General features: G+C 44.2%; 2 protein-coding genes across 4 annotated transcripts; both read right to left on the bottom strand.

Moving 5' to 3' along the window:
- Nucleotides 1-9,922: 9,922 nt before the first annotated feature.
- GABRP (gamma-aminobutyric acid type A receptor subunit pi) lies at nt 9,923-21,870 on the bottom strand. 3 transcript variants are annotated; one of them, XM_034067029.1, is made up of 9 exons: nt 21,815-21,870; nt 20,351-20,448; nt 18,464-18,531; nt 16,300-16,517; nt 15,362-15,444; nt 12,940-13,077; nt 11,585-11,737; nt 10,881-11,074; nt 9,923-10,296 (listed from the first exon to the last, which is right to left on the bottom strand). In XM_034067029.1, the coding sequence occupies exons 1-9, from the start codon at nt 21,868-21,870 to the stop codon at nt 9,994-9,996; spliced, it is 1,311 nt and encodes a 436-aa protein (XP_033922920.1). In that variant the 3' UTR covers nt 9,923-9,993. The 3 variants fall into 3 exon arrangements, with proteins under 3 accessions (XP_033922920.1, XP_033922921.1, XP_033922922.1); XM_034067030.1 differs by having other exon boundaries at nt 20,351-20,445; XM_034067031.1 differs by lacking the exon at nt 21,815-21,870 and having other exon boundaries at nt 10,899-11,074; nt 20,351-20,408.
- A 22,598-nt stretch (nt 21,871-44,468) lies between these two features.
- Nucleotides 44,469-282,760, bottom strand: KCNIP1 (potassium voltage-gated channel interacting protein 1). The gene is made up of 8 exons (XM_034066802.1): nt 282,658-282,760; nt 60,113-60,237; nt 53,856-53,925; nt 50,762-50,832; nt 48,638-48,745; nt 48,040-48,144; nt 47,091-47,153; nt 44,469-44,748 (listed from the first exon to the last, which is right to left on the bottom strand). The coding sequence occupies exons 1-8, from the start codon at nt 282,716-282,718 to the stop codon at nt 44,701-44,703; spliced, it is 651 nt and encodes a 216-aa protein (XP_033922693.1). The 5' UTR covers nt 282,719-282,760; the 3' UTR covers nt 44,469-44,700.
- Between the last annotated feature and the right edge of the window lie 4,581 nt (nt 282,761-287,341).

The following is a 287,341-nucleotide window of genomic DNA, read 5'->3' as shown; positions in this document are numbered from 1 at the left end:
GTTGAGATTACCTCTTGCTTGGAATGAAGTAGCAGGTTTCTTCCAAATCAGTTCTTTCTCCCAGACTGTGTATGATGCAATTTCCCCCCAGCCTGCATTGGTGGAACACTTCTGAAGGCCAGCTTGAAGAGACCTACAGGGCACTGCTTATCACTGTGTGATGGCTGGGCTAATTCATATGTCGTAGTGCATGTTCTTGCTTTGAACACAGACTGTAAAGGAATAAATTATGTGTGTAATTGATGCTTTTAACATTGAGAGTCAGGAAAAAAAGTAACCACAGAATTTAATGGGAAATTGATTTTTTTTGTCCCACTTTCTTATTCTGTTTAATGTGTTACATTTCATACTTCCTCACCAAATTCTAATTGGATGTTTAGTTTTGCATTATAGGGCTTACTCATCACCGTCTATTTTATTATTCTTACAGCTGTAGGGGATGAGTCTCTGTAGGAAAAGGATTTGCTAAGGCTCATATAAAGTAAAAACCATAGTGGTGAAACCATGTGTGCAAAGTGGAGCCAAAGCAAGGGGGAGGCTGCAGGACACCACTGGCCTTATCAGGCTGAGTTTTGCCTGTTGTTTCCTAGGAAATGTGATCTGAGGGTTCTAAACAAGAAGTATACAAGAAAATACCTTCTGTGTCCTGCAGAAACCCATCATAAATATCCTAGAAAGCATTTCTGACACTTACCTGACTAATGTAATCTGAGTTCCTGGTGGGTTCAGCCTCTAAATTATGCCTGTGGTCTCATCTGAACAGCTGCCCCTTAGCAGGCAGTCTGCAGCTAGAGGATATTTGGCTACTGATTCCTGAGCCCACCTGGAACAAATTGGGGTGGGGAGAGGTTAATGTCCTGTGGTTTGGCATGGAGAAATGGCTGATAGCTGTCTAAAATTAGCAAGCTATTCTGTGACAATCTGAGAAGAGCATTGCTGTACTTCTCCACACTGGATGGATGTGTGGCAGGGTCAGAGCAAAGGGATAAAGAGAGAGAATGAAAGAAAGTGATATGTGCTCCTGGGGTTAAAGCAAGAGATCTAAGGGCATAGTCCTGTCTGGTTCAGTACTTATTATTTCAGTATGTTGTCTGAAGTTTGTTTTGGTGAGTTTGGCAGAAATCACAAATCTTGAATTGTCTTCACCCTAAATATCTCCCAGAACCATACACAAGCAGCAGTGAATTAGTGTCACTGGTTGAGCTACAAGACAGGCACCAAAGCACTGTCTCCTTTTCAGACACCATGCCCCAGAAGCTGCCTGGAGAGCTGAGGAGCAGTGCAGATGAAACCTCCATCACCCCTCACCAAGGGGGGAGCTTTCTACCATCACCTGAACAGCATCAGTATACCTTCCCTCTTAGCAGGCATGGTAGTGTTGGTCATGCAGCAATTTCCTTGTCTTTTTGTGAGTATTTCCATATTGCATGATCAGTACAAGGAGTTCTGTCACCATCCTGTGAAGGAACTGGTACCTATGTTGGATGATGGGTAGTGATGGGGACATGGCAATATGGTCCAGCGCTTCTGTACCCTCAGACTGCATCTTTCACCAGGACATAGGCAGCATCTTGCAGAGTAATTCCTGTAAGTGAATTGTTAAGGAAATTGTATTCCTGTTCATTTCCTGCCTCCTTCTTGGGGCCCGGTGTTAGGCTAAGCTGCTGACTTGTATCACATTGCTTTACTTTGCATGGTAATAAGTAAGGTACCTGGCTGATGCAATTTGAAATCTTATTGCTAGTGACTCCTGATGTACTGCTCTTCCAGACAAAATGTGGTTCAGCTCTTCATTCTGTTCTTATTTGTGTCAATATGAGTTTTAACTGAAGGTTTCTGAATCTGACTCCTGCCAGACTTGCAGATCTGGTTCTTACACAGACACACACAGGAGCCCTGTGAGGAATAATGGCAGACCACAAAAAACTTACAAGATGTTCCTTCTACCTTATGTGTCCTGCAATGGTTCCTCTCCTTGAACAGACAAAGGTTGGAAACTACAGTGCTCTGTGTCTTGAGTACCTATTCTGGAGGTCCCTTTAGAGAGAGCAAATCTTGTTTGACTCAGCATGTTTCCATCCAAGAAACTTCATACTTTTATTAGGTGCACAAAGAAGCATTAAAGAAAGTTAGTGTTTGGTCTGTTGTACTGGGCAGTCGCAGACTACAGGTGGCTGTGCCTGCTGGGTATGTGCATTACCTGATACTGAACCAATCTCCTAGCATAACATTGTCCACAGAGTATCCAGAATTGAGCTTCATTTGAAGTTCTCAGCTAACCTGAAAGCAGTATTTGGTTCTGGAGAAGTAAGTGGCAAATGATGGAGGTTAATGACAGATGAAGCAAAAATGGTTGGATGCCACTTGCAGGATCTTAACAGAACTGCTGACCAGCAGTGATGCAGGCACATGCAGTCCTGGCATATCCAAACACTGCCTTTGCTGGTGCTCATCCTATTTGCAGACACATTGCTTTCATGACCCTCGTCATTAGTGCTGCAAGCACATGAAGTATAAGTTAATTCTACTGTAACATGATTATTAAATCCATTAATCAAAGGCAGGAGATCCGTAATTAACTTATTCTCCAGCATCAAGTAAATGATTCTGCTGTGAGCTTTAAGAAAGCAATTGATCACTGATATGTAAAATACAGTGGGGCTGTTAGACTAGAAGGCTCTGTAATTGTATAATTAAATTATAAATTTTGCATATTTTAATAATATATTTTAATTATTTTCTTTGTAAAGTGAAAATGTAGGATCATTAACCCTTTTTTAATGGTTTTACATGTAATTTACAAAAGGGGTGGGGGGGAGAAAGGAAATTTAATGTCTGTCTCCTGCAAGTTGACTGTTCCCATATAAGGCTTTGGTGAAACTTCTGGTGACTCAGCCTGGACATGTCAGCAGCAGTGACTGACTATAGATTTCTCCTGTGTCACAGTTCAGCATCGCTGTTGTTGGTGACTCTAGGCATTCCGAATTTAACTTGCAAGGCTAGCACAGTTCTAGTACTAAATGCTTGAGTTTTGTTTAATATAGGCTTGCTGATTCCTTTTTACACAAATAAGTCTGGAAATCACTTTTCACAAGCTAATATTTTCTTCCAAGGGCTCAGATACTTGAAGGGTTCTCTTCAAACCTGCATCACATCTCTGCTATCCTTTAAGTAGACCCCATTTCTGAACGTTTTGTAGTTTTATCCAGAAACACTCAAGCCTCCTGTTCCATAATAGGAGGATAATACTAGAACATCTAGGGAATGAGCAGTAGGTAATCAAACATTTATCTGGAGCCATTCTTCTGAGAGGTGAGACTTACTGTGAGGAGTCTTGCACAGAAGGTGTCACAAGGACATTTTCCCCATGTGTCCTGACCACATTTCCAGCCTGTGAAACCTTAGCTGCTCATTTGAACCTTTCTGTATGCACTTCAATCACAAGTGCAATATAGGAGCAGTAGCCAGCATTATTCCCCGTCCTCTTGAGGGTGGAGCGGCATGAAGGTTTGTCCCCTTTCTGCCTTAAGAGAGCACTAATGGAAAAGCATCCCCATGTTCTGCACAGACCACAAGTCTCATTTTCAGGTGTCACGTTCTAGTGCAGCAGCCTCTTCAGTTTAACAGAGCAGAAAGGGCTAGAACGTAAAGGTAAGGCCCTGGGGTCCCCAGCCTGCTCTAGGGTTGTGGGTGACACCCACTTACCCATGCCACCAAGGGGTGGATGGCATGACTGTGAGAGAGTCCATGTGTGCCCCTTGCTATGCTCAAGCCTTCTTGAGTGCAACTTTCAGCAGTATGTTTGAAGGCTGGCCTGGTCCTTATTACAGACCTGCAGCAAACCTGCTCTAAGCATTTGGAGAGGGGCTGGAAGAAACAACCCAACCAACCAACCCCAAACCAGCACAGTTCTAGCGCTGCCAATGTTTTGAGGTGCTTCCACCTAGCAAAGACTGAAAAGTAATGTTAGCTCTGGCCAGTGGCTAAAGAGTCAGGTGTGTCTGTGTGTGTCTGTCCGTCCATTATGCAGCAGAGGGGTGGTAACAAGAGATGACTTAAGCCTGAAGATGACACTGATGCTGTTATGAGTTGCACGTATTAGCCAAGTTCTTAAACAGAGCAGGCTGCAGTGTCTCCTGGAAAAGCCTAGGAGAGAGAGGGAGATCTGGGAAACTTGCAGACAATGAATACAGAGTAATTTTTCTTGGCAACTTTAATGTTGACGGATAGGACAGTTTGCCTTGTCCAGTTTATATAAGAGCAGCTGATACAAAATGACTTCATAGCTGGATATTTATGAGAAGTTTCATTTCAAATAATATAGGTTTTGCCTCTGGCGGTGCTGTGGTTTAGCCCTGTTATTACTGGGAACTAAATCTTTAGGATATTCTAACTGTAACTGCAGGAGCTTTTTGATCTACCCAGCAAAGTTAATATTTTCCAAAGCAATGGAAACTTTATAATGGAAAGTCTCATTAGCAAAAACTACCTGTCCCTAAAACCAGCCAGGAAATTGGGCACACAGAGGAAACTGAGGGGATTTACCTTCAGCTTCACCTGCCTTCTGTCACAGTAATGCTGAAGAAAGTAGTGTTTTCTATTACAGTGACTGTACATGGTCCTTCTCTAGAAAAACAACTAGAAACTGATTTCTGATAGAAAGTAAAATTCTCTGATGCATATAGACCTTGTATAAAACACACTTAATCCTTGAGGGCAACAGGATTCAGTGCCGGACCCTTCCCCTGGGCCAGCACTGCTCTGAGATGGATGCAAGAGACGGGCTCAGGAGGGGAGGTACTGGTACCCCCACTGAACTTCCCAGGCTGTTGTTTAAGTGTCTTTCCTGCTTTGTGTATAAATGGAATATTTTCAGGTGATTCACTTACCCTTTTAGGAGCATCCAGAGTTAAGGGCTGCAGGCCCACATGGTGTTGGTAGGGCCCCTGGAGTCCCACAACAGTCTGCAACTGCAAAGTGCAACTTTAATTCCGTGTTCTCTGGAGTTTAAGGCTTTGTTTTTGGGGGGTCTCAATCCAATAAAATATATTAGAGTACCAGACTGATAAAAATCTACATGCTTGATAATTCGATGGAACTGAAAACCCACTGAAACTGAAACACCCCAATTCTGTCCAAATTCCTCTGCTGGTATTGGTTTGGGTAAATGGAGGAACTCTGCAGCTTGGCTGAAAGCAAAACCCCTATGACACACTGGGGAAAACCAAAACCAGATGATTTCTTCCTTTTCTTAGTTCACAGTTCTTAACTCTTCTGTTCATTTCACTTACTAGCAGGGATGACCACCCAGATTGTTAGCTCCCAAATACAGCTTTCTTGTTTGCAGTCATAGATACGTGCACTAATCTGATGAGGAAAGTAAGACATAGCACAGATTTTTTGTGCCCAACCAAAGCAGCTTGCAGTTCAATATTGAGTTCTCCTGGTGAATTGCTAAGTGAGCAAAACACAAGAAGAGTTTCAAACCACAGGAATTTTGAGGAGAACTGCAGTCTGTTTGAGACAGATCTCAAAAGAGGAGGGAGAAAGAAAGAAAATGCATCAAATGATTCATTACAGACTTAACACTCACCTCAGGTCAGCAAGAGGCCCATTGTCTGATCCCAAGTGTAATGACAGGCTGTAATTTAAAACAGCTTTTATTCATCAATGAAGAGAAAAGTTATTTCAGTGAGAATCTGGAGAAACCCTGTGCCAATTGTAAGCACTAAACAGTCTTTCCTTGTGAAGACATGGCTTGCTGTCTGGCTGTGTGTTGTGACACTAAATACAGTAAGCAAATGAGAGGGGGGTCTGCTACCAATTCAAGCAGTAGGTTTGCAATGGAATTAACCTTTTAAAAATGCAAAGTATTCCTTACAGCAGATGGTAGTGTTTGCATGTACAAATACCTCTTGGAAATCATAATGTAAACCACATGTTCTGAAACCCCTGAGATGAACCCTTCATCCTGATAATGAAAACTCATCCTCTCCCAGCTCACGCTGGTGGCTGCTGCAGCAGGACCAGCTCCTGCTTTGTGCTGGCCTGAAGTGGGCATAAGAAGAGTTAGAGCAAAAACAAGGAGTGGGGAGGGGAGCATTGAAAGAAGCAGGGGGATGTTGGGATGCACTAAAAGGTGGTATTTCTCTGTCACTCACTGCTACGGGCTTAGGCATATATGTATTAGCTCTAGAGGAGGGCTGCAAATAGGCTATGTTAGTCTATTTTAACTCTTCTCTGTAGTGCAGTGCCTTTAAACTGGATTAAATGAATCCCCCAAATGTTTCATGCTGTTGTGCTAGACTGCTTTTGATCCCAGTGCTAGCTAGGGTGACTCTCTGCAGCATGTGACTTTGTATTCCTCTGCGTTGCACCAGATACAAGGATTTGCATATCTTGAGAGCTCCTTAAGTTACTCCTGTTGCCTGGCTCACTATCCACTCTGCTTTCCTGTGCTAGCACATATTCACAAGCATTTGTCCCCAAAGGCTTAAAGTGCAAAGGTTCTTAATGAGAGACAAAGACTCCAGAAGCTGCACCTTTAGGAAGTACACATAAGGCAAAGTTACAGCAAACCAGATCATCACTAAAGCAGAATTTGCTCAAAAAGCAAGTCAGTCTTTTCCTCTCTACATTCCCATTTTGCCAGGAGCAGAAACAAACTGGGGCCATGGTGGAGGAGTAAGCACTGGGGTAATTCTGTCCTGCGGCTCACCCAGATTTGTGGTGCCAAGTTCCTCAGAGCTATAGGGCAGATGTCAGGCGCAGGCAAAAGAGCTCCCACCTCAGGAGCCATCAGCCTAGTGGCTCTTTCAGAGGTTAGGCTGCTACTCAGAACCCTTCCTGTTCCCTGTAGAGCCTGTGCAAGGCTTAGCCCTTAAGCAACGGAGCTGTGTGCAGTGCTTACCTGTGACTTTGCTCTCACTTGCGTTTGTGTTACATACTTGTCCTTTGTGGGAAAGGCTTATTTTCAGTTGGTGTCTGCCAACATATTAGGGCTTGTTTTTGCACATCAGTGATGTGGAAACTGCTCTGCACTCTACACCTGTGGGGATATGAAAGTCTAATCTTGAATTCAGTGCTGTTTCTAGCTTGTGTTAAACAACACCTGAGATGGGAAAGACTTGAGATTGTGCAGTACATCATCCTCCTTGCTCTGGATAACACATCTGGGCTCACAGTGCTCATCTGTCACTGCCCTCCTCCTGCATCCCACATGGGATGACAGCAACACCAGTAACAACCCTGGGTTGCTCCAGGACATCAGTGCAGCTGACATGCTTCATTCTAGAATATATTAGCAAACGTTAATTTTGCCTCCCCTGCCATTCCTGATGCACCTGCAGTAGGATAGAAGCTAGGTGCCTTCCTTTGTCTCTTACTTTCTATATCTGGTCTTTACTGAGCATCAGTTTGACCACTGAAATGGCCTCAGGATTAGTCTGTGTGTACCCCAGCTGATGTTGGAGTTAGTATCTTGTGTTGCAGCAGGACTATATAGGGAGATGGTCATGTGTGAAGTGTACTGAAATCCATCAGTGAGAGAAAATTGCATGTAGGAGCAAATCATGGAATCATATGATAGTTAGGGTTGGAAAGGACCTTAAGGTCACCCAGTTCCAACCCCCCTGCCATGGGCAGGGACACCTCACACTAAACCATATCACCCAAGGCTCTGTCCAACCTGGCCTTGAACACCACCAGGGATGGAGCATTCACAGCCTTCCTGGGCAACCCATTCCAGTGTCTCACCACCCTTACAGTAAAGAACTTCCTCCTTATATCCAATGTAAACTTCCCCTCTTTAACCCATTCTGAAGTCCATATTTTTTAGCTTTGAGAGTTTCTCAAGTAAGATATTTCCCTTGGTCAAACCAACAGCTCTTTCAGAATATTCTCATAAGGCATTTGAAAAAAAACCCTCCTCCTCCTCCTACCTTCTGTCCCTCCCCTCTTTCCTTCTAGAAGTTACCAAAATCAGCAAGAAATGAGAACAGACAGAGCTGACACTTTTCAAGACAACATCCTGTTTGCTAGACTGGGTCAATAAAAATCATTTTGCTACACAGAGGTATAACTTAAAATAAGTCCTGAGCAACTTCAGAGCAGAGAGTTGTAAGGGAAGCAGCATCTAATGAAAGCAAGCCTTGAGAGTGGCAGTCTACTATAACATAGAAATTCCTTTTGTTAACAGTATTTGGCAGCTGGTGTAGAACACATTAGGACATTTTAGTTGGGTTTTAAAGAAAGGAATTGATACAGAAAGAGGTAATGATTTTTTGGGTTTGTTTTTAATAGAGGGTCTGTCTGGGGGTTTGTGTTCATATCACAAACATTCACTTGATTACATTTTATGGGATGGACTTTAAATGCCAGTACATACAAGACAAGGTTTCATTATTGGAGTTTGTGTTTATTCACTTGCCATTGTCAGTCTGCTCCCCTTTGACTTCTTGTGCTGCTCTTTGTAAAAGCTGTGATTTATGAATATGTGGTTTAGATCCTTCACAACAGAGTGTGGAGAAGTGGTTCGATAAAAAGTTATTAAAGCAAAAAATCCATAGTTTCATGTGCTTTGCCCACCTTCTATAGCAACCTCTAGTAATAGACTGTTACCCTAAGCAAACAACTGTGTGCATGATACTGTAATATAAGCTACCTGCTCAGTCAGAGCTCCTGCTGAATGGTGGCTACTGCAGGCGATGACAGGTTTGCCTAATAGAACTACAGGAATTCACCCTCAAAGTTATGAAGGTTGCACAGACCAAAAGGAGGGGAAGAGGGGGAAATCTGCCATAGAATATCCATTTTAAAGTTGGGAAATAAAGACTTCCAGTAGCCTTAAATGGCTTTTGGTTTTCAAATATGTGTGCATGCTCTCAGTCTTGTTAATCACAGGATAACCAAACCTGACCTGCAGTTTCCAGAGCCCAACTGGATTTCTGAAGAAGTCTGACACTGTTTCAGCCTGAAATAGTGAGTGAAAAGCTGATTTAGATCATCATAGGTCAGCCCCACAATGGGATTTTCACCCAGCAGCACTGCTGACTTGCCACAGCTGCACAGCCACGTAAAGGAGGGGATGACATATTGGCCAGTCTTGCATATGGCTAGCAAGGAATAAGAGCTGCTCCTGACATTGGAGGCTGAAGGAGGCACTCTGCAGCATGACAAAGAGTTTGTGAGGAAGACACTAGGATTTGTGGTATAATCTGTTTAACGGCACCACAACAGTACAAGAGATGTATTAAAAACCAGTTTTGCTGTTTCTATTTTGTGTTCCTGAATCCCTGAAAAAATGCAGCTCTACAAACGAAACCACCCTCTGTGTCTCAGGAATGGATAACTTCAGCAAGTGAGGGTCCCCTCAATGAGTCAAACAGGCGTTGAAAACAATGAGGCACACCAATGTGCCGATGCCAGGCACACCAAACCCCCTGATCTGGCACTATATTGCCCCAGGACAAGGAAGCACAGCCCACAGAGCCTGCGCAGGGCACATTGCTGCTGCCTTGGGTCCTCTTGAACAGAGGAGCTATTGAGACTGCAATCACAGTCGCTCTGTTATCTCTGGCAAACAAAGAATAACAGCTATAATCCTACATCCTCTTGGAGAGCTAAACTACAAGGTTCCATCCTGCCTCAGAGTGCATGAAGATAGTTTTGCCACCTATAGTGCTCTGTGGCCTGCCTCATGCAGTCCTACACACCTGTCTTCAGCCAGGTGAACCATTCATTCAGATGAAATGAAGAGCAGGTATGAGCAGAAGAGCCCAATACAGCCACTCAGCTGAACAAGCAGTCCAGTGTCAACATTGCTAATGCTGAAGCACCAAGGCTTTGACCTTGCATACCGCATACTCTTCTGTACCTCAGGAAGCACAACACAGCAGTTTGTGCACATTGGATTCACTGAGGGTAGATACCAGCTTAGATACCTGGCAAGACTCCTCTCCTACTGAAGCAGGAGAATGAAGCAACTAATTTCTACTAAAAATATAGGTAGTAAGCCCAGTAAAACATATTGGCCAGCATGAAGAACAAAGGGAAAAGCAATTTGGAGTAGTGGTCTACATTGCTGGGGTTCTGAATTGTGAAATAACCAGTAATCCTGTGCATTTTGTTTCTCAAGACACGTTTGATTTTCTCATGAGTTTTCATGGTCAAGTCATTGCAGTTAACATTATCACTGGAAATCTCAATGCTTGTGAAGCTGATTTTCTGTCTGTAGCTGGTGAGGATGTTAGCAATGTTGACTTCTTCCATGTCTTTAGTGAGTTCTTTTGAAGACCCCTAGGAAGCAAGAGTATGCAGTTAATTTTAGCACTTGTCTTGTCCTGCAGAGAAGTGTTTTAATCAAAAAGGAGACCATAAGGGTAAAGATAAAACCACAACTTCATAAGTTCATCCCAACATTCAGACATGCCTTTCAGCTGCTGCCTATTTTTAGGAGTGTCTGAAGTCCCAGAGATGCCCGTGTCTCCACTACAGTATTTCTAGAGGTATTTCTGAGATCTCTGAACAAGTCTCAGTCTATGTCACCAAGCAACCCAACATCCATCTCCTATAAGACATCCATCTCTTCATGTCTGTGCAGTAACTTAATGGCTGGGGAACTCAGCATCAAGGTGGGAAACCTCTTTTTTCCTCTGACAGGATTTGAACCCTTGATCACTGGTCTATAGCCATACTACTTAATTTCTCACGATCAAGCAGAGCAGTTTGAACAACTCATTCTCATACCCCCTCCCTCCCTGAACACTGGGGGACTGATGTTTGGTACTGTCTTCTGGGAACGGAGGAAGAAGGGTTAATGGAGGACTAATCTTAGAAAGATCCAAGATAACTGGACTTATTTAATGTAGAGCAAGCTTTACCTCTTGAGGTGTTTTAGCTGCACACTTTTGTGATGAGCTGTAGTGAGCCACTGCGTATTCCACAAGGGCACCAAAGATGAAGCTGAAGCAGATGCCGAGGTAAACATCAATGGCCTTAATGAAACAGTTGGTTTTTGAAAGTGAACTTCGTGACCCAATCATCAGAGTTGTCATGGAAAGCACTGTTGTTACTCCTTGGAAAGCAGAAAAGGAGAGATCTTTTGGGCTCACTTTGGAAAAGGCTTGGCCTATCCTTCTTCAAATGTTGTCACTCTCTATTGCTTGCCAGATAGAGCACATCACTTCTTACCAAATCCAAATCATCCATCAGCTTTAAAGCTTTTGTAGTGCTAGCTACTAGCTCCACTCAGCCTCTTCTGCCTTTGACACCTTGGCTCCAATGTGCACTTGGCTCTTATTTTTCTTGCTTTCAGTAAAAAATCCTCCCCTCCCTGCCCAAAGCACATCCCAAATAATGCATATTCTGCTTTCTGCTGTGTATCTGCTGGGAGCCTCAACCATATCCAGCTCTGCAGGTGGGCAGATGTGCTGGCCACAGCACATCCTCCATACTGCTAACCCAGCTCTACTGCAAATAAAAGCAGAGAGTGAGCAGACCATTTATCACTGAGAAGAGAGCTCAAGAAAACAACCATCTACCCAGCCTCAGAGGCTCCCCTGCCCTTCCTTGGGCAGTAACTCACCAATGCAAGTCCTTGCAGGCACTGAATCTAATGTGATCCAAAAAGAAACCCAGGACAACATGACGAGCAGAGTGGAGGGCACGTAGGTCTCCAAAATGAAGTAAAGAACATTTCTTCTCAGCTCAAACTGGAAGATCAGTCGTGGGTAACTGCCTGTTCATGAAAGGAAGAAACTCTGAACATGAGGTCCCAAGGACACTTGAACTGATGCTGGGACAGCCCAGCTCCAGCCTTCAGCTGATGTACATCAGCATAGCTGCACTGAAATCAGGGGAGATGCATTTCTTACATAGCTTGACTTCTTGCCTCAGAGGTCTTACTTATCTAACATAGCCTAGAGAAGCGGGCACATGCACACAGCATTGTTTGGCAAGAGACGTCTAAAGTAATGCATGGCTTGCAAAGGGGCTCCTGAACTTAATCCACAGTGGAAACATTTTGTACCAGTGACTTAACTCAGAGGAGAGAATGGATGATGTTTTCATCTGCTCTTATATTCAGCCCAACACATTTTCTCCACTGTGTAGGGACATTGCAAAGTTCAGTCTTATCTAGTGGCTGAGAAATAACACAAGATTTTTATCTCCGTTCCAGCTTACATCCAATGGCATCCGATACCTTATCATCAGAGGGAATTAGACCCCTACATGCGTTATTTGTTATCTTTGATACCCATGTCTTTTTGTGCTCAAAAAAAAATCAATCACTTCTTTAAAATCCATTTTTCAGTTGGATTACTGGTATTTTCAGGAGATATTTCTGCTATTGAAACAATAGTTCCCTTTGAAATGTAGAAACAAACCCTGTGTTGTCTGTGGGCTGTGTACACTACAGTAAACAACAAAACACTTATGTTTAGAACCTGGTCATTCTGAGGAAGTCTTGCCCCTATTCATAGTGGCTGTGATTGGAGAGTATTTACACTGATAATGAAAAAGACATTGAATTCTGATGTACAAAGGGATCTTATACCATTAGGACAGAATTGTAATTTACAAGCAAAAGTATATTTTAAAAGTTAGTTTTACTCCCAGTGACTGTGAACATGGATCTCTGCACACCTGGTAGGAGAGGACAGGTTTTTTGGGTGGATAAGGAAAGAAGTGGAGATAAAAGAAGACAATTCCAAATCTTTCAAGTGAATATTGTGTATCAAAATCCCCATCTTTCCGTGGACTTCCATCTTACACAACATCCTGATTGCAACTAATTGGATTTCAGCATGTTTCTGCCTATCTCTTTTTGTGAGATTAAGATTTGCTGAAGACTTCACACTTTCAGGCCCAGAGAAGAGAAGGGAGCTGTGAGGAGAAATACCTGAGAGCTTTTCTTGCTTTTCTCTTTCACTGATATACCTGTTTCCTGCTGGGTCTTTGAGACAAGGGTGTAGTAACGTTCCACTGTGTACTGAGAGAGACGCAACTTTTCTATGCCATGGACGGAATCGTTTCCTCTCAGCCACGTGAAGATTATGTCGTTTTCATCATATCCCCCTAAAGAGAACATAAAGACCCATATTACTGTGATTTAGCCAGGAAAAGCCCAGCTACTGCCCTGCCCTGTCCCTTGAATGAGAACAGAAACACAATCCACGCTGGACAAAGACCCTGTTGACTGTGTCACACTATGGGTGGAGGTTGGCTGTTCTTTCATTGCTGTACTTTCAATCTGCTGGTTCAGATTTCAATGGGAGCACACACCACTGGGAATGATGCATAATATGCAAGGCAACAGAGAACCTATTTCAATTGTTTACATGGGGTATTTTAAAGTATTTTAACATTTTAGAAGATAACACATTCCTGTCATCCACAGTTCGATTGCATGCAGTAGGGTAGATAATACATGCAGTGATAACCTCTTGAATATAGTCTTCTCAGTCAGGAGAGGAGGAGAAACCCAGTGGTAAGAAAAGAGAGGATACGGATGCCACTGAGCCCCTTACCAACTGGCAGGGGCACATTTCACTGAATTATCTATTCAAATGCTTAAAAATACCAGAAGAAGCAAGGCAGGTCGTCAAGAGCTTGGAGCTGAGGCTGCTGTGTAGTTCTGAACCAGGCTCAATGCCTGGGTATGCACTGTCCACGAAACTGCTTCATAAAAGCAGATTTCCTACAAATCATTCCTCCTATCCCCCAAAGCTGTAAGTTACCGAAGGCAAACAAATGCATCTGACATTTAGGTAACGCTGAATTCCTGCTTCAAAATAGAGGGACACACGAGATCAACAATTCAAGCAGTTACCAGTAAGCTCCATATATACCAGCTAAATAATTGTCTCCAGGAATGTAAGTGATGACATTACGTGACCCCAGGTTGGACTGAGGAGTAAAACTTCTATGGAGCCTGCCATTTGCTTCAAAAATATCACTTCATTTAGGATCTCTCCAATTGGATTCTTTTATTAAGTGATCTGCTTTGAGAAGATGAGCAGGGACACTTGGATTCTGGTAATAACCTCTTTGGCCTGGTAGAAGATATAAGATGCTGTTGCAGCTCTGGTTTTATCTAATTGTGTTTTCTTATTAGATAAAATTACCAGAGCTTGAGTGTGATGAACTAAATTAGGTGTCCAGGGTGTGAATCCCTGTGTAGAATCCTCAGCATGTGACTTGGGAAAGTTTCTAAGCAGTTTTATACATTGTGTTTACTCAGGCAAATTTTATAATAAATGATAGATTGTTGTTAATTCATCTGGTGTGTATTTAAATAGCATTATTTCTGGGCACTTATCCTAATGAAATCTCCAGTGGGCAATGTGCATGTAATTTCATTGGAATTATACAGCAACTGAGCATGATGTAGGACCCAATCACTTTTCAAACAGGCCCAAACATGGCATGCTTTAGCAGAAGAGGCCAATCATTATTATTTCAGGAGCTATTCTTTGTAATAAAGTTAACTATGGTGAACTAATAGGATTTTAATGTGAAAGTAATATGTGCTTCCCTAGGTGCTTCGTGCTGCAATCATGGAAGTTAAAATCTGGCCTTTTCACTATTGAGATTTTTGGTGTTTCTTTTTGTGACATCAAGTGGGAGATGGTTGCTTGCTTGGTCTGGAGCTGTGTAGATATGGAACAGCAGCACTACTGTTGCTGAGCTCCTGGTTACAAGCCCTGGAGTGTCCCAGGTTGTCCTGGAGTCCTTCCCAGCAAGCTCTCCTGAGAATGAACTTTTAATTTAATGGAGAACAGAACTCATTCATTATTCCTTTTGTTTTTGAGGCTTCCAAGGCTGAGACTCCTTGTGTTGACCAGGGTCCCATCACCTGTGTCGCTGCAGCAGGCAGTCTTCAGGGAGAGGCACATACCATGATGTTGGGTTTGCCTTAGTTTCTGCTCATGAGCTGGAGAGTTTGTTCAACCCATGTTCTGGTAAGAGCCACCCTTCACACTGTGTTGTTGCAGTGGAGGTCTGGGTGGTGCAAAGATGGTCCCTGTGCACTTACCTCACCAGTTAGTTTTGAAGAAGCTGTTTGGGCAAAAGGGACCAAATTTGGAAGATGATCTGTTGTTACTTCATCCTTTCTGTTGAACAAAACTGAATTATCTACACTTCAATATCTTTTTATATAAATTGCAGTGACAGGAATCATCTAAACTCTGGATTACACCACAGATGAAGAACGATGAAGCAAAGTTGTTTTCTTTCAGACATGAGTATTTGCAGGAATAAGAGTCTACTCTAGAAAGCCACTGGGATCAATCCATATACTCAAGTTGCATAGTTACATATGAATAAATGAATGATTTTCCTAGAATGTTATACTTACAGCTTTCTAGCTGCAGTCTGCAGGTCTGTGTGTCCATAGGATATTTTGACAGGTCCATGTTACAAGCAACAGTTGTAGTGATCCTGTAGGAAAAGAAGGTACTCTGAAAGTTGCAATAAAACCATGTAATGAAATAGCTCTGTTTTTTATAGCAATCTAGACCACAAAGACTCTACTCTGGTTTTAAATGCCCTGTCATTTAGATGATTTTAACCTATGTAACGAGTGGATTGATATAGTCCAGGAGAACCCTCCATAGGATGATGTGTTCTCTTCAGCCCACTAGTGAAAATGTAACCAAAGGAGGACTTCTGCTTTGCTGTGGTGGGATATTTAGTGTAGATTTACATGTTTTCTAGTGCTACAGTTTGCATATTGTAATAAGTCACCACTTGTCACCTGAGGCACAGTAAATGACTGCACACATACTCTGGCTTTCTCAAATGTGGATTGTAAATACATGAGTTTTACTTTGCAGTTAAGGTAAGCTGGACACAGTTAGCTAGCACTAAGAAAAGAGAACACTGCATGATTTCCTAACACAATTACAGAACACAGCTCTGCAGTATATTTACAAGTACACTTTATCCTAAAAAGAAGAAATCATGGCTACATGCACTGGGTAAACAGTTTCCCACTGCCTGTTAAACTTCTGGTATATGCCCTCACTCCATTGCTGTCTTGCCTCCATTTGACTTGACTGGCTTCTCTTGGGTAACACCTCAACATGTGAGCTTTGTGAGCAGGCACTGTGCTCAGGACACAGCACATACCATGGCATTTCCAGGTGGCTGAAGAGGGGTAACAGATCAGAAGAGTATTGTCACAGTTGGCTTGTTGATCCCAAGCTCATTACCAGAGATAGCTGGTATCTGCTCCTGTCCAGTGTAATTCTAGACATCTATCCTAACGGAGCAGCAAAGCAAAGGTGGCTTTACCTTAAGGCATACAAGATAGTGCCATTAGAGAACAATCTTATGAGGCGGTTCCCCACGGTGACATCATGCAGGTAGGACTTTTTGGACCCCACAATGTAGGTGTCTGGTACCCAGAGCAATTCCACTAGCCGAGCATCCAATGTGAAGCTCTTGTTGCCATGAAAGACCAAGCGGGGGTCTGTCCAGCGCTGCCGCAGATAGATGGTAGCTGTGTAATCCTGGGATTACAGAGAGGAAAACCTGTGAGGATGCATGTCCAGCACACCTGCATGCACCTCTGTGTGTGACAAGTGGCAGAGCACAAATTTAACCTATGCAAGCACAGCTTCAAATGCATGCAGTAAATCTGATTGATGGGTTTTCATCATAGTTTTATTTCCTGTATCACATTTCTCACATACTTACACTCTAAGGTGTAGCATTTGAGGACTAAAGATTATACTCATATACTTTTTCTAGTGAGCTGTTATTGTAACTGATATTTTGGTGTCCATTTTTCAGGTAAGAAAATAGATGGGAAGTGCACACATTCAGCAAGTCACTGACGTTAATAACCGCTTGTTGTCTAGAGCTGGAAGATTACACACATACTATAAACGTGATCATGAAAGACATCAGTGCTTTGGAGAACAAAAGGTAAGCAAGTCCAATGTGTTATTTCACTGAGGTCTTAACAAACCTAAACATATAAACCCCCCAGATTTGTAGCATCTTTTTTAATTGGAGTTTTTTATCTAAGGGCATTAGGATTAACCTGAGGTCAGCCTGCCAAAACCTACCAGCAGTGACTGAAGCATTTTTACAGTGCCCCGTCTTAAAAGAATGACCAGTACTTGTCTCTAAAGAGAATTCTTTACTGAGCTGCTGGACAGACCCATGGCATTGGTGCCCTATTTTACTTTCTTCCTTGTAGACAAAGTAAATGCAGTCAGTAATGCCTTTTATTTTCCAAACATCTTGTCACAGGCAGACTGATACCAGCGATGGTGTTAACAGTGTGAAATCACTATGTTTCACCACAGATAATGCTGCCAGTCTGTGGAGGATGAAGTCCTGTTTAATTTGATCTATAATTTGTAAAATGGTGTAAGAGGAAAGGTCTAAGTAAATACCTGGTATCAGCTTTAGCTCTTGCAACTATTAAAACTTTACTGCCTGTGACAGAGGAAAAACCATGTCAAATAAAGCACTGTTATGGCTGTCAGTACAGTGAGTTCTAACAGTGACTCAAGTGAAGACTCTTGGTTGATTTTCCAGCTTTTATTGAGGCACAGAGTAAGCCTCTGTAGTGTTTTCCGTGTGGCCAGAGCAATTTAGATGGACCATCAAGAAAAACTCCAGAGCAGGAGCTATTTTACAAGGCCCTTTACTTAGGTTAGAGGTATGTGATTTTGCTGGTTCCCCCCATCCCCAAAATGAACAATAGTTTATTTAGTGAACTTGTTTAATTCATTGGGGCAGAGGATAAGAAACAAGCCAGTAGTGTTCATGAAAGCGCTGGCATTAAGTGTTGACATCGTTCCTGATTGAACCTTTATGTGAAACGATTGACTGCATTTACCCAAGCTGCCATAGCTTTGGTGAACCCAAAATAGTTTTCAGCAGCGTTTGAAATCCAGCTGTTACCACAAGTGGAGGGAGCCACACTCAGCAGTGCTGAGGAAACCTTTTCTGTATATTGGAAACTGTGTTTTTTCCCCTTGGGATCACAAGACCTTTGAGCTCAGCCTGTGTCACAGCTCAAAACCTCATTTCTCCTCCCTGAGAAGAAACCCTGTCTATGCCTTCAGTCAGCAGCAGCACATCCAACAGGGCCTACCCTGCACAGAGGGCTCCTACACAGGGGAAAGGTAAAGGACAAGAAATGTCACATACAAGTGACTTTTGCAGTTTCCAAGGGGCCCAGTTTCCAGGAGGTGCTGAGGTTTTGACCAGTAGGACCTTTGGAGCCATCTGTATCTACTTAGAAGCCCACATTACTTTGTTATCTTCACAGTGTGCAGCCAAAAATGAGCCATCACACTTCTGGAAGTGGTCAACAGGCACAGAAAAGGAAAGCAGCTTGAATATGACAGTTTCTGGGCTGAACACACAGGAATATATGACAAGTTTCTCGGGCAGATACTGCTCTTATGTCTTATAGAATAAGATTTCTTTCACTTACCATGTCACTCTCAGATATACTGGAAATACTTGCAATGTCCAGACTCATTGCAATTTGAACAGGTTCTCCTGTGGAGGGAAAGAAAAGCTTAAGCAGAGAGAAGAATGCAAGGCACAATGAAACCACCCAGGGTTGTGTGCAGCATGGCACCCCTCCAGCATCACATGCTATCCCTAACACTGCAGAAGCCCTTAGAAGCACAGCTCCAAAGCATTAGACTCACAAATGACATTGTGATCCAAAATGAAGTTGTCACTGTTGGGGAGCTGGAGTCCTGTGGTTGGTGGTGGTAGCAGAGACCAAATACCCACCAGCACCAGCTGTGAAGAGCAGCAGTTTCAGAGCACTGAAAGGCCACTTTAGATAAGCATTAGCCACAGGGCAGTCAGCCAGGGCCAGCCTGTCCCTTGTCACCCAGCCACAAAACCCACACAGCGGCAAGAACAGTCAGCTGTGCTGTTTGTCACACAGGGCTCTGGAAGACCCCATAACCACGCAGTGATCACACCGCTGTTTCTCAGAGAGGGAACACAGACAGTCAGTGATTCCCGAGCTATGCATTGGGTTAAAACCCAGAAACGCAGCAGCCTCTGTCTCTTTTCAGTTACTGTATTAACGGGTCTATTTAAAAGCAGATTTTCAGCGCTCATCCCGAACCCCGTTAGTTCCCTGTTCCATCGCCAACCGGCAAAACCACCACAGGAGGGCAGCTCCTGCCCAGGAATTGCCGGCGCTGGGGAAAGCTCTCCAGATCCTACCGTAGAGCAACCGGACTGTGCCCAGGGTGGTTGTCACAGCAGCAGGACAAACCCTTTCCCTTGGGCTGTGCCTGTTTGTCTCATCCCGGAGGAGGTCAAACCAGAGTCCTGACCACTATAGTTTAGCATCTATAGCACTGGTAGGTGTAGGCTGGTGTAGATGCGGTTAACCTCTGTTATGCAATTCAGAAGCATCTGTATACTGATGTGACAGGATCTGGAGGAGCTTTTCCACCCTGTGTGTCATCAGACTTCCTAGGCAAAACAAGATGGTAAATTCTGTATTGTCCTCAGTTAGAAAAAGGAAGAAGCTCAAAGCTGCCAGCAGCAGAAGTCTACAGTGTGCCAGTCTGCAGGAAGTACAATGGGAAACATCCAAGTCCTGGTGACAGCACATGGGGAATTTTTTTATTGAGTAGAATTTCATTAATGAATTCTGGCAAAAAAAAAGTAAAATTAAGTAAAAAAAATCATAACTGTTTTTTAAACTTTAATCAATACTTGTCAGGTGCCAAACATCATTCTGACAAAACTCCATTTGCTTGGAAAGTGGGAGACCTGATACCCAAAGTGAAATAGCCTCAGGTAAGCTCCTATATAGCTGACCATCCTTCAGGTGCTCCCTACAGTTTTATGAGGGTTTAAAGCAGGTTTACTTTGTGTCTCAGTGTGAAGTAAAATCATGTGTCGAGAGTCAGTGTTTCTGGCAAGGAGAATTACTTTCCTCCTGTATTGACACAGTTCACTAAATGCATACATTCACTAAGTATATCCACATGAACCAAAATAAAGCAGAAAATCACAAGGATCAGACTCTAAATAAAAGCATATACAGTTAGAGCTGAATTTAGCTCCTTGTCAGGTCCTTCACAGAAGTACTGAAGTTTATAAATTCCCTGTTCTTAACGTCATAGATGGGCACATTTTCATGTCCCACACATGCATGCACAATCTCTTCAGCACATCAGTGGATGCACAGAGAGGAAGGCATCCCTGGCTACTGGCTGGCTTAAAAGAAGCATGATCTTTCAAACTGGGGCATCCTAAAGGAAGCTAAAAGCACACTCTCCCCTCCACACAAGCCTTACAGACTGTTCTTCAAATGGTCAAATGCACAGCACCAACATACCACCAAAGTAGGGCCGGAGGTACTTGTTGTATCCCGTGGTGAGGTTCTCAAATCCAGGGAGGGATGCTGTGTCCGACCCGTGGCCCAGGGAGCACCTCCTGGGGACACAAATACATAGTTACTTGTGGCTGGGCATCCCAGGCACATCTGGTGTGCAGCTGCAGCTGTGTTACCAGCTTGTGCTCCAGCAACCAACCAAAGTGCATGCAATGTTTATTAAAAGGAAGTCAGTCACTGAAATCACTTGTGCTCATTGCTTGTCTTGTCTGAAAAGCTGCAATTCTGGAGAGGGGAAAATGGCAAATTTCCTCAGCTGATAGCTGCAGGTTTGCACACATTGTAGCTTAAGGATGTTCTTAGGATGTCCCAGACAAATCAAGCAAGGTCTATATATAACAGGTCTTAATAATAACCCACAATCTCTCCCTCCCCTCATGCAGTCTGTGTAGGGAAAATGCATTTCTTTTTCCTGTGTGCTTATGACAACCTGAAACAAAAGTTACTGACCAACAGCTCCTCCTCCCTTATCACTAGTTCCCTAAAGAAGCTTTCATCCTCATGTTAGTGTCTGGCAGAGTCCCTGCAGCTACTCTCAGGAGTAAAAACACTGGGTACACCAGAAGGGGAAAGGTAGAGCACAGAAAACTTCAGACACCAGCAAAGTTTTGTGGGCTGAAGGGGTGAACCACCACAGTTACTGTGCAGAGGGTTCAGCTCTCACTGACACTGTCAAAATCCACCCTGTGTGGATGGGCAATGGTGCTGTTACCTGCCATTAGCAGGTTGATGGGTCTGTACAGGCAGCTCAAGGTTTGGGGCTGGGGGGGACTGATAAAGGTAAGTTCTTTGCTGCAGTGTCCCTGTGTGAGCATGTGCTTGCTTGGTGAAAATGAGTGGATGGTTAAGAGTTTGCTGCTGCTCTGTGAAGGGCTGAAGGAGGTGGAAGGCTGTGTCTGTGCCTCTCCTCAGCACCTCAGCACCATGGGGCTGTGAGTAGGAGCATAGCTGTGCAGTTATTCAAAGCTTTGATGATTTGTGTCCTCTGTTCCGTTTCGAGTTGGATTATTAGTCCTGGGAGCTTTGCTGTGAGTTTTAGACCAAAAAGGCCCTTACAGCAGAACTGAACCCATTTGTGCACAGTATAAACATAAAGCACTGCAGAAATATAGGGCTTGTTTTTCCAGGGATGGCAGTAACACAGCTGGGAACCCTGTGGGAGACACTTCCAGCCCAAACTGCAAGCTGCTGTGGTCCTGAACAGGAAACGGGGGTTGCAGTGTTAATGTACCTTTTGTGTTTCGGGGGCCTATGCAGGTTGCTCTCTTCTACACCACATCCATTGCAGCACTCACCTTTCTTTGGATGGGTTGGATAATTGGAACCATAGTTTGCTTTTCACCCACATTATTTATATGAGATATAATTGAGCTGTTCCCTGTAAAACAAAACAAACACTCCACTTACCTTTGGGTTGGAAGGAAAAGACACAGACTGAAGAAGCAGAAATATCTGCAGAACATCTCCAGAGACTATTTCTGTATTTGCTGGGCTTCTCTGTGGAGCTGAAAGGAAACGCAAAGTTTAATGATTTAAGGAAAACTATTTCAAGGGAAGGGGCCAGGGAAAAGAAGCCCTGCAGAGCAGCACCATGTGCTGTGTGATGTTTGACGTTCCTGACACGGTGGCTCCAGCCCTTTCTTCTAGCCTGTGTCACTGCTCCCTTAATACCTTCCACATGAAAGACACTAGTGACAAATCCAGGCCTGGAGCCACTGACAAGGTCATCACAATTTAGCTGCCATTTTGTGGTAGCTTTTCTTCTTTCTGCATGGGATGGTGGTTAGCTGATGTTGGGAATGGGAAGGGACTTGTTAAAGAGAAAAGGGTTCAGATAGTTCCCAGAGGCCATTAGACTCTAAAGCCAAGTGGGATCCTGCCCACATATGACAGATCCAGCATCTTTTAGTTCAGGGCTCCACTAATCTGCACAGAAATGCTGCAGCCCTGCACCCCATTAGCTTGTACCTGGGATAGACCATGCTAGGAGCAGTGATGTTGGCAAGGCACTCAGTATGTAGAACAGGATGAAATCATTCCACCTAAGTTGGGTTTTGTTGACTTTTCTGGGAGTGGAACCAAATCTTGGCTTCTGCTCCAGGGGCTTATGCTGGCCCTGGAGCAGGCACCACGGCAGCAGCTCTTCTCTATGCACTACTCTGCAGTGCAGCTCCCTGCCTGGAATGCTGTATCAGATGCACCCCTCTTCCTGAGCATCCAGAAAGGCTCCTGCCACACTGCCAGTGTGTGTTGCCACAGGATGGGATGGTGAGTATGACACTGCCATAGCTGCCAAGGGGAGATGGTTACTCAGCCATCATTAGTTTGAGCTGCAAACACAGTACTGCCTGCCCTGCCCCACTATGCTGTTGGAAGTGTACCTTGTGTGTCCTGCAAATACAGGCAAGGCAACATCATCCTTGGATGGATATGAGTCTTCTTCTTTTTTATGCTGTTTCAAATTGGGGATGACTATGCAAATCTTTAGTCCCTGTCCCTTGGCATCACTGAGAGTAAGATCTCAGCCTCAGATTTAGAGCCTTCTCCATCACACACAGTGGTTAGGACCTCAACTTCAAACCTGGTTGTTCCACAGCAACCCAAAAAGCAGGAATGTTCTGCTCAGCTTACTTTCCTCCTGGCAGCTCACTGCAGTCCAGAGGACATTCTGCCTTCTCCACTACTTGTATGTCTCTGGTGCTGTGCCATGGGGCAGCAGAGCTTCAGGCCAGGAGAACATCTTTGACCATGGAGAGCCACTAAAAGCATCTGAACATTCAAGCATCACAAATTCAGGGAATCCCATTGGAGAAAGGCTGTTGTTCAAAACCAAATACACTATAATATGTGTCCAACATCTGAATTCCTAACAAGGCTTTGCACTTCTGGTCCTTCCTCTGAATATGATGTTCAGATGTTTCCAGTGCCAAGTGCTCCTCACTATAATGTGACCATGCAGGATAGAGCAGGGATCATCTGCTTGCCCACAGCAATGTCAGACCTCAGTTCTGATGGGAAAGAAGAAGGATTAGTCCAGGTAGTCTAAAGAAGAACTTAGAGGAAGAAAATAAGAGTTTACAAATTGGCATTTAGTGAAAGGATGAGGATTCATGAACAGCTGAGGAGCCCCTGTTTCACATGGTGCTGGGGTCACTAGAATCATGGTGCATGAGTTTTATTGTACCTCATCCTAGTTACTAAGCCCTTCTTTTGAAAAAAGAAAAGCAAAACAAATTCTGTTTATTCTGACTAGTGGATGGAGAGGTTGAGTAGTAAAAAACCCTCCTGGGACCCTGTTGCTTTGTCAGGTAACTGAAGAGAAAAGCACATTGCAGCATGTGCTACCATAATCTAGTGAAGACACCTGAAACAAACCAACTCAGGTAAATGCAGAGCTGCTGCCACAGACAGTGAGCTGCACAGCCTCCATTTCTCTGCAACTCTGCTAATTCTTAGCAAAAGAAGGAAAATCTTGTTTTCCTCCTTCAGAGGATGGCTGTGAAGATAATAAATACATCAAAGACTGTGAAACAGTGACGGGGATCTGTAACTACCCAAGAGAGCTAGAAACAAGGCATACCAAAGCACACATGGGCAAGAAAAGGGGATATCAGTGTGCAGAGCTGAGTGTGTCCAGAGCATCCCTTTGCTAGGCAGTGTGTCAGTTAATACAGTTCTGCTTTTAGAGTGCAGGAGTTTCGACCAGTTCTGTTATACAGCGCCCTGGGAAGAAATGGTTACAAGTTTATGTGTTTATGTTCCTCCATCCAGATTTTAGTTTACTTTCATAGAGACAAAATAAGAACCTTAAGCACTGTTTAACCTGCCCATTTTCTGTGGTCACGGAAGCATAGTGCAGACAATGCCAGCTCAGCGGTGCTCATGAAGGCAGCACCAGTACAGCTAAGGGAGAGACTGCATCCAGTGCCAAAGTTACATAAAGATCATCCATTCTGTAGGCTCAGAATGAAAACCAGGAGGATACAATGGTCCCCAGCTCAGCCCTCCCTGCTGGCAGTGAAAATTACACAAAGATACAAGTGTTATGATAAAACAGCTCCAACTAGAGTTCTCTGTGGAAGCCTGTGGCCACTTCCAGAGGATTTAATGAAATCATGTTTCTTTACGGCAGCCAACAGCAGTGTGTCTCCTGCTACAGCTCACTCTGCTTCCTTACTTCTGCTTTATTCCTCTGTCTTTGAAGAGGTGGTAAGAGTGAAAACACAAAAGGTGGAAAAATCCCTGACGGCTTCAGTTCTGTTTATAGGTTACAGGGCATAGGGTAGGAGAGATGTATTGTTGATGGGGCTGGAGTGGTGCCCGTGTAACCCAGAGTGACAGTCTCCTTCACCTGAGCAGTAACTACTGGGAGGGAAGCAGCAGAACCACTGCAGTCCTGCCTTACCTCCCACTTCCCATCTGGCAGCATCATCTGTGTCTCATGGCACAGAACAGGGAATTAGCATATGCTCCAGTTTTCTACGTGCTGATGACATCCCAACGACAGGCAATGGGAGTATTTCTGAAGTTCTAAAAAGCCACCCACAAAACCCAACGAACCAACCTGTTTACTAAGCCTACGATAGTAATTCACCATGTCAAATCTAACAGGAGTCAAATTGCTATGACTGCAGAACATGCAACACAGGCACACCTGCATCTCAGAATAAAACCTGGCCAGGGAAGACACAAAATACATGCCAAAACAAAACCAGATTGCATTTCATTTGCAGGTGCTGCCTCTACTTACTACACAAAGTGAAGATTTCCATGATGAACTCAGGCATCATTTGTCACTTCCCCTGAAAGCTCCGAAGGAAGTCCCCCAAGGCTGCCTGTGCTGTGGGCAGGGGTGGCTCAGTCCTTGTCCCACATGCCTGGTCCTCACACAGGTCCTGGCATGGAAACACAACCTGCCTGGACTATGCACAGGTAAGACTGCATCTCAGAATTCCAGCAGCCACTTCACTAGGGAGTTTTCACAAGGGCTCTGATTCCCAGGACGAGGTCTGATGGACATCACAAACAATGAGGATGCCTATTTTCATCTCAGACACAGTGAGATGGGGACTGTTTGGCTTTGCTCTGGCTTGGCTCTGCAGCTGGAGCAGCACAGCCCTGGAAGCAGTTTCCCAACCTTTCTTCCACCCAGGCCCACCTGTGCAGTGTCAACACAGCTAGCATATAGGAATGGTGCTGCAGAGAGAGCAGAGGCAGAGACCTCCCCTTTTGCTTCCTGTATTCACTCCTGTGGAATAACTTTCCAGGAGGAAGCACCACTACACCAGCACTACACCCACCTTGAGGCTGTGCTGTTCTGTGCTGAGCTTTCTTTGGCCACTGAGATGAAAGCAATAGTTGCCAAATACAATTACAAAACAATGAGAGGCAAAAGCCATCACATCCAGGAGCAGACCTGCTGGCTTTGCCAAAATGTCACTTCAAGGTCAACATATTTGTTTATCTGGAGGAGGTCTGCAGTGATTTAAGACAGATAAAATCTTTCCTTTTTTAATGCTTCTTTTTCCCCCACCCAGCCTGAACTGTGAGCAATGAACGATGACTGCTGTGGGGATGTATGGACAGGGGATGTTGTAAGGACAGGGTCAGGGAATGACAGCTCTGTGAGAGTCAGGTATTTATTATGAGAGCTGTTCCAATTTGAACTTACTGAGCAAACAAACCATTAACGCCTTCCATGTTCAGTTGATCTAAAATGATTTGCCTCTCAATTCCCTCAACTTTAAATAATGTATATATATATATATATATATAAATTTTAAGGCTTGTTCTTGCCTGAAGAAAACACCAAGACATGTAATTGCTATCATTGTAATCGCTGAATGTTCAGGCCAGGAGAAAATCTGAAGTAATTAAAAGGAAGAAAATGGAGTTAACAACAGGGAAACATTTTTAGGCAAGCCACTCTTAGTTATTTAGCACTAAATTTATACAGAATGGACCTGGTTATTAGAGAACCAAAGAGCCCATGTGATCCTGTCACATGTCAGCAGGCACAGGAGCTCACTCCTGGGCTGGCCAGGACAAAAAGAGATGTTAGAGGGTGATGGAGGAGAAAGGAGTGGGAAAACCTGGCACCAGGGGGTTGGTAACATTGCAATTAATAGTTTCTCATGGTTTAGCCTCAAAAATATCATTTCTTGCTTATAGTACTTTCTGACTAAAACAAGAGATTGAGAAAAGGTCTCAAATGTGTTCAATAAGAGAAGACAACGTAATTTTGGGTTAAAAGGAATGTCTCATGTTCGTTCAAGTCTTTCATGGTTTTGTATTCTGCCGAAACCTCAGAACGTTTCTGGTTTGGTTGGAACAGAAACTTTTTATGTGCTGCTGGTTTCCCTGTTTGATAAAATCTCAATTCAACCACGTTGTTTAATAATGTGACCAAGCTTGGAAGGTCATTCCTGGCCTGGTTTTCCCTGGAAGAGCAAGAGGTGCATTGCAGAGGCTGCGTGCTGGCCATGGTGCGGTGTGATGCTCACCCACAGACCCAATGGCTTTCTGTGCTCCTTGGCTTCTTCAGTTTCCCTAGGTGGGTATCAGGAATCACTGACACTTGAACAGTTGACTTCATGGTAACATACAGAAATCCTCCAACTGCATCCGTCTGTCAACTGCTCCTACTCCTCAGCTCACATATGCTGGTACCATGAGTGACACAAACATCTGTATACAAAGGCTTTATACAGCACAATTCTCTTAGTATGAGAGGGAGGGGAAACAGGCCTGTTACTGATATGACACGTCATAAACTGCAGGCCATTTCCCATCTTACTGATTCCAGTCCAAGTCAGAAGTAACTCTAAGATACAAGAAGGTTCAGATAAATGTAGTCAGTGCTTATGTAAGAATGTTAAATCCATGCCTCAGTAATGCATTTATGTTTCCCACAATGTAAACTCTCATTCTTCAAGCTGCTTCTGGAAAAGCACCTTATGCTCACTTCTGCCCACATAACATAGCCCACAGGTCTGCCTGCAGCTCACAGGCCCCAGTTCTTCAACAACACAAAGAAAGTCTTAAATAACACCAAAATGAAGAATTATGAGATTTACTTATGTGAAATAAATTCTTTCCCTGAAACGTTAAGTTTGGCTTCTGTTCAGTCAACTCATTTACTGTGAGCAAAGACAATGTACATAAAATCCATAAACAATTACAACTTCATACAGAAATGTGCTCCAGGAGTTCTTTTCCTCCTGCACCATGTACCTGGAGTCCAGCTCCAACCTGAACTTGCCTGCAGTCGTCAGTCTCCTGTGGCTGAGTTCACAGCTCCCTGCTTGCTCACGCTGTTACTCCAGGTTTCATTCACTCAGCACACCTGCCCCTCACTGCAGGCAGGGATCCAGGTTTGGGTGCAACAGGCTCACCTTCCGGCCCCTCACAGGCAGACAGGCACAAGCCCAGCAGTGCTGCTTCCTATGATTTCACCCTATATATATGTTCCCTCCCACCTTGGCAGCTCCGCTTGCTGAGGCTCCTCCATTGTGTATGTGCAGGTATTTGATGTGAGACATAATTATTCTTGTTCCTATCAGCTGAGACAAGCATGAGCAAGATTAACTCCCTCGCAGGACACAAAACAATAGAATCACAGAATGGAAAAGGCTGGAAAAGCTCTTTAAGATCATTGAGTCCAACTGTTAACCCAGCGCTGCCCAATCTGCCACTAAACCATGTTCCTCAGTGCCACTTCTACACATCTTACAGATACCTCCAGGGATGGTGACTGCACCACTGCCCTGAGCAGCCTGTTCAGTGCTTGAGAGTCCTTACAGGGAAGACAATTGTCCTAGCACGGTGTACCCCGAGAACCTTCTGAACTGTACCCACAAAGAGGAGGCTAAAGACTGTAAGTACCTGCTACATTAATGGTAAATAAAGCAAAAGTGGTTTTAGTGGGTGAGGAGCTTCCTGAGTGCTCTGCCCAGTTCTGGCTGTGCAAAAGGAGGAAAGAGGAAATGAAAGGTAATTATTATGGAAAGGTTCTTACGTGAGCAGATTTTGGAAAGAATGAGTGAGTCATTTTGATTTAGAGGAGCACAAAGATAGTGGAATACACAGAGGAAATACACTGGACATCTGATTATCACCAGACCAAGGGCAGGGTCCATACACCAAAAGGCTACCTCAGACACATGGCCACAAAGTCCACAGGTGCCAGGTACATGTGAAAGCAGCAGCCTGCATATGCTCTGGGTGATTCTGGATTGCTTTCCTCTGTCATGGCCATGACAATGGGAACCAGTTTCCCCTTCGCACAGTGCTGGCCAGTCTCCACTGTTGTTTTGGTACTGTCTCCCATAGCACATGTTGCTGGTGGACTCAGGCTGGTAAGAAATCAGTGCAATGGTTTTGTCTCCATTCTCGCTAAGCATCTGTCTCTCCCAGCAGCTGGGTGCTGTGGTGTGCCAGCCCCGGCACTCGGTGCACCGAGAGAGGATGGATGGAGCTGCCAGGAGCACTAGCTGAGGGTTGACAGCCTGCTGACAAATGAGCCTGTGAGGAAAAGGATCAGATGGGGCCCCAAGGAGCACGGCTCAGACGTAATCATTCATCTCACACACAGATTAGTCTGAATGTCTGTTGGGCAGTGAAACACTCCCCACCGCAGTCTGTTTTAGGGGAAAACCAGCCATGTAATGACCAGAATGCCTCCACGGCCCACTTCTCCCCAGCACATTCATTTTGCTCTTGCAGCAACGCAGTCAGAGTCATGGCAGCTGTGGGTCCCTCCTCACCAGTGTTCATTTTTCCTTAATAAATACTCAATATCCACAATAAAGCCACAGACACAAAGTACCAGCACTTGAGCTCTGGCAGAATTTAGTTTTTAGTAGATAAATGCTTTTATCTGTTGCATCAAAAGGAATAATTTATACAGGGAATAAATAAAACCTCATCCCCAAAGCGAGTGAAATCACCCACAGCAGATTAGTATGAACACTTCAGCTGTCTTTGTATCACTTCCAAAGTGGTGGCAGCACTTTGGCACACAGGGTTAACTGCTGCAGTGCCTGCTGGGCTGGCCCTGTGTGACCATTTACTGTGGCCCTGTACACACAGAGTCACCGCTGGACAGTGGTTAGATGCAGATGCAGCACTGAAGAAGTGATTGAGCCACCCACAGCAACTGCCACAAGGAAAACAGGATATAACCCAAGTACCCCATGTGCTGATATCCCAGGAGCAGAGCTGTGACCCACACAGAGCCACCCTCAGCTGCTCCAGATTTGATTCAAGCTCTTGCATCTAATGCTTCCCACCACATAGGTGCCTCTGTGGGTTGTAATAGAACCTCAAAGCTCTTGCACCCCAAACACCATGCCAGGGGTGACAGACCAGGAAGAGCCCTGGTGTCCATTCAGGTTTGTCAGCCTTTGCCAGTGGCTTGGCAGCAACTTTGCACCATGTGCTCACACTGTCCCTCCCCAGGCCACTGCACTACCATGGGTCAGTACACCCAAGCCTGGGCTCTGGGGGTCTGCCCATGTCCCAGCAAACTGCCCTGGCCTCGGTGGTCCCATCATTCCCTCCCTGGGACAGGCTTTACATAGAAGCACTTCATCTGGATTCATTTTAATAGAATCATAGAATAGTTAGGATTGGAAAGGACATTGAGATCATCCAGTTCCAACCCCCCTGCCATGGGCAGGGACACCTCACACTAAACCATGTCACTAAAGGCTTCATCCAACCTGGCCTTGAACACCACCAGGGATGGAGCATTCACAACTTCCCTGGGCAACCCATTCCAGTGCCTCAGCACCCTAACAGCAAAGAATTTCTTCCTTATATCCAATCTAAACTTCCCCTGTTTAGGTTTTAACCCGTTACCCCTTGTCCTATCACTACAGTCCCTAATGAAAAGTCCCTCACCATCATCCTTATAGGCCCCCTTTTATGTTCCCTTCTTTCTAAAGACTCTTCAGCCCCATGTTTCTTAGTGCAATGTGCAATTTATTTTAGCATTACAAGAAGCAAGAATCGGGTTTTTATGTGGATCTTTCCTCATCTTTTCAAATCACTCTGGAAATAGCACAGATATTCCCTGTTCCAAACCCAGAGAAATTAGGGTACTCGGAGGTCACATTATTTGTACCTCATCTGTTACCAGCTCAGGTGGTGATGCAGCCGCTGGCAGGCGCTGCTCTGCACGGCACCAGCTTTATTTAGGGTAATCCTTCATTGAAGGGTCATCCATAACTGCTAACGCACTCCCTAAAAGACACAGATCAATTGACAGAGTATTATAACGCCTTAAAATATTAATGCCCTATCAAGGAGACAATTTCTCTGGGCCTAGGGACTCTTCCGTTATTAGAAATTATGCCCCAGCTCTAAATAAATTAACTCAATAAATGTCTTACCATGAATACAAATTCCTGCTTAGGGCTTGCAAATAAAATGATTTAGAGCTCTTCTCTGAGGAAAGATGAGGTGTTTAAACTTGCAAAAGAGGCAGGGCTACCATATTCATTAGTCTTGCGTTTTAAATGGACTTGTGGTTCTAAACTGAAGGCATCCCTTTAGGAAGGGAGGGGGAAATCCTTGGGAGATGAAGCAGTTGTGTTGTCTGACACTGCCTGCACAGCCCCATCTGCCAATGCACAGATCCCTGCTCAACTCCAGGGGCTGAGACCCCATCTGTGGGGCTGGGGCTGCCCAGCAGCAGCCTGGGCAGCCACAGCTTCCTCAGGGGGAGGTAACAGGAGCAATGTGAGGAGTGCAGCCTCTCTGTAATGTGCCTTTAACATAGCAGATGCCAGGCCAGACCCTGCGCTGCTGTTCTCTGCCTGCCCCCAGGTCACCCAAGCTTCAGCCACGACCATACCACACGCACACTGTGACATAGCCCTGGTTCATCCAGTGGAGTCTTTCAGCTTACAACCCCACTGTGATTGGCTTACAAAGCATGAAATACCCCACACTTCACAGGAAAGCCTTGCTAAAGCTTCACACTTTGCAGGTGTACTTCCCACAGACATGAAGCTCACACGTGCCCATTCATCATCCCAAAACCCAAAGTGTTTGCCCTCTTCATAGCAAAGAATTGGCTGTAGCAACGTGAAAGCCACCCCAACACATTTCATTGCAGCTGCATTGGACACCCAAGGCCCCCGATGTTTCCAGAAGAGCATTACAGCTCTGCATCCCTTATGAATCTCTGAGCTGGCAGGATGAACCCAGGGCAAAAGCAGAGCAATATCATGGCTGCTGCTGTCTCCCACCATTTGCATTATTGTCTACAGTGTTTCAGAGAACACACACACACAGACACGGCCTTTCCTGTGCACCACGGTGCTGTTACCAACACATCACGTGTGACTGAACCAGAAAGGTTTGTGAAGGAGACCATGGACTCAGCTCCTTCTGCCTCAGAGAGAAATTCCATCAATAGCCACCCACAGAGACACTTCAATGCAGTGAATGGTACAAGCAGCTCACAGGGATGGCCTTGGCAGCAGCCTTCTCCTCATCATTGCACTGCCTTTGCACATGTACCTGCTGCATTCCCATCAAGGAGCTGTTGGGGCAGGAATGCCTGTTTGTGTGCTGTACTTGTAACTGCAGCATCTGCCTTTGAGGGCTGGGGTAAAGGTAACCCCAGCCTGCCCAGGGGAGGCACCAGCAGAAGGGAGGGTGAGCCCTGTATCCCCAGGACTAAGCATTCATTGCTGTGCCTGCGCTACCATAGGGCCTTTGGGTACCACTGGTGCCTTTGGCACCACTTCCCAGCCGGTGCTGCACAGTCAGGAGCATCCCCCTGCCACGGCTTCACCACAGCCCCACACTTCCCAGTTGCTTGCAGCCAGTGCAGCAGATCTGGCCTTGGGGCTCCCCTCTGTGTCCCCATTGCCACCTCTCTCCCATTCCTGGTACCTGTTTGTGGCTCCCTCCTCCGTCTGCAGCTGGTGCCCAGGCCCTGCACTGACGTGATGCTCCCTGTGATGGGTAATTCCTTGGGAAGGGATTCCTTAACAGGTTGATCTCTGCGCTAGGAAAGGACCAAGGAAGGGGAGAACACGTTATCAGCTCTGCTCTGGCGTTGCAGCACACTTCCTGCTTTGGTTCTGCCTCCCAAAAGCAGAATTGCAGGGCTAGAAAGTACAAATAAATCAGCTCACAGCATATTTATTTCTGTGGCTCTGCACTGGGCTCCAATGGAACAGTAGTGACACCCACTCGTGCTATGGAGAGAGGTAAAGACTGGGATCTTGCCAAAGACTACCTGCAGAGAGGAGGGGTAGCCCAGCACACAGGCAGGGCAATGCGGACTCCAGCTACAGCAGTGATGTGGAGCCGAACATCATCACAGCAGCAGTATTTCTGCCCCATTTCAACATTATAGGCTGCTGTCAAGCCAGAGCCATTGCATGAGTTATCCTTCTAGATTGTCTAAATTAAACACCTGAAAGACAGGATGGAAAGAGGAGGCAGAAACCTGCTATTGTGAGGACAGAAATGCCATTTACCCTGTAGACTCACTTGCAGCAAGCTCTGTGACTTGACAACTGTGTCTACAGCAACAAAGAACACAAAACAGCAGTTACCAGTGGTGCATTCGGGTGAAGCAATGAAGCCAACACCAGCCTCCAGCCAGGAAACACTCTGTGGTTGTGCTTTCCCACCCAGGACCTGGTCCCTGCCTCTGTCCTCAGCCCCGGCTGCAGTGTGGGTGCAGCCTGCTCCTGCCCTGCATCACCTCTGCTCTGCTGCACTGCTAAAGGCACGTTGATGTGGAGGGTCCCTCCGCAGGTCAGACAAGCTGCAGATGCAAACACCTCACTTGAAGCTCCTGCCCCCTGTTACACACTGAGCACCAGCATCTTCTGCTTCTGGCTGAAACAAAATCAGGTGGAAAAACCACCTTGAGGTTCAGAAGGGTTTATCTTTATATTTAGCTTATAAACTACCATCAGTGGTAACCTTGCCACCAGACAGACAGCTCTCATTACCCAGACTAGGCTGTTGCTTACTCATCTAAAAATGCCTCGTGCAGAGGCAGAGAGGTACAGAAACAGTTTGGGTTAAAAATAGCCCCACCTGTTGCCAGAGGGGATGAGGCAATGGTTTTATCACTTACCAGCAAACCAGAGCAGTGTGGGCAAAGTCAAAGGGCAACCGCTGCTACGCTGTGAATGAGGAAATGCTGTTTCGTCTGATTCACTGCAGCCCCAGGTGAAACATTAACATAGCCTTGAATTATGATGGGATGTAAAACAGCCTGAACAAAAACATTGCTGGGCTGTCTTTTCAGGGCATGAACCTAGAGGTCTTCAGAGCTGAAGTCTGAATGGCATCACAGCACTCAGCTTTCATGTTATTGAAGTAGTCACTGAGACACTTACCTTTGGAGCAGATTATTATGAGCACTGTGGAAATAAGGAAGAGGAAATTTTGTACGATGGAGGTTTCCCAAAGAAATACGGAAATACCTGAAAGGGATAAAAAGAAGGAATTGCAGATTCACCTTCAGTTTTGCTTTTAACAAAATAAAGGTTTTACCAGCTTTTACATAGTTCAGTGTGTGCTACCTGCAGAGCTCCCTGCCCCTTCTGTGTGTGACTGAGCTGGCATCGGCTTCCCACAGGCTCTGGGTTGGAGCCAGGTCCATCCTCCTTATGTATTTGGGATAAGCAGGTTTCAGGCTACCCATCTCTGGGTCATTCTTGATCGTTCAGGTATGTCAGAGACATCTACCTGTCTGAATGCACACACCAAACCTGAAGGGAAATCACAGAAAGGAGGAAGCAATCTGGCATTTCCACTCCTGGTTATTCACAGTTGATGCTTGTTACATGAAATACCTCCAGCACCAGCACAAATGAAATGAGTTTCTGTTGCCAAGAACTGGTGAAACACTTGTGAGCTGATGGAGGACATGACCTTCCGTATGACACTGATCACTGTCTGACAGAGACAAAATACCTGGTGTCCTTAAAGGCCCTATTGCCTATTTAGTGCTAAATCTATGGAATGTCAGATCACCACACACCCCTGAAGGAGCTGTGAGGCATCTGGAAAAGTACTCGTCAGTGTCCCCAGTTGGTACCAGGTGACCGGGCAGAACCCCAGCACAATCACCAAAGGGAATGTGCTCATGTTAGGGCTGTGTATCTGCTGCCAGTGAATGCATGTGCTGTATCAGAACAGAGATAGCCAAGAGGAGGAACAGAACTGACACTGTCACTCACACACACTGTTACTTGCAGTTTACTTCTGTTGCCACATGAAAGTCTTTACCACTCATACTGAAGATGGCTTCAAGAGAAGCTACACCACCACTCTAAATACCCTGTGCAGCTCTATTGCAGCCTGGCAAGCTGGTGAATTGTAGCCATCATTCAGAGCTGCTGGGCTGTACCATGTGGCATGAAGGATTAAAATGAATAGCTCCTTTGGGAATGCTGCACACTCTTGATGTCCCACAAAGCACACTCTTGAGGCAGACACCTGATGATGCATCACACTTACAAGGGAAAACCTCACTCTAATGAAGAGGAATACTTGGGGACTCACCAGCACCTGTTTTCTAACTGCTTTGCATTAACATTCTCTGCTACCTTGACCAAACACCATGGCCTTTGGTTTCTGCTTTGCCAGGCAGGGACTGCAGGAGGCAATGCCAGCACTGCTCTAAAAGAGCAAATCATTTTCACTATAGATTCCTAAATGCTTTGATCCTCATGTGCCTAAAGGGAAAAGGTGCTTTGCAAAAGCTTGGGCAACGCAGAGTGAATGATGTGTGGGTCAAACAAGGAAAACCATTGTTTCTCCTCTGCAAACACCTCCTGTGCTGGAGCCACCACACAGCAGCTCCCACATGGGCCTCGACACAAGGACTGGCCTTGTGCTCCACAAGCATGGTGCCAGCTCAGCTCACCATAGCTTCACTGAGGACCCTTTGGAATGTGTTTCAGGATGTGAGACTTCCTCTGGCAGAGCATGTAGTGCATTTATGACACATAGAAAGGAAACTGAAAGACTCATGGTCTGATTCTCAGGTCAGACCAGTCCCCTGCAACTTTCCAGTAAACGCTTCATGGTTTCTTCTTATACCAGTTTGCTTTCTCTCCTCAGATCCACCCTCATCCATTGTTCTGAAAGCTAAAATCCATTTTCATAGCTCCCTAAGAGGCTGTCTCCCTGTCAAGGGCATCACTGCATCAAGATGTCTCTCTTCCTTCACCCCTGACTATTGAACACCAACAATATCCCAAAATATCCCCGAATGCTGGGTGACTCATCTGCTCCTGTAAACTCAACGTGAGCCATGCAAGTAAAGAGGCCTTTGGAGGCTGCTATATTTTAATGAATGACATTTTACTATTAAAACAACCCTGTACTGGGAAACTCAGACTCTACTGATGTGTGGTGATGTTTTCTGGACACCACAATACTGACAATACTGGGTATTTAGCTCAGCTCCACGCAGGGAGTGGGGATAACCCAGCAGTGCCTTGAGCCATGGGATGGGTACAGCCCATATATTCCCCATGGAAGTCTCATGCCTTTGATTTTTTGGTGCCCATACCCAACCATGTGAGTACCAGCTGGCTTCTTCCATGTGCTGCGGGTGGAAGCTACGGGTTTGGGAGAGCTGGAGTATTGCCTCTCATTCCAAACAAGGAACAGACCTGCGCACTCAGGTGCCCATCTATCAGTGCACTAAAAATACCCCAGAACAAAACCATAGGAGACTGACCAAACAACATCCATTGCTCCTCTCTTTGCCAAGTGCTGAGAGAAGCCAAAGGAATCCCAGCCGAGGAAACAGGTTTGACCTGCTCTGTCACATGTTTGTGTTGGCCCTGCTGTGGAGCACAGACCCAGGCAGGGTTTTGTCTGTCTCTTCACGCCTCTATGCAGCCATGAGGCACCTCCAGCCCCTTCCTCAGTGCCATTAACTTTCTCCAGCACTCCACAAGGTAATGCCATACTCCATGGGCTTGTCCTTGGAGAGAAGGAACAGTTAATGCCCAAGGGCTCATCTGCTGTATGAAAGGCTGCCTTCATTCCAGCTCTGCCAAAGTTACCCCTCAATCATATGGCTTCTCTGAGCTCCTGCACAAACGGGGGCACAAGGCAGCACCTCCAGCCTCACTGGGGGCTCTGGAGATACTCACAGGAGGTGCAAAGTGTTCAGATACTCTCAATACAGATGTCAGCAAGTATTACACATATGGTACCAAAGCCCTAGTAAAGCTACAGTAAAGGATCAGTGCATCTCCCCTTCTTTATAGAAGCCTTGAACACGGCTTTTACCGTGTCTAAAATTATCTGCAGGTCTGTGCAGTGTCACACCAATGTCTTCAGTGATCTCTGGCCCTGCTGAGCGGGGCTTTTTGAGCCCTGGAACATCCTCTTCCCAGGCTGTAATGGGATTTGTTCCAAATGGGGATTCAGGGCACTCTCGGAAAAGTGAGTTTTCAAGTTGGGAGATTCTGCTTTTGCACTTTGCAGCTGCCATTGTCTTTGCCTGGGTTTTATTTAGGGCAGGTATTAAATATTCATTGCTTCAATAAGACATTAAATAGTCTTAAATATTCTGCCAATTTTATTTTATTGATAGAAATTACTGCAAGGTCTTGCTCTGGTTGAAACCTCTCACCTTTGCAGTGCAAAGTCCTCCTGTGTGCCTGTATCCAACTACTTCATTTGAATAAGGAAGGAAAACTATCTAGGAAAGTGTTCAAGAACTAACTCGGTTGTAGCAGATGCCCTTAAAGATTTCACTGGTACAAAATCACAGCTTAGTTGAAAATACAACAAACACAAGACAAATAAACTTCTCTCTGATAAATCTTAAAATCCCTGGTATAAAATGGTGAAATTAGAAGTGTTTTTGCAGCTCACTTTGTCCATTCTGAAGACATTTACTAACAACTGAGCACAGCACAGGCAGGTCACCCACTAAAACGAGTATCATTTGTCTCACACACAGTGGTTGGCAGAATAAAGGGAAATGATTTCCCACTACAGCTCGTGCTGTGTGAAGGCTCTTGTGCTGCTTCATGTTCGGAGTTCTGTAAGCTCTAGGATATCTGTTCAGAATGAAAACAGTGCTGGCTTTTATCTGCTCCTGTACTTGCACTGTTGTGTATTTTCAGTTTATATTGATGAGTGAATCAATAAGATAACTAGAGCACAAAGGCTGAATAAGTTTCTATGAAAATGACAATAAAGTCAATCTAAGCCTAAGACTCTACAAAATCAATCTTTGATTTGATGCTTTTTTTAAATCAACACTTTCCAATAACTTTCTATGCTGGAAGATTCTGGATCAGCACTAAGTTTTCACAGACATTTTAACAAAAGAGATGACTGGACATTACTAAAAGTGGCCCTTCCACTTCCATCCTTTACAACATCAGCATACCTGCTCCTCAGATCTCCCTGCAAACCATAGACTCATAGAATGGTTAGGGTTGGAAAGGACCTTAAGATCACCCAGTTCCAACCCCCCTGCCATGGGCAGGGACACCTCACACTAAACCATGTCACCCAAGGCTCTGTCCAACCTGGCCTTGAACACTGCCTAAACAACTCCCCTAAACACAAGGAGAGTAGCAGTGTGGCTCTACCGCTCTTACACACACCCTACACCACTTCAGTCATAGGCAGAGGCAACAGAGCTGTGGCCTGAGCAGTAGGGACAATGGGAACACAGTCACAGGAAAAGCTGTGATGTAGGGGAGGACCCAAAAGGACATGGGACTCAGTGAGGGGTGTTCAGGCTGACCAGAACGGCCTCACTCTTGCATGTTTTAGTCTGGACTCCTGGTTCTGGGTGAGGGCAGTAACCACCCAGGCTGACCTGCAGCTAGGCTTAGACCAGAACTGACTCCTGGCTCTTGTAGAGCCCTGGTCCTGAGCTAGGAGTGCAGGTTACCTTGGTACCCCTCAGCGATTACACAGGCCTCTGTGTGCAGCATGGGGAGCTGTCTGCACTGGTCACACACAACCCCAGGGAGATGGCAGGAGGTAAATACCCAGAGAAACCTCATAATCAATATGGAAACTTACCCTGTGCTGCCAGGAGGTTTCCAGCCAGAGCCCCGCAGTGATTCCAAGTCTCCGCAATGACAGACACAGACATAGTTTTCTATTGCAAGACAAAAAGAGGAGTTTAAATAAAACAGTCTGTAAATACCCACATCCACTGAGCATCTGGAGCTCCTCGGTTCATTCTCTGCCTCCTGGAGGGTGAGTGGGACAGGCATCTTCTCTGCAAAGAACCAACCTCTGGCCATGCTGCAGGAGGAGGTCCATGGCCAGCTCTTCAGTCAGCCAGGGCATGCAGGGTTGCTACTTATACAGCTCCCATGCCCGTCCTCCATAAAGCACAGACCTGATGGGATGAAACAACAGAAAATTGTGCCTCAGTTCTCTTTCTGTGTGTTAGAGATAACTCCCTAGATTAAAATATGGGGCTTCAACTGACACCTGATGCCACTGTCCTTACTACATGGGCAGCTGATAAAGGGATGTCTGTCCTTGACTTGTGTGTTGTAGTTGGTAATCTCCCATGCTAACTTGATGATTTAAATACAGTAAGGAGTTAGTATCACTAATACCTTCCCAATTTGTTATTACTTCAATTGTCACACAATTAGCAGCTGTGTCTTTAAGTCTGTTAATTTCTGTTTATTTTAAATAACATTTATTTTAAAAGGCTTTCTTACACATTCATTTGGCCTCAGTGATGTCCTCTGTACTTGTCTGCTGTCACTCTACTGCCTGTCACCAATGGCAATGGCAAAGGAGTTTAAATAACCCTGTCACTGAACTGAGGAGCAGGTGCTGTGTTTTCAGACTGCAGCTGAGGAGGTAATTCAGGATGGAAAGCAGAAAGTTAACAAGATGCCCTCTTTCTAGCAGGGGGCTTAGCTCCACCATGGCTTGGAACTGTCAAAACTGACCCCAGGTATTTGGCTCTAGAGATGATGATGATGATGATGATGATCTGAGACTTCTTCCCTTACAGCAATTCATTAAATTGAATCTAGGTTGCAGACAGATACCTGTTATCCTGCAGTGCTCCCAGTCACATCCTGCTCTAGCAGGATACAAGCCTCACTTTCCCCAGCATGCTGCACGGTTTCTCCATGTTTCTCTGTCTCAGATGCATCTTCTAGCCATGAATGTAAGAGAACAGGGTAGCTTATACCTTCAGTTTGTGCGGAGAAGTAAATGGTCATGTTCCAATATGTCCTGGCCTCTTCCCTTTCCACATTTGCTGGACCTTTTTGGATAAGCAGAGGTTACAGAATGAATCTCACAGTCAAAAAAGGTATTATTGCATTCAAAAGTAACCTGTTCCACAGGCTGAGCTGCAGTGCATGCCTCAGTTTCACACTGCTGTGCTCTGGAGGACTTTCCTAGAGACACTGTGGGGACAGCATTCATTGCTAGATCATACCTGTGCTCTTTCCGACTGTCCCTTCAGACCATGGGATGCAATGCCCTGGACAGGCAGGCAGCAGGACGAGATGCTCCATCTGTCAGCAGTGGTGACAGGCTGACAAGGAGAATATGTCACAGCAGTAACTAAAACTTCAAACAACCACTGAAGCAGACCAGAAGCTGAAGAAAGGATTAAACACATACGCACGTGCTGGTAAGCCAGAGCACACTGTACCCAGCAGCACTGGGTGCACTTCAGGTCTTGTGAGAGGTGCTGAAGAGGCAGCTTCAATGCTTTTTCCTTGTAGGGACAGCAGCAAGTCAGGGTTGGTGTTTTCCATAGGGAAGTGCTGTCTCTTCTGGGCAGGCTGGTGCCTTGGTGGCCAAGGGGCCAGCCCAGAGAGCTGCCCTGCTGGGCAATGCTACCTATTGAGGCACCAGAGTGAGAACAATGCCATGTTTCACACAGACATCTTTATTTTCACATTTCTGCATGTATGCAAGGGAATGTCCTTTTTCCTGGGATGGGATCCTACAGAACGGAGCTCAGCAAATGTTATATATATATATATATATGTTCAGACATATATATAGTGTTCTTCTGCATATCTCCATGTGTCAGAATGGAGGTTTACAACAAAGCAGTTCTAAAGGGACACTGTGAGGTTTTATTTTTTTCTCTCTAGTATAAAATAGAGTTTGCATTATTCTTCAATTCAATCTCCTGCTCTCCTGGTTATACGTAAGCATGAATGCTGAAAAGACACACTTGTAAGCTTTCAATATTTACTACTCCAAGATACCATCAGTGGTGCAGGTAGAACGCTTCTGAACTCTCATTTCCACAAGGGCCAGACTATCAGGTGTATATCAGTGCCCCAGACAGAAGATCACCCCTGAATCAGTGTCACAAATAAATCATTGGTGTGTAAATATTATACTCACAGCACGGTTCAGCAGTTTAAGAGCCTCTGTGAAGACAGATATGGGTTTATAAGAGACCGGCTTTAGGTTTCACTGTAGATTTTAAACCTGACAGTGTCCCTTCAGAAAGTAGTACATATCTGGGCTTAAGAAAGGACACCCTCCTACAGGCATTTTCTTTTTATTATTAAAAACCAACAGTTTAAAAACCAATCAACAAAATTGAATACAAATTGCCACTGGAGAATAGCATTTGTAAGAGTGAAGCTATACATCGCTGCTCCGTTAACATGGCTTTAGTTATCACAATAATGTATTTGCACGTTGTCTTAGGTCTTTCATGGCAGCTCCATGAGGAAGAAGAGGTTCTTACACTGCTGCTACCATCTTATCAGAGCTCACACATGGACACAAAGGTGTTTGTTCTCAACATGTGTTGCAGTCAGGCAATGCCAAAGTTCTGCCCACAATGCTTGAACCTTAGGATTTCAGAACCCCAGGTTTATAGTTTGACTCGTGATTACTCACAATATTGCAATGTATTCAAAGTAACAGGAAAACAAACATCAACAGTAACAGGCATGATATGTTTCTTTCTGCATTATTAACCACATTCCTAGTTTTCAACAGATTGTTGCCTAAAACACATTAGAAAGGCTTTTTTTTTGTAACTAATGAAACTGTCAGACTAATGACTCAGACATTATTTAAACAGTCACAGCTTTAAGGACATTTGCACAGCTGAGAGCACTGACACAGAGTCTAACTGTAACTTAGAAGCCAGCATGGTAACTACCTTCCACACACTGGCAGTAGGTTGGATGATGGTGTGAGATCAGACTAGTGTACTATGCTTTATTCAGAAAGCCATAGTAGTATTTGCCATAAATATCACAAACCCCATTTAGGAGCAATGGGAGGCTTTGTAAGTTTACAAAGTAACATTACAGAAAACATGAAAAACAACCCCAAAAATGTTTCCGTGCAGAGAACAGCTTTCTCACAGTCACTGGATCTCTGTCATCTGCTGGCTGGAGCACAGATGCTATAGACACACATGCAGTGCCTGGAAAATCTGGAGGGCTGCTCTGCATTAGTGCATACCAGCCTCTGGCCAGTATCAGTGGGATCAGAGGCAAACACAGGGTAATAAAAGGTGTCACAAAGGCAATGACTCTGCCTCAGACAGAATTCACAGTCAGAGCTCTGTGAAAATGAAACTACTGTGTCTCTTTGCAAACCCTCCTATCTCAGCTACAACGGACTTGGGAGGTAGCAACAACAGGCTGAACATCAGGAACGTGCAGGTGGGGTCTGGACTCCTGTGAGACCAAAACCAAAGCTAGTTATGCCTCAAGGACACAATCAGTACCAGTGTGACCTTCAGCATCAACCTCTGTCTAATGCACCCCTGTTGTTACTGGGAGTAACACAGCAGAGCTGAAAGGGAGATGCCAAAACTGCAGGGTCACTGCTGGCAGCCTTATGTCAATGACACACTTGAGCACGCACTGAGGGTAACATGCACATGTTTGAAGTGTGTTTATAAACTGGAAGCACACTCAATAAAACACAATACAGCCCCTATGACACAGGCACCCCTGCACCACCCAAACAGCACTTCTGCTAGCGGAGACACAGGAAAACAGAGCTGAGGACAAATTCATTACAGCAAGCCCAGAAAGCAAGTTAGCTCAGGGGACATTGGTAACATGCAACTAGTAACGTTTGCTTTTGAAAAGGCACATTCACAACTTTCCAGGCTGCATGTGCCGTCTCCTGAACAATCTGGAACAACTGTGTCCCTCAGCTGAAGCCAACTGCTTAGGCTGATAACACACAGATGCTCTTTAGGTGTGGGGATAAAAGTTATCCATTGTTTCAGATTCTGTCATTTGCTAAAGCGATTTCAAGAAGAACCAAGAAGGAACATTGTGCATTACTTCAGCTACAACTGATGTCTTTAGCAAGTGCCTAATGAATAAAAACTAAACAGACATTACTGGACAACTGAAGAGCAAAGCTGTTCTCTCAGCATTGCACGGATTCTGTATGATACTGCAATTGCTCTGCTCTGTATCATTGCTAGGGAAGAATTAGTTAAAGTTATTTGTATGAAAGGCAAATACGAGGGTAGGCCAGGGTGTCATTCCTGTGTCCATGTAACTTCACACACCTGAATAGCACTTCTGACAACAAGTGGGCATCTTAAAGAGTTAAGACTATATAGAAGTGTATGGAGGAGCACAGTAAGAAGGGAAAATATCCTATCCTGGGGATCAGCCTAACATTACACTAGTGCTGATCGGACCTACTTCTATGATCAGGAATATTTTAACAGATTACATTTTTATAAAATACAGGACTACATGAGGCATTCTCTATATTTTGTATTATAAAAAGCTTCAATTTCCATCAGTTTTAAAATATATCTTCACTGCTAATTGTATATTTGCAATATAGTATCTGATATAATAAAAATATATGCTTACTGGATGGGAGCGATGGAGCACTACTGCAGGGACCCTCCTTTGTGCTTTTGAGCAGCTGGAAAAGTTGGCTCTGCCCCTCCTTCCCTCGGTTTCTGAGCCATGAATCTGGATACAGCAACAGCACTCTGGTGTGTCAGCTTTTAGAGCCTTCTGCAAAGCAGGCTCTGCCATGTTCTCAGCTGTCAAATAATCTACTGGGCAAAATCCAACCACATGATTCTTTCTGTTTACTACTTAGAAAACCCAGTTCCCCAATCCAACACTTATTTGGCCTTAAAAAGTGAAAGGGACCTTTGCAAGTCATGCAATTGCCTTGTAGGATTCTACAGAAGATGTTAAACTACCCAACAGGACATATGGGCCTGGCAGCGGAGTCTGAGACTAACAGCAATTAAGCTGATCCCAATTCAACTTACAGGGCACTTGATGTGGAAACAGCTGAGTTATCTGGGCCCCTTCTTGCACTAAGAAGACTGGAAAGCTTAAATAAATCCATAAAGTAGGCAATGCTATACTGTAACATCCAATGGACAAATACATTCAAATTATGAACCTAGGAAGTGTGCGCCAAACTACACCAAAAGGACCATAGCACATGACCAGGATGCTGCTGAGATGCACTCTAGAGAATCACTTGGTGTTCCACTACATGCTGGGCTGCAGAAGATGGCTGGTACCAGTGTAGGTGTTCATCTCCCTGTACCAGCCCTGATAAACTTGCCTGGTCCTGCAAGAACTTACCATAATTGAAAGGAATTTGTTCTGTAGTTTGATATTTATATGTGCAACACATGCTTGTTTTTTCTGGCTCACCCTGATGAAGATGATGATTCTCTGGTTAAATGTGGTCAGAAAAATCTCCATGGAACAGCACGTGGCACCAGTGCATGTGAGAGGAGAAGCAGGATCTCTGCAGAAATGGGGATATTGGCTACATGGGCTCTCTGCTTAATGTCCTAGGTACATACATTGTTCTTTTCTGACAGACTGCCTTGGTAGGTTTTACTTTTGTCAAAGCAGATTAATGGCAAGGCATCCATAAAACAATATGCCCTAAGGTAGTATAGACTGAGATTTTCGCTTGCAATAGATTGCTGAGTAAGCTATTGGCATGTGCTATCATAGGTAATCAAACTTGCTAGATTAAAAGCAGGACTTGTGCCTAGCAAACAACACTGTAGGTTACTCATTGAACTTCGAGCAGCAGTTCTCTCTTGTCAGGGTTCATTAAGATATTCACATGCTTCCAAAACGAAACAAAGGTCCACCGGTGTCTCCTGCGGGGAAGAGGTGGGATCGGTTGCATTCAGTTCCCATTTGGTTGGACAGGTCATACAAAATCCTCACACACCGAACGTGGCTGAAGTGTAAAAAGCTTTCACCCAGAAGGGAGATCTCTGTTCCACAGAAGTCTCTGGCTCCTCCAGCGCTCCCCAGGCACTGTTACATCACGTTCTCAAAGAGCTGTAAGGATCGCATGATATTGTCATCCTGAAAACAATGAGAACACACTTTTACAAAGGCAGCATGGACAAAGGTGACTTGTAACTGCAGGACATAGGGGAGCTCTGCAGCTGCACCTGCAGGCAACAGCCTTGCTTTCATAATGCTTTCCATCCTCAATGGGCTGGAATTGATTCAGTGATCGGGTCCTGATTCAGCAAAGCTGCTTCTGACACCTTGGTCAGTTTGAAGCACGCAAACAGGATCTTCTCAGAACTATGGGCTGTGCTTCACTGAAGAAAACCAGAACCAGCACTGAGCTTGTGACTTGCACTGAGCACTCCAGTGCCCATCTGCATTCCATGGACCCTGAACTTACAAATATGCACATAGCCAATATGCTTCAGCAACCCAAACTGGTTTGAACTGATCAGCAAAGCTGCCTTGCCGGACTACTTCAATCCAGAAATACAACCGGCTCAAACCCCAAGTACAGGGAATCTCAGCTTCTCTGAGGTTCCTAGATCCCAATGAGAAAGTTGGGAGACACACCAGGGAAATGTCAGACTGATTCTTATTAAGCCTCGAAATTGTACTTTGAGAGAATAACCAGACTAATACTCAGAACCATAATGATGATTCCCCATGCTCCCAAGAATTAAGTTATTCCAAAAGTTAAAGTAACTGCTTACCTGTGACGTGAAAATAATTTTCCACATTGAGCAACTTAAGAGCTCTATTGCATCTCCTTCCTCTATCTTATTGTGAGGCTGCGTCCATTTATCTCAGTTCTAACACAGTTTGGGGGCACTAGTACAGGACATCACCTTGCATGGGGAATCACTCAGCCTTTCTAAAGTAATGCAGTTCACTGCTCATGAGACATATCCTATGAGATGGCAAAGGTAAGCATTATAGTGTGCTTGGTTTTGGGCTTCATAAAGCAAAACCAGCAGGGCTTGCTCCCATCTACCACGAACCCACAGGTGACAGTGCATCATTCTACACAGCCCATAGTGCAGGTGTGTCAACAGGAGGAACCAACTCTAGGGCAGAACATTAATCAAACTCTATCACAGCAAGATGTAAAGCTGCTTCAGTACTGAGACCCCTAATCACACATGTACACCCAGGTAAATTATGAATGTGAGTAACACACAAGTGATCAAATTAAATACAAAGAAAATAGAAGCTAAACAATCAGGAGGGACCAAGAATGAAGTACATGAAAATAATTATCCTTCTATTATGCATCTGCTAACAAGGATTTTGCCACCTGAAGTCCCTGACTAAGAAGCAATTTGGATGCTGCCAGAGCCAGGCTAAAGACAGAAGCAGCAGGAAGCCAGTTTAGCCCTCCAGAGTGATTGTTTGCCTGTTGCTCAGGTACCGGAGAGCTGTCTGACTGCACAGCAGGAAAGGTCTTTCCAGTGAAACTAACATACACAGGAGGCTGGTTTGTATTTCCTTGCACCAATGTAAACTTTCCAAAATACAGAGGCCATCATTGTACTGATGAAATGTTAGAGTCATCTCTAAGCAAGCATTCACACAGTTAATTACAGTCTAAGACAACAGACACTTGGCCTATTGCATGTTAATGCAGATGCTTGTCTTTGAGACACTGCTAAAACACACACCTTACATAAAGAAATAAAGCACTGTGCTGAGGTGCCCAGAGCAGCTGTGGCTGCCCCATCCCTGGCAGTGCTCAAGGCCAGGTTGGACACAGGGGCTTGGAGCAGCTGCTCCAGTGGAAGGTGTCCCTGCCTGTGGGAGGGGTTGGAGTTGGATGAGCTTTAAGGTCCCTTCCAACCCAAACCACTCTGGGATTCTATGATACCAGCAAATATTTATCACAGCCAACCCAATGTATGGAATTTACAAAAGAGTTTCTTGCCAAAACAGAAGAATAAATTAAAATCATTGCTGTGATTACAGCATTTACCCTGAATGATTGGCCATGAAAACATCAAGTGGCTTTAGAAGCCAGCACTGCAATTAGAAGCTTTTGAGAGACCTTCAGCTCTGGGCAGTTCCAGCAACACGGTGTCTGCTAATGCCACCCAGGGGCAGCACACAGAGACAGTATCAGCCTCTTGCATAAACCAACCATCCCACCAATGGAAGGGAAAAGGAAAAGGACAAGGAAAAGACCTAAGGAAGTTTCAGGGTGTTAGGAGCTTTTTCTACAGTTACCTGGTTTTCTACATGATCAGGTGCCGCAATTCATTCAGGAAAATAAAAGAAGGTTTTACAGAGCATCACCAGAAACTCCATTTTGAAGCTGTGTTTTCAGCAAGCAAAGGGAACCTGGGATCCCGAGCAGGATCTTGTCAATGCTGGGGCATTGGCTTGACCTGTCATTGCAGTTATGATTTTGTCCTTACCTCCTGACACGATTCAATAAACTCATCTAACGTTACAACACCATCTTTGTTTTTATCCATTTTCTGCAAAATAAAAGAAAATAATGATTGTTTCTGTAGCTAGCACTGCAGTTATAGCATAGTATCTTACTTGATGCAGCCTGGTTACACCTGAGGCACTTTACAAGCAGAGATTACAGACTCTGGCATTGATTAAATTTGCCAAATGCTAAGGACTTGTTCACTCTGGCAGTTGGAGCACTTCTGAGGTCTCCAATTATTCCTTCCTTGACGTACACAGCAACCTCTGCCATTTGAAGGGGGCCTACAGGGATGCTGATGAGGGACTATTCATTAGGGACTGTAGTTATAGGACAAGGGGTAATGGGTTGAAACTTAAACAGCAGAGGTTTAGATTGGATATAAGGAAGAAATTCTTTACTGTGAGGGTGGTGAGGTACTGGAATGGGTTGTCCAGGGAGGTTGTGACTGCTCCATCCCTGGCAGTGTTCAAGACCAGGTTGGATGAAGCCTTGGGTGATATGGTTTAGTGTGAGGTGTCCCTGCCCATGGCAGCGGGGTTGGAACTAGATGATCTTGAGGTCCTTTCCAACCCTAACTATTCTATGATTATTATACCATTTATTTAATCACTGCCTCAACAAACAGCAGCTGTAGTCCTGTCTCACTTTATGGGCAGTTGAGAGAAGTACAGAAGTGCTGCAACACATGCACAGGCTTCAGGCATGCTGGATATGACACATCCCAAAGCAAATTGTTGGACTAAGAGACAAGTGAGATACCTACAGAGCCAGGAAATCAGCAGACACTGTAGTGTTAGGCTGAATGGATGCTGGTGTTTATTTTTGGATATATAGTGGGGCATAGGATTGAACTTGGGGTTAACTTGATTGTAGAGTATATGAGTGCATGATTCAAACGTTAAGAGAAACACATCAAAATCAAGTACCTGGAAGAATACTTCTACATGCTGCCTTGGTGCATCTTCCTTGAGCACTGGGTAGGTGTACTTTCCCATCATATCATAAATTGCCTTTACAATATCTGTCATTTCCTGCAGTAGTGTCATGCCAGCAACAACACAAAAGGAAAGTTAATAGAAATGATAGTACATTTTGTTACTCTATTCTCCACCTTCCTGCTCCTATTACAAACCAGCACAGAATGCCTGTATCTGTACATCAAGCAGAAGTATCATCATATACACATTCAGCTATAAACAAGTGCTTCTTTCTGACAGTGCCATGACTTGGCCATAGCCTTGTTGGAGGCTCCTGCAGTCACCAATAGCTACTGTCACCGGGTAGCCATAAGTTGTATTTTGCTCCTGTTTAAAGCAGTCCATTAAAGCCACTATAATATAGGAAAATATGTATACAAAATCATGCATTATAAGATCACTGTGCACTTAACTTAGACATAGATAAATACTCAAATCCAGTCTGGTTTGCATTTCAACTAGCTGCATGTAAAACGAATTGATCTCTGCAACAGAAACCAGTTGTCCCTCTTCAGCAGTCACCCTTGCTTGTCAGGAACAGCCTTACCTCCTTGTTTATGTAGCCATCCTTATTTATGTCGTACAGGTTAAATGTCCATCTTAGCTTCTCATGAGCAGTTCCCCGTAACAGAATGGACAATGCCATCACAAAATCCTGTTCGAGGCAGAGAGAGGTGTGAATTTCAACAATATCTTTTTCTAGGTCACCTTCTTTATATAGTGCCAGTCAAAAGACATATTTTAGGATATAGGATATGGCTTTCCATCTCTTCTAACTCCTTTTCCCAAAAATGTGCCATCTCTGACTGAGCTCAATGGACATATTGCCCACTAAGATACCCCAAGTACTGTCACACTAATAAATGTGTATGTGGTAACCATTCAAACCAGAAAAGCAAAGTACTCAACTGCAGCCAATGTAAAAGCCAAGCTTATGGTATGGGTTAGGCAGCTTAGCAAGGCTGGAAGGGCAGGAAGACAGAACGGGTGCTGCAGCCTTAAGCTCTCCTAGTCCTGAAGAGAGGGTAGTGTAAACAGCAGGCAGTTAAGAACAGTTCCAGTCCAAGGCAGGTGGACTTAGACTCTAATGTTGAAGATGGGCTGCTCTGGCTCCTCAGGCTTGCCAAGAGCAGCACAGTGTGCTCCAGACCAGAACGTGGGACACCTTTCTTGCTACCCATCCACACAGGTCTCTAAATGCTCTGAACACTGCATGGATGTAAGCATGGCAAAATACGTCTGGGGCTTTTTTAAGGGTAGTACCCTCTGCTCCAGTGGCCATTTCCCTGCTGCAAGGAGTCATCTCTCCAATTGCACTACCTGGTTAAACACAGCTGAACCCTGACTGAGGAAGTAGAAGCCGATGCTTTCTTTCCTCCACATCTAGGCTGCTGGTGAAGGAAGGAAGAAAACCCATCATTTAACATGCCCATCTTGAGAGAGATGGAGAGAACCCAAACTCCTCTAACACAGGGAGCCACAGGTTTTGTTCTCTGGCAAAATCTCTCAGACATGACCAGATACGATTCCTGCCACTTGACTCAGGCTGGGATGCAGCATTTGAATTGTATTTTCTTGTTTACACCAGTTATTACTTCCAGTAACTTTGATTTACTGTTCATACTGCATGGTAGCTCGGGCACTGCAAGCAGCATTGCTACTGGGATTTGTTAGTACAGGCAGAGCTTCAAGCTAACAGAGCTTTAAGCTAACAGAGCCTTACAGTTCCTGATACCTCATTTAATGCACTGGATCTTCCTATGTTATCTCCATTAGCTCTGCATGGGGCAGTGCATCACTCAGAGACCTTTGCTCCTTTTAACCAAGGCTCAGATTTGCTGAACAGTACAAAAAGTACGAACATGCTGATGTCTGACAGCCACTAAAGAGACAGGTTTGCCAGGAAGGGAAGCTCAGCAAGCTTTTAAATACTTATCTAAGCATTTCCCTGTGTCTCAGTCAGGTCAGGTTTCTGGAAGATTCTAACTACTGAGTAGCTGCTATATGCAAAGCTCCCACTGCAGCCATCTCTACAGAGACCCACATATACATATGATAACATTCCCATTTTACATTGGATAAATGAACATAGTTGTCAGTGTTACCTGGAAATGACCAGAGTTCTTGGCCATTTGGCAGCAAAGGCAAGACTGCCTGTGATTCCTAGCTTATAATCACAGTAAATCCTCTTCAGATCTATGAAGTTCATCCTTTACGGGTCTGTGGCTTAACATACCCCTTTGCTGCACTCCTACAACTATGTGTGTGAGCTTGAAGTACAGCTATTTGTAGTCACAGCAACAGGCCTTTTAGTTAAAGGTTTATAGTTTCCATTTGGTACCAAGTATCTGAAAGGCTTGTTCAATACATCAAATAACCTTAAAACAACCCGTATTCCAGGAACAGACAAATATGGCAACTCAGACATGCAATGTGTGATGACTGCACAAGATACAAGATATACTGACTTTTCTCTGGTACCCAAATTCTCTGTTCAACTCCATCTGCATAAAATAAAGTGAACCAGAATTTAAAATATCAACTGATTTTAGACTCAAACCTCTCCTGCATAATCCAATGACTCCTACTAGCTGACAATGAAGAATGGATGGAAAAGCTTAAAAATACAAAATGGAGAAAGAGGCGTAAAAGGAGTATGCAAAACAATTACCTCAAACTTCACTGAGCCATTTTGTGCAGTGTCAAAAGCATTAAAGAGATAATGTGCATACATGCTAGCATCTGAAAAACAAAGGGCACTCATTGGTACAACAGTTCACTCTAACACAATATAAGGGGTCTAAGTAACATTCCTTTTGCATAAAAACCAAACTTGTAGCAATGCCAGGTACTCTAGGAACCAGTAAAAGTTAGCATGGACTTGCATAATCCCCATGCCCTTCCTTAAGACAGCCTTGAAATGTAAAAGCATTTATTACAGTAGAAACAATCTGGATTATGGGGCTGGCCCTGAAGTAATGAGTTAAAGAACCAAACCAAACCATCCAAGAGTATCTCTGTGGCAGCTCTGGTCAGAAGTACAGCAGAAGTATCAAAGAGTGATTCCAGCATGTGTGCTGCCTTCCTCTGCCTTCCTGCTTTGGGTAGAGAAGATCCCCAAGGACTATCCAGCTTCGGAAGAGTCTAGATCCACTAACTTGAGTTTGGACCATGAGTAATAAAAAGCAATCTCATCTGAGGTATAGTTTTGTCCTTTTGAATCTTAAACTGCTGATTCTAGAAAGTCCTTTCTGTTATGAAGAACAGTTTCCATGTCCATGTGAAGGATGGCTGTTAAAGGGGAAAAATCAGTAATGGGAGGCAGAGAAAAATCAAAGAGGTGTATGACTGTAAGACCTTCCCTGGACTGTTCTCTGCTCTGAGGGCAATTCACACTGCTCTCCTTAGTCTTAGAGCCCAACTATTCAAGATGGAAGCAACTGACATTAAATGCCCTTAATTATTTCAATGCAGTTCTAGGGGCCACACATTTTTTTCCCTCTAGCACACAGCATTATTCAAGCCTGAGTCTCCCTGCTCAGTGTATGGGCATTGAGGTGAAGCCTGGTGACCTGTGCTAGGTAGGCAGGCAGGCAATATGACCCAGCATCTCTTTACCCTGATCTCTGTGAAATGATCAAGCAGTTTTACATTATTCAAATCCTGGAAAGTGTAACAGGAGGCAGAAAAGTCAAATACTTCAGTTACTGTCATCCCTAAGGACAGAATACACTGGGCTGCAAAGAAAAATACTCTCCTACATTTATGAGAAGGATTCAGAAATAACAGCTTCGGAATTAAAACACTTATGGGACAGTCCTAGAAGCTCCCATTAAGCTAAACAATGACCTAAAAATATTAAACTAGATGCTTATTTTCAACAGGGTATAATAAAATACTCAATTCCTAGTATTACTCAATGCCTGATTAGCAAAAATGAAAACCTGTCAAGGATAGGAGCCCTATGTAACAAAACCATTACAAGTCTGGGAAGAGGCTGCACCTTTTTATAACCCAGAGATGCTTTACTCCCTCTGGGATGTACAAGTTTATCAGTACAGAGGGCTCTACAGAGAGGCAAAGTGCAAAGATCTCTGAGGCATCTGAACTCTTATGGTTTATGATACTAAAGTCATACAAACAGTTTGGAAGCCAAGTGAAAGAAAACAGTACAAAATACAAAATCACACCTGCTGCTAAACTGACATTGTTAAGCATGACTGAACTACCATCAGCATTAAGGGAGGGTCAGAGCTAGAGGGAATGGAACAGCAGAAAAAGGGCAAGCCTCTGTTAGGCTCAGGAGAGGCGAGAGAAGTTGTCTGTCCATGAAAAGTGTCTGTGCCTGCCTGTTCTTCACGCATGGGAAGGCAGAAGTCAGCCAAGGTGTGTCACAAAGGAGGTAGTACAGTTACTTGGGGCAAACTGGAAACATAAAACATATCTATAAATACACTCAGACCGTACTGAAATATAATGTAAACTTTTCATAGGTGTGCATCTTTGAGGCCACATACATTGTGAAACATAAATATGACATGGTTTGTCTTGAAATGTAGTTGAAAAAACACTTGTTAATGGCTTTCTGAAGGTCATGCACATGCACACATAGGCTTTTGTAAAAACTTCAGCCATTATTCCACAATGAGTGCATTCTGCAGCTACTATAGAGTGGAATACAGAATAGTAGAATCATTTAGACTGGTAAAGCCCTTTAAAACCATCAAGTGCAAACATTAACCCAGCACTGCCAAGTCCACCCTTAATCCATCTCCCTCAGTGCTACACCTACATGTGTGTTAAACACCTCCAGGGATGGTGACTGCACCACTGCCCTGGGCAGCCTGTTCAGTGCCTAACAACCCTTTTGGTAAAGACATTTCTCCCAATATCCAGTCTAAACCTCCCCTGGTGCAGCTTGAGGCCATTTCCTCTTGTCCTATCTCTTGTTCCTTGGGAGAAGAGACCGACCCCACCTTACTACAACCTCCTGTCAGGCAGCTGTAGAGAGTGGTAAGATCCCCCCTGAACTGCTTTTTCTCCAGGTAAAAGATGTATTTGGAAAAGCCTCAAATACTGAATCTTTTACTAAAAAGCCATTTAGACCCATGCCTCATTTCTTTCAGTTTGAGAACAGTATCCCCACAGAACATATTCAGTTATTACAACATAGAGATTATTGATGTCTGTCAAAGGAAAGAATATGTTGAGAGGTTTAATACAATACTTTGATATTCCAGTACATGACATCACCCTGTTCTTAGTGACACAAACATTAAAATGATCATTTCAGGTAGTTAGAAGTTCATACATCAACTAGGAACAGCCTTAAGAATTTTAGGAAGGTTTTGATTAATTTGCAGGCCAAAATGAGGGCTGGGATTCTTCTGTGCTAGATACTAAATGCACAGCAGTCCACAGCAGGGGAGCAAAGACACAGAGAGGGGAAGCAATTTAGCTTTCTGCCATCTAGAAAGTCAGTACAAAACACCCCATCAATCCCCAGTTTCCATTTGGGACTTGGAGAACAAAGAGCTGACAACTAGGGGCAATGTTTAATGTGGATTTGTCTATTCCTGTGAAATAAGTGTTCAACTGCACTAAGTAGTTTCATGACCTTGATTGTGCTTCTGTTTAAGATCCTGCAAAGGTTAAGCTCAATTCACATTTCTTAGACAGATTACCTGAAGCTTTGCAGCCAGCTGTCAGTAATGAATGTTAAGGCATGCTTCAAGAACCTGCCAGATGCAAAGGACTCTGCTTACCTCCATGAGGAAAAAACTGTGCATAGATCTGTTTAAATGCCTCTTCATTAACAACCCCACTAGGACATTCCTGTTGGAAAAACCAAAAGAAGAACAAATATCAAGCAAAATAAACCCCAACACTGTAAAGGTTCATTTGCAAAACACTACAAGCCCGAAGAGAGCAATTAAACAAATGACACTGCTGTTCTCGCAGTGCTCTGGGCGTGCAGGCTGTGCAGCTGGAGGCATTAAAATCATCCCGAGTGCAGCTTCATCTCATGCTCTTGTTTCACCATTATTCACATTTCTTAGCGTATTTTCAGCAGTGTTCAAACGCTGCTCTATAGGACAACCAGGAAAGGCAGCTCATGCCTTCTGTCAGGTGAAACTTCCATTGTGTAACTACAGATAATTGTAGTGCCAGCTAACCTCCACCCATATGAATTCATTAACCTTAGAATCATAGAATGGTTTGGGTTGGAAAGGACCTCAAGATCATCCAGTTCCCACCATGTTGACCAAGGCTCTGTCCAACCTCAACGGTTGTCAATCGTCAGTGGAAGACTGTATCCAGAAACGTGACACCAGCTCCATAGAGGCTAATGGTATGGACTATACTGGTAAGTCCCTATGAAGAAGTATCAGTATTAGGCTGATAAAGATTAGACCATTCTTAACCTGTCATCCACTCAGTCTTCCATAAACTTCTGAGAAGCCAGGCTGTGCCCATGCACATTTTGTAACCTGTGGGGTTGAGTTTTAAGCTCTGGCACTGGAATGTAGAGCACTGCATTTCAGTTCTGGCTGCTTCAAATGAGGTCAACTCTTAGGAAAATGGTTGCAATTTCTTGTCCTGAGCTTCCTGACCCCATGGGGAAGGGAAGAGGGGATTGATGTCTGGAGGGCTCTCACTTGCTCTGCCTACAGCCAAGCAAAATCCAGGCTGTTACCTCGCTACGTCTGTTCAGACTGAGATGTTGGGGTAGGACAAACAAGCTGGGGGATGAATACAAATGAGTTTGAAAGAGCACAGTGCTGCTCAGCACCTACATTACATCTATAATGCTGATGGTAGCATTACAGGTTGTTGAATTCGAGATGAGTAAACTTAGGAAGTCTAAGAAAATCCCTTTGAATTTTGACATAAAAAGCTGGAGGAAGATTCAAGTCTATGACTTATTTATTGATGAGTTCTTTAGATACCTTTTAAGAACAAAAAGGACTTTGATAAGAAATTCTTCCACCATGAAAAGCCTGTAAAGGAAAAGCAGCATTTTTCCAGCCTCTGATCTGCCAGTATCACTTGCTGCTGTGCACTCCCTAACCATGGAAAAGGACAGAACAAACAAGTGAAATCTCTTTATACCGTGCAAGTCAAGGAAGGAGAGCAAAGAGGGGTACTGCAGGTGACAATGAGGCAGTTCCTTAATCACATACCCATTTGCTATTGCATTAGGGTGATTAGATTGGAGTTCCTTCCTCCAGTGCAGAAATCCTGCTGTATCCTACCCACTATGTAGGTAAAATCCATCAGTGATTTGAGAAGATTTGAAATAAATGAAGGATAATTTGTTGCTTGAAAATACCCAAAATTATCTTTTTCTCTGCATCTGCATGTCCTGGCAAGTGCCCTCCCACTGGTTATGTTGAAGTGTCCCACAGCTGCCACTGCAGCCTTGACCTGGTTGGGGCCATCCCTTCTCCAGTGGCAGTGCTCAAAGCCTGTTTCACAGCAAGGGGATAAAAGGACCAACTGGATTAGCTAAAGAGAGGGGCTGCAAGGGCTGGGCCTTGCGTTTGCATTTACAAACAAAACTAATAAAGCTTTCTAAATCTGTACAGCAAAATTCCTGTTTAGATGAATACCCTCAAAATATGCTAAAGCTCTTACTAAACCAGCCTCTTGGTTGTGAGAAAAGTGGTTACTTCTTTGTCTGCCTGTGCCACATCTAATGAGCTATGAATCATTAAAAGAAGAATAATTAATGGAATATAACAGCTAAAATAGAAATGTTCTTCTGAAGTTCACATTTCTTAAAGCTTGTAATTTAATGTAAACTAAATAATCAGCTATTTATTTATGGTAGCTTGTAATCATTGGTCAGACCACCTACCTGGTAACTGGAGTGCTGCTGTTCCACGACTCACACTGACCTTGTGCACAACTGCAGAGTATTTGACCAGGTTGTCATTCTGTTTAAAAATGAAGGCTAGCACAGCATTTAACCTCCCTTTCCATCATAGTGCTACTGGCCCAAGTAGTGCTGCCCCAAGTGAAGATGCGGTTCTTTCTCTATTCTTGATAAATACAACTATTATATTCACTAAGAAGCATCATTTTGCATGCTTAAGGGTAGTTTACACATGTTTGGGCTCACTATTTTCTGTATGCTTTCCACAGTTGTAGAGTCTGTTTGGTCTCTTCCACACTATATTAGAGCCTGCATTTGCCAAGAGCCCCAGTCCAGCACTATCCACCCCTAGAATGAAGCTGAAGCCTGTGAAGGGCAGGTTGCTGCTGCACACACTGCCCTTGCAGAGGCAGGGTTTTCTGTAGCAGTTTTGGCCATTATGCATAATGAAATTGTCTCAATTTCCACATGATCCTTTTGCTTCTGATGCTCCATCTGGAAAAGTTTGCAGCAGGCCTGCAGGAGTGCTGGGGAGAGGCAGCACGGACATTGATCAGCCTGCTTAGCTCGGTGTAACTGGATTGCTTTCAGACACATATGCTTGTTCCAATTCATTTGCACTTAATTGATCACAATTTTGCTTTACTAAGAGCCAAATAATGCTCAAGAGGCCTCATTAGTGCTCCAGTACTACTGAATTCAGCTGACTGGGAAGAAATCTCTGTTATGAAAGGAGCAGGTAAGCTGAGTGTCAGTTTGAATTCCACTGATGCTGACAAAGCTTTACTCATTCACGAGATCATTCTTGGCAGTATGGAAAAGCACAGTGCCTCACCGTAACAGTTTGCCTCCAGTGGCAGGGAATTAGATTCAGGCAAACACCTTGCATTGCTTTAACGTACTAACTACCTACCTCAAAACAAGAACAGTGTCTCACAGTTTTTGGATTGCTAAGCACGGAACCAGCATCTCATCTTCAACAAACACTGGCACTGACAGCATGAGTCATGCCTTTGAACCCACCCTCTTGGAACTCAACTCTTTTCAAACAGGAAACCACAAAGGAGCTGAATCCCCCTTAAAAACAGAACCCCACAAAGCAACCCGGAAAGGAAATCAATCAGAAGGTCACTTGCTGTTCTTCCTCTTGCTGGAATCAGAAATGAGCTTCATCAATTGCTTCCAAAGATGAGCAACGTGGACAAGCAGGGATCAGCAGCAGAACTGAAGTGGGGCTAAACATAACCTGGGCATCTGGCTGTTCTCACCTTGCTTGGCCAGAACAAAGAGGAGCACCCAGGGGACTGATCTCCTCTCCCCTGTTCCCTAACTGCTCCCTAAACCTTACTCCTCTGGGGAGCAGCAACTTCCTTCTACTTCCAGCCTATGCCTGTTCACATCCATTTTGCTCCTGTGCCAATATTGCCTTTTAGCTCAAACAGTGCTTTCTCCTGATGTATTTAGTGACAGCAGGTAACACAGTTTATTTTGTTGAGCTAAACCAAGGCAGGATCCACCAAAGGCTGTGCTGGGTTTTACTGTTTCTGTTGCCTTGCTTGTGCAGAACCACAAGCAAAGAAATGAGTCCAAACACCTTAACCTGGCTCCAGTATGACAGCAGCTATCTGCGAGATGCAAAATAGACTATTGCACACTAAATGCAGCCTGGGGGCAGAGATAACTGCAAAGATAAACATGAACTTTTGGTCCTGGCATCGAGAGAGGTTGGAGGACACCTCACAACGTTCCCTTTCACAACTGGAAAAGAAAGCTGAAAGCAAAGAGAGAGAGGACATTTGTCCAGGCAGCAAGCACACCAGCTTGAAGTGGGAAGTGGAAGTCACCATCTGGTGTAGAAACACCAGACCTGACCAGTGACACACTGGGAAGAGACTGGAAAGGTTTTGAGGGTGTAGGGAGACAGATTTGAGAGATGAAGTTAGAACAGGAATTAAAGCACTGAGAATCAGTGCCTAGAGGGTGCCCCAGGCTGTGCTGAACTGCCTTTGGTCAAACACCATGAAATCTATGTTCATGAGCATCAAACCTTCAACTCCTGTGACTGCAGCAGGGCTGTAAATGGCTCTGTGATTATCCAGGTGTTGCCTCATGATTAAACAGGACCTGTGCAGTCACCATGAGCAAGCAGTAAGCACAAGCCAGAGAGAAGAAAATGACTGTATTCCCGTAGGGATCTTGAATCTCCAGATGGCACTGTAACATCATCCCAAAAAGCAGATGGTTTGGTACAACAGCAAATATGGTAACAGCTGAGTCAGTTTGCCTGCTGTATATAATTGCTTTTCCCATTGAAACCATTACTTACACGCTACAAATGCTAAAGCCACCCTTTCATGTCAATTTAAACCTTAGATATTAAAGCTTCATGCATATCATGTAATAGCAGCTGGAGAAAACCAGACTGCTTTGTCTTAGCAACCTGATATAAAACATTTATCTTGTCAGCACTACCTATTAATACCAGGACCTTCAGTGAGGTTTAGGAAAGGGGTTTAGGTCATAAGTTAAATACACTTGTCTATCACTCTTGCCCTGGGAGGTAATGCCTCTATACTGCAAAGTGATAGCAGAACTGAGAGGAGCAAGGGGTAAATATCATGGGTACCGAAAGCTGCACAGCCAACTCCTCCTGTCAGCATGGAGCAGAGCAATCCAACACGGGTCTGCCACCAAACAGCAGTACAGGAGGCATATTGGAGAACTTAGCAAAACACAGCAGTTCGGGGCTCTCACTGTAGGCAGTTGTGTCACATCAAAGGTATGTTAGCCTGTCAAGCTGTCTCAAAACCAAATGATTTCTCGCTGACTGCCCAAAGCATGAAGACGTTTCAGGTATCAGTCTGCAGTGGCTACAGAACTTCACACATGGAATGACCTCCTACGTGCAGCAAAGGCTGTACAAATACAACACATGCACCAAAAAGAGAAGTTCAGCTGTGCCTCACTGCTAAAGTGAGTGGTGAAATAAAGGCTGAAACCACCAGACTCCTTGGGGAAATCAAATGTATTTTGGCATTGTGATTCAATGTAACTTCAAGAACCTGTCAGAGAGTGAGGCCCCTCTCAATATCCGCAGGTTTCTCTCCACACTTGCAGCTCAGCTTTCTTTGGGAAGTATTTACCCAATGGATTTGTTTTCCTCTTTCCGAGAGAAGCGGCAGGATTGCACTGGGGCAGTAGCTGCAATGCCGGAGCTGTCCTGCAAGATGACTTAAACCCATCCCGTGTTTATTGAGCTGGCTTAATACTGATCTATTAATCATCATAAAAACATCAGCTGGCATGAACCACCTGGGTGACTAAACCCAGACCCTCAGGCAACCATGTAATGAGTATTCATTCTTCAAGGTGCATAAAGCATCTGCTCCATGTAGCCTCAAAATTCCCTGTTTCTATTTATTATGACAAGTCCCTAAGAGGCAGCAGCAGGTGAGCTGGAAGCTGAGGCTCAGAGAGCTGTAGCCTCCCCACTACCAGGGAGGATATGGCCGGTGGCTGACAGAGGCAAGTGCAGTGCTGCTCTGGGCACACAGACATGCCAACTGGCATGGCTCCTGCTCTCACCTCAGTCTGTAGCCTCTTTCTTGTCTCCTCGGTCTTGATACCTTTTTACTTTAGGTTTCTTTCTGGCTCCTGCCACTTCAGCTTACTCTGTTTACACAGGACCCTATAGTCCTAGTGTGCTCTATTACATCATGCTAAAACAGCAAGATTTCTGTAGCTAGAGAAAGGACACAAGCTAATCACAAGCAAGCAGTACTGCTCATATGTGAACATGAGGAACTGACAGCAAGAATGAAATAAGTACCTATAAAACATTTTCAGGTTACCTTGAAGTACTGGCACAGTTGGGGAAATTGCAGTGTTCTTACTGACATTTGGGCAACAAATTGAAGGAGAATATTATATGCTGAGTATTCATCCAAACCCAGTTTTAGGCAGATTATGGTGTCATAAATATTAGATGAAGTGGCAAATTGTGCTCATTTTGCTGTGCTAGGGGACATCCAGCACAAAACTGCAAATGTTTCACAGGGGAATGGCACATAACGCAGCTGAGCAGGGGAGGCTGGGGGGGAACACATACAAACTGGACTCAGTTCACTGCAGCATCATTCTTACATTTTTAAATCCTCTGTAAAGCACTTGAAGTTCTCTCTTAGTGAAATTGGTTTGTGCTTCAAGCTGTTCCAGTCCTTCAGGTCTATGGCACACTGTAGTCATTTCTAATTCATCTTCAATTTTATCTGAAAGAGAAGACAGCAAAATATTTATTTTGGTTGTTACCTTTGCTCTATTAACATGATGGATAGGGCAGCCTGGAGTTCAAGAGCAATAGAGACAAAAAGAAACCATCAACAGAGCAGATCTCTATAACCGTTTTCAATCTCTTGAAAGCAAAATAAAAGTCGTATGAGTAAAGCAATAGCTCACATTTCGCAGGGCTGCCAGTTAGCTCCCCATCCACCAAGCTGAAACTGGTGGTGAGAACAGAAGGGCAGGCAGCAGATACGTTGCTCCAAAAGGCAACACCAGGTATTTCTTATCTAAATATTGAAACAGTGTGGGAGAATAGGCCTTTCAAAGTACTAGCCTTGAAAAAAGCTGTGCAAATACAAGTGAGAGAGCAGACATGCTTAAGCATATTAGGCAATGGCATTATACTGAGGGTAAACAGTGAAGGAAGCCCTTCTGTTAACCAAAAAGCTTGCTATAGAGACCCTAAAGGTCACCTTAATCCTAGGAGAAATTCAGATGTCCACAGCTGCTGAATCTGGGATGGAACCAGCCTGCATTTGCATGGACTTTCAGGGAAGCAGATAAGAAATTGAAGATTCTGGTATGCATTTTATTCAAGCAAATATTCTCTCACAAGGAAGAAAAATGCCAACCTCCTGTATTGCTGTAATCTCACCTCTATTCTGATGCATGCTTTTACTTGTCAAGTGTAGACACTGCCCAAACATACACAGATGCTTAATATATGTCATTTTGAGATTCTCTAAGCTTCAAGGATCAGATGCAGTTTTCAGGTGACATGAAAATCCCATCTACATCCAAAAGTGGCTTGGCATAAACCCTGACACCTCCCCCTTGTTACCAAACCAGCACCATTTATGCCCTGAAAACATGTTTTAGGTTATTGGGCTCGAGATACTATAGCAATTCCTGCTGAAAGGCATGGATTTCACAAGAAACATGGAAGGAAATGGAGTCATGCTGAACGGAGGAAAGGCATGAATTCAGAGCAGACTGGCTCAGGGAAAGAACAGGCCAGACTAAAGCTACATTTTCATAAGTAAATTCTGTATATATATATATATACATATATATATATATGAATGTTATTAACGAAGGACACACGTCACTGAGTGATAAAGGTTAATTCACATTGGTTCACTCTTCCAGTATTAAGAGATCAGTTTGAAATAATGGTGCATTCAGCCATCCTCCTAATCTACTGTATCTGGAGCTTCACAGTCTGTGTTTGTGGGGCTTGAGCAGTGAAAATACATGCCTAAATACAGTGCTCAATGTCCCTTGCAAGGCAAGGAAATCGAGGAAAGAGGCATTAATAGCATGGGATAGAAGGGGAGTATCACAAGCAGTTATGATGCAGAAAGCTTCTTGAGGTGGTAGGTGGCCAGAAGAGGCCTGAAGGAGCCACCTTCTCCACACAAAGGGAAACTGAAAGTCTAGAGATTATAGCTCCTGTTAGAGAAAGAGAGATGGAAAAGGATGTCTGCTACAGTAAGAACAGATGTGGAATGGGAAATAAGGGGGCAAAGCCATTTTCTCTGAAAGACAACACATGCCACAAAATTAAGGAATGCAGAAGAAGCTGTAGAGAGGGAAAAAAATGGGGAAGAAATTCCTTGAAATGAGGGAAGTGGAATGAGTGGATGAAAAAAAGCAAGAAAATACATTTAGAAGGGAGCCAGCTTATGGAGACTAATCCATACATTATATAGCAAATACTTTTTTTGTACCTTTGGTTAACTGCAATTTACCTAAAAGCCTTTACAAATGCAAGTAACTCCTGACTCCTCTCTTTCACGTTCCTGCTGTTCCCAATGCAATAAGTGGATTACACATGGCCTTGGCAGTCACCCTGCCAGTGAGCCATGCATTTTGTACTGTGCAGTATGTAAGCAAGTTACCTCCAAGCCTCTTTCTGCTTTTAACCAGTTAAACATGCCCAGCTTTTCACTGACATTTCCTACCGAGTCACTCAAGTTCTTTACAACTTCAGTCAACATAAAGATCTAAGATTAAAACCCTGGCCATCTACTGTTTATATCCTATAATTCAACAGAGAGGGGAAACCCAACAACCTATGCACCCTCAGGTAAGTGGTGAGGCTAATGGGGGAAGCCAGCCTGTTGGAATACTCTTAGGCTTGGTTTTATTTATACCCTTACAGCATGGAGCTTCACATGGTTTCTAGAGAGGTAGGAAAGATCCAGATGAGAAAAGCCACACTCCTTGCAAAAGCATTTTGATGTAAGTGGTGGTTTTTGGTGGGTCTTTAATTTCCCATATACTTTCCTCACCTCCTTAAACAATCAGTGTTAGTACCCTTACATCCAACCTGAACTTCCCTTGTTTAAGGTTGAACCCATTACCCCTTGTCCTATTGCTTGTCCTCCAAGGATAGGTTTCTGCAACACTCAGTTCATGAGCTTTGGTCCCACAGGGCAGATATTCCTATGTTAAAAATAAGCCAGATTACTGTTGTAGATTTGATTCTATTTCCCATGCTGAGAAATGTGTCTCTTTTCTTTATGAGAAACTGTAGAAAGGAAATGATGAAAAATTCATCCCTTTTCAAAGGAACACTCCAGTTTTCCCTTTCATTCCCCATTCCAGAACCAGCATTAATCTCTGCCTCTGAAGAGAATCCGATGGTTCCCCATGGGTTAATCCTTTCATCTGCTTCCTCCTCCTTTCCCAAGGGAAGTATTTAGAAATTTAGCAATAAAAGATGTGTGAAGCTTTAGCTCTGGCCAAGGGGGCACTCAAAATGACACCACAGCAACAGGCTTCCAGTGAGCACATCCTAAAAATGGTAGTTTTTCCTTCGATGGAACATGCCCCGATACAACTGAGCAGACCTGGGCATTCCCTGAAGAGCCACAGCACAAAACAAATACAAGAAAGGCTTATTAGGCTATTTTGTCTATCACTTGCCAACAAAGAGCTATTTTCCACAGTGTTCCATGATAACATTGGTCTTAAAAGACACTTTTTAGGAGTAACTGCTTCGCATTAATGGGCCTCACAGATCAAACAATCCCTCCCCTGTGTTCACAAGATATTAACATTTAAACTTCTCTCAGCTCTCAGCCCACATTCAGAGATCCCCCTCCAGCAACACTCTGCTCATCCCTCCTCCCTTCCTGCCCTGGGCACAGCACAGACCTGTAAGGGCACAAACTGCTCTTCCAAGCAGATCGATCATTTCCAGCTCAATAGTCCCCACCTCCCACAGATTTCTTTGTCAATATCTGTTTCCTTTCAGTGTTTTCTCTTAACTCAGGTGTTTAAAACCTTTTTCTTCCACTCTCATATACCCTATAGATTAACCACAGTGACAAACCTCCAGATCCTGTCACTTCCTCATCTGCTCTTGCCTTTTCTCATGTATATTGTATTCCCTCTTACTTACATTGGCTTTGTTGCACTGGCTGGGTCCTCCCCAGCTCTCCAGGGATGTCACTGTGTGAAAGACAAACCCTTGCATTTATAAACACTGCAACTGCATTGAACTGAAGCTCACTGCATGGTGCTGAGTGCAAGCAAGTGTATGCACGTAGATCTACACATTTTTAATTAAGGAAGCATTGTGTTAAGATATTTTATCTGATATCATGTTCTTCCTCAGTTTTGCCTTCTCTACATCTCGCTGAGCACCCTGAGAGGTCTGAGGATGGGAAATGGGCATGCCACTGGTTTCAAGTTCATTTTCTTCTCCTTCAGTTTGCAAGCTCATGGAAAACCCGAGGGACTGCCACTGGCAGGGATGCCCATGGTGCCCTCCTCAGCTCAGGTGCCATGTGTCAGCAGCTGCTGCTTACAGCATCCCTTCGGAGCTGGAACTCACACCAGTTGAGTGGACTGAGTGACTAAAGCAGGAGATTTCTCCTGCTTGCAGGTACTGATAAATTATAACTTTCTCCTTGGTTTTTTGTTAGTTTGTTTTTTAGCTTCAGCATTTGTTGCAATGATCCCTTAATCAATCCCTTCCGCACCAGACAGTTGCAGTGAGTTGTGTCTTAGAATCATAGAGTCATTGAATGGTTTGTGTTGGAAGGGACCTTAAAGCTCATCCAATTCCAAGCCCCTGCCACAGGCAGGGACACCTTCCACTGGAGCAGCTGCTCCAAGCCCCTGTGTCCAACCTGGCCTTGAGCACTGCCAGGGATGGGGCAGCCACAGCTTCTCTGGGCACCCTGTGCCAGCGCCTCAGCACCCTCACAGGGAACAGCTTCTGCCTAAGAGCTCAGCTCAGTCTCCCCTGTTCTGGCAGGTTAAAGCCATTCCCCTTGGCCTGTCCCTACAGGCCCTTGTCCCAAGCCCCTCTCCAGGTTTCCTGCAGCCCCTTTAGGCACTGGAGCTGCTCTAAGGTCTCCCCTTAAGAAGCCTTCAGCCTCCAGGCTGAACAAGGACAGGTGTAAGATCATCTGCACTGTTTAGCTGGTGCAGAACACAGAACAAGTGCCTGTGCACTTGCTCAGCCGTTTTTCTTGCAATGTGTTTAAAACTGTAAGAATAGAAAGCAGCACTTTCTGATTTAGGATTTGTCTCTGGCCACAGGTGTATGGCTGCCTTAGTAGCAGGTTATGAAGTGTGGGTCTGGGAGAAGCAGCTGTGTTAATCTTACTCCAAAATAGGTCCAGGTTGTAGTAATGACTTAATTTTGCATGTTTACTGAGGGCAGAACACCATCCCTATCTGCTTAGCCCATAGGATAGGCACACTTTATGTGTCAGACAAAAGAAATAGTGGCTTCATTTTGCAAAGAAAATACTGCTGACATACTTGCATGTATGTGCATATTTTATAGACTGTTGGTAATGAAAGACACTGTTTCATTTCTCTGCTGCTTGCTCAAGAGCAGAGAATGAATTTTCATTAGAGTAGATCAATACTTTAACTGAACACACTTTGGAAACCAATGAGGCTGGGTTACACACTCTTTCATTTTCATTCTATTTTTACCTTTTGTTACCTTTACAATTGGAAGCTTTCTATACTTAGACTGCCTGCAAATGGCCTGGTGCTTCACTGCTGTAAACTTTGCTGAACAGGATTTGCACTTCCCCAACTGATAAACTGGAGTAGTTTCAGCCTGTTAATGTAAAAGCTGGTTTGTGCATCGACACGCTTACAGACAAAACTGGTTCATCATTGAGGAAAACTGACTGTTATCTATTAGCTTTGAAGGAAAACAACCTGCTCCAATACTTCATTTTCCCAGATCTTTCTGTTCTGTTGGACACAAGCTCATTTATCTGCCATGTGATGGAAAACATTGTTTCATTGTCAATTTATCTTTAAAGTGCACAGGTAACATAACACACGTCCAGGACAGCTGCATGAACCGAGGCACTGCCCAAACCCAGGTCCTAAAGGTGGAGAGTCCAGGCACTAACTCTGCAGCACCAGCACCAGAAAGCACGTGCCATCAGCACAGAAGTCAAGTCCTAAAACCCTCTGGTGACAGCAAATCTCTTGGTACTCGCTTTAGCAACCTGTTTCTGTACAAAAATGCCTTATTCAGATCCAACCATCCTTTCCTGGTAAGTGGAACAGATTAAACTGGTCCCAGACAATGCCAAAGTTGCATTTGTGCACTATAGAACAGGAAACAGTTGTGTGTTATTTACCAGCTGCTTTCTCAGCTCTGGCTTTGAACTGCCATTGGACCCAAGTTCATCACCCTGCCTGTCCTTCCCACTGGAGCTGCCTCTACACAAGCAACATGTTGCACAGAAGCGCAGGGCTGGTTTCACTTGGCCAAACTCCCTTGTGAAACACAAGAAGCAGCAAATACCACTCCCCACAGTGGCCACATCAGCACTGGAGTATTTCCAGCCCTTTAACCCATGTGCTTGACAAAGAGCAATAGCAGTGGCTCAATACATTGCTAGGGCTGGCCAAGGACAAGCCAAGACCTAAACCACACTTCAAATGGAGGGTGTCAATGATCCTGTCCCCTGCTTCCTAAGGCTGCACGGTGAAGCTGCAACACCAGGTTCTGTGGCTAATGGGAGGGTTTTGAAAAGATGCTGCTTATAAATAAATTCAGTTTTTGTTAAAGAAGAATAATCAAGATGTAAAACACAGCTCATGGGCCCGGTGTTAATTGCAACATTGACAAGCATTAGATAAAATGGGTAGTTTTATAGATACAGTAGAAGGGGATTAAGATATGTGCAAGAATTATTAGACCGCATCTTATTTGTATTAAAAACCCATTAGTTATGTTTTAGGAGTGAGGACCTGAAGGAAAACATTAACTCCAGTTTATGCTTTACATCTTTGGAATTAATCTGCAGACAGGCCACGTGCTTGGGTAGATCTTGTAGGAAATACATCCTGCCTGTGGGAAACCAACTGCAAATAGCTGAATATTTCATGAAGAGACATAATCGAAGGCCTGAATCCATCAATTCTCATTAGGGCCAAAAATTAAGGGATGGGAGTCGGGTGAGAGCTGTTATCGATGCAGACCCTGCTTCAGTGTTCCCTCCTAGTGGTGTAAGCAGAAGGGGTAGGAAACACTGGCAGCTGCCAAGTACAGTTCCACTCTCTGAACAGTCAAGGTATTTGTGTGCAGTTCCATGTGCTTCCACCAACAGAATCCAAGTGTCAGCCTTTAAGCGACCCCAGCTGGCAAATACTTGCAAACCAACCAGGTTAACATGGGAGAATGATGGCTCAGCTGGAGCTTAAACACATGTACAGCACATCTATCACTTCTTAAGAAGGGTTAAGGAAAATCTGCTCATGGCAAATATCAGTAAAAACATGACACTAAGATACCAACTGATATATTAAACATCAAACAATTAAAATGGAACACTCCTTATTAATAAATTATTATTGTTATTAATATTATTGCCTGTCTGAAGAGATCAGTTTCCAAACCAAAGGGACTCTCTCCAGAGAGTCAATAAACCAAAACAGGAGATGATATCTCCTTACCCACTCCCTTTTCCCTCAAGGATTTTCTCTTTCAGGTCTCTTTCCACCACTAATTCAGCAATGTCAAATTCCTTGCACTAAGAGCCAAGCTCAGCAAGGCTGTTCTGCCTGTGTGAACCTCCACCACCACTAGCTGCAGGGAAAAGCTGCATGAAACCCAACAGTATATAAAATTCTGAGATTTAATTACAAAAATAAGAGAATTTCAAGATTTCTTGGCTAATTCTTGCTATGATATATGCAAAAAGTCATGTATATACTTTCCTCTTCCTCTATACTCCTTTAATCAGCTCTGCAGTTGAACATAGGGAAGCTCAAACAAGGTTGTGCACTAAAAGAGGAGGTACAGCAGTCAGAGGCTACGCGTGCCTCCAAAATGTCTTTGTGGCACACAACTAAGATCCACTAAAATGATTTGAACATGAACAACACAAAGTCCAATTTGACGTTAAATGCTTCTGCAAACACTGTATTGTGTTCAGCATCAGAACTAGCTTCGCTGTGCCATTCCCAGAGCAGCAGACAAGCAGGTTGTTCTTCCAGTGCACCAGAGCTTACTTGTGACAGCATTTGCTTTTCCTTGCACATTCCCACTTATCTGTAGTAATGTTTATAAGGGAAGCAACTCCAAAACAGGTGGAAAACCTCTGAGAGCTTGCTGGGTGTTTTGCTGCTTTTTCATAGGAACACTGCAGAAAATGTGTTTTTGGGACAAGGTCTTTCTTCCAAGCAGCTGGTCAAAGATGAGTTTGCAAAACAAGCTCACTAGAAAGGGTAGAAAACCACTTCCCTTTGGTTATTGTTTGAAACTTCCCAGTAATACCACCTGAAAACCTTACCTGGAGGGTATCTGGACTGTGAAGTACTTGACTGAGCATTGCACAAGAGCACATGGAGGCTGAGGGAGAGATGGGACTGCTTCCCTTGCTGCAGCCTTACCAGGGAGCTGGGCAATGCTCAAGCACCTTTCATTCTGTTTGCTACCAGCATGGAAAGTGAGACTGAACTCAGCCAGGGGGAACCTGTTTCTTAGCTTAAGAAAACTTTTGCTATAAGAATTAGATGCCCAATAGAGTCAAACCAGTTCAAGTTTTACCTCTCTGATACACGTAAAACCAGCGGGCAGGGTCTAGGAGAAAGTAAGAAAAAGATTTAACAGAAAGAAAGTGACAACCACACACAGCTTTGTCTGGTGTTAATTTGAAGGTGACATTGGATGTGTTCTGCATGGGCCACAGGGTCCTCTTTCCCAGTGACTGTAAGGTTGTTTCCAGGTGTATTTAACAGTTGGTCCCATCCCCACCTCCTCCCTCCCAGAACTAGCTCTCTCCCTTACCCTTGGGTTAGGAAGGGAAGTCAGAGCTCACTGTCCCCTGCGTGACCATGGAACTCAGAGCAGCAGTGAAGAGAATCATGCACGCAGTCATGCACCCATGCAAGCATCGATGCATACAGAAGTACAGCAATGCAACAGTCGGCATAGTAACTGAGAAGGGAGAAGGAGAACTTTGCATGCACTTCTTGAAGCTTGCTGAGGGGCAGCAAGAGGGGCCCAGGGCCTCCTGCTTCCACAGCTTAGCTCTTTGCTGTAGAAATAAAGTGATTGGAAGAGTGAGGAAGTCTCAGGGGGTCTAGAAGTCTCTAACTTGTGCTCTTTGCAGTCACTTCACTTGCAACAGGGTCATTTTGTACTGTCCTCACATCCTCTGGGCAGTAAATTACCTGGCCACAGATAACTGGTAGAAGTAAATACTAGACCACAGCTTCCCAAGAGCATCACCTGCATACTGAGCATTGCTGAGGCATAGTGCTTGGCCTCACTAACTCTGGCTCAGCTCTTCTCAGTCTAAGAAATGAACAAGTAAAGAAAAAGCCCAGGTGAGCACAAGAAAACCACAGTGGATGCTCCAGTTGGCTGCTGCAGTGCAAAACCAATGGTGATACTGAGGACAATCACATGAGAGATCAGTAACAGAACCAAATCCTCAAGGACTGGGTACTCACACAGGGATATAACTCATATTAGTGAGTATAGATACCTCCATACTTTCCCCTTTTGAGCTGGACTTGAAGAAAACTCCAATAGAAGCTAGTCTCCAGTGCAAAGAGCCTACAAACAATTGTGATTTAAATTGTATTCATAGACCACAACACATACCAGAGACATACCCAGACCTTTACAGAAAGCATATAAAACAATTAGTAAAATATAACAAACTCCACTGTACCCTATGCAGTATAATCACAAGACTTTTTAACCTCCTTGAACCACCAAGACAGGATTGCAATAAATAAAGGTTGTTTAAAGAGGCCCTGAATCTCTGCTGAAGCAGGTGTTGAACCATTAACCATTAAATCACCTGCTGCCAGGGAAATCCCACTTTGCTGGGTAACCTAAGGCCAGAGGGGAAAAAAGCCCACACCACTTCAAGTCTGATGGGGACAGTTCTAAATTCACATATTAATACTAGCTACAAACTAATTTCCATTGATGAGAACAAAGAAATGTAAATGCAGTCATTAGAGAGACCATGATGAGAGTGCCCTGATTTAGTAAGGGTGAAATCAGGGAATAAGAAGAGCCAAAGTACATCGAGAGGTTCCACTGTCAATACTGGGCTTGAAAAGATGAAGCTGCATTAGAGGTGATTACAGATAGCAGGCAGACAGGAGGTGTGCTGCAATAAAGAGAAAGGTGATCTATTTATCTATACTGAGTAACCTTGTGGGTTATTAAAACTTTAGACTCTAAAGAATGCCTTCTGGATATAAACAGTGTTCTCTTCTTCAGAGAGGTAGAAAAAAAGCCCTTAGAAAAGTGAAATAGAAAATGCTCCTTGTAACAATACACTTCATTATACGAAAAACTTCACAGTCAGCTTTCAGGGGTTCAGTGGAGAATTAATTCCCTTCCAGATTATTCAAGTCACAACTACAAGGTTTTGGTTCATAGTCTCTATTTTTTATTTAACACTGAATTGGTCTTCTTTGAAAAACTGCTTTTCAATAAGCTTAACAGGAAACTTCTTAATCATCAGCTCAAATTCATATGCTTATGTCTACTTAGCATATTGAATAGTACAAATAGGAGAAACTACAGCGTTGTTACTACCACTTACAAAACCTCTTCCTAAAGCATGCAGAAGCAGTTACTAAAGACTTGGTTATTTGCCATCTCTTCCAAGAGGAGTTTTAGGATTGTTTTTTCCTCCGAGAACTCCCAGGTTATGGATTACTCTGTGAGCAACTACAGATCAATGAAAAAGAAAATAACCTGGCAGAAACTCAGTTCATCATTGCTGAGGGTTCTTTCTGACCAGGTAAGCTGTTTAGAAGCAGCAGGTAATGCCACAGCCAACCCACTAGTGCTGTGCATATGGAATGGGACTGTCCCTGTACCTGACCAGGGGGAGCTGCATCAGAACTGAAGTACCAAAGCCAATATAAGACTCCACTTAAATCATAACAATCTAATTATTTTTTTCAGTGTAATTTGACTTTTCTTTGTACCCTAAAAAAAAGGAAAACCAAACACAAACCTGTCAGGTACCAGAACATGTGGGAAGCAGGGATATCAAGGTGGAAAAAAGAAAGATTGAATTTGCAGCCACATAGTCCTGTTCCAGCACTGGCATGCTAATAGGATGCTTACATTTCCCCTGCAACATCTGCATGGCAGCAGTTTTCATTGGTGCCCATGCCCAAGCCTCTGAAAGTTCAGCCACTATCTGAACACCAGTGGGTTTGATGTCATTGCAATGGTGCTGGCTGGGAAGCCATTACACAGCCCAACATTAGTGTTTGAATTTGTGGCTGTTATCTGAGCAAATGAACAGGGCAGGTAGCATTTATTTCAGTGCAAACCCCAGACCTGTTGTAGAGCAGCATTTTGGTACAAGGTAAAAAAGCAGGTGTTTTTCTGTTTCTCTTACTTTTAAAGTACTAGAGTTCTGTAGGGTGTGATGAGACAGGGCTGGCCAGAGATACATCTACATAGGTGCTCTTGCTTATCAAGAAGGCTTTCAGAATCAGAAGGTAGAGGTGGGGTTTTTAGACACTAATCCAGATAGTTTGTTTCATAAGAATGAATTTAAAGGAATTTAATAGACATAAAACGGCTTTATACCCAAATTCCTCACTTCCAAACATACTGAGGGGATGGGTCCTTAGCTCCAGGATTGTTTTCAACCAGCTCTGTTTTCTCAGTGACAGGAGCCCCAACACAACCTCCCTGCTCTCAGGGAGAAATAAATTGGCTTCATAAACATAATAGAGCCTGGGGGAAAAATTACTGTCCTGCCATTGTGCCACATCTGTTACACAGGCAGCAAGCAAATGCCTACTACAGGGAATATTCTGCCCTTCGCAGGGTATGGGCAGTTGAAAAACTTCCTTAAGTTATGCAATCTCCTGCTTCACTAAATAGGTGAGAATGGGATTAAAAACTGAAGTACATGACCAGTGGCAGTGGAGGACAAGCTCCATGCTCCAGGAAGAGCTGCTCCAGCTCCAACACCTCCCAGAGCAACCTTTGCCTGTGTGTCTGCTGAGGGTACCATGGGCTGAAAACACTGAGCTGGACACAGCCCCCTGTTTAAACCAGACCCCTCTGCCCCTCCTGGCTTGTACAAATGGCCCCTGGGGATGAACAGCCTTTTTTGTGTGCTTCAGTCTTACTTTTGAGTGATCTCAAGTAGCACAGTAGGAGCACATCAGATTTTCACAGCATTACTCCTTATTGTTGAAAAACTCACATTTCCTTACATTGTCATAACACAGCAATTCAGAGCACAAATAAAGCTTCATGTTACCCAACCCACACTGGGAAGTGAAAAGCTTGATTATGTTAGGGCTTTGTAAGGAACATAGTACATCACTTAGCACTTAAACAAGATACTGAAATGCCATCTGGTAACACAGGCATTCCCACTGAAAAGAAAAAGTGAAACCTATTTACATCCTGTTTATATAGTTGTACAATTTTTGTATTGTTTGTTAAACAATTATGTTTCCTACAATACATAAATTTTACCTGGGAGCATTTTCCATTTTACTCTGTTAATATGAAATTGTGAATCCATTCAGAATCCCTTTTTCAATTCAACTTCTCTGCCCAAGAGACAGCTTCGGCTGACATAACACTCACCTGCTGAGAGTAATTGTGATGTGTGTGTGTGTGTTGCTGGGGTGTTAAAGGCTATCTCGCCAAGCACATACAATCTTAGTTCAAGAGATGGGTGTACAGCTTGCAGTCCAATAGGTTGGCAGCAGTTTGGACACAGCTCTAGGTGGCATCTAATGAGATGTGCAGTGTCTAAAAGAGATGTGCTTATTCCCACAGTAAACCCCTATTGCCTTGAAGCCCTTTTCCATGGTGGTCGGGCTGGGCTGAGCTGAGGGGCACAGATGCCACGTTCAGAGCAGCACTTCCAGAGCTCCGGTCCAGGCTGGAGTTAAGGCAAAGTCATTGCCAAGAGATGTGCCCAAACTGCCACCAAGACTGCTTGTGTTTTGCAATGTTTTCCACTGTTTTGCAGGAATTCTGTAGCTGCCCGAAGTACAATCAAGGCTTCGATTTGTACAATTCTTTCCCAACCATCAGTAATGAGTTTCGTGGAAGATGTTGGATGTAAGGAAGAAGTTCTTTACTGTGAGGGTGATGAGGCACTGGAACAGGCTGCCCAGAGAAGTGGTGAATGTTTCATCCCTGGCAGTGCTTAAGGCCAGGTTCAACAGAGCCTTGGGTATGTTGTGGTTTAAAACAAGTCCGCACAGCTCGTTCACTCACTCCCGCCCTCACTCCCCCAACTACCGGAGAGTTAGGAAGCAGAATCCAAAGAATGTAGCCCCCACGGGTTGAGTTAAGAATGGTTTAATAGCTAAGGTATAACACAAATCACTACTGCCATTACTACTACAAATAATAATGATAAAGCCAATAACAAGTGAAGAGAATACAACACCTCACCAGCCACCGACCCATAACTCACCCCACCCTGCCCGACCGAGCACCGACCGATAGCTCCTCCATCCCCTCAGAGCTCCAGCCCTTCTGGGTCTCTCCCAGTTACATCCTGGGCATGATGTGCTATGTTATGGAATACCTCTTTTGCTAGCCTGGGTCAGGTGTCCTGTCTCTCCTTCCTCCCAGCCTCCCTCTTCCCTGGCAGAGCATGAGGCTCAGAAAAGGCCTTGGACAAACCAAACATTTGAGCAGTAACTCAAAACATACTTGCTATCAGCAACCGTTCCCAGCCTGAAAGTCAAAACACAGACTGCACCAGCTACCAAGAAGGAGATAAATGACTGCTACTGCTCAAACCAGGACAGGGTGACATGGTCTAGTGTGACATGTTGGAACTAGATGATTTTAAGGTCCTTTCCAACCCTAACTATTCTATGATTCTAAGATGTTCTCTATTCTGTCTGAAATGCAAGTTTATACACAGAGGCCCTGACAAAGTCTGTGTGAAGAGTTAATCCAAAGACAAGTGCAATCAATGCTTTTCAAACACTAAATGGCACATAAAAAGTCATAAACTGTAGGATTGCAAGGGAACAGATGATGAAGCTTTTTCCCCAGTCCCCCCAAAACACCACTCCAAACCCCAATGCTCCGCTCCTTCTCTGATGCCCTGCAGCAGCAGCAGGAAACCTCAAGCCCAGCAAAAAACATCCTCCCAGCACTTAATCCTCCCAGAATTAAGTCATTACTTAAGTGAAGTAAGTCATTTCCCTTTAGGAGATTCAAAGATACATTAGAAATCAACTCTCCCCTTAAAGGGGAGTTTTGCAGAACGTGCAGTATTGTGCTGGAAACACAAAATGGTTTATATGAATCAGTTCTTGCATCTATAGCAGACCTTGGGCTGCAAAGCCCAAGGATTCAAAAAGAGGAATGTGCCACACAAATTGCAATGCATCCTGAAAGCCACCTTGCTTGAGAGCTTCTTCCAGCCTCCTAGTCATGATCATCAATACCATCAGCAGTGTTATTTGCTCATGATAATGCATTATAACCAGAAGCACCATTTCACAGTGTTCAGTTGCTTATGAATCTATTTCCAGCCCTACTACAGAAACTAACTACGTCTCAGTAGCTCTTTGGCAGAACAGGACAAGTAAAGGCAATTTGTAAAACCTCATCAGTAAAATAGGAGTAATAACACACATCCAGACATGCTCTCACAGCATTCCACTTGAGTCCCCTCAACTTTATCAGAACCCAACCCAGGTAATGAGTCTCCCTTGTAACAAATGGGTCTGACTTTGGTTCTGTGCTGTTGTGCAAGACAAATCTCCACTCCACTTACAGCACAGACTATTTCAAGACTTGATTTTCTTTTCTAGGTTGGTATTTAGGCAGTGCTTGAATTACAGCTTTTGCTTCTAAAGCACTCCGAATACTTCAAGAAGAGCAATCTAAGGAACACAGCCAAAACTAAGAGTGATGAAGCTGAAAGATGATCAACTGGAAGAACTGGTGGTAAGCATCCATTTGATTAAATAAGAACTTATCTGAAGGAGGTGCACCAGATTCTTTTGCCATATTCCCAGTTACATGATATTGAGCTTCCTTTTCAATCTACCACTAGTATAACAAACCAGGTTTAACATGGCTGGTGTTGTATGAACATGTCTATACATCCATTGCTGTATCCAGAAAAGTGGACATGGGACTTCCCAAGCAGGGAAGCAGTCACCTTCCATGACATGCCCCATCTCAAGGCTTTATAACAAGTACCAGAAGTGCAAATAAAGGATATAGACGCAGTGATCTTCTCAAGAAAGCAGCAGGAAGGCATTAGCATTGAGTGGGCTCCCCTAGCCAGGGACATGCAGGCTGAACAGGGACCAAAGCAACAATTTCCATTCCAAAGCAGCAAGGAAAAGGAAAACCATGAGAATGTGTCAAGCTATCAAACTGTGATGATTTTTCAGAATAAATAGTAGAAACACTTCATAAAGCACCTGATAAATGAAATAGTCATGGGAGACTTTTGGATTATAAATGAAGTAACTGAACTGAACTTTTTTTGTCTTCTGGAATAGGTTATTCTTCAAAACCCCTCTGATGAGCCTAGACAATGAATTACAAATGGACTTATTCTCTCCAAGAAGAATTATTGCTGTCAGTGGTTTTCTATCTCATTGAAAAGCAAAGACCCTTCAAGTCCCTGATTTATTACTGCACCAATTTCCACAAACGTTGGTTTGCTCTAGCTTTGAGTTAGAATAGGGGGTTTGGAAGAACTATAATCAATGACTATATAATGTGAGGAAACCAAGCAACCAAAAATAGTAATTAGTTCAGTGCCTAAGTCAAGGACACATTATCCTTGGGTTATTTTATGGGGAAAATTCAGGCAGCCTTTAACTACAGTGTACAAGTTGGACTTGAGGATTGTAGTGTTTTTTCCAACCTGGTTGATCCTATGATTCTAAGTAAGTAAGTCCAAGCAGCTTGGACTACATACACTTGGCACTGGCTGCAGAACTAACACAGGAGTTAAGTGGGCATTCGGAAGACCAATACAAATAGACAACAGTGTGAGGACAAACACAACTTCAGCTTTGTGAAACCTTTATAATAGCACCCTCAATCTCATACACAGTGTTTAAGGTAATGATTGCAGGGGACCACAAAGCTGCAGTCTCACCTGAGATTTTGCAGCATGATCTAGTGTGTAGCATCCCTGCCCATGGCAGAGGGTTGGAACTGGATGATCTTAAGGTCCTTTCCAACCCAAACCATCCAGCCATCCTATGATTCTATGATTCTTTATTCTGGACTGGGACTTTTCACTTGGAGAGAGAGAACACGTGCATATGCATGTGAGCATTATCTTCTGATGGAGGCCTTGCTGTGCCTTCCATAAAGCAAATCTGTGCTCAGTCACTCCAGGCTGATGGTCTCAGTCTGGAAGCACAGCCTCAGTGCTGGAAGCCTGTAGCAGCAAGGCACACTGTGCTCACCACTACCCACCACCAGTGGCTGCTGCGGGCCTATGGTCCCCAGTGGGCTCCCATGGTCATGAGCAGGAGGTCTCTATGTCTGAGCCACCTGGGGTGTGTGAGCAGCTTGGGCTGTGCTCTCAACCAGGGCACAGGTGCTGTTCAGAATTCAGGCTGTTTTGTGGTAGATGTCACATTTCCTAAGGTGATATTCCAGATTGGGAAAATAAATTGGGAAAAAAATCACCTTTTTCACAAAAATGGAAGCTTTGGCATTTGGAAAACCTCATTTTGGAAACCCTGCAGGTTTCATTTCTCCCAAGCATTCACATTCCAGTATAATGCAGGCAGAAGCCACTTCCCCCTGGACCATGTTCAACCTGGTTACAGTGCAGCAGCCCTCTGGAGCTCTCTCTCAGGTTACCCAGTGCCATCAATTTTTACTTCATGCCTGGAGAGCTGTACAGTGAGCAGAGCTGTAACACATGGCCATAGCCAAGGACCTTCACTGCAACTCTGCAAAACAGATACTTCATGCTAGGTATCTTTCACTCACCCCTCCTCCAAGGGGTATCACTATTTCTACTTTAGCCTTAAGTTTCAACTTCTTACTATGAGTTTTCCTTAAAATATAGCTTTCTTTGTTTTTAAACAGAAACTTTTATTTTCTCAGGCTTGAAACTTGTGTGGGTTTGCTCATATTTATTAAAAAAGAGAAAAAATCTATCTGGTTTTGTTTATTAACATATACTTAATCCTGTTTGGAAAAGTAGTGTGGAAAACAGGATTTGCCATGTAACTCTAAGGTAACTCTACCATCCAGAGCAGGATTGAATCTGGGAATGATTCTCCTCCTGTAACAGCAGAGAGGACAGCTCACCTCCACATTGCAGCAATTCACCTCTGCAAAGGCTGGAAGTACAGGCTGTTCTGGACCAGGCAGAACTGAGGAGCAGAACACTGCTATCAGTAAGCACACCATAGATCCCATCTGCACAAAACAGTATCACCTAAAGGATTCTTCCTTTCCATTCACAGAGCTGTGTTTAAGTTGAGCAGATTGCTCCAAAATGTGAAGCGTAATTAAGCAGAACATAAGCATCGATTCAGCTCTATTTGCACAGAAGGAACTGCTCAAGATATATTGTTCCAATACAGATCCAGATTTTTCAATAGGCACGAGAATATTTACTGTAATGCAGTTGCTTATTAAAGCTTTCTGCTGGAACACACAGTATGCAGCCATGGGGGAGCCAACAGCATCCAGCCCTGGTTAGAACTCCAGGAACAGGGCACGGGGTTTACTCCTGTAGGTATGTTGTTAGAAGACAGCACTTAAATGGATCTGATCTCAGACAACATATGGAAGCAACTAATAGTGCCTGGCCTTCCTGTTCATAAAAAACATCAGCATCATAATTTCTGGTTTGCCAAGAAGGTGAACAAGAAGTGAACCTTCTGAACACTGGTGTAAATAGACAGTGATCTCTGCTACTGGTGTTTCTTTAAACACAGCCTGCTACATACTTCTTCCTGAATCAGAAATAGAGATGCTTTAGTACCAATGTGCTCATTCAAATTCCTCAGACTCCTCTTTAACTGTTGTGCTTAATCATTTTGAACAGACACAGTTATAAATCAGGTACTTACTTTTCTATGTACACACCACTGCCCAGGACTGAGGGCAATGACTCACTGAAACTCATCATCAAAGTATCAAAGAAAACCCATCCAACACCTTAGATTCCTTGGAGTTGATAAGTGAAAGTAATAAATTGCATCAAAATACCTATCAGAGGTTTTACCCTTACAAGGCACCTTTCTGTCCTTCTGCCTGGCTCATGGTGATACTGCCAAGAGTGGTTGTTTCACCAGTCCCATCATCCCAGCTGCTGCTCACCCCTCGCCTTCCCTGTGCTCCCACCTCCAAAGAGCAGCATGAGGGCAGGCTCTTCCTTGTTTTAGCCAGCTCTGAGGAAGAGAGAGGAAGCTTCCTGCAGAGAGGAAGTGCTCCAGAGCTCAGGAGTGCAGGTTCTCCTCCCTTTGCTCAACAGTCTGCAACGCTCTGCTAGAACACCACAAGTTCCCATCAAGTGGTTCAGTGCAGTGAGGACATCCCTTCTAGATGTGCCTTTAGCAATTTGTGCCTTTCTTAGAGTGGGCAAACACAAATACATACACACTGCAAAGATGTACAGATTTTTCACATGGGTTTCTATGTTCCACTAAAGTATAAAAGGTCAGGTGGGGAGGACAAAAGACACAACACATTGGTATCAATCAGTAAGCAACCCCATAAAGTAGGAGCTAAAATGCATGTTTCATACACATAGTGATAGATCACTCTGCTATGGTCAATGTATCAAATATACCAGCACCATATACCAAAGTAGGAGCAGGACTGAGTCAGACCTCTCTAAACTCCATGCTGGATCCAAACCACAAGCAGTTGCCAGCCAGATAGCAAAGCAGAGAACCGGGGAGCTGAAACCCCAGCACACAAAAGACAGGAAAGTTTTAGTTAACACATGATAGCTTAGTAATTTCCAAACCCTGTCCCAGCTTGTGGTGCTTTGCTTCTGCAGCAAAAGCTTAATGGGACAAGCACAAAACTTGCTCACATTTTTCTCTATCTTTATTCTGCCTTTCCAGGAAGGGCAGTAGGGACTAAGGCACACCCTGCCTTAGTAGGTGTGACCAACTACACACTTGACACAAGTCTCCATGTAGGCCAAAGACATCATCATTTAAATCTACCATGCTAAAGTTAGAAACTTTAAATTGCACTGATTTGTCTAAGGATCTTCTCGCTTCTGAAACACGAGTTTTCAGACTGGACGAGGAAGACCATGAGATTGAGATCTTCTCAAGCTGGGGCCTGGCTTCCATCAGCCCCCTAAAAAGGCTGGCAAATTGAGAGACCTGGTCTGAGTTTTGAATACCACCACCAGAGAGAGTAATTTGAGGCTGATGAACATCAGTGCTTGTAAACACTGGAGCTGTTCTGCTTGACAGTGTCTGAGGACTTCTGCAGGCAAACACCATATACACAACTGAGAATGTGACTGGTGCCAGAATGCTGTACATTAAATTTTCATGCTGACTCTGATTGCTTTCATTTAGCAACACAGATGTGCAACAAGGATGAGAAGATACAAGTGCCCATGGGAACTGGGAAATGGCTGGCAATGCAAGCAAGGTTCGGAAGCCAGCCACTTGAAGCAAGTGCTCACATGGGCACTTACCAGCTTGTGTCATAGCAGTAGCTCAATTTGAAAGAAGCCATGAAAACATTTTAATGTATTAGATTTCATAATTCTGATTCTTCCATTCTGGTTTGTGGGAGTCACAATGTAGAACACAAATGAGTTTGAAACCAAGATAGGAGAGCACTGCTAAGAACAGTTAAAATAAAAAAACCAAAAGGAATTATAGCTGAATCCAGGTCATATATGGAGTGGTCTTAGAGTATTTTGTCTGAAATGTCACAGAATCAGACAACAGTTCATTTTGGAAGGGATCTTAAAGCTCATCCAGTTCCAACCCCTGCCACAGACAGGGACACCTTCCACTGGAGCAGCTGCTCCAAGCCCCTGTGTCCAACCTGGCCTTGAGCACTGCCAGGGATGGGGCAGCCACAGCTTCTCTGGGCACCCTGTGCCAGCACCTCAGCACCCTCACAGTAAAGAACTTCTTCCTTAGGTCTAATGTGAACTTCCCCAGTTTAAACCCATCACTCCATGTCTTATCGCTACAGTCACTGATGCAGAGTCCCCCAAAATATGCTGAACTGGTTTAATCTAGTCTACATGAACAAAAATATAACTGAGCAAGAGGCACAAGAAGCAGATTTAGACAGATATGCCATCATGGGCAAGGTCATCCCAGTAGCAAATGAAGAGCTGCTTGTGCAGAGGAGCCTTCTGGCTCTTTTGCTTTTGCTCTGGGCTCTGACATGAGGGTGCTAAGGGACCAAAAGAGGGGAAGAGGTAATCAAGCCCCAAAGCCTGTGTGCTCATAGGAACTCCTGGTCTATTATCTACCTAGGGAAGCCTGACCTGCCTGTGCAAGTGCTCATTCCTATCTATTTTAATAAGGAAGAAACATTTAGCTTGAAATAATTTCACTAGAGTATGTGAAAAATAAAGAAGAAAAATTTCCCTTTATGAATGCTCCAGAATTCATCTTATAATTGCAATTCCCCTTTCAATCACCTGCAAGAAATGTGATAAAGCTTTTGTCTAATCCCCAAATAACAGAAAATGAAATAACAAGACATGCAAAGGGAGCCCCTGCACCCATGGTCAGTGTGTGCCACCAGCCCTGCTCCAGCAGCCCAACCAGCCTTGAGATGTGGGGATGCAGCACCACTGCCCTCCTCACCTTCCAGACAGGTCTGGTAGCTTCACCTTTCCCTTTTACTGCTCCTGCCTAAAACCCCTCACCAGTGTCAGCTCATGGCAGCAGATCCATGTGCATGGTGCTGTCACAGACCTGCAGGAGCAGCGCCTGCCTCCCTTCCTGCTCCTGCTATGGTGGGATCACTGCTGTCAGGAAGTGTGCTGGACTTCAAGTGGACAAATAAGGTGCTCTACTCTTTCCACAGCAGGAAGTCTCCTTTTAAGAGAGTTAGGATTAACTGCTTAAGTAGTTAAATTAATAAGGACTTAATTAAGATACAGTTGGACATGCATCCTCAATTCAAGGGTCCCATGTGTAGATTTAAGAATTATGGGAGAGGGATTAAGGTAATGTTCATTACGCTCCATTTATAAAGACTGTTTAAATAGCTATCCCTTCCCAGTTATGAGCACCTCTAACTCAATTTCTTCAAGAGAAGCAGCCTTACCTTGGAATTCTCAAGGATATTCTTCAGCCAAAAGAAACGTCTCCCCCTCCAACTGTAGATTTATTCAAGCCAAGTGAAATGATACCGCATTTCAAAACACAGCATGTTAGTGCAGCTCTTTTGTGCTTCTTGCAACCATGCAAACACAGGCAGCCCAGTGTTTAGACAAGTGATGCTTCATGTCGCTGAAGTGATTCAGCAGCAACACAAGAAGCTGGATCAGAAAGATGAGACACTGCCACCCCTCAGAGTGCTGTGTCCAGCTTTGGGTGCCCCAACACACATGAAGGATATGGAGCTGTTGGAGTGAGTCCAGAGGAGGCCATGGAGATGCTGTGAGGGCTGGAGCAGCTCTGCTCTGGAGCCAGGCTGAGAGAGCTGGGCTGGGGCAGCCTGGACAAGAGAAGGGGAGACCTGAGAGCAGCTCCAGTGCCTAAAGGGGCTGCAGGAAACCTGGAGAGGGGCTTGGGACAAGGGCCTGTAGGGACAGGCCAAGGGGAATGGCTTTAACCTGCCAGAACAGGGGAGACTAAGCTGAGCTCTTAGGCAGAAGCTCTTCCCTGTGAGGGTGCTGAGGCGCTGACACAGGGTGCCCAGAGAAGCTGTGGCTGCCCCATCCCTGGCAGTGCTCAAGGCCAGGTTGGACACAGGGGCTTGGAGCAGCTGCTCCAGTGGAAGGTGTCCCTGCCTGTGGCAGGGGCTGGAGCTGGAGGAGCTTTAAGGTCCCTTCCAACACATCCAGGCTGGGATTCTATGAACGTCCCCCCAGAGCAGTCATCTCAGAGACCACCTCAGGGCCAGTGCAGGGCTGCATCTTCGGAGCCCCGGTGGGCTCTTAGGGTTCAAGTTATAAGCCTCAGGGGACACTCTTCTTGTTCCTCCCACCTTACTGCCCCTTCCCCTCTCTCCCTATGCTTCAGATGAAGGTCAATCTCCTGCCAGGGCTGCACACATTACATCAGAACTGCTCACCTGCTCTCAGGAGCACTGCTAAGGCTGATGCTGCTTATGGGAACTCACTACAGGACCAAGAACAGCAAACTCAGCTCACTGCTCCTCACACACTGGATTAAAGATGACTAAAAAACCTGACTGCAGGATTCCAGACACCTTCTGTGTAACAATGGTCTAAGTTCACACTGGCATAAGTCAAAGAACTTCAGCTTTTTAACCAGGCCATGTCTCTTTAATGCTGTTTTCACACTATTTAATAACTATAATTTAGAGATGCATGGAGACGGGGAAGAAAAAAAAGACTTATTTTCCTTTCTGCTGCAATGAGAAACCACATTTATTTCATATAAAAATATACCACCATTATTTATTAGCAAGCAGAAAGCTTCTGGGTGTAATAAACATTTGGTATATAAAGCTGCAGCTGCCTGAGGAGAGGGGAATTAGCTGTAATGACACTGCCTTAAAGAACCTCATAACATCACTTGAATAACATGAAAAAGAAGGGAGTAGAAGCAAGAGGAAAAGGAAAGATTTCTTTTTTTTCCTGTGGTACATCACAAAATATTATATAATATATTTCTGCTAAACTCTCATATGGAAACAAAAGACAAGTTTTCCTCTCTTCTATGCATTTAAAGTGTATACCTGGAATGAGCGTTTTCTTCTTCCTAGTTAAGAGGCTTTAGCTGGTCATGGGAGGGGGCAGGTCCTTCAGCACAACTAAACTCCCAGTTACTTGTTACTCATGTGAGCAGCTGAGCTCACATCGCTTCACTCAGGACATAATTCCAGTAGCATCTAGAAAACCATTTCCATTTGCAAAGCAGTGTCAGGACTGAAGAAACAAAACACACGGAGAAATTCAGTTCTGGGGAGGCTGCACAGTCACTTGTAAACTGAAACCAGCACCACAGGAATGGTTTGGGTTGGAAAGGACCTCAAGATCATATAGTTCCAACCCCACTCCCTTTGGGCAGGGACACCTCACACTCAACCATGTCACCCAAGGCTCTGTCCAACCTGGCCTTGAACATTGCCAGGGATGGAGCATTCACCACTTCTCTGGACAACCTGTGCCAGCGACTCACCACCCTCACAGAGAAGAACTTCCTTGTATCCAATCTAAACTTTCCCTGTTTAAGTTTTAACCCATTACCCCTTGTCCTATCACTACAGTCCCTAATGAACAGTCCTTCCCCAGCATCCCTGTAGGCCCCCTTCAGATACTGGAAGGCTGCTCTGAGGTCTCCACGCAGCCTTCTCTTCTCCAGGCTGAACAGACACAACTTTCTCACCCTGTCTTCATACAGGAGGTGCTCCAGTCCCTGATCATCCTCGTGGCCTCCTCTGGACTTGTTCTAACAGTTCCATGTCCTTTTTATGTTGAGGACACCAGAACTGCACACAATGCTCCAGGTGAGGTCTCACGAGAGCAGAGCAGGGGGCAGGATCACCTCTGACCTGCTGGTCATGCTCCTTTGGATGCAGCTCAGCACATGGGGGGTTTCTGGTCTCAAGCACACACTGAAGCCAGGTCATGCTCAGTTTCTCATTGCCCAAAGCTCATTTAGAGCATGAATACCTCTTGCCCAGCTGAGTAAGGCAGGCAGCAACAGCATTCACTTAATAAAATATGCTAAGTTCTTACTGTGGAGGTTTCCTGTTAGATCCCTGGCTGTATTTAGTTTTTGTGGCTGCTTTGGTCATCTCAACTTGAGCATTTGGTAAACAGCTTTGGTGCAAGCAATATGTATGTCTTGAAAGTCCTCAGTGCAACAGCTAGATAATGATGCAAGATTTAGAAAGCCTTACAGCACTCAGATCCAGTTACACTATAGAGGAGAAACGTTTGCTCTTTAGAACAACTATTTGTTTCACGTGCTGAAGTGATCATGAATATTGGGTGTCTGAGTACCTTAGACAGGTTCTGCAGGCAGATTTTGCCAAGATTTTCCATGTTTTTATAGTTTTGTTCCTAAAGTCACCTTTCTCCTTCACCCTTCCCTATGGAAAGCTGCTCAGGTTCACAGCAAATAAAAACCCTCAAGGTAGGAGCCTGTAATGAGTCAACATCCAAGCTGACGAAGGTGGCAGTGAAGTGTTCAGAGTACAGGTGGGCTTGAAGACAATAAACTAATCACTACATGGTGATGAATCTTAGTACAAGATACTACAGCACAACACAATGATTATGTGGCAAGCAGGCCTGTGTTTAGATTATTATTACAAATAGCACCCATTAATCACCATGAGCAGCCTGGATCCTAACATTCTCCAAGATAAACTACATTCCATTTCCTTATAAAAGGAACATTAGACATTTGCATCTAGTCCGCCATGCAGCCCAGAGGTGACTGCTGACAGAGATAGAAATAGCTCAAACCTGGCACATAGCACCAATATGAATTGTTACACATTTTGCCCAAAGCAAGAGTCTAGTTAAGATTCTAGGACAGGTTCAAACATCATTCATAGCTGGTTTGGTTAGAAGTTTTCCCCCACAATCTAAAAGAATTAAACACAAAATACAGCTCTAGAGACTTCATTAGAAGTGCAGAGAGCAGCCCCAAACCGTACATGTGGAAGTGTCATGAAAACGCTTTTCCATCAGCTCCCTTTGTTCCCATATCCTTGATGTAACTAAGACAAATCCTTCTTCCAAGAGTTCATATGAAACAAAAATGTTTCCTGATGAACAACTTCAATTAAACATCATTCCAAAAGATATACTCATGCCTGAGCCAACTACTTCTATGTTCTTTCAACTTCTACAGCTCCTCATAGGACAAATGGCACTGGGCTCCTCTGAACTTTTTACCCACAGCTGTGATCTTCACAACACTTGAAGTGAAGGTGGCAGAAGATGCACCACTGCTTACACTTATTTATAAGGTTAATTTTGTGTTTTGTTGCTGCTTTCATCAGGAGATTCTATCTCAGTCATCAGTGGACACTTATAGTCCAGAGAGCTGTAGAATCTGAGGATAAACTAGATGGATAGCTTTGCCCAAACTTTACTGCACAGTGTCATCAGATGCAGCATTGCTCTGAGCAGCACTACCCCAGCTGATGCTTTCCAGCACATCTCTCAACACAAAATGGGAACTGGTGAGGTACAGAGAGAGCTCAGAGGGACATGTACTCTCCTGTCTGATGTAAACAGACAAGAGTGTAAGGCAGAGGACTTCAGCTAGAGCCAATGAAATGCAAAGCAGATTCTAAACCATGTCATTTTACACTCATCGGGTAACACCATGATCCCAGCTACTACATGATACCCTACTACTACAAGCAACAAGATGGCTAGTTGGCATTCCACCACAGGCATCCCCTCTTCTCAGGGGTGCAGCGTTCACTGCTCTCACTGTTTGTGACCTGAAACATGGAGTTCAAAAGGGATGAAGCTGCTGTGTGTATTCTGCATTTCAGAGTGGTTCTGTAGTCCACAAATGCAGAACCTTGCATACAGAATCCATCTGCTACTCTATTAGTTATCTTAGTTTACAATGGTGTTAATACTGCAGAGTGCTTTAATTCTGAAGGAGGTACAGATTCAGGGTTGGTGAAATAAATGTCTTTTGGTGTCTTCCAGACAGCTAATTGCTATACATAAATTATTTAAAGCATTACAGAGTTGTGGGGATATGAATTACATTTCAGCAAAAGCAGATAAAAATGGGGGAGGCAGAGATGAACAGATACATATGCTTGACCAAAAATAGTCTCTATTAACATCGCACCCTGCTAGAGAACATACGAATATTTTCAATTGTGTATACATTAACCTGCAACCAAACACTAGCTCATTTTGTGCTGCATATACCCAATCTGCTAGCTGCCATGCCTCCCCCAAACTCTATTATGTGTCAACTCCATGAGAACAGCCTGGATTATCATCTTGCTGCTCAATATAGATGTAAAAGAGATTTGACACTGGCACAATTTAAGAGCCTCTGTCAGGAAAGTAATACACATTGCAAGCTTTGCATGGATAAGATCCTTTTAAGGTTTTACTGTTGCTGCTTGATGCAAGGGAAGGAAATTGGCAGATACATAATGCTCTGAGAACACATAACTGGTGACAAATGAAATAATCAAACTGTTTGTCATTATCAAACTACTGCACTTCCAGAATAGGATGAGAACAAAGTTAAAGTAAGCTCCACTCAAACAAGTGAGCACTTTAAGGAGGCAAAGTAGTTGCATTAGAAGTTTGTCTTCATTACCCAGCCCTCACTGATGGGACTGACTTCTGGCAAGTCTCCCAGCAGGACAGCAGCCAGACAGTATTAAACCTCAGATCTTTTCCAGCCTCATCCTGAATTTCACAGTTTCAAACAGCATTTCAAGTTACAGGTCCCATTAGGAGGTAGTTAAACACCGTAAATATCTGGAGCAGATACATTCCTCTAGTTTGGATTGCAAGATTTGCCACAAACTATTTCAGCGTTCCCCCAGTGGCAGAGTTCTTGCGCTACAACAGTGCCTATTGTGCAGAAGTCACCACATAGATATATTAAAGCAGACAGAATCCAATATTGTACCATTGGCACATATACTAAGTTACCTCCAAAACACCCCACAATAAGATCAGCGTGTTGCCACAGGAGCCTCCAGGGTGTACAAGCAATTGCCCAATTGTAAGGAAGAGAAAAATGACATCACCCTGTTGTAAACCCTGAAGTAGCTGTGAGGGCTGGAAGGATCAGCAGAGGTATCTGAATTCCTTCCCAGCAAAACCACCTCACACTTAAACCCCTTCAGAAATATTCAGAAGCCTTCTCTAAAGCCAAGTCTGCCCAAAGGAGTTTCATGAGAGCTCTCACATGGATTTGTGTCACAAGGTGGCTTCCTTATAAAGCTTGCCCTTGTGCTGGTGCTCTCCATCCACTCCAGCAACAGTTCACCACTTCCTCATCATCTTCACCAGCTAAAGGATGGCTGCATTCAGATGTAGCTCAAACCTCAGACATCCATTCTAACCCCCTAAAATGTGACCAGATCTCACGGCAAGGCAATGAAACCTCTCAGCATCCAGAGAGACTTAGCTTTTCATTTAAAACATCTGCTACTTGTGTCTCTGACTTACCAACTTTAATTAAATTTATTGGCAAAGATGTGATTCACAGATTGTATCTATTCCCCTGAAGATTAGTAGGTATGGACAACTGGAGATTAGACTGGATCCTTCACATCTGGTGACACTATGCACCTTTGCTGCTGGGGTATATTTAAGAGTTAAAATCCAATAATCTTCCTGCAGAAATGAAATCCCTCCAGATCAAACAGATAAACTCTGCTTTAACCTTCAGGAGGTGGGTTTTGTTGATTACACTATTTTGGAAACACTCTCCTTCCTAAACAAAGGAACCTGTGTGGGACTGATGCACATTCCTGCCTAAATTCCCCATTACCCACCTGCTCTTCCATCCCGAATCACATCAGAGAAAGGTCTTGAAGGGAAGAGACAAAGAACAATGAGGGATCAGAAAACCAGACCCACCAAGTGCACCCAATCTGATGGGTACCGATCAATCACAGTCCTGTAACATCTGCCAAGCAGCCTGACATCCGGCTCAGCAGCACTGAGGATTTCTGTCTTGCACAACTGACACTTCCACAGGCTGTAAATTAAGACCAACTTTGACAGCCTTTCAGAAATCAGCTTTGCACAAGAACAAACTCCTCTCAGTGGTGGTGCCATTCAGTTTAGAAAGCACCATGTATTTGTTTTTAACCTATACCAGCTTTTCCTTAAAACAAGTATGTGCTTGGTGGGCTCTATCTGCACCAAAGCCTCCCCCTTCTCCACAATGACCCAATTTACCCCACTGCAATCTGCAGCGATGGGGATCCACATGCACAAGTGCATCACACTCCATCAAATCTTGCTGTGGTTTGAAGCAGAGAGGTTACCTGGAGCTTGCTACTTTGCAAGGTGGATGTGATGCAGCAGTTACAGTCCACAGTCTCTTTCAGCTCTAACAAACAGGTATCATCAGCTCCTCCTCTTTTGAAATATGCTATGACAGCTTATCACCTCTGTGTTCTATCTTGGGGAAAAAATGAAGCCAAAGAAAAATCCTTGCAATGAAGCAAAATATCCATCAAGTTTTATGCAATTCCATTCAATTTATTTAAAATATTCTACAGAATATTAACCTTTTCTAACATCCTTCTTCCCAGCAGATAGTATGGTGGATTTAGGGAAGGAGTCTGAAGGAAGAAAGGCAAGATGGAAGGGAAGATAAGTAAATAGGCACAAACCTCATGTACTACTGCATTGTTATGTACATGGGAATTATTAGGAGCACAGAAATAATGAAATTATGGTATGTGGTATGTTAATAGTTTTGCTGTGGTATATTGGTATATTTATGTTTGCATTCCTACCATGCTTCTTAAGAAAGGCCCAAGTAGCTTAGTAAAATAACTAAGATAGATACCTAGCCTATTCATCACTACCACAAAGGTCTGCACTTTTCAAGCCATTAACAAACTTCTAACAGCCAGGTTCTTCAGACACTAGTGTACAAAGCACAATAAGCACTTCTACTGTAGAGTAGCTTACTCTTTACTTGCACCTTCAGTGCTCTGTGTTTCCCACTGAAAGCACATCTCTTTCCTTTCTTGGCCATCTGCTGCTGTGTTCCATGGAGAACACTTCTATACCTCCAATCATGCTCACTCCTCCAAACCACTTACACCCAGTCTGCATGCTTGGGCCTTCTGCTGATGGCACACATGTTGGTTTAGGAAAACCTGATTGTGCTTTCAGAGGAGGTGGTTGTGGCTCTGCTTTTCCACACAATATTACTTCAGCCCTATTTCTTTCACCACTACACTCTCTTCTCCAGGATATGAATGGAGATCAAAAGAGCATTTCTTAGCCTATATGCTGTCACAGGTAAGCGTTATGCACAGACATCCTTCTGCAATGCTTTCTGTTAAGAAGCATCTGGTGATGCTGAGAGGCTTTCTGAAGAAGAAGGCTTGCCATGTGGCACATGGAATGACTCCTGTACAAACAGACTAAAAGTAAAATCCATATCTATTCAATTAGACCTGCTAAAGCTGAAGGGGAAACACACAGAATACACCCCAAGGGATGGCTGATGGAATTACACCCCTGCAATAGTCCCACAAAACATTATTGATCTCAGACTGAATGCTTACATTGTTGGTTACTTAGGCAGGAATTGTAAAACACAGGTGGTGCATTTTTGTCACATGAAAGAGGAGGAAGGGCATTTTCCATCTTCTTGGTATTACACTTGTTGCTGTGGTTGATGTAGCCAGTGTGGACTGTGCTGCATCTGAATTTCACTGTGCTTTATGCAGGAAGGTGGACACTGCTTTGCTGTGCTTAGCTTACTTGTCTGGCACACCATTGCCTGCCTGCTGCAGCTGTAACCCGGTTGGGTGTTCACCACCCAAACGTGGTCATGCTGCCTGTAGTACCAGTGTTCTCTGGTGTATGTTCCTGGGGAAGGACCTGGTGGCAGCAGGGAACGTCCTATGATGCCACCCCTGGATTTTACCTGCTAGCCACAAACAGAGCATTCAGCAGGGGTCTGCTGGGGGTGCCTGATCCCAGCTTCTGCCCCCCCCCCCCTGCCTGGAACCCCACATGGAACCCCCCACCCTATGATATCGGTTGCCATGGGCAGTGGCATCTGCAGCAGTGGTGTGGACCAGCCCTTGGTTGCCGTAGCTGCCGTGTGCCATTGGCAGTGATGAATTTGCTCCCTCTCCTTGTCCCGCTGGCCATGTGCTGGCCTGCTCATGGCATGCAGAACAGCTGTGGGTAAGTGGCCCGAGGCTCTGGGAGGGGACCCTGGTAACTCTTACAGAGCTCACTGGAGGGTGCCTGCTTGTCCCCAATGCCACACCACAGCTTCTCAAACCCCATGTGGGCACCATCAAGCAGGAGAGTAATGGGTTTCTGCTTACAGAGCGACCTGCGGGCTCCGACCCATGGCTGCTTACTACAGCGAGCAGCGCATCATAGGCGGCAGAGATGCCCTGCCAGGGGCCTGGCCCTGGATCGTCAGCATCCAGCAGACCTCGGAAGCAGGCACAGGGCACATATGTGGAGGGTCCCTCATCAGCCCACAGTGGGTCCTCTCTGCAGCCCACTGCTTCATCCAGGCCAAGTAAGGAGGACAAGGGAGGGGGATATTCCCATAACACTAGCAGGTGCCCTGGCTGCAGCACCACGTTATTCCCGTCCTATTTCCTGGCAGACTGCTCAGGAGATGGCTGGGTTCAAGCCACTGCTTCCTAGCAGCCCCCAACTCGAGGTTCCTTGAGCCTAAGGCACACAGGGACAGGCGCACCCTCTGCAGCACTGCTTTCCTTTCACCCTTGTGAAGTGGAAGGCACATGGCTCTGCTCCCAGTGATCCCTTTCTCATCTGCTTTCCAGACATATCCAGACGTGGTTCGTGCTGCTCGGGGTCACCCGGCTGACACGGCTGGGCCCTGAGGCTCAGGTGCGCAAGATTAGGAAGCTAATCATTCACCCCTACTACAATGAAATCACAGAGGAGAATGACATTGCCTTGCTGGAACTGGACCGGCCTCTCCAGTGCAACAACTACATACAGCTTATCTGTGTGCCAGACATGTCAATACGCGTGTCCCAGCTGACAGACTGCTACATCAGTGGCTGGGGCTCCACGAAAGCAAGATGTGAGTTCCCAAGAAGCACTCATGTTCAAAGGGCAAGCTTGGCATGCTGGGGAGACAGGCTGGGCTTCCTGACAACAGAGGTGAAAGCCAGAGTCATACTGTGGGGATGTGTGCCTTGAAAAATGGGCCTGACCCACTGTGTGCAGAGCAACACAGGTGGGAAACACAGGTCCAGTGCCTCTTGAGAGGCAAAGCCAAGCACTGGGGAAAGGGAAGAGAACTGGCCATGAGCTGCTGACTGTTAATTCCTTTCTGTGCCCACAGCTGCAGGCTCAACTACTGTCCTGCAGGAGGCCAAGGTTCACCTCATCAATGTCAACACCTGCAACAGCAGCGAGTGGTATCAAGGGGACATCTTCACAAACAACTTGTGTGCTGGCTACCCGGAGGGTGGCATTGACAGCTGCAAGGTAGGAGCGTGCTACAGGTCAACCCCAGCAGCACAGGCAGCTTGGGCACAAGTGCTCCAACAGCCTCAACGTGCTCAGCCTGGAAAGTCACCCTCCCACCTCACTGTCCCTACTGCTGCTTCCATCACCTCTTCCATCTGCAGGTCCTTGCTCAGTGACCCCCCTATCGCAGGGGCCTGGCGCTCTGCCCCATCCAGTGCTCTCAGCAGCCTGTAGGTCCAGTTCCCAGCCCTGGAACACCCCATCTTCCACACACCCAGGGTCACTGTACAGAGATGAGGGTGTGCCCTACATTACAGCACCATGGTCGCCTCCAGACAAGGTTCTGCAGGCTCCAGCACTTGAGCAGAACCTCTGTGCAGTGAATACAGCTCTGGCAGGTGCTGTGAGAGAGCAGGAACCAGCCATAGTGCCAATAGCAGCCACCTAACACCAGTTTCATCCCCTCTCCTCCACCTCAGGGTGACAGCGGTGGTCCTCTCATGTGCAAAGATAACAGTTCTGACTTCTTCTGGCTTGTGGGAGTCACCAGCTGGGGGGAAGGCTGTGGGAGAGCACAGCGGCCGGCAGTTTACTCCTCCACCCAACACTTCTACAACTGGATGGTGGCATCCATGAGACTGCACCCAGCAACAGCAACCAAACCAACACTACAGCCGGTCTCCACCTCACCCCCTACTCAGACCCCACCACCCCGCCCTCAGACCCCACCACCCCGCCCTCAGACCCCACTACTCCCCATCCAGACCCCACCACCCCGCCCTCAGACCCCACTACCCCCCTTCCAGACCCCACCACCCCGCCCTCAGACCCCACTACCCCCCTTCCAGACCCCACCACCCCGCCCTCAGACCCCACCACCCCGCCCTCAGACCCCACTACTCCCCCTCCAGACCCCACCACCCCGCCCTCAGACCCCACTACTCCCCCTCCAGACCCCACCACCCCGCCCTCAGACCCCACCACCCCACCCTCAGACCCCACCACCCCCCAATACCCCCACACTGACACAGCCAGGCACATTCACGCTCTGCCCACTTCCATGCCAGAAGGTGATGCAATTCCTCAACCTGCTGCAGGAGCTCCAGCAGTCCCTAAAGGGAAGAAGCAGGGAGAAGCAGCAGGGCACAGGATGTGGTGCAGACTGTGCTGTACCATGACCATTTCCTTCTGGGTCAATGCCTGATGAGTCAAAGGCAGCCTCCCTTTAAAGCAGAGTAGTACAACATGCTCTGGTAAACACATAAGCATAAGTAATTACAGCTACTCATTGAATTCCTCCATAGATCAGAGGGCTGAGGCAGAATCTCTGCTGCTAAAACAGCCCCTTTTAGTTAAAAGATTTAACTTGCCCATCTGAAAGAATGCCAGACACTAAAGACTGTGCAAGAAGAGCAAGGACAAAACACCAAAAACCAGGAACCCCCAACTTCATATTGCCTGTACAGCCCCTAGTTCTGGCCCCTCATGGGTACATGTTATGCAGTATTTACTGTATGGATATGAATAATCCTTGCAAAGCGACACCATACTCAGAAGTGTTCAGACTGAGCAGTAGGAATAGTTTAGGCATTTATCTTCTGACTGCTTCCCTTTGGAATGTGGGACTTTGTCTTGTAAGTGACTAGTGTCTAAATGAGCCAAACATTGAAAGTGGGGGACACCTATGCAAGCATGGGCATAGGAACACATTGTTACCATGATACTTTCCTGGGCATAAAATAAAGTGAGATTCTGAAGTTGATAAACCACGACAGGTTCGGTGTTTGTTCAGGTTTCTAAAACCTTATTTTTACTGCTGTATCTTAGAGACAGGGTCTTACTGTTTCCTGCTGAACAGTAAATAAGTGTGTAACCTCACTGAGACAAATATCCATTAAAAACCTGAGATCATAGAATCATGGAATAATAGAATGGTTTGATTTGGAAAGGACCTTAAGATCATCTAGTTCTAACTCCCTGCCATGGGCACGGATGACTCACACTAGACCATGTCAAAGCTCTGTCCAGGCTGGCCTGGAACACTGCTAGGGATAGAGATCTAGTGGAGATGCTATGGGATTTAATAGCTGCAGTAAGAACCATAGCCCAAAACACTGATCTACCAAACTGATTCAGTTCCCTTTCAGTCTTCAGCAATTACCATAATCTTCCTTAGGAGGTAAAAATAACTGAGCAAATACAACAAATGGAGGAATTTCCATAGTGGGGCAAGGAACAGGGCTCCTGTATGTGTGCATTGCTCCAGCCCTGCCAGCACTGACACCTCTGGGGCACTGCAGCAGTGCCTCCCAGCACTGACCCCACACACAGCTTCATAGGGGCTGAGGTTACCCCAGCTCTGCCTCTGAACAGCCTAGGGTGACAGGAAGAGAGCAGGTGATTTCTGCTGTGGATGAAGAAATCTGTGCAAGTGTTGGAATATGAACAGGAATCACTGGCAACATGTAATGAAATGTGTTGATTTGGCTCTAATACATCCTCTGCACCAGGAGAACCTTCACAGGAGATACCCTGGAGAAGAGATTCCACTTTTCAGCCTGCTCAAATCTCCTTCCTCCTTCCCTCTCTTTAAAGTGGGTTTGAGGTTCCAGTCTGAATCTTGGAAGGAACAAGAGGAAGGAACATGCTCTCACAAAAGCTTTTATGTAAAAATACCTCTATTCCACATTTGGATTAATCAATACCTTATCAAATTATAAGAACCAGACAGAACACACTTTTCACTGCAGGCCAGCTAGCATCTGTAGCAGCTGGCAATGAATACCTTTGTGGGAGCCAGAGCAGGAACCCTGGTCTGCCCCTTGTGCAGAACTGCTCCCTTCTTCAGAGGCTTTAACCTTTAGGTATTATTACTTAAGGCCATACAGTACCTCATGAATCAAATCAGTATCAAGTGTGATTTGCCTTTGGGTAGTCCCAGCCTCAGAATTTGCAACAGTACCAAAGGCAATTTAAGGTGATCATTTACCAGATCATAAATCTTCCCTCTTTGTGGTTACTGCGGATCAGAACTAAGGCAAAATCCCTGTTTCAGCTAGCTTTGCTTTCAACTCAGTTGCTCACAAGTAAAGCACTACGAAGAACAAGCCTCTCAGCCTGAGGTCTGGACTACCTTAAGGGTTACTTGGTGCAACAGCAAACATCTGTTTCCTTTCTCCATATAACATCATCTGCTATAAACACTACATGAAAAGGGGTGCACTGGAAAGCCATGGAAGCACTTATTCTAGGGAAGGGAGCTGCCTTTAAGCTCTATCTCCCTTGGCAATTGTATCAAACTTGTTCCAGCAGCAACTGAAATCTACTCCTTGGCAGTGTATTTCTGACATACTGTTGCATCAGACAGGTGTAGTAACAACCTCAGAAACGTCTTTTTTCTTTTGAGTGAATTTACTTATTCACTCAAAAATACTCGAGTACCTGCTTCCAATCTGTGCTAATGTGACTGCAATTAAGGAATAAAGGCTTTCCTGTATTAAAAAGCTAAATCCCTGACATTACACTTGATGGTATATTTTAACTCTACTTATTTTGAGGGGGTTGCACCCTGCCATATGTATGGCTGAATCAATACTGAACTAGTCCAAGAGCACAGTTCATATTTGCCTTGGATCCCTCTGACTAGAACTACGATTTATGAGTGCTTCAGAGGTATCTGTAGGATGGATGGACGGATGCTTTGCAAAGAAGCTGTGTTAAAGCCAAACTCATAAAGCAAATGTACAGCCAGAATTTACTCTCACTTGACAGAAGCTTTTGGTCTCTAACCGCAAGTTAATACAAGGTTTCCCCAGATGTTTCCCCAAACATGTAAAACATAATTGCTTGTGGATACACAGTTTCACTACAGAAAACCCGTTTTTAGCTCTTAGCCCACCTTTGGATGTGGTCATGAATCACTCTATTGGAGCTGGGAACTGACACTATGGGAGTGCAGGAGCTCTGTCACAGCAAGAATGGCAGTGAAGACACAGCCCTCAAACATGGACCTCAACAGACAGCATGGGGAGATAAAGCAGAGAGTCATCAACATTCTGTGTCTACTGGTGTCACCAAAACCTGCCCTGTGCTTTGCAGAACCTTCTCTGGTTTAGCAAATTCTGCCTTTTAACTGTATCTAACCAGTACCCTTCCCTGGGTTGTGAAATGGGGCATTTTCATGCAGAATTTGGAAAACACAACACTGCAGCTGGCAAAGCTGATCTTACTACAGCTCTTCTGCTCGGCTGACTTTTAGGGCATCATTTCACAGAGACTTGCTCCAAGCTGCATTCCAGGTGGACAAAAGAAAGTAGAAAAATAACCTATTAGTTTAATGTTTTACTAAAAATACTCAACAGGTTTAGGTTGTGCTCAGGGATTAAAACTGCTCCTAATGGTTGTGGTTCAGTTGTTCCCAGTCAACAACTGTCCTGAATGAGCTGATAGCGAGGATGGGACCTCACCTCCGGAACACAATTGGGCACACATGAGCTCAGCTGCATCACGTTCTGAACCTTCACATTTCCCAGTTACTGTCTTTCCCTCTCATAACTGTTGCTTCCTATGTTAGACTGATGGAGAATCCAGCACTCCATTTTATCTTTGTTTTCCTCTTTAACCAGGACAAAGGAACATTGTCTGAGAAAACCTATTCCATCTACAGGAAACAGAATAATTTTAGTCCTAAAAAGAAATAAGTCTATAGGCAATTTCAATGCCTTATTTTAGTGTCATTTACACAGGAGAAACTGTATGGATTTTCTAGATGCTTATGAATAGAAAGCAACAATCATTACATTCTAATGGATGTAAAGATGTTAGAAATATTTATGTGGCAATATAAGCACCCACTGTACTCTTCACATTGCTGCCTCCTAGCAGAGCCTAGAAAACAGCTTAATGCCACTTGTAAGGAGTGATTGAACTCTGCACTGCACTACAGAAATGATCACCTGCACTACATTAATGTTACTATTTAGCCATTTAAGTAATTCTTAGCACAGGTACAGAGTCAGAAGGGAAAAACACAAACTCATACCATTTAATGAGTAGTAAGTAAATATATCTTGGTCTGTCCACAAACCATTTTGCAGCCGGAAAAAAACAGAAATCCAAGAAAAATGCCTAAAGCTAAAAAGGTTTATTAAGTATATCCTATACACTGTCAGGTAATCCATTAGCAAACAGGAGCTATGGCTATCAGTGATTGTGGCAGGATTCCCTTAAGACTTAAAAGAAGCTGTACTCTTCTGCACTTGTATGGATCAAGTGATTATTGACTGCTGTCTGCAACCTGTAGGTGAGTACAAGCTGGGGCTATTTGTTCACTTCTGCTCATCGTCTTTGAACAGATGACTTCCTCACCTGCCACATATTTAACTTTGCTGGGGAAACACTGGGGAGACACTTCTGGGAAAGAGGATGCTTTGGAAAGAGCAGGCACTGGAATTACAGTCAATAGGTCTGGAAAGAAAGCATAGAAATGCTCTTGCAGTGAAACAGGCAGCAACGCCATTGCCTCAGCATCTGACTTGACAGCTTGTATTTCAGGTGAGCATTTCTGTTGCCATTTATGCAATCAGTTGTCATTGTCAGATCCTAATTTCTTTTTAATTATATAATGGAACTCCAGTGACATTCTGAGAGTAATCTCTCAGCTCCCATGGTATTCAGGTAGTAATAAGGAACATCAACATTCAGGTCATGGCAAATCCATGCCAATTTCCATCTTCTCAAGCTAAATAACTTTTATTTAGGCAATTTTTCCTATCTGTCCCCAATCCTGCAGGAGGGTTTCCAGGATTACACAACAGCAGCGATTTTATAGTAGCAATGTTAAAATCCCATCTGCTTTTCTTGCTTTTAACATTATCCAGAAAAACATATTTCATATCTAAATTTCCTTGACTTTTATTCAATCTTTCAACAGCCCTCACTAGCTCCTATTTTAAAGATAGCATCTGAGTAAAGTAATGTGGGTCTTCATGCTAATATTTTATCACTGCTATTTCCTTTGCTAGATAAACGGGCACAGTGATCAAAGCAAAAATACGCTCAGTGACTTGGGGGTCTCTGTTTTAAAATAATTTGTTTCATCAAAAATTGATTCTTTTTCAAAATTCAATGACACCTACATCCATATATATATATATATATAAATTATTCTGTATAAATAGAATAAATAATACAGTCCCCAAAGCTCACTTGACAGTTAACACACACATGATTTACTCAGCTAGGAAAACCTTTAGGGAAAAACAAAGTTCATTACATTGGTAAGATGAAGAGAGATCAAATCTTCCAGTTCAATAGGTGAAAACAGAAATATTTCTGTCTAGGTTATTTTGCTGAAGCAATAGCAAATACAGAGAAGTTTTGGTTTGTTCACATGCATTCCATCACGTCTTAAACCTGCAGAAGTTACGACTGTTTTAGGTAGCCATCTGAAATCATGCATGGAATTATCAGCTGTGCTTCCACTACCCCAACAGAGACTTGCCTTTTATCTAGGTTGGCACTCATTTATTTTCTGGCGAGAAAATGAAGTAACACCAAGAAAAATCAAGACAAGTTGATAAAATAATACACAAACCAAAAATAACCACAGCTTCAGATTCTAACATAATAAAAGCAAACAAAAGTCCTCCATAAGGCATAAAGCATAATTCCCTCTTTGCAGCCTGAATGATTCGTAGTACAGACAAAGACAATACTGAACACCAGTGCACCGGCAGACAATGCTTTCCTTCCCACAGCCCGTCTGCTGCCTGCAGTGGCTTTCCCAACACGGATTTAAACCAAAGTAAACAGCAGGAAAACTTGGAAGTTCTCTTACCATCTGACAAGTCAATGAGCCCAAGGTAGTGCAACAGTTTCAGAGAGGAACACACCACCACCACAATCCCCAAAGTCTGGAGCCCCTCCGACTCGCCTTTCGTCCACATCCTTTAAGGCACCACACAGATACCTACGGGTGTGCCTGCGAACATCCAAAGCTGAGAAATCCTGTTTGAAGCTTATCTCCCTGCTGCTCAGCTCAGTGTACAGTGCATTTCCCTCTCCCCTCCTCACTCTCACATTCCGCTTCTCAACCTCTCCACCTCCCTCGCTTGCTTTTTCTCTTGTCTTTAGCACGCAAGCACTTTCTGCATTTAACCATAACCTCTGGGTTTAGTTCTTGTCACTTGTTGGTAATTCTCTCAAGGTTTCACTGTGCTTCTGAACAACTTATCCCTGTGCTGCCAACCTCAGCAACATTGCACATCTCTGCCTTTTCTTTATTTAAGCATCTGCAACACCAGTCAACTTTTGCTTTGGGGATTTTCTCAGCAGTTCTGCCAATGCAGATGCTTTTGTCAATGCCTCTTCTGTACTGCATAAGGGAATATAGCACATTGTAAGGGAGAAAAGAAAAGGTCTTTCCCTGTCTTAACTTCCACTCCTACAGCATCCCACTCCCGAGATGCTGGGATATTAATAAACACACTTCCTACATACATGTCTATACCCACATAAAGCCCAGGATCTACACAGCAATTCTGTTTGTAAACAACAGCTCCAAACTCTGTTCCTCTGGGTTAGCTGCTGGACAGCAAAGAGCGTATTTGTTTGGCATTTATCACCTACTCAGATATCAGGGTGAACCAGTGCTGGTTACAACAAGCATCCTTTGCAGGCAGCTAAGGCAGGCAGATGCGCTTGCACTTGTTCATCTTTCAGTATCTCACCAGGCTGCTGGCATGAGGTAGCACTGGGGGTTGCTCTCTGGTTAAGTCAGTTATGTATTTCTCCATTATCACCACGGATGAGTAAACACTTGGCAGGTTGAGCGTGTTATCAGAATGGCAGATGTAAGATTACAACACCAGTAAAGGCTGTATTTTTCAAGCATGCTGTTAGTGGAAGATGCTGGCTTACCCATGTGGGATGTTCAAAAGAGAGATAGCCAGTGTCTGTTATTTTACAGGACTCAGAGGCTGTCCTTTGAGGCAAGCAGTAGCCCCAGCTGAGAAGGGCAGGCTGGCTTTCACCCACACCCTGCTCTCAGAACCTCTTCTGAAGCGGCCTTAAATGACCGCCCAGCAGTTAACATAAGGTGCAGAACCTCAGAGAGGTTGTGTGCATCACATTAAGTAATGTGCTTGAATAGCTTAGAGGTGTTCATGTGAAAGCCAAGTTGGTAGTGTATCAAATCAACAAGTCATATGCACCTGAACTGAGTTTCTGTATGCAGGTGGCCAAGCAAGAGATCATATTTGTAAATGTGTCACCAGGGTTCTCTATCATTAGCATCTACCTACCCAGGGCTCAATAGAATGACATCAAAGCCACTTCTGCTGAGGAGTAGCAGGTCCTTCAGACCAAAGCATCGTTTTTGGTACTCTATCCTGCCACATTAGGTTTTCATTGCCCTGGCTGTATGACTGCCTGCCTATGATGCCACATTGTGGTTCTTATTTTCCAGATGAACACGTTCAGCTGTAAAACCATCAAGGAACTGAAATTGCTGCACTGAAAAATCTCTCCTGGACAAGTAGAAAAGATTATGAAGGAGAAACATGATAAATAGACCATAAAACATTTAGATTATTCCTTATTCTATCATGTCCTGTTTCTATTGCCCATCCTGTTGCTGCAGTTCTGTAGTTCTCCCGCTATAATGTCCCACCTCTATATCTTCTAAAGCCTTGCAGCAGCGCCTAAGCGAGAGGAATGGGGAAGGGCATGAAAAACTGGTAGTACCAATATTGGTGTTACTGCAGTTTGCTCCAAGTCTAACAGTGCAATCCTTTAGGTGTTCCTGATACAAGCAACTACAAAAGCACCCTTTGGTTTGGTCCCCAGAATCCTCACTGCAGGAAGACCTCATGCATCCCAGCAGCTCAGAATACATCAGACAGGGTCAAAACCAGATCATGAGGTTTTGGCTCAGTTTTTAACCAGCCTTGGAGGGAATACTGAAGGAGAATTTTTCCAGCTTAGGACCTTCAGGCTAGTTTGGGACTGCCTTGGACACAGAGGATCCTTCTGAATGCTGTTGCTTCTCCCTCATTTCCCAAAACAGTAATGCAGCTCATTACTTGCTTGTTACTACCCTGAGAACCAGAATTCCTTATGTTAGGGATGTGTTGGTGTCAAGTCATGCTAATGTTTCATGGAAAGTACTGCCTGACAGGCAGAGCACCAGATCCCTCCATCCATGCAGCTTGGAACTACAAACTGACCTACCATGGTTAAAACAAATCAGCTTTCTACTCTTACTTAAACATGTCCTTGCCCATGGCAGGGGGGTTGGAACTGGATAATCTTAAGGTCCTTTCCAACCCTAACTGTTCTATGATTCAAACCATCAGGAGTGTCTAAAGAGTTGAACACAGCTGCTTTATGGGAGGCAAATCCTATGGACCCAAATCCTAAGCTATGCCCACTATAAGGACTCATTTAAATAAAAGATAGTATCTTTTCTCTCTGATGTCCCAGCTCAACTCCTGAGGTACAGCAACACTCCTTTTCTGTAGTACTGAGCTAATGAGAGAAACTGGTTCTGTGCTTGAAACCAAAGGCAGGCTGCTCAGTTTAGCTCTCCAATAGAGAAACAGAATCATCAACCCTTAACAAGAGGCACAAATATTAATCAAGAGTTTCTTAGGTATTGTATTTGAGTCACTCCTGGAGCAATAAGAACCCCAAATCAATGTCAAACCAGAAGAGTGAGATTCTTACTTTTCAGATCTTTTTTAGCTAAGTATTCTACAGCCTGAAAACCACTCTGCAGACCTGCAGCAGCTTTTGGATCAATGCTTCCAAACATTCCTATATCTGCTGCAAAACACACACTGTTATCCTCAGAGAGGTCAGCTCAAGGGACTGAATGCTTTCAAGTAGAACCACACATAAAATAAAGAGCACAAACTAGAGTGCTTGGGTTCCTACCATAGCCACTGAACACCAGATTTTGTAGAACAGCAACAGGAGTCCATTTTCCCATCTATATGCAGACAAGGTTAAGCTCTTGCTCATGTCTTGGGTACATGCCTCACATGCAGCAAAGGGGGTCGAAGGCCTCAATTAGCTGTGAAAAGGTTTCTGCTGGGTATGCACAATGGGTGCCCTCTGGGAACATAAGTAGGAACTTTATGAAGATCAATCAAAATAACGTGTAATGAAAAGGATTTGCTGGTAATAAAAGAATTGCTATGATGAATCATATAAATGATTTATGTAATCTATAATCAGCTCTTATAATTGGGAAGAAGGGGGAGAAACACATCACATGAAGGTGTGAAAATCACAGCAAAATAGAAGAAAAAGCCTATTCCCCACAGCAGGAGCTTCTCCCAGTGACCAAGGTATTTGGAACACATTTATGCTTTCACAAAAGGTTTGTCTCCTCACTTTGTTTTAAAACAAAGGCAGAATAACATGTTCTCTTTACCCACACAGCTTTAAGAACACTTCAGCAGTATTCTATGACTAACCTGATACAAACCCCTAAATATTAGATTTTTGTCATTTTGATTGAATATTCCTTTGCTCTTGTGTTATGATAAAGAATAAGCAGGAACACCTGATTGGTGCTTCTTGTACAGTTCATTATTTCAAGTATCTCTAGAATATCTCTGCTTATGGATCTTCTGATCCTTAGCAATCAGGAACAGTCTTCTCACACAGCTGTTGTCCATAAATCTATTTGCATTGCCAACCTCCAAAGCCCTTCCACTTCTGTTGTACTTTAGAAATAGCACAAGTAGATCATTTATAGGTGGCTACAGGATCAAAAGTATGCTATTACTGTTCCACGCATACTTATCCAATATGATTTCTTTTGTCCATGCACAAAGTTAGTGGGTTTTACTGCTGGTTTGATTTTAGGAGGAACAACCCACAGTGAAAACAAGGTCTTTCTGAGTGCTTTTAACTTGCCTAGTCTCAAGCAATGATATTAATACCTTAAACTGCAGCTTGTGATCAGCTTTCCTTGGGCAATAGTCATTCATCTGCCCTGTTCACCACAGGGGATTAAACCCCTTTAGTGTGTTTCAGATTTCTCTGGATCTGACCAGCTCTAAGCAATTTGTGCCATCTGCAGATGGTGTGGAGAGGAAACCCATTGATTGCTAACTGCTGAGTACTGTTAACATAAAATAACACTAGGAGTAAATGAGCAAACCTGATATTTAAATAAGTGATGGTTTAGGGCCCCATCTAAAGTAAACTAACCACCGTTTGGTGACAACGAACTTGGGCCCCTTCCCACTTGCACCAATACAATTCCACCCTGACCTGTCTGCTGCAAATTAATTTAGCTTCATATCCCATGTGGGTTTCCTGGCAGTTATTCACCAGCTAGGAGCAGGTTTGAAAGTCCTGGCTAATTACCAGTTATTGTTCTTGTCACTAGAGATACATTCTCTGTAATGAGAGGTGAAGTACAAATGTCTCATTAGATGGTTTGGATAATACAGGAATTTGGATTCTTTTACTTATGCTGCAAAGGGAGCTGGGAATACAGAGCTCAGCTCCTCAGCCTGCAATTTCCTCACTGTGTAGCTGCAGGGAGGTAACTGGCAGATGAACCTTTATCCTGACATAATATGAAGTGTTCTGCTATAACAAAGCCCACTATAATTCCATCAAAAATGACTCCCCTAGTTCAGTTTTCCTGACTCATGTAAAGAAATCACTGTCTTTGTTCTATCAACATCTCTGGGCTTGCTGGCAATAGTAGGATGTTGTTGGTTCTAAGGACACAACCACGTGACCTTGAAGGACTAACCTGACCATGGTTTACACACACACTATCTGAAACTGGGTAGTATACAGGCTATTAATGGGTACTAATAATGGGTATTACTGGGTAGTAGAGGCTATTAATGAAACAGCAAATAAGAACCTCTCCCAGCTATAAAATATCAGTGACAAGAATTCAGGCTCTATTGCACTTTCCCCCTTCTATTTACTCTGCTTTTCACCCGTTTCTTTACATTTTTATTTGTGACCCAATAGAGTTGCACAAACCACAGCAACAAGCCCCAAATCAGCAACCTCCAAACCAGATCTCCATCAGACGTCAAAAGTGCAATGGCTGCTCTCAGGGCAGACCCAAGGAAATCCTCCAGCACTGGGTTTGCTCTCTTTTCAGAGCTGCTGTTAGCCTGGATGAAATGCTAGCGACTGCTTAGTGACTGCACCAGGAAGGGAGATCCAGAAAGGCTGCAGGGCTTTTGTCATTGCCCTACTTCATAAACAGTGCAAGTTGAAGAGGACACTGCTGTGAGGAAAAGAGGAGGGGAGAGGAAGTAAAAAGGTAAAAGGAACAACACAAGAGGACATTTCAAGTCTCAAATGAGGAACACTGAAAGAAGACATGTACTATGCAGACAGCTCTTGGAGGGACTAGGATGAGGCCAGGCACCATCTGAAACTGCACAAAACTGTAAACCCTGATGTTTCAACTATACTGGAGGTTCATTCCCCAAGCAGGGAGGATGCCACTGCACCAGTCCATGCAGCCAACCTATGCTGAGCCCCACATCAGGGTGGGCATTTCCCCTGGAGCCCAGACTCAGAGGTGAGCACTCTTGAAATCAGCAAATACAGGTAACTGGTGGCAGTCAAGAGCAACCCACAGTGATCACACACAGATGCGACAGGCCATTTCTGGCTTCCTGTGTTTCTGTCACAAGCAATAGGAGATGTGACACCTCTCTTGTGCCACTGGTAATAACTGCTTCCAGAACCAGGACAGTAAAGAGGCATAAAAGCCAAGTCAGGCTGCAGGGATTCTCTCAGCACATGTGAATTTCCCCCCATACTATACATTTCCCATAGGTATCAGCTTGTCACAGCTTCTTTCCAGTTTTAATAAAAGAGATATTAACAATGCAGAACCTCTGTGCTCAAGAGTTTTGTTTTTCCTAATGGGCTTTGTTTTTTCAGATGTACATTGTATTAGGTATATGACAGTGGTGGGGGACACCTACCAGTTCATTGTCAAAGACTTTCAAGCTTCATAAGTTAACATCACAGCAAACTGATGCAGGATGAATCACAGGTTGAAAACAAAATTAAACTTGCTCAACATCAATCATACCCAGTTATTTGACATAATTACATTTATTATTTGTTTCTACAATGACAAGCATTTGCCTTTCCAATGTATGTAAACTTGCTGATAACTATTAAGATGCTCCTTCTGACCAAGTATTTTGCTTATTCCAACCTTGTTGGTAAAGCAAAGCCCTGAAGGATAAAACCAGTGAAACCATCCAGCACCACATGCACTTTGCTAGTCTCATACTTCTCTCCCTGGTGGGTCTGCTCTTGATAGCCGTCACAGCAACAGATCAGGGAGCTGCTTATTGGGAGTTTTCACTAAGATATATGACCCTACTGGTGTCTCCCCCTGCAGACACTTCCTTATCTTACAGGAATGCAAACTGGAAGGAACAGCGGATACCATCTACTCCAACCTGCTGTCCAGAGAAAGAGCTGCTTCACTGCCAGCATAACATGTGCCAGCCTAGTCAAGGCTTCAAGACCTCCAGGCAAGCCCACCACTGGAGACAGCCGCTCACTCCCGTGCTGCATCACTTCCCTAGGGAAGAGGTTTCTTCTAATGCTCAGCCCAAACCTCCCACTTGTTGCCACTGCTTCTTCTACTCTAAAAATACCTATCTTTCAACTGTGCGTGGAAAGCCATGGAACTACACTGAGTGCCATAAGGTACATCGATGTTGGTTACACCCATGCCAGGCGGATGGTTAGCAACTCACTAAATGTCTGTGTAATTATTTAGCTAGTGTACTAAGGAGTATGATTACACATCCCATCATTCCAGTATGGTAACATATAATTTAGGCAGCAGTACAGATATCACAGCTCAGGTGATCTCTCCTCTCATAAAGACCCGTTCTTTTCCAGCTTCTTTATTTACCATTTACCCTTTTTATTTACCCACTTCCCTTTAAGTAGTGAACTGAAGAATCAGCTATCTTGATGCATTTTTCCTCATGCTCCAATGGAATACTAAACTATGCTCTTATTTTTGCATAACAGTTATGCACAATATTGCCCAGTAAAGATAATCTCATACATTTTCCTTAGTTACAATATATGGATTACAGGCTTAAACACTAAAACCACTCTCCATCTGAAGGATACTGCTCCACTGTTGACATGGTTTAGGGGTGGTCCTGGCAGTCCTGGGGTAATGGTTAGACTTTATGATCTTAAAGGTCTTTGAAACCTCGTTGATTCTGTGATTCTATTCTATGTCCTACCACCACTTTTCATGCTGTTTTTTACTTCCAAGTGGCCTCAAGCAATGAATACATGAACAGTGTTTTCTAAAGAAGCCTGTATTTCCTTCCCCTTACTGATCTGTTGTATAAAGAAATGCCTTTAAATATTATCATTGATTCTTTACAGGCATCTCATCTTCATTGTACCGTCTCTACCTTACATGCACTGAAGTTTTAACTTTCTCCTCTGTAATTTGTATTCCCGTTTTATCCCTAGCTTGAAAGATTTCATTTAATTAGTTATTTGCATAATTATTCTGCAAAAGATGCTGTCACAATAAATAAGGTTACTACTAGAACAGAGTCATAAATTCAGGAAGTAATTATGAAACTGTACAAAACCAACCCCATTTCAGATACATCACAGTGAATTATGAAGTATTGCCATACTGATTATTTCAGATCCATCATATCTCAAATGGCACCAACCCAGAAACTTTTGCAAGCCTGGGCCAAGTAACAAAACTCTCAGCAATTCATCATTTGCAAAACAAACAGAAACCAAGAACAAAAAAGATCAATCTATAAAGCCAGTGCCTGAAGTTCCACTTTCTAAACTATCAAGTTTGTAAAGTATAACATAGACAAACAAAAAGCAGTTGCTGCTGTAGTTCTACCAGTTCTGTAGCTTCTGCCAGCACAGCTCCAACTATTAGATACATGGGAGCAGTGCCATGTAACAGGCACTCATGCCAGTGATCAGCTCTCCACGCTGCCTCTGATGTAGGAATTACAGATTAACTGGTTTCTTAGTGGTACCACTATTTAAATTCTGCTTCTTGGCACTGCATATGTAGGAGCTGACATTCATGGAAGCATCAAAGTCTGGTCAGCTAAGGACTTGAAGAGCTGCAATACAGGTGTATGTAACAGAAACTATACTTAGGATGTTAAAGCTAAGCAGTAGCATGAAAGATCAGAGTCATCAAGTCAGTCACTGAGCAGTTTGTGTTGGAAGGGACCTTAAAAATGACCTACTTCCAATTCCCTGCCACAAGCAAGGACACTAGAGGAGGTTGCTCCAAGACCCATTCAAGTATTCTATAGGCTGGACAGGTTTCACATTATTCTGTGTACGCAAGATCCAGCCATGGTTGTGGGATTTCCTCCCCTCAGATCAGACAGTAACTCAGTTATGAGGCTTGTCCATTCATTGTCTTTCTGCCAATCTACATAGCATAAGAATAATTACTTGGAGACATTTGTTCATTGCAACTATTTGATGAGCCAAGAGATTGTAGTTATTTTCTGTAGCCTAGGCTTGCATTCTGGTGCTATGGCTTCAGGCTGCTGCAGCTGACAGCCCCATTGACTTAGGGGCACGTGATTATTGAAAGGACTTTCTCAAAAGATGTTTTCCTTCCTATGTACCTTACAAATAAGCATTTCTAATGCTCTGAAATGTTCCTGCAGAGAAAAAACACTGCAGAGCTTTAGCAAGCTATAAACCAATGGGTGCATCAAACATCAACCTCTGTTCAGTTCTTTTTGGAGACACCTCTCCAATAACTTGTGTTGTCCCATTAGGCTTTAAAGCATAGGAATTAAGTTGTTTAAAGAAGAATGGGTTTGAATTTGGTTGTACTGAAGAGCTTTTATTTCATTCAGGTTGTCTCGCTCCAGGTGTGGTAGAAATCCTTGACTGAAGAGATAGAGCCTTACAATTAACTCTCTCCCTTACCCTCAGTCTGTAATATTAATCTTGTGCTATCTTTATGCTGAAGTTGAAGTATTTTCAAGTTTGCTCCTTGCTTTTGGTGCTGAATGCAGAATAACTTACCCATCCTGCTGAGACTTCCTGGAAATCTGCCTGGAATTACAAGCAGTAAGATGTAGAATCCTGGATTGGTTTGTGTTGGAAGGGACCTTAAAGCTCATCCAGCTCCAACCCCTGTCACAGGCAGGGACACCTTCCACTGGAGCAGCTGCTCCAAGCCCCTATGTCCAACCTGGCCTTGAACATGCCAGGGATGGGGCAGCCACAGCTTCTCTGGGCACCCTGTGCCAGCGCCTCAGCACCCTCACAGGGAACAGCTTCTGCCTAAGAGCTCAGCTCAGTCTCCCCTGTTCTGGCAGGTTCAAGCCATTCCCCTTGGCCTGTCCCTACAGGCCCTTGTCCAAAGCCCCTCTCCAGGTTTCAACCTTCTTCAAGCCTCTTCCCTCATGCATATCTAAAAATATTCCACTACCAAGCAGGCTGGACATGGGTGATAGAGCCAGCATCCTACTCATTCCCACACTGCTGCTACCAAACATACAGCAGAGAAGAACAGAACGAAAACAACATGGCAACAGCACGTACTGTCTGTATAGGGGAACTGCCAGGACAACCTGGGAAAAAAGAGTCAACCCCTTTAAGAAAACAGCAGGTCAGGAAGAAAAGTAAAACACTGAAAATACATTAAAACCCATGAGATGCATAGAAAAAAAAGCTGTAAAGAAAATGAAGGTGCCAGGGGTTTTCTGCAAGTAGATTTACATTCAGAATTTAAGCTCAAATTCAAGGGCAAAACAAACTGAAGTAGACTTATGACCATAACATCACATCTAGGGAAGCGCAGCACAAGTAAAAGAATGATTTGTACACATCGCATCCCAGATCTGTAAATAGTCGTATTTGGGGCACACGATGTATCATACACACTTCAGCAATTACAATAATCCACAATCCTCTTGAATCACTATATGTATTACAATTGCATTTCTATGGTTGATGATGATATCAGAAGTATAGTTGAGGGGAGGGTGGGAGAGAGAAAGGTGGATGTTTTAAAGCCACATTCATCTACACGAAAGCTTGTTGGATCTTATTCCAGAGGCATGTATTGCCTGAAGCAAAAGAGCTGTTCATCTCTTGGGCTCATCCCAGTGTCAGGATAAACCCAGGCTCCAGGGGACAGGGACAGAGTTCAGTGTATTTCAGCAGTGCTGAACTCGGGACTGACGGGTTTCTTCCAATGTCTGCAGAAAGCCACATGGATGGGGCTTGGAGCAAGCTGCTCTAATGGAAGGTGTCCCTGCCCATGGCAGGGGGTTGGAACTGGATGAGCTTTAAGGTCCCTTCCACCCCAAACCAGTCTGGGATTCTGTGAGGCATGGCAGTTACACAGACCTCTACCTCAGAGCTCTCCAGGAACAGCTACTATACTGTGGCACCATACTGATGGGAGCTGTGAACCAGTTTACCCTGTGTGTGTCTCACAAACCTCATTACAGAGTCATTTACACTTGTAACTTGTACTATGCCGTGTCTCACTAAGACTTGAACACACAGCACACAAAGGTATGAAGATGAAAGGCCAAATCCCATTGCGAATTACGCTGGTCCAGTTCCAGTGTCGAGCTGTATTTTGAGCAGTTCAAGCACAGGAGATCACTGCTTGTAAGAACATTATGACTCACTATCCAAAGAGCTTTTTAAGGAAAAGTTGATTAAATATGTTCTTATCAATTAATCAGCTATTTTCATGTTGGTCCATGGTGTTCACCAGAGATTTTAATAAACCTCTGTCTTTACTTCAATATTCCTGTCAATTTGCTGATTGGAACATATTCTAGTTCAGGAATAGAGTATGAGAGAGGATACTCTCTTCCCTCATTCTCTCCAATTTAATTACACTCCACCTTATTAATTGTAAGGTACATTCTTGTGAGAGAAAATGCAATGCCATTATTAAACTAAAGATCATTTTGGAAAAGTCAGTGAGCGCTGCTCAAATGTATTGCAGCTCAGGCTTAGAGGGTAATGCATTTAGATAAAATGAAAGGGTATTTCAGTTGTTGGGACTTACTCTGTTCGGAGCTCATTTGGGTAAACAATAAACCCAAAATCTAGCAAAGATGCACAATTATATCCTGAGGTGTTAGAGATGACTGTTTTGTTAATCTAAAATACAAACCACTCTTCAGTACATCAAAAAATCCTTGGCTGGAGCTTACTATATCCTTAAGCATTTTACATTCACAGTGAGTAGTTAATTACAATTAACTCTTTTGTTAATTGTCAGGAGACCATACACTACGAAAAACTTGTCTTCATATAGGATTTATCCCCCAGGAACAGCATAACAGTTTAAAACAGAAGTATTTATATGAATTCTAGAGATATATCTCTGTCATTACCAGAAAGAATAAAGGTGGCACAATATCCAGTCAGTCTCACCTCTGTGCCTGGCAACATCTGGGAGCAGATTCTCCTGCAAGGCATGCTAGGGCACATGAAAAACAACAAGGTGCTTGGTGACAGCCAGCAGGGCTTCACTAGGGGGAAATCCTGCCTGACCAATTTGGTGGCCTTCTATGATGGGGCTACAGAACAGTCCAGAGAGCAACCGTATCCTGGGCTGCATCAAAAGGAGTGTGACCAGCAGGGCGAAGGAAGTGATCCTGCCCCTCTACTCTGCTCTTGTGAGACCTCACTTGGAGCACTGTGTGCAGTTCTGGTGTCCTCAGCATAAAAAGGACATGGAACTGTTAGAACAAGTCCAGAGGAGGCCACGAGGATGATCAGGGACTGGAGCACCTCCCATATGAATACAGGCTGAGAAAGTTGGGGCTGTTGAGCCTGGAGAAGAGAAGGCAGCATGGAGACCTCATAGCAGCCTTCAAGTATCTGAAGGGGGCCTACAGGGATGCTGGGGAGGGACTATTCATTAGGGACTGTAGTGATAGGACAAGGGGTAATGGGTTGAAACTTAAACAGGGGAAGTTTAGATTGGATATAAGGAAGGAATTCTTTACTGTTAGGGTGCTGAGGCACTGGAATGGGTTGCCCTGGAAGTTGTGAATGCTCCATCCCTGGCAATATTCAAGGCCAGGTTGGACAGAGCCTTGGGTGATATGGTTTAGTGTGAGGTGTCCCTGACCATGGCAGGGGATTGGAACTAGATGATTGTAAGGTCCTTTCCAACTCTAAGTAGTCTATGATTCTACCCAAGCACTTGACTCTCTGCTTAATAAGGAAGTACTGTGCAGTATACCATTTCCAGCTGGCCTTGAAAACTGAAGGATGCTTCTCTGCTGAAGTGGAGAAACATGCTGAAAACCACCTGGGAATTGCAGAAAGACAGAAGTTTTCCCAATTCTGTCGGATCATGAAATCATTCCTGCAGTTTAAGCTTCTAACTGTTGTACTTAGGTGATGTAAATTTTAATGCTTTAGTTTTATACAGTTACTTGATGGAAGCTGGATGGACAATGCTTAAAAAACAGCCTATTTTCAGCCCTCCATTCCCACTGCTTTGTGTAACATTCTGTTACCAGCAATGCATCATTTGCACACTGGCCATTGCCTACAAGTGAATTGGAACAGAGGCTCATGATTAGCATCCTTTTGCAGAGTTTCACTATTTCAGCCTTGTGGGATACTTACAAGAAGGATTGTTTTTAGATACTAAAAAAAAGTGCCTCTGTGTCTTAAGGCATCATGTATCACAAGTACTTTTACAATTACTAATTTTACAATTACTAATTTTACAATTACTATCACTATTACAATTACAAAACAAATGCGTAAATACATTCATGTATATATGAAGCTTTGTGAGCCTGAAAACTGTTTCTAAGGCTTGCAGACAATCCAGTTCTACAAAGTGCCCTAATCCTGATTTAACTGCTAGCTCCAATATAATCAAACCAGGGAAGTGGGAAAATACTTCATTTCACACCCAAGCCCACAGGTAACTGGCACGGATTGTACTGAATAATTGATCTAAACAGGATGGAATTTGCTAGTGACTACTTTGTTGCCCAGATTGCAAAGCTACAATCTTCTGTGCTAACATTCCCCCAAATTCGATTCCTGTGTATTTCTCCTGCATACCAAGCGGGCAGTTTGCAGCTGTTAGGATATAAGCACCAGCAAGCATTAATATTTAGGTTTCTTCAGACATGGGTATAAACATTTTCCAGCGAGAGAGATATCTATCTTCCTGAACAACATAAGCGTGCCTGCAGAGTCAGTGGAGAGAGAAATGGCATCTTCTCAAATAACAATCTCAGATTTACAAAGAATTTCACTGTTATAACTCTAGAAAGTGAAGTTAGAATATTTATTCAACACATTCAGTTCAGCTTATATAGTAATTGTGCTCAGAGGGAGCATTAGACAATGCATAGACTTGGAAATGCCATACAACAGCCTTAAACTTTAAGTGTCAGTTGAGGATATTGGCTATCACTTGTTTATGGTGATGTTAAGTGCGCAGACACTCATTTGACTTTAATAGCACAATATCATTTCAGGCTTTGCTTTGGTTTCTGCTACAAATCCAAAACACAGGGATAGCAGAATTAACTGTGCCCAAAAACCTGAATCAACCAATCTTAAACAGAGCCTGTATCTGACAGGAAAGCTGTGTAGTAAACAGGTGAAGGACTTAATCTTGCATCATGATGAACTGTCAAAGCTGAGCTGCAGCCTTCACAGGAACAGTTTCTTCAATACCTCTGCCTTGGGGGGCTGACAGGAAAGGGTGCAGGCTCCCATATGCACAGCTGTGGATCAGACATCCTCAACTGAAGCATTGGCCCATCAGAGGCCACTTGATGGGGGCTGCCTGCAGATACCCCAGAACTGGCAATGAGAACTGGCTGGGAGGTACATGAAGCCCTTCTCTGCACACCCTTATTCTGCCTGACTATCCATAAAACACCTGTTAGACTTACAGCTTGGTCAACATCACTTTGCTACTGGAAATCACATTTTCTCCTTGACACTGAGTCTTGCTTGGCTGAAATGTTGTTCTGTGACACTGCCATTATGGAAGTCCTTATTTACTGGTAGGTATCACTCACATTAATGCTATTCATGGTGCAAAGCAATAACTAAACTAATAGGTGGTCAGTGTCAGCTCTTGTTTGTTCCCATCAGGCTATAGGGAATCACAACATGAGAAAAAAGAGGGATGTTAGCCTGAGACTTTGGCAAGCTGGTTGCTCTGCTGGGGAGAAGTTGTGAAACCACAGCCAAGTCAGACACCATGATGCCCTGGGCTGTTTAGGGGCCCAAAATGAAGGAGCACATCCATCCTGAGCTCTGTGCTTTGCTCCCCCCTTCACAAGCAGGCTGATGGCACTGCCTGACTGAGCTCTAATGAGGATAGGTAGGCTAAGTGCTATGAAACACTGGGAAGTTACAGCAGGGGGCATTCAGAGTCTTGAAGCAGGTGATAAATGGGTAAAGGTCAATGTGAAATACACAATACAGCAAATGGAAGCTATCAAACATCCACTGGTATCAATGTAGGCCTTAGCCCAAAAAACAGCTGCATGGCATGAAACCTTAATAAGCTTTTACACAGATTTCAGCACCTCAGAGCTTGGCAAATCACTGCTGATTCCCTCACAACTAACTGAAGTCACATGTTTTCCAGGAAGTCATTCGGGATCAGACTGGATCACTTCCTAGCTCACATTGGCTTAATGTTGAAGAAAACCTATTGAAAAATAGTCCTGCTCTGCTCTACCAACGTGCAGGAGATAAACCCAGCTCCAGTTCACTCTGTTCAGAGACTGCACAAACTGAGGTCCCCTTTATCTAACAGTGCCCAGTAACACATCAGCTGCTGGATGTGTTGTGCTACACATTACCTGGGACTTAGGGCAGGCATAGACTCACATTTCCATTTTAATTAAGAAATCAGTTACCGAAGATGCTATCAGCAAAAGGCAGTTGCAGTAATGGGAAATTAACAAGTTCCTGTAATTAGCCAATTAATTATCTCACATCTAATTCATTAAGAAGCTGCATATTCTCATTTCATTCATCGCTCTTTCCAGCTACTCCCAATTGCAGGAAAAGGTGGGAAAGGTAAGACCCAGCAAGGAGCATCAGGTTCAAGCTACACAGCCTCCGAGCACACTCCAAAGCTGACCAACATTGCATGGCCATACCCACTCCAAGGAAAGCTGGAGGGACTCAGCAGTTGGTTTGCCCAGCACCAGCTGCCATCACACTCTGAGCAGGGTAAGCCTTGTGTATGGAAACTTCACCCAGCCCCTGCTCTGCCAACACAGCATACACTCAACACAGCAAAAGGCAGCAAAGACACAGGGACAGGAAGCTCTCGGTCACACCTTTCTATCTGCCTGTGGCTGGATCCACGCTCAAATATTAAAGTCTGATGTTTTCAAAGAGCATAAGGAGAGCAGCACTTCAGCTCTGCCTCAAACCCACCAATGGAGAGGGACTCCTGAATTCCATTTCACAGCAGATTTTAAGTTACCAGCCTAACTCTCACCCTCCTTTCTTTCTTACCATTAAAAAGAAGGAAAACCACAAAACATTGATTTTGTTTCTATTTCTGCCTATAAACCAAGTCACAAAATGTATCCTAGCCTTTATCTATAAACTAGGAAAACATTTGCTGGCTGTATTCTGAAGAGGTATTGCAATTCAGTCTTCTTTTAGTGCAGGATTATATCTTGAGGAGCAAAGCTGAGGTCTCCATGCAGCCTTCTCTTCTCCAGGAACAACAGCCCCAACTTTCTCAGCCTGTCTCCATACAGGAGGTGCTCCAGTCCCTGATCATCCTCGTGGCCTCCTCTGGACTTGTTCTAACAGTTCCATGTCCTTTTTATGTTGAGGACACCAGAACTGCACACAATGCTCCAGGTGAGGTCTCACAAGAGCAGAGTAGAGGAGCAGGATCACCTCCTTCGCCCTGCTGGTCACGCTCCTTTTGATGCAGCCCAGGATACAGTTGCTTTCTGGGCTGTGAGCACACACTGAAGCTGGCTCATGTTCATTTTCTCATTGACCAACACCCCCAAGTCCTTCTCTGCAGGGCTGCTCTGAATCTCTTCTCTGCCCAACCTGTAGCTGTGCCTGGGATTGCTCTGACCCAGGTGTAGGACCTTGCTTCAGCAACAACACAAGAAGCTGGACCAGAACTCTCCTTTTGAGATTCATTAACAACAGCATGTCCATGGTAACCTGGCAAGTCAGTGAAACAGATGAGACACTGCCACCCCTCAGAGTGCTGTGTCCAGCTTTGGGTGCCCCAACACACAAGAAGGTTGTGGAGCTGTTGGAGCAAGTCCAGAGGAGGCCACGGAGATGCTGCGAGGGCTGGAGCAGCTCTGCTCTGGAGCCAGGCTGAGAGAGCTGGGCTGGGGCAGCCTGGACAAGAGAAGGCTCCTGAAGGGGAGACCTGAGAGCAGCTCCAGTGCCTAAAGGGGCTGCAGGAAACCTGGAGAGGGGCTTGGGACAAGGGCCTGTAGGGACAGGCCAAGGGGAATGGCTTGAACCTGCCAGAACAGGGGAGACTGAGCTGAGCTCTGAGGCAGAAGCTGTTCCCTGTGAGGGTGCTGAGGCGCTGGCACAGGGTGCCCAGAGAAGCTGTGGCTGCCCCATCCCTGGCAGTGTTCAAGGCCAGGTTGGACACAGGGGCTTGGAGCAGCTGCTCCAGTGGAAGGTGTCCCTGCCTGTGGCAGGGGTTGGAGCTGGAGGAGTTTTAAGGTCCTTTCCAACACAAACCAGGCTGTGATTCTAAAAATACATATATATATATATATGTATTATACATATATATATATATATATATATATATATATATATAATATTTCCTGAACTTTGAAGCAGCTCAGTTCAGTTCATTGTCTTTCACTGCCTTTTCCTCTGTCTTATGTGAAGCCCTTAAATGATTTTTTCCTGGCTCAGGTTTATCCATGACTTTGCCCTCAGTTTGTTCTCTCCTAATTTTAATGCTGTTTTCAATGACTTGTTCACTGAAGTCTTCTTTCCTTTTGTTCAAAGTCACCCATTTGAAAACTCAGCTGTTCCTTGGCTGCTGTTTCAGTCTTACATGAAACAGAACAGAAGAAAAGATGGAGAAAGGATAAAGGACTGGAGGAAATAGTGAAACTAACGATAAATCGAGACTAAGAAGGAAAGAAAACAAAAAAGCCAGTTTATCCGTATGTGCCAATCAAACTTACTTCAATTATACTTCTGATCCTAACTAGAGATGCTTTTGTTGGCAGATGTGTCAATTTACTGAACCAACCTTGAGGAAAATGTATTTCAAAGTCAGAGAAAGAAAGTTAAAAACAAGGAGATAGTCTCCCATAGCCTTAAAAACAGCACAAAACCCAGCATTGATCTTAAGCATTTATCTGCATCCAAACACCTCTGGAGGCACAAAGAGCACAACCTGATGTGTACTCACTGTTTAAAGTTGCAGTTACCCAACACAAGTAATTCTGTTGCCCCTGCAGATGATACTGGACATAGACAAAGACAAAGCAGAGACCAGGAGCAGGTTATCCAGTAGGACTTTGGTTCAAGGACTGATTTCAAAAACCCATTCAAAATTCTGCTGAATAAATATCACTTTCGGATTCAAAACTGAGCAAGACACAGACTGCAGCTCATTAAACCTTACAGGACAGCTCTTGAGGCTCTTTGCTTTTGCTCAAGCAAATACCCATGAAGCTGTTCTGACTTTGCAGAGAGTGAAAACACGGCAATCACTGAGGAAAAACCCCAACCAACGCCCACAGAAGTACCAGGACTATAGACTCTTAAAAGGGAAATAAACACCAAAGGAGAAAGCAGCATTATGTGTGTAGCTCATGGCAGTCTTTTGTTTGCTGAGCTAATGCAAACCCTCAAGTTATTCTCTGAACAATACAAGGTTTTACTTCACTGGGAAGTTACTTGTTTCAGTGAAAAGTAAATAGAATTTGCAAATCCTATTTTCCCTTCAAAAGGCTCTTTTGGAGTGAACTCTGGTATAATCCAACAAAAGCACATGATAAGTGAGTTAGCAATAAGGATTCCTTTAGCAGCAACAACAAGCAAATAGTGCATTTGTGCCGAGAGCTGTGCCAACACACATTACACAGAGAGCAAACTTGATTCATGTCAGAGGAAGTGTGAGCTGCCCAACAGACACTTTAGCAGGATCATAGAATCACAGAACAGTTAGGGTTGGAAAAGACTTTAAGATCATCCAGTTCCAAACCTCTGCCATGGGCAGGAACACCTCACACGAAACCACCTCACTCAAGGCTTTGTCCAACCTGGCCTTGAATACTGCATTCACAACCTCCCTGGACAACCCATTCCAGTACCTCACCACCCTAACAGTAAAGAATTTCTTCTTTATATCCACTGTGAGCTGGCTCTTTTCTTGCAAAGCTGGCAGTTCAGTGCATCCTATCCTACTGCAGCTGTGGCATGGAAGGAGACTGCGCTGTTATTCCTTGACCTTGCCATATTTTGCAAGGCAATCATATTGAAGACAAGATTTTTGTGGACTTCTGACCCCAAAATGTGTTAGATTCCTCCCAGTTCCTATTTTGCTGGGGAGTTTAGATTAAACTTTTAATTTATCCCTTTTATCCCAGCAATGTAAATAGGCCTTATAATGAAATGAAATGAAAACTACAGCATGGATAAAACCTGAGTGTGAGATTTGCAGAAGGGCTGATGAAGGCATACCAACTAGGTCTGACAGTTGGTTTGTGCTGCCCTCCATTATTCACTTGGTATGCTGTGAGTGCTAAGCCATGCACAGCGTTGGTTCTCTCCCTAATTACAAATCAAATGAAAGTGGTATTTACTAGCAGGATGATGGTTTAATTAAAAAGAAAATATTTCATAACTAAGACACAGACACGAGAAGCAATTATAGGAACCTTTAGGGATCACTGAACACTGTGATCAGCCCTTTTAGCAGAGAGACTGGAGTCCCCCAGTTCATTCTGTTGGGCAACATGCACTTTGTTACACAAGGCAAACTGTTTCCACTGGTGGAGCACTGCTACAAGAAGTCAACATTAAGCTCATCTTTTCAGTCTGGATAGCTGCTTTATCCTTTTCTCTTAACACATCACATTAAGTACCTGGTAAATACACAATATTTTAAAGAGTTTTATTAAAAAGCAAGTGTTCTACTTCAGCATGTTCAAATTAATCATGCTGTAACAGCCATGGTTCAGAAAATAAATAGACTCATAATAGTAAGTCAACATGATAATAGTGCCCTGCAAGTTGTAGTGCAAATTGGATAGGAAAGGGTTCAATTCTAGTTTTGTTGAGGGAAAAAGAAATGAGAGACAAAATGATGAAAGACTGACCCAAACATCTCAATATTAGATACAGGATTTACTTCTAGTTTGCCTACTCACCTCAGAAGCAGTGTTGAGAAAGACACCTGTGTGCCCATGCAGCTCAAGCAAACGCATTCTGACAACCACTTAATGAAGCAAGACATTACTCTTGGACTCATCTTCACACTGTACAGAAGCTCTGTTAAAACCTTCACTACATGAAGATAGACCTCAGTGTGTTACAAAAACCCAAATGATCCAAGATGCAATAACACTCAGAAGGTATGAAGATGAGTATAATAAAAGCAGGGTACAGCTTTATTATAGTAAACACTGTATTAAATAGGGTATTAATGTATTTAAATACTATGGGAACAGCCACTGTAATGAAATGCTGAAGACACAGTTTGAGTGACATTTCTTTTCTGACCCTTCTCCTCACAAACACGGTCTGCTCTTGATTTTATTATGGATATCTCCAGCCTGAAGCTGGTGCACCAGGAATTTGCTGTTTCTCACAGCAGGTCTCAGCAGGCAGTGTCACATCTTGGACATTCAGACCTGAACTTAGACACCCTTCTGCAGTTCTTTGTTATCTAACACGATAGAGGAAAAACCTACCAATGACATAGGAAGCCACCAGTCCATCTGCAAGATCACAGGTACTACACCTTTATGACCAATGCATTGCTGTGAGCACCCTCCTGATTACTAAGGTGGAAGACTGACAACTGGAAGAAGTTTTAGAGGGAACACAAGATCTTCAATTTAATCCCTAGTCTTCAGAAAGCTTCCAGAATCTACAGTGAGATACTCTTCCTTCCAACTGTTCAAATTCAGGCTACTACACACTTCCCTCAAACCCAAAGGAAAGCTGCAGTCTTCCCACACTGTAGCATTAGGAGTCAACCTCTACTTCATGTCTTTTTGGAACTGAACTGGAATCCAACAGCTTGGGATGGAAACAGCCTAATACATCCTTGAACATAAGATAAAAATCCTGGAAATCCTGCACCTCAGACATCAGGGTACTGAGCTACCTCTTCCCACAGAAGGAAAATGTATTATCAAGGAAAATGTATTATACCCACAGAAGGATATGTATGATCAAGCAGGCTGACTGTGTATCAAAGACTTGCTGAATCAGAATACACGGGAAATTAGTAGGCCTAGTTGAACAAAAGCCATGCTTTATTTCAGGCAGAATGGTAGTATTGATTTTCCTGAGGCCTATGATTAATTTGAATACTGAATTATTTGTTGGGACTGAAGTGAGGGAGTTTAACTTATTGGGTTGCTTGGTGTTTCTGGCAACAGCTGAACTGAGATTTCCAGTTTCTGTCCATGGCTACAACCAGAATCAACTTCAATTTGCCTTCTGATAAAGTTTGTACAAAACATACACTGAACAAAGGAACTTGTACCTCTTGAAGGAAAAGGGAATGCATGTGAAGTGTTAAGAGAAAGCACAAGTGAAAGCTCTAGAGAGGCCTTTCTTTTATCCTCAGCCATAGCTGCTACTTGTGCCAGCCCTGCTCTGCAGAACCCATCCTGAGACTGATGTGTCTGCGATCTCTGAGCAACATGTATATCACCTGCGGAAGAGCCTTTGGCTACCTTCATTGAGATACAGCCCTCTCGCAAGAAATTCTATATTCCCTAAGTGGTAAAGCAAATATGGGACAGATTTTAAGGCAGCAATCAGGACACCGAAATCCTGCCTGCCACTGCACAGAACGGGTGTGGGATTTGGTCCTTCCCCTCTTCATTCACTGTAAACCCAAAGTGTGTTTCACTTCACAGCCTTTCTGATGTTATATGGCTACATCACAGGGCCTTCCCCCCCCAGTTTTTGTACCCACAGAAAAACAGCAGTTCACACAGACCGCCCACCACAGGTCTATGAACTAACAGCAACTGATGAGCCAGGTTCTGCTCATGCATATCCATCACAGCCCTTAGAAATGGCCTTCGGTACACAGTGATCAGCTAAATTGGTATTCCAGAAGGAAGCCATTCCACCATGTGAAGCCCACAAGCACGATTTCCTACTCTCATCCTGCACAGCACTTCACAGGCACTGATGAATGCAGAGCATTTACCAGCTCAACCAAAAGCCATACTAGAAAATGACTGGTGCAGCTCTCCCTGCATTGCAGGTGTGCTGTGGGAGGTGCTCCACACCACCACGGAAAAGCTTAAGCTAGGAACTGGTCAAGCTGGTGGTTACCCATTGCCATGGTTTAACCCCAGGTGGCAACTGAGCAGTTCCATGATTGAAATAGAATTAAACAATTAGAATGAAAGGGAAAATAACAAATAAAACCCAAGGCAGACCAGTGATGCAAATGAAAACAAGGACCAACCCTGTCTGCATCCTGGGTGGAAGCAACAGCAAGCCCAGCTTCCCAAGCTGCTCCCACTCCTCCTCTCCTCCCACCTGCCCTTTGTGCCAGGGCTGCAGAAATGACTGCTCAGTCAGGCTACCTGTTCCTTCCCAGATAAGAAAAGCAAACCCACATACAAATTACCCATCTGTTTCCCCTTCTCCACCCCTGCCCCCACAAAACACACACATCTCTTCTCAATCAAATCTACCTGTTCTGCAGGATTTCTAGAGCAGCTCAACATTTCATTCCCTGATGGACATCCTAATCCCTTCCAACTCTGTCAGTACTGCAGAATCCCCATCTCGAAAACGTTTCCTGCATCTCTAACACACAAATTCTCATTTACAGCACAGCACCCCTCGCATTAGCCACTGTTTTGTAGCTTGGATCTATGGCAGCAGTGGGGCAGTGTGCAGGATTAGCACTGCACTATGGGGGACAGCATGCAGACACCTGCAAACCAGGATGTGCTGGGGGAGCTGCACAGCTCCAGCTGGGGACTTGCTCCAGATGAGCAGGGTAAGAGCAGCACAATTCCCAGCTCCCTGATCTGTGCACTAGGCTGCAAACCAGCAGGGCCATTCCCCAGTGACAGGGTCCCAATCCTCGTAAGATTGGAACTGGATGATCTTGATGTCCTTTCCAGTCCTAACTATTCTATGATTCTATGATTTGGGAAATGAGTGCACAGCAATGGGCATCATGTTTAGGCTCTGCAAAAGATTCTTCCTTTCAGAGGTTGCAGTAGCTTCCTCCCAACAGTGCCTCAATTTTTCTGGCTACTCTAGAGATGCAGTGTATGTTTAACCTGCCCAATAGATCTTTAGTGCAAGAAGCTGTGAGGGGACAACAGCATCCACTTGTTGAACACTTGCAAGAAGTGTAATGAGGAAAAGCTCAGCAGAGATTCCTCTTTTTCACACTGGTTGTTCCTTAAAGGATTCCTGATGATGTCTCTGGACCGCAGCACACCCAGGAGAGTCCTCCTGTGTTTGTGAAAGCTGAGTTATTTCATTTTCTGTTACAGTTGAATGGATCTAGATCTCAGGGAAGTTATTAGACGTGGCAACTTCCACTTCATGCTCCCGATGTCAGTGTTTAACCCTGCAAATGCTAAACCCGACATCCAAGAAAGGAAACAAGGAAACTTTTTTTGTTATGCATGTTTATACCATACCAGAATTCCACTCAGTTTCCTGATACAAGTTATTTTACACACTTAAAAGTACTTTTCAGGACCTCATGCAAACACATACACACAGCAGTGATCTGACTACCTCCAGTGTTCCATTGTATACATCATCTTGGCTAGAAGAGAGATACTACTGTTACACTAAGCTATGGATGTTCAGGAGAGTTTAGCACTTGAAGTACTCAAGGCATCAGTTTGGATGGAGATGCCTCTGCTGCAATGTCTGTAATGCCATTTGCAGGGAAGTTTTGTTTTTCTTAGACCTATCATCTAAGAGCCAAACCCATGCATCATTCTGAAAGGGCATTTGGGCCTTTTGGGCTATACCTGCAGCAAGGAAAACACACGAACAGAGGGTTTGCCCCCCACACTGTTGTGGAGAAGGGCTTAAACGTCAATTGCCATTACAAGTTGGTTCAGTACAACAGTCTGGATTTCAAAAGAAGCCTTCTCTGCAGGAATAAACAGTAGGATTGGTTTTAAAATGGAAGTTTGGGGATTTTTTAAGGTAAACTCTCATCAAAAGCTTCATTCTCAAATACATTTCACAGCTCATTCAAGCTGAGAAGCACTTATCTCCTGAACCTCCAGGCTGCTGGGCAGTGCAGGATTTAACTGTTTCAGTGCATTGTGCAGGGAGGAGAGCAGAATGATGGAGGGATTTCCTGATCTGAGCAGCAGCCACTTAACCCGGAAAACTCAATAAAACCCAAGTAATTCCATCTCCACTGCTATTTAAATCGAAGTTAATCAGCTCAGTTCAGCCATCATTAATTAAAACTCACTTTTCTTTCTGGAAATGCATCTATGAGCTGTATTACCATTTCAGCTGTGCTTTCAAAACGTTTAATGATCCACCAAAAGGCAGAGACCACAAAACGTGCTCATCTCTGCTTGTCAGGAGATGTAATAGCAGGTAAGGCCTGGAGATCCTAGAGGAGAGGGGCAGTGAGCAATTCTAAGCAGACAGAAACAGCAAGGACTTGCTCTTACTCTACTCAGCTTCCTCTAGTCTTAAACAACTTACCTAATTTCACAAAAGCAGTGGATTCTCTGGGTTTGAGACAATAAATCCATTTTACCACACACATTTTTCCTAAACAAAGCACTGTTTACTGTCATAAGGGATAAATGTGCAACTAGGTTTATAGCTTGGTTCATACTGCTTTGCTCTTTAAATCCCTGCTACACTCTTTACAGACAAAACAGACCAGTTTATTCTGACTGCTGCTCACATTGCTGCTGATGTACCAAGTGGCTTTTGCAGCTCTGCTTCCTACCCCTATGGCAACCCAGCTTTTTGGAAAGAGAGAGTTTTTCCCATCAGCTCTTTTCTGCATCACTAGATTCTTTATTTTAATTAAAGAATTAAGAAATTACTAATTCCCTTATGAGTGAAATAAGAGTTCCATTCAATTGTCATGATCTTGTAAGTATAATTTAATACAAACAACTTAGTGATCCACCTGGATATTCACAGAGTTGCTTAATGATTGTAAAGCACTTGGAAGAAAAGAAGTGGCAAATACTCTCATCTATCCATGTATTACATCTAAACTTGCCAGGGCTCCCATAAATTAAACAACTTGCTGAGTGAATAGAATTATTGCTTTCTCTCTTGGAACTTGTAAAATGTGACTCCAGAAGAACACCATACATATGTTTTGAGGAAAAAAAGGGGTATTTGTGTGTGTGGTAAACCCTGAGCACTGCTGTTGGCAAATGCCACAGTGATTAGCCTTCAAGGTTTGGGGTTCTTTAAGCAGTCAGATGCTACAAGAACCTTAAACCCCACATTGTGATGACAATAGCATTTCATCAGGCTTGAGGACAACAGACACAACCACAATAACAGCTACAACAAAAGTGACGCCTTTACATAAGCACTGAAGAGGAGAAACCCAGTTTTGTTCAGGGGGTGTTTTCTCCAGAGGCAATGCTGTCCTGGCATCTGCTGCAGGGCTGGTAAATAAGCTAGGACATGGGTTATTTCTGCAGTGCCCCTGCAGCTCCAACACCACCACTATCATTAGGACATTAAAGGTCTCTACAAAGGCAAATGGACATTTATTTCATGCCATGGGCCAGCAAAAGTGAATGTTCTACCAAACAAATGAACTTCAGTGCATTTGGGGACCACCTCAACTTTAAGTGCTCTTATTTAGCTAAACCTCTCACTTTTACACAGGAAAAGTCCTCTTTAGCACATCACATGGACACTAAGATTGTACAGACAATCTGCTTCCATCCACACAATAGTTCTCCACACTGTTATTCACCTATTATACCTGATTTCTGCTATTCATCTACGTTCCACCTTTCCTACACATTGTGCTAACACAGACACACATTTGTGTGTTCATGAAGTTCCTTTACCTTTTAAAAGTTATATTCCCTTCCTCCCACAAAACACAAGGAATCTTCCTAAGCAAGAACATATATTTTGTATCTTCTTTCACAGAAAGACTGACAACTTCAATTCCCATTTATTTTACTGATTTTTAGTCCTCACCTCCCCTCTGTCTCTCCACAAATTCTACTTCTCTCTTCCCACTTCAGAGAGAAGCTTTTAACAGATAACTGATCTCTGTGCACTGTATTTTACCATATCCTTTCCCCAATCATCCTTTACATTCCCCTGCTTTCAGCTTTACAGTATGATGTCTCTGTCCGTATGCTAACGAAGGAAAGAATTCTTCTATTTTGTGGAATGAAGACCTGCTTGAAAGCAAATTCCAGACAATGAAACCTCATTCCACACTCCCTGTAAGAAGTGGCTACAACAATGTAGACTGAAATGCTCTGAGAGCACAGACTGGACTTGCTCTCCCCAGGCTGCCCTGCACTAGAGCTCTGCCTTGGAGTAAGCACTGGCCCTGGCAGTGCTGCAGCCCAGCATGAACTTTGCTCTCTGCTATTACAACCAACCCACATGGTCCCTTCCAGCCCAAATCCACCCTTTCACTACCAGTTCAACCAGGACAAGCTCTGAACTCATCACAGGAGGTCCTTTCACACAGCTCTCCATAACCATTGCCCTTTCCAGTGATCCTTATCCATGGAGGGTACCCGTTTTCCTGCTCATGGGTGACACTCAGACAGTGGCAAACAGGGAAAGCAGGGATGGGTCACTCCAGCTCTGCTAGGGGATTCCTCCAGCTCAACCTCCAAGGGTGATAATGAGCATTCCCCCTCCAGGTCCTCTTGCAGCACAGTCCTCCTCCACCACCCCATCACCTGCTGTAAGCACCAGTCACACTATTTTCACCAGGAGAAAAACTGCAACCAAACCCATTTCTAGGTTGAAAACACAATCTCTGTAGCATGCAATGCAGTTGAGCAGTTTTATACATGACATTTCCCTCAGTAGAGGCAAGGTAGCTGAAAAGTACTCTAAGCAAGCAACGTTTGGATATTCAGAATTACCTTTTTTCCTGATAGAAGCCCAAATGTCCAGGACCTTACAGAATAATTAAGCTTTTAGACCAAACATGGAGTCACACAATAAAGTTTCAAATGATGTTCCAAGTCATCTCTTATTCAAAACACATCTGTTCCACAGCATTATGTTACCTCCAGGACAGCATGTTTTAACTAATCTGCAACCTCAGAGACTTGTGAGCATCTTAACGTGGTCCTGACTTTTCTAGTGACACAAAGTGGTAGACTCCACTCTGACCAGGGCAAAACTGAAAGAGGGTCTGTTAGTGGTACTGAGGAACCATTCCTGCTCTGAATCCATACTGCAAGGTGCAAGGCTTATTTTAGAACAGAGATTGTGTGAAGATGATTTAAGAGTTTAGGGTGGAGATGTCTATCATACCTGAGCATCCTAGAGATTTATCAAAAGCTTTGATTAGATTAGAACATGCAACTCACTCTAAGCTTAGGCCAGACCTTTTTCCATTTACAAGTTTGTTTTCCTGACCCTCATCTTATAACAACCAAAATAAATCAAGGCATCCAGGAAATTAATGCAGAGATTTATGAGAGTATCAGTGGCAATAGCTGGAGCTTGTCTTGGCCTGTAATTGATAGATACATACAGCAAAAAGTGCAATATTTACTCAAACTTCGTCTGGATACAAAGGCTAAGGTTTAATCATTTGAAAACAACGCTTAGAAAAACCCAAAGCAAGAGAAAGAGGGAAGGAGGATAAACACAACCATACATTTAGACATGCATCATTTTAACAGTGTAAGTGAAACAGAACCAAATTTCACATACAGTTTTACACTTCAGTCATACTCCAGTTAGGATTCAGCAGTGATTTAACAAATGCTGAGAACTTGCATGCACACACACTTATTTTCTGCCTTCTCTTTCCCAATGGCAGAGCCATGGGTGGTACAGAACAACAAACTCTTCCTTCTGTACTTCAGGGAAGGGGAAAAGACTTACAGCAGCTCCTATGAAGTTACTTGGCCAAAATCCTCCAAGGATTCATGTTCTGGGTGTTCAAAAAGGCTCTCCAGATCCTTCCCGTTATTAAAGGAGTCTCTAGTAGCTGACCAAGACTATGGGATGTGCATAACAGAGAGGAGCCTGCTGCATATCACAGGTGAGTTTTATTGTCACTCATGCCCATAAGCCCCAAGTCATCTGGCACAGCTGCCTGCACCCACAGCACCCAAATGCAGGCTGTGATAGCTCTCCCACCAACCAGCCCCTGTGCTAGAGCAGCCCTGGCCTACTGACAGCTATAACAGAAGGTCCCTCCTCACTGCTCACAGGCAGAGAAAGCAATTCTCACCTTTTAGAGAAAACCAACCTCAACCACATCCATCTCAGTGTTTATTGTTATCATTACTAATTCATTTGGAGCGCACTATATTATAATAGCAAAGCCATTCAGTATTCATGCCAGCAGGGAACATGGCTGAGGTCCTTGCACACTATGCAAATTTGGTGGCTCCCTTTGTTTGGCTTTGTGCCCTGGGAAAAGAACTGCCAACTATGTATTCTGTGTGCAGTGATATTCCCTGCTTGCATGTGCAGCCCCAGGAAACAGTGCCTTAGGGAATGGGACAAAGCTTGGAAATCCTCACACACCTGCACCACATTTCACCATCCTCAAAGGTTGCTTGGTAGAGTTTGAACAGGACAAGGTGGCTTCTAACATGACACACAGACTGGTTCCCTTCCACCACCTTGTCACTGCATGCCAGCACACCAGAGGTCTCTATCTGCCCCACAAGCACTGGGATAGGGCACTACCACAGCTAATGTAATCACATAGAAACAACCCTGATGTCCTCAGACATTGACATCCTTCTCCAGAGAACAGGTAACTGGCTCCCCCCACTTGCAAGCTCTCCTCCTGCCTGGAAAGCCTTTTGTTCTTCAAGCTGAAAACAACATGGGTTTGATTTCCATTACCCCCATCTTATTCATTGCAACAGATTACCTGCAAGCTACAGCCCTGTGCCCATGCACAGGCTCCCAGCAGTTTTCTCTCAACTCTGCACATGAAGGAGACTCTCTTTGCTAACCAAAATACTATCAATAACCCCCCCCCCAGACAATCTCGGAAAGCCAGTGTAAAGGCTGTCTCCCAGAACTCCTTCCAAACCCATGAAACCTAAGTGTTAGGTGGTAGTGATGCCATCACCCTAAACATCAATTTACAAGGCTTATGGTGAAAGCCAGAGAAGGACTTCTTTCCTGCATTCATTCCCAGTAACAAACCTTTGCTTTAGTTTCATTTACTGTGATTGGCCAGCAACATCTAGAGAGGACTAATAGACATTTAAGGTCTAAACTTTCCCAGATATAAATAAAAGAGTTATGTATGCACCACTATATAACTTCATTGTTTCTTCCCCTCACCTCTCTTTTCCTAATTGTATTTACAAAGTACCGAAGGAAAACAGCCCCACTTGGTATGGAAAAGATAACTCCAGGAAAGATTATATTCTGCTCCTGCAGTGACCAAGCATTATGACTTCAGAAGAAGGCAAGTGTCACCAAAGTGAGTTCCTGCAAGCTTCTGACCAAATACTACCTGCTTTGTAACTACTGCATCCTGTTGACTGTATTTCTAACAACAGAAGTACTCTGTAGCTCTGTTCTTAGAGAGTAAAAGATCGATCCCAGGTCATTTTGACGCAGTTTGATCTTGGTTATGATACTGCTTCACAAACAAAGGTCAGCAATATAATTGACACCTTTTTAAATTACAGTGTAGAAACACTGCATAGAAGAGCACAAAAAGTGTGTGAGTTTAATGATTAAGCTCTCAGGTCACTGCTAAACACACAAGGGAGAAGATTTTCTTTGCTCAGAGAGCATTTCCCACTGATGCTAAACTACATAGAGAAGAAAATATACTCCATAAACTTTCATTACTTTCTCCCTTGTTCTTTGACAAAGGAGCTGCTGATGTAGACTTATAGGTAGGTCATACACCTACTTCCCTCTATGCCAGTGCTATAGAAAACTAAAAAGGTTTTTCCTTGTGAGTACAGACAGTCACAGAGGACATTGTGGATTTGATTAAATCCTGCTTTCAAGCCATTCAGTTGCTGTCAGGATTTAGTGGGGCTCACAGATACACTGACAAACACTGACAGAAAGGACAATCTTCGTTCTTCCCTTCCCACCCACTCCCCTCACACTGCTGCTGCCTGCACTGCACCAGCTGTGGTGCTTGGCTGATCCTTGGAGAGTCAATTCACCCCATTAACTGAGCAGAAAGGTAACAATTCCTCTTCCAGCCTAGCAAAAACCTAGGGTATCTTTAAACTTCTCTCAGAGGCTGATCTTTAACACAGTCAGATGGTATTCTGGTGGCATTCCAGGCATATATATCCTGGCATAATTACTTCCTGGCCATTCACATTCCCATAACACTTCACTGCAAGGTACAGGTTATTTTACTTTGCACCCTAAACCAAGTGGAAGGAACTGACAAATGTCACTTTACCAGTGGCTAAATGTTGCAGATGAATAAGGTAGCTTTGAACAAGGGAAAATAGTAGTCCAAGAAGATTGCAGGTATTGAAATGTCTGTTTTGGACACGAGTTCACAACTCACACAAAATGGGAGATGTGGTCATTTTCACAGCTGTGAGGAATCCGTAATGGTGAAGTTGTTATAACCTCACAAGGAGCACTGAGAAATAAAAGCAGCTATGGGATGAAACAGTCACCAGAGCTGTAGACAGAGCAGCAGAGGGAAAAAAAAGGAATTTTGGGAAGGCTACCCTGGATAAAGGCATCCTGCCTGCACAGCTCCCTGCTATGCCAACAGATGCCATCAGACCTCAGAGCTGAAGGTGTCACTCCTGCTCTGTGCTTGTGGCCCTGGGCTGTGCAGGACACTCAGTACTGGCCCAGGAGCACTGTGTGCCCAGCTGGACAGTCCATTCCTGCTCTCTGCAGGGGAATGGGAGGTGCAGGCAGAGGTGATTTGCTCCATGGTGCAGTTCTACCTTCACCTCCCCATCTGTTCTTGGCCTCAGCCTCATTTCCTGTTCCCTCCTCAGCTAACACAGTTGTTTTGGGTATAAGAAAGGTGGAAAAGGCACATCTGGACTAGATGTCCATCAGCATTTACTTTATGGAATTGTCTGCTTTTGTTGGGGTGCAAGTTTATTTCTTCAGCTGCTGGATTTCACAGGGAAAGGAGAAGAGAAAGTTTCTTGGAAAACTGACTGGAAGTAAAAGGTTACATGGGAAAACATGGATACATGGGAGTCACAGCCAGAAGAGAAAAAGACAAGCCTAAATGTGCCTTGCCAACAGTGCTTCATGCCCCAACTCTTCCATTGCCCTCAACCCATAGGGCACTGCTCCAAGCTCATAGGACAGGGAAATACAGCAGGAAATCCCACCCTCTCTTCAGATTTGTTGCTGCTACACGTGAACTGATGGGAAGCGCTGATGCTGACAGCCATGTGAAACCAGTGCCTACTTAAGTAGTTTTCATATTAAATAGGTTCTCAGAAAACACCAATAAACTGAGTTCTATCTCAAAATTAGTGGTTTTCATCAAATAACTTGTCATGTAGAGGTGCTGAAATCCATTAAACCTCCAAAAGGCTCAGGGATTTAGAAAGACAGGTTATTCCTTTTCAGGAAGAGCTATTAACATGGATCATTTAATTTTAGTTTCTTCAGCAGCTGTTTTAGGAGACATTTTGTAGTCTATTCTGATGCTTGATCAATTCAAATCCATGTTAAACCTATCACTTCCACCAACAACACATTCACTCCAAACTGGAAAGTGAGCATCTTATATATTTAATCACTGAGCATGGTTCTGTAAGGTAATGGTTTGACTTGTGATACTGCACATGTGTGAGGGATTAACTAATTACATCTAATTATTCAGCATTCTGTGTGATAGTGTCAATGATCAAAGATAAGGAGAAATCCTACTTATTAATTAATAAATCAGGGCTTAATCCCCAGATATGGAGCAACCAGAAATAGGAAGCTGTCACTCATGAAACGTGAATCAGCATTTTCCATTTCTTTTTCCACTTGGCTAATCACAAATAGCAATAAAACAAGGAGAAAAAAATACTGGTTTTTTGGGGGAAAAAAATCAAGGCCAAAATGGCTTTTTCATCAACTGAATGTAATTGTGGAAAGAACCTTATCTCAAATTTGATTTTCTGACCAATACTTTAACAGAGAAAGCAGGAAACTAGGAGAGAAAAGATACGGCATTTTTAAATGGCAAAACCTGCAAAGGCAATAGAAAATCCTCATCATACTTCTATTGACATTGACATTCACAGCAGATTTTCCAAGCTGTATGAATTTTTATCATAGATAACTTACATACCAATATTTACTTTCTTAATGGACATTTTTCCTTGAATGAAAGCTAAAATGTGTACTGAAGCAGAAGGTTATAAGTTAATTGCTAGTGTCATTTCTACCCAGTTACTGCCTCCACTAAAGCTGTCATGCAGCAAAGGCAAGAAAGAGAGAAACACCACTGCTGATGGTGAATTTCCTGGCTTTTATCTCTGTGTCAAAACAGTCTCATTCTCTAATCACAGGTTTTCATGCAAAATAGCTCAAATGGCAGCAAAATCCCAATCTGTTAATGGCAAGGAGCAGGATTAAGCACCTAAGAAGTGCTTAAGTTTTTAGGAAGCTGGTACTTGGAGGAAGTCTCAAACTAAGCCAAGTTGAGCTTTGTATCACATGGGAGTTGGGCTCTGCCAAGGGGCTTCTGAATGGCGACACACTGTGCAGGTTGCAGGAGGGTGCTGGGAAGTCAAAGAGGAGTGGTCCTATAACACAGGGAATTTGGCATTTCCTTCCATGGGCATTCACTGTCATGGAACCTTCCAGTTTCAAAGTCTGGGGACCAGGAATCCTGCAGTCATCAAAGTCACACAAAACCAAGTTTACAGTGCTATCTATAGTATCCTATACTATAGGATACAGTGCTATCTATACATATCCTTGGAGTGCTCTTGCCAGCAGACACCAGGGTTACTCTCTGGCTTTTTCTGTATTAAAACCATCTCTATTACACACTAGACTCCAGCCAAAGATGCTGGAAGAGATCTGGACCAGAGTATCTTCTAGGGTGAGATATGTTCTCCTGGGAAAGAGGAACACACAATCAAATCTCACTTCATAAAGAAGGAATTTCACCCCTAAACCAGACCAGTGCTCCAGCCTCTTGGGGAGGAGTTACTCCTCAGACTCCACAAATCTAGCTTGTGGTTTCCTTAGCACCTGTCTAGACCCAACTCTTATATTATGTGAACTACCTTAACTTCTAAAACAAGCTGAAATTAAATGCCTTGCATATATGTCACTTCAGTAGTTTATTTTTGGCTAAACCTAGTTATTTAAAGGTGTCAGATTTAGGTGACTGATTTTGATTCTGCTGCATAAATATTTCAATAGAATAAAGTCCACACCAATTCCACAGGTGAATTCATCAACTCCTTTCAAACCCATTGCAATGCTTTCCTCTCTATCACTGCTCATCCCTGCAACAAAATCATCTCATACAGAGAGCACAGGGGAGAAGATAACATAGTGTAATGGGCTATGACAACAGATGACACAGCAATATATTAGTGTATCAATAGCTCCACAGCTATCCAAAGTTACAGTCATTAAACAGCAGCTGAATCTACCTATGTGACTGTGCATGGATCACACACTTTCAGATACGAACGTTCTTGTGCAGCATTTGCAGATTAGTATTTGTTGGTTTTAATCCCATTAGGAAAGCTAACACACTCATTGTGCCTCTGCTCATGTGTAGCCTTCACTCCACACAGGAAGCTCTGCTCCTATCTGCAAACCTTTCTGGATGCTTTCTGCAGAAACCACTACTGTTCACAGCAGAACTTCAGCAAGATACAGGCCTGCTTCTAGCAGCAGTGTTTATAATAACTGTATTTATATGTCTCAGCAGCTCTTTCCCCACAAGTCACTCATACATGAGTCTTTCCCTGGAAACGAAGCATGACAGTGTGGGAAGCGATTCACAGCTTGATGCCTGCATTTCCTTGGGTCTGTAAGCCAAATTACTGCGAGTGTGTGAATACATACACATCTTATTTACAAATTAGGCTGTTAGAAAACTTGGATCCAAAGGAAGGCATCTGTGTGCTCCCTGTGTTACAAATACTCGTGTTTGGTTGCCTCAAACTGCTTGTTTCTTTGGGTGCTGAGCATTTCTGAGCATGATTGCTTAGAGGATTTTCTCTAAAGAAAAGCACAGCAATTTACAAATATCATTGTTTCCTGTGACCAAGGAATAGCATCACTGGGTCAAACCATGATGCTGTCACCAGACTCCCTGGGTATGGAAACCAGAGCAGCAGAGGGGAATATGCAGTACTGCACAGCTCCCAGATTGGCTGTTGGAGCATGTCCAACATTGACCAGTTCTCCTTCAATTTTTTAGGATGACCCTACCCCTTCCCAACTAAGGACAACGATAAGAGAGGGATCTGATACCTTCCTCCCCTGCTCTTACAGGCAGTACTGAAGCTTTCAAAGTACTTGCTGAGGAGCTGGAAAAAAACAGCCTCACAAACCTAAGACAGAATTCAGTCAAGTGGCTGAAGTCTTGCACTATATCCTGCTAAGGAGCAAGACCAGGTTGGATGAATCCTTGAGTGGTATGGCTTAGTGTGAGGTGTCCCTGCCCATGGCAGGGGGGTTGGAACTGGATGATCTTGAGGTTCTTTCCAATCCTAACTATTCTATGATTCTATGAATTGTAAACCTGTGATGGTTATAGCAGTGATTACCAAACTCTCTCAGTGCTCCACACATAGCTCTGAAAACCTGCCAAGCCAATTGAGTTAGGGCTTAGTTATCAGCTCATTAAAATACATGGAACTGACATGGGTGAATTTCCTTGTCTGCTTTCCTAATCCCAGCCTTTATGTTTATGCTACAGATTTTATGTGTGACTAAACAAATATCAAGTCTAAACTTCAAGTTTTCAGACTGCTTCACTTAGGTTCAGGTTTTGTCACCAGTACTGCATGTATTACAGATCATGGCAGAATGAGTAGCTGGAATCAATTACATTGTAAGAACCATTTCTTTCTTTGAATTCCTGGAGTAATGAGTAAGTTACTTTATTATTGGAAGGGATGGCAGGCACCAGAACCTGCAGTGAATCATTATTAAAACCAATGGATGGCTTATTCACACTATCAAGGAAGATTTAAATCTAATGTATCTGGATGAAAGCCAGGCTTTCATTGAGAAAACAGTAAAATACATGTTTTAATTGAATGGGTCCCTTGGATTTTACAAGTCCATGTTGGCGGTATGTACTTCCCCATATTAGGACTAATATTTAGAGCTAAAGAACAACTGTTTTTCTGCTAGTTTATGTTATTAGAAGAACAAGGATTTTCATTTGAAACTTGCTAATGAGAGAAAAACAAGTAGCATATTGTGGAATCCCATCCTGACCTCATGTTTGTCTGTCTCATAAATTGCTGTTGAGCTTTTTAATCCCAAATTTTTTAATTTTGACAAATTTTTGATCAGGAATTTTGGGAATTCATTCGGAATAACTGAAAATTAATTTTATTTACAGCATTATATTGTAAGCTTCACTTATTTTATGTGATGTATACGATGAGCATTGACATACAAAAGCCTTTATATTGTCTTTAAAACAAGGAGAGCTATTGCTACACAGAAACAACTGAAAAACCCTTCAACTTGCTTTGCTGTTGTAGATTGAAGCCTTACTTCACTGTATTTCCCCATGTTCCTCCCAGGTGGTGACATTTTGCCACTACTCAAGAAGGGCAAAACACTGCCTGGAGTGAGGAACAGTGTGTGAAGCCCACCCTGTCACACCAGGAGTGTGTGAGGGGTGGGTGAGAGCGGATGGGTGGCAGCTGCCCAAGGCAACCCAGGGCCAACAGGGAAGTTCAGCAACTTCTGATGAAGAGAGAGTGTTGAGGTTAATTTTTCTCACTTCTCGTGCATTTAAGAATGGCAAAGAGAAGAGAGGCAACAGTTTCCTTCACAGAGCCACAGATGCATCAGGGCTGGTAGGGTACCCTGGAGACCACCCAGTCCAACCCCTGCCAAGGTACAGCCACCCAGAGCAGTCACACAGGAATGTGTCCAGGTGGGTTTGGGATGTCTCCATGGAGGGAAACTCCACAACTCCCCTGGGCAGCCTCAATGAAAAGAAGTTCTCCCTCTTGTTGAGGTGAAACTTGTGGTTTAGTTCATGGCCACTGCTCCTTGTCCTGGCACTGGGCATCACTGAAAAGGGGCTGGCACCATCCTCCTGGCACCTGCCTCTGAGATACTGATCTGCACTGATGAGATCCCCTCTCAGTCTTCTCCAGACTGAACAGGCCCAGCTCCTGCAATCTCTCATAAGAGAGATGCTCCAGACCCCTGATCATCCTCACAGATATATTCAGAACAACAGTGTATTTCCAGTAGCAGGGGTTCATACTACTGGCCCAGTTTCACCATGGCAATGAAAAGGAAACAAGCACTTCCCTGATGCTGATGATGCTCTTCTAACCAAGTGAAACATTTCTTAAAAGAGAAAATTCATAAAAGAATTCAATAGAAATTTCATAAAATTCAAGAGAAATTTCATAAAAGATCAAAAGCTACCGAAAATTATCTAAAGAGTAGTGTCAGACAAGCAGCCGTCATAGCAAACGCTGCCTCTGCTGTGTGACACTCATCTACACTGTTTGCAATATGCACTGGATAATCTGACTTAGAACATTTCAAGGGTGACAACCATTTTATTACCCCACAATTAAATAGCAAATTAGTTTGAAAAAGCATTAAATTCAGTAGTACCTTGAGGAAGGCCCCGGAAGCTCTAATCTAGAACTGAAAGCATCAGTAGAACTGAAAATTCTAGTCCCAGCTTACATTTGTAATCATCCTGATTATCTCACATCAGAGCTTGGGATGTTACTTCAGTGTTGATTTCCCATTTTATGACTTCTTAAGCTCAGTTTAAAACTCAGCTGAATCTTATCTGAATGTCTAAAATGTGTATTTATGCTATGTAAAACTGACATTTATTTCAGCAGTTTCTGCACAGGACCTCTACTGGCTTATACATTACATAAGCTGAATCATTGCAAATGATAGGGGAGCTCAAAAGACACACACGATTTTTGCTAATAATCTGTTCAAAGTGCTATTGAAAGACAAAATTCAAGACTTCCATGGGACCAGTTAACTGTGCTATGCACATCTTCCCAAAGACACAAACAATGATCATTAATTGATACATCTGCATGTGGTTTACATTTGAGGGATATTTTAATTAAGCTCTTCACCATTGAAAGATGTTAGTGTGATCTTAATGATCTAGCAGGGAAATTGGAAATGAAGCCCAAACTCAGCTTTAGACTGACAAACATATTAAAGGGAGCCAGAGACCTTTAACTGCAGCATTGTCTGTCTTTACCCATAATCTCTGACAACCAAAAGTATCTCATGAAAAAGCCATATTCCATATGTGTGCCCTGCATCCTTCAATTCAGCTGATGCTCTCCCTTATCAGACTGGGCTTTGAACTACACAAGCTGGGATTTTTAAGGATATGTGCCTCCATAAGGTTGTCATAAAAAAGCAGAAACTGAGAGAAAGTCTCAATACAAACAAAGCCTGTATGGTTTTGACCATGCACACAGGGTTAAAAAACACTGTTTTCTCTGGAAAAAGCCCTGGAAAATTAGGGTGGCAGTGTCTTGCTGTGCAACAGAAGAAACAGGACTGCATGGGGAAGAAGGATGGGTTTGCTTATGAAGTTTTTGCTCAGGGCACTAAATTAAATCTCTGTTGATGAATTTAATTATATTTTCCATATTTCTGAGGGCCTGGTTTTACAGTTTATGCAACTTCTGCATTGAGTCACACAGCACGTGTTCATACAACTGCTGCAGGCTCTCATTAGTGAGACTCAGAAATCAAACACTCTTCTGAGGGCACTGTGGTCTTCATTCTCCTGTCTCATACCTATGGAGCCTTTCACTGCTGGGTGACACAGGCTGCCCCATGCCCACCCAGCAGGTCTCCTGCTTTCCCCTCTATTCCCTCACTTGGTCGGTTTTCTCTATGATCCCTGCACAATGATGCTTTTTGGCTCCCAGACCAGACTCTTCTCTAGGAGGTCTTCCTACCTGAAGCTTCCTTCTTCTACACTCTTTGATAATGCCTCCAGTTACCTCCTTCATTTGACAGCTGGATGGATCTTAGTAATTTAAACCCCCAAGCTACTTTCTTCACTCCCCCCTTACCCTCCCAGTCCTAGGAACACCTAAAGCCTTTTTCTCTTGTGTTATGCAGGCTTTCCCCCTCCCCAGTCCCAACTGTGCATCTACACTTCTTACAGCTGAAACCAGTTTCCCTGCTGTCCAGTCTGTCTGTGATCACAGCAGTACTGAGTCCAAGGTAAAAAGCAATGACCAATGGTTCGCATGCAGAGCTTTGCTACCCATACAGCTCCTCCCTGAACTGCAAGAACCAAGCTTCATTTGCTAACACAGCCCTTCATTGCAGTGCAGCTTTCACAGCAACAAGCATCTTGAGGTGGGTGCCCTCACTGCCTTTGAATACAGGTCTGTCAAGTCAGACAGTCCAGAAATAACTCACCTTGAAAGAGAGTGCTTTTGTCTGAAAACATAGCTCCTCACTTCAAGGCATAAGTGGCACAAGGTTTTTCCAAATGGGGTTGCTTCCTAGCTTCATTTCTAATATGCTGACCCTAAGTATATTAATGATTAGTGAGTGAAATGAGTGACAGGATTTACCAAGAACGTTAGCTCTGAAATACTGCAGCATCTCATGGTTTGAAGAAGCAATTAAAGTTGATATAGTTGGGAGAACAAATAATCCCAAAGTGGAAAGCACACGTTCAGTTTGTGATGGAAACAAACAAAAGAAGCCGTAACAGTGAAGTGGTAACATACACATCTCAATCATACATGCTGTTTCTGCCTCTGTGTTTTGCTGCGTTAACAGGAAACATTCGAAGTGAAGAGCTGTCACAACTGCCACCAGACCTAATAAATTAGCAGAACTCTGGAGCTAGAACCATTACAAGCTTTTTAAACACTTAAAATAGGCCATTTATCATTTCCCCCCTTTGGCCAGTTAGTTCTGCAAATACTGCAAACTGGTTCCAGCAAAGAGAGGGGTTGGTACTTCTTTGGTATGACCTTCTCTATTTAGAAGGGTTCTGTTTGCAGCAGAAATTTGTTATCACAGCACTAGTTCCAGCTACTGTGCCAGAATGTCCCATTTGCAGCCAAACATCACATCTGTACTTCTGAATTCACCTTCTCAGCTTAACTCAAGGTCACTTCTCCTTCAGCCTCATTTAGCCCTCACATCCCCAGAACCTCATCATACTCCTGGCTCCCTTCACACCTCCTCAAATGCCCTTTCAGTCTTTTCCCATTTCTCTCTCCTAACTGGTCTTTGGATTTCTGGTTCCTGTAGGTCTCAGCTGAGGTTTTCCTTCTGCTTACACCTTTCATGCTGCAGACAGCAGTGCAAGCTCTCTACAGCTGCAGAGCCACCCTTGGAACAGGCCCTTGCACAAAGATTGCCCTTCAGATCCGCACTCAGATAGCACTGCCCAAGACAAACATGTGCATTGCCCCGTGTGTCCCCAGGGCTCTCACCAGCCTCACCAGGAACTGAGTGTCCAGACAGAGCCCTGGGGCTCCCTGTGTGCAAGCCCTGCGGTCTCTTTCCCTTTATCCCCCAGCACATCTCCAGAGCCAAGGAGGGCTCCACAGACTCAGATCTTCTCCTACAGCATCCTCAGATCTGCTGCTACAGACAATCTCATTGTCCACACTGCAGGAAATAAGCCCAGCAAGTGGTTGGTTTTATTGACATTTTCCTATCAAGAAGCACCTCTGGACTTCTAACATTTGCTAGTACAGAACTGTTCACAGAATCACAGCATCCCAAGGGTTGGAAGGGACTGTGAAAGATCATCCAGTCCAACCCCCAGGATGACAGGCCTGATATCCAATCTGAATGGTGGCTAATTGACTATTTCAAAGCAAAGGAACACATCTGCCAAAGATAGCCCCAAAATAATTTTGCATTCATTTATTTTCTTTTACTTTACTTAAGTAGAAGTGTGCTGCTATAGTGATGTGCCACAGAGTTCACGGTAAATGCCAGTGAATCCTATAATGAAGCCTGCTGCATTTGCATATGAAATTAATGCTGCATATGGTAGTTTGTTAGTTATCTCTTTAAAGTGTTCATTAATCTGCACTTCAAGAAGTACCACACAATGCAAGGCCTTTAAAGTGCTTTCCAAACACATTCCATTAATCTTCAGCAGCTTCTTAGAGGTGCACATTGTCATCCTTACTCTAACAACGGATGAAACTTTGCACAAAGAATTAATGTACAGTTTTTCAAAGCTTAAAAACCTGCTTGTACATCAAAGTCCCAGAAGGAAACTGAAAAGGTCCAAACACCAGCAATAGAAATAACTATGCCATGGAAATACTTCCATGTGAGGAGAGATCAAATAGAATCAAGGTAGCTAAAAGGGAATGAACATATGGCGAAAGAGGAATAAGGAGCCACAGCACAACTTGCCAGTGCCTCTTGCCTCTTCATCATGGTTTAACAGAAGGCTGCAAGTGAAGATGCAGTGAAATTCAAAGGCAGGTAGTTTAAAAAGAAATAATACTGTGTACAGCTATAGTGCAAATGTGTAGCTGGCACAAACTTATGGCCCTAAGACCTCTGTGGGGCAAGGAAGGGCTTGGGTGGGCCAGCCCTGGGGACACAGTGCCAGGTACAGTGTTCGGCAGCAGCATCCCTCCTCGGCAAGGCTGCATCTCTGACTCAGCCTCTCCATGGGCTATGGGAGACACCAGTGTGAGCAGCAGCTCTCAGTGAGCTCCCATGGTCACCCTGAATGGGGCTGTTCCCTTTACAACCACTTGTGCTCCAGATAAATGCGGTACCCCTTCATCCTCCATCACCCTGCATAAGGATACAGAAAGCCAAAATGCATGTTTCCTAACATACATTGCTGGAATCAAATCTAGTTTAGGTTATTAACAAACAATACGTGATGCTGGGTTTGGAAAATACCTCCTAGATGAAAATATTAACTCACAACTGTTGGGGAAGGTTTTATACTTTTCTTTCTAACCCTAACACTTATGTTGAGGTATTCTGCTCCTGCCTCTGCAGTTGCCACTGTGAGTCCTTATGTCACCAAGGAGAAAAGCATGAGGGGACTTGACTGCATCTGAGCCGTTCAGAAGGGAGGTAGGAACAAACCAGCCTTGCAGCCAGGGATGAGTGGCCTGCAGTTTGCATCCCACCCTGGCAGTGCTCAAGGCCAGGTTGGACACAGGGGCTTGGAGCAGCTGCTCCAGTGGAAGGTGTCCCTGCCCATGGCAGGGGTTGGATCTGGATGAGCTTTAAGGTCCTTTCTAACCCAAACCAGTCTGGGATTTTGTGAGTAAGGTAACCTGGCCTGCTGTCATGAGAGCTGTAAAGAGGGGAATTATTTTATTGCTGAACTTGAGTTCTGAAAACAACAGGACAATTACTTCAAAGCCAAATGTCTGAAACTGATACTGTAGGAGAAGGTGCTAGCTTGGAAAACCAGAAACCTCAGCTCCTATCACAGCAGAAAGTTTAAAAGTACCAAATCAGGAAGATAAGAGGAATGCAGCTTTCTGTGTGTGAGACCATGCGAAAGAATGACTTTGAGCAACAAGGGTTGTAGCCTCTAGGAAGTGGTAATGTCCAGATATGCCTGGAAAAAACATGATGTTACCAACAAGACTGTAGAATTCATCAGTTTTTTCACATAGGATGTGGAAAAAAATCAACTAGAAAAGATGTCATCCAGACTGGATTCTAACCAAAAGGATGGAAACTGATAAAAATAAGTGAGAGGGGACTAGATTTATTGATAGGGAAGGAAGAGGTTAGAAGGTACTTAGATAAGCCAGAGGGTTTGAAACTGACGGGGGCTGATATCCATCCTCAGACGATAAAACCTCAAGGCTGTTTAGAGTTATGGACAGGGATGATGTGCAGAAGACTGAAACAAGATAAATACACTTCCTGACTTTACAAAAGGCAGAGGATGAGCAGATGGGGAATTAAACACCTATCAGCTTAGGTGCAGTTCCTACAAACAAATAAACCTAAACAATTGGTAAGCAGAGAGAAAATCACAAGAAAATAAGTGGCTGCCTGATTGGATCTGTTCAGAGTAATTGGTGTTGAACCAATCTCATTTCCTTCAATAGTTATAGATTTTGTGTCACATCTTGATTTCTCTAAAGCTTTTCACAGTAGTTCAGCTCACTTTCTTGTATATAAGCTAAGAAAACCCAGCCTGGATGAAAATACTAGGGGTGGATGCTTCCAGAAGTACTAGAAAAACTACTCAAAGTAGTGTCAAAGGTTCATTCCCAAAATAGAAGACATAAAAAACACTGAGCCTCATGGGGGAGTTGTCTTAGGGCTGGTCTCAGTCAATATGGATGGCAGATGAATTAGTGTCCTTATTAGACCTGCAAGTAATACCAAGCTGGGAAAGGGAGAAAATAGGTTGAAGAGCAAATGTAGATATAAAAATATCTTACAACAAACAAAACTCGATGGTTTCTATTCAACAGGAACAAAAGCAAAACCTGCATTGGTGTTGGAATAATCATCTCACAAGTGTAGGATGGGAAAGAGTTTTACTGCGATTAGAGCCCCATAAGAATCTTCAGGAGCTATAAAGGATGAAGCCCACATGTTACAAAAAACAGGCAAATGCTTTTCTACAAGCACAATGATAACGTACAAGACAAATGAAACAGATCTTCTAAATCTTCTCCACACTATCAAGGCCTCAGCTGGAGCACAAGATCCAGCTTTGGCTCACGCACACCCAGAATGATATAAGACAACTACAGAAAGTCCAGAGCAATGAGAATGATCAATCTAATAAACAAGAACTAAACAAATTGAGGTTGCTGAGGAAAGGAGAGGCCAAAAAGAGATGATAAAGTACACAAATGACCAGTGCAGAGGAAGAGGTCTAGAGAAGTAACAAGCTTCAAGTTTTTCAGTGAGCAATCAGTTTGATATGAGTAAAAAGCTTTATACTGGAAAGGGTAACAAAGCACTGAAATATATTACCTATTTATGGAGTAAATAGAATAAATGGGATAAATTCATGGACACCGGAGCCTCCACATTGGTGGGATTTATGGACAAGTCAGAAAACAGCTGCCAGAAGCTGCCCTGGGGCAGATGCATGGATCAAATTGGGTCCACAGGAGTCTATGTGATGGCAGAGCCTGTGCTGCCTTATGCCCACAGGGCAGTCTGCCAGCTTGCCTCACACCAGGGGAAACTATAGAAACCAAAGAGATCCTCTGTGTTTGGTATGGAAACTACCTGAAAAGGGTGTCTTCCCTTTTCCTACTAAAGCCTTCCACACCTTAATACCTTGCACACATGTATAATGTGCTAAAGCTCTCTATATAGCTGAGGGTATTAAAGGATATTAGGAGATGTGAGAGATGAAATTCCCAGCAAGAAAGGCAGTGACAGATCAAATAATGCTGCTTCCTCTGGCTCAGGCACTCTTGCTATTGCCAGCTGCTCACTCCCCCCTCAACTATTTTCATATGGATGTACAACATTCATTAACCTTTCTCACCAGACCAGAAAACTAAAATCCAGCCTCACTCCTGAGCTGTTCAGGAAGTTTTTGCTACCTTGTTCCCATGTGTAAATTTAGAACCAATGCAGTTTTCTAGACAGTAACTTGTTGATTATCAGAATTCAGGCAATAGAACTAGGTCACAAAGAATCACAAGCTCTCTATCCGCTAGTTGCCATGAGGCTGGGACACATCATCTTGACACGGCTCTGCTACAATGAGGACTTCACATTTACAGGGAATACTGAGAGCAGCTGTTTGTACCTGTCTCAGCCCAGGTCTCCACACAACATTTTAACACAAAATCATGTTCTGTAATGTAATGAATTCTCTCAGTTGCACCCTGGGTCACACCTGGAGGTGACTTCCTACTTCTGCAGCATGGGCTGCAGCCTGCTTCCTGAAAGCCTCTTTTATCAGCAACCACCCTGCTACAGCACAGACCTAGAATTCATTGCAGTTGTGGGTTTTTTCCTGTTTTCCTGGCTTTTGGTGTTTTACAGTGAGTCCTGCAGGTATTGGGGAGAGTGAATGCTTTATGGGGTCCCTGGCAGCGTGTGACTAGAAAGGGCTGGACTTGACATCACATCACCCCTTGTCAGGTCCCTTTAGCCATGCTCTGGGGTTGGCCAGCAGAGACCCTTTGTGCTTGTCTGTTCCTCACACCTCCTTTTTCTATTCCCATCGCCTGTGTCCTGGTTTATGGTGGAGGGGGCTGTCAACTGCTTCACTGTACTGAGAGATGCTTTGTCATTTGCATGCGGCTGTATTTGCGCAATGGCACGCTGAGGAGTTCAAAGCTGTTGTCTGGCTTTCAAAATCATCCTTGTGTGTAAGTTGTCCTAAGTCGGATGTGAACCAGGCTTGTGTTTTTGTTCTTGATTGAGCTCTGCTGCAGTATATCCTTTTCAAGACACCAGCTATTCTGGGAGAGGTGTATAATTTAATATGTTCAATACATTCCTTGTCAGGCATTCACGTACAGCTTCCTTCATCTCGCACTCAGACGTTTGCTTTGCCACAGTAATTGGATTTGTCGCGTTTGTGTTTACTTTTACGACCTATGGTAAATGCTGCTTTAGTAGCTGGGGGCTATTAAAGGGCTTGCAAAGCCTCCAGCAGCATAGCAGGTAAGGTCTGTGAAACTTACAGTGCTAGTTTTCGGGCAGTTCAGAGTCCTTTTTACACATGGTGTTAATGTACAGATTAATATAGCTTCAACACTACGTTAAGCAAAAGCTCTTGTGTACAGCAGTAGCTGTGGGCATGCAGTGTAGGGTTATTAACCTGCTCTGCTTAGATGCACAGCAGCCCAGTATATCTGCAGAGGGGCAGCCCCAAGCATCCAAGCAGACACCAGGAAGTAAAACTCATCTCACAGGTGTTCTGTAAAGCCCATTCACACAGAACTGGCCTCCCCCTTGAAAGCAGAATCTGTAGGCACAGTGCAGGGGAGAACCTTCAAAACCTTCTGTGGGGACAGAGCCAATGTCCCAAGAAGCTTAGAGCCATGAAGCTGATCCAGGCCTGCAGAAAACAGGAGATTTGAAGGTGACAGCTGCATGACATCTGCAGCCTGGTCACAACATCTCTGCCTGTAAAACACAAGTCAAACTAAACAGTCTCCTTTGCAAGCATTATGAGACCTGACGAGGACAAGTGGAAGGCTGTTACTACTGGGATAGGGAGCAGCCATGCCATAAATAAGCAAGTAGGCTCTTTGCTTCTGCTGGCTTGATTAGTACAATACCTAATTCTTTATGTCGCCACCAGTTTCCTTTCCTGTGGAATAGATGTGAGAGTCAGAGCTGCAGGGATGAAGGCAGGCAAGGAGAGAGGTCAGGGTTAATGATAGCTTAAAAGACAGAGCTGCAGGAGATGGCTCACGGGGTTCACTTTTCAATTCATCCCTCGTTTGCATTGGTGGTACTCAAGTTCTCCCAGAAGTCCCATCACATTTGTTTTCTTTCTTCTTCTTAACCATATGTGTGTGTGTACCTGGAGTTGTCATTTGTGCTCAGTACTCAGTGACAACTGCTTTCAGCCTTTTCCTTTTGTATTTAAAAGGCCCTGTGGGGAGTTCTAAACAGCTGAGCTCCCAAAGATGCTTTTAAAATCAAGAAGCAAAAGTGCAAACAGCTGCAGGGAGCACTACTGAAACCTTCAGAAGGTGGGAAGGGTATAAATGCTCCAGCACAGCCTGCTGATTCACTGCTTGCTCCTGCAGGTTACAGACCTGCCAGCAGTGCTTGCACCGTCCACAGCAACCCTGACCTTCTTGTTCTGAGCAGCACTGACCACAGGCTTTCCCTAAACCCCTTTGCAGGGACAGACTGGTGATAGGAACTCGATCGTTACAGCAGTGGGGGCAGTGTATGGAAGCAGGTGGCCAGCAACAGAGAACCTCCTGACAGGGAGAAACAAGCCAGCATGCAATTGTGCTAGGAACTAAACTGAGGTCAACAGGAAGCAAGTGACCCATTCATGGTTTTGGGAAAGAAAAATCAGAGAAAGCAATTACTGGAGCTATTCTTATTTGAGAAAAACCATTATAGGGTGAGGTAAAAGTAAGAGATAAGTGAGAGAATAGGCAATAAATTCAGGTCTCCCTAGTTTCAGTACTATATAATGATTTGCTTTCGTCATCTTAGTAGCTTTTCAAATTCCATTAGAAGATCAGCTCACTTGCTGTGCTAGACTGGGTGCCCCTGGAGCTGTAATGTATCCTGCCCTGCCAAAAGAAGTCCCAGAAATGTGTCCATGGCTGCTGCCCATGTAGGAGTCAGCCTGCCTTGTGCATCAGCATCAGTACCACACAGGGACATCCTTGATGGCCATGGATATAGAGGGAGTGCAGAAGGAGCCCTCTGGTTCCTAACGTCTGTTTGGTTCACTGCACCATAACCTGTCCATCTCCAAGGCTGTATTTAACCTCCTCAGATGTTATAGAAGTGATTTTTCTTCATGATATTTCACTCCTGTGAGCTCCCTTTCTCCTTTTTTTCTGGTGTGGGAAGATACCTCCTGAAGTGGGATCCTTGAAGTCCTCTTGTGTTCATTTCTGGGCTGCCTCTTCACCCTGTGCTTTTTGGCTCATACAAGGCAATGATCCTCCACCCTCAGTGTATAACACTGTGACACCTGATACAACTACAGTTTATCACCACTGGGGTAGAAGAAAATGATTTACCTACATTTTCAATGAAACACATTCATTCAGTGTGTATTAACCAGGACACCACACATTAGTGGCTATATGTGGAACAATAGGAGCCCAAGCATTAAAAAACATGCTATAGAAAGCACAGTAACACAGTATTTTGAACTATATGGTAAATGCAAACTAATACACATCACAGTTTTATGGAGTACCTCTTTTTTCCCCTCCTAAAATATGCATATTGTACAGTAAAAGTTGAACAAGAATGAGTTAGGATGGGGGCTGGGAAAGGTGGAACCACCTTTCCGAAGATGTCAGAATTAGGTCATCTCAACACTGTTGGGATGTTTATTGAATTCATCTTTTTCCACCTCATCAAATGACACAGTAGAAGAAAATCTTTAAGAATAGTAACAATTCAGAGGTCAGGACAAGAGGCAAAAAAGAGGGACAATTTTGACAATTGATAAAATCCTTTGAATCCAGGAGAACTGAACTATGAAGCAATTTTAAACACAGGAGCATCCGGTTAGGACAAAAGTGGGTCAGGTGTTTAATGGAAAAGCACAGACTACAGCAAAAAGTTTTCCCCCACTTTACAGTGCAGCAAACTTGAATTAATAACAAACCCAAAGCTAGAGGGCTTTGAGATATAAAACTGACACTCTGTCCGTGTGAAGTTGGTATTACTTAGTAGAGTAACATCCCGTGAATGCCCTAGAGAGATGATGTCCGCCACAGTGGACTCTGTGGAAGTCATGGGGCCACAGAAGCTCCCCCAGTCTTTCAGAAAGAACTGAGATGATGAAGCTGTAAATAGAAACAGGTTTTCATATAAGCTCACTATATCCTGCATCCAGTGTCCACCTGCCTTGTCCTGCGGTAAGGTTTTTCAGTGGTGTATACGTTCCCTGAATGTGGATGGAGGTGCAATGCTGACATGGAGCCATGCACCATTGCTGACATGTTAAAGGAAGCTCCAACATGACAACAGCTCACAGTGACACTCAGAGCTCACCCTTCCTTGTGCAGATACGGTTTCCCCTGGGGACACCAACAGCTTCTGCCCAAGGTAAAAAGCCTCAGATACTTCTGGAGGCTGATTAGGATGCTAAAACCTGTGTTGTCCTGGTTGTGGCTTCTTTAGGGTTTCCAGCCCCTCTTGAGCTTTAAAGTGTCCCTCTAGAGCCTTCCAGGGTGCTATCTCTAAGGATGCCCACTCATCCTTGGAGAGGGAGAAGAGCATATATCACTGGTGAACCTGTGTCTGCAGCACTGAGCCTGCCTGTACTATGTATCTGCTGCAGCTCAACAGCACAAATCCATTCCTTACGCTCTAGCTCAAGACCCTTCCTAGGTTTCTGGGCCTGAAGTAGTTTATACAACTGGAGCATGAAATGTTGCACTATTTGTAAGGCTTTTTTATTGCTACTATTATTTTTAACTCCTTTGTTGGATGTTTAGGCAAAGAAGCTGCCTCGTATGAACTTAGACAGGGTACCAGTTGCTCATAGTTACAAGATGCTAACCATAGAATCACAGACTGGTTTGGGTTGGAAGGGACCTCAAAGACCATCTAGTTCCAAACCCCTGCCAGGGCAGGGACACCTTTCACTAGATCAGCATTTTCAGTGCTTTACTTCTTTGTCATTTTATTTTCTGTGTGATGAGAGAGTACTGAAATTTGGCTGTTTCTTAAAGGGAATCACTCAAAAGAGGTTTTACATGCTTTTGATTCCTCAGACATGCTGAAGCACAGTTTTGACATGGCTGAGGGAATCTCTTACAGGCTTTCTCATGTTGAAACTCATATATAAATCTCTTCATAGTCTAAATTTTAGTGACTATAAGAAATAGTGTCATTATTAATGTGAATGAACATCTCAGAACTCTGCTCTCCGTGAAAACACCAATGAAATTAAGTGACAAAGATTGATGCAATACTTCTTTTCTTTACATGAGTTCTAATCCAAGTACTGAAACAAGTGAATTTGTGGTCACACAAGCATACTCAAACTGCCATAAACCAGAGCAGTTCACTAGCCCACAGCAAAGTGACTCCTCATTTACACCTAGTGACAAAGGTGACAGATTGTTCAGCTTTCATTAAAAGCCAAACACAGGCTCCACTGGGTATCACAGCCATTCACACACATCAGCCCCTGGAGACCACTTGCAAATAAACATAATCCAAACTAAGCTGAAATAAATGAATTAAATGAATTAAAATAAATGAATTAAACATTATGGTAATACCTGTTTTAAAGGATTTTAAAGGCTATACAAACTTTAAAATATTATTTTATGGGATAAGAAGTTAATCTTTGTGCAAAAGCTGCCCCTGACTCTGAGCAAATAGCTACTCTTATAAAACCCAACTGAACAACTGGACTTTACATGCAGCCTCCTTTCATAGGTACACAGATCATTTTCCTGACACTAACGCTGATCAAACAATGCTTGAAATGAGGGCAGCCATCCTTAAACCAAAGTGAAGGAAAAGCTGTGTGCACACTACGTTTGGAAGTTGTGCAAATACACTTGCAGAAATCAGGGCCATAATGTAGCATTTCCAGTTTCAGGAGAGAACCTGGGTGAAGAACAGCAGAATTCTGCATTATTCTTACAACAGCTCCAAGTGACTGTTTATTTCCCTGCTTTTGCACAACATGCTGATGGACCACCTTCTGCCTGTAGTGTATGGGCTGTTCAGCACCTTCCTGCTGGGCTGAATCCCTTAGCATGGAATGAGGTGTGAGAAATGAAGGAAAGGACCTTGAAATTCTGTTTAGAAAGGATCCTGGATGAATGGGACAAAAAAGACCTGGTGCCAGTGTCCATTCATGCTCCATCTCGCAGCCTGGGGCTGTCTCTTGTAAGCAACTAAACAAAACCCTTCCAACTAATGGATCCTAAGGAAGAAAGGACAGTGCTGGTGTCTGGTGGCCTGGGCCACCTTCCCCAGAACACTCAATCAGCTGCACCCTGTGTCAGCTGTGGGTCTCAGCATCACACTGCAATTTATAATACACAAGTAGAGAGCACGATCACAGGGTGAGACTCATGGTGAGACCCACTGTCCTTTAGTTCTGAGATACAGTACAGTGTTTTAGCATTGCTTTGCAGGAGGAAGCAAAGACAGAACACTCAGTCCTGGTTAAAGTGCCTGCTTGCTGTTTGTGCTGCCAAGAGTCAGTTAGGTTTGTCTTTTTACCACAGTTTGGCCTCTGGTACCTGAAGCAGTTTAGCCCCCTGACATCTGTTCTCCCTCCACACTCTGACCTGATGAGATGGTGGCAGGCACATCTCTATAATGTGTAAGAAACAGACCTTATCTCTCCCCAGAAGTCAATCCGACTCCTATCAGGATTATGAGATCCTCTCATCCTCCTTGCTGATGTCCTCTATCTAGGATGTTTGGTAGACTGAAATAACAGCTGATACAAACACAGACTGCCTGCCAGAATAAAAATAGCCTTTTTGCTTAATAAAGAAAGACAGGACGACAGCAGTGTGCCAATGAGAGAAATCAATTCTACCCAGTCACTGGCATAGAAAACAACACTAAAAATTGAGGAGATGGAATTTGTATAATGGTTCAGAAATTCTCTTAGGTAGGAGTAGGAATCATGGAACACCTCAATTCTTACCCATCCTGATCTGATGTTCCTGCTTTTCCCCACCTGAGAGGTACATTTTTCTGCTCTGTTTTGCTGCCTTTTTCATCTTGACAACTTATTAGGAATTATCCACTAACACGGAATCTTATTTTACTTTCTACACCTGAAGTAAGAGTCCATGGCTGAGGATATGAGGAGCCTGCAGCTCTCTATTTACCTGGGAAGCATCAAGCACTTTCAGTGGCAAGATGTTTCAAGTGAAGGTGAAAAGCAGAGATGTGAAATATCCAGCTGCTATTACAAACCAAGAACAAAGTAAGATCAGCGACACAAAGTGGGGATCCTGATTGTGCATTACACCCACCACGTTGCCTGTGATGTCTCACACAACTTCTAAGGAATGAATGTGGTGATCACTCTGATGATTCTTGTCAGTAGTGGCAGAGTGAGAGGTTTATTATGTGCACAGCAGTACATAATTGCACACACTGCAAGCAGATTCTTCGGGTTTAAAGTCTACTGATTTAGTACCTTTCCATTTAAAAGTTCCAAGGATTTTATAATAAAGGTTAAGCTTGTAGGAAACTGAATCTGGTCATTACTTTTAATTCCATTTTATATATGAATAAATTGAGTATAGAGAGAAAAAGACATCCTGTCTGAGCATCATCTTGGAGAAGTGAAAGGAAAACCTCTGACACACTCCTATCATGGTTCGGAAGTAGAAAGCCATTGCAGAGGGAGCAAGCAAGCTTATTTCTGTTCAGGAGATCCTTGCCTTTGGATGTTCTATGTTCACAGGCAGTGGCATAGCCCTGTTAGCTTACTTGAATGTGCACAGTGATTTGAAGGCTGGAGCTCCCCTGTAGGTATAAATGCTTTCTGAAGATTTCACCAGCCACTTGGAAAGCCAGGGATGTGCAACAGGTAAACATCCCAAAGCTGGAACAGAACACTCTGTACTTGTTACAAACAGCTCATGCTGAGTCACAGCTGAAGAACACATCCCCAGAATATGTTCATTAATGACACCAAATAACACCACTGAAACCACCTGGTTTTAGATTGATTACAATAACTTCATGCAGACCAAAGCAGAGGTGCTGACCCAGAGCCGGAGAGTCTCTTGGAGGTACATTGTGTGTTGTGCTTTGAGTAAGGGAGTCAGTGTGCACTGCACATACCAAGTGCCAACACATATGGTACTTGTTGGAGCAGGTCCAGAGAAAGGCAACAAAGCTGGTGAAGGGTCTGGAGAGTAAAGTCTGAGGAGGAAGGGCTGAGGGAATTGGGGGGGTTTAGTCTATTCACAAGAATGCTATTTCCATTACATCAGTTGTCACTAAGAAGGAAACAACTGGACATACAGCCTTTCACTGGGAAACTACACACACTCAACACAGTAGAACAATCTTCAGAGCAGTTCAGTGCTGGTAGGGCTGGGAGTGCGAGGCCCAAGACAAATTCTGGGAGAATACTGGGTGACAATTTAGCCCTGTAACTGATGTGCTGTGCTGATTCTTGGTGCAGGTTGCTCACGTTTGGTCCTGACTGGCCCACACTGAGTTTCTTTGGCCTTTAACAAAAGTGGTTAATCAGCCTGATTACTTACCCAGTTGTTGAGAGATAACATAAATCAGTCACCCCACCAGATCTAACAGTCCAGAGTGACATTTCAGTCTGATACTCCCTGCTAAGGCATCGCAGAGTACAGGAGTCCTTGAACAGAGGCTGTGGATCCTCATCACTAAGACAGTAAATCTGCTAAAAACCTAAAAGCTGCCCCCTGCTCTGTTGGGAGAAATGTCACTCCTTCCCTCTACCTCGTAAGCCACAGGCTGGAGCTGGCAGTGATTTTCCCCAGGAACATCCAGTGTGGAGCAGCTGCTGTTCAGTACTGCATTTTAATACAGATGGAGCAGATGGGACATGGCATGGGGGTATTTGGATTTTGTGACATTTTGATTATTGTTTCAAACCCAGTTTTGGATATAAACAAAAGTTCAGTCAGGAAACCTCTGAAGTCCTCCCCTTGGGTCCATTAATGACAAGTGGTTTGGGATTGCTTGACAGAGTCCAGAGCAGAACCACAAAGATGATGAAGGGAGTGGAACACCTCCCGTATGAGGAGAGGCTGAGGGAGCTGGGGCTCTTTAGCTTGGAGAAGAGGAGACTGAGGGGTGACCTCATCAGTGTGTACAGATATGTAAAGGGTGGGTGTCAGGATGATGGAGCTAGGCTTTTTTCAGTGATAACCAGTGGTAGGACAAGGGGCAATGGGTGTAAACTGGAGCATAGGAGGTTCCACGTTAACATCAGGAAGAACTTCTTTACTGTAAGAGTGACAGAGCACTGGAACAGGTTGCCCAGGGGGGTTGTGGAGTCTCCTACAGCCAGAGGCAAGATCTCCAAGTCCAGTGCTAGCATCCCCTTTCAGTGACAGGGACCGTCAGAAGAGCATATGCATTATGGGCTGGAAGGGTGCACAGTTTCAAGAAGTTTAGCCTGCTTCTGTTCATGGTAATTCTGGTCCTGTTCCTCTGTTTAAAAATCTATAGATTATAGATTTCATGTTTGAGAAAGTCACTTTGAAAGTCTCTATATAGACAGTACAGATGAGTTTAAATAATAACTACATTGGTTTCAGCACATAGTGTGTTACCAGTTGCTCAGTACAAGCAAGGTCCACAACTGTTTCAGGAAGCTGGAACTGCAGCCATGAGTTATCTAGGCCAAAGGAACCTTCCAGCTATTTCAGCTGTTGTCTGCTGGCACTCCATACACTGTGCTTGAGGCTTAGCACACCCCTTTCTACTGCTGCATGTATCTGACAACTATTTCTTCTTTGCATAATGAAGTGTGGCCACAGAAATTGCTTTCTTTGCTAGGACAACCCACACTTGAGGAACTTACACTATACTGGCAGCATAGATTGCTATGAATCATCATACTCGTACAGGATCAAGCAGGGCTATTGTCATGGTTTAATATCAATAGTAGTTAAAATCAGTTAAAACTTGTTTTTGACCAGAACATGAAGTATAATTTCTTTGTGTAACAGCCAGCACACAAGCATTAAGAACTAACCCATTGTAACAGTCAATAGTCTCTGCTGGAAAAAGCCATGAGTGACAACCTCATTCAAGCATCTTATCTTAAAGCAAAGCAAGCAGCAGATTTCCCAAGGACAAGAGCTTCACTGGAGCATGTGTATGCTGTATGTTCTTATCCAAGGGTAGCCATTGCAGAAGCAACTGCAATGAAGCCATAATTGTGTATGTGTTCAAACTATAACACCTGAATATGTCAACTTATCCTGAAGTTTTAGCATCTTAACGTAGAGTTTACCTTATCCCTTCTCCAGTATAATTCACAAAGCATTCGCAACCTCCTGATCAAGGTTGTAACTTAAACTTCATCAGAAAACAACAAGACATCATTTTGATTTGCTCTGGGTTATTCAGATATCCCAAACCTTCCCTCTCCTTAGGAGCTGGGGTACCAAGTGTGCTGTTCCCCGCTCCTGACATGAGTACAGCTCACAAACATAAGGAGACTGGGCGCAGGGAAGGTGCAGGACCCAAACCCAAGGAACACTCTCTCCTAAAACTTCCTTCCTCAATACCTTTAAAACAAACACAACCAAGTTTCTAAACAGCATCTTTGAATGCATTCAGGAAGATAACAAAAGGATTAAAGACCCGGGTGCTCAGATAAACTGATTCATAGCAGGCTTTGCTAGAGCTGCAGACAGGAAATTAACTGTCCATTGGGTTCTTATAACACTTTCCTGTGATAGGAGCACACAGACTCGTAAAGGCTCACAAAAGCCAGAATAAGTGGGTTTTTCTGTTGTACTCTGCCTAGCTTGCACAATTTGATCATATCAATAAACCTTGCAAAGCTAAAGCTAGTACATAAAGCAACACACTAACAGTCTGTATCACTGCCCTAGCTTCAAAATGCTGGGCAACAATTAGCACCAAGTACCTCTGAATGAATCCAAATGTAGAAGAAGTTAGGAAAAATACTCAAAGCAACAGAAAGCAGCAGAAACAGGTACATGCACGAGAACTGAAATGAAGCAACCCACCAAGGAACCAAAAGTTTCAGGACTTTTTACCTCTGGTAATGTACTTGCTACTGGTCTACAAGGTTCTTGGAACCTTGTACTAAATGTTGTCATGTAATTAATATGAGGCCAACAACCTTGCGTTTTCTAGGTTGTCATGAGTTCTGAAGCAGAAAGGAATAATTTGGTATCTGTGGGTAGCTGAAGGTTATTTTAATACCTGCGTACTTGTAGCTTACCACGAAAATTGACCCTCAAGTTGCTATAAAAAGCATCTGCTCAATATATATCATATTCAGGAACATTTGGAACACTGTAAATCTGCTGTTCCTATTAAACAGTGAGACTATCTGCACAGCTATGTTTTGATTTATAGAGCTCCCTGTCTAAAATTCATCCCTTCTGCCTGTGTTTAATATCTCTGTGTCTCTACATGAATCACATTGTTTATAAAAAGAGAGGTAACAAAAATGAAAGTATCTTTAACAGTCAGCACACTTACACTATCTGCTACAAAACATATTCACATTTCAATCTGTGCTGGTTTCCTAAGACATACACGAGACAAGAGAGCAAGACCAGGCAGATTTGTTAAATATAGATATTCTGAAAGAGCTAAAATACTTACAACAGAAACATTCATCCACGTAAGCCCAGTAAGGTTTATGGATTTTCTGTTAGCAATAGCCAAGAACTAAAATAAGCCATAATGCTTCCAGCAATGAGAACAAAATGAGAAGTTAAAACAGCAAACTTACTAAAATGTAACTCCTTTCATCCCGAGCTTCAGAATGCAAGCTGCAGCTTACTAAAGCAATCAGATCTGTAACGAAGTTCTTGAAACAATCTTAAACACAGGCAAAGAACGGCTTAAGATTATGTCACATTGATTTTCAGAGCTGCAGTGAGAGCTACAAAACTATATTGACATTTAAATACATTTCAATTGTCTAAGGAAAGCACTTGAAGTTATTTCAGCTACTATTCAGTTCCTCTTACACTCAAACACTGCACATCCACGTACAGATTAGAGTATAATGCTCTGCAGCAAATGGCTTTCAGAATAAAATACTTTCTATTTCTTAATATCCTACCTTCATAATTGCCTTCTAGGAGACCCAGCTGCTCAAGTGCCTTCACAAATCCAACTATTATCACCAGTACAACAATCATTTCAAGTCCCTCCAAGTTCATCTTGAAAATCATTCATGTAAAAGCATCTTTCCTTAGGGAGCGTCCTGACTCCAGAGTTAGACTTAATTAAAAAGCCCTCCTAGCCCAAGACATGCCACACAGCCAGATAAATACAATGTTAAGGGAGCCCAGCATATTCCCACCATAAAACATGTCCATTGACAGCAAGATGAACACAGGAATATAAGGAAGTCAAATCTTACCATGTCTGCATCACTTGCCTGCATGGATACAGATGTTTCAGTCTCTAAGGCAACAGAATATACAGTAACCACTTTGTTTAGCATTTCCTGTCACAGCCCAAATTCACCTAATCTGACACCTAGGGAAACCTGAGGCTCTTTTCTTTCACCCTGAATTACAGTTTTAGAGACCCCACAGTTCAACAGCACAGAGGAAAAAATCCAAACTCATTTTTTCCTTGATACTAAAGTGAACTTCAGAACACTCAAAGCAAAATCATTTCGTTTAGAAAATGTCCTAATGCTGTATTTCCCTACCGAGTGAAATACAATTACAGGTTAGTTACACATTTGAGTTTGTTTCCCCTCACTGCACACACGTTTTACATCAAATACAGGAATCACTGACTGTGGCAAGAAGAAACTTGTCAGAGGGAAGTCTCTCGGGTTTAAATTTTGAGGGAAGAATTGAGAAGCAAAATCCTTTCCCCCTCCTGCACTGCCCTGGGGCTTGTGCTGATGGTGGAACAGCTGCCCTTGGTGTAGGTCAGTACTGCTGGTGGCTGTGTCCAGCTGGGGAAAGGCAAGACATGGCATCAAGTACACAGTGTGCCCATGGCAGCGGTTTTGTGCAGCTTTCTGCTCTGCATCAGGAAGGATTCTTCCAAGGACTCAGAAAAACAGGAACAGTTCCCAAGTCCTTGAACCTGACAGGGACAGGTTCTCTGGAGGACTTTATTCTCACTGGAAGCCCTTAACAGCAGACATCAGCAAGCACTTGTCGGTCCTTCCTTCTTATCTGCTCTCAGCTCTCAGGTTTGCAGCCAGTTTCAGATACACACAGAATTACAAACACATCATATCCCCCCCATTCTTTCACAAATCTGGACACTTGTTTTGGTAACTTGTGCTTGTTTGGTCTGCAATGGCTGCCACTCTTGTGGGATAATCTGATTTTGAAAGTGAGATATGTAAAAGTATAAACATACATTAATATTGCAGTTCTTATAATATTAAAAATACTAATCTGAAACCATGAAATCTGACTCACTGTTTCAGTTATTGCTTTTTAATCACTTATATACTTCTATCTTTAGCTGACGTTTTGTATTAAGGTCTCCCAGGACATTCTTGTCCAGTTGCATTAAGTACTTAAATAATGTTATGAGGACTTGGATGCCAAAGCATCTTGTATGGAACTACAAAATGGAGTTTACTGAAGTATCAAATTCAATTGCCATGGAAATAAAAATCACCTTTGGGACAGTGCAGGCATGAGGTATGATAATTTATAACACTAAACTATGTTTTAGTATAGAAAACAAAAGAAAAATACTAACTGATGGAACTGGGACAGAGGGTAAGAAGAAGTAACTTAAGCTTAACTTTGGGCAAGATCAGAACTTCCACTCTTGCTAAAACTGATGGTGGTGCACATAAGCATTCAAAATTAACTGTATCTCTGGAAAGGGCAGCTCAGCCCTTGGACCATTGCTCTCCTTTGCTGCTGCTCTCAGCCACCGGCATAACCAAGTAAGAAATACAGAATTCACCCTTCCTGCTTGGATTCAAGAGGTCAAGTCCAAGTTGTGCTTGAGCCCATGCTCAATGCATGAGCTCCAACTGGGGACGGCCTCTCCCACCCCAAAACTGGAGAAGGGACTTGCACAGACCTTCCTCTGTAACACTTCTGTTATCGAATCAGGGGCTCTTCTTATTGTGGAAGCTATTTGAAAGGTTTAATCTTTTCTTTTTTCAGACAAAAAAGTGATTTTCCAACCTCAGAGCACCTCTTTTCTGGCCAGCGCAAGCCACCAATAACAGTGTCTTTGAAGAGAAAGAAAGAGAGAGAAAGAGGAACGTACTCAAATATACTCCTATCTAAACTTATTTAGCTTGGGCAAGATGACAGAACAAACCTGCAGGCTATGGATTTCCCACCAGTTACTTCCTCATAGCAGTATATCATATTTGTAACAAACCCTCAGTATCATTTTCAATTAGGGTGTTTTTCAGTCTGAGCAATTCTCTGTGAAGGAAAACACTGTCAACAGTGAAACACAGGAGAGTTCTGAGAGGAAAACACCCAGCTACAGCTGATTGCAGTATGTGATTATCCATTGATTCACCTGTGGTGAAGCAGTGGGCACTGCTAACTTAATTCCTCCTCTCTGTTACAAGAGGAAGGTGTGGGCCTGGCCAGCGGTGTGTGCAGTGCCAAGGGCAAGTTATCCAGCCGAACATCACAGTGCACCTGAGGGACACATGACAACAGGAAATCAAGCTCTGTTTATCACTACAATACACATGCAGAATCCAGCTTTCCTGAGAGTTCATTATGTATGGACACTAGCCCTAAGTAAGTGCTTCATTAGCATCTGCTTTGCAGTTAGTTTTCAGAGCATGAAATACAAATTAAAGTGCATGAAGGACAGAACAGAAAGGAGAAAGGGGAAAAAGACAAGGCTTAGAATTGGAAGTAAAATTACAGACAGCTTCTCTCCAGGCAAAGAGGTGGGAGATGCTCCCACCCAGTGCTCTGATGTCAGATAAACTTGGGACTGGTTCAGAACTCGGCATCCACATAGGTCTGGTGGGCTGACAGGTTAGGTGCAAAGTTGGAGGCTGCAAGGATAACTGACTCATGACAGGGTCTTCCCCATGCTTGTGAGAAACATCACCTTCCATCCCCAGCAAACAAGGAGAGATCTCCAACCTAACTCACATGTGCATCAAACAGCAGGAATAGAGAAAGCAATCCGGGAGCACAGAGGCAGTATCTATCTGGTAGTTAAATTCTCCTGTACAGTTTGCCCTCTAGAGCACATCTAATAGTTGACCCCACTCTGTCAGCTCACAGTCCAGATAAACAGTTCCTCTCATTGTTATCTATCATTCCTCCCCTCCAGAAACCTTCTATTTTCTTATCTTTTTCTTTAAGCCTTTGGAACTGGACAAGTCCAAGTATAAGAAGATGACCCATTCAGCACTGCAGCAGCTCTCTGACTAGGGCAGCAACTGACTGCAGACTGCTCTGCTCTCATAAGCCCAACCATCCTTGATGGCCCAGAATTACTTCTACCAAGTGAAACCAAGGCAGACCACTGAAAAGAGCCCCTAGAGCCCCCATATGGATGCACCCAGGGGGGCAGCAGCACAAGCAGAGCTGCAGACCTTCCCCCTGCTTCCTGGCCTCTTCCCTCTGGCCTTTTCCTTCCCACAAGTAATGAAGAAGGGGACAGTGTGAGACCATTTTACAGCCAGTGATTACACAGTTACACAGCTAACTCAGGATAGGCATTCCCAAACCAGTCCATATGCTTCTTCTCAGCTCTAACACTGCTTTGCTCCTCCTGACAGTAACCAGTCTCCCAGCTGAGTGTTGCTGCAGCAGATACTGTCTGATCCATCATTTTATTAATAGTATGATTATGGTATAAATATTTCATTCCATGGTGTGTGTGTGGGAGGCTTCATCACGCCCCAGTATCTTTGCGTATGCAGCTTGTTTAAATACAGCTCTGTTAAACTTATAGCAAATGTGTCAGCTCCAGCTCTTCAGTCTTTCCTTTCATGCTCTCAGTATTCCCTCAAATGCTAATAATGTTAAATTCCAGGCCAGTTTATTCAGTGAATGAAAGTCACATAATTTCTTTTCTAATAGTCATATAAAAAGGTGAAGAGTTAATGCAAATGGGAATTAAGTCTTGGAAAAAGAGAGTTGTAATTTTCTTTCTTTAGGTGCTGTATAATGGGACAAAACAACAAGTACGGGTTAGGTGTCCAGTGCCCTATTTTCACATTTCAGTTTCATGGATAAACTTTGCCACACTCTAGGGTTATTTAAGGTGTCATATCATTAATACACAGTGTCATTTTATTTTCCTGAAACTACTACCGATGTTCTTCATGTAGACACCATCAACAGTGCTCAGTGATTCCAGCACTAGTGTGAACACCAAATTACTCTTTAAACACAAGTAACTGCCACGTTCCTGTTTGCTGCTGCATCCCAGCAAAGGCAGTGCAAAACGCTTGCAGTTTTCCCAGCCCCTGTATCTGCTACACACTGTACACACTGCTACAGCTCACACTGTAACTCTTTAATTTTACACTTCAGAAGCAACGTGGGGCTTTCTCAGTTTAAATAATGACAAAATATTGAACAAAGGTATCTCAGCTAGAGAGCTGTTTGTCAGATGGAGATACTCCGTCTGTGTCACTGCACAAATGACACCTTGATTGAGGTTCAGTGATACAAGTGATGTCTGCAGTGATTCTGGGGCACACATTTAATCCCAAAGTAATGGTTAGCATCTGTACTACTAACTACAGCTTGATCCAGTTTTAAGGAGGCTGTTTGAAGCTGATTTACAAACAGAAATCTGTGGCTCTGTGTGCACCTGGAGCAAGAGAGTGCAAAATCAGCTGTGTGCAGAGCAGCAGGAAATCAGCACCAAGAGCTTCTCTGCAGGAAAAAGCTGAGAGGCAACAGCAGCAGCATCACCAGTGCTCAGTAATGCCCCTCCTGAACCATTTCCAAGGGTGTGTGTATATCATGGATGCAGGTTACAGATGGAGAGTGGGATACACGGTGTGATGAAGAGACTTGGCTAAGGTCACAGAGTCTCTCCTGGCAGAACCAGCCAGAAAATGAGGTCCCTGAACCATCCTTCAATATCCTCCCAACCACAGGAATCCATCCTTCTCTCATGGACTTAGCAAGGAGGACAGACAGCCCCAGGCATGGAAAACAGCTGAATACCTCACCCTGAATACCTCACATTAAAACAAATGAACGTGTAAAGGTGACATGAATGTCTTCTTGTGTAAAACCCTGTCATTGCAGAGGGAGCACAAAAATGGGGTTAAGAGAGACAGCCCCTGCAGGCTTGCATAGCTGTCAGGGGTATGTGCTGTTTGCGGAAGCCCTGCTTACAGAGTCCCATTTCCTTCTGAAGCTTTAGTGGAATTGGCTCCATCAGACTGACAGGGCTTTAGAGAAGCCTCAGCTCCATCAGCTGAATGACAATGGAGAGTGTTCCAGATGCCAGCACAGTGGATACTGGGACTGCTTTTTTCTGCTATAAAAAAGAGTAAGATTGCTAATGGTAGGAGAAAAACATCCATATGGTAGAGAGCAGAGCTGGGGGAAATAAAGCAAGTTTACAGAATATGGTGAAATTTTAATGTGCAGAATTTTCCCTCTAAGCAATCATCCCAACAGAGGACAAGGCTTAATGATGATCTGCCAGCAGGGAAAACCTGGAACACCCAGCACCTACACAGGCAGTCACCTGCCTGTAATGAGCAAAGCCGTGTCAAGTATTCAGTGCACAAAACTCTGTCCCGACCACAGGCAGGGCTCAAATGTGTTACTCTTGTCATTACATAAAGACATGCAAAAAGCAGCAACAAGGATTCCTTTACTGAAAGGACTGGATTAGGAAAACATGCAACTCCTTTGGGTTTCTTGGGTACACCTCTTTTTTTGCTTCTTTTAAACAGCTATCATAACACTCTTTAATATACAACAGGAATTGTCTAGGGAAGAGTGTCAGTGCACCAGAAGTCTGCTCAAACACAGACAGGCAGTGCTGGATTGACCCAACCCTGCCTCAGCAAGCAGTGTATGAGACCCAAGAAAGGAAACATTCTGTCTTTTGGACATTTTAGTCCCAGTTTATGATTATCATACAGACAATAACTTCAGGTGACTTTCTTGAAGAAAAAACCCTATCTTAGCTCAACACACAGACTTGAAAAGAAATCTATTTTAATCTTCAACTGAATTATGTGAAGCTCCCACCTTTCCTGGTCTCATTGTGGGAACTGCACAGCCCAGTGGTTAAATCCTGTACTTGTCTCGCAGCGGAAGGTGCAGCAGCCTTTGTGACCACTGGAGCAGTTCACCCACCGATAGCTGCAGGGACATTGCCACACTCTCATCCCAAGTACAGCTTTCAGCCAGTTGCTGTGTCTGACCTGCTGCTTTTGCTATTAATTGTCACCCTGCACCATAAACCAGCTGCCTTCACTGTCTGAATTCTAGTGAGAAAAACACCCTCAGGACATGTTCAAAAGGAAATATGAGAACTATGTTTGAAGATAAAATATCTTGCAAACTCTCCCATCGTGTCCATTTCCAGCAATGAATGTCCTGCAGTCTAAAGGAGCTGCTATTGTGCCAGCTGAGGCACAGACTCCAGTTGTGATGCAACCAAAATCATTTCTTGAGTGAGCTTGCAGGCTTTTTATAGACCCCTGCCTAGCAGTTAGTAATTGTTAGTATTGCTTAGTTTCTTTTCTGTACTTTTCACAACATCATATGCTTTTCCCAACCAATCACATCGTTGTTCACGTGCTTTTGCTTGAACAACTTATTTGTCCTCAGATGTATAAGCACATTTCTCTGTTACCACTTTCTACAACATTGTTACTTTCCATTTTCCCTCAAACACACATTCTTTTGTCCCCTCAGTCCACACTGGAGACTTTCATTAGCTCCTGGGGAAGTCCTGGGTACAACATTCCATCTTTGTCTTCAGTAACTTCTTTGTTTCAATATCTACAGTTCTCAGAGATTATCTTGATGTCCTAACTTCGACTCCCATTTTTGCAGCTGATGAGGGTCAGGATGTTTATGCTCTCTTTTAGGTCTGCTGGCGAAGCTTCTTGTGCAGCATTCCCCACATGCTATCTACAGCACAAACACGAGTTCATTCCTGTCATGAGCCATGCCTACCTGCTTTTTCCAGCCGTGGCTCTGTCCCTGGGTAGCTGCTCTTCTGCCATTCTCATGTCCACAGCCACTGGGGAGGTGGCAGCTAACAGCATCGTGCAGGCTTTAGCCACAGTACCACAACTTCTCCCTCCCAGCCCCTAAGTGAGAGGTAACCACAGCTTCCCAATGCATGTGGTGGTAGAGCAGGTAGCAGCTCCTTCCCACTGCCATCCCTGCTGGGCACGTTTAGGGATATGGGGGACAGGATATTCCCTTGGCTTTCCAGTTACTTTCCAATGTCTCCTCCATTCCTGGGAAGGATGTCTACACCAGGTAGAGGCTCACAATCAAACTTCTCTCATTCAAAGGGCTGATGAGAATCTAGGTCATGTCTACGATTTCCCCATTAACAGTAGCAGAAGTAGGGCCTGAAGCAAAGCTTCCAGATCTACTGCAAGTCCCTAAAGGTGCAATTTTATCATAGAATACAAAATCTCACTGACTAAAATTGGTAATGGGCTGTAAACTCTGAGTGAACATATCCTTTCAAAGGCGGTGAGGCAAAGTTCAGTACTTCCATACACTGTGCTTATATTTGAGAGACATATCAACAAATAAGCTTTCCTGAAGCACGTAGCTAAATGCATGAGGCTCATTGAGGTTTCTCAAGTCAGGTCAAAACCAACAAAACCCAATCACTTGGGAGCAGCCATCTCTGAGAGCTACAGAGACAGCCAGCAAGAGGATCTAGAAGATCTACCCAGAATTAGGAAACCGTGTTTTGTCCTGAGGATTGCATTGTAGCAGCAACTTACTCATTTGCTAAACTGTTTATAGCTCTAACAAACAAGGAGAGACTGTGGTAATATAGGGAGATGGTTAGAGCAAGAAACAAGCTACTGATGAGATGCTTGAATGCACAAAAGACAGTACTCTCTGGCTCTAGAATGGAAGAGTTGCATCCTCTCTTATGGCCCTCCTGGTTAAGAAGAGAAACAATTTGAATGGATTGAATTATGGGGTTAAAGTCATCTGGGAAAAGCAAGAAAAAGAAGCTGAAGTTTTACATGCATGAGTCTATCTGGAACTGAAGAGTTTACCTGTCTTCTCAGGCAGGCTGACATACAGCCACAAGACACAACACTGTGCTTGGTGCACAGTATTTGTCTTTTCACTATCAAATATTTTCCCAATAGCAAAACATTACATTTATTGAGAGCAAAGCGTTGGTGATCCAGACACTCAGAACAGCTTGAGTGGCACGAGGGAATGTGTAGCTGTGCTCAGTGTTTTCTATTTTTACAGGAAATAACATGACTGAACTAGAAAGCAGATGGGCTGTAATCTGATCGTTGTCAAACACCACAGATACGTATCTGTTGGTTGGATGGACGTTTCTATTGCTTTGGCATACAGGAGATAGTGGCACAGGAAACATTTTGTTATATATGCTATTTTCCACCTTTCTTAGTAGTGATTATTTCAGACAACAAAGATGAAGTGATGCTGAAGGAGAGCTGAAAGGCAGGAACCCACTTGAAGACAAAACTGAGCTAGCAAATCAGTGTATCAAAATCAGACACTACCTGATTTTGTATTACTGTGGGTATTTTATGTTCTCCATCACAGAGGAAAGTACTATCACAAAAGGTGCAGCAGTGTTTGCATTCTTACTGTGTCTTAATGTCATGAGAGGAAGTTGCACCAGGAAGACAAGATACCAGATTCATTCTCCTCAGAAGACTAGAAGTGATGCTGGGAACTAAATATGTGCTGTCCCAAACAGGAAGCCTTTTTGTCCTCAGAAACTCAGGCATAACCCAAATCCCCTCGTGAGTAGGATTAATGTTCTGTAGAATCTAACCTATGCTCAAGGCTACAGATATTTGCAATTTGACATTGCCACAAACACCAGAAAAAGTGCTTCAGAACAAAACAGATTTGCCTCTGGGCTTGGTAAGAACTGAGCTGTGGCACTCAATATACATCTGCTAAGGCACTATTTGAAAAGCCTGCTTACTCCTCAGTATCTAAATGACCACTGAGCATTCAATTCCCACCTCAGGGAAGAAAATGTTGGAAGAGCACATGGTGAAATGGGATTCCAATATAAAGCTTCAATATTAACATAAATTACTTGACAGAAATCTTAAAGCATGTTGTTTCAGATATTTCCTATGCTCAGAATCATGTTGCAAGCTTCAGAAATAGGTGGGTTATCCAGGAACCCTGATGATGTTCTGCTTCCTATCATTGCTACAAGCACCACCAGTAAGAACAAGAAACTTCAGAATTTGTCAGGTTTTTTCCTGACACAGGAACACATTGTCCTGGGAAAAGGAATGCCAAGAAATAATGTAAACAAGTGCAAGACAAACCCAAATCTCCATAAATCAATCAAAAAAGCACACCGTTTTTCTCATCTCCAGTCTCTTTCACAATAAATTTAAGCCATTTAACTCCAAAGCACTAAGCATCTCTGCCTCCTAAGTCATTTGTGCACATTCGTTTCAGGGGAGATAACTTTTTCTCTCAGCTACTGAATTGCAGCAGAAAACAAAGAGCAGCCTGAGGTTTCCTCTGGGTTTTCACTTGTTGGTTACTCTATATTTCAACTTAAGGCTAGAAGCTAAAACATTTCACTGCTGCATTACTACTCATGCAATGCCCATGAGATGAGTATCAGTATGATCTTTCACCTAGACAGGCCTCAGGGAGCTGCCTGGCATTCTAAGGACCAGAATGACTGAGCCTGCTTAGAGGAGATTTAAAACACTTTGTTGCTCAGCATCTTGCATCCTATTGGGCTTTCCAGCCCATGTCTGGCACGGTGTATATATATATAGTAGGAAAAGCATAAAATGCTGACTCCATGGCTAAAGCTGAGCAAACAGTTCCATCAATTAAACACAAAAGTCATATTTAATCCCATTCAAAACCAGAAAAGCCGTTATACATGACCATGAGCACATCAGTGCTCCTAGCCCATAAATGCTTGGACAACCACAGCAAAAGAAAAATGCAGAAAACAGAACTACAGTCAAACTACCATTGCTGCTTCATGCAGGTTATTAAGTACCATTTGGGTTCCTGAATTGCAAGGTTTAAAGATATAGAAGAATACTTTCGATCTTAGAAGCTTTATTTTCTTCCCCTCCGAACCACATTAGCGATTTCTTTTGCAAAAGTGCTTAGTAAGCTCAACTAATCATTACAAATACCTCATAGGTCACATCACACTCAATGAAGTGTCTTGCATCGTGCTGTGCCTACTCAAGCAGGCAAGACTGAAACTGAAGGTCTCCCCTGCACCCTGCAGGGCTCCTGTGCCAGTCCCAGCACTCCAAACCTACATTTAAGGATACGTTTAAAAGTGATTTTCAAATGTGCTCCAGCTCTGCACACCATTTCCACAAGAGCAGCACAAAGACCCCTGACAAGACAAATTCTCTTTATAAATAAGCATATGCCAGCCTTTATAAATACTGCTATCAGGAGAACTGGCTACACAGGATTTGGCAAAGCCTGAGGTTCTGAATGGCTTCTTTGTCTCAGTCTTCACTGGCAAATGCTCCAACCACAGCACCCAAACCTTGGAAGGCAGACGCAGGGACTGCAAGAATGAAGACTCTAGGCCCACTGTAGGAGAGGATCTGGTTCAAGACCATCTTAAGAACCTGAACATCCACAAGTCCATGGGAAAACATGAAATCCATCCACAGATCCTGAAGAAGCTGGCGAATGAAGTTGCAAAGCCACTGGCCATCATATTTGGGAAATCCTGGCAGTCAGGTGAAGTTCCTGATGACTGGAAAAAGGGAAATATAACCCCCATTTTCAAGAAGGGGAAAATGGATGACCCAGGGAATTACAGACCAGTCAGTCTCACCTCTGTGCCTGGCAACATCTGGGAGCAGATTCCCCTGGAAGGCATGCTAGGGCACATGGAAAACAACAAGGTGCTTGGTGACAGCCAGCAGGCCTTCACTAGGGGGAAATCCTGTCTGACCAATTTGGTGGCCTTCTATGATGGGGCTACAAAAGTGATGGACAGGGGTGGAGCAGTTGACATCATCTACCTGGACTTGTGCAAAGCGTTCGACACTGTCCCACATGACATCCTTGTCTCTAAATTGGAGAGACATCAATTTGATAGGTGGAGCACTCGGTGGATAAAGAACTGGCTGGATGGTCACACTCAGAGTTGTGGTCAATGGTTCAATGTCCAGCTGGAGACCAGTAACGAGTGGTGTCCCTCAGGGATAGGTGTTGGGACCGGTCTTGTTTAATGTCTTTGTTGCTGACATGGACAATAGAATTGAGTGTGCCCTCAGCAAGTTTGCCAATGACAAACTGCTGTGTGGTTCTGTTGATACTCTAGAGGGAAGGAATGCCATCCAGAGGGACCTTGACACACTTGTGAGGTGGGCTGGTGCCAACCTCATGAAGTTTAACCATGCCAAGTGCAAGGTCCTACACCTGGGTGGGAGCAATCCCAGGCACAGCTGCAGGTTGGGCAGAGAAGAGATTCAGAGCAGCCCTGCAGAGAAGGACTTGGGGGTGTTGGTCAATGAGAAAATGAACATGAGCCAGCTTCAGTGTGCGCTCACAGCCCAGAAAGCAACTGTATCCTGGGCTGCATCAAAAGGAGCGTGACCAGCAGGTCAAAGGAGGTGATCCTGCCCCTCTACTCTGCTCTCATGAGACCTCACTTGGAGCATTGTGTGCAGTTCTGGTGTCCTCAACATCAAAAGGACATGGAACTGTTGGAACAAGTCCAGAGGAGGCCACGAGGATGATCAGGGACTGGAGCACCTCCCATATGAAAACAGGCTGAGAAAGTTGGGGCTGTTCAGCCTGGAGAAGAGAAGGCTGCATGGAGACCTCAGAGCAGCCTTCCAGTATCTGAAGGGGGGTCTTATAAGGATGCCGGAATGAACTCTTCATTAGGGACTGTAGTGATAAGACAAGGGCTAATGAGTTAAAACCTAAACAGGGGAAGTTTGGATTGGATATAAGGAGGAAGTTCTTTACTGAAAGGGCAGTGAGGCACAAGTGAGGGTTGCTCAGAGAAGCTGAGAATGCTCCATCCCTGACAGTGTTCAAGGCCAGGTTGGACAGAGTCTCAGGTCAGATGGTTTAGTGTGAGGTGTCCCTGCCCATGGGAGGGGGTTGGAACTGGATGATCTTAAGGTCCTTTCCAACCCAAACTATTCTGATTCTATGATTTGATATTAAACATAATAAATAAAATCTATTCCTTTTTCAGACTAAAATGGAAAATATTTAAAACCCAGGAATCCTCTCCACCCCTGCTCTGTGCTAAATTTCCCTGTTACTTTTCCAATGGTGATATCCCAATAACCTGCCTGATCAAAAGTCTGTTCACAAGTCTCTCCTTCCTACCTTTCCCAAGAGCAATACGTTCTGACTTGTTTCTCTTCTCTGCTAAGACAATGACAAGGAGGATTTCAACATCAAGTGAGAGGTACAAATCACAAACTAAAGGCTGTCACAACAGATTCTGGAGTGCAATTCTCAGAGCACACCCACCAGCCAAGCTGGAGGAGATGCTTCCCATAACAATCCTCTTTCCTATGAAGGACTCCCATATATACACTTCACAATGCTCCTTGTTTCCCAGCCAACCAAGGTGTAAATCGACAGTGCAGCTTTCTATAGACACCACACAAACTGGTTACAACTGAAGGTAACTGCCAGTCCATATCTTCTGGGGTTTAGGATTAATTTTGTTTTAAGGCAGAATATTTTACTTTGGATATTGGCATCAGCCTGAGGGCAACAAAGGAATTCTGCTCCTTCTGTGAGGCTTACAAAGGTTTGCCTTCAAAAACGAAGCTCTAAAGCCTGATGAAATCTACCGTATGCTGGGTTCTGAGATATGCTGTGGGAGACAATGGCTATATATGGACAGTATTCATTTTTAACCTATCTCCTAACCCCCTCAGCATCATTTCTGCAGCCAATGTAAGAACTATTTGACCTGAATATTAACTGTGACTTCAGTGGATCTGCACAAGGGTATTTTTTGTGTAGGTTTTCAACTTGGAGTTTCTTTCTAAAATCCTGTTTCTACCTTAGACTACATCCAAGGTTTATTTCTAAGGCTTTATTTTTGATTTGGCAGTATTCATATTCACATCTACAAACTTTTTATCTGCTAACATGTAAAAACCCTTGAAAGAGGCATACATTTAAAGCAGAAATGCTGAAATACAAGCCTGCTTTTTATTGCACCAAGACAGATGGTGTTCTCACATCAAACCACTTACCCATTAGCGAGTCCAGAGTTTCTTAAAATATGAGAAATACCACACAGCCTTGTTACACTACAGGTATTTATTCCACTGATAATGTGCAATGTGCCAGGTTCAAAATGATGCTTATTACTCTTGGAGGCAATGAACAAACTGCTTAAGGAGTGTGGACAGTTCTCCTTGTGTAGAATTCCCCAAGCCAAGGTTGATGAGGGCAGTGTGGAAGGGGAATACCAAAGGGAAGAGCTCAGTACATGTGTATGAAAAGGCACAAAAATATCATGTCATGACAGGGTCAATCGTACTCACATGCATTAGAGGCTGATCAGCTGTTGCAGAGGAAGAGAATCTGGTCACCCAGGTTTTGGAAACCAAACTGAATTCAAAAACCAAAAATGGGAAATTGGAATAAAAAGGCTTAGAAAGCACCAAATTTAGAAGTGAAATATCTATTCTGTACCAAGCTCAGGATACAAGTTGAGATATAAAACCGGTAGTGGTGAGGTGTTCAAAAGTGTATGTGTATGCATACTGAGGACGTTTTCTCTGGTATGTCCAAAGAAACAGATGAGCATGACCAAAACCATTGTAAGCTTTCAGAAGAAAAATACATACAACAGCTACTACAAAACTATTGGTTATTCAGAGACAGAAATACAACATATGTAGATCTAGTAACACATTTTGCTACCACAAGAAATCTCAGCTTTACTCCATAAGTGAGGCACCCACTAGCATGGGAAAAGCTCTCTTGTTATTTTATCCTCAAAATGGTCGTGGTGATATAGCTGTAATAAAGATATGTCTTCTTTTCTCAGTTGATAAAAACCATCCTAACATCAGTCAACACAAGTGGAAAGAAAAAGAAAAGAGCCAAACAGAAGTTTCTTATCATTCATATAAAATATTGCTGGTTGATGCTAACAGTAATTGAAACGAGATAACTACACGCATAAAATCTAGAGTGGTGCAGATCTACTCAATGAATCTGAGGACAGTGAGTAGCTTTTACAGTGCCTAGCTGAAATATGCAAAGAATCTGTGTTTGGAAAGCTTCACAAGACAGCCTTGTCTACCATATTCTGTATATTAGTTATCAATATCTGTCCTGTCATTAGCATTACAAAAATAGCTCTGATCTGAACAGATACCACAAAAGGGGCATACAAAAATGTTGCTAAAAGATCTCTGCTGCTGGTACTGCTACAGGAATAGGGATCAGAGATTAGGACAACAGAATACTTCATAATAAAGACTTCTAAAGAAGCCACAGTTTGATTTACACAGGCAACACTTGAAAGCTAATGCCAGGATTTGACAAGAGGTGAATGCAATTGTTCCTGCAGACAATGGGAGAATAAAAGAGAGAAAGAAAAAGCCAAAGGAAATAAATCTCAACTCTGACACAATAAACATGACACCATCTCAACAGATGCCACTCATTCCAATGCAAGGAAGCTTGCAAGGCCCAGAGGTTTCTTTTACTGCTAGCAGGAGGTGTCACAGAGCAAGGGTTAGGTAGGAAGCAACGCATGCCTGTCCAATTGCAATATCTTACTGGCTTACAGAAAGATACTATTGCCAGGTGATTAATAAACGACCTACAAAGTAAGCTTTCAGCATGTGGCCCGGTAACTCGGCCTTGCTCAAGAGGAGGGATGGGAATGTTTGTATCTGGAATCTATCATAACTAGAGAAGTCATTTAAATGATCAAAAACCCCCAGCTAAAAGGCTGAATTACACTTTAGAATACCAGCAATGTGAGTATTTCGCTTTGTCTCCATCCAATCTTGGTTTAAGGAGGAACCAGAGAAACAGTAGCTTGCATAATAATTCTCGGCAACATATTCAGTTCAGTGGCATTCACATCTGCAGTGCATTGTGTCTGCATAGCCACGTCAGGCTGCAATTGTGTTATCCATTCCCTTTTCATTTTCATTTCAAGTATTAGAGCTCAAAGATCAAGACAGCACTCTGACCTTGCTACCAGGCTGGCACAGCTGCAAGAAGGCTTACTTTGCTCACATCCATTCCCAAACTGCACAGCTCGAGCAGCCCCATCCACACTTACCTGCAAGAAAACAGAACACAAATTTGGGGTTACAGCTTCCAACTTTACAAAAATCTACCACTAAGAAGTAAAAATAAACAGCAGATCCCTGAAATTTTTCCCAGCACTGAAGAGTTAAAACAACTTTTTGCAGTGTAATGATTTATTTAACTGTACTTTTCTCATAGCCCTTAAATGATTCATCATTTTACCCTGGTAATTTAATTACAAAAGGTTGCATTGCCAAAGGGCAAAACAAAAGATGTGTTGACTTTCTTCTTATTATGAAGTACTGCTTTGTCTATTCATATAGTCTTGCCTCCCTCCCTTCCCCTCCCCAGCTTTCCCTTCCCTTGCTGCTTCCCAGTACAACAGAGCATCCCAGCATTGCTGAAAACAACATGACTGCATGCAAGGATGAGCAGATTAGGAAGATGAGGTCTGTACACTTGTAATTGAGCTTTGAAATAGAAAACAAGTAATAAGCCACCAGCCACGTGGTGAACTTCTGTCTCTTCAATGGAAGCAAGTGTTTGGACCCCACACCATCGAGTGGAATCAGTTAAGCTTTTATAGCAATGTCCTTACATCAGTCTCCCAGCAGTTTCCTTCACAGAAGGAGGTTTGGGTGTGAAGTGTTTGGCAGAAGCATTTTTGCCATTTGCCAAAGACCATTAAATTCATTAACAGCATCATGGGGAAGGCCTCTCCCCCCATGGGTGGCAGGCTGCCACCTCCAGCTCCAAGTGCTTCATGTGGAGCTCCCACCCCGGCTTTCACAGATGTCTAACACAACTGGCTACAGACTGCATCCATACCATGTAGAGCCCACAGCACAATATGCTCCTCTATAAACCCCAAGGAGGACAGGGACACAGAGGGTTATCCCACACCCTTCCTCACCACAGCCCCAGGTGCCACAATAAGCATTCACCAGGGAATGCCACACAGGAGCTGCTGTGCAGCTCCCATCTGCAGCACTGGGGTTGTATCTGCCACTGCATGTCTCTGAAGACCTCTGTAGCTTCTCATGGTAAAACCTGACTGGTTTTTTGCTTTCTGTCCCTGGTGTCAGTGTATTTCAACAGCTCTGTAGGAAACATCAGTCTGTTTTTCAGGGACTGGAAGGTGGAGACTTTCCTACTATGTTTCTACCACAAGATGTGACTATCAGAGGGTGTTTGTCTCCCTGTAGCAGATGGACATCCCCTTCTCATGTCCAGAAGGCAAACCCTGAGCATCTCCACTGAATTGGTGGGGGAACAGAGGTGGCTGACACTGGGGTCTGGCTAAGTGGGAATAGTGGGGTCTGCTAGGAGCCACCTCCTAGGGGACAGAGATCCCATCACTGAAATGAGCAGGGACAGGTAGACAAGAAATACTCCTCGGCTGAAAACACAACTTCTACATGGAAAAGGTGCTGGAAAAAACTTACTTCCAGGCTCAGCACTCTGCCCCTAAGATTTATGACAGCCCCATGCACAGAGTACTGGGAATGTCAGAAAGCAACAGTGATGTTGCTTGCCAGGTACGTGTTTCACAGTGCCCTTGGACCCAATCCGAGTCAGTGCCTGGAAAGCTAAATCCAACATGATCTTATCCCCACCTGGTGGCATTGATATAATTGTCAAGAAACAAAAGTAAAGAGCCGGCAGTCGACCTCAGCTTGGAAATCCCATTTGCTCCATTGCATTTCAGTTGTACCGTAATGGGAAGACAGTATTTGGTGTCTGCCACTGACGGTTAATGGCAGATCCAGTTAAAACACTCCTCGTAAAGGAGCTGGCACTTTCCCGACCAGAGAGCTGCGGTGCAGCTCCTGCTGCTCTGTCTGTGCCCTCCCCATCCCGCTGCAGTTTACAGCCGCTTCCCCGTGGGGATGATTTAACGCTGGGCAATGGAAGGAGACTGCTGCCATCTGCTGCCACTGCTCCATGCAGGCACAGCCGTGGCTCCGACTGTCAGCCCAGAGATGGAGGAGGAAACGGGGAAAGAAGAGCGATACAAATTCAGGTTTAGCTCTATCGGGAATTCTCCTCCTGCCCTGGTAAATAACTGACTCCAATTTGTGCTTTACTGACTTTGCACATTAACACTCAGAATTTCAAAGGGATTATTTGGGCAATCCTACAGCAACCTTATGTCAATATACACATAAACTGATGATTGCATGTGCAATCCCCGATAAACCTTGTCTGTCCTACAGAAGTCAGCATCTGTGGCCCAATCCTCGTGACAAACACCACAGCGAATACAGCTCGGCGGGTGACAGAGGGAAAAGGGGAGATGGGTCTTAGGTGGGTTTTAGGGTAGCAGAGGCAGCCTGCTCTCCCAGCCCAGGGTGGCATTAGCTGCTAGTGCCCCGGAGCAGGGCAGCAGGCTGAGCACAGCCAGAGCTCAGAGAGAGCAATGTGGAAGCCAGAGCCAAGGAAGCAGCAGGTAGGAGACCCAGGGCCTCTCTACTGTCGTTGTATTGTTTAATTGTGTATATTTTCCTAATCTCCAGCCAATGCAATCCCAGATAATGGCAGGAAACAGCTGAAAGGCAAAGAGCTCAGCCCCAGCATAGCTCTGGTGCCACCAAGCTGGAGCAGCCAAGGCTGGCTGGCCTGCGGCACAGAGAGAGGCCAGCACCAGCCGAGCATCCTTTAGTGCTTATTTCATACCATAGCTTTGCCAGGCTCAGAGTCAAAGCACTTATAACTTTCATTCAAATGAAGTCAATGCATGTTAAAACATGCAAATGTAGTCACAACCATTCAATCTTATTCATGTTACTTGAATTAACTGAATTTCTGCCCTTAAAAGTAACTACTGGCAGGTGTTGAGAGGTGGTAAGAATGTCTCAGTGCCTGTCCCAGCACCTGTCCCAGCCACAGGTCACCCCCTGGACCATGCTGTCCCTGCTGATAGCAGGATGTAAGTCACAGCCTCTTCTAGTGAGTGTGGAAGGGTACTGGCCATGGAGAAGAAAGGACTAGGGTAAAAGGTAAGAGGGGTATGATGGAAGGTGCTGGTTTGGCACGATTGATACCAGTCAGCTGCAAGGAGATGAAAGGATAGCTCTTGAAAATGAACATGGAGGAAGAACATAAAGATACAAAGTCCAGACTGAAAAGAGACAGCTCCACCAAGAAACCATTTGTGCCAGCTGCTGCCAGCATCCACAAGGTCCATTAATGGGTTTTTCTCTTTGCCCTCTTATCCAGCACAGCACTGGTACAACATCCAAGTCAGGAATACTGAAAGTATTTGTTGGTCCCTTACTAAGGAGTATCCTAAAGAGCATTTATTTCTCCTTCTGGGAGGACATAAGGTTATGTAAAATAAGGACAAGGCTTAAACCCAACAATTACCTGCAGACCTTTCAACCTAAAGTCAAAGGATGGTGGTGCATTGCCTTCTGGCTAAAACCATCTACAGCAGATGTCTTGGTTTTACCTTCTTACATATCACAGAGCATGTACTTAGAGTCCAAGGGGACCCTCTGATAGCTGCCAAATATCATAGGTGCTGCATTGCTTAATATTGTCCTTTTGGATAAGGGCACCCTTTATGCTCAACTTCTTTCAGTTTTATACCTGGATTAGGAAAGTAACTTAAACCGAAGGCACTTGGTCAGATTCACACTTCTCTCCTGAGCACCAGAGGCCTATCTAAGTGACCAGTGCCCATGTCACGGGCTCATTGTAGCACTTGACTATTCACACACTGTGTTTCCCACCTAACATAGGTGTTAGGGAGAAAACAAGAAAAGCAAAACCTCAGACTGCTTTAGAGACTGCTGAGACATCTTCCTCCAGGTACAAAGCATGGGAGGGGGGCTGAGGTTTTCACCACATAATCCACTTTGTAGGTGCTTTCGTAACAGCCTCTATTTATGACTAAATTGACAAGTCCATGATGGAATTCATAACCCTGAAGCTAAAGGAGCTTTACATTCCCAGGGTTGTTTCATGAGGAAAATCTATAATAGCACAGACACCTTTCAGAGTAAGTTACCAGCCATTTGCCAGTGGCATGGACAGACACCAGACCTCCAGGGCACAGAAACAAGTGATAGCTCATCTGCAGCAAACACATTAAATACACAACCAGTGTTTGGTATTTCCAATTCCTTTACATTTCACAACAAAACTTGTTATTCTGTGTCAATTTCCTTTCACTTCTACACCTCCTAAGGATATAGAACTGTTACCTTCATTATAATACGTGTCTTAATGTGATATTTTAGTACCCCCTCTATGTATATGCAACCTGCGCTTGTCACAAAGATCAAAGGCCTTGTGCCAGCTCTCTGGCACATGAAAAAGGAAGCAGATCCCAGATGGACAGTTCACCTCAGGAAGCCTCTGGGAAGCAGGGATGGATAAGAAAGCATCCTGGAGTCTGGGAACTACCCTTTTTAAAGGGCATAGGCAGTGTGATGAACACACAGCTCATCTTAGCTCTACTGATAGCCCACTGCTCCAAACCCAAATTGGCATAGTGCAAATACTACAGGATGGGTTATATTCCACGTGGTTGACCCCCATTTAGAAAAGCATTCAGGCATACAGGCATCCCCAACTCTGTTCAGAGTGCTCAAGGATATACCCAGCTTCCTGGCTGATGAGATCTAAGCACATTCCTACTTACTGATGGAAAAAGGTCTGGAGATGCTGCAATGATGGATAACACAGAAAGCCTGAAGTGAAGGCAAGACCTTACTTAAAAGTGAGTAGCTAAATTGAATGAGCTACACCCCTTGTAACTGCTAGGTCAGACTATTTTGCAGACTGCCCATCCACAAATAGAACACGTTTCAAGCAAAGCCTACTTCCTAGCTTTATTGTATTAAAGGCTGTTCTTAATATTGCTCTTATTTAACTAATCCAAGACACAAATCAAGCCTTTTCATTACCAGCCAATACTTTACAACCAGTAGAGACATCAGTGATTGGAGACTGCAGCCCCTGGAAACGTTATCTTTCCTTACTCCAAGGAAACTCCTCCTTGGACTGAGGCAGTGGGTAGGGGTGAAGGAGAGGTTGTATCAAAGGAAATTCCCTACCGGCCTAGTGAAATCCTAATAATTGAACTGTGCCCATAACACCATGTTTGAATCAACAGCAAACCCCACACGGTGAAACACTTGACAAAAGCATGAATATGTGTCTGGGGAGCTCCAGAGATGAGTCCCCTCACGTCTTTGGCTGTACCAAAGAACAGATGGGGCAAAACCAGAACTATGACACTAGCTTTTCTGTTGCTCCAGTCCTTCTCTCACAACATGGAAAAGCAAGAATTGCTTTTTCACATGAACCAAACAATGACTTTGTTACAGGTATGAGAAAAAGACCTTCACAACTTTCTCCCCTCACCCAGGTACCAAGTGCAACCCACTCTGCAGTGATGAATGTGCTTTTGAGAGACTGGGAAACCCTCCTTTGAGTGCCTTTCTCCCTTGGTTTTCTGTGACAGTTAAAAAGGCTTAATAAGCAGCCTGAGATTTCCTACCCCCAGTGTTCCATTTCCTGTGCTGTCAGAGGCAGCTGGCAGAGCAGCTGATAATCTAAACAGACTGACAGAGACATTCTTATAGAGACTTACACAAACTTACTTATCTCCAGTGAATTCATTTCCACTTCGAGTTTTCTACAATCTCAAAGGCCATCCCCATTTCTCACTCCTGGGGCAGCACAGATGATGTAAAGTGCTCTGTCGTGATAGTATCAAAGTGAGAAAAAGCATTAAATCTTCTCTCAGGTATGCAGGTGTTGCAAGTTCAGGAGTTTGCAGTAAATGTGGAGTTTCTGGGGGTTTAATTTCCTTTATTTTATCTTGTTTTATTTTACTTTATTTTGTTTTATTTTATTTTGCTTTGAATTACTGTGCAGTAGCTAAATCATTCCCTGGTTTTAAGCACTTTGTACAGCCTCATTTCAGGAAGATTACTTTACAATACACTACAGATACAACTCAAGAGACTGATGACTGAGGCCATCCCTCTGATCCTCACTCACAACCACTGCAAGGCACTCAGTGTCCCTCTTGCCTGACTCCTGCAGCATCCTCATCCACAGTGCTGTGTTGATGGCACATGGCCGCTGCCCACCAAAACCACTAATTCAGATAGAGAATAATTGTACCAGTGGGTGGAAATTTCGCACAGCTTTCTTGACCTAAAAGGCAATTGCTGTCTTTGGATGGCTAGATGCAATAAGAACAACTGCATGTGAAGAAATGTGGAAAACAACTTTCTGCTTCACAAAACGAAGTAATGGCTCTTGTAGGGCTAACCCCAGCAATTGCTTCAGGAAGGAAATGAGAAAGGTGGCAGAGGCAGGTAACAGCATTAGCAAAACATCTGTCCTGAGCACTTCCATTTACACTTCTATGGACAAATTCTCTTCCTCTCTGCAGAAACACTGTGAAATACGGCTCACAGAAATGAAGTGTGGTTTCCAAAGTGATAAAGCACACCCAAAAGGGGGGTAATTTGGCTCTCCCACCAGCATATTGCAGCAGTCCACCCACAGAGATGATGCTGGAAGTGAAGGGACTCATTACTCCCATTAAACATGCCATTCAAGCTGTTCTCTGCCCTGCAGGGATGAAGGTCAGCATTCCTTTTCCTTGTCAAAACCCCCTTAAAATTATCAAAACTCTAAAGTCACAGGGGAAAAAATAAGAAGAGACCAATAAAAATATATTTATATTTAGTAGGTTGAGGCCAATCTGATCAAGTTCTAATAGTTAATTAGGACTTAAAACAAACATAAAATGTTCCAGTGTTTTGGCTTCCATTTTGAAATGCTGTTGTAGGAAAAGCCTATCTGCATTTAACTTCAGAACTGAACTGTTATCCCCGTAGCAGGGACACCCCCACCCTACCTACCCCTTTTGGTCAAAGCAAACTCCTATTTATTGATGGTTTGCTTTTGTTAGTAGAATGTGAATCTATCACTAGATATCTCTTATCATAACATTAGCTCCACAAAGCTGGTGTTTTAACAGCCATGCACTCTAAGTGTTTGTCCAGTATTTTGTTATGCCTTGCCATACTACAGAGAAAAGATCAAGCTCCAAGCTTACATCTATAGCCCTGACTCTTCTGGTATCTGCACTCTACAATACAAGTTTATTCTTTACAAAGCAGGTAGTTGCATCAGTTGCTGCTCCTTTTTGGATGGTTTTTGATCCTCAGTGCAGCTCACCAAATACACAGGCACAAGTTACCCTCATCATGTAAGCTTGCTGATTTCATGTGAAGTTGAAAATCGTCCACCAAGCCAGAGGACGACTGTTTTCCATGAGGAAATGAAATCCCAATGCAGTGAAATGAGACCCCTTTCACTATGGCCCAACCTTCAAGTGTAATTTGTGCAAACCAGTGCCCACTTTATCATAGAATCATAGAATAGTTCGGGTTGGAAAGGACCTTAAGATCATCCAGTTCCAAGCCCCTGTCATGGGCAGGGACACCTCACACTAAACCATCTCACCTGAGACTCTGTCCAACCTGGCCTTGAACACTGTCAGTGATGGAGCATTCTCAGCTTCTCTGAGCAACCCATTCCAGTGCCTCACTGCCCTTACAGTAAAGAACTTCCTCCTTATATCCAATCTAAACTTCCCCTGTTCAGGTTTTAACTCATTACCCCTTGTCCTGTCACTACAGTCCCTAATGAATAGTCCCTCCCCAGCATCCCTATAGGCCCCGTTCAGATACTGGAAGGCTGCTATGAAGTCTCCAACAGCCTTCTCTTCTCCAGGCTGAACAGCCCCAACTTTCTCAGCCTGTCTTCCTATGGGAGGTGCTCCAGTCCCTGATCATCCTCGTGGCCTCCTCTGGACTTGTTCCAACAGTTCCATGTCCTTTTATCATGACCCTAACCCTAACACTGTTCCAGCAGTGTTAGAAGTGCTCATACTCTATCAGAGACCGAAACCAGCCCATGCTGCAAGAAAGATTGCTGCATGTGATTAAGAAGAACGGATGAGCACTCTTTAGCTAGCTGAGGTCTCCTGGCTCATGCAAGAGCAAGAAGTAAAGCACTCTTGTCTGATCTGCATTTACCCCAAGGACTGGCTGGCCTATATGCACACACCAGCATTTGCAGCACTGCAGAGCTATTGCCTTTGGAGAAAAGCAGCACCTTGCTTAGATAATTCCTGTCCTTTCAGAGAAAAAAAAGCTTAGGAATAGACTAAAGGCATATTGTTCTCTATGCACACAACGCATTATCTTAGGCTGCTGAACTGAATCATAGGCTGCCAAGTGCTCTTGATGTCCGTATCTATGTGTATAGCTCCATGCATGAATTATGGAGTTTTCCACTGGTGAAGATGGGCAGAGGGGGACTGGAATGGGGGATTAGTCACAGTGGGAAAATAGCACTGTGGGACGTGATCATCTCTTGCACATTGTGAGGAACATGCATTGAACTACAGGTCCTTGCTTTTCCGTGGGAGGCATTTCTACTTGTCTGCCTCCAAAGCAAGCTGTCTTGTGCTATGCAGAGCTTTTCATACAAGTCCAACCAAATCTTAAATGCAAATACCTGAAATAGGACTTATATAAAATAGAAGCATAGGTATTTGCAAGTTGAATACCTCTGAAACAAGAAGAGGTAAATATAGAGATCTGGATACAGCTTTTAAACTTAAAATCCTATTTCAGGTGCTAGACATAGGATGTTATCCCTCCATAGGGTAAGACAGTCTATGCCAACCTGGTGATTCAATGATAGCACTCATTAAGAAGAACTGTCACTTCATATTAAGGATGAGGTAGTCAAAACAGCTGTTATTTTAAGTGCAGTCCTTCTAACTTATTCTGCAAGGTCTGTGGGAATAAAGCTAAGCCTATGCTGATTATAGATCAATATTTGCACAGCAAGAAGAGAACCCATGAGAACAGGATTAAAAACTGAAACAACCCATTTTTGTGGGGTTAGAGATACTCTTGGCTAAAGCAAATTAAGGAGAATCATTCCCAGTGGCAGCCTCAGATGAAGCTAAATGCTTCAGGCACACTAGTGCACAGGAGCACATGTAGAAACCCTCTCAAATCCCAGGCTGCCAGCCACACTCTGCTACAACAGACCAGCCTGACTGCAGAAGTGTCCTCTGACTTCCCACAAGCAGGAAGCACCATACTGGTACCTCTTCCTCTCAGATTCTCACGCTATGAGCTCCTGAAGCAGCTTAGGTGGTCAAGTGGGCACCTATCCTGCTGCCTTCTGGATATTTGGAAGCAATGTGCCACTGTCCCGGCCTCTGCATGTGCAGTCTCACATGTTGGTTATAAGCACCGCTACAGTCATTGCAACAGAGCTTTACTGTCACTTCAAAATCATTCTTCACTCAAGTCAGCTATCTTAGAGATATAAAATATATTTAGACCATATAAAATAAGCACAGTCAGGAAAAAAAAGCTCACAAAGACGTATGTGCTGAAAAGGAAAGAGAAGCAACACTTGAGCTACTTCCTACAGCCTCATACTCAGAAACCTGCCTTTCTTCTAGTTCATCAGCCTCTGAACTGCAGGCACTCACCTCACCCCTGGGTTCAGGGCTCATCCTGCATGCCTTCCCCAGCCACCTATTTTCCATACTCCATCCCTTTTCAGGGTTTGCCGGAGCTGTCATCCAAAACATCCCAAGGGTTCCTCAGCCTTCACTACATCAGGAAGCAGTTTCAACAGTCCTCCCTCCACAAGGACTGTCCTCCCTTCTTCAGAAATAAGAATATGCCTTAGGCAGACAGTCACCAAGTGCAGACGTCTCCACCTGCTAGTACATTTCTACTACATCAAGAGATGGAATTTCTTACTCATTCCATGAGGCAACGGATAAGTTCTCTGCAGAAAACCTTTTCATACATTGAATTTATACCTTGCATCAACAGTTAAATTGACACCCTAGCTGGCATTTAATATATGCAGCTCATCTAGCTCTTGATTGAGATGAGACGATGGCAATCAACAGCTCTGGGAGGGAACAGATTTGAGATGATCTCCATCAGGTGCTTCACTATCATTTATATGTGAATGCAAATACACAGCCTCATCAGCATACATTTCTCCAGTTCAAGCTATCCTGATGGTCTACTTTAGGTAGCATTCTCTGACCTGCTTTAATCAGGCAGAGCTGATGCTCATTTGTGAGTATGTTTCAAGCAGACACTGATCTGTTGGGATGGATAAAATCTTGCTTCTACAGTTGATGCAAAAATCAAGCACCTATCAGCATATGGTTTATGAAAGGAAGGTCCTGCTTGACTAACCTCATCTTCTATGCCAAGCTGACGATGAGGGAAAGGCTGTGGACGTTGTCTACCTAGGCTCTAATAAAGCATTTGCCACAGCATTCTCCTAGAGAAGCTGACTGCTCATGGCTTGGATGGTGTATTCTTTGCTGGGTAAAAACTGGCTGCATGGTTGGCCTTAAAAAGCAGTAAACGTGGCACTGAGGGGCATGATTTAGTGGTGGCCTTGGCAGTGCTGGGTTAACGGTTGGACTTGATGATCTTAAAGGTCTTTTCCAACCTAACTGATTCTGTGATTCTCTCCAGACACATGGAATGAATCCTACACGGTGTTTTCCAAGGCATTTAATGTAGTTACAGATGAGCCTGCGATCCTCTCTTGTGAGCTGCCTCATGGAGAGCCAGGCTCAAATGGTAAGTGTTGCCAAATTAATTCTGTAATGCTCTGGATGGTTCTACAAGCTACACACATTATTAAGCTAAATTAATTCCTGCTGTACCTGGCTTGTCACTGAGGAATGTTGCTTACTGGGCTGGGAATAGCTTGTTTGTTGAATCTATAAAATGCTGTTACTTAAACAGCCCAGTGAGCTCCTCTGACGCAAGTTCTCTTTCCCCTGAAGAGTTTTCTTTCTAACTGGAGTTATTGATCCCTTTGGCTTTAGACAGGAAATCATCACTGCATTAGCAACCAGCAAAATGGTCTTCAGTCCCTGGAGTCTGTTCCCTGACATGCCATCGATTTGACTCTTTTGAGCTGGGAATGCTGTTAAACTCCTGTCTCATAAAAAGCACAGTAATGTGCAATGCATTTTACATTTGACTTTTTGATCTGAAGTCTCAAAGCATGTGTGTGTGTGTATTTCTCTTCAAGCATGTCTCAAACGATTGCTGCTGCATTCTGCTACAAAGCAATGCTACTTTATTCATATGGAGGAAAACCCAATCAGTGCAGCATGGAGATCTCCAGGTCTGACATGCTGGGTTCACTTTCTTAGACAGAGAGGATTATAGCAGTTCATGGATTAATGTTAGACTCCCATTAGTGTCTGCTCCTTTATGGAGATACCTGCCTTCAGCAGCAGCTGGACCAGAAGAGCCTGGTAAAACCTGGAATTTCCCATATGCTGCACTGCAACTTTAAATGTCTGTATTTGCCACGTAAATACAAAATAATCACTCTTGGAATCGGATAATGGTGCTTCTACATTCATATATTAATCTAAACCTGACTTCACTGCTTGGTAATACAACCACAACAGCCTGCTCTGAAGTGAATACTTTATTATATGTTACTCAAACCAGATATGGAATAGGAGCTACTTTTAACTGGTGGCACAAACAAGCACTACCAAACCTTGTGCTCTCTTTCCAAGTCCTGGAATTCCAAGCCCAAGAGATAATCCTTCCCAACATTATCTCTCAATACAGTGCCAGAACCATGAAAAATATGGTTTTGTTTGAGAAACATACCTATAGCTCACATCTTACCCAGTACTGCAATGCTTTATTAGTATAAAGGGTCAAAGTTGTTGATGTCACACAACACAGCAGTGTCCAAGCCTACAGATGCCTCAGTGGCTGTCAGCTTGTAGGATGCAGCTGGGTACACTGGAGAGGGGGGATGCATTGCCAACATTACCTCTTTAGCAGATCTGTCCTGTTTGGATTTGACTCTGATGCTGTATGCAAAACAAGAACAAAGCAAAAGAGTTGTGCCAATCTGCCTGCAGCATTAAACCAGCTCTTGGGGTTCTCTGAGTGTCTCAAATCTAAGCCAAGAAGCTACCCAGTGGTTTGATCTTTTTGTAGGAAACATTTCATTTCTTTTAGCATGTCTTGGCAAAATGGTGATGTCCAGAGTGAATTTAACAGGCAGCTGAGGGGTGAGGGACAATCAGGTTGTCTTTATTATTGCCAGTACTACATGGAGAAAAAGGTTCCCAGACAGCCAGCTACCCAGGTGAAAGCAGGGGTCCTCATTTGGGGGAGATTACCAGGATAATACCAGGGGTGCAGGATCATGTTCTTGGCTATGAGGGGATGAATCTCACAGGCGTTCAGTTATAAAACTGCACACATATATTGGGAAAATCACTGTCTTACTGGTTTGACTTGCTAAAATGCCTGTGAAAAATGGAAAGTGCCAGTGCTCGGGGCACAAACTTTCTATGGGAGCTACCTGCTGGATTTTGGGTAGAGCCTAGGAACCTGAAACAGTCCCATTGCAGTTTATCAGTACACCAGTACTGAAAGCACAAAGGAAACACTTTGTGCATGTGGAAAGCAGAAAGCTTTCCAGCAGAGTCCCTTGCCTGCTTTTAAGACTACATGCATTTCACTGATGTTACAGAAGAGGTTTGCTCTAACTCATAGTACACAACTGCGAATCCATATTTGCACTGAAAACATCCCACTTGAAAAATACCCTCTTTTGAGCTGCAACCTCATTTAATGAGAATAAGAACCCATGACAAATGGCTTAGCTTTCCCAAGAACATGCCTGACCTCCATAACAATTTCAACTTTATAAAGGAACTTGAGAAAACATTATTTGCAGGACACAACTGCCTTGGCAAGACACAGCAGCATCAATACCAAACTACAGCAAAGGGCTTAGAGGTTCATAATGAACCCAGGATTGCATGTAGGAAGTAATGTGAACTTGAGTGTACACGGGTCAAACTGAATCCCTGGCAGGAGGGTACTGAGCTGGTTACAGTACAAGCCTCCAGATTTTCAAATGCTGATACGTGAAGATTCCTTATTATTTATTTTAAAACAGAAGCTTTTCTTATGTTGGCAGAATGAAACAACTTGAACATTAGCAGCAGGTATCCCTGTATGTAAAAGACTATTGTGATGCCTCTACCACGATGCTGCATGGATGTCTTGAAGCAATGCAAACCCAACAATGAAATACCCTTAAAATGATTTCTTTTGCAAAAAGAAAGAATTTTTAAGGGACATTTCAGGACAGCAACAATTTCCTGGAAAGAAGTAAAATCCTGCTTTAATCTAAATTGCACAAAACCTGTTTCCACCAGACGGCTGCTTTGACCAAATCTGCTACAGTCTTTATTTTCAATTACTATCATCAGTTCATTTTAGCATCTCAGTAAACAAATGTGAATTCAAATAGCAATTAAAAACCCGAAGTGTTGTCATAGTGTGCCTCCTCCATTAATGGACAGCAAAGTGCTGTTAAAATCCAGGCTGAACTTCAACTTTCCTCTAAGGTCAAACAATCTTGCATAGCTTCAGACGTACATAACAGTAAACAGCACTTTCACACCCTTCCTTTTCAATGCATGCATTATTTTAAATCCACTTATTAGTGAACAGTCCATTTTCATAAGCACTCAGTTTATAACTCTCACCATCAGGCTTAACAAGACAAAGGCAATGCCCCATTAAACCCCCATTTCTCATGCCTCAGGTTTACACAGTAAACCTCCATAGCCACGATTTGTTTTCATCTCTTAATCAGTTGCTAAAATTCAAGTGTCATTTCCACTTGTGCTTTACTATGGAGTTGTAAACGTTTATGGAGATGTTAGGAACTGGCCATCAGGAACATTAACACACAGATTTTGCCCTCTTGTGTCATTTCACCACTACTGAGGCATCTCTGACACTTCCCCAGCAGAGCGCAGGAAGGAGATGCAGAGAGAGCGAACGGTTTGTTTGGAGCAGGATGGAAAACAAGTTCAAAACCAAACCACATTTCTGGCAAAGGAGAAAATCTGCTTTCTTTCACTGAAAAGGGCATCAGGATCCTAGGGAGGGAGGGAGGAATGTGCTTGTCCTAACCAGAGCACCCTTCCCTGCCTCATGCTGTGAGCAGGGATGTGGGGAAGAAGGGATGGTGATGCCTCTGCACAGCTCCCTGTGTTCTTGTGGTCCCTGCCAGCCTGCATTCCCCAGCCCACAACTAGAGGGGCTGCAGCTCAGGCAAAAAGCCATTAAAAGCCCCATGTTTTGGAGGGAAATACCATGCAGTGGCCATGCACAGTCCCATAGAAGAGCAGCAAGGTCCTGCATCAACCCACCCCACGGCCTCACTGCCATAGCAGCCCCTGCCAGCAGCCCCTGGGGAGACAGTTATCCTCTAAATTCACATATTTAACTTACAACACCTGCAGTGTAAATGGTGTACCTGTGATGTGCTGCACAGCAGTGGCAGGCTTGGACATTGGGTTGCATTGGCTACAGGGATGCTGGTGAGGGACTATTCATTAGGGACTGTAGTGATAGGACAAGGGGTAACGGGTTGAAACTTAAACAGCAGAGGTTTAGACTGGATATAAGGAAGAAATGCTTTACTGTTAGGGTGGTGAGGTACTGGAATGGGTTGCCCAGGGAGGTTGTGAATGCTCCATCCCTGGCAGTGTTCAAGACCAGGTTGGATGAAGCCTTGGGTGATATGGTTTAGTGTGAGGTGTCCCTGCTCATGGCAGGGGTTTGGAACTAGATGATCTTGAGGTCCTTTCCCATCCTAACTATTCTATGATTCTATGAAAATCTCTGCATATAATGAAGGAGGAACAAGAAAACTAAGACAGTTGCCCTATATCAGTGCTGTTGGCCTGAGGTTTCTTGGCTCAGTCATGTCTTTCCAAAATGAAGTTACGTTGTGTTCTGCAGAAAAAAATCCAAAGATTCCTTATTAGCTTTGTACAGGGTGCAAAGCATTGAAACATTGATAACCACTACTCAAAAGTGATGATTTTTGTCTCCATCTGGCTTAATTCTCTCTTATTCTGAGTCCATGTTAGATAGACTATAACACAGAAAGGACTGCTAAAGCTTTGGACAACTCTTCAGGATTACATGAGCAGTTTAACTTCTGGAAAGTCTATGTAACACACAAGCAGGAATGGGGAGCTGGGAAACGTCTGGTGGTCCCTGCTGATAAAGGTCACCCAGAAGCATGAGTTTAAAACATGTTTTTAAACAACATTTCTTCTTTTTGTAATCTTGCTTCTTAGTTAAGCCCTGCGCAACTGCACAGCCCTTCTGAAGGTTTAGCAGGACACAAACATTAGTCCAAGCATAGAGGAGCGGTCACTATCCAAAATACCTCCTTTCCATGCAATTCACTGACCTGTGTGCTCTTGTGTTACCTGCCAAACCACACAACTACCATGAGCATGATTCATGGTTTGCAATATTACACACACCAGCCTCTAAATTATTTATGTGTCAAAATGAAACTGCACCGAGAGGTCTTAGTATAACCTTTGGCCAAATGGTTCTTATAGACGATCATGCAGCTAGAAAGCAACCTCATAGCTCAACAGATGGGTTCTCAAACTGAAGAACCTGACAGTCAGTTGCTTGCCCCCTGCAGGTTTACCTCCCTGTGCCATTAAACACGTTGTATCCTGCTACAAAACACACAGACTGGTACAAACCGTTGCTGTTGAAAGGCTACTGACACTGATTAAACTCTACAGGGCTTTTAAAGGTGAAGACCTCAGCTCCTCTCAGCTCAGCAGCTTCCATGGGAAGTCTGCAGCAGCGTTAATCAGCATGCAATGATGAGGCTGTGAGAAGCAGCATGTGATTTCATTTCATCTTAATCATAATTTAAAGCTTTAACGTCAGGAATTTGACAAGTGTTTGAGCAAGAAGAATTATTGCCCCAGGTTAAGGTCAGGTAGAGAAATGTGCTCAATCCCAAAGAAAAGCAGTGAATTTGTCCTGTAACAGCCATGCCATTCAGATTGTTCTGCTGGCTGCTGCTGACAGCAAAGGAGCTGGTTCAGAAGCCCAACGCTCCTTTCAAAACACGTGGGTCTGGTCTATAGCCAGAAACAGACCCTACCACAGATGACAAGCTTTTAGGAAAGGAGCATCAACCACACTGGAAAGAAATATGCTGCTTTAACACAAGCAGATGTAATTAGGTTGCATTGCATGGACATGATCCTGCAGCAGGTTTGATGGTTTTGATGATAAAGAAAGGTATTCCCAGCTCTGGCACTGGGATTTTCTCCGATTCCTGGTCTTGCTCAGCTGGAGAGTGGGGCCAAACAGAGGTCTTATCCCTGAAGTGTTACACTGGCAAAGTCCTATCCCAGTGGGAGAGCATGCCAGCATGTGGCCCAGCCTGGGCAGGGAGCACCGCACAGGCTCATGCTCTGGGTGCTGTTGTCCCTGTGATTGTATGAGGCCATGACATGCGAGCAAAGCTGTGTTTTCTATGCCATCAGAGACTCTGACAGCACAGCCTAAGGCCAGTACTGCTCCTTGGACACCTGAGTGGACTGAGAGCCAATCTCACACTGTCTCCTTTCCTGACTTGCAGCACATCACACTCCCTAAGCAATGCATGGCATCTTAGAAAACCTCAGAGTTACAGCAAGCCCACATCCACCACCCTGACAACCTTCACAACAATAAATAAACTCCTAAAACACAGGGGTCAGACTATATACGGTGTCTTAGGCTGTTGGGAGGAAAGCCCAGGCAGTACTGATTCAAGAAATTCAACAGAACTAGGAGAAATTCAACAGAACTAGGAGAAATTCAAATGAACACCAGAATATGTGTGTAAATGGTAATTTAGGTATGGTAAATGTTTTCCTTGAGAAGATGACCACAGCATTCTAAAGGAGAAGTCATGCTTAATAAGTTGACATTATTTGAGAAATGACAGGGGCTATCAACAGAAGCATCCTCTGGACCAACATGTAGAGTACTAAAAGAAGAAAACAGTCGTATGTTGGCAAGTCTCTTTGCACAGCAGAAGACATTTCAGTTCCTTTGTCAGCAAATCTGTTTTCCATATAATAGCACATTTCTGAAATGAATTTTTATAGGCAAAGTGATTAATAATGTAGGTTGGAGCAGAGCAGCTTTATTCCCTGGTAGTGCTAAATGAGCAGCTGCCACAGGAGATAGGTATTACTTTGAGTGCTTAAACAGGGCTAACAAATGGGATTTTTAAGAACAAATCTTCTCATAGTAAGCTCTTTCAAGAATGAATGCAAGTAGGAAAACAGTCTGTTAACTCCAGTAGTTGTAGCTGTGTATAGAATTGCACTGCATTTATACCACTGACACAAGAAGAACAGCCTTTGTTTTGATGGAAACAGGGTTTATAGCATAGCAGCAGGTATGATGCCAAGCAGGGAGAACTAAAGCTAGTGGATGCAGTGGGATACCTGTCTGGCAGAACCTAGGAGCAGAGCTTCAAATTGTTTCCATGAGACCAGAACCACAAATAAACTCATTCTCCATCACAGCAAGAACCTAAAACTTGTTCTTGTCAGTGCTACCAGCATTGCCATGAGGCTGCCTTAGTAAGGTTTCAGACCATTTGCAATTTACCATGGACTTCCTTAATTCCTACCTGTGCTTAAGTTAAAGAGCTAATCTATACAGTTTGTATTGAAGTATTAAGAAATGGCAACTTCATAGTGAAAATTCACTACCTTTCATTTAAAACTGCCACAACACAGGCTGTCATTCCATAAGGCAAACCAAAGGCTGGGGCTGCAAGGATCTGGCACTTAAGAGAGAGGAGAAGCCCAGATGATTCTAATAAACACATTCAGAATTGTGGTTTTGCCCCAGTCACCATCATCCTAAAGTTAGATATGTGCCAAAACTACACCTAAGGCAAAAGCTATCAGAAAGAGATACAGGAACATGTTAAACTGGAAACTCTTTGTCTTTCCATGGAGACCACCCTTTCACAAGTAGCATATCTGTGCTTCAGAGACCCTGGGAGCTGTACAGTCATGAATATTAGCACAACAGGTAGACATAAAGCCAACCCAAACTGGGCACAGACTAGAAGAACCACAGTTTGCTTGCTTTCAGACTAGAAACTGAGTTATGGGACAAGGAAGTGACTCAGAGTTGTTCCTGCCTGAGCGACAGAGTTCACATAAAAAGAGATGCATGTGATGAACATGTGTAAATATCTCTTGCACATGGAAGGAAGGTGGGGAAAACAGGAAGGTATAGAAGTATTTGGCACGCATTGTGAAGCTGTCCTGGTAACTCAGTCTTTCACTTCTCTGCATTGATGAAACATAGTTCCTTCACAGGAAAGGTTAAATAATACATGTAAATAACTTGAGAAGAAACTAGAAATCCTGTCATTCCATTTCAAATTACATGAAAGATGAGTCTGGCCTAATTTTTGTGTGGAAAATTGCCATTCCCAGAGCAGCAGCAGACCAGACACCCCACAGCACCAGGAGCTCACATCAGGAAAGCCTGGGTATACCCTTGTACCCAGCTTACCAACCAACACTCTCAGCTCTGAGGATGCTGAACACTAACCCCCACAGTGAGGAACCCCTGTCCTCGTCGGAAGCCAGCTCAGTGCAGGCAGCTGCCTTCCCTCCGTGTCTGCCCGTGTTTTGCCAGATGGGGTCAGCAGCACCCAGCTACCATGGAGCTTGCAACATCATAGTTTGTATGTACGCGTTTGCAACCGGCATCCACGAGCACGGCTGCAACTGCATCTGCCCAAATGTAGTTATGTTATCCTGACTTAGCAGTAGCAGGGCTGCAGGAAGCACGGCTTTGGAATCCAGCTTGTGGCATGGAGCATGGGAAAGAACAATCGTTTTCATGGGATTAAGCAGCCTTTAAAAATGCTCAGTTTTACTAAGAATCTCTTTTTGTGGTCTTGTTGGAGTGCTGCTTTATTACCCTACACAAGCAGGGAGCTGTGAGAGGAAGCACAGGGGTGTCAGAGAGGCAAAGCAGGTGAGAGCTGCTGTATTTCCAATGTGTGCTTACATTTCAACAGTTGAGTGCCTTTAAAGAGCTGTGTGTGCTGTGCCTTATAAATCTGAAGTCTTAAAAGCCTTTCCCATTCACCACCTACTGTTCTCCTGTCAGCAAATCCTCTTGCACTGTCACTTCACCTGAAATGCACTCTCTCAATGTGAAATTTCCACAATTTCAAGATAGCAATTCTCTTTAAAAACCATTTTCCCTACAAATCCCACCCTCTGCAGCTGCTGCACCACCGCTGCATCCCTGCACAACACACTTGGAGAACCTGGCCTCCTTTGACCTCCTGATCTGATTGCTCTGGAGACTTTCTTCTCTTTCCATTGCCCTTTGCACCAGGAGCGCTGGGGTATGACAGCTCCCTGAAAGGCCACCAGTGACACAGGCAAAAGTGTGACAGAGCTGCAGGACAGCCCTGCATCCTCAGCTCTGTCCCTTTTTGTGCACACACACACCTCCCAAGCATCCTGACCCAGCCACTGAAGTAATGAACGCATTCCCTTTTAGCCGGTGTAACTGCAGTCTGGCTGTGCAAAGTAACTTGTGTTTGGATGGCTACCAGGGAAGGAAAAAGGCAAATATTTCAGCTTGATCTCAGCTTTGGTAGAGCAAAAATGTCTCATTCAGTCTGAAGGGAAAGGTCACTTTCAAGCACCCAAGAGTGGCTGGAAGCAGCCAAACCAAACAAGCTGAAACTGCTCCTGCAGCTGTGGTCAGAGGCAGGTCTGTCCCTCCAGCTCTGACACCCCAAGCCCAGAGCAGAGGAGTTTGCAGAGTCTCAAGCCACACCAACCATTGCAGTAGCTCACAGCTACAGCTGAGATGATCACACTGGTGATTTACATGGGAAAGCATTAGTAGGGCTTTTAAATGATATAGATTATGCTATAAAATGCTGATTATAAATCCCCATGCTGTTGCTGGAATTAAAGGCTGCCTCATCCCAAGCAACACGTTGTGCCCCAGTGTCTGTCTTCTCCAAAGACAGCTTTGATTTCCCACTGGCAAGCCAAACTCATCCAAACCAAATGACTCTATAAGGACTCCTGAGCCCAGCATCACTATTTGAAGGGCTTCTGGAGCTCTGAGAGTCCCTGCAGAGCTGTTGCCATAGACTGCAGGAGCCATGTGCTGCCCTTGCAGCTCAGACCAGTTCTGCACGTGTCTAAAGATGTTTTTAGTGTTGGCTTTTGTACAGGACTGCACATGTGAAAGGCATGAGAGTGACTGGGAAGACTAAGTACCATCTGCCATAAGAACTCAGGCTCTGAACACCTTCAAATGCTTTTCAGTGTTGACTAAAATCTTGCCTGCAGAGCATCATCTCAGAGTGGAGATTTCCATCACAGACACAAACTCCTCCTTCCCACCCTACCTGGCATTACTGAATACTTCCAAATGGTGCCACAGAAACTTTGGGAACAAGGTGAATGCCTCCACTTCCCTGTTCATCACATTAATTTCCATCCTTCACTACGGAAATGCCCCATGCTGCGAGTCTTTTATCTCCCTGAAATACAGCTTTTTGGTAATGAGGCCAAAGCACCTCCCTGCTCCCTGAAGCTACACCCCTGACAATAACAAACACTATTTTATGCAATACCTTCTTTCCATTGCACCAAGCCATAGATTTAACCTTGTTAGAAGCAGCTAGCTGCTTTTGAAGGATACTGGTTTCTGCTGTTCAGACCAAATGACATGGGACATCCAAATATCATCACCGAGTGCAGGATGCCAAACTGCACCATCTTGGGAATTTTCTCTTGAACAATCAGCTAAAGAATTCAAACCCAACACAGGCTGGGTTGTGGAAACATCAGTGGAAAAGCAGAACATGTGGCTTGCAGGTTGTGGAATATGGCTGGAGCAGTGACATAGGAAAGGGTTTGACAGTTATGTTTTGCTCTTTAGACACAGACAACACTTGGTGCTATAGAAGAGAGGACACTGCCTCCCAGCATTTACATAATAAAAAGTGCAGGCAAGAAATAACCAGATAAGACATCTGCGCAATATGAGATCTCAGAGCTAGATGTAAATCCCTTCGCTTGTAAACTGCAAAGGTAATGACATGATGTATGCAGATTAGTACTTGTGAGCTACAGAATAATTGGGCTTTCAGAAGGGATTTGACTAATGAGTAAGGGAAATTCTTCCGGCAAAAGGAGCTGATGCCTAAAAAGCAAGACTTGAATACTTCTTAAAGCACAGAATTCCTTTTAGCTATTTCTCTGTAAAGCCTTTAGCAGTTTTGGTATCTGCAGTTACTAGCAAAGGCTGATCCAAACCTGCTCACAGTGCCCTCCAAGCTGGCTAGACACAGGCAGATGAAGACAAGGGAGCACAGCACTGGGTCTACAGGGTGCCAGGGTGCAAGCTTGGCAGAAGGAGCAGGATTAAGCACCCCAAGAGCTGGAGGGCAGCCTGAAATGCTGCTGTGGCTGCAGGCAGGGCCTGGGGTTGTGCCTACCCTGGGGCAGGAGGCTCAGAGGGAGCACTGCACAACATCTGCACCAAGGAGAGTTAATAAAGCCCTGTTTAACTATCTGATTTATGAGGAGGCATCGTGTGTAAAGCTTAAGGGGGTTGTAAACAAGGAATGGGTTTGCACCATATGGCGGTGTAAGTGGCTGTAGCCTTCCCCTACAGACCCAGGGCTGGAGAGAGCTGGAGCAAAGCAGTCTCATACTGCAGTTGGTTCCTCACATTTCTCATTTTAAAGTCTTATCTTTTTTCCTCTCCAGTCTTCCCTGCATACAATGAGGGTGGTTTGGGGGCTTTTTTTAGCTTGTGTGATGATTTCTGATCATGATAAATAATTATGTTTAATTGTCCTAGAACAAAGAACATTTATAGGTGGGCTGCAGTACTTTTTGCTAGTCTGCTTTTGGAAAGGGCATAGTTGAAGAGGATCTGGGGGCAGCCAGAGTCTGATTTAGCATAACATAAAGGATCCAGTTTCAGGCCCACACAGGCATTTCTGCAGTGTGAAGAGCAGAGCAGATGCTGGCTTGCAGCACTTCCTTCACCTTGGCATCAACAGGAACCTATTAAGGAAACCACAGAGGTTCCCACTTCATATTCTGCATATGTTTAGATACCTCATGGTTATGTTCCCTGCACCAAAGCTCTAGGAAATACAGAATCACAGGAGCTGTTGCTGTGGCTGGGTTATCCTGCTGAGATGTTACACATCCATTCACACGTGTCAAGAATGTCAGCAATGCAGGGGTTGGACCAGGCAGTGCCAACACCTTCAGAGTCTGCAAGGCCTGGGGAAAAGCTGTGCTAAGGTCTGCCAGGAAACCATGGGCAGCTTTCCCCTGGGCAGGGAGCTTTGCAGCATGTCCCTCCTCAGTAAGTTCTACCAGTGCAAGGCATTGCAGGAGAGCTGCTCCATCAGAGACAGGTCCTTCCCCTGCCACTCACCCACAGCCCAGGCAGTGATCTCAAGCAGCAGCAGGCAGGTTACTAGGGGTTTATGACAGGCACCTTTCCCATAACTCAGTTGTTAAAGTCCAGCTTGCTGTAGATTCCCTGCCTCACAAAGCCTGGACACAGGCCCAGCTCCCTCAGGAACCTGAGCTGGGTAACTCTGTTGGAAAACAGAATGTGCAGAGTAGGTTTCAGCCCATTTTCTTCATCTTTCAAGACAGACAAACCAACCTCTGTAGCATGTGTAAACCTGTCATTCAAGCACTAAAACTCAGTGACATTGGTCCTACTGCATATTGCTTTTCCTTCTCTTACCACTTGGAGATGAAAGAGCAAAGAGCCAAGCAAATGGGGCAGGAGCATCAGCTGCTGGGAAGGAGCGAGCAGTGGAGCTTATAGCAGCTAAAGGAGGGCAATGGCAATTATTCAGCAGCACACAGCAGGGCCACAGTGTCTTAACCACAACCCCCTCAGTGCACATGGCTATTTTAGGTAGAAGCTGTTGAAACCTTATCTGTGAAGTCAATGATCTGTGGTTGGGGATGGCTCCCTCATGAGGCAGCATCTGGCTCCTTCAAAGAAAACATCAACACAAGATTTTCTTTCCTTTCACCACTGCGAAGCTCCATCACATTCTACATTTAACTCTTGGGTAGATCAATACTGTTTGCAGCCACAGCTGCAGGAAAGTCACACCACACCAAGCACAGAAGGATCCAGGAGACACACTTCTCTAAATGTCCTTTGGCTGAAGACTGTTAAGTCCAGAAACTGAAATATCCATTTTATATCTCAAACAGTAAGATATAGCACATCTGTCCAAGAGAAATCAATGTGCTCCTGAAATCTGGTCAGCTAATGACCCCGAAACATGTCTCTATTCCAGCTGTCCAATAAAGCAACATCCTGATCCTTCCCTACTTGTGGCTGTGAAGGCTATAACCAGGAGATGAATTCTTCCCCTGCTGTCACTATTGCCTCTGCCAAGAAGGATGCCAGGCATGGGGGAACATGTATGTTCAACAGACATTGGTTATACACAGACAACTTCTTTTTCACAAATCACCAATGAATGATAAGAGGGAAGGGCCTTCATCAGCACAGGCAGAGAACATGGAGCATCAAACACCAGGTGACTGTAGGTACCAGTTGTTCTCAAGTAAACACCATCTGGGACTGTACACAGAGCATCAGCTTGCAGCCAGAAGTAGGGCTGGTGGGAAACCTTTAGCCACAATAAATGCCAGTTTATGAAGCCCCAAACCTGCTGCTGCTGAGCAGCCCTGATATCTGGGGTTGATACGGGGAGAGCTCTGCAACTCTCCAACTCACCTTCATGCCCAGAGTAGCCAAAGGCTTGCAGGTTTGTGGAAAGCTGGGTTCAGTGTGTCTCAACTAAAATCCATCAACTCCACACCCAAAACCCTAAGAATTTGCTTTAAAATGAAAAAACCTGCTTACCGATCAATGTAGCTATCAGCAACCAAAGTATGACCCAACCAGCAGGAAACCTGCTGTGAAAATGGATGGAAAACACACACAAATGAAGACCTGGGCATCTAAATTACTTCCAGAAATCTGCTTTTGTTCCCTGAGCTGTGACACCCACAGGAGAGCAGGAGGAAGGGCCAGGAGAGCAGGGCTGCCTGTGTATGCAGCGCATGGATCCAGGCAAGCCTGGAGCCACACACAGAATGAAGGTTGTGAAAGAGGCTGATGCTTCCAAACACCTTTCAAAACAAGGTTCCCATAAGGACAAATATCATTTCTTCCCCCTCCCTAATATGGGCAAACCTTTTTCATTAAGATATGGATGTTAATGTTGTCTTGCATGCGTGGCTTGGAACCCAAACAGGGCTCCTGATCATTGCAGAGAGGATGGAAGAGATGGAACTATGCTGAAAATACTTATTGCACAGAGGTCTCCTGCAGTCTGGTAGTTATGTGGTACATCTTTGGTCCTGCTGTAGAAGGCAAATGCAGAGGTCATAAAATAAGCTTGCATTTCTAGGTAAGCAGTTACAGAACTACATCAAACTAGGATGAAAAATGTGAAAGAAGTAAGACAAGAATCATAATACATCCTTCTTGATCTGCAGATTAAGGTTTTAAATTGACTTTTGATTGATGCTTTTATTTCCCTTTATGTGTCTTTTTATCACAGCCACATGATTAAAAGCCAGAGAGAAGTTCTGCAGGCAAAGGACCCTGATGTGATTCACTACTGGTGCATGAGCAGTGCCCAGGGAGCCCAGCACCCACAGCAGGATGTGTGCTGCTCATATACCCCACATATGGCTCAGCCTTGTTCCTGCTTGAGGGCCACTGTGGGAGGGAGCACTGGGGTGCAGCACCCGCTGCACCTCATTGGCTGTACCACAGGTTCAGCCCTTTGACAAGTGCAGCTGAACCCCAGTTTTAGGCAGAAGAGCTTCTTTCTGGGGCTGTCAGAAGCCTCAGCCTGCACAGAGCTATTCACAGATCTCTCCAAGGCCTCACCAGTGAATGCACTCAGTACCTAAAAGGCCAGGTTGGACAGAGCCTTGGGTGATGTGGTTTAGTGTGAGGTGTCCCTGCCCATGGCAGGGGGTTGGAACTGGATGATCTTAAGGTCCTTTCCAGTCCTAACTATTCTATGATTCTATGATCTACCCTGTGAACTCGTTGCTGAAGTTTCACTTGCAATTAAGATTTGTGCAGAAGGGGTTGAGGCCCTTTGTGGTTTCTATTCATGGTACGTCTTAGAAGCCAAATTAAAATCCTTATCATTATGGAGCTGATAGCTCCCATAATTGCAAGAGGGAGCAGCACGACTCACTGGCTAACAGAAGCAGATCTGTTCAGAAAAGAGGGAAACTTCTAACCAAAGAGAACTCATGAATTACTGTAGAAAAAGTATTAATTTCAAACAAATTACCAATGCAATTTGTGCTGTCAATGCAGGAACTTTCTCCTAAGCTAGTTAAGAGAATGTTTGCCACATGCTGCTCTGAATTACCTCCTGTTCACCTGCAGTGCATCAACTCAGGATTCCAAAGAACAATCTTCCCTGCAGGATAAGGCATGGCTCTCTCTGCCTTCGGGTTAAACCCCATTTCCCTTTGCTTTGCACAGAGCACACGTTAGAAGATGTGATGAGTTCAACAATTGGTATGTTGATCCATCTGCCCAGAATAATTTGCAAACAGATATTAAAATACTCTCACATTCGAGGCACCCATCCCCTGTGTGGCTTTGTGAAAGGATGATCGGTCACTTGAGTGAGAAAGTCCAGGAGGATACAGAGCTAGGCAGGTTTAAACAGGGTTTGTCAGGTCTTTTGAGGTCACAAAAGATCAAACAGACAGGTAGAAGTAATTGCAGCATGCACTAAGGGCTTGGCTTGTCTCACAGAGTCCATTTGCTGGAGACGGTGATGCTCACATGGGTTGGGTTTGCTCTAGGAAGAGGCTGCAGAACGCAGCCAGCCAGGCAACCAATTTAATGTGAGCGGTGACAAATCAGAGCCCGCAGGGGAGCAGCAGAGCCACTGGGGAGCCTGCTGCAGTTCAGATGAGCACCATTTACTTACAGCCTTGGTCCAATTTGGAGAACTGAGCTCAAAACTACAATTACCAAGTGGTCCCACTGATGAGGTGACCCTTGGAACCTCAGGATTGCTTAGACCCAGGTTTAATGCCAACCTCAGGTCTCTCATGTGAAAGATTTATTCTGACACTGGGGGTTATTTAGTGCCAACTGCTGAAACATCCAGCATCTGCCACTGGAATTCCCAATACCTACTCTCACTGCCCATAGGGTTCCATATTAAAGAGTGTTTTTTAATGCCCTGAGGTCTTTATACTTCCAATCTTTAGCAGCATGTGAGTGCACAGCAGTGCATTGGGAAGGATGCAGCCCAGATATGAGACAGAAGGAGGAATCCCCCAGGTCTGCAGTGGAGCAGGAGTGGGGTTGGGCCCTGGGTGTGGGATGGTGAGGGTGCCAGGGCAGCCCCATGGCCCTTCAGCCACCCAGCACCCACAGCAGCACCCAGTGCTGGGAATCATGGAGGTAAGTGAGTGACTGGAACAGTCCTGGTGATGGAGTTTGACTTTGGAAAACACATAAGAAGTGAGAAGAGAAATACAAACCTTACCAACATGGCACCTGGCACCTGGGAGCAGTGGGATGGTGGCCTTTGGTACATGCAGCAAAGAAAGAACATGCATCTCTTTTTGCAGCCTTCCTCTTGCAGTCAGCCATCTATCAGTGCTAGCTTAAACTGCTGAAGTTGTTTGGAAGACAGGCATCAGGTTTTTCTGTTACAGCACATTGCCTTTCAATTGGAATTTAATATGAAATACAGCAAAGACCCCATTGGGTTCCTGTTTTACTGAAGAGAAAACTACAAATGGATTAACTGAATAATCCTTCACAGTGAGATGAGTCTTAAATCTGTTAGAAGTGTGAAGAAGCCAGAAGTAAAAGAAACCTCCATGAAACATCAAGAAATTCTACAGAAAGGAGAAAACAGCTCTCCAAGCACAGAACAAGTGAGAGGACTGAAGAGCAACCAGCAAGCAGAGCCCTGGGATGTTGCACACAAAGCCTGAAGGACAGAAGGCACCTTTTCCCAAACAATATAGCCCATCAGACTGTTCTAACTGGAGCCATGGGAAAGCCGGTATTCCAGCTGTGCCCAGATGTGTGTCACCCGCACGCTGCTCCCTGTCACCTTGTCCAGGAGGGATGTGGGAGATCCTGCCTGCCCTGGTCCAGAGCAGGAGCATGGGTTTCTCATTCCTACAGCTCCTGCCATGCTCTCAGCAATGCTGTTACCTCTGTAAGTTTTCCTTGAAGAAGGAACAGCCTCATTAAAGACAGTTCTCATACAGGGTAAAAAGGGGGCAAATGGCTTGGGTGGCTTTGGCTCAGTGAGCTCACCGTCAACCCCAGATTTCAGGCTTACCCTAATCTAATCAGAATTACAAAGGACAAATGCCTGGGGAGCTCCTGAAGAGCCATGGCTGGTGCAGTGCTTCCATGGAAAACCCAGAGAAACTGAAGAAAGAGAATAACTGAAAGATTTGGAGATAAGGTGCAAACTGATGCCCTTAGCTGGGCATCCTTGCTGATAGAGCGTGACTCCAGCAGCTACCACTGCAATTTCCCTTGTGTGACACCATTATGGAACAGATGTGCCCAGTAAGAGAGAGTGGAGACTTGGTAAAGAATACCAGCATAGCAGGAAAAAGACACAGTTTTATTATTTTAGGAATGGAAAGGGAAAAACATATGCTCTTTTACACCATTTTATGCACAACCTCCATAATTCCCACATAAAATACACAGTTTACTTCTCAAAACTCAAGGAAACTTCATTGAAGTGAAATAAACCCGATTAATGTTTGCAATAATAGCAACAAAAAGCACATGGAGACACTAAAATGAATCTTTTCCATTCCTTTCATCCTGTCTTATTGTGTGTAGAAGCACTTACTTAAGCCCACACTAAAACCCAAGAACTGAAGGCAACAAACCACCTAGAGCTGTATGGTCTCAGGGATTGCACATCAAGACTTGTAGCTTTATATTGGATATTCTGCTCCCAAAGGCTACATCTGAGCTAAAAATTCCATCCTAGTGTCACTTCATATCAACTTGCCTTTTACAAATGTCCCTGCTCAGGGGACACACTAAAGACCTGCAAGACCCCTGAAGAGGGATGGCCCAAGGAAAGGAGTGTGATGCTTATATGAAAACCCAAACTGTCACAGGAGTGTGGCACCACAACAGCAAAACAGAGCAGCCACTGTTAGGAAAGTAACATCCAAACCAGAGACAAAACACTGTGGGAAAGCAACCTAAAGTGCTCCTTGTTATGGTGTGCTCACTGACTGCAGTTACCAGTATTACTGCTTGAAAAGCAACCTCCATGTGCGAGCAGCCAAGTGTAAGGATGGACATGGATTATTCCAATTCTGCTGACAAATTGTATACAAGCAAACATCAATGCTGAATTTGATGTAATGTTAACAAATGACCAAATATAGCAGTATTGCATCTCAGATGCAAAAATATATGGCTTTGTAAAATTATGTTTCAAGTTGTACAGAGATACCATCAGAAAGCAGAAGTGCTGATAACTATTCAATAGAGTTACAATATTCAATATTGCATTTTATTCAATATTGCATATTCAAAAGCTCTATTCAATAGAGCTTGAAAATAATCACAGTTGTTGTCTAATTTTAAGATCCTTCCAAACTGAATATTGAGTTTGAGTCCCACCTCACTGCCTCACTGGAAATGCAATGGTCCACCCCTTGCAGCAGCAGTCCTTGGCAGCACTCCACAGCTACTGGAAAGTATGGCTTGACCCTCTATGTGGCTGCCCCTGTGCATGATACATGCTGCTGAAAGACTTGCTCCAGAGCCTGCTCTCCATCTCCTGAGCCTGGGTCTATCACTTCCCCCTTTAGCACTTGCAGGCACACACTCCTGAGACCTCCACAGCAAGAGGCTCCTCTCCTGATGAGCCTGCAGGAACCCTTTTCCTTAGCGAGCATCATCACCACAGGGGGAAGCCCTGCAGCTCCTGCTAAAACGTGTTAAGGAGACTTTCATGCATGTTGTTATAGGGCACTCTTCCATTGCTTACCCAGGCATGTTCTTATCTATGTTAATTTGGTCTTTTCCATACTAGTTATAACTCCATGTATAAGACAGTCTCACTAAGATCTTAGCTTAGGTGTGGTAAAAGGGCACATCCATTCACCATCGCATCAGGCAGGGAAACACCAGAAGCCTGTCAGATGAAGGCTTCTTCTGTGCCCTCCACTTAGGTGAACTACAAGGCTCTATAAGCACCTCATTCCTTTGAAAAACACAGACTTCCTTTTGGTGCAAACAGAAGATTTAGCTGCTAACAAATATGAAACTGACTGTCTGCACACCAAGGAGTTGAGGTTCTGAGTATGAACTATAAATACCTGACTGCTGAGAGCTATTAGGGATACAGTAGAGGGACCTGGTGAAATCCCACTGCTTGAGAGGGCTTGTAGGAGGATGAATGCCCAGGAGAATACTGCGATGGAAAATAGAGGCTAAACTGAAGTGTGAAATACTCTGACCAGGTTTCTAAAGCAGAAGTTCAAGATTTCTGACTGTGAAACATCCTCTATAATTACTGTGACACTGACGGAATCATATAATAACTGGGTGTCAAACCAAGACAGGAGAGTTTTCACTCACCCCAGTTACTCACTGCTTGAGTGAGCTGAAGGATACTCATGAATTCCACTCTTCCACAAATGACCAATTCCCTCCCAGCCTCACACTGAAAACTGCTTTACTGCCACCTCTTCACTGATGCAGCCTGGGACTGCAGAGCCCCCCTTGCCAAGAGGTAATGAGGGGACCCATCATTGCAGCAAACAGCCAAAGGAAACATTAAGACTAAGAATCCCTGTCGTGTGAGTGCTGAGTAACAACTGATTTAACTGCAACCACAACTGATCCACAAAATAACACGGAAGCCAAAATGAAGTAAACAATTAAAGCAGCTCCCTTCCACCACAGCCATTTGGCTTGTGATAGCATTCTGTATCATCACAAATACTTGGCTTGCTTGTTTCACTCACATGCAGATCTGGCACTTGTACACATGCAGAGGGAAGCTTTGGGGGCTGTTCTTCATTTTTTTTAGGGAAACAGAGACTAAAATGAAGAATATTCAAAGAAGCACAAAGGAAATGACCACAATGAAGTGCTGGGAGAGGTTCTACCTTTTGAATGCATTTTTGTTCCCATAAAATGAAAATGCTGTTTATTCACTGAAAACAAAACCAACCCCAAACCAGCAAACACCACAGACATGCTTGTGTATCTGAACAAATGGTGAGAAGTTCCCCGGAAAACACCATCTGCACTGGCTAAGTGGGACGAGACCAGGAATAGAGCCCACATGCTGTAGCTGCAGCTCCTACGAGGTGTCATGCTGGGAGATGGGACAGCAGAGTTTTGGGAGTGTAGGCAGAGAGGGGAGGGATTCCTTGCACTGAGGACACCACAACTGCATCCCCTGGGTTCCCAGATGATACAGGTAAGGATGGGAGGGGATTACAGTTGAAAGCATTTCTTTTCCATTTCAAATACTTTATCATAAACCCTATGATTTCCACCCACGCTTCAGTTAGGTGTCCCTGGTAGCTTGGTTTACCTTTATATCAAAAGTCAATACAACCCCATGGGAAGGTGCAATCCTGGGTGCAGAGGACTCATGGTATCATTCACACTCTCCAGCAAGCCTCAGGTACTGCCCCATCTTCATAAGCCATGTCACAGATCCCAGTGGGCTTGCCCCGGCTTGTGCAGCCTCAGCCCTTAAAGGACCAGCATCATTGCCCTCATGTACAGCCTCAGCCCTTGAAGGACCAGCATCATTGCCTTCATGTACAGCCTCAGCCCTTGAAGGACCAGCATCACTGCCTTCATGTACAGCCTTCAAAGCAGGCAGATGGGACAGACCAGACATACCACAAATATACACCAGGAATTACAGGCACATTACCTAAATACAGACTTTAAAGCCTTCCTCTTAGTATAATCGAATGAACAGTACAAACTGAGGTGCATCAGAATAAACTGAAGATTGAAGACTGCAAAGCAACATGTGCGTGGACCATTCAAATGGAACTTCTCTATTACCAGATCATTACAGAATAAGCTTTCCCTATGGAGGAAGAGAGAAGCAATCTGGCTGGCAGCACTGGCTCCTGTGCACTGGTCAGTTAGGAACAATTGTGTGGGTGAACAGGTTACGAACAATCCTTTAATAAACTGAAAAGTAGTTTTACTGGAAAAAAAGCTGTGCTCTAACAGGCTGTTCTGGAAGTGAACAATGAGTTGTTAGCAGAAGGAAAGACAACAAGATCTGTAGCAAAGGTAGTATCTTTTGGAAGACTAAGTGAAATAATCAGTCTAAACCAGACAACCAATTTGAAGTGCTCGACCCACCAGGTTCTGCCTTGTTTGATGGTTACATTGGTTGGTCTGATAAAACACAAGACTCCTCTTTTCAGTTCTTGCCACCTTGGATCATCTTAGGTAATAACAATAGCAGCTGCCTTTACTGTTTGGTGCTATGATTGCCCATGCTTTAAATTCTGTTCTCCTATTACTTTAAAGGCAGTAATACCAATGGCTTATTTAGACTACAGTTTTTTGTCCAGAACAGAAGTCCAATATTCCATTAGATTTCAGTTGCCACAGTGTATCTGCGGCAAAAGGCAGTTTTACTGCCCAGATTCACTTTTCCTCCCAATCTCCACATCCTGGGTCAGCACCAGAGACTGGCAGTGCTAACCAAACCAGAAGGCAGGGTATGGGCTCACTCAGAGCAGGGAGAAAAAAGGCTTTTACTTCAGCCAAAAGAAAAGGGGCTTAAATCTTGCAAAGGTTTGATTACCTCAGCCAAGATACTGACACATGAATAAAGACATGCACAGGCACATCTGGTAGTGCTGAGCTCAACAGTGCACTCATTGTGGAGCTGGGGAAAAGAGTGGATCCTTCTGGATCAGCAGGTTAAGCATCACCTGGAGAAAACAGACTCCAGTCACAGCCTTTAGTAATGATCCTTTTGAGCCACCATCAGTCTTTACTGCTCATTAGTTGAATTTGCTGGTTAGCTGATGGTGTGCTGGGTGAGCCTGTGTGCCACACAACCCTTTTGCATAGTCTTTCAAGCCCCAGAAACTTAACTGTGCAAACACGGCACTGCAGTGAGCAGGCAGCTGACCCCTGTGACTGTGCTGTGTGACTGATGTTAGGAGACTGAATGGGAGATGAAAGGAAGGAGCTAAGAAATGCATGAAAGAAAAGAAAGGTGATTCCGCCTTCAGACTGCACCAAAAAGTATGTGACACTCTGTTAGCTGTGGTGGCATTCCCCCAGTGACAAAAGAACCACATGCCTCCCACTGCGAGTCTTTCATCAAACCTCAGAAAGCAAAGGAAGCCTCTGCTCTAATGCAGACATGAAACAGGGTAAAATTTAGCAGCACTTGTCAGAAATGAGAGCTTTCAGGCAGACTGGCTGGTACGCAGCATGTCAGCTTTCACTACAGAGTGGGTCTTCCCAACAGGCTGACATCAATGGGAAGGAGCTCTAAGACCTGATTCCAGGGTTTGGGGGATCACGCACACTACCAAGCATGTAACACTGTATGTCCAAAGAGTTACGAGGCAAAAGCTCAGAGATGCTGAAAGCATCAACAGGGCAGTGAAGGAGGACAAAGTTCTGTGGATGCTGATGAGAAGTATTTACATTTGATTCCTGTTCCCAAATGCAGCACAGACATAGCTGGGAGCTGCACCACCTACACGCACAACGCAAGCGTAGGTGATGACAGTGTTCTTTAACTTGTCAGGAGAAATGCTTCTGTGAATGAAACAGGAACTCCCATGGAATGGATCCTTCTTCTATAGCTCCTCATAGCTACAAGAAAACCACAATATTACTGGTTTTCAGACCAGAAGATGAGGATTCCTCTTTGGTTTTTATTGCAATACAAACTTTCTAGAAAGAAAAAAGATATTCTGAGACCTTTCCCAAATACTTCTTTGTTTAACCTTGTGATAGGGAGAGACAGCTATTTCCAATCCTCTACAGTGGAATGTCAAAGGTAAAACCTTCTAAAATCCCACTGCATGCTGCCAAAACACATGGGGCTCTCAATATACAGGCATTTCCTAAACGAGCCAAAGAAGGGTGAGCAGAGCTGGTGGGACCTGTCCATGCCACTTCCCAAACCTCTGCATTCCCTGCCCCTTGCTGCTGCAACTTCCCTGCCCAGCTCCCATAGTCCTTTCCCAAACAGTGGCCTCACACTGAGGTATCACCCTCATATTCCAGCTTGCTTCAAATCAAACACCCCACCATGACTGCAGCTGCAGAACACAAACATGATGCCAACAGCCGCTCTTCTATAACCAGCTCCATACAGAGGGAATTAGGGACTGAATCAGACTGCACCTGTAGATTGACCAACAGTATCTCATGTAGCTCAAGGCCAATATATTCAATTGAAAGAAAAAGGGAAAATGCCCTACAAGAATGAAATGTTAGGGAAAACCATTATTTAATAGGCTTCTAAAGTAACTCACATTTGTACAAGTCATCAGACACACTCGTACAAGTCACCTGGCACACTCCTGCTTGAGGAAGGATGATGCTGAAATCTTTGCATTGTGGAACTAGAGGAAAAATACAGATTATTTTTTATGGTGCAACAGCAGGTATAGGGAAGGTCAACCCTGACAGCACAGAGCTGAACATGAACGGTCCAGCACATCCCATCCTTACTGCACAAGGGGATACAGCTGCAGGTCTCTGCCCTTCCCCAGCCTGAGATCTCATTAACTATGCTTCCTGTTAAGCAGTGGGTTTTTTAATGAACATGGTGTGCTGGAAGAAACTTACTGCTGCATAAAGATGATGTAGTTCCAAGTGAAATTAGAAGAGTGTCCTAAAGGACGTGTTCAAGGCCTATAAATGTTAATACTGTATTTTCCACAGCACTCTGTTTGATAAACTTCTCCATGAATATTCCAGGCATGATTTCTATTACAGCTACAGCTCCCCACTCAATCGCTGGATTTCATTTCACAATGAATAACAAACTATCCAGGGATTCTTGGCAGCTTAGCGCTGTTCTAACCCGTTGGTCTTGTAATTAGTTCCAAATGTTGTTTTTCTGAAGCCGTATTCTTCTTGGTGCATCCTAAAGTCCCCAGCTGTCTTCTATACTTAGCCTATTACATTAATGCTGGGCAGCATTAATATATAAATAGCATTAAAATTGCAAAAAGCTGCTGCCTGGATATTTTCTCCACACATCTTTGAAAAGAAAAAGGGTTTTAAATGTTCTGCACCTGAGGATGGACCAAACCTCCATCTGTAGCTTGGTATTCAAAACCACTGGGGTCTTTCATAGTAGATCGAGATGGTGGAACTCATGGCATAAACAATGATCAGATCTTGCACAAATGGGCTCTTCCTTAGAGAGTGATGATGGGCACAGTATTACACTTGTAGTTTCACCCTTTTTAGGTCACATCCTATTTTACATCCTGCTGGTTTAAGGATGCCAGCAGAAAACTGAAAATGTATTCCAAGACTGATGCTTGGATTGAAGTACCCAAGGGTAGGATTTCATCCTTGATATAGAAACAAAAGCCCCACACCATGAGACAGACACCAGGGGAAGCTACTGACAGAGCAAGATTTGACCATAAACCAAGTTCATCAAGGGGGTTCTTCAGTCTAGTGATCTGTAGTGAACATTTAGGTATTTGGTTCGTGTGTTCATGTATGGGCACATATCTACACACATGTATGCTTGTATTCTCTGGACCACATCAGCCTGAAAAGCTGTTCTGTTCATAAGGAAGAACTATTGATTAACGAGTTCTTATTTCAGCTTTCCTCTTTATTGCCCCCTTACCAGGCGAAACCAGGCAAGGGCTGCACTTGCCATCTCTATGTTCAGATGAGGAAAGCAATCCAGGCAGATAGTATACTGTGGGGTGGAGAGGGTGAGGGGAAAGATCTCTCCATCACTCACAAGGGAGGTGAGAGAAAGGTTGCTTTGGGCAAAACACCTTAATCCAGTCCTGACTATGACCTCCCTCTGTGAAATCACATAAAAATGGTAGTTTAAGAACTAATTAAGGTAAGTTTCATGAGTGCAACACTGGAAAGGCCCTACAACCCAGGAGATATAGGAAACAGTATCCTCCTAGATGCTGGCAGCAGGTTACTGACATGGTTACACAGCCACCAAAGAAATTCCTTTGTGATTTAGTCCAGTATGGCAGGAATAAGGAAAAGCATTATATGAGTTAAATAATGGTTTACAGCTTCATTGGGGTTTTCCTTTCAAAAAGGCCAATAATAAACCTGCATGAATGGATTCATTTGATAGGAAGAACAACACCAGCATCCCTCAGGGCATTGCTGGACACTGTGTCAGCAGCAGCCTGGTGCTGTCCCTGCTGCAGAGCTGGGCTCCATGCAGACACTCGCAGGGCTCGCTGCTCTACTTGCTGCTTGGCAGTTGCCTGAAGTCACTGCCAAGTTGTTAGACCACTTTAATTTGCAAATGTATTGATGAGTATTTAATGTTAATGAAATGTTGCTGCTGAGCAGCTCTGGCAGAGGAAACTCAGTTAGTTCATTGTGCGTCTAATTTATTTAGGGCTAAATGTTTGCCCTTATTTTCTTTATACACTGAAAAGTCATCTTTGGATAAAAAGCCTGCATTTCAAGTAAGATAATACTTTAGAAAGTTATGCAAATTTATATATAATGCTTGTCTTTGCATTTCACATCAAACTCTGCTTGGGGCCATATAACCTGCCAAGATGGAAATGGAAGATGTAGGCAGCTCCCGGTCCCTACCTACTCATAAAACCCATGATGAAGGAGAGAGTTCCCATCTCTACCAAATCGTTTTGGTAAATGCAATGGCAGTGAACAGCTGCAAGAGATCTTACACAACCCTCAGGTAGGTGAAAGTTTTGGCTGTGAGGATGGACAAGGAGGAGCCTAATTCTGTCATCTCTGGGTACCCAATTCAGAGCATATCTGATATTCTGCACTCTGATCATCACAACATCCTAACTGGACAGAAATTTCTTACCTTACACACAACATATTAATAGTGGTAGCCATCAGAAAGAACAGAAACTCAGTATCAATAGAAGGTATAGAATCATAGAATCACAGAATCCCAGCCTGGTTTGGGTTGGAAGGGACCTTAAAGCTCATCCAGTTCCAACCCCTGCCACGGGCAGGGACACCTTCCACTGGAGCAGCTGCTCCAAGCCCCTGTGTCCAACCTGGCCTTGAGCACTGCCAGGGATGGGGCAGCCACAGCCTCTCTGAGCAGCCTGTGTCAGTGCCTCACCATGCTCCTGTGCACCAGTCCCTGTGTGCAGCAGATGGGCAGGAGCTATGGGAGCTGCCCTGCTCACACACGCTGCTCTGTGCACACTGCTGCGATGGGTGGCTTTTATCACACAAGAGGACAGGTGAAGACAACTGGTATAACATCTTTCAGCTACCTTTCTCAAGGAAATATGATTGAAATAGACAACATTAGTATTTCCCCCTTCCCAAGAAAAAACAATCAATTTTTGCTAGCACACTGTACCATAAACCTGCGTGTTTACAAATGCTTGTTCTACCTTCTACTGGCAAATGTAATCCTGAGCTAAAGAGATTTTCAATTCTATTAGTTTCTAAATGACTGAGTAAATGTAGGAAAACAGATGGGGAAAAACGTGTCCTATCACAGATCCCTGCACAACTGTATGAGAAACATTCCCTGACTTGTTCTATCTCCACCTGAACACACCGACACTTGTTTGGAGGCTGGCAGCGTGCCGCAGCTCAGCTCCTGTGGGCTCTCATGGGCTTTTATAATGCTATTAGGACATGGATGCGCAGCGTTTGGACACGGGTCTCATACCAACTTCATCTGATTTAAGCAGAAATCTACCCTTGGGAGAGAATGGAGGCAACCCAAGGGAGATACAGCTGTAATTTCATTGTTGGGTGTTTATTCACTAGCAAATCACTAAATACTGATGTATTAGTACACAGCGTGCCACCTATTAGCTCAATTCATCCCCTTTACAGGGCAATGTGAAGCACTGAGAATCCCATCAGAGAGAAGCTGGTTCAGAGGCTCAGCACCTCTGACCACTGAGCCCAGTATAAACAAACCAGTGAGTCCAGCTCCTGCCCTTGGTGCTGTGGAGCTCCAGCCAACCTGCCAGTCCTGGAAAAGACCTTCTAGTCCAACCATTCCCCAGCACTGCCAAGGCCACCCCTAACCCATGGCACTGAGGCCTCATCTCCACAGTGTGTGAACACTTGCAGGGCTGGTGACTCCAGCCATACCCAAGTTACCACCTTTTCTATTTGAGTTGTCTGTAAAATGAAAGCAAGGGTTTCTGCAGGTTCTCACTGGTGTTCCTTTTGCTTTTGCCTTTGTTGTGAATGTTTCTGAATGGAAGGTAACAAGTTACAGTGCTGCAGAGGAAGCAGTTGACAGCCATTCATTCTGTGCAGGTGCAAAACCAGAGAACTTTAGCAAAAAGAGAGAAAGAAATTAAGGAGAGAGGATGCATTTAATCCCCCAGTGAACTTCTACTGACATTTGGCACCAGTTTGCCGATACTTTGGTTTTATGCTTGTCTGATAAATTATTAGATTTAGCATTATTAGTTGCTAGATAGCTTAGCAACTATCAATCAACACTTTGAGACTAGATTTAAGCAATATGCCTGAATTTCTCTGTTTTCTTCTATACAACATGCCTCCAGAGATCTGAAACCCCTCCCAGCTGGAATGAATAACATTCTTCTTCTCTGCTTTTACAGCACTGCACACAGGGATGGATGTTTTGGCAACACATTTGTATTCATTTAGATTGTCACAACTGTATCCTGCATCTGAGACAGCCCGAGGTACATGATCGATGGTCCCATCCTTCAAAACACAATCAACTTTGTGAAATCAATCAATGGAAGCTACTACAGCAGAGAAAACAAGGGAAGCTTTTATCAATGTGAATTGTGCACTATCATTTTATTATTTAATGTTCTGCTATCAGTAAAGCAATTCTGAGAAGTCTCTGTGATAAGCACTCCCTGGCAACAGCTCATCTGTTTGCCAAACTCACATCAAAATAATGCCCATAGGATTAACTATGGAGTCAGCAAGCGTAAAACCAGTAGACACAATGTGACATGTAGATATCGATCACAGACACTCCACTACATCACGGATTAAATCTCTGTAATAAACCTACTTACAAAGCACATGCGGGGCCAGGAGCTGCTGCCTGTCACTGCCCACTGCAATGTCTTCTGCTCACTGTTTCAAGCTGAAACTTTATATAATTGGAAAAATATGTCAGCCTAATTTTATGGGGTTTTCCTGTTGGAAATTCAGCCACATCAACTCAGCTGGGTTTGTAGGGGAAGCTACAGAAAATCACGTAACTGGACAATCTGTTTGGCTGCTTGGCCTGGCCTTTTCCTTCCCTTGTCCCCTGGTGTGTTCCTCCCTGCTAGACCTTCATTCCCAGGATTTACAGGTTAATTTTGTACAGAACACTTTCATCCTGGCATCATGGTGTTTTGAGTGCTAAACTTGGCACCATTTGTGCTCTGCTGATGGGTAGGACCTGTCTGCATATAATGAAAGATCAACACAAAGCCAGTGTCCCTGCTAGAACAACTGCCATGTAAGAGGGCACATAAATCACACTTTTTACTTAGCTATTACAGCTAAAGAACAGCTCAAAATAATACAGGAAGAGCATTTTCCCAATAAAACCAGGGATAAGCAAGGGCTGAAAGGTTGCTGAGTTAGCTCTTTGGAGCGCAAACACAGACTGCTCCTTACTTCAGACAAACTCCATCCAATCTGTCAAGATCAAGTATTGCACACTGCAGACCAACTCAATGGAAATGACACAGGAAACTCTTTCTAGGTGCTGTTAGCCTCACAAGAGGACTCTTTGGGGAAGTTGCTTACCTTCAGCTTTCACGTTTGTACTTTTGCAAGCCCAGCTGCTGTGCTCCCTGTTCCACAGGCTGAGCCTTTTCATTAACAGAAGGAAGGATCAGGACATGGGGAGGTATAAATATGCATCAGTAATATAAACAACAGCTATATGGTGCCAGGGAGAACATGGAAATTTCATCTTCTTTATTCCCTTTGCATTTTTATGAGAGATGCTGCTGGATTTCCTTGGAGAAGTTCCCAGGACCTCAAGCCCAAGGAGTGACCTGTGAGAAGCAATGTGAGGACAACCACTTCTGCTGAGCACTCAAGCGTGTGAGGAGCTGCAGCATCCCTGCCTGCAGTATCCCTCCTGCAGCATCCCCAGAGGCAGACCCTTTTGTGCAGCTCCACACACCAAGACTGCCCATGGACTTTCAAAGTGGCCCCAGAGAAGTGACTGCATCACTCTAGGAACCACAATAAAGCAAAGTGCACATAAAAAAGGCAGCAAGGTAAGCTATATGAATAACCACTTTGAAGATCCATGCTTACTAACAGTCACAACCTAGTTACTCCTTGTATTTAGCAAAACAAACCACAGTAACCTTTCAAACTATTGTTCTTTCCCACACTACCACCTAAACATGATCCTTCCAGCAGCATGCAAGTGCCAGGCAAGCAGGGATCATGCTGGGAAAGTGAACATCTTCCCCTCCAGGACACAAGCAATGGAGTGGCCCTTCACACCCAGGACACAGAGTATGCCCCAGGGCCCTGCTAAGACCAGGAACAGCCCAGTCCTGGTTAGGGGCAGCATCAGAACCCTCCCTGAAACCACAGGCATTATTGTGCACCTTCCCAATGCTGTCAAAGCAGTTAGCAAATAAACAGCTGATAACAAGCAGTGGAAGAAGTGTTGTGAAACAGCAGATTGCAGAGCTGTGAATGAGATTCATGGCTGTCTTACTCACAGCCTTGTTACTCTGTCCTCAATATTTTAATTCAATGGCATAAACACTATTTTATTCATTGCAATAAGCCATCTGGGGGGATGCTGAATTATTTATTGTTTGAGGCAGCCAAACAAACTGCTTGTCAAAAGAGATTCTAAACCTCAAACCAGGATCTCAAGTAACAAAGTCTAGTTTAAAAGGTGCAGTGTATACCTTCCATATTTTGAACTCCTCTCCAAACCACTGGGCAAAGGAGCTGCCTTCACACGTTTAACTCCCAAGTGCTGGATTTTGTCAGAGCAGACATTTGGCTGCATATTCTACAGTGCTTCCAGGTTCTCCCACCCAATCCCATGCCATGCCATCCCATTCTAGGCAATGAGGGCTCTCCAGCATTCCTGGCACTGTCCCATAAGGCACACCTGAAGTCTCTGCTGAAACCAGGCTCAGGTGTTTCTGATTGACCCATACACAGCCTCTGGCTTTGCAGAAGCAGTAGAGCATCAAACCACTGAGGGACTGGGTCTGGGGGATCTGGCTCTGCAGAAAGCTACCTCAGTCTTCTTTAGTGTGTTAGATTCAAACACCAATTTGCTGGGCTTGCAACCCCAGCACCTAAAAATAAGACTTGAAAGATATAATAAAAATGTATCTTTCAATATTTGTTTCCCTGCAGGAATGAGTTTCCCATTTAAACATGGGTAAAGCACACTCTGGTCAGCACACCTGCCCGAGGCTTCCTGTGCACTTGCGGCACAGCTGGCCATGGCCAATGCTCCTGGTGTTCCTCAACAAGGGAGCAGGACACCTGATATCTATGAGTCCATCCATACTACCAGAAACCCCAGACACAAGGTATCAGTTGGGCTTGTAAAACTGTCCCCAGAATCAGCACTGAATGAAGCCTTGGGTGATATGGTTTAGTGTGAGGTGTCCCTGCCCATGGCAGGGGGGTTGGAACTGGATGATCTTGAGGTCCTTTCCAATCCTAACTATTCAATGATTCTATGAATGTGTAACCAGCTTTCTACCCTGATTATTCTGCAAGCTTTCACATCTGTCATTTTAAGTTGTATTTACAGTTTTGATTGCCAGAGCCATAAATGAAACAGGAAAGTTTTAGCATGAAACTGATTCCTGCTGTTTTGAAGACTGGTCTAGTAGTAGAGACTCGATTAATATGTATTTTCCCACCTCGCTCTTGTTACCAAGCTGATGTTTAAAAACAGTGAGAAAAGAGAGGGAAAGAAAAAGGTGTTTCCCTGCATTTTGTTATCAAATATGTTACTTTTCTGCTATGAAATGATTGTGTTGACTTCTCCTTTGTAACACAAGAAAATAAGGATGGGGGGGAGGAAAGAGTTTCAAAGGCTTTTTAAGAGCACAAAATGATGTCAAAGCTGTGCATGGTGTTACACAATTACAAAGGTGTCCATCAAGAGGTTTTAAACCAAAGAAAACATTAAGCAAGAGGCAAAAGATCTGTAGGTATATTAAGAGGTATGTGAAAGTGAAAATGAATTAATGAAAACTATTTTCCTTCATCTCCTGCATGCAGAAAGAAGTCATGATCTTGCAGAAGCTGTATTCAGCTGGATGCAATGCTTCCTCTGTTCCATAGACACAGCTTTCACATCTGGGGCTTTTTGGACCACCTGACATGGAAATAGCAGCCATGATTTAGCATCACTTTTTGATGGAAGAGAAGTTTGCCAGTGTGGCCTCAACATCTTGGATCTGTGCCTCTATCACCATTCATCATGAGGTATGGCAGACAGAGCCCTGGGATCATTTGAATCCCAAATGCTTTTTCATCCAATTAATTTCAGACTACTTTCTACTATATATCAAGTCTTGGAATACCATCGGGTTTAATTATTGTCCAAAAAAGAACTGGAGCTCAAGGAGGCAAGAGTTCATATTGGGGACTGCGTAATAATATGGAAAGCATTTGATTTGAATGACCAAAGGGCATTTTCTTCTAAGGGCGAATATCAGAACTCAGGAGTCCTGCACCAGTGGTAGGGAACAGGAAAACAAAGAGAAGTCTCAGGTTGTAGGGTACACTCTAGGAATGGTTTAGAAACCTTCATGGGAAAATAGGTACCGGTTGCATTGGGATGAAACCCTGCTCACTCCCAAACCAGTTTGGAATGAGGAACTGGAAAAAGCTCTCCTGCATCTCCGGAAGCCCCTTGGGCTGTCTGTTCATGCAAGCTCTTCTTGCAGGATGGACTTGTCAAGAGGAGGAAGGAAATGCAGAGCAAGCAGTGAGGGCAGGCTCCTGGAAAAAGGTGCTAGAGAGGAGATCTGAACCAGGCTCTGCCCACCCTGCCAAGTGTTCTGATTGCTCTGCTAAAGGGCTTTGGCAGGGGAGAGGTTCCTACCACCACATGCTCACAAAGTACCTGCTTCTCTGCTACACCAGATTTACTATAAGGGCTTGAAAATAAGACATTGTTCACATGAGAAATGAACAATTCCAGCGTTTGCAGTGAACTGACAAAACCCATTCCCCCAGTCTGTCCATCCGCTGCCTCCTCTGCTTTCAAGCAATTCCCTGCTTTCTCTCTGCACACATTGCCTTTGTTCGTCTATTGCAAAGTGCAATTCCTTAAATTCCCTGTAGTTAACCCACCTGGCACCAAGAATTTAGTCCCTAGGTTATAATTTTGCCTTATAACACATAGAGTCAGTAAAAACCTCAGTCCCTGGGAGGTACCATAATAATCCCCCAAATCTCTCCTAATCTTGGCTGCTCATTACTCACTCATCTCCCTTATTTCAAAGCTGATGGATTCTATAGCAAACCAGCCCATTTTGCATGGAGGGAGGATGCTGGAACATCATCTCCCAATGACACTGGACACACAAAAAAGAAGCCATTAGCATTACATTATCTGCTCCCAGATAATTTTCCAGATGAATCACCAGAAAAGCCTCTGAAATGGTCTCTTGCTCTTTCTCTTTGCATAGTGTTTCATTGTGCTCAAGATGTGAGGAGCTGTAATTCATCAGGCTTTTATCTGCATGAGGATACTGGTTTAGGCAGAGTCCCTGATTATGGGAGAAGTGGCAAGGCCAACTGATTATCCATCAGGAAAGTGCATGGCATGGCCTGGTCAGTCCCAGTCCCAGAGCAATGACATCGTTGTCAAATGGCCACCTCTGTCTCTCTCCTATGAAGCCTAACCTATCACAATGATTGGTATCTTGGGATTATTTCCAAGTCAGACCTCAGCCCGCTGTGCTCTTCTTGCCCCTAATGCCTGTTCCAGCCCTCTTCCACCCTGCTCCAGCTCTTCCTCCAAGGCCTTACCATCCCCAGACAGGCATGACTGGTATCAAAGAAGGTAACTGCCACTACAGGGGCTCCACATCACACACGAGGAACAGGCCTAATTATTCTCTCCAAGGCAATGTTGAGCACTGCTTGCTAAACACACCATGTGAAATTCTAGCTACCTCCTCAACAGAGAGACACACACAGAATCATTTGCTCCAGGTGCATGCATGTGTGGTGGTGGTTTCTTATTCAGGGTAACTGGACTGTTTCAAAGTTTACATTTTTCTGATAACTGAAATATTTGGCCAAATCAATAGTTTCTGAGAAAAGAAAGTAACAAAACCTGTGAGAAACCAAGCAGTAGATTATTTGTCACAGGAAAAATGATTTGTGTAATTCATTAGCTCTAATGTTCTTGCATCTAATATGACTGGAGGAGAAGTCACACAATGACAACCATTAAAAGAGGGCTGATCAGGTGTAGTTGTCAGCATCCCAGCTGTGCTGTTTGGCTTCCCTGCAGGCACTCCAGCCAGGTGGAACCCAGGAACCCAGCTCCTGAGGATGGCTCTCAGCCCCTCCTCCTGCAGACACCGGACACGGGGTGTTCCTGCACCGTGCTGAGATTTGCCACTTCATCCCCATGTGGTGCCAGTGCCATCTGGCAGCAGCTCCTGCACTCGTTTCTGCACAGTTATAAATGGTTCAGAGCCCTGTCAGGCTGCCAAGTGAACCATCATTATCATTCTAGATATCATTTAGCACATACTCCACATGGCAGTCAATTTCTTGCATTATAATCACCTCTTAAAACTGTGACTCCATAGATATAATATCCCTGTGAGACAGTTTTTACCTGTTACATTAGACTTACAGATATTTAAGATGTCAGACTATCTTTCATCCGAATGGCACTGCTGTCTGACACAGTCAATCAGTGGCTCCGGCAAGCAGGGTTTGGTTCTCAGCAAAGAGGCAGGAGGAAGCAGCTCTGCTGCATTTACTCACAAATGTCCCATTTGTCTTCAGATGTGAGAAACTAATTTAGTTGTGTGTAACCAGAGTCCTTTGGATATTACACTGCTAAAGTGAAAGATCGTCTTCCAAAGACAAGGCAGCTTGTCATGGTGCAGTCTTCCCTTTTATGTTACCTTCACTTTCAGTTTTGTGTGATAACTGTAAGTTTAAAGCAAAACTATGCCGAAAAGTTATAACTGCGTTCACAGTTTTTTATACCGTGTTTTTCACTATTAGTATTTAGACTATCAGACTTGGTGTGGTTGGTAAACTGAGGAGCCTGCTTTATTATGCACACCAGCTTCCAGAGAGGACAAAGCTCCCTTTTGTCAGAGCAAGATGATGGAGTACTCCAGGAAAGGAGGCTCGTCCTTCTCCAGAGCCTCCCTGTCCCTGCAGCCAGGCTCACAGCTCTCTGTGTTGGCCCTGTGGCCCAGGTTCCTCTCCTGGCAAGCAGAGCCATCACATCAAGCACTGCAGCTACACCTGGGGCACAGCTCTGCATAGAAAATCTCTTTCTATACACCAGACACCTGCCATGCTGGATTTCTTCCTCGGCTACACAGCCTGCTGATAGATACAGGCCATGCAGTGCAAACCACTCCTGTGCATATCAGCACTCACACCAACACTCCTTCTGTCGTTGGAGTCACCCTATGCCCATGCAATGGCTGTGCCCCAGCTTCCCCCTGCTTACTGGGCAGCATCACTGTTTTTAGCTCAACTGCTGTCACCTAGCCTACACAGAAGCTGCAAACCTTCCCTTTCCCTTCCCTTCTCCACTTTCAGGGGTTTTACCCAATTTCACTCATACCCATGTTTGTAGCCAGGATTAAACCATCAGCTCTAAATCTCAGTCGGTGGGACTGATGCCAAACCAGCCCTTGGCACTCACTGTCCCAAGGTGTCAGTGCCACTTTGCTGTGTCCAAGTAGAGGAGCTACCCCAAGCAGTGAGATAAACAGGCTCAGAAGTGACAGTAGAACTCAGTTCTAATCCTTGAATGCCCACCTTTGTCAGCCAGGTTGCATGCTGCATGTTGCAAAGCCTGAAACTGTGCTCCGAAAGCAGCAGCACCATCCCTTACCACAGCCAAGACCACCTATTCCCTGCTAGGATGCAGGCATTGAGACAGACTGCCGAGCCCTGGAGGAGTGGGAAGTTGGGTGCCCAGAGCAGAGCAAGGTGCTGAGCATGCCTGCAGTGTGCCCAGGGCCAGGAGTGGGCTCTCACTCTGCTTCCCACTGCTCTCTGCTGTGTCATTTTGTATTCCCTGGGAATGACAGCAGGAGTCATCTCCGCCTCTTCTGTGTAGCTCACTTCACTGATAATTGCAGTGATTGCTGCCATGCTGTTGTTTACGTGTCTTTGTTATCCAACTGCTTTGTGGGGAGCTGGTTTCATACAGAATTCCACACCTGGCTCTGTATTATTCTGTGTGAGCACCAAAGGCCAACCCAAGAAACATATTGTACACTCCTGCCCAGCTTCTTTTCCCAATTCCCAGGAATGCTTAATTAAGTTAACGTCTCACCGAGGCATCTCCAGAGCACTTAGTAGGGATTTCTGTGTTTCTTTTATAATGCAAAACATTCCACATTGGCCGCAGTGTTGTTATGGCAATACAGCATCGCAGATTTGGACAAGGAAAAGAACTGACGTGACAAGTCTCAGTTTGAGACACACAAGATGCAATTTCAGAGGCCTTGGGGAATCATGTGCAATTGTGCACTAAAGCACAAACTCTGCTTAGAATGGAGTTGCACAGGGTGATCTGTCACCAAACTGCCCCTAAAGCTAATGAAACCGGGGGCATTTAAAGAACTACATTAATGACTTCACATTCACGTCCAGGACTAGTGCTCATGAATGAAGCTGCTCTTTGCAGAAGCAATGGCAATTTACAAAGGAGCCTGTTGTGATATTGTCTGCAGCTCATTGTGCAGGTGGCAGAGGCTCAGCAAAATCCAGCTTGAGCATCTGCCCAGTGTCAGGCCATGCCCAAGGTCCCACCACACAGAGCTTGAGCTGAACGAGGCAGGTCAGTGGCATTGTTTTCAACAGAACTTGTAGGGAGGATAGGCCCTTTAAGTCAGAATTAAGAACACCTGCTATTGTCACTGCAGACCAGTGTAAGAGAATATGGCTTCTTATCTGGAGGACAACTACAAGTACCTGCAGCAGGGTCAAAGTCACTTGACTGGAGTCTGGGGGAACCAATCTCAAGCAGTGCTAGCTCCCTTTCCTTTATGACTCCACACACACCTTTGAGCCAGCAAGAAGGTGGGTAGCATAGGTATTCACACACCATACCATCTAAGAGTATCATCTTCTATTTTTTTATGAGAAACCACAATTTTTCTATATGCCAAACCAAAAAAGTGCAGTGAAGTGGCAGTTCTCCTCCTCCTTCCTCCCAGCAGCAGTCAAACACTATTAGACCTGCACACTTCACGTACCAAATCTGACTTTGTATTTCCCATTGGGAAGGTATCTGGGAAGCTTCAAACTTAGTCAAGAGAAACCACCAGAAACAAGGATGTAGCTCCTAATCTTTTTAAGTGCTCTCAGTATGAACTGATGGATAAGTCAGACCCAGCCTTTACAGCCCTTCTGCTCTGGGACACGAACTGGCAGTTCTGACCTTTAGACCTATTTCCCCAGGTAATGCTGACCCCCATCTCCCAGCCATCCCCATCTACTGCACGATGCTCTTGGACATACACAGCCTGACAACCCAGCAATGCAACCTGCCACCAAACCTCCTGGCTGTTTGTTTGATGTTCTTAGCTCAGACCTCTTCTGCTTTGTACACAGGTCTCCACCAAGCTTACAGCTCCATCCCTGCCTCTGTTCTGAACAGACAGCTCCTGTGAAGCACAGCAGAATCAGCTGTGGGATAAACCTCACACCCAGAGCCCGAGTCCATCTTTACCTGCAGTGCAGCACTTCCCAAGCTCCTAACTAACCTGGAGGATGGCTCCTCTGCCACGTTCACCTGTGAACCCTGGAGAGCAGAGCACACAGGCTGACCACAGCATGAGATGGACATGCTGCAGCTCTGGACAAGGAAAGCACATGGCTAAAGTGGATGCACTTATGTGGATGAAAACTTATGGATTATAAGTTTTCAAGGAAATTAAAGAGAACCAAACCCTGGGAGCTGGATTTTAAAGAAAAGATTCCTCTTCTCATGTTTTATTTTCCTCAGCATATTCTGGCACAGCTGCAGAATACTTTTAACCCTGGTTACGTATTTGATTTAAATTAATGCTGATCTATTAACAGTGGTGCTGTTGCTTCAGTTATTATGTTCTTAAACAGCAAAATACATCCTATGGCTGCAGCTCAACAAACAGGCCTTGAACACTGCACACAGTCAAAGAATTAAACTGTTTCCAAAAACTTCTCCAAGCACTCTGGGAACACGGAGTTTTCACTGCCACAAGAATTCCTCTTGAGATATGGAGACATCTCCCAAGATGGTTTTATTCAGGAGAATGGGACTATATTGCTTAGTAAGTTCATGTCAAAGTGGGTGAACTCTCTAAATACAGAGATGCTGCAGGTGACTGCCTCTAGAGCCAACAGAACTAGAAGAATACTGTTACTAAAAAGAGTAAGGTGCTTCAAAATTACCAGCTCATTGCTCAAATCCCAGTGATAAGAGAGACATTTCAATCTCAGAGGCGCAATGGGTGAGGGGTGAGCTTATTTCTGGGATTGCAGCAGTACCAGGACCATATATTTGCTCCAAACATGGCCTCAGTGATCAACAGTGGGAAAAAGGGCTGCTTGGTTATCTGGATCCTGTGAGAAGGCATCAATATGAGCAATGACCAGTTTGACAGCAGCCACTACTAGGTACTTGAGTAGCTCTGAAATGGACTTTATTCATCTTGAGGCTCCCTTCGTCTTGCATGTGTTAATAGAAGAACAAAAACCACCTGCTATTCTTCATCTCTCTTTCCTGAGAGGTAGGTGAAAGCAGAATCTACACAACATAACAGTAGGACTTCTTATGGGAACGGTTAGAATTAAATACGTTTTGCACAGTGTCAATGGGAAATTCCAGCTATGGACCATCCAGCTCCCATAGCTCACCTATGGGTTCAGGAGCTGCAGTGTCTCCACTGAGCACACCATCTCAGAGAAGCAGAGGCTAACAGAGATGTTCTTGCTTGTCCAAATATTTAAGTATTGACACTATTAAAGTCCCTGGTAGAGTCTGCATTTAACTGGTAACGTTTTCCCAAGGCACACATGGACTGGAGCCACCTACCCAGCCCCTTTCTGGTAGCAGCATTTCCCTTGTTCCCCTTAAGCAAGAAAGGACAGCAGTGATGAACTGCTTTGAATACCTGTCTGCATTGGTTATGGAGAAGTCATTGTCAGCTGAAATAACTGGCAACTGCCACTACTCTCATTGGTGAGCTCTTTGCCCACAGTGTTTTAATCTTACTGTGGTCCCTGGCACATGCAGCAGAGTTCTTTAGCTCTACACTTAGGATATTTCTAATTACTATTCTTACTTATGGAATCCCTGAAGGAAGACATGTGCAGACTCTAATAGCAACGTACATAGAAAGTTATAGCAAAGCTCTATAAAGCACATTGGATCTTGGTGATAACCCTGGTTTTTGGTGCAGAGTGGACACAGAATTAACTGCACCAGACTGCCAGAGTCCCCAGAGCATGAAGCTGAGACACCAACCCCAGGCCACCTGCCCAGCTGGGACAGAGCCTGAAGGCCACCAAGCTCTGCAGAGGGGACAACCCACCCCACACTGCCAGGAGATCAAGATGCAAACATTCCTCATCTCCCCAGCAAGAACTCAGCCACAGAGATAAATCCCATCTCTGAATGACCCTTTGGGCTTTGTGCCTAAAACCTGTTAAAGCCTCGCCAGAAGTGGGGTTTTGTGCATTCACTACCTTGACAGGGAACTCAGTTTCACACAGTGCCAGAGTCCAGAAAAGTATTAAGTACAAAGCAGAGCAAGTCCTGGAGCCATTTCCAAACACCTTCAATGGGAAGCACATACATAAATACCCAAGTTTGCCCAGGAAATGTATGTAGAGAGTCTGACTATGGCAGATTATTTCTTACAATTGCTTCTACCGAGGCTAAAACACTTGCAAGTCACCCTGGTTTGTAAACTGGGAAACATTAAAGCTCACTTTAGGTCTTCAATGTTACGGGGAAGCTGTTGAATATAAGAGAAAGAACATGATTCCAAATTGCTTTGCAGGAGAAGCAGAGGGTGCCATGCCCAAAGTTCCATCTGCTTGATGAAGATTTGAGGACATCCTCCATCCAAAGGACACCAGCACAAGCCCTGCTCACCAACTAACTGCCATTTCCCTTACCAGTAAGGTTTAGACCCTTAAATCTGAGCACTGGAATCCAGTGACTGCCCTGGGTCATTGGCTTGTCTTGGCAAAGGTAGGAGAGGGCAGGAGCTGGTGGGCACGAGGTTCCCCCAGGGGCTCTCAGCCCTGGTACCCAGCACTGCCTGCACCACTTTGGAGATCACAAAGGCAAGTCAAGATGCTCCTTCCCTAAAATGAGACTCAACATAAAGAGCTGTGTGGGTCTTTGTCAGCAGCTCCTCACTTCCTCCTGCCCAGGGGCAGCACCATAAATAAGTTCTGTGCTCTCAAGAAATGTGACAGTTATGATTCAATGAATGAATTACAGGGTCATTCTGGGAGAGTGGGAAGGGAAAAGGAAACGGGAAGGGTGAGGGGAAGGGAACATTTTACTTCACAGGAACTGAAATACCTCAAAGAAATACTAAATCCTTGACAGGAAGCACTGTTGAGCACTTTGTATGCTGGCAACTTTCTCTCATTTTGGTATTAGTGATTTGAAGTTTTAAACGTGCTTGTGATTTTCAAAATAAAGAATAACAAACACATTAAGGATGCACTTCCCTGTCACGTTGGATCTTTATGATGTGCTAGGAGCTGTGGAAGCCAGGAAGGCTGGGACCTGGTCAGAGGGCAGCGAGCGCAGGAGCCTACTGGGACTGTGTCCTGCACCGCCTGCATCCGCACTGGCAGCCATCAAACTCCAAAGCAAAATCCTTCCCTTTGAAAACAGACCTGCAGGGTGGGAACAGAGCTCACCCCATTGTTTCTTTGTGAAGCAAAGGACATGAGAGCTGAGAGCTCTGTGCTCACCATAGGACATGTCCAGAAGCACCTGTTGGTTGGAGGGACGGTGCTAAGAGTTGAGGCTTTATCTTTGAAAGACAAAGCTGGAAGGCAAACACAGGAGAGGGGCTGTGCCTGTTACCCTGGCACACAAATGCATGGGTTTCTCTTGTCAAATCCAACATTTGCCTGAATGTATCCAGGCAACAGAGTCCTGTATTCAGCCATTCCAGGACACGGTGATGTGTGCAGAGCATGGAAACATGGACCTGTGTGCCAGCACATGCAGCATCTACCCCATGTCACACCTTTGGTTCATGTGTACGCTCACCAAATAACACATTGATTCACTTGGTGCCTGCAGGGGGTTGTATGTTCAGGTTCATTCACTGCAAAAAATGTGCTCTGTGCTTACGTGTCCCACAGAGGAACCATCTTACCCTGCAACAACCACCTGCTGAGCCTGCCAGCAGCAGCTTCCCATGTTCAGCAAAGCCTTGGCTTCTCCAGGTACCTGAACCAGGTTTCCTGATCCCTCCAACATGCCCTGGACAATCAAAACCCATCTGCAGAGCACGGAGCTGAGGAGCACAGACATCTGTACCCCACCTCCCACCAGCCCCAGCCATGCAGGGATCTGCATTAGCCGTTAATGATTCAATGACAGGAGATAAAAGCATACAGTACTGGAAATATTAGCATAGAATCCCAGCCTGGTTTGTGTTGGAAGGGACCTTAAAGCTCATCTAGTGTCAGCTCTCTGCCATGGGCAGGGACACCTTCCACTGGAGCAGCTGCTCCAAGCCCCTGTGTCCAACCTGGCCTTGAGCACTGGCAGGGATGGGGCAGCCACAGCTTTTCTGGGCACCCTGTGCCAGTGCTTCACCACTGGTTTTCAGAAGCAATATGTAATGTGGTTTTGATCCCCCCAAAATAAGGGCTTGTCCTGGGAGACCCTTATTGAAGACACTTCCACCCTGATGCCCAGCAGCAGGCAGAAGCATGGGGCAGGCAGCATGTGCTCACAGATGGAAACCACATAGCACTGTGACTCCTGAGGAAGCTGCTACCTCCCATTTCACCTCTGATTAACAACAGAGTTCACGGCTTCTATAGCATCTTTGTAATCAGTCAAGCTGCTTGGAAAGAAATGGGCCATACTAAAGTTCTTATTGCCCATGGAAAGAAATGATCCAACATCAATGAAATGAACAGTAATTTCCCTTATGCACAGAAAATGCTCTTTGCTTTAGATCAGGGAATAGCAGCAGATCTACAACTATGATATTATTAGAGAGGAAGCGATCATTATAGGGAGAAGATGTACTAAGGCACTGCAGACACAAGGAGGTACACAGCTCTTGAATTAACAGACTCATTTAGACAGAACAGCCTAAAAGGAAGTAGGAATCTAAAGGCATCCATAAGTTCTGAGGAGCACTGCCCTATGACTGTGTGCTAATGAGCAACTGGGTATTGCAGTGAACCAAATTATATCAAAACAACACTTTATTTTCTTCTATCAAAGACTGTCTTTTTTCAGCATCAGAGGCTTTCAAGTTATTAATAATGTTTCTCTTTTTGTTCAGTTTTCCCCTTCCTCATTCATTTTGTGGTTCTCGATTTTGTACCCTTTATCGCTTTAGGAAGCAGTGCAGCCTAAGGCATGATTTGCAGCTCTCTCCATTTAAGCACAAGGACTCACCTAGGAATACATACTAACACATAAGAAATAAAGAAGGAAAAAACCGCCCATTAAAGTCAGAACAATAACTTTCCAAAAGGAAGGCAGGAAAACCTCCAGTTGTGCCACAGGTTTTAGCCTGTAAGGATGTAGTGCACAGGACAGGGGAGCTGTGTTCTGAGTAAGCCATGTGAATATTGTGCTCAGTCCCCATTCAAGTCTGTCTCACAATGGATCCAACGCATGCACTTGCACAGGGAACAACCACAGAGGTCCATGGGCTTCACCTTAGCCCCAGCCCTGGTGCTGTTCGGAGCTTCCTGGCCTTGGGTAAGGGAAATCCCACATCCCTCCAGAGCCTCAACACGTACCATGCGCTGGTGCTCTCTCAGTCGCAGGGAAGCCGAGGCAAAAGACAGGGCATCTCACAGGTCCCTGTGTCTGATTTTCTAAAGGCATAAGGTGTATAGGAACTATGTTCCAAGTCCCATAACTTGCCAGGGAGACTCAAGCTCCTAAATCCTTACAGCCCTTCTGAAAAGAGACTGGATTGCAGGTTTACAAAGGAATTTAACTACCTAAAGCTGCACCTGAGTAACCCCATGGCCCCTGACAGAGGGACATAGGATAGACCTGGGGACAGGGCTCTCCCTTTCCAGGTGTATTTTCATATAGTTTCTAAAATGTATATAAATCTAATTTTCATATTGAAGTGCAAGAAGCAGGATCCTTATAACTTAGAAACCTGACCAACTGTTTTATGTTTTTCAGATGAGAAAGCAACTCGAAGAACAGTAGTGCCTGGGTCACTGGACGCATTTTGAGGTGTCAGGAGCATTACCAGGTACATTTTGTCTGAGCTGCACCTTCTCCATACCTGCTGTCAGCTTGACATAAGCCTGACTTGTGTTTAGCTGGGAGTGGTATAGGATAACCGCCTGCAAGTGCGATCTATCTCCTCTGAGGCAGCATCCCATGAGCATGGTTCTCACTCCTCTGGGGATGCTAAAAGCATCCCCATGGAGCCAGAGTGGGAGCTCAGCTCCTACGTGACAAATCTGCTTCCATTCACAGCAACTTGTGCTGCTTCTGGGTCTGTGTCTCTCTTCTTGTAAATAATGTTGAAGTGCTTTTAGTGGGAACAGAGAGAATTATTGATGGTAATAGTAAAATTATTTCATGTACACAAGCCAGAGACAGCATACATCAGTCTATCCATGTACACAAGCCAGAGACAGCATACATCAGTCTATCCATGTACACAAGCCAGAGACAGCATACATCAGTCTATCAGGTGCATTGAGCCTGTCCAAAAATTAAAACATTTTCATTAGAAATAGCACCTGAAACATTTCAAAGTTAGAAACAACTTCTTGAATTGATCAGCCACGATGAGAAAAAGAGCTTTCTTCTTCATGTCTGCCACCTTAAACTCCACTAATTCAGTGGAAACAGAGTTTTACAGGCAGTCATGAAGTCACTAATCCCAGGCCTTTGGAGAAGAGGGAGCACATTGTACCACAGGCACAGCTCCAGAATCAACTCCAGTAATAAAGAAGTCACAACATGGGAAGGGAACTGCCCCCTTGGTCACAAGGGAGATACACTGGACGGAAGCAGCAGAGGTGTAAACCCCTGTGAGTGGTCTGACAGAGATTACAGACAGCAAACCCGGAGCTGCGGTGCAGAAGCAGACTGAGTACAGTGGCCAGGATAAACCAACAACACATCCTGGGAACTGAAGTTTAACATTTACTTTCTTACAAGCTGAAATGAATGAACTTCTTTCTCCTGCAGGACTGCAGATTGCTTTGGTGCAGCTTTTGCCCCCTCTTCAGAAAAGACATCCTTCCCTAGCCTGTTTTCTCTTTGAAATGGTGCTGCTAATGTGGTGCAGCAGAGTCTGTACTGAAGTGAGCACATCCTCCTAAGGAATTGCTTTAAGCAAAGTTAAATATTAGTAATCTAACTCATTGGGAAAGCTTAAATGTCTGATAAATCTTGCTTTGAGCCTGATCCTGCTGATTTTCCACCCCCTGAACATGCATTTTTCAGCACACAAGGGATAGGGTCAAAAACTCCAGGGCCCTGAAGCTCCTGCCCTGCCGCTGGCCCTTCTCTGGAACAGATGACAAATGCTGCTTAGAAAGCAACCTCCAGCTGAGGAATATATCAGCCTCCAAAGCAGCTAAATACGGGAAGCCCTGAGCTATGCTTCTGTGGGCTGATGCACAGCAATAAAGGAGTTCCAGGTCAAAACGACTGTAAAATATGTCATTTTTATTTCTCATAATAAAAATGAACTTCAGGGAAATTATTATATTTTCCGAGAACTGCATCTTCTCTCAGGAAAATTGCTTGAGCGGGAAGTTCTCCCAGAGCACCATTACTCAGTAACACCTTGGTGAGGCTCTTTGCTCAGCTGCGAGGGGAGCAGCTTTGCAATGAGGTATAAATCATGTCTCCCATTTCCTAAATTCATTTGTCACATTTTACATTCACTTCCAACAGCCCCTTGCCAGACATAGACCTCTGTGTTGCTATTAGAAGCAGTCTGCTGCCTTTTCCATCAGCTGAGAGCTAACCAATAGAATGACAGCTACCCCAAAGCCAAATGGAGGAAAAGTGATGATGAGCACGAAGCAATCACAGAGCGTGCAGCCTTCCATGGCAAATCTCATTCACTTATCAAGATGCACAGCTGCTAGTTCACCTGTGAGGAAGCTCTGCTTCAGGCCTGGGATGGAGCTGAGGAGCTTGGCCCTGCAGAGTCCTTCTCCATGAGCTGTGGAGCATCACTTGACAGCAGCACTGCTGAATGCTCCTGTTGCTTTGGATATTGAAATGCTTCTTCAAAGCTTTTAACTGAAACCTTTAAGGCAAGTGTGGGCTGTAAAAGGAGCAATTAACTATATTTGTAAGAAAAAAGAATTGATTGTAATGAGAAGCACTGGAGTAGAAATCATACAAAGAGGAGGCAGTTTTAATGCACCTACACATGGAAGGACATAAGCACAGACGTGTCTGGCAGATTTTGGGGCTTTCAGCAAGCTTAAGGCAACCAGGAAAATGCCATGATCAAAACACAGCCTAGGACAGGAAACATCCTTTCACAGCTAGCTAATTCTGTACCAGCAGCAAGGCACCCACGGGTACCAGCACAGCCTGCCCCACTGCCTCGCTGCATCAGTCCCACACAAGAACCACTGTTTCCTACTCAGCAAAGCCTCCAGACACGTTTTGGACCTGCAGCGTCAGTGAGATTGAAATAAGCTTAAAAACATTGCTGAAATGGAGCTTCACAGTACCTGTGTGGCAACCACAGCCTCAAATTTCCTTTGTTAATATGTCTAGAAGGCAACAAATGAAACAAAACGGTTTCTCTGCTGTCCTGAAGAGAAGTTTACAAGATGGGGGTAAGAGAAGGAAAAGGATAATCCAATACTGCAGCACCACATGAGTCTTTCTACCTGCTGCAGACAGTCCAGGAGGCACTTGTAAGCCTTCTTTAGGACTACAAAGGGATTTTGTTTTGGTTGCTAGGGGTGTGCATAACTGGATCAGCACCAGATTCAGGCATGAGACGGATGCAACCCAGGTCTCACAGCTTATGCTGTGGTGCACAACCACACAGTAGCCTGGCAGGGACAGCCCAGTGATACCCCAACACCAACACCTGAGGGGAGAAGCACAGCCCCTTGGTTATTCTCCAAAGCAAACCAAGTGAGCTGGTCTCTGAAAAGACCTGTTTCTAAAGGAACTTCCAGGGATGAGCTTAACCAGGATATCTGGCATTCAAACCCTTTGCTAAGTGTCTGTGAGTCATCCAAAGGAGAGGAAGAGAAAGTGATTCATCTCCTACGAAAATAGGTGCTCAAGAGAGGTGGGATGGGGACTTGCATAGAGCTGCCTCTCTTCAGAGAGCACTGAGATCACCTGCCTCACCAGCCCAGTCACTGCTCACAACTTCTACACTTCTGATTTAGCTAAGATTATATCTGCAGAATGAATTAATACAGCTAACCCTAACCTTTAAAAATGGTTACGGAACAGCATGGGGAGCCAGGAATGAACAAGCTAACAAAGAACAAGGCAATATGTTTTAGAGGGGAACTAGGAAAAGTTTCACAGACATCCCATTGCACCTGCGAGTGATGGGTAGAGAAGACGGCAGTCTCAAAAGTTCTGGTTTGACAGCATCTCCTTCTGAAGCACCTGGTGTTTTGACTGCTTTTGAGCTAAATTTGGTGGAAAAGCTCAAACCTCAAGCTATAGTAGAGAAATAAGAAAAACAAGTTATCTGATGGGAAGGAATGGACTCAGAAGCAAGGTTTAGTTGTGGCCCAGAGGTGTAAATTCTGTGCATACTTCTGAACTCCATTAATAATGCATGGTATATTCAGCAAAATGCTTTCTTGCTCCTTGTTTTACTCCAATTCCAGTTACTGCAATACAGCTGGATGAACTCCTGGATTGCCATTACTAGGTCTGTTCCTGAATTACCCCTCACTGGTTTGATGGCTGACCTGCACCCTTAGGCAGGATCAAGGTGACAACAGGGCAAATCCTGGGGCAGGTCAAGCAGAACCAGTTTCTTACCCATGTTCACAGTACAGCTGCCTGCTCAGCCCACAGCCCTGCTCTACATTTTATAGCTCTAACCATACTACAGAGAATCTCAATTTCCATTTCATCCAAACACAACATTAATTTGAATGCTAAAACATCCTGGCTCTCTTTCAACGCAGCCAGTCCTGTATTGCTAAATACTGCATGCTGACCCTCACAGCAGTAATGTTGCCAAATTAAAACCGCACACAGTTGTTGCTAATGGCCCTAATTATTGTTGCTAATGGTAAAAGTAACAAGAAGATGATTAAAAAGTCTACAGTACCTGGTGTTCTTTTGAATTGCCTTTAGGGTAGTGATATGCATTTGTTTAGCAGATTTCACAGTGTGAATAGTTATATTTTCATAGTGCTTTTGCAAAATATAATATGGGAAGGAAAAGAAGACTTGCACTGTTACTGAGAACAGGGTGAATATTATGGAATCCCAGACTGGTCTGGGTTGGAAGGGACTTTAAAGTTCCTCCAGTTCCAACCTCCTGCCATGAGCAGGGATACCTTCCACTAGTGCAAATTGTTCAAGGCCAATCCAACCTGGCCTTGAAGTATTGATTAGCTGGCCATGAATATTGATCCCATTCAACAGCTGTGGCAGTGTTGAAAAGGACTGCAGAGGTGTAACAATAAAGAAATGAAACACAAGGAGAAATCCAAGCTCATACTTTCCAGAGTTGAGCTCAGACATTTAGACTGCTCCTTCCTTTCCTTCCCCTCAGCCTCATGCTAACAGCTTATCTCTTAAGGCAGTTTTAATCAGCAGATCTTGGTTTAATATCGAGTGAATACTGTCCTACACAAGTAAAGATATGCAAAGGAAAGGAGAGATACCTTTCACCTTCTGCAATCATTCTGAGGATACGACCATGTCTTAGGATCCAATATAAACCAGCAAGTTCTATTTGGACATGACACTGAGATAGCCTAACAAAATGAAAAACAACCACCCCCTTCAAACCTAAACTAATAATCCAGAGGATTTATTTCCTTGGTAAGCAGAAGAAAGTCAACGATTTGCATAGCTTGAAAAGAAAGAACCTGTTTCATATTTTGCCATACTAATCAGTAGAGGAGATAATAAAAAAGACAAAACTGTATGAGCAAGACAAGGTGTGCACTTTGAAATCTCACATGGTTCTGGTCTCAAATAGACCATTCTTATATCACAATTACCTTGATTTGTTTGGAATTTATCTGTGAGACTACCTAAGCAGAGACTAGATAGTGGAGCACGCTTGTGCTGTCAAAATGAAGGGGCATCTCTTTGCTCCCTGGAGCATCCAACACCTCTGACTTGCAGCGCCTGCCAATGACTTTGCACATATTTCCTTACAGAAACAGATTTTAAAGAAGAACAGATGGCATTTCTCCCTGGGAGGCACAAATAAATTGGGTCTTTTTTAGAGGCATTTTTGAGTCAGGGTGAGGAGGATTCTTAGTCCTGTGCTAGCTGGTATTTATGGATGGGCAGCCTGAAACTCTAAGGAACTGTCTGTTCCATTTTCTGAGGCTCCCTTGCAGTAAGCAGAAAGAAACAACCTTTAGAAATGTACCTTTAACATTAGCTAATACCTAGTGAGATGTGATCCCTGACACGCTTGTGAGGTGGATATGCACTTATGCCAACTGCAAGGTCCTACATCTGTGTAGGCACAGCTACAGGTTGGGCAGAGAAGAGATTCAGAGCAGCCCTGCAGAGAAGGACTTGGGGGTGTTGGTCAATGAGAAAATGAACATGAGCCAGCTTCAGTGTGTGCTTACAGCCCAGAAAGCAACCGTATCCTGGGCTGCATCAAAAGGAGTGTGACCAGCAGGTCAAAGGAGGTGATCCTGCCCCTCTGCTCTGCTCTCGTGAGACCTCACTTGGAGCATTGTGTGCAGTTCTGGTGTCCTCAACATAAAAAGGACATGGAACTGTTGGAACAAGTCCAGAGGAGGCCACGAGGATGATCAGGGACTGGAGCACCTCCTGTATGGAGACAGGCTGAGAAAGTAGAGGCTGCTCAGCCTGGAGAAGAGAAGGCTGCGTGGAGACCTCATAGCAGCCTTCCTGTATCTGGAGGGGGCCAATAGGGATGCTGGTGAGGGACTCTTCATCAGAGACTGTAGTAACAGGACAAGGGGTAATGGGCTGAAACTTAAACAGCAGAGGTTTAGATTGGATATAAGGAAGAAATTCTTTACTGTTAGGGTGATGAGGCACTGGAATGGGTTGCCCAGGGAGGTTGTGAATGCTCCATCCCTGACAGCGTTCAAGGCCAGGTTGGACAGAGTCTCAGGTGATATGGTTTAGTGTGAGGTGTCCCTGCCCATTGGAGTGGGGTTGGAACTCGATGATCTTAAGGTCCTTTACAATCATAACTATTCTATGATTCTATAACTGACTGTAGACCTCAACAACCAACCCAAAGAGCCCAGCAGCACCGTTATGACAGCACGGAACAGAAGCACACTCTCTTCCCAAGTGTACAGCTGGACAAGCTGATCTATTGAAGTAGTTCATTCAAAGGGAACTTCAATCAAAGCAGTTTTTTTAAGTTCCAGGTTAATTTCCTTCTTTTGTCTGCTTTAGCTGGCATTTTATATCCAGCTTCTTCTCAACACAACCCAGTTATGGAAAGGGAATCCAAGATTGTCTTGAGATAACACAACTTTTACTTTATGGTTAACTTTTTTGTTTCTAAATTTGATTCCAAACCCTAATAAATGAAATTAACAATTGTATCATCACTTCATTTATTACCTCAGAAAGGAACAGTTTTCATCAAGTACAGCCTATTCTTTCCAGATGTTACAAAGCAATTTAATTCATTTATAAAAGATTTCAAACTGTCAGTACCACATCTAATATTATAGTATCAGACTTGAAAAAGACAGATGACATCACTTGTCCCCCACCAAATGTTCATATATTATTGATTAATCTCAAGCCTCATGAACAGGGTAATTTATGATCATTACAACGTAAAGAGAATGCTGCTGAGTGGAAGACAAGAAGGGTAACTTCTGCTCTCGGCTCTATTGCCATTCCTCTGCAATGGCACTTGAACTGGTTTAGTACATAAGAGAAAGAGGAATGAGGAACAGCAGACAACTGCTCAGAGCAGCTGTGGGGCACTGCCCAAAGAGGAGCCACTGGCACAAAGGATGTGTCAAGCCCTGCTGCAAGACGCATTGCAATGCAGCCTCCTGTGCCTAAGCACTAAGATTGACCATGTTGGTTGGTGGCCCTCCTCTACCATTCCCTTTTGCCCTGCATTTGCCTCAGGAACAACCTTCAAAAGATAAAACAGAGCCAGCACATACAGGACATTTATGGGTTTTGGTCGCTAAGGAGATTTACGCTATGGTCACAGCATAAAATGCTGTGGTCCTTTATTATTTCTGAACAGATTTTTCCTCAGTAGCAATTGAAGTGTTTGGAAAATAAATGTCATTTTCACAATTATTCCTGGCAATATTTCCTAAAAGCCTTATGGTTTTCCAGTGCAGTCAGTCAAACCTTCCTGGTGCCTGCCCCCTGCCTGTGCACATACCAGTCATTACCAGCTCCACAAGTTATATGGGGCCTGGGAATAATTAGTTTGATATTCGTTCTATGTAGAACAGAGCTGTGGCCAGGACCTGAAATCACAGGCACATTATCGAGCTATTTGTGAGGCCATCCCAATAATGAAACACCCGTCCCGCTGGAAATGGTACCAGCTCAAGAAAAGGCTTTTAACTGACATTTAAATGTCAAGCTACTGCATTAAATGTTATGGGCATTTCATTGCTCAGCCCAGGAGAAGCATGAACACATCAAACGCTCCTTAATAATCAACTACATTAAAAGTTGATGGGCTTTGGCACCTGCAAAGGCAACTACAGATGACGTGTTTAATCAGGGCTGATGGATATCTATCCGATTCAGCTACATGAATGCAAACCCAAACACATCTTCAGTAGGCCACAGGGAGTCTATCAAAATAATTATTTCAAGGCTAATAGATTCATTCTTTCTGAAAAGGTCCTATTCCTAGAGTCATATTGATTCTTTCTTTTGCTTTGCTTATTGTGAGTTTGCCCTTCTCCTACTGGAGCCTTATGAGTTAAAACCAAATGAAAACTTGCTCTGTTTATCTTAAGACAGAGTAGTAACTCATCATCCATAGCCATGTGTTTGCCTAGAAGGCCATCAGCTGTGCTATTCCATTTGCAATCTACATCTATCTGAAATGATCCATTAGCCTTGTACATGTAATTCAAAAATGATACTAGCAAAAGTCTCTTGGAATTAAAGTAATACTCTGCAGTCCAGTAAATTCTTTAAAAGGTAGAAGAGGAATCAGACATACTTAGCAAACCCAATATACCTTTTAAAGCTACAAAAATGGGCTAAATAAAGTCAAGAGTAGATAATAGACAGAGAGTACCAAAGCCACCAAGAGAGTAGTGAAAGATACAGATCGATATTTGATATTCCCAATCCTGTCTCCAGAGCCTGCCATGGCTGTTAGAGCAGATCACAGTAACAGTCATACATGAGGCACTTGCTGATATTTGTAAGCATTAGCTGATATTGCACAGTAAGTTCTGGCAGGGTCTGAAGTGTGTCAAATGTTCATTGCCACTAATCAGAGTTTAAAGCTCTGGAAAGGACAGGCTGCACACCACTGATCTTCCCCTTTGGAGAAAGGCTGCCAGTATGTGGAGATGTCATAGAAGGACAACCAGCAAAGGGTTGTACTCCTCTAATCACTCTCTGATACCTTCTGCCAAGGTGGTTAGGACCTAAAATCCTGCTTCTTTGCCTATGCCTCTGTCTTGGCAGCTGAAGCAGCAGAGGATTAGAACACACACCACAGGCAGGTAATCTGAGCATCACTAGCTTTCTTTTGAAAATATCCTATATGGAAAGTTGTACGTGGCCATTTAGTTCTCTGTTTTGAACACACCTACAAAGTCCCACATTAACACTTGTAGCACTCTCACAGACTTGGCTTTAAGACCTAGCTGGTATCCTGGCTTTTCTCTTCACCTGAGCAGCAGAACAAGGAGTAATGGGTTGAAACTTAAACAGCAGAGGTTTAGACTGGATATAAGGAAGAAATTCTTTACTGTGAGGGTGGTGAGGCACTGGAATGGGTTGCCCAGGGAGATAGTGAATGCTCCATCCCTGGCAGTGTTCAAGGCCAGGTTGGATGAAGCCTTGGGTGATATGGTTTAGTGTGAGGTGTCCATCCCCATGGGAGTGGGGCTGGAACTGGATGATCTTAAGGTCCTTTCCAACCCTAACTATTCTATGATTCTATCATCTGTCTGGGGCTGCATCCGCTGCTTTATGTATTCAGGTTTTAGAGGAAAAATGGGCTGTGTAGAACAGTATCGCACTCAGCCCCAACAGCTACAGCAGCTGGAGTAAGAGGAGCAGGACCTTTGTGTCAACCAGGTTACTGCAGATTCATTTTTGTACAGATTAGGGCCAATGTGGCATGTATTGTCACTGCTACTTCCTTGCTTTTAGCTGGCTTTCTATTAAAATCACATTACATTTCAAACCTGTGCTCAGTGTAGCACAGCAGTAGCTAACATGGTGGGGGCTAAAGATTTCCCTGCCTGCAGAATGCCTTTCTGCAATAACTCATGCTTCTCTCTCTAAAATCTCAATGGAGAGATGTATTTAAAAGGAGACACAGTGCTCTTCTGTTGCTGCCTGCAAGAGCCATGATCTGTGCATCTCCACTCTGAGCAGACGGCAGAGCTGTTTGGGGTGGGACCATGCAGCATCCCTCCTCCAACCACTTTCCCAACCAGATAAACCAGGAGGAAGTGGCCATTTGACAGACCTGATGAAGAAATTCACTAAGCCTCAGAGATGCTCCTGTTAAGGAGTTCCTTTTTTCCCTGGTCAGCTTAATTTTTATCACACTAATTTTCTTTATGCTTATTAACACTCTTTTACAGGAAGAGCTTTCCTCTTAAATGGCAGTTTGAGACTTAGATTTCCCCAAATTGCCATCTAGCATGGCTGTGTTGGTACCTTCCATATGGACCACCTTTCTCCACTTCATTCACAGGAATAAATTGACACTACAGAGCAGTTGGCTACTGTATTAATGATGATTCTTTTGCTACAGACAACTCTGGTGCTCAGTCAGCACTGGCTATTGGAAATGTCTCATCTTTGAGGAGGACACTGGGACATCCATGGAAAAGAAGTCCAGCCCTTTTAAGAAAGAGCAACCAACGCTTTTCCTTTCCTCCTCTGCTCAGGACTACTTCAGGACTAATTAATTCAGGTTTTACATAGCTTGACAGAGTAAAAAGCATCTAAAAAGTGACAAAGTTAAAAGAAACAATTTGCTTAACATTAATGTGTGTTATATATATATAAATACATAAATCAGTCCCAGTATTGACTGCACACAGCTCAGTTTCTAAAAACTACCTACCTTTGATTACAGAAATGCAGTGGCAGGCACTATTATCTCAGGCATGTAACTATCTTAATACAACTGGGTTTGATAGTAACCTTCTGTGGTCAATGAGGCTGTGACATAGAGGTGTAATATCAGGCTGGTAACAGAACTTCTTTATTGTCATGAAGCCACAATTTCAGTTAGATAAATTTGTGATTGTGTCAACTGCAGAATATCTATTGTGATTTCAGTAGTTTAACAGAACAATGTAATGAATGGTTAAAAAGTAGCTCTAGCAGCATAGGCACTCACCTTCAGCTGCAAGGAGCACTTAGCTTCTGCTGAAGCCAACAATGCCCAAGTCTTGTCAGCATCAAAGTGTGACCATAAGTATCTTAAAATTTGCTCCTCAAATATCCCTTATGGGTTTTTTTTTCTTCTAATCTTACAAAATACAAATAATTGAAACAAATTGTAAGTATCCTGTCCAGTGCATGCAGGGAGGATACTTGGTGCAAGCATTGAGAAGTAATCGTATTATACTTCTTGTCACTTGTCAGTGCAGAGAACATTTAAGGTATCTTGGTAAGTCCAGCACCAGTTTTGCAGTGACAATATCTTGTCCCTAGTTGGATTTTCCTTATTTCTAAGTCCAGGAATGGGGAAAAAAGGTATTGATTGTGCAATGTGCTGTCTCTGCTAGCTCAGTTATGTGCCCATGGTTCGATTCTGTACAATCAGTTCTCCAATAACATGAGACTGGAGTACAGTATGTAGAAGGGAACAGAAAAGCTTCTCAGTGTGTGGGCACTCTGTCACTGGCTGAGACATCTTTAAATGCACTGGAGAACAGCAGGCTGCCAAAGGTGGACATGTCTGCACTCTGCCTAAGCCCCAGTAGGTGTATGGATGATACTATTGAAAAAGGGAAAGATTACCTTTTTACACTCTTTTCTTATCAGCACAGTGGAGGTCTCCACCACCTCCGGTCCCACCAGCTCCCAGTTAGTGCTGTTCAGCTGCTGGGCTTCCCTGTAGTATGACAGGCGGAATGGGGAAAATAGCTCTATTGAGGCTCAGCCCCCATTCTTTGGCTGCATGTTCCCAGCTTGGAAATATCCACCTTTCAGGGTTTAGACATTGCGAATGACCAGAAACAAAAAGGAAAATGGGCCAGATTTCCTCTAGAAATGAGTCTTCTGGGAGATACACCTTTCTACATGCCTCTCCATCACCCCTCCATAACAACTTCTGTACATTCCAGCCCAGTCCAGCCAATTTGATCTGGTGGGGAAAACATGAGAAGAGCCTCAAGGACAGTTGTAGATGCCATGAAAACAAGTAATATATAAGCAGCAGCCAAAGGAATACTACTAAGTACTCCTATGAAAAGAAAAGCTCCATCATCAGACACCACTGTGTGAGAAATGTGGTACTAATGTGGCAGAAAGCAAAGCTCTGTTGATACCTCCCCCTGCAGTACACAGCCCAAGCAGCTTTCCAACCTGACACAGGCTGGCATGGCCATCAGACAAACCCCATCTCTCCTAAGAGCCAGCTCCTGCCCTATCACCAGCTCCTGCCCTGCCACCAGCTCCTTCTCTGCACTGGACCCAGCCCTTTTGCAGGGGATCCTGCCTTTCTTCAAGGAAATGCAGACACAACCAACCTACATTTTAATATAGAAGACCTATCCAGAGATGGTAGGAAAAGTTACTGCTGCTGCTTTAGCTCCAGACTAAGAATTATAGGGAGTACTGGAGGTAAATAACACTCATGTGTACCTAGGTTTTGGTTGTCAGTCAATTCCATTTAATTTCTAAAGCACCCTGAGCTGCACTGCAGAGTTCATGAATTCGGCAGATAACAGTACCGGCATGAAAAGCTAAGCTTAAAGCACACATCTCTGTTTCAGCCTGATCAATTGTAATTGCATTCCTTAGGAGACAGAGCCTTTTTCACAGGCAAGCCTCCCACTGCTCTGAATGCAGAAACACTGCCTGGGATGAGGCTGCAGAACCCAGCTCCCAGCTCAGGAGAGCAAGGCACAGTGAGACAGCGGAGTTGGGTGGGCTGCCAGCACTGACAGAGGAGATGAAACAACATGTGTTTGGGCAGCAAAGACAACCTGAGTGGTAAAAGCCACTCTCCTCTGCAGAGCAGAGCTTGCTAAAGAGCTGGAGCCATCCTGTTTTCTCTGGGTGCAACACAAGCATGGGACTTGGCTGCCACAAGTGGATATTGCATCCTCAGACTGTCTCAGGCTGCTTAACAATCTTTAAACCTAGCAAGGTTAATGAATAAGATGGAAAAGAAACTAACGATTAATCACAAGAAACTTACATTTGCTGACATTAATATCATTAAAGGTTTCAGAAATAGTCAGAATCCATTTCTGAAGTTCACTGTACCCGAAGGTTTGAAAGACCCTCCATATATTTGTATGTTAATATGTATGCTTAATCTGTAGAAGTCATCACAGGTTCATAAGACTGTTCCCTTTGCAGTCGATGCCAGGGCAATTGAAAAGCCAGGTTGCCTGGCAGGTCACTTGCCAGGCAGCACCTACTCTGCCTGTAAAGATCTGGATTTCTTTTCACCTCAATTTGAAAACCACGTGAGCTTCCTGCAGGCAGACTGAGTACCTGAGGCCTTAATTCACACTATGGAAACTTCAAACATGCAGAGATGCTGTCTTAGCGTGGCTGCATATTGAAAGATGGTCCATTTTCTCTTGGCATACAAAGGTCCTTTTTGCCTGGAAACCACTACAATTTCTTCCTATTTAAGAGTGCCTCAAAGCACCTCTTCTTATCAGCACCCGATCTCTGTCTGCACAGAGATCTGGGCAGGTTTTTAGGTCTCTAAAAGAACTGCTTTTATTAACCACAAATGCTGGGAGGGATGCTCCCTTCTGCTGCCTTGGTGTAGGTCAAATACCCTACAAGGGAATTTAGAGGACTATGAGTAGGAACTGGAGTTTCATAGCACCTCATGCCCTGCTTCTGGGCCAAGCAATCACAGCCAAGCTGGGCTCACCTTCCCTCTCCAGGATGGATGTGTTCTGCATGATGTGGCCTCTCTCTGCTAGTCCCAGGACACAGATCCCTGGCAGAGCCAGCTTGCCTTTTGGTGAGGAACTTGAAGCAGACAGGCAACAGTTACAGTTTGAGTCATTTACATATCATTAACGCAACATCATTAACTGTGCAACAAGTAAGGAAAACAAGTGTCCTCATTTTGAGTTCTTACAGAAATTCAGCCTCATATTTGTTAACTGCAGGTGCAAGGGGTCTCAGGTTAGTGCAGAGAAGATGTGACTGCATGGCTAGTCTTCCTAACCACACATAACACTGCATAGAATCATAGAATTAACCAGGTCGGAAAAGACCTTTAAGATCGTCAAGTCCAACCTTTACCCCAGCACTGCCAGGTCCACTATTAAACCATGTCACCAAGGACCTCATCTACACGGGTTTTGAACACTTCCAGGGACGGTGATTCCACCACTTCCCTTGGAAGCCTGTTCCAATGCCTGAGCACCTTTAAAACTACCTTTCAAACAGCCAGATATATCTGCCAGATTATTTTGCACTTGTATAGTACGATTTGCACATGAAGATAACCACATAAATAACCACATAATTCTTCATAACCATAATCTGGTTATTATCAGAATGAAAGCTGGGATTCTCTCCCATAACAGAGATAACAGACAATCTAGCAAGTTTGGCACCAAGCGGTCACCAATGGGTGTGAGACCTGAAACCAAGCCCTCTGTAGCGAGTTCTCAGATTTAAAACACATTCACTGCAAACCAGCAGCTCATCTCATGACCCTGTTAAGTGTTGAAAAGAATTCAGAAAGAAGAGATGGGTGAAAGAAGAGCGCTGCTGTATCGGGCTGTTGTATTCCAAAACACAAAGAGAGAGAACTATTCCTGACACAGTGCGTATCTGCTCCTTCAGCATTTGTGTAATTATAGCAGAGTCTTTTGAACACTCAATGCATCCCGCAGAAAATGAGACTTCCACATATTGTGGCTTAATGAAAAGAACTGAAGGAAATGTACCAAATTATTGGTTAACAAGCAGCTGCTGCATAAATGCTTTCTCCCATCTGTTTTCTCCTTCCTATATCAGCTCATTCAGCCTGATGCCTATAAAATGCTGAGCCCAATGTTTCAGGGCTTCTCTAAGCACTCCTGCCACTGCTCATGGTTGACTCCAGCAGCTGAGTCCTGGGTTTGGTAGCTCCCATCACTGCACTCACCCTGGGCATGGGCAGGAAACAAACCTGCCAATACAGGGTTGAGTTCTCCCATCTTTCTCTCCAGCTCCCTCATTTCCATGGAGTCACTGTGTGATTAGATATGATGGCTTGGCTTTGTGAGTGAAGATTTTGGGAAGGGCTTTAACCACGCTTACTTCAAGGGAATCTGGTTGGAAAGGGTGCTTAGGCAATCAGGCAGTGTCTGACCAGGGCTGTCATCTCCAGAGTAATCTCGAGCTACCCATGTGCTGGTCCACCCTCATGCAAGGTTGGATCTGCAGCTTCCCATGCACCTTGTCACCTGCCGATTCAACCCTCACCCATCCATACCGACAAGTGAGAGCAAGCCCTGCCAGCCTGTGCAGGGGACTTTTTAGGTGAGGCACAGCATGTGCAGAACTGGCCCCCCCCTTTACACCTGAGGTTTAACTGCCAGGCCTAGCGAGCTAGGATGGTGACAGCAAAGTCTGCAGGACGTAGGTTTTGTAAGAGTGTCCTTCTCTTAGATGGCAGACCATACAAAGCCAGACAAGCTCCATCAGCCTGGGTTTGAAGAGAGGAGTTTTCCTTCTCCTTTGTTCTGAGCAAGACCATCCTTTCCTTGGTCAATCTCAAGCTATCTCAAGCCCACCGTGGCGCTGGTGGTATCGCTACATCTAGACGGGATTCTGACTTAGAGGCGTTCAGTCCTAAGCCCGCAGATGGGAGCCTCATGCCAGTGGCTGCTCAGCCAAGCACACGAGCTGAGTTAAGTAAATGCCATATTGGCAAATGCTTCTCTCAAGCCTGGAAGAGTCCTTAGACTACACCAGTGCTCTGCAGCACAGCCAAGCAGGTCCTGCTCTCCTGTGCAACCTAAGGGGTTAGCCACCAGCAGCGGATTGCTGCTGGACTCAGAGACTCAATGGTCTGACCCAGTAAGACATATTCCTTTGCAGCTTTTTGAGCACCATGGATGTGCCATGTGCCACATGCCACGTACCAGCCCATCCGAACAACCTGCCATGGCAGCCTTCGTGCAGAAGCAGCTTGGTGGTGAGGGCTCTGGGCTGAGGCTGTCTCAGAAACAAGCTGGCTCCATACCTGCTCTACACTCCAAATTGTTGCTTGTCTCCTCTCACACCATCTACCTGCGGCCACACATGGTATCAAGCTCAACAATCATTGATAAGGGCCAAGTTTGCTCAACCACAGGGATATCACAGTGATCAGTGGATGGTGGTTACATTGGTAAAACCTCTGCTGATATCAGGAAGGCTCTTGAAAATCACACCCAAACAGGCAGCACATTGCCTAAGAAGGGGAAGATGCTTTTCTTTCCCAGCCATGCTTTACTTGTCACAGACAGAGCTACATCCTGTCCTGCTCATCCACCTTAATCTAACATAAGAGCAGACAATGGGAATCAAACCCCCCCAGCTCCTCAGGGAGCACATGGGAGCAGGTGTTTGCAGTGAGAACCATCAGCCTGCTCCTGTACTCCCTGCTGTGGAGCTCAGCCCAGTAATCAGGGTAATATCCACACTAATTCCTTCCTAATTTACCAAGATAACAAACGTGTGGAAGCAAACAGGTGTGGGCACTTGTTTGATTTCTTTCCCCCTAGCAAAAGGAGTGATTATATTTCTGTTCATTCCAACTAGAGCTGCTACCATAAAATATTCATCTCAAACCATCCAGTTCCACATTATAATTACCTGCCAAGAATTGCTAACAGATCTGCTTCTGCCATCAACGTGAAGCTGGCTAATCCTCTGGGAACATCTTTGTAATTAAACACCTAATACAGCATGATAAACATTGAAAATATGCACTGCTCCTCTATCAAGAATGTGGCTTGATTTCTCAAGTGCACCTAATCAATTCAAGTGTAATATTTACTGTGGCAGCAAATCTTTAGGGCTTAATATTTCAGGTAAAGGTTGCTTTAGTTATTCTATTAAGAGAAGGAATGAGTGAGTGCAAATAAAACAGAATCCCAAGGGCTGCTTACTCTACCCTTGGGTTTCCCTTCTCTGTTGCTCTCACTGACCAAGCACATGGGTTTGGGGTGCTCAGCTCCACATCTTGACTTTCCCCTCATGATCTGGATTGATTGTTTTAAGTGACCTAATCTGTAAATGCATCTTCCACTCCTCACACAACGTGTTGGGGGCTATGACAGTCTCATGTAAAGCACATTACCAGTCATTCAGCTCTGGCTTTGTAGCACCCATCTCTTCTTTCCTTCAGTTCCTCTTTCACCGCCACCTCTGTCTCACAAAGAGCCCATCCTGCTACAGCAGCCTCAATGTCACCAAAACCCCCTTGTGGACCCTCTGTCACAATAAAACTCTCATCTATTTACCTGGTAGGCTTGGAGTGCACTTTTCTACAGGTACAGCAGAAGACAGGTGTAAATAATCTGACTGCAGGGGGTTTACTAAGGAAGTTGCTGCAAACTGTTGCTTGCCTTATGTAGAGATGCACAGAAGTGCAAGGGTACAGTGGCAACAGAACCCTTGGTGTCCAGGGGCCAGACCTGCTTCACCTCCCAAAGCAAGATGAGCCCAGTCCTAGAGAGCTCCTCTCCACAGGCACTCATGGCAATATTGTTGAGTCCAAAAGTCCCAGAAAGAAACCAGAGGTAAAGGATTTTAAGGCTCAAACACCATGAAACCCACTGATGACAAATCCACCACAATTAACATAGATCTGTATGAACTGCTATATAAAAATCATGTTTTCTGGTGATCATAGCCCAGTGTTAAGTCATGAATCATTTAAAAGCCATGCAAGCTGATCAGGTCATTATTACAGTGAGGATTTGAACAATTAGCAACGTTACAGAACCTCCCTGTGTTTTGAAGGCAATTTACCCAGTATAATAGAACCTCCTTTGGACTGAAGAGGATGTACAGCCTAGGCATACTGATCTGTGCTCCTTGGGAGGCGGCACGTTCATGGCTGCAAGCATGCTGCTGTTACTTTTAAGGGTCTGAGATAGGTGGAGGCAGACTGACACTTGTGTAACCCAGCTCCTAGCCCACAGATGGACTTTTTCACATGCAGGATGATTTCCCAAAACACATTTTCCTGGTGTTTCATAATCAAGCTTTTAATGCACCTGGAGACAAGGAAGCAAATGAGGCTGAGCAATCCCTTTACTCCCAGCTACTGCAGAGCAACCTCCGCAGTGAGTGCTTTATGGAGTGTGGCAAAGGCAGGTGCCAGAAAAGCAGATTATCAGGACTTAAGCAGTAACTTACAGTGTGCAATCTGGAACAGGATGCTTAGTTATAATGTTGCATCTACTTGTGTAATAGGCAGGTTCTTTTTTTCACTGATCTGGTAGAATGAGTTGCAGATATGAATCAAGCAGTCAGGGAAACAAGGACATCTCCCCTCTGCCCATAGCTGAAGCCCCTTATTTCTGATTCAGTTCACAGGTGCACTCATGCGTCTGTCACTGAAATCAATGAGACTTGAACTTATAGATCCCAGCGTAAATTTATGGATTGGAATGGCTCTAAAAAGGCACTAAAATACCCTAAGGCCAAAGGCTGAAAGGCTGTCTGAAATCGCATCATATGTTTTTCTGTAACCGCACCAAGTAGCAAACATAGCCAGTGTCCTCAAGCCAGCACAAACGAAAGTACCCAATAAAACTTTAAAGAAAAATAAAATGTCAAGGGAAAATATACTATGTTGACATTTATATGCATTTCTTCTAATCCAGATTTCACCTTTTGCACAGCTTCTCCTAAGTGAGACCAAGACAAGCTGGCTTGCAATCAAAAAGGCACTGGGGAATGCGTTTGATAATGACCACCTCAGCTCCTCAAATACAGCCTGTTCACAGATGCTAGAAGCTGAACACCAGGAAGCTTTGCAGAGGAGATTGTGCTCAAAAATGATATCTGACAAATAAATTTGTACCATTCTTAAACATATTCAAGCAAAATCCGACGGAGAGTCTCTCTGCACTGCCATCCCCATAAGCCTGGTGGTTTGCAGAAGCCACAGCTACCAGCTTCATTTGGTACCAACTCCTGGCTGTTATAATCTGGAGGACTCAGCAAGACACCCTCTGACTGCCAGCCCAACTCCTGCATTGCCCCAGGACTGCCTTTACTGTCACCTTGGTACTGGAGGAGGTCAGCATCATGGGCACAAGTGATCATAACAGTGTGCAGCTTTTCTTGATGTGCAAATACCTGTCACGGGGAGTGAGACAGGCACACCAGGCCACCTCATTCCTCCCATGGTTCAAGGAGGTGGATCTATCATTCCACCTAAGAACAACATCAAGAAGGATTTAGCTGCTGTTTCTTGCTCCTTAGCTATAGATAACTTTACGAAACACCATAATGTCAAGCTCTGCTTTCCTAGTGGGTTTTTCAAGGGGTATTTGTACAGTGTTAGATCTGTCTGGGCCTCTCCAAGGTGGGGAATCTGCAAGAGAGCAGCTTCCTTTCCACTTGCTTGTTCCACGTGGCTGACTCAAACCTCACAGTCAGATATGAGCAGCAGTCATAAATGGGCTGCCCAAAGGGTTACAATCACTGCTGCATCCCACTGAGCACTGCTCTCTCCTCCTAGTGCATAAACCTGGCTCTGGAAGTTGGGCCCTTCCACAACCAGCTCTCATTCCTGTCCTGCTCTCAGCTGTAACAGGGCAGGAGAAAAATAACTGTTACAGCTGAAACCAGGACAATCCCCAAGTCTTCTCTATTGGTTACAGGTTTCTCTGGTTCATCTATCTGTGCATGGACTGTAATGTCTGCAGGACTTCAGAGCTACTGCCCACCTTTTTCAAGCCTCAGTGTCACCATCTCACAATGCAAAAGGAATAAGAATCATAACCTCTCCCCTTGGTGTTTGTCTCTAGGAGGAACTACAGTCTTTTACCCCAACACATTCACCCTGAATGGCAGCACCAGAGCTGAGCTGGTCCGAGGGGATGGCCAAAGAGCTCTGAGCTGGAGAAAGACACAAAACAAATAGTCAAACATACTCACTACCCATTGCATTGTTGTGATCTGCAGCAAGCATCAAACAGGCCCAAAGGTCCCAGAACATTTGTTAGAACCCTTTAGTTACTATTCTCATTTTCCATTTTCAAAGAAAACCTGATATTTCAAGCAGGTCTTTTATATATTTTTTGTTGTAGTTAAATGAATCTAATGAATAAATGGATCTGCTTAAGTCAATATGGGACTAATCTATGAAGTGTGTAACATCATATCTTAACTGGTGTTATCTAGGTTGATTTCATGAAACTAAGCCTGCACAACCTACCAATCTGCATTAAACTGTGTAAGAAGAACCATGTTGTCTGCAGCTGATGCTGGCCAGGCCTTTAGAGAGAAGCAGAATACACATTCAGCTGAGAAGATCATGCTAGCTAAGAACTGTAGTATTTAGTAGCAGAGAGAGATGATCTACCAGTCCCCTATAAATCCAGACAAGCCTTTGTAATTCTTTTCATACAGGGAAAATGTACGTGCAAATAAATCATTCATCAATTAACAAGAAAACTCAGAAGAATTTAGGTCATGAATATAAACTTCCCTGCTCTCGACACACTGAAATCTCTATTTGGTTCCTTTGAAGTTTCAGCAAAACAAAGGGGTTGATATCTGGTTTTTCCATCCTATCAGTTTCACTCATTTCAGTCCAATAAGAACTATGAAAAGGTTGCAGACATCATCCTGTGTCTGCATTTGCCATGAGACACATCAGCTGCTTCATGTGCCATGGCAAACACAGTGTGACTCCAGCTGATTGTCCTCTGATGCTACAGCAGCTCATGCTGAACCAAAGCAATTCATAACAACCAGGTATTGACTGAGGGCAATAACAAAACCCAATAATAATTCAAAGGAGGCTTTCCTTTCTGTACTGGTGGTGCTTTTCAAGCTTTAATGGGAGCAGATTTTTGGCAGGAAAACACAAGGAAATATAGTTTTACCTGAGCCCTTCTGTGCAATTTGTACGTCTCAAGAAGCAGAACAGCCAGTGTCTGTGTGGGGATCAGGCCCACTGGAATAAAATGTGAATCATTCACAAACTGATGCTCTTGGGTTTGGTCTGGGACCACATACTGCCTTCTCCTGGTAAAATAATGCTGGCTTCTCTCCAAATAATGACCAAGTATCTAAATCCTTTGTCAAAAGCAAAGCACCAGCAAAACAAAGAAAACCAACCAACCAAAACAAAAAGCAGACAAGGGGAAACTCCACTGTAAACCTTTTCCTTCAGTCAATGTCTCAGCAAAACTCAAGCAGCCCTGAAAGGCTCTGTGCAACGCATTCACTTCTTCCTGCTGCAAGAACTCAGTCTCCAAATAAGCTGTGTGTGATGGAGCTATGCTGCTGTCACTGAATTAGCCCTGGCCATGCTGTGAGAACAAGTGTTAAAATGAAACTTTCATCAAATTAAGGAGTAATTACAACTGGGATGAGGGGATAGGCCAGCCTGGGTCTGAGCAAGAGCAGTCAAGGGAAAACAGCAAAGCAGCACTGATACCATTCTCAGGTCCTAATTCAGCCTACCCTTACACCTAGAGATCAGGGCTGAACCTGCATGGCACAACTTGCAGACTGTGGCACAAATGCAAATGTTACAAAATGAGCTCTGAATCCTGAAGTCAGATAGTCACACATCCAGAGAAGCTGTTGTTGTGGATGTTAACCACATAGAAAATCAGTGCTCCTGCTCTTAGGCACTGTACCTGGCTGGCTCCTGCCTTCCCTGTCTTCCTAAAACTACTTTGGATACCTTCCTACTGGCTCCATAAAGCGTTCTAGTATCCTATAGCTTTAAGAGAGACAGTTTCACTTGTAAGGAGGTGTCTTCCCATCATACAGACCAGTTTCCCCAGACACTGAGGCCTGAGGGATCACGACCAGGCTGCTTCTGGTGCAGCACAAATGTCACCCAACAGCTGATCCAATACAAAAGAGAATTCCTTATGTTTCCTAGTTGCCTGGGCCTTCTCATTAAGCATTTTGCACTGCTCATTATGTGTCTTTCATCAACTTAGCATCTGAGGATGAAATTTTCTTGCTACTCTGACTTTTGTATTGACAAGAATCTTCATTAAATCAGCTTCAGTAAACAAAGAACCCGCTTGCTTCTCCCTACCACAGCAAGCAAAGGCAAACAAGCTCCAACAAGCCCCAGCCACCACCACAAAGTCCCATATCTGAAATGTTATGGAAAGGGATTTGATGGACTCACCTTTTACTGACCTCCCTTAGCTGAGCACTGTTGGGATACACATTTACAAATCAGGCTTTGGTCTCTAAACCTAAAGAAATGTGACTTCTTCCTGCCCCTGACCTGCCCATGATTTGCAAAGGTGGTAACTCCTAATCAGTGCAACTCCCTCGGTTCTTCCCAAGGTGATGGCTACGCATACATAAATGTCAATGTTCCAAACCTGGTTTTATGTTTTTTGAAGGAAGCTATAGGTATGGGGCACTGCAGAGATTTTAAACACCACTCTTTAATCAAGTGAAATATTAAAGCCGAAACTAATTCAGTGTCAGGCAGTAAGAATGGGGGAACACTGCCTTATCTAATTTGCTGTCATCTCCAGTAATCTCTGCTATTAATGTTACCATGAAGAACTTGGCAATATTACCATGTGATGGAATTAAGTAAACTTAGGCACTTAAAACTTAAATCCATCCCTTCAGCATGGTCACTCAGGAATGTGTGCCAGCAGGAGGGATTGCTGCTCTTGCCTCCTCAGCATCTGGTCTGAATATCGCAACCCCAACTACAGCACAGCAACCAATACAAAAATAACCACTCAAGTGGCTGTGAAAGGTGTGTGGGCATCAGAGATTGGTGATAGGTATTCAGCAGAGCTCGAGCAACACGTGGTGGTCTAAGTCCTTTCAGAACCAGCAACCCATCATCAAATGTGGGATATGGAGCTTCTGTGATTCCTGCTCAATGTATGGACCCAAAGGACACAGACGAACCAAGTACTGACCTTCATCTGATGAATAATTTACCTTTCTGGTTTGTATTAACAAAAGCAATTAGAAGATGAACAGACCAAGGGATTGTTAAACTCACAATATGTAGTGAATGCTAGAGTCACTTGGTGTCACAAGGGTCACAACTGGGGAAGAACAAGGAACAGGTAAGACCCAGGTCAGAGATGATACAGCAGCACAGAAACAACTAGTTTAGAGAAGATCTCTCTGGCTACAACCTCATAAGACAAAGCCCAGGTCTGAGCCCAGCATGGCTGGCAGGGCCTCCCTTCACACAAGTGCAGTAAAACCACCTCAGAGGCTCAGGAGAAAAGCAGGAAGTGGTACAGGACCCATCTCATCCGTGGCTTTAGTCTGGCAGCACTGATGAGGATAACAGTAACAGTAAGGACCCAGATAACAGCATATGCTTAAAAGAGCCTTACAGGGGTTCCCCCTGAGCACACACACTCCACACCCCCCTCATCCTCTGCTGTATCTGGAGTCACACTTTACAAGCCTGTGCCTGCACACAGAATAACCTTTGCTTGCCCTGCAGACATCCTGGTGGTGTTTCAAATCAGACATTTACGTCTTTGCCCCTCACCTAAGTATTAAACTGTTCTGTATGTTCTGACATCTCCTCACAGTTAAACCTTCCTCCCTACAAGTATGCTTTTCATTTGATCTATTTTAATCTTTCTATTCCTTATTGAATTCCCTGACCTAATAAGATAGCAGTACCTTAGAAAGCAGAACAGCAAATGCCAGCTAAATATTTCTATTTTATCAAGGAGAACTGAAACACTTGAAGACTTGAAGACAAAGAGAAGAATGTCTAAAGCTGTCTCTGCACAGAGTCACATATTGTACATCAAGGATCTTGGACAGCATGCCCCTTGCTGGGGGGCAGGAGGACATGCTCCTGAATCAGCTGCAGTCAGAAGCATCCTCTACCAGCTTGGGCACTAGTACTGTCAGATAGTACATGATGGTCCTCAGTACTAACATAGCTGGTGTGGAGCTCGAATGAAGGATAGGAAATTCAATTCAGTATATTATTGGATATAAGCCAATAGAAATAACTCATTGCTTATCTCATGGCAAAACCACACCACAGTGCAATAACCCTACCCTTATCTCAGTGATTACACAAGGCAAGAAAACCCCAGCAGAAACTCAGCTACAATTACTTGATGTCTAAAGGCCCTTGCAAGTTGTACTTGATGCTCACTGTCCCCTAATACCTTTTGTGATTATTAGCTACGGTCCTTGATGTGTTGCTGTTACTCAGACTAATAAATAGCACGAAGTATTTTATCCCTTCAGCCAGAGCTGGAAACCACTCAGATGTAGTTTTAAGAGACCAGAGGTACATTGCAGAGTGCAAAACACTGAGATGCTGAAAGAAGAGTTGCTGGGAGGGAGGGCAAGGCCCAGCAGTGCCAGGCAGCCATTATCCCTGCTGATGCCCACAACACAGCTCAGCTTCCACTGCCAACCCCAAAGTCTGTGTTTTATCGACAAGCTTGGGCCCTGCTAAAACCAATACAGAGTCTAACCACAAGTCCAGGAAGATCTCAGTTTTAGGGAAATCAAATGCCAAACTCTCTTACATGGCATGCAACAAGATGGCCACCAAGTTCCCAAACCTGGCTGGACATCATTGCCTATATGTAACAAAGCACAAAGCCCACCACAGATTAAGAGACATTTAGGAAGAGATGTTTAAGAACTATCTGCTGTGCTTCAACACATTTTTAAATCAAATATTTTGGGATTTTTTTTTATCTTTGTTAATTTGGGTTCATGACAAATTCTGAAATACAGATGTTCTCTGCAGAGATATCAACAGTGAAGCTCATGCAGTTTCTGGTGTTGGACCTGACTGTGGGTAACAGTGTAAAAGGTGAAAGGACAGGCTACAGAGACTTAAATATGAACAAATTATTTATGAATAGACTTGCCATCTTAAGCCTCAGGAAGTCCTTTATAGTGCAGGTGAGCCCAGTCACCCTGCACAGCTGCCTGGGAACACATAACTGAGCTTAACTGAGATCTGTATTCAAAAGACTTTGATGGACTTTCATAACACTGCACAGTAAGTGCTTTCTGTGCATCCTAGCAGGCACACCTGGTACTCCTTTCTTTCTAAATAATTGCTATACACCTTAATTTGATTCAATCCTTTCTGTGATACGCAATGGACTTATCTTGCTGTGGGTATTAATGACTCAGGCTGCCATTCTGTAAAGCTGTCATCGATACGGGATTTAGGTAGAGGGTGAGATGCTGGCAGAGGGGCTGTGACTTGAGCAAGGGAAGGGCAGCATTAGACCCTTTCAGTGTTTTACATTCTCTTCTGCAGAAAATATCAAACAGGATTTCACTGGAGGAAGGACAATTATTTTTCAGGTACCACATGAAAGAAATACCAATCTGTTCTGCACTACATTATGTGGGACAATATGCAACACATTGCTAGCCAGTTATGACATTGATTCATTCCTTGTATTGAATTTGTTCACAGTAATGAATGAATTACTTGTGCCTCAAAGGCCCCAGGCTTTTCTCCCACTTTTATTGATTAATAGTTTATAACTTTGAGACTATATGCAAAAAGTGATTAATGTAACTTACTTTCTAGTCTTAAAAACAGTGTGAGCAATTAGGGTTCCCACAGTAAGCCCTGGCCTAGCAGGGAGTGAAACTGCTGGAAGTGGGTAGCATTATCTGAGCCATTAGCCTATATTTCAGCAGAGAAAACAGTAAAAGGGTGCATTGACACTAAACTGAAGCACATTCATCTCTCCAAAATCACTCTGTGAAACATGGAGGATGGACTAAGAATTAATGGCTACTACAAAATCTTTTAATAATCTTTAGAAGTGGTGCATGGAAATAACTGGAGAAGTGGGATTCTTCATCAAAAGCAGTGGTGTAATTCTTGGCTTCTGCAAGATAGGCAAAGAATTAATAAAAACTTGTTGAAGTGGGAGGACAAAGAAAGGTGAGCTGGGCAAGACTTCAAGAGGTGCACAATGTAGCCGCAAAGGTAAAGATGAGATTGAAGGATGCACCTTGAAGTAGGTGAACACTACTCTTGGATAAAACAATGTCGTTAACTGGGTTGCAGTCTGTAACAGAGGTCTGTGTAACCCATTCCTTCACCTAAGCCCTATACCATAAAGAAGTGGCAACAAACGCTTCAACCAACTCATAAGTAACTGCACGGCAAAGCTGTCAGCTACTGGAAGCACCTGAATGAAGGTGGAAGAACGGAGGGCAGACAGAAAACCAAACCCAAGACAAATGTGGTCATTCCTGGAGCTCTTTAAAAGCCTGAAAATGGAAAAGAAGTTGCACTAAGAGGTGCTAAAATGGTTCTCTCTAAAGCTGCTTCATTTGCTCTCATTTGCAGAAGGGCAACAACCTACAGACATCTCACATACTCAGCAGGCACAGTGACATTGCTGTAAACTCTACTGTAGGTTAGGAAATAACAGCTTGCATCTAGGTAACACTTTCAAATATGATTAACTTCAAGGACTATATGCTGCAACTGAAGAGTGATCATTTCTTATGCATTCCTGAACAGGGCTGGCTTTCCATTTGTCATAAATGGAGAAGGCAGAAAAATGTGTTCTGCTGCCCAGGATTCCAAAACTACCTTTGTAGAGCAATAGCAATTAGCTGCACAGTCATTTCCACTCCTAATTGCAGGTAATTAGAATGACAGTGGTCTCTGAACAACAGTGCTCATGATTAATAGCAAGAGGAAGGAGTGAGAGCAGAGCAATGAAAGCAGTGCACACTCCCCTCTTCTAGTAAGCTTCTCTCATAGGGGTTCTAACCCCCATGTCAGCTTTCAAACTCCATCACCCCACCTCAAGTGATGACTGAAAGCATTCGATATGGACACCAAACATTAAAGTTGCCCCAAAGCCTGGCTGGGCTGGGTTCCCCCAGGGGACCCAAAGCCCTGGGCTCTTGGGGAACTGATTCCAGCTTGGAGTTGGAAGGACTTTTGCCAGGGTTTCAGTCATGGGCTGTTCCTCTTGGTCTTGTAGATGCTTGTTAATGCAAATGCTTTCTAATAACAATCTAGTTGTGTTTAGGGACCAGATGCCAATAGTTTACACTGTGTGTAGGGAGGGGATATCAAGTTGGTGCCCTGGAAACCCTGAACCTGTGCTGCGTGGAGCTTGTAATGCTACTGAGACAACCCCCAAGGGAAGAGTGTCAGTCCTGATGCAATTCCCCAGAAAACCCTGTGGAAGTTTGGGAAGCCCAGCTGCACACTGTGAATGTGTTGGAGCACTAACATTGTATCCCCCCTCTCTGCATACACACTGTCAGAGCAGGACTGCAGAGCAGGGTGCTTTCCAAGACCAAGCACAGAAAACGAAGGGTTTAAGTGGGAAGAAGATATAGAAAAATGATCCTTTTATGAACAATACTGAATCTGGAGAGGATGTTTTGATAGAGGTTGCAGTTACACTGGAAATGTTTCACCAAGACACTGTGTTAACTCCGCTCTCAAGGAAATCTGTTGATTCAATAGCAGCAGACAAGCAGGAGCACACTGCCAGATACACAGGGTGTCCCATAGCACAGAGCCTTCTCACTGACAGCAGTAAACAATTCAGTGTAACCGGGTGTTCTCCTACTCCATAAGTTCAGTTTGACAATGTGTCTGACTGTCCCAGGGGTTGCACTCCCCACAGGTTTCCCTGGGCTCTCAGTTACAGAACCACAAGGCATTCCAAAGAGTAGGAGAAGGGGACAGGACCACTTGGCAAGAAGCACTCAGGCACCCCGGGAGCAGTCCAGGGCTTCCTCCTGCAAAGGTTGCCCAGCTGGGCCAGACAGATGTATCACTGCTTTGTGGACCCTCTGGAGAAGATAACCCAGCTGCAGCTGGTGTGTGCCAGAAGCACATGAGCTGGGCTTGGGCTTTGCCCAACCACAGCCCTCAAGAAACATGGGATGGGGTGAACACTCCATAATGTGCTTCCATCATTACCAGGACCTCTCTGCCCTTTTCTCCTCTCAGAAACCAAATCATCTCAGTGCTGATTCTTGGCTTCTAAAGTTATACACCTACAGGAACACCATTTTTGGATATTTATTCATTCTGCTGATGAATTATCACTCATTGAATAAAAATACATCTTCCAGGCTCTGTATGTGCCAGGAGAAGGAGAGCTATTGCCCCAGGGCCTCTTCTAACCTGCACCGTGATAGAGTTTAAAAACAGTAACAACAATAATATTCAATCCCATGCCTGTAGCAAATAAAAGTTGTAGCCAACCCTTACAGATGATATGAAAGAATAACACAGCCATTGTGGATCCAGAGTACAATGCAAGACACTGCTCCCAACAGCAAGAGTTTTGTCGATCCTTATTTCAATGCAAGTAAGTGCAAGCCTACAACACAGCAAATCATCTCCCTGCAACAGCCTTATCTCCCTTGCGCTCTACAGATAACAGAGAAAATCTAATTCTAAATATATTTCCCTGACAGGTATTTCCAAATCCTCGCAGGGAGCATTAGTCATTAGCACAGTTAATACAGTTACACCAACAGGAATAAATCCCACTGTGTCCCTGGCAAAACTAATTGGAGGAAAATTCTCATCCAAATGGAAACATTTAGCACTTTTGCATTCGGTCAAGAAGCGGAAACCTGAAATGTCACTTCCCGCGCTGGTATGTGGAGCTTGCTGCAATATGTGCTATTTTTAACAAATCTAAGATTCTTTACCGAAACCATGAGATTTTACGTTAGAAAAATGTTTTCCTGAGGCCCAGACCTTCATGCCTCAGCAGGCAGTAACCACAGCCACTTTGCTAGGTTAGGAGCTACTACATTACTGGGAGAAGTTATGAATCCAAGTCTGATGAAGTTCACAGCATCACCCTTCATATGTAGAAATCCCACAGACTGAGAGATTCTGAGTCACTGCAGTTGAGACAGCAAATAAAGAAGGCTGGAGCACACCTTACAGTGGAGGTGGAGATCATCAACACCAGGTAATAAGTTACAGGCATTAAAGAGAAATGGAGGAGCCAAGTTGAAAGCCAAAGTGTCAAGCAGAAGGACGTGTTGGAGAATCACTGCTTGTGCACAGGGGCACTTGCTTCTTTGTCTGGTGTTGTGCTGCTGCTGAAGGCAGCTTGGAGCACTGTGTGGGTGCTGAGGCACTGGCACAGGGTGCCCAGAGAAGCTGTGACTGCCCCATCCCTGGCAGTGGTCAAGGCCAGGATGGACACACAGGCAAGCTGCTCCAGTGGAAGGTGTCCCTGCTCATGGCTGGGAGTTGGCACTGGATGAGCTTTAAGCTCTCTTCAAACCCAAACCAGGCTGAAGTTCAGCACACAGAAATGGCAAGAAAAATCCATTATCTGAGCCCAACATTTCACATCTACAAGGTGTTTCTAGTTAGAAATGTGTGCTTGTGATGAAATTACTTCCCACTTTGGTAAAGCGGTTGCTAAGTAAAAATAGCAAGCAAGGCAGTGGTCTAAACAGCTGCAGAATCACAGAGCACCAAGTAATAAGCATAGTACTGAGCAGAAACTACGTAAACCCATTAGTAGTGTTCAATACACATAAAAAAGGCCCTTTGTTTTACTAAAATTGCATGCTTAACTGAGCTTGCCTATTTTTAAAGATAGCCAGGTCAAGTTGTGTTTCCTCCTCCCCCCCCCAAAAAAAAGAAAGCCTCTCAAACTTATATACCTTCATGTTGTTTTGTAGCTCTTATTGCTTGGAAATTGGAGTCTGTGACTTCAGTTACAACCTGAACACACAACCCAGCTGAACTATGTCAAATTTAGGATGATTCCAGTCAAACAGATAATGAGACTCAACAGTCTCCTGAAAGAGCTGATTTTGCTACTCACATGTAAGGGAGCCGCCTGCCACTCCAGCATGCAGCCCTGCAGTTCCATTAGTAGCTGCTGCAGTTACTAATGAGGTCCTAAGCAAGGCATCCTACCTTACATTTGCAATGACAGAGAGAAATGGGTTTGAGTTGAATCACTAGTTCCTCAGGAGCTCTAAAATAGAGTTTGTCTGTATTGGCCACAAAGGAAGGATCCTGAAGCCTAATGTTAGACACAGCTCTAAAAAGAGGAAAGGAAAAGCAATGGTGACATTAAGCAACAAGGACAGCAGCTACCTTAGGGACAAGGAGATGTATTTCCATAGTTACTAACCACCGATGACACAGACTGTGGACACAGACATAGTCTATCACATCAATTTTTTCTTTGGGATTATTTTTTCCTGTTTTGCCCATCAAAAATTTAGGCATTGAGTCTAAAGAACAGCCAGTGAAGGGCAACAAGCAATTCATCCTGTTTTCTCTTTGATGGGCAGATTTTCATTTGGAGAGATGGATCACTCCCCATTGACTGTACCTGGGCCTTAAGAGTAAGAGCTCATCTCAATATCTACCTTTCAGCCAGCTGGAGGTAGGGGAAATGAATCATATTGTGGGTACTCATACAAATACTACAGAGATAAAAAAGGAAAAGGAGCCAAATGGCTGCCACTCAGAGGTAATAATCATTTGGGGGCTGCTGCAGCTGCACACTTTATGTTCAAGTGATAGACACTTGTCTGAAATTAGTACCTAACATGCAAATGCAAGCTAGAATGGGTAATACCTCCCAGCTGCTACTGACAGTAAGAGTTTGGACTGGAAGTGTTAACTCTTATATAAAGCCAGGTAGGGTCAGGAGATCAGAAAGCCCTCAGGTCTATGTTTAAAGAACACTTACTATTAAAGACAAGACATGCCGCAGGGATGGGTGCAGGCAATTGCACCAGCACTTTGCATTTTGTGCTTCCCAAGGGAGATCAATTCCCAGGTTTCCTGGCATGTCACTGGCAAAGCAGCCCTGGGAAGTGCTGGTGGTGGCAAGCCCTGCTGCGGGAGAAGCAGGGCCAGATAGAGCACTCCAACTTCCATCAGCTGGGCTATAAGGAGGGCACCTGGAAAGGGTTATCTGCGTACATCTCACCAGTCTAATATGTAAGGATGAGTTGCTATAAAGAGGTATGAAAGGGATGTAAAAAAATTATTACAAACAAAAACCACTAAAAAACTCCAGTAACACTGAATCAAACTGACCACTACTTGGGTAGTGGAAATTAGGCCCAATTAGCATTCAAAATACTAGGAAAAAGGTCTATTTTATCAATTGTAATTATTAGAATTAATGCATTAATGCAGAAATTTTAAGTACATCTGCAAAAGATCCATCAACTCCTGCTTTACCACACAGGCTCTGTCCCTCTTTGCCAAGTTCTCCAGTTTTGGCCAGTGAAGCATGACCAACAACACAGTAGCTTTCCCTTCTCCATCCTCCAGTCTCTTTTTCCTGTATAAGCTCCATCTCACGGGCTTTTTGTGCTTAGGAAGGCTCGTAAGAAATGGAGCCTCACTCCCTCTCCTGGGGAACAACCAAAGGACAGAGCAAGGGCTGTTGCAGCTGACCTAGTCCACTGCCTTTGCTCGCTACCGGTGATCTTTCACCATGGGAACTTTGAAAGAAACCATATAGTCTCCAGCTTACTGTATGTCCTCTTCTTGCTGCTCCTCCAGGTTGTCAAAACCAGAAGGATAAGCACTGTTCTTGGTCATCCAAAAAGTCATCTGCAGAACCAAACCTTTCTTCATAATGAGAATGGCACTGAGCAGGGTAGGCAGGAGGCAGCTGATGGCTGGTGTCAAGCACAGATGACAAACTGTCTTATTGTTGTCAGTCTATGTAGCACAGATGATCTATTACTTAGTGGTTCAAACAGCATCTCAGTACCAAGCAATTGAACAAGAAATGCTTCATGGCCCCCAAATCATTTGACTTTAAAGAAATGCAGATGCAAAACACATTTCAATAAGGGAAAAATCTTGATTTTAGATTGAAATTTGTTTCTGATAAAGGATTTTCAAATCCTCATCTATTGTGATGTGGTGTTTGAGTTCTGCATTGATGAGTAGTGATTAAGGCACAGGAGAAATAACCAAAGAGTTCACAGCAAGTCAACTTGGCAGACTACATTTTCTTTAGTAATTATACAACATACAAAACGCCAGGAATTAAAAAGCAGCAGCATCCTCTCTTGGAGTTCTATGCAACAGCTCACCCCCAAACCCAAGTCATTAAAATGACAAGTCAAATAGGATTAAACAAGATTCCCATGTCTGTTCTGCACTGATTACAAGCTCACTCCATCACTCCCAGGGTGTTTTACTGATTGACAGCATACAAAATAAGGGATGTTTAGGACTGACCCAATTCTCCTTGTTGACATACCTGTTATGACATTGCTTCATTACCACCCAACCTATTTTAACCCATTTGGACAGAGTAATGATATGCTTCAGGAAAGAGAGATTGTACTATAAGAAGCAAAGTATGGCAGTTTCACCCATAGCTCACTTTGAGAACATAACTCCCAGTTATTTATGGGAAACAACTTTGCAAGCCAAGACCAGATTATGTCGTTTCTACCAGCAATGACAAACAGGCCCTGGAGCAGAGATATGACACATCTTATCTAAACATGGAGGATGCAAGGACCTGTGCAACCATGTGCCTGAGCCCTGTCAATCACATGTCAAGCCAATGACCAGAAGCAGCTAATCCCACCAGTTTATAGCTTTCCCACAATGAAATATCCACAATAGTTACTGCTAATAGGGTGAGTTCTGGCATTCTGAGTGACTGTAACATTTATTAACCAGTCTGGAACAGGGTAAGTACCCGGAAAGTCCTTACTGTTGTTTCTTTGTTCAGAACCTCGCTGTGATCTGAATGGATTCCTTTTATTGCCATTGACCTCTGCATATTTTCTATGTAACATACAAGTTTTAAACTCTTGTTTAGCAGTATAGGATGCCTGAAACATTTCTTTATCCAGTTGTGTAGCCAATGTTTTTTATGGATTAAAATGTTCTTCTTGAAAATGCCTTTAAATATTTCCTCAAACTTTCTGCAGTCTACTTAGAGCATCACTTACATGGTCACATTGAACTTCAATTCACCTGAAGTCCTTATCTGCTTGGGTTTCTTCATTTGTATGACCAAAAACTGGTTTTAAACTGACAGCGGGAGACTGAGCTGAGCTCTTAGGCAGAAGCTCTTCCCTGTGCTCAGCACTGGCACAGGGTGCCCAGAGAAGCTGTGGCTGCCCCATCCCTGGCAGTGCTCAAGGCCAGGTTGGACACAGGGGCTTGGAGCAGCTGCTCCAGTGGAAGGTGTCCCTGCCTATAGCAGGGGCTGGAACTGGATGAGCTTTAAGGTCCCTTCCAAACCAAACCAGTCTGGGATTCTGTGAAATAACCTCAGCATTCTGCTCTGCCCCACATGGGGACATGAACCCTGAGGTTCTCAGTGTGGCTTCTCACTCATGACTACTTGCCATAAACACAGAAGCGTAACTTTTGCACATCAGCTTTACTCCCGAAGTGAATGGCTGATTTAACTATTCTGAGTCTCCCTGATCCCAGGGGTGCCCCATACCTTGAGCTAAGGCACAACCATGTGCCCATAAAGCTCAGCCTGCTCTCCAGGTGAGATTTCCCAACACTTCAGCCCATAGATGGAATGTTGTGTCATCTACCAGCCTTGCAAGCCGTCTTGTTGATGAGGCACAGTGTTTGAATGTGAACACTTCTGAACCTCATCTCACAGGGCATGGGTGATGTGGGGACAAGATGTAATGAGCAGGGCCAGTGGCTTGCCTTATCCTGTTTCTTCCCTGTGCCCCAGGTGATATCAGGATGCTTAAGCAGCCCTGAAGGAACATAACAGAAGAAATTATAAAGATGGGATCTACTAAATACGTAAAACACCACCAGTACTGACCAACCAGAAGTGTTGTTCATTCAACAAGCAGAAGTGTTACCACATATAGTGGGGCAAAAGAGTTCTAGATAACTTTGTAGACTCTGAAATTAAATTACTAAGAAAGTGTTTGGAGATCTGCAAATGGAAGAGCTATCTTTCTTCATCTAAAGAAATTAGGGGGGTTCTACACATACCCTCAAGCTAAGGAATGATCATCCTTTCAAACTCAACCCAAAGGATATCTCTGGGTTAATCTGCAGCTTTCTGTTACCATACAGTGTACTAACACCAAACATACAGGATCCTACTTAACAGTTCTTTCTCTTTTAAAGCCAGGTCTTTGCAGAAGGTTTTCTGGTGTCAACAGCTTTCTTTACAGTTACTAGAGCAAAAGAGCATATGCTGACTTCTGATGGATGCATTCTGAAAAGACGGAGCCACAGGGAATCCCAAGGGTAACACAGCTGCAGGGAAAGACCTGGTTTGCTGCTTTCGTTAGGCGTCAGCTCTGGAGCATGAGAGACTTTGAGAGCTTTGGATAAAAGGCTTAGGGCCAGCAGAAATCTGAAACATTCCATAAAAGCCTCTGTTTTCACCAGGGCAAAAGTGACAGGGAAGATGCTCAACAACAAGGTGAACAGTTTGCATTTGTGCTCCTTTCTCCTGAGGGTATGAGAGTGGGGGAGTGTCTGAATAGCTTTAGGGAACTATTGGGAGGTACTTATCCAAATGTTAAGCTTTGATGCTACCATAAGAATGACAACAGAGCTGAGATTAGGCCAGTCTCTAGTATTTTATTCTGAGCATGCCTATAGACTGACTTCTTTCCTAAGCTCATAGGTTGGTCATCATCTTTGTGCTACTACTAACTGACGTAGTATAAGTATATCCTTTAGCATCAGTTATTTTTTCCTAAGCAGGAGTCACAGCGTACATCAGTAGGCAATAGAAAGATGCCTGTAGTAGTCACTGCTGAATACCTTACTCCCAAATAGTCCTCATACCTCTCCTTACTGTTAGGAGTTAACCTCATCCTTTCTGAGCCATCCTATTCTATTTTAGAGAGCCGAAAACAAACAGAGTGTACTATGAGCCAAATTTTAAATGTATTTGGGTACCTGAAAAGGCAGATAGGCACCTGCTTGGATTTGAAGACATGCCAGAGCTGGTTAGGTGTCCAAATAAGATAAAAGGCACCTTAAACTGCTTAAATATATTTAGAGATAAAAACCAACCAACCTCCTGTCCAGTGCCTCACTACCTATACAAAAACATTCTGCATCTAAACCCCTTTGGTCAAGCAGAGCTCAAAGGACTCATCCATGCTCACAAGGGGTATCTGTATGTCCCTACCCCATTCCCAGTGGCAGGCACACCCATGGCAGCCATAGCCCTGAGGCTTTGCTGCTGTACCCCAGCCCAAGCCCAAGGAGTTGCTTTAAACTTAGGGTGATGCATCAGGGAGCAGAGGGAGGCAGGGATTGACAAAAGCAGGTTTTCCTTTGGGGACCTTTAAACTAAGATCAGAGCTTCCACAGCAGCAAATCTGCTCTAAAGCATGTCTAAGCTTTTATTTTGCTTGAGAAAAGCCCAAACCAGAGAAAGGCAGGCAGCTGAAGTAGCCTTCTGTCATCGTGATGGCAACCACTGCACACAGCAGGGCTTGGGGAGAGCACCAGACGGAAGCCTTGCTCTCAAAGTCTAATTAGTCAGCTCTTAACAGGGTATGTTACCTGCCTCTTTCAAACGCCAGCCCCAAAGACAAGCAGGGACTTTTGCTGTAGATCCTTTCCCAAGCTGCTGTCTCACAACATTGAAGTGCACTAGGCTGGAGCTGTCATCAGTCACGGTTGTCATAGAGTAAGTTGTTATAAACCTAGCAACTGAGCACAGATTAACTGCACTATAATGAATTTATTTCTTAAGGTACCACATCTGGGAGCATCTCCTTCTCTTTTTCTAGAGACAAGGTTCTGCCAAAGCATCCAAAATAAGTTAATGAACTTCTACTAGGGAAATCTTTGATTTGCAGCCCAGCGTTTCTCTGCTAAGGGAAGCTGGGATGTAGGAAGAAGGAGAATGATTCACCACAGTGGACTGGGAACTTTGGTGCAGGTGATACTTCCTGAAAGCAGTGGCCACGAGGTGCCAAGCTTCCTGCAGACCAGGTGACACAGCATCCTCCCTTGCTCCAGGCAGGGATGCAGGCACAGGCTGAGCACTGCACTGTGAGTGCTGTGTTGGGAACCCAAGTGTGTCTCAATGGAATGAGATAATTTTTCCCCTTCATAAGTGTACATAGCAAGAAAAGAAATCAGCCTTCCATGTATCTGGGTGGGAAGAAACCAGACTGAATGTCAAATCCTAATGTGAACCTAAGAGAAGGCTCTGGAAGAGAACTCTGCAACAGTGGTCCTGTAGTTTTCATCCAACTGTGAGCCAAACAGTCACTTTATTACAGCAAGTGAGAAATCCCACAGTGAAACAAACTGGAAGCATTCACAACATGTACCTACTGCAGCTGTACCCTTCCTCCTCCTCTGGCATCATCACCCACATCCCTACAGCAAACACAACAGCTCACAAACAATCAAGGCAAGCTCCTCCTTGAAACCTGCACTCCCTTTAGTACCCTAAACTGTATCTGCTGATGCAAAATACTCTGATCAACAATCATAAAAATAAAGGAGTGCATCATATTGAAGACCAACAGGGTGAGTCAACGGGATGAAGAGATCTGAGGCTGGCAGCATCAAGGTGCTGCAGAGTATTACTTGAAGGCTGCAACACTGAGGTGGCTTAACAAGATACACAAGTGGTTGACTGGTAAGAGAAACACATTGGGTAGTGAATAACTTTCCAGAAGAGGAGTAACATGAATAAAGAGTCATACGAACACAAATGAAGATATATTGGGTACTAACTGCCCATGATGGACATATAGCAAAAATCTGAGCAATTAACTGACTTAACTCTTTTTTCATCTGCATTATTTTTAGTAAGCTCTTCTGAAATATTCCCTATTGACTCCATTTTTGCCACAAACACCTATAGAACAGAAATACATAGTATTGAAATGTCATCAGTTTGTATCATCATGAGACCCAGACTTCCATTCCGGTTTGGCCCCAAGCCCCCAGATTCACAACTGAGCCTGAAAATCAATCAGATTGTAACTGGGCTCCTGTGCATGCCTGGTTGCCCTTGCTTCAAGAATTCTTCAGTCACAACTAATAGAGTAAAATCCAGGGGAAAAAGGGTTCTGGACATTTTTCTTCTCTGTTTAAATGTTTCCATTGGCTGTAGACAGTTTGGAAATACAGGAGAAGTAAGAGTTTAAAAGGCAGCAGTTCCCGTGGCTCTAGAAACAGAAATTATGAAGATTTGTAGAAAATAACCCATATCCCAAAAATAACCCAAAGTGGTACCTTGGAAGTAACAGGTAGATGTTTTGATAGCCAGTTTTTTGCAGCAGAAAGTATCAACACTGTTCTAGTCCTGGGCCCTGTAGCATCATTTTGGATGACGAGTATCGTTTATTCAGTGTCTTACCATTACTTTTTATTTTCTCATCCAAGTCTAAGCTTGAAATTTAATGTCAAAATAATCAAATATCCTAAACTTTCTTTACTGGGCAGACTGAAATCTCTACCCAAAGAAATAAATGAATGTCCAAGAACCACCGTTTTACAAACACCAGCTGTTTCTGTAGTGAAAATAAACAAATCCCTGTATGTTTGCACTTCCCCTGTGTTTAACACATACTCCAAATGGTTTCAGGAGGGCATAGAAGGTGAACAGTAAGTTCACCATTTGAGTATCTAATCCTTTACAGAAGGGCTGAGCACATGTGCTGCCTCATACACCTCTCAGGAAAGCTCCTGTAGCTTTCTGATGTGAACTCATACAGACAGAAAGTGACATTTCAGTTGATCAAAATTCAGTTCCAGCCTGGGATAACTCTCAGACATCCCCAGCATTAACTAAGATGGAGCCTTCCACCTGCTCTCCTTCACTGATGTTACAATCAGCAGGCATCTCCAAACACACTGCTTTAGTAGGCAGCAGCCAACACCTCAGTGTCTTGCCATAACTGCAACAAACAGTGGATTTCTGCAGCAATCTCTGCCTTCAGTTACATATTTCCTCCTGAAGTGTATCCCTGTAGTGTGGGCACCCCCTCTCCCCCCATACAGGGGACAGTGACAACTCAGGCACCAAACACTCCGAGCATCATCTGCCAGGGGTGATCATTTAGAAATATTTTAGGTCTCCTCTCCCAGCATTTTCTAGATACAGGACTAAGAAGGAAGGAAAAAATAAAGTGAGAGTATTTATCTGGTTTGATCAGTCCTGGACAGAGGAACTCTTCTCCCTTTTAACTCAAAGTATAAACTTGTCTTGCTCAAGGTTGTATTTGTAAACTTTTGAAAATGATATGGAAAATGGGTAATAGTTAATCTCTGTGCAAGGATTTCATATAAAATATATGCCTGGGTCTCTGATTTCAAGAACAGCAAAAGGAATTGTCTCAGGCCTACAGCCAGAGGTATCCATCAGATTCAGTCCAGTCCTGGGCAGTGGTGAAACATGGAGTATGGCAGCAGGAATGAGCAGAGGCTGCTGAGGTCAGAGATATCTGGGAGATAAAAGGATTCATAAGCTGGTCTGGCTCCATTTGAATTCTCTGCAGAATACTGGTTTTCCCCTGTTGTCTTAGATACACCACGAGAAGGCACCTTGAGCAGTTGTTAGCAAGGCACAGTTGTGCTTAACAGAGATATCAGCAGCCCCAGGTGACCCATGAAGGAGCTCAGCTTCAGAAGCACATCTCCTACCTTTGACTGCACCATGTAGCCTGTACTGTGTGTTAGGGAGTGTCTAAAAAATAGATCATGCATATATATGCCCCAAAACTGATGCAATGCAACAGGCTATAGATAATCTACTTGGCTTGTACTATGTATGCTAGCAGCAAGGTATATACCTACCTACCTATCTCAGCTTAAGGATAGCACATGAGAACATGCTAGATGTACATACCTGGAATGTACAGCCACCAGCCAGCGAGCAAGAACTGCAGCCACAAACTACTTCAGGCAGGCAGCTGTGTAGGGACAGGAACACACACCAGCTGTAGCCGCTGGTAAAATGAACCAGCAACTGGCACCAAACCTGCTCCCCCAGTGCCACTGGCATGCTGATCTCTGCCCACATGCTGCGCACTTCAGTGCTGCTCCTCATCCTTGTCATGCTCTGTCTCCTCACACGCTCCTGTGTGCTTCTGCATCCACCAGGAAACAGGACAGGGGTTAACCACTTAATGCATTAAAAACCACTATTGTTTCTGGCTACATTGTTATTCTTAACTCTACAATCTTTTTCTAGATGTAAATCACTCTTTTCCTAGGCTTGGAAGCTCAGTCAGTGTTAAAGATCAACTATCTGCCTGGCACATGTTAGAGTTCTGACAGGTCTATTTATAACCTCCTGAACAAACTCTTAACAACAAGCAGTCTTTGCTGATGCTAATCGAGCTGTTTGTTAGCCTTGGGTCTTTAAATGTAACTAGCATTCTTCCTAAAGCTGGAGCCAGTGTGCACCTCTTTGTGTCACCTCGATGGGGAAAGCAATGCTATTTAAGATGAAACATGAGAAATCTTGACTATGATAAAAAAAAGAAAAGAAAAAAGCAGATTGAAAGTCTCCCAGGCAAGACATAATTCTTATGCTGGTTCTTTGCATGATTCTGTGATTTAGTGTTAGTTTTAAACCACAATTCTGATCCCACGCATTCCTGGAACATTATAAAGAAAAAAGGAGTTGGGGATGCAAGAAAGATTCCTTTTGGCTTCAGTGGGTTGGATCCAGCCTGTTATATAAATAAGCAATAGCACCATTTTATAATGATTGAATCAAAACCCACTACACAGGATGGGGAACAGACTGCCTGGAATATGATTAAAATACATTTGATTCAGCAAATGAAACAACTTGATGACTTTCTACAGGATAGTGGGGGATCAAGTGCCTATTTTTTTGTGCAAGGATTACTTTGCTCATTTGTTTGCTTTGTGTAACAGTTGAGTTTCCATTAGCAGCCACCTCGTATTTCATTTCAAAGGCTTTCTGCAATCTAATCAGTCTGTAAAATGTACCCCTGCCCAAGACAGAGGTGTGATTACAGCTGCTGTACTGCTCTGAATTACAGCTTTATGACTCTGGGAAGCCAACTGTGCTTCATGGAGCAAAGCAAATTTAAAATGTTTCAGTTTGTTCCTTGCTTATAGAAAGTTCAGAGGAATCAGAATTTCTGCACCAAGCATGAATGTCAAATAGATCAGCCGTGAACTGTTGTAGGCTGCTGGTGACACAATGCACCATGGCAAACCCTGCTACACCTGAGCAGAACTGAGCAAGATCAACTGGAAGCTACGGAAAAGTCTGTCTCTACTTTTAGTTGTGCCTGCAAGTGGGGCTCTCCTGGCTCCCACCCTGGAGTTCATGGGTCTCATCCTGGGTCAGCCTCCTGGGATGCTCAAATAAGACAAAGGTTCATGGCCCCAGTCACATGTGTTCGAGCATGTCCTAAGAGCTTTCTCTTAGTCTGGAGACAAGAAGGCTCAGGGGGGACCTTATCACCATGGTGGTGGTACAGCCTTGAACCAACCCTGAGAGCCTGGGCTCTTTAAGGAGAGTGATCAGCCAGGAGAGAGTGTCTATCACTCCTGCTGACAACATGCACTTCCAACCTACAGACGACATTCCCCTCCTATTCACCCTCCACCCACAGGGCATGCAGGCAGGTCTTTTACCTTCACCAAGTAAAAACTGAAGCATGAGAAAGCACCTTTTCAAATGCTTCCATATTTTACATCTTCAAGTTACAACTCAAGTATATGCTTCTTGCAACAAAGACAGACAAGAGTCCTTGCCTGAAAATCTAGCTGGGATATGGTTCTAAAGGATTCGGAAGAAGCTATGCCACGGAAGAGCCAAAGAGTATTGCCCATATTTTTAACACATGCTGAACTTTGTATTACTGCTTCCATTGACTAATAGGTAAATCTGTCTTGGCACAGGCCATTACCAAACTAGGGCAGTCTGGTGAGGTGCAGGGACAGGAGGGACATGCTGGGTGTAGCCACTCACTACCACACACTCTGGGAAGGAAACCCACAGACCCTGTGAATCAATATCGCGAATTGAAGCTGCAAAGCACAAGACAGAGCAAGAAGGTGGCAATGTTTCCCCTATTCCCTTTCAAAGCATCACAAACCATTTCCCCATCATTTTTACCAGGATTTCCAGCATACTGGAATTATTTTCACCCACTACCAACATTTCTATGTTTGCTTCTGTACAGATGCATCTGAGGATTTCTGGAATACACTTCTGTCCTTCAGGCATGTTGATGAGGCTCCTTCCAGCCTCAGCCAGCAGACATGCTCTTCCCAGGCTCCAGAAATACCCACCACAGTTTTCCAGCTCTTTGCTTTGTTCCCTTATTTAAAACATAGCCACACTCTATATCACAGATTTCATCAAAGTCACAGTGAGCACCTGAGAGAGAGCACTGTTGTCATGGCACCTCCAGGGACTTGCCACAGTAAAAGCAGAGATGCTTCTGCTGGGCAAAGTGATGGCTGGTTTAGGAAATCCATGTTTAAAAGATCAAAACACCTTAAAGCACTTCTGCCCCACTGTGTAAGATGGGTTTTAACTAAAAGCTGCTTTGTGTAAAGTGGATGTTACATGCATGAATAATCTCTACATGTTTGCACAGCACGAGCCACGCAGTGACACAGCTCTTTGGAAGCACAGGTAGGATGGCTTTTTAGAGCTCATTGAAATTCACTTTGAGGGAGAGTTGTTTGACAATTTCCTTTTAAGTCCATCAAAACTGCTAGGTTTGTTTAAGGAAAATCTTTCTAGATTCAGGTACAAAATCCAACTTCAGGCTAAGCCACCCCAGAGCCAGCACAGCCTTTCCTGCAGAGCTCTTTAGACATGGTGCAGGTTACAGGAGATGAGCTCCAGCAGCTTCACAGGCAGCAACACAACAGGCATGTCGCTGGCTTCCCCTGACATGAGCACCCTGTGATTCTCACACAGAGATGTACAATTGCTTTATGGAAAAGAAAATTGAAACCTGTTATGAGAGGCAGGAAGAGATTTCACTGTCACATTGTGTGCAACACAAAGTACATAGAAAGGAAACAGAGAAAGAAAAATAGACCTTTATTATACATCTCTGAAACCTTGAATAACTGCAAGGACCATCCTCTGGTACTATTGGCTGCAGATTTGTCAGCACTGAAGCCTCTGAAGGACTTCAGTTCCTGGCAGAACCCAAAAACATTGCAGTGCTCTTCTTATACCCACCTACTCTTATGTTTCAAGCTTCATTTTTTCCCTGGCACAGGCCCCGGGATCCCAAATGCAGAAGGTTTGTGCACTTCCCATTGGAAAAACAGCCCATGTAAAAAAACCCATGTAAAAGCACCACAAACCTGCTCCAGATACACTGTGCTGTACCTGGGTGTTACCCACGTGCACTCACAAGCTTTAGCCAACAGAATCCAACTCTGATAGATATGGTATTATTTCTAGAGCACATTCAGGAGCTCCAATGTATATGTGCACCATCCAAACTGCCCCTGACACCAGTTAGGCTTCTTGTTCCCTGACATTTGGAATATGCCAAAATACTTGCACAGCTTTTTGAAGGAAACCCCAAAATCCAGTTCAAAAGGAAAAGTACATAGGAACATATGTATGAGATCAGAGAACAGTGAGGATAGGAAATACTTTGGGGAGAGTTTACGAACAAGGGAAATACACAGATGCGTCTTTGTAGGCTCCAGCTATATACGACTCTGGGACTTGACCTCGAAGTTGCTGTCTTTGTATTTAGAGAGCCTATTCAAACAGAGGGTACTGGGGAGTTTAATTCTACCATGGAAAACAGTCACCTAAGTAGCGGCTGATGTTTGATGTGGGGGCAGGAAGACATGCAGTGTCATACAATGTCCTTGAGGCTCTCATTTGCTGTCACTCGGCATCCCCATGTGACATGAACTGGACACAAACAGCACTGAACACTTCACAGACTAAATGTCATTTCTGAACATCACAAGCCAAATTGATAAGACAAATCAGAAGCAAAAGTTTCTCACATTCAAAATGCTATATTAGGCATAGGAAATGTCAATGCCATGAGTTACCATATTGTGCTTATGGAGAAGTAATTTGCCCAAGCCTGTACAAAGCAGGAACACCAAGCTCCACCGCTGCATTTTTAGACCAAACCAGAAAGTTATGTTGACAAAATGCTTATTTGGGATAAAATCCAGCCCCCAAAAAGTCAAGCACAAAGTTTTTTTTACCAAAGACAAACCACATAAGCCCCTTCAAAAGGCTGAAGTGATGCAAAGGCTTTTTACTAGCACCCAGCTGATTCCCTCCTCACTGACCCAGTGCTTAAAAGCCAAGCAGCACAGAAAATGCTTTTCAACAGGTTACCACAGAGGGGGTTGCAGGAGGAATTGGTCTCAAGTTCATTATTGGTTTTGGTTTTTTAAGTACTTAAAATCCCATTAAAAAATCCAAAGTTCCTGCAGTAAGGACGAAACCAGGTCTGCATAAGAGTGAAGCTAGAAGCCATCTGAACACTGCACAAAGGGGGTGTGTGGAAGGAAGCAAAGACCAAAACATAAGCGAGGACGAGCATCCTGACATAGAAGGGAAGTGCAGTAGCTGCCGCAGACATTTGTAAAGCAGTAAAGCAGAGTGCCTGAAACATGCAAGCTACTCAGTACTGGCCCATGGAGGGAACTGCAAGGGCAGCTAGGGTCAGAAAGACTTGGCAGCATTTTGGATGGTTGCTGCTGTTCGAGGAAAGCAGAAACACCACAGTCAGGAAGGCAATGGTAGCAGAGGAATAGGATGCTGGGGCTCACATCCTCTCAGGTGCAATACAACCCCTTTCCTCCGAACCACCCACCTCTGACAGAAATCCCCTGAGCACCTGCACAGCATCAGAGCGATGGGAAGGAGTCACAAGATACCTCCCCACAGCAGGAACAGAGAGGTGGAAAGGAGACAGCAAAACATCCGGAGAAAGAAGAAAGGATCAGGAACACAAAAGGGAAGAAAAGGAGGAGAATCACATAGCAAGACAAGTAGGAATTTAAAAAGAAAGGTTAGAAAAGAGCAGGATGTTGAAATCAAGAAGCAATTAAAATAATCAGTGCCAAAACGCCTGGAGACCAGCCCAGAAGCTTTGGCAGCAGGACAGCACACTGGCAGAACCTGCACCAGGAATAAGTTCTTCACAGGGCCCTTTTATTATTCAAAATACAGCAGTTTTGAAGCTGGAAGAGTAGAAAACATTTAAGTGCTTTGTTAAAGGCCTCCAGGAGTACCTTATGCAGATACAAGTTCACTAATCCTATGGAAAAGCTACAAAGCCCTACCTGAAGGATGACACTGAGCACTTCCCACGCTGAAGGAAACATCCCACCACCCAAAATGCTGTTTTACCAGCCCATGACCCATTCCCCATGGACACTGTCATCCTCCACAACACCCAGAGAGGCTTCCTTTGCAAGAGATACTGTGAGCTTTGAAAAGTGAAATATTTCATAGAATCACAGAATCAACCAGGTTGGAAAAGACTGAAAGATCACCAAGTTCAACCACTCTCCAGCACTGCCGAGGTCACCACTAACCCATGGCACTAAAGGCTTCATCCACAGCCAGGGATGGTGATATGTGTCTCAGTTTGAGCTGCCAATACGATCTCTCACTACCCTGGGGTTTGCTGCTTCTCTGGTTGGGGAGGGAAATGGATCTGCACTGCACATTGAGCTGAGCAAGTCACAGATTTTACATATACATTTCCAAAACTTCGTTATCGAAGATAACTGTGCTGCACCCTGAGTGTGTGCAAAGGGCATAAACGGGCAGCAGAGGAGGGAAGGGATCTCTGCTCCACGGCCCCAAGTGCTCACTGACTCATCTCACCTTTGAGACCTCGAACAAGAAGAAATGAGATTGAGAGAACTGCATCTGAAGGGCACATGGAGGTGGTTGGGCTGAGAAGTGTTAATGTTTACACTGCTGTGCTGGCAGTCACTCAGCACCTAAGATCCTGCTGTCCTGTATATGATTACACATGGATTAGATGGGAAACATCAGACTTGAGAGTTCTCCACCTAAGCCATTCCAACCTGGCTACGCAGTGGAAGCACCGACACCTGCTGTTCCGAGAGCTGTTTAGCCAGCCTGCACAAAGCCTTCAGTAACACCCCCAGCACAGAGCCCACCCCATGGACATCCTTCATCCTGTTCCGGCGTTAAGAGCTCATGTCCTCCTCTCCTCAGGTGCTAATTATAGCAGTAGATATAACTCATCAGTTTGTTGATGCAATTTAACTGCTGAAAATAAGCTACAGGGGCCATAATCCACAGTGATCCAAAGCCAAGGGATTTGGATTACAGGGAATCTGGTTTTGCAGTAGCCTAAGGATGGACTGTATAACATGAGTCAATTTTTCCCCTCTATATTATAGCCATATTTAATCATCAAGCCGTGAAAAACAGATTAGCATCCAGAAGGAGCACAGCTCTTTCCTGTGCCCAGGCAGCTGCTGATGCTTCTGCTGCCATCAGTTATTGTCCCCACCTGTCCCATCTCACATGGCTTGTAACAGTAATAGACCTCAAGGTTTCCAAGGCCCAAACTCTGTCTTTATGTAACGGTAATGCAACAGCCAAGGCTGCATCAGTTGCTGCCTTTCTAGAGAGTTCCTTGCTTCTGGTGCATGAGACAAAACACCAAGAATAAAGCAGTGTGAATAGTAAGAATAAACAAAATATCAGTCAGAGGGGTCTCTTCCAGCTGAAGTCAAGATCTCAGAGCAGCTTTGCAACATGGGTTTACTGATCTTTAGCTTGCACTAACTGCTCTGGGATGTGTCCTATTTGCCTGCATCCTTTTACAGCCTAGATGGACCTTTGGGTTCCCATTGCCACCTTAATAATATTATCTGCTTTCCTTCCCACCCACCCTTGTCTTTATCTTTTGAATTTTCCTTTTACAGATTGATACCAAATACCTCTTCCCTTGACTAACACAGGGGAACTACAATGTTGATAAAAGAGGTTTGTACCAGTTTTTAACAAGAAAAACAAGTCCTGCTTCTTCCTTGGAGCAATTTTGCATGTGTCCCTGTGTCCTGGGATCAGCAGAACCCAGGGCACCATGCACAAACCACTAACCTGGCTTTGTATAGCACTTGTTTGTTGTACTGTATTTCAGCTTACACATATAAAGCCTGGTGAGGCAATTCTTACTGTCCTAGCAAGAGATTAATGTCATACATAAAAACATAACCATGTGGGCTCCTGACATCAGCTTGTGAACTCTTGGGCATCTCCTCAATGAATTTTCACAAGCCCTTCTTCATTCCGGTCCTAACCTCTTACCATGTCATCAGGACATCACCAGTCTACCACAAAAATACACAGGGCTCAAGCTTCTTTGACCTTTCTCTTAGTCATTTCAGTCCCAGCTTCCAACAGGGGCTTCCTGAGGCAGGTTAGCTCCGGGCATGGCAAAAAGGGAGTGAAGAAAAACCCATTCTGCCAAGGGCAAAATCCTTTTCTTAGCTCATCCCTGAAGCTCAGGAAGCAGTGAAACCGTTCAGGACAGCCCATCATACAAAGCAAGAGTTGGAATAAGCCTTGGACTCCTTTTGAAGAGCTTAATAAAGTGAGCCTTCATATTTTGAAGGCTTAATGGCTTTAGTTCAGGCAAAATCTAATCTGCTTCTTTGAAAGGATGAAAAAGGAAGTGGAATACTCAGAGATAGGATGTGTACTTCTGAGGTTGAGTATCTGCATTTTTTCCTCAATATCAATCACTCCTATTCCTGCCATGCTTGATTAAAAAAGAAAAAGCTACAGCTAGATTAAAACCATTTGTTAGCACAAAGTCTGTATGAGCTAGGCAAGATCTGTGGATAAAGGCAACGGGGTTTGGGTTTTTCACAAACAAGACATCCTGCTTTCGCCTTTACAAATTTATGGCTTTAATTCAATAATCCTTCTCTGTACAGAACTGTACAGAACACAGCTTGCTGAGCTGTATGCAGGATGATGCCTCCAGTCTCACAGTGGCACCTGGGATCTCACCTCATGCCAGTATCCTGAGGACACTAAGAGCAGGGCTGGCACTTTCAGCCTCAGGCAGTGCAGTTGCTTTGCTTAAGGTGAAGCTGCGGCTGCATCGTAGTGTGGCAAACAGCAGTGTAAAGGGAGTGCTCACGCATGCTGTTGTTGGGGAGGCTTTCCCTACAGCATGCTGTCTACTGCTGTGTACTTACATTTAGGAGTACTGAGGTAGAATCTGCTTAGGGAAGCAGCCTACAGTTTGTGCTAAAAATCACACAGGCGATGACTGCATCTGGCACGGGCTGTCTATGAGAACAGCAGTATGGCTATAGGTACGATATCCCCACACGTGGGGAAAGCTGATGGCTTTCAGCATGTTTACTCATACAGCAAAATGCAGCCCAGTGTTGCCACAGCCTGCAACCCCAGAGTGGGAAGATCACAGTGGTAATGAAGAGGTACAGATCCTGTGGAGGGCAAGGGAGAAAAGAGCAGGGCTGGGAGCACAAACCTCACCCCATTCCACAGGGTGAATTCACAAGACCCAGTTGAAGCTCTCCCTGAGGATGAGCAACCTGCAGTTCACACGTGTGTTCAGCCCTGCTGACTTCAGCAGCAAGAAACTCACCACTGAACTTGACTCTGAATATCTGCTGCTCCTGGATTTAATGCCTCCCATCCAACACTTGGCTTTCAATACTACACTATTTGCTTGTCACTTGCCAAAACAGTGGCTCCCTCCCACTTCCCTACAATAAAGCAATCCAAACTGTTGCTGCTGACAATAGAGCTAATATTTATGATTAATTACTGAAAATATTTCAAGTTTAGTGGGTTCTGCAGTACGAGACAATTACAGATAAATTTACTATATAAGATGTGAGGACAAAATTCCTTAGAGAAGTGGTATCTGTAGATATTGAAATAATTCTATAAACCATACAGACATTGTACATGCAGGAGTTCTTTTGGAATAACTGATATGATGATTACTGTCCCATGTGGGAGAAAATGGATACATGAAGAGGATGCTTTATTCCCTTCAACTCTGCACAGGGACCAAGGCTGATATTGGGTGAGTTATCATCCCCCACACTTCCTATCTCCTTCAGAAGCCAGCAGCAGTGTGCTCAGTCTTTGTGAACAGTACCTTTAAGGGAAAAAGGACATTCAGGGTTCAAGAGGTTTTAACTGAGAGTGAATTTGGACTCCCCTTTTTGCCCTCTTTTCCACCAGGGAAGGAAGCTATCAGAACATGCTTTGTGTTTTACAATAAGTACCATACTAGCTGTACTAGAAAATAAATAATCTCCAAGGTTTCATCATATTCTTAAAGGCTTCTGTATCTTTTGGTACATTTTTGTGATCCGTATTAATAGTTCAAAGGGACAAAACCCTGTTCTACTTTTGCCTTGCACAGAAGGCCATGTCCTATTTGGCTTAAAAGGAACTTGTGGAGGCTGCTAGAGGGGAAGCTCTCAAACAAAACATGTTTCTACCCAGAGAATAAGGACCACATCATTTGTGGTTATACAAGCCTCTTGCTTGCTTTCCAATTTGTTTTGCAACAGTAAACCAGAAATCTGAAGATTTTTTTAAAGAGCCTGTAGGATCATAGAACAGTTTGGGTTGGAAAGGACTTTAAGATCATCCAGTTCCAATCTCCTGCCATGGGCAGGGACACCTCACACTAAACCATATCACCCAAGGCTCTGTCTAGCTCAACCTGGAACACCATCAGGGATGGAGCATTCACAACCTCCCTGGACAACCCATTCCAGTGCCTCATCACCCTTCCAGTAAAGAGTTTCTTCCTTATATCCAATATAAACTTCCCCTGTTTAACTTTTAACCCATTACCCCTTGTTCTATCACTACAGTCCCTAATGAATAGTCCCTCCCCAGCATCCCTGTAGCCCCCCTTCAGATACTGGAAGGCTGCTATGAGGTCTCCACGCAGCCTTCTCTTCTCCAGGCTGAACATCCCCAACTTTCTCAGCCTGTCTTCATATGGGAGGTGCTCCAGCCCCTTGTAAGGACAGGACAAGGGGGAATGTCTTTAACTTGCCAGAGGGGAGTTTTAGCTTAGATAAGCTTGGCTCTTTTAAGTAGCTTATTGCCACCAAGAGGAGCAAGAGCCTGTAAATGAACCTGTTAATCTTCTCTCTGCCCACCTGCAACACCAAGTGTGTACCCCTGCAGTAAATGGGAAGGAACTCACTGAAGAGAGCTGCATCCCTGCCAGAGCCAGCCTCCAGGTTTCCAGGCTGAACCAAGCTTGACAAGACTTGATGAGTTCCTGAGCTATTAGTTCATGCCTTCAGACCCTTCTCCCAGCCCCAGAGGATGCTGTAAAAGTCAGGCTAACATTTTTCCTACACTTGAAGTTTAAAAGCTGAAGCTCAAGGTAAACAAGACATGTGCCAGCTTAAGATGTTCAAATAGAGAATCCTGCATACATTCCAGCTGGGAAGCAAGGAGATTTTGGAGCTGGGTTTTACAAATCCACATCTGTTTTATGAAGGTTTTAAGGGTGACTAATTGTAGTGCAAAAATAAAGCTATCCAGCTTGTTTCTGGTGTTCCCCTATACTGCCATGTGTCAGCAGGTTTAGCATCCAAGACTGTTCATCACTAAATCCCTTCTGTAATGCGATGTCTACTGCAACCTGTATTACAGAGAACAACAACAGAAGATGGTAACAAGAGATTTTCCTCATTTTTGAGCACTTTCATTCTGCAAACATCTTTCTTATTGCAGTCCAATAAACATCTCTAACACGATAGCATAAGGCAGGTGAAAACTCACCTCTGGCTTTGAGACTGAACTTATAGGAATTTAAAACCTCTATTGTTGTTCCTCTAAATTCTCTCTAATTCTACAGATACCTTACTTATCTTCTAAGTTCTCTGCTTCAAAGCTACAGAAGCCTACAGAGACTCCAGGCATGAGCACTTGGCCACATGCTCCAGGAGTGCCTGTCCCAGAAATGAATATTCATGAAACAAAGAACCAAACAGCAGAGAAAAACATTTTGCTCCATTTTCTGGAATGTCTACAATGAAAACAGAGGAGGGAAAGAGACAGTTTTGGCAGCATCTTCACATTTATGCACATCAGGAAATGCAAATCAACTTGAGGTTCTCCTACTAGTACAAGAATACTCTGTTAACAAATGTGTTGTTCTATAGGAACCAAACCTAGAAAGCACCTCACTATACACAGAATTGGAGCAGCGCTCTGCTGCCTTCCCCAGCACAGACACCAACACCTCCAGCTCTCTCCCCACTGCAGGATCCTTCACACCACCTTTCACAGCAGTAAACAGGTTAAAATCCAGAACACTATTTACTGAAAGATCAGGCTCAGAATCAGGGAAATAGAAGGAAAGTAAAAATGTACATTAGCGGATCCTGTCACTTAGCTTGAGGTGACTTCAACTTGACTAAGGGTGCATTGCCTGGATAGGAATAAGGACACATTTCAAAATGCACAAAGGTTTTAAGCCAGAAGGATTTGAATGGTTACTGCTGAATTCTGTTCACTCTAGAGAGACTTCAGAAAGGCAATGATGATTTCCATGCACTTATACCCAGCCTGGCTCTGCAGGTTCTTAGCTTTCTCTGTCCACTTCCACTCCGGGCAAAGGACACACGCAAACATTCCCACTTGCTGATGATAACAAACATTCTTGTTGGTGCCCCACATCCACTGTCCACAACCATTCTTGATCTCTACACCTCAGTGCAAGAAACCCCTTCTCCTGTGCAGAAGGCAGCTCTCCAGCTATTCACAGTGTGCTGTGTGAGTCTCTCTCACCCACCCGTCAGGACATCTCACTTGTCCCTCCAGTTCTGCTATGGAAGAGCTCAGGCCCTTAGCATACCTAACAGGTAGTGATGGGAAATGGCCAATTTTGTGCTGCAATGTTGCTTAATCCACCAGTATTGCAAGAACCACCATACTGTCCTGAGCTCCTTCATCACAAAGGGTAAAACTGGTTCCTTCTCTTGTATCCGCATATCCAATAAAAGAGTTCCTAAACATAAGGTGTGTAGAGGAAATGAACTCTCCTGAACATGTTGCATTCCCCATCATGGAATAGGGAAGAAACATTTGCCTGCCCATGTTGGGAAGAGAACTGTACATGTAACTATCTCAGCATCATGTAGCCTGTCCATAGCACTGCCTGCCTCCTGAAGCACAGACGTGAAACTACCAATAACCTCAAGCATTATTGCTTGCAGAAAGCAATGTACATGGTGACACTGCTGAAGACAGTGACTCTGAGACATGGTCTTTGAAAGTGGTCTTTGTTATTCCAGCCATCCTACCACTGCCACAATACATCTGCCACAATACAGACTGCCAGCTGACTGACAGCAGGAGTGCTGCTTCTGCGGGTGGATGTTGTGTCAGACCAGCTGCCTAATGTCATCCTGCCCTTCTCCACTGGTAGTAGCCACACAAACTCCTGAGCCAAATGCCCCATCCACAGCGAACCTATGCGCATAACATGTACCTGCCGTAGTACCCAGCAGAGTGGCTTCTGTGCTGTCTGACACTGGAAAACAGTGCCCACATCACCAATAATGAAGCCGTAGCTTTGACCTCCCACTCTCCTAAATCTCACATGCTTGGGAGCTATTTCATAATGCTTAACAAAATGCAGTAAAACTAAATCAGCAAGCAGGCAGTGACAGTCAATTCGCTTGGGCAAACCTCTGCAGCTCGAACAGTTGTTGCATAAAATCACAGCAAGCTGGTGAGATGGCCACAGGCACTGATGCTCTGTGGCTTGGCAACATTGCATTCCCAAACCACATACTGGGAAATGCTGGGCAGTACGTGCTGTGGAGACACAGACCTGGCCACAATGTCCTCACCTCATCCTGCCGCAGGAGTTTAATTTGTAGGGAAATTAAGCTCTTGAAGCAGACTGCCTTATGTTCATGGCTAACAGGACAGAAACATGGCCATTAGGGAATGAGCAGGATCTGTGTGGGCTTCTGCAGGAAAGCAGCTCTTCACAGAGACATGGGAGATAGATAATCAAAGGCTCACACCTTGCTTTTTGTTCTTTCAGGAATGCAGTAGTTTGTAACTTTCTCACTGGTGGAAACCTTACCACATATGCATGTACCTCTAGAATTTGCTTGGCCTCAGCTTCAGCACTACTGGAAAGCAAGGGAAAGACAGTGGCACAGAAGAGTGAAGGGGAAGCACCCAAGGTAGAAATGAGAAGCTTGCTTTGTGTTCTCTGAGGGATCACATAGGGATCACAGTGTTGGGTTGTTAACTTCACACCTCAGCAGCTTCTAACAACTCTCTGTCTCATTTTGATCCAGATGGAGGTTCAGAACATTTTCCAGCTAATTCCCCACCACCAATAATTTCCAGGCAGCAGCTCTAAAGGGAGAGTGTTTTGCTAAAAACAAAGCGGAAATGTGATAAAATTCATTCCCAGTAAAAGCATTTCCAAAGGTCCCAAAACATCTCATATATAAATGAAAGTTTCATGTTTGGACCAAGCTTTTAGTCTAATTTGCTTTGGTAGTTTGTACAAAGCAGTAGTGCGTACAACACGGGAGTGAGTTTGCTGCAACAGATATTGCCCCACATTTAACTTACACACCAATCACCTTGATGTGAATTGTGGGTGACATTCGAAGTGGCACATTGCTGTGTTCTCTCCTGTGCATCACTGAACAGCAGCAACCAGTGCCTGAGGAAAGCACACAGTGCTCTGATTGCCTGAACTTTTGAACTGTGTGTGCTTCACCTCCATCACTAGTCAGGACAGAGAGAAAAGAAAAAGCAGCATCAGCTAAAATAAAGATGCAAATGCAGCCATGTAAAGTGCTATATGTGATGGCATTACCCTGAAAATGCCTGAGCACAACATTCCCCTTGCTTGACAGTGTACTTCCCTGGAGCGCTGCGGCGAGCCACGTGCAGCCCAGTGCTCTATGGCAGAGGTGATGAGAAATGATAGGGCTGTAATGTCCTCAACTCCTGCCAAGCAGAGGATGCCAAATTGCTACTGCAAATCGCCCATTTTGAAGACTTAAAGACCTGGAAATGAGAGGCACTTTCCTGAAAGATCTGTCTCTGGTTGCCTTTCTTTCCCAGCACCAAACCTGCTCTGCCTGCAGGTCTGGCTGCTGCCTACACAAACAGGAATGGGCCTCGTTGGACCCCATTTCATTTGCCGAGCTGCACATGCTTACCTTTGCCTGTCATTCAGTACATTCAAATGGCCATGCAGGCAGAGTTTTCCTCACATCCCAGTGCAGCTCTTTGTCTAGTTGCCTGCAGCCTGGCTAATTCTTACGCACAGGACTGCAAACTAGATCTTCTGTAGGCTCACGTATGAAAATACTAAACAAAATCAAGCAGGTTCTTACAGGGATTCAGATCCACACAAGGACATGCTTTCAATTCCTGGGGTGCTGGTATCACAGTTTGGGGTCACATCTGACTCTCCCAGTGAAGCATGTAAACTAGTGTGTCAATTGAATTACACTGGCTTATTAGGATTAGCAGACAGCAATCCTCTTTGCACTGACACAAAAGTTCCTGCTTCACATTTGTTTCTTTTCACATGCTGCTCCCAGCTCAGATGGCAATGTGCAAGTGAGGATTAAGGGTCCAAAGGGATGCTTATGCTTCCTGTTGTGTCACGGGACTCACTTGCATGGGATGAAGCAGTTTCCCTAAAGGAAGTTGTCCTTCCCTGCAGATGCTGTGCTGGCTGCTGATATTTTGCAGGCCAGGAGCTAATGGCATTCCCCTGCACAGGGCTCTGTGTGTGCCCAACAGAGACCAAACAGCTCCTGCAGCTTCATGTGCTACATTGGGGGCCTTGCTGTGGATTCAGCTGATAATCAAAAACTGTGAGGCTGATGTGCAGCATCGCTCACTGGAGGAAAGCAACAGCCTGGGTAAATGAACCTGGAACTCAACCCCAAGCTGCAGGGAGGCAAAGTTAGAACTGTTATCATAGCTTTTGAGCTTCTGTTGCTCTAACTGACCAAATCATGCGAACATGGCTTGTTTCATCCAGGTTTTCCTGCATATGACTTTGACACGCAGAAACAGGTCTTTTCTCAGCGCACTAAAAGGCCCTAATGTTCAGAACTGATCTCTGGCACACTGTAATTGGGCTCCTTCCTTCCAAGGTGACACTTTCCCTTCCCACCAAGGACCCTCAGCAGAACGATGCAGGAGTCTCACGGGTTTCCTAGAAACCTGCCTCCAGCAGCACAATCATGTTCTCCATTAGCTGTTCCCAGCCACAGGATAAACTGTCCTGTCCCTGCGTGCTGGCTGTTAGAAACAGCAGCTGTGGCACTTCCCAACAACCCACAGAGCAAGCCTGGGGAAAGGTGGGTTTTCCTGGAGCAAGAGGAAAGCAAACACTGGTGTGTATGTGTGTATGTGTGTGTATGTATGTGTGTGTGAAGAGCTGCGCTTGTTGAGTTTGTCAAGAAAGGAATGTTTGGATTGAGGAAAGCCAAACAGATGTAGCAGAGCTCTGCCAGGAGAGGACAGCTCTGTTACCCGGCTCATGTCTTCCTTAAAACCTCCCTATGGTGGGCTGGGGCCGGCTCCCATCCTGCTTGCTCCTCTGAGTCCCAAGCAGCTCCTCTGTCCCATGTCTTCCCAGGGGCACAGTCCTCCCCTGCCTCCCATCAGCCATGCTTGCTGCCTGTGAACTTCATTTCAGCTGTGGTTTGTTCATATCCTTGAGGAGCCCCAGCCCCCTGCCCATCCCAAGTAACATCCTCATTATCATGACTGCAATCAGAAGTTATCTGACCATTACCTGTGCCATTTTCAGTCCAGACCAATGGCATCACCTCACAGTGACAGCCACAAACACAGATTGGACACACCTGGTCACAGTTTCCTTCATTTTGGACTTGCCTATCCTGAAGATGTGAATGGATGCAGTTCACACTTTTAATCGCTTCTTTGTTTGCTAAGTGCAAACAATCTTACAGTTATTCCCTCTGACACCTCAGAATGAATGTAAGGAGAAGCTGAAAGATCAGGCTGAAAAAAGGATGACTGTACAGGGTGCTGGGACATCTAGGTCATGCCTGCCTAGAAAGTTTAGACCTGATGATCCTTGATGTCCCTTCCAACCTGGTATTCTGATTCTATGATTAAATACCTTGCTTGGAACTCTAAATCTAGTTTGGTTACAAATGCTGCTGTGATGCCATATAGCTCTAACCTCCATTTCCCAGCTGGATAAGACCCTTGCCATACAATTTGGTACCTTCCTGCAAAGGATACAGGGTGCCTAGAGCATCCTGCACTTGTGCAGGGAAACACCTCTCAGAGACATACACAAGTTTTCTACCCTGCAACTAGCCATGATGCAAGTGGCAGCATGACCCAGAGACCCTGAACAGGAACCCAAACTTTCTGCATCACTGTGCAATGGTTTTGGGTGAGAAACATGGCACTCGGCACAAATACCCAGGTGTATCCCTCATTGCAACAGAAGAACTGCTTTAGCAATCACACTTTTCTAGTCATGTCTCAAACTACAATAAAATTACAAGCCAGTTTTGGTGAATAATCACAATTAATATCAATTCTGATTTATGAAACATTGGGCTAAAAAACACATCCCACTACTTAATTCTTGCAGAATTTACCAATCTTCAGGGTTTTCAGTAAAGCTTACGTAAATATCAAAATAAGCAGGAGGACTGCACACTTGTAAGTGGAAAAAGTCAACATCTTTATTCTGCCCCTCATGTTTGATCAAGATCAGCAGGAGGTTACAGCTTGTTTTGCTTGTCCTTGGTCTGCTTCCTTATAGATAAAGTGTTCCTCAAAAATTCAGTACAACCCTAAGGGACTCCAGCTTACATCTGTGGTGACATTAATAATGGTAGAGCTGGGAATCAGCCAAACCCTCTGCTAACACTGAAGTTCCAAGCTTTTTGCATCTACAGTGTTAAATATTTGCAGTTGCAAAAGTCTAAGTGCTTCATAGTGCCCGTTCCAATCTTAAATAGCCAGGAAGTCACCCTGGAAGAGCTGGTGATAAAGGCTGGAAGATCACCAAGGCCAAGAGTGAAATCAGGTCTCTAATCAGCTCTTTTATGGTGGGATCTGAGGGCTCTCTGAGGATGTGCTGTGGTTGGAGTGGCACACAGTACTTGTACCCAAGGGCAGGAAATAAGCACGTATGTATACTAATGCAACACAACATGTAACACACTGTAGAATCTACTTTCCTCCATCTGTTTTTCTTTATTCCAAGCCTCCAACCTGGGTCTGCCTACAGTGTTCCAGGCAGGAGCTATGTGCCTGTGGGAAGCAATCAGGGACATATATAGCTTACTTTAATTTAATCAGTGCTATCCATTCTTAAGCCCAGGTATTTGAGATCACTCTGCCTCACTGCTAGGAGCTGAATTTATAGGGAAGCAAGCAGGAAACAAAGCAAGTGACGAGGGAAGTAATTTGGACTTAGTGACTACACAAGAGCTAAATTCATTCTGGCTGAAAGCTAGGGAGTGGGGAATAGAAGCAGTCACAAATCCCTCCAAGTAAAACCCATGGCTGTGTGTGCTCTGGCCCAGGGCTACTGAGGACATGGGCAACAGGGTACAAACTCCATGGCACCCACCTCAGACATGTCCCAGCACATGGCTGGGATGGGTGTTTGGCTGCTGTGATTCTGAGCAGCCCCCCAGGCACCCCATTGGACTTCAGAGACCAAAGAGTTTCATGCCAAGTGGCACGTTTGGACAAAACACTTGCTAATGACCACAGTGTTTCCAAACTGCTGCTGACTGAGTGCGTACACCAAGAGTGTGTCATTGTAGAGTGCTGCTGTGTGTACCCCTTACAAAGACAATTCCCCAGCAAAAGCTGCCTGTCAAAGCCTCAGGTTTCAGTGCAGGCAGCCAAAAACATACCTGACCTGTCACACTGCATCAGGCGACAATCAGACAGGACTAGGGAGAGAAAATGAGATATCAGTGCTGTGCTATGGGCTCTCGGACTCAGCCAGGAGAAAGCAAACCAGCAATTCCTTCCACTGCCTCAAGCACCTGCAGGCTTAGGTCTGCGATAAGGGGGAAGATGCTCTGCTTGCTCTAGAAGGGAAATAGGGAACTGAGATCTTCTAATAACAAACTACCCATGACACAGGCCTGTATGGTCTGAGTCTTTAGGGGACACACATTTGTTCTCAACAGTGGCAGACTGACAAGTTTCTTTGAGAAGCAGAAAGCAAGAGAAGGGCAACTTGCAAAGCTTTTCTTTCTGCCAAACCTGAACAGATTTTTGAGGGATAAAGGCAAGTTTGCAGCTCCTCCTGGATGAATTTCAAAGGCCTATCAAGAATTAAGCTGCTCTAAACAGCTTACAAAGAGTTGCTTTGCAATGGTACATACTGGGCAAATAAAGATCAAGGGTATCTCTACCCTGCCCAAATCTGGCATTCCCATCCTGCAGTTGTAGGGCTAGGGCTGAACAGGACTGATTCCTTGAAACCCCTTGAACCACCTTTTCTTCATCTGAGTAGAGAAGCAGATTTTTCAAGTGCAGGGAATTGAAAGGGCTCAACCATGACATTAGGAGCTCAGATATTCTTCTGAGGACTGACAATGGTGACCCAACAGTGGATCAGACACAAAACCTGATGCTTTTGGCCAATAAGCCATTTCAAAGCAAACTTTCCTCCAAAGCAAAGTCTAGATGTCAGTCATTATAAAAATGGCACAACTGCTGTTGTATAAATTCCTGTTGTTAGCCCTTGCAAAATCAAACAACTGTGTGGGCTCCTCTTGATGGTTTAGATTTGGATCAAATTCTGGTTACTCTCATTCAACAGGCTCAGATTCCCAGCCAAAACCAGTTCTGCCTTCTGCTGGTGTGGTCAGGGGAAGAGCTGAAGCCTGTAGCTCTAAGGCCAACAAGATTCAGGGGCTGAGAAGTATCCGAGTTATATTTCCTTTACACTGGGAGTAGGAGGTGGGTGCTCTGTAGAGAAAAGAATCTCTTATTCCTTGATTTTTCTTTTCGGCTGGAATTGAATTTACCCACACATGGCAGTGTCCCCATCCCCACTGCACACTGCCACAGAGGGAAAGCCATCCAAACAAGAATTTCCCCCTGCTTTAGCAAGCTGCTAATCCGAACGTTTCCATGACAAATCTGGAAATGACTGATTCTAGCCACAAATTTGGCCACGATTGGCTGCAGACTGTAAGAACACACGAAAAACATCTCTATTTCTGCAGCTAGTTGAAACTAGAGATGTGTCTGTGTGTGCATTATCTGCTGGGCTGGCTCTCTGCCTTTCAGTGTTGTGGGTTGAGGTTTTTTCCCCCCTAACTCGTTTATTGTTTTATTGCTTATGTTTGCTGGAGGATATACAAGTAACTTGAAATTCTTAATCTTGTATCTAAGTGCTAACTGCCAACATACTAGAGAGAGGACCAAGCACTCCTCTCAGCTTTGCTGGTGTTTAGTCCATACTGAGCTCTCAGCATTTCCTGTTCCTGGTGCTTCAAAGTCCTTACACCCTTCGGATTTAAGGTGTCAATAATCCCACAGCTGGGTGGATGAGGTTGGAAAGGACCTCAGAAGATTGTCTCATCCTCAAGACAGGTTTAACTGCAGCAGGTTGCTCAGGACTGTGTTTTGAGCTCATAACCTGCCTAGACAAAATGTCCACTTACATTGGATTAAGTTTTCACATTCAAGCTAAACAAATTATATTCGCCTCTACAAACCCACAACACTGTCCACATCACAACACTGTCCAAATCCAGATATAAGGTCTCACACTTGGACCATTGCTCTCCACTTTAAGGCAATTTCTGCACTACTCCTGCCTTTATTCAGGCTCCCCATTTTCACTAAAACATGTTACTGTTTTAATGAAACATGTACAATTAAATCCTGTACTCTTGAACAGTGCTACAATATACCCTCTAGCATTGCTGCTCACAGCTGGAATAGCCACCAGCCACCATTCTCACTGCCAGCTCCCCAGACCCAGGCAGTGGAGCCATGTCTGGCACTGAGGCTGGAAGGCTTCAGCATGGGCCACTGCTGGGATCCATCACATGCACACTGATATTAACTATGGAAACTCCTCACTTGATATATAACTTGCTTTATTTTCCCTATTCTTCAAACAATAGACATTGCTTTTAGTTGACTATACCAAAGGTACGTAGCTCCAGAAACCTGTGTGAGCTGCTTAGCTAGAAAAGACATACAAACTGTCTTCAAATTACTGGGAAGAGCACATACTCGCTGAGATGGCAGCATAGTTGCAGAGATGTGGATCTAGCCCTATTATAACCATTTCTTCAAGCCCTTACTTTAGCAGCAATATTTATCTCCTACATAAATCCTGAACTATTCTAATAAACACAGAAATAAATAATTATAGTAATGATAATCTAATAATAAAACAGGTAATAAACACTTTGTTCAATAAGAGATATACACAGCAACATCAAAGGGAGCAGATGCACCCAGGCATCATTAGCAAGATGCCCTATGGCCAAGAAGGTGACCTGCATGGCAGGCTGCACCAACAGTCACACAACCAAAGCTGGGATGCGTGAGCCTTCCCCTCTACTCAGAACACAGCAGAGTGCCATGGTCAGTTTTGGGCTGACCAGTGCAAGGCAGACATGGATACTCTTAGGCATGGTCCAGCAGAGGCCACCAGCATCGTCAGGGGCTGGAGGAGATGCTGAGGGAACAGGTGAGCAGCACTAAGGAACCCATTATGCGATTGTAATTGAGTTCTACTCACTATTTAGCTCAGACAAAGAACAATTTCACATTGTATTCAAGTACATCTCAATGTTTCATTGCAGACAAAGTGAAATGCTCACAGTCAAAGTAAAATACACCAAGCAACCCAGAGGCACATGCAGCAAACATGCTGGGCATCCTCTGGGCATCAGTATAGAGGAACATCTGCAACTGGCTGAAGAGAGTGAAAACCAGCAGCGTTGTCTTTTTCTGTCAGGTAAATAGTGACTGAAAGGTGTGAAATTCTGTACTGCCTTTGAAAAGAGCCAAGAAAAGTAATTTCTTTCAACTTTCCAACTCGGTACCCTACCAACCAGCAACAAAGCATGGATAACACATCAGCCAAGAGCACACAACTCAGGGAACACAAGTCCTGATAAATGTAAGTGCCACTGCCAGAAGGCATCAGAAAGAGCAAAGCCCACTGTAAATGTTCAAACGTGTGACCAGATGCTGGGTCTTTACTACTCATGAACTCAACAGAAAAGCAATTTCTTCCTTCCACCGGAGAGCTGAGCCAAGTGCAAGACCACAAAGGGATAGAGAGCAGATACATTCAACACAAAATGATCCACATTGAGTGGAAAGCAGCTCCAGCTTGCAGGTTTCTGGCAGGTGAAGACCACACACACACACTTGATGTCTCCACGGCCACCATGGCCAGCACACTGCGCTCAGCTCTCCTGTGCTTCCCAGTGCCTAAACATGACTCCCACAGCTTTAGGTGTGACTTGGTACCTGGATAACTGTACACTTATACTTGCATTGTAAGTAATACCATATCCATCCCAGGCAATCACACAGTTACAGCTGCATTACAACAACACAGGAAGGTGAACTGTAAACCATGTGCACACACTGTAATAGAACATTTTACCCTATCTGTCTTGGACCAGGAACACAGAATTTGACACTGACACTTGCCACAACCAAATCCCCTGCACAGCCCTTCTCTATTTGTATTTAGAGGGATTACTTGATATTTGATATTTACAAAGATAATTTTAATTTAAATTGATAGAAAATCCACACCAGCTTGGATTCAAAAGTATAGATACGAACTGAGCAACAGATCCAGTGGAAACAGAGATCTGCCCTAGGAATACCGAGCAACTGTTAAATGCAGAGGTTCTAGCAGGGAATATTTCCAAAGAGCAGAAAGACTTGCTGAAGTTACAGCATCTTTCCTGTTGTTTTTAAACAATACTCATTCTGTATGGCACGGATGTGTCCCTGACAGTGCTTGCAACTTTCTGCTCAGCAGCACCCTGGCATTTCTGAATTAACCCTTGAGGAAATGGAGCAGAGCTCAAGCAAATACTACACACACAGAGCTCCCAAAAAATCACCATTTCACAGCCAATATGTATGGATTTTCAGGATTCAGATCCCTGGGGCAGCTGCTTATTCCCTCATTTTTCATGAGCTTCTCCTCCTCTCCTTCTTTATGATAATCTCCTAATTTTTGATAGTCTTTACAAAACACACATCATCAGCATTGCACACTTGGTGCTGGATTACTGAATATACAACACTGACTCGAACAATACTTTCTAAGAAAGAACCCACAAGGTATTGGGAAGGATTTGCTGTGTATCTACATTTTATTCCCTCCTCGAAGGTTTTATAAAGCATGGATTTGGAAATAAACAAGTCTCTTCTGCAAGTGCTCTGCATATGGAGCCTGTGAGTTTCTCCTCCTCATACACACACACACGCCTGTAAGAAGGATTAGAGTATTCCAGCTGCTTTTCACCCCCCAGACCCCTCCACAGCAATACTCTCATGCCCACATGCCTCCTCCACCACCCCACATCCTACTCTGCAAACTGCGCCTCACAAACACTGCTGCCTTACTTGCAAGTGGCACATGTTCATTTCCTCCTTCCTTTCCAATACGAATTTCTCTCCCAGCAAATATACCAAAGGGACTGGAAAAGCAAAGCAGGAGGTCTTACCTTTTGATGGTCTTCTTTGTTTCGTTTGTAGGGAGGAGAACGTCCCCATTACAGCACCCATTGCAAAAGCTACTTCTGAGTTCTTGAGGAGGATTTCTTTTGGCTGGGGTTATATTTCCAGTCCTCACCCCAGCCCTCCACTGCCACTGAACACAATCGGTGTCAAAAGCCCCCAAGAATAAAACAAACCAGAGGAAGTCAAGAGAAGAAAGAGAAGAAGAAAGGAGGAGGGGGAAAGGGAAGCACTGCAGCTCAGCGTTCAGCAAGCATTAAGCTTTGAGGGCTTTTTTTTAAGTCAACACACATGCACTGACTCAGAGCCGGCTGCACTGTTATTATTCAAAACAGCTCCCATCACAATTTAAATGCTAGGTAGATTCCCTCAGACCAGAGCTGGCAGCAGATGCATCACAATATTTACTGGAGCACTGCCACATAAATACACAGGCTAATTCTTCCTCCCGATCCCTTATGGCTCCAACCAGCAGCCTGGAGGTCTAGTGCGGGAGCATCAGCTCGTCTCTTCCAGTGCATACTAAACCGGAGTCCTGTAGCCATGCCGAGGGGCTCGGGGGGGGAGCCAGGGCTTTGGGCTGGGTACCAAATCAGGATGAATGGGGATCTTCTGAGTAGGAAACGATAGTGAGGGAGGCATCAGAGCTCCAGCTGCACGGGCTGCGTGCTCCTGCTAATGAGGAGCCTGACAGAAAGGTAGGAAGCAGCAATCTCCAACCGTGCTCCCAGGCACAGGAGTCAGGGGAAACAAGTAAATGCAACAGAACATTTCACCACAATCCTCCTCCATATCCTTCCTCAGGCAGCAAAGGATGTGCAAGACAGTTGTTCACTCATTTTTCTGTCAGATTTGCATGGACACATCATTTTAAAAGATGTTAAATGAACAAAGTGTTGAAATAGAATTCTGCAAGGATCCAGGGGCTGGGAGGAGGTAGGAGAGGTCCCAGCATTTGTCCAGTTCTGTCATATTTCAGTCCATCAATCAATCAATCAATCAGCTACACATCTTAATATGTTTTCTCAGAAGGTAAGATAGCAAGTGCTCAGGTACAGAAGGAGTTAAACCTACCGAGGCAGCCTCAGACCCAGAACTAATGTGCTATTTGCACAGGGTTACTGGGATTAAGGCAGCATCTGCACAAGTACTGTATTTGTCTGAAGAAATGCATCCCTGCACCTTGTCTCAACAGGTTTCCCAGCTTCCCTCTAACTTTGCAGTAAGGATCTCATCACACACTGATCCCAGAGGCCCCAGAAGCTGCACTGCATCCGTGCGGTGACACAGCCCTTCGTGACCTGCTGCTCACATCACCAGCAATGCTGTCTTTGCATGCTCAAGTGGGTTTGCATCTCTATCAGCAAAGAGCTTTCCAATAGTTGCTAGTTGCAAAAGGTATTACGCAAAGTAATTTATTTTCTTTAATCTTGTTTTAAAACTCAAAACACAGCAACTGCACCTATTCTGAGGAATGCCTGGGGTGAGGTGAAGTCCTGTTCACATACTAAGGTCCTGAACTGGAACACAGCTGTTTGCAGGCAAAGTGCCCGAGACTTGAGGCACATACATAGTGCTGCCATGCTGTACCAGCATCCCACAGCCATGCGGTCCCACAGCCCCAGGTTACAGGCCCTGACCCAAAGTGGGGTCTGGCAGACTAAGGGTATCTCCACAAGGCACTGGAAAGCTGCATGAGATTCTTCAGCTCTTCTTATTTAAATATTTTTTATGTATTTTATGAATATTTTATCTGTGTTTACTCAATAAATTAATTGATAGGCAACAGCCTGCCTATGGAAAGCCCCTGCACACAGCAGAGGCAGGAGAGTGACCAGAGGCCACTGCAAATGTGCCACCACATAATGGCACCTACACAACACCACAGTTGCCAAGATGAGAAACAAGAGGTGAGGACCTGCTTGGAAATGTCATTCCTCATACAGAGAGCAGAGAGATGGTGGAGCTCTCATTCAGCAGGTGACATCTGCTCTCCTTTTACCACTGCAGCAATACATCACTATGCTGACTGGATTCTGGTACCATGACAGAGCCTCCTCAGGTCTTGGGGCAGGGGCTGTGCTCCTACAACTGAGTGGTCACCCCTGTATCAGGCCTTCACCAGTGGGTGAGGGTTATGGTGGTCCTGCCTTCCTGCAGCAGGAGGGAGGTCTCAGCACTGTGTCTGGACTCCTCTATCTGCAGCAATGCAACTGAAAGCTTCTTCCCACCAAAAGCAATAGCTGCCAGAGGTACACTGCGCTCCCATCCCCTACTCTAAGGCATGAGGTCTTCAAGATGTCAGAAATGGAATCCTCCTCAATCTGGGCAAAGCTGTCATTAGCAGAAGTCAAGGAGCTCCTGTTCCTGTCACACTGCCCACTCACAGAACCACATATCCGTTGACTTATGCACTGAGAAAAAACAGTGCTGTACACTTAAGAACTTAAAGAACTGCTCAGATTATCATCAAATCACTTGGGTTGGAAAAGACCTTTAAGATCATAGAATCATAGAATAGTTAGGATTGGAAAGGACCTCAAGGTCATCCAGTTCCAACCCCCCTGCCATGGGCAGGGACACCTCACACTAAACCATATCACCCAAGGCTTCAGATCATCAAGTCCAATCATTAACCCAGGACTGCAAAGGCCACCACTAAACCACATCCCTCAGTGACATGTCTTTGCTTCTCAAATACCTCCAGGGAGGGTGACTGCACCACTGCCCTGTGCCAGTGCTTGACAACCCTTCCAGTGAAGACATTCTTCCCAATATCCAGTCTAAACCTCTCCTGACACATCTTGAGGCTGTTTACCCTTGTCCTAGTGCTTGTTACTTGGGAGAAGAGACCGACCCTACCTCACTACAACCTCTATTCAGCAAAAGGCACCTAGAAAGACTATAGGATTCCTCCTGACACCAGCTAGATCTCAGCTGTGCAGAAAGATCTCGGCCTGGGAGCGACAGATTAGATTGTCCATATGGTGAGATACTCCGGAAAAAGTAATTTAGGATGAGAGAATTGCACCCCCGGAGCTGCATTGCTGTTTGCTTCTAACAGGGTGGTATATGGAGGCGGAGGGCAATGGATATTTGTTTTAATTTCAGTTCTGAAACAAAAATAGCTTTGTCTTGGCTGGAAACCAGTATTGACAGATCCACATGAAATCATGGGGATAAATGGTTACATGGATTTTCGTTTGCATGACTAAAACATATAAGAATGGATACAAGAGAAGAGCCCATGTCTGCACTGGGCAGACAAGCACAGGATCCCACATCACTGGTTCAAATGCACCCACTTTGTCTCATAGCAAAAACCTTAGAGGAGCAGCAGCATCAGAACCACTAATGAATCAGGATATTTACCACAACAGGCCAGTGATGACCATCCAAATGTATCAACCTGAGATAACAGTTGAGAACAAGCACTGATGGTCATGCTCTGAGAGATAAATAGTTTTCAGAGTATTTCCTTTAGAGGTAAGTAAGATAAAGGCTGAGCTCTGATGGTGATGGACAAATGCACAGTTCTAGCTGTGTGGGTACCTAAGCCAGCATCCTAGGTAAGAACTGCTATCAGAGAACTGAAAACACTTTGGAGGAAGGAGATACCATTATGCCAAACCTGACTGCACCCACAGTACTGATTGGCAGTGCCCATAGCCCTGCTCACCCCCAGTGCAGTGAGACCCACAGCTGCACTCCTGGGGCTCTCTCACAGCACGATCTGCACACAGCTGTGGAGCAGTCGCTTGCCCTGCTGAAGGTGTGCACTGCTTCACGCTGCCTGTGCCATGCCTAAACCCACAGTGTCCCACAGAAAGTCCACCCAACAGGAGCTGTGTGACTGCCTAAGGAGGGGAGAGGCCACCATGGGAAAGGGCCATGAGTGCTTCACACAGACAACAGGCAGACGCATCAGAGTACAGAGAGGTGTTGTGCAAGTACAGCAACACACGGCACATGTGCTGCGGATGGCCTCTGCCCCAGCAGAAGCCTTTGCACACACTGGGCCAAGCACTCCATGCTGTGTGCTGACCTCCTGAGCTACAGCAGCAGGACAGAGATATGCCCCCACAAGTGACCCCATAGGTCATTACCTGCCAGCAATTAAACCCGAATTCATCCTTTTACCACTACTATATTCCATATTACAATAAATTGTCTATTGACTAACAAAACCATGACATAATACTATTTATTGACCCTCTTCCAGATTTTTTTTACCACCTCTTAACTCTACACAATTGCTTTAAATAAGCATCTGGGAGACTTTGAAACATCAGAATAAAGCAGACAGACACTGGCAGTGATGGAGAGGTGCTTATTGGATGTGGCCAGAAGGTTTGGTGAAAATAAGTAGTTCATTATTTATAATAAATACAAATATAATATCTTCTAGGGAATCATACAAGCAGCTTCCCAATAGCAGTATGGGGTGGAAATCTGGGAGCAAGGTCACAGGGACTGCTACAGCTTTGCTGCCTGACACAGGATCACATCCTCTTCCCACTAAACACAACTGCTGTGAACTAGAGTCAGATCTTACTTGTGTTGTATCTATCCTGAACTATGCATCTGGGTATTTTTGAGGGTATATAGAGGAAAGCAGAGGGGAGACTTGGTTTTCATTGTGCAAAGATGTGGACTGTTGCCAGAAGAAAA

This window comes from Melopsittacus undulatus, chromosome 10 (assembly GCF_012275295.1).
Source record: "Melopsittacus undulatus isolate bMelUnd1 chromosome 10, bMelUnd1.mat.Z, whole genome shotgun sequence".
Taxonomy (NCBI): domain Eukaryota; kingdom Metazoa; phylum Chordata; class Aves; order Psittaciformes; family Psittaculidae; genus Melopsittacus; species Melopsittacus undulatus.
This window is presented reverse-complemented; position numbering and strand designations above follow the sequence as displayed.

What these genes read in the sequence shown, in the direction of transcription:
- GABRP (XM_034067029.1), bottom strand. Translation starts at nt 21,870, where the DNA reads ATGTTCTGCAGATATTTCTGCTTCTTCAGTCTGTGTCTTTTCCTTCCA. An exon ending in CTTTTCCTTCCAACCCAAAG is followed by an intron (nt 20,449 to 21,814) that starts GTAAGTGGAGTG and finishes TTGTGTCCCCAG; the next exon opens with GAGGTGCTCCCTGGGCCACG. An exon ending in CAGACTGCAGCTAGAAAGCT is followed by an intron (nt 13,078 to 15,361) that starts GTAAGTATAACA and finishes TGTTCTCTTTAG; the next exon opens with GGGGATATGATGAAAACGAC.
- KCNIP1 (XM_034066802.1), bottom strand. Translation starts at nt 282,718, where the DNA reads ATGGGTGCTGTAATGGGGACGTTCTCCTCCCTACAAACGAAACAAAGA. An exon ending in ACAAAGAAGACCATCAAAAG is followed by an intron (nt 60,238 to 282,657) that starts GTAAGACCTCCT and finishes CTTCTCTTTCAG; the next exon opens with ATAAAATTGAAGATGAATTA. An exon ending in ACAGTTTTTTCCTCATGGAG is followed by an intron (nt 50,833 to 53,855) that starts GTAAGCAGAGTC and finishes TTTGTTTTTCAG; the next exon opens with ATGCTAGCATGTATGCACAT.